Source organism: Dicentrarchus labrax, unplaced genomic scaffold, assembly GCF_905237075.1.
Source record: "Dicentrarchus labrax unplaced genomic scaffold, dlabrax2021, whole genome shotgun sequence".
Classification (NCBI taxonomy): Eukaryota; Metazoa; Chordata; class Actinopteri; family Moronidae; genus Dicentrarchus; species Dicentrarchus labrax.
In genome coordinates this window covers 23,319,025-23,545,164 of record NW_026136710.1, presented here as the reverse complement: position 1 = coordinate 23,545,164, position 226,140 = coordinate 23,319,025, and the positions used below count along the sequence as shown (strand labels likewise).

Genomic DNA, 226,140 nt, shown 5'->3' with positions numbered 1-226,140 from the left:
GTATAGCGTCAATTCCTAACAGAAGTTATCTCAGGACACTTTTCAAATAGAGCAGGTCTAGACCGAACTCCTTATAACATTAATTACAGAGACCCAACAGTACCACCATGAGCAAGACCTTGGCGACAAGGGCAAGGAAAAACTGCCTGTTAAAAGGCAGAAACCTAGGACAGATCCTTCGGCTCTAGGTGGGTGGTCGTCTGTCTCGACCAGTTGGGGTGAGAGAGAGAGAGACAGACAGACAGACAGACAGGTGCACAGCAACAACAGTATTGGTAATGGCAATCTAGCAGGACCATGGCAGGAGGCTCCACCAGGATCGACAAGAACCTGCGAGACGAGAAAACACAAGAACTCCAGGGAAGAAGTGAAGTTAGTAACATGCATTAATGGGACATGAATGAGTGCAGAAAGAGAGAGGAAGAGAGGAGCTCAGTGCACCATGGGAAATCCCCCGATAGTCTAGGCCTATAGCAGCATAACTAAGGGATGGTTCAGGACTCACCTGATCCAGCCCTAACTATAAGCTTTATCAAAGAGGAATGTCTTAAGCCTACTCTTGAATGTGGAGAGGGTGTCTGCCTCCCGAACCACAACTGGAAGCTGGTTCCACAGGAGAGGAGCTTGGTAACTGAAGGCTCTGGCTCCTGTTCTACTTTTAGAGACTATAGGAACCACAAGTAGCCCTGCATTCAGAGAACGTAGTGTTCTAGAGGGGTAATAGGGTACTATGAGCTCTTTAAGATATGAAGGGGCCTGACCATGAAGAGCTTTATAGGTGAGGAGGAGAATTTTAAATTCTATTTTACATTTTAAAGGGGGGGCCAGTGCAGAGAAGCTAGGACAGGAGAGATGTGATCTCTTTTTCTAGTTCCTGTCAGTACTTGTGCTGCAGCGTTTTGAATTAATTGGAGCGTTTTAATGGACTTATTGGGGCAACCTGATAATAAAGAGTTGCAGTAATCCAGCCTTGAAGTAACAAATGCATGGATTAGTTTTTCTGCATCTGTCTGTGATAGTATGTGTCTAATTTTTGTAATATTACGTAAATGAAAGAAGGCAGTCCTAGAGGTCTGCTTTATGTGGGAGTTAAAAGACAAATCCTGATCAAAGATAACTCCAAGATTCCTGACAGTGGTGCTAGAGGCCAAGGTAATGCCATCTAGAGTAACTATATCTTTAGAAAGTGAGTCTCTAAGGTTTTTGGGGCCAAGTACAAGAATTTAATTTTTTTCTGAGTTTAACATCAGAAAATTGCAGCTCATCCAGGATTTTATGTCCGTAAGACATGTTTGTAATTTAGATAATTGATTAATTTCATCGGGCTTGATCGATAGATATAACTGCGTATCATCTGCATAACAGTGAAAGTTAATGGAGTGATTCCTAATAATGTTGCCTAAAGGGAGCATATATAAAGTAAATAGTATTGGTCCAAGTACAGAACCTTGTGGAACTCCATGACTAACTGTAGTATTTATTGAAGATTCATTGTTAACATGTACAAACTGTGAACGATCTGATAAATATGACTTAAACCAGCTTAGTGCGATTCCTTTAATGCCAATTTGATGCTCAAGTCTCCCCAAAAGAATATTATGGTCAATGGTGTCAAATGCAGCACTAAGATCTAATAATACAAGTACAGAGACAAGTCCATTGTCTGAAGCAATCGAAAGGTCATTATTAACTTTAACCAGAGCTGTCTCTGTGCTATGATGAACTCTAAATCCTGACTGAAAATCCTCAAATAAGCTATTGTTATGTAAAATGTCACACAACTCTTTGGCAACTACTTTCAATCTTAGAGAGGAAGGGGAGGTTAGAGATTGGTCTATAGTTGCCTAAAACCCCTGGGTCAAGAGTGGGCTTTTTAAGAAGGGGTTTAATTACAGCTACTTTAAAGGACTGTGGTACATATCCTGAAAATAAAGAAAGATTAATCATATCCAGTAAAGAAGTGCCAATTAAGGGTACGACTTCTTTAAGCAGCCTAGTTGGGAATGGGTCCAACAGCAACCAATCAGAGCAGAGAAAGATACAGTAGAAAAATGCTTTGGGTTATTGTGCAATAGGTACAGACTGCTCAGGACTTGGGTAAAGTCATTTTCATTGCTAAGTTGTTTCATATTTTGATTATTTGTGATTCTGAGGTGGTTATAGCCTTTTTTCAAAAACAGTGTTGTTTATTGTTTGAGTTGTAGAGCGCAGTGTCTGCTGGTTATTGTAGTAAGGACAGGCCACACACTGCTGCTGTACACTGCAGTTTGTGTGTGTGTGGCTGTGTGGACATCCAACATATCAGACTGTATTGATTTACGCTCTATCCTCAGCTTCATTTTCAGTTCAGTGTGTTTAATTGGAATGAGTGTAACAAAGACAGCATTGTTACAGTGTTTAGACATTTTAGAATAAAAGAAAAACAACTATAATTCATAAATCAAGAAAATATCAGAAAACAGACTTTGCTCTCTGTGTGTGTCAGATTGTGGAAGTGTGTGGTGTGTGTTAAAGTTGTTAGGTGTGCGTGTGAGAGAGTGTGAGTGAGTGAAAGAGAGAGAGATTGAAGAAGTCTGTGCAAAGGTGTTATAGTTGTGTGTATGTCTCACTGTCCGTCACAACTTTATCAGTAGAGAGACTGATGGCCTTCATCGTCTGCTGAAGAGTCTTCACTTCTTTTTCTATGCTCTTGATTCTCTGCTGGATTTGTCCCTGGTTGTCCCCAAGCTCTCTCTGCCTCTCAGTCCTTTCTAGTGCAGCTGACACTGTATTGTGGTCTCACCCATGGAGCAGAGGTAACAGATACACTGCCGATCGGTGCGGCAGAAAATCTCACAGCTTCTGACAATGAACTTGTCTCTGTACTTGTATTATTAGATCTTAGTGCTGCATTTGACACCATTGACCATAATATTCTTTTGGGGAGACTTGAGCATCAAATTGGCATTAAAGGAACCGCACTAAGCTGGTTTAAGTCATATTTATCAGATCGCTCGCAGTTTGTACATGTTAACGATGAATCTTCAATAAATACTACAGTTAGTCATGGAGTTCCACAAGGTTCTGTACTTGGACCAATACTATTTACTTTATATATGCTCCCTTTAGGCAACATTATTAGGAATCACTCCATTAACTTTCACTGTTATGCAGATGATACGCAGTTATGTCTATCAATCAAACCCAATGAAATTAATCAATTATCTAAATTACAAACATGTCTTACGGACATAAAATCCTGGATGACCTTCAATTTTCTGATGTCAAACTCAGAAAAAAACGAAATTCTTGTTCTTGGCCCCAAAAACCTTAGAGACTCATTGTCTAAAGATATAGTCACTCTAGATGGCATTAACTTGGCCTCTAGCACCACTGTCAGGAATCTTGGAGTTATCTTTGATCAGGATTTGTCATTTAACTCCCACATAAAGCAGACCTCTAGGACCGCCTTCTTTCATTTACGTAATATTAGAAAAATTAGACACATCCTATCACAGACAGATGCAGAAAAACTAATCCATGCATTTGTTACTTCAAGGCTGGATTACTGCAACTCTTTATTATCAGGTTGCCCCAATAAGTCCATTAAAACGCTCCAATTAATTCAGAACGCTGCAGCATGAGTACTGACAGGAACTAGAAAAAGAGATCACATCTCTCCTGTACTAGCTTCTCTGCATTGGCTCCCTGTAAAATGTAGAATTGAATTTAAAATCCTCCTCACCTATAAAGCTCTTCATGGTCAGGCCCCTTCATATCTTAAAGAGCTCATAGTACCCTATTACCCCACTAGAACACTACGTTCTCTGAATGCTGGGCTACTTGTGGTTCCTATAGTCTCTAAAAGTAGAACAGGAGCCAGAGCCTTCAGTTACCAAGCTCCTCTCCTGTGGAACCAGCTTCCAGTTGTGGTTCGGGAGGCAGACACCCTCACCACATTCAAGAGTAGGCTTAAGACATTCCTCTTTGATAACGCTTATAGTTAGGGCTGGATCAGGTGAGTCCTGAACCATCCCTTAGTTATGCTGCTATAGGCCTAGACTATCGGGGGATTTCCCATGGTGCACTGAGCTCCTCCCTTCCTCTCTCTTTCTGCACTCATTCATGTTCCATTAATGCATGTTACTAACTTCACTTCTTCCCTGGAGTTCTTGTGCTTTCTCGTCTCGCAGGTTCTCATGGATCCTGGTGGAGCCTCCTGCCATGGTCCTGCTTGACTGCCATTGCCAGTACTGTTGTTGCTGTGCACCTGTCTGTCTGTCTCTCGCTCTCTCTGCCTCTCTCTCTCTCTCTCTCTCTCACCCCAACTGGTCGAGACAGATGACCACCCACCTAGAGCCGAAGGATCTGTCCTAGGTTTCTGCCTTTTAACAGGCAGTTTTTCCTTGCCCTTGTCGCCAAGTGCTTGCTCATGGTGGTACTGTTGGGTCTCTGTAATTAATGTTAAAGAGTTCGGTCTAGACCTGCTCTATTTGAAAAGTGTCCTGAGATAACTTCTGTTATGAATTGGCGCTATACAAATAAAATTGAATTGAATTGAATTGAATTGAACAACGGACAACTCACCTTTCTCCCACTGCATCCCAGACCACCTCTCCGGGTCCGGTGAATTTGTCCAGCTGAATATGTCACTGCCATTTCACTTCTGAACAACAGCAAATGTCTTAAGTTACGACTCCTTGTAAGAATTTAAAGCTGTGTTGAAATCCTAACCCCAACCCAGTTCCTTTTGATTATGACTCACTTGTTGATCTGCAGTGCGATGTGCACTTCCCAACACATTGGTCACAGACATCTTTAAACTGGCAGATCTGTGAAGGCTGCGGAAACAGGAAACATTGGGATGGAATGGGACTAGCAGCGCATGTTTACACTGTCTGATGGATAAATGTGGAAGAGTTACAGGAGCATTATTGCTCACTCTGTTGGTCCAACAACAGTCACTATAGTTTGGTCGGAGTGTGACAGGACTTTATTTAAGTTATCTAAAGTACAGTCTTATTCAATCAAATACAACAGCACTGTCATTAAATCTCTTTACTGTATATATTTAATTATCTGTTGTTCCCATCTACATACATGAGGGGGGCAGAATATTAGAAACACTTCTGGATATAATGTAGTCCAGTAAACAACCTTTAACTGTGACCTCAGTAATAAAACATTTACAATATCACCAAAACCTGAACATTATGATCTTGATAAAGATAGTAGATGGGTGACAATTTAAAGGAAAAACCAACACAAACCTCCTAGAAACCTCTCCATTCTCCCATAGGTGTCAAACCTCCTAGAAACCTCTCCATTCTCCCATAGGTGTTCGATTGATTCACATCATTTCAATTCTCAAACCATTCAATGACCCCTAGTGTCCTGTATAAAGTGGGGGAGGGGAGCGACGGCAGTCGTAGGACAGATTCACCACAGAAGCAACTTAAAGTCAACACATTTCTGTACATAAATTTTATTCCCAATTCAGTGTCTGAAGCTGAAAAATACAGCAACATAGAGCAATGCCATGGTAAAAAATAACTTAGCAAAATAATTACAGACTGATAATCACGACCCAGTGGTTATCTTTTTCACAGTTACAACACTAGAAATTTTGTACACAAAAATACATGCAATGTCCCACGGAACACAATCCGGGTTTCGCTCAGAGGATTGGAGAAAAACAGAAACATGTAGAGATCTGACACATACAAGTATCAAAACAGTGAAAGAAAGTGAAGCAATACTTGTTGAAACTGAGTACTGATATGATGTAATAATGTACACAATGATGCTAACATACACTATTTGTGTCAGTTATAGAAAAAGAAAAACACTTTCGAGTCTTCATTAGTGAGAAATGTTGGGTCAAGGGTGGGTTTTATACTCACTGACATTGGGTACAGTTCACTCAGAAGGCAGACTAAACTTTAGTGCTGCTGCTGTGATCAGTGATTCAAAGACTGATCGAAACTGGCTTTAAAAAATATCACATTTACCAGAACAACGTACTGTATAGATAAGTTGATGGAAACTGTGGTGGCACATACTTGGCACTATAGTCCAGTGTATGACTATTCAAGCTAAATCATGGCAAAGTTCTTCAGTGAAACACAATGAAATATTTGGGATTCTGTGCTCCTTTGGCCCGTGATTTTCTTTCCATGAATGAACTGTTAGTGTGTGAATGACAGTTACCATCTGCAGTATACGCTGCATTTCCTCAGTGGTTCCCAACCTGTTTCAGATATCGCATTACGGTACTCTTTCCTCACCACCGATACTGTTCCAGATGTGTTCACTGTTTATAAACTGAATGTTATTTAACATTATTGACTTCATACAAATAAATATTCAAATATTTTTCATACAGTTGAACTGTCAGTGTTTTGGTTAGTTTAAGTTTGCCTTTGACTACAAGCTGATGTTTCAACCATATATCTTTTTTCAGCTAACTTTTTCAATTACTTTCATTACTCAGGTATTTTAACCATTTATTAATTTTTCTATCTTTATACAGTTTTCTTAACTGTTTCGACAATTTCAATTATTTTTTGCTATTTCTTTTTTTTTTTTTAAGTAATTTTTTTTGGCCTTTTCATGCCTTTATTGGATACAGACAGCTGAAGATCGACAGGCAAGGTAAGTAGAGAGAGAGAGGGGATGACACGCAGCAAAGGGCCGCAGGTCGGATTCAAACCCGGGCCGCTGCAGCAACTCCGTATATGGGTCGCCAGCTCTACCGACTGAGATTTTTTGCTGTTTCAACATTTTTTTTTTCATTTTTATAAGATTTTGTACAATTGTCACATTTTTATATACCTTTTTTGACAATTGATACTTTTAGCTATTTCCACCATTTATCACTTTTAGTTAACTATTTAGACTTCTCTGCTCACTTACCAACTAACTAGTTATCACAAACTCAACATCTGCTGTTCAGGCAGTACAGCTGACTCAATATAGTAATATATGTTTTAAATTAAACTGCAATTTCTGTTGTTCACATATATGTGTTGTTTCACATAACTCCTGGCAACTGCAGAGTTGCCCTCTGGGGTACAAAAACCCCTGGTTGGGAATCACTGGTGTAACACACGTTAAAAAGCAAACTGCCATTGAACAGTGTGTCAGATACAATATGAAGTACAGACAGCAGCAGACTGAACAAACCCCAGCAATGACAGACAGCTCTGAAGAGAAATCAACAGCCTTTTTCTGCCATGATCTTAGCATTAATACACAGTAGTATTTAAACTGAGTGTCACCATCTTAATTTTGCCTTGAAACACTTAAAACATGGAGGTTTGTTACAGTTTATTACTTGTCGTTGTTGAACACATTTGGACAGTTTTTTTCAGCTGACCATGCCCATTAGAGCTTTATTTTATTTGTTTATTTCAGATATTTTTGGTATTTTTCCCTTTTTTTGACAGGAGAGCTTGAGAGATGGACAGGAAAGGGAGACGACACGCAACAAAGGACCACATGTTGGATTTGAACCCACAGCAGGGCCTCAGCCTTGGTACATGGGGTGCCAGCTCTGCAGGGTGAGCTACCAGGGCGCCTCAGTGCTTTATTTTAATGTTTGTTCCAGAGGATATTTCTGGCATCAATATACAGGCTCTGGTCTGCCCCCTAGTGGATACACTTTAATACGGTTAGGGTTGGGTGATATGACAATAATAAATAATAAATAAATTAGATGATAGAATTTGTTGAGATTTTGCCATCCCTTCCATATGTAGGTTAGCACAGTGGTACAAATGTTGCACATCACTGAGCAGGACTGCTTTATGACAATATTGGATTTTAAGTATTTTTAAATGAATTTTTGATTTGTCAGATATTACCTTTGCTACATCAAAACATGCATTCCTGTGTGGTTATTTGATCCATAAACAATTCATTTGAGAGAAAATGTACCATGTATCATGATACGATTCGATTTTCTAGATATTATCCCTATTGTCCACCCCTACTCCTGGTAAATGTACAGTAAACCTTGGTAAAAGCAAATACCTCACAAACGTCTTCCACACAGTCAGATGAGAAGCTCAATTTTCCTGTAAATTAAGATCAAATCACCTGGGGTGAATGTTTAGCCAGCTGGAGTGCAAAGATTGGAAGGGGGGGGGGCAGCCTAGCTTCATCAAAAGTGAATAAAACCACATCCCCGTCATATCGTCATATTGTGGTGTAGGAATAGACATTGTGGTTCAAGAGCTGGACTCGTACCACTACGCTAGTTTCAGTGCCCATACCAACACAATGCTTTTTCAAATAGCTTAGTTTAAGAAATGTAATCTTCATTTTAAACTTGCATGTTAGCGAAGCATAAGCAGCTGCACAAGCATTTTGCCTGAATAAAGATTTAAACCAGAAGATTTCTGATCAGAGAACAAGCAAACAAAATAGAATATGTTTTTATAACAACATCCTTTGGTCCACACTAAGAGTACTGAGGTTCGATACCCAACTGTCTACACAGCATCTACAAGTCCTGTCTTTGGGGTTGCCAGGTTTGACTGCTGGTTACACAGGGTGGACAACTGGAAGGATCTGCTAGTAAAGCTAGGCTAGTGGTTCCCCCTGCTAACACATCCTGACCTACAACGCAGTCAGAAAGGATTCTGGACAGTGACAGTGCTTTTTATTGTTTTGGTTCAAGTTGGTTAAAGTGCTAATTATTAACTTTTCCAGTGTGTGAGGGTGTATGCCATGTCCAGACTGGGTGGACACTTTACCCCAATTTTTATTTCTGCAATCCAATTATCATACAGAGACATACACACTGAGTCACCCACTCATTTTTTACCTGACCTCAATCCAACTGATCACTTGCTGAAGACAAGGGGTAGAAGGAGGGATCATTTCTACTGAGAATGGACACAGCATGTCCCACTGACTTTTCAAAACCCTTTTTGTGATGGTCTTAAATTGTTGTGTTGGAATACAAGCCAGTACAACAACACATATACCACTGTGTTAAAAGACACGTACATATGATATTAATACTGAACTTCACATCTGACTCTTGATATTAAACACCGACATCATATTGCCTGTTCAGCTGCTTCTCTCATTTGACTTATTTAAGGACGTTTTACAGCATGTGAAATAAATACCAAAGTTGAATATAGCACAGCAACAGCAGAGTGACATACAAGCAAAATGTTTGTGTCCACACAGAATTAAAATGTGTGGAAGGTCAATCAATGCAGAACACCATGTTCAGCTGAACTGCAGTGATAAAACAGCAATACTGCAATACTCAACAAAAACAGGCTCAGTCATTCACAGGTGATGAGTGGTAAGAGTGGACATTGTATGTCTATTAACGAGGAATGTCTCATATTCCCTGTTGGAAAGTTACAAGCATAAGGTATCATCAAAGACAATCAGTCAACTAGCAGACCCTTGAAAACTTGCGTGTGGTGGTGTGTAATCCATTACAGGAAATCGACACTACTACAAGGTCTACACTACATTAGCTGATGACAATATGGGAACATTGACAAAAATAAATGTGGTTTTAGTGTAGAGCCTGACTGAATTTTCAGGCCAATATTAAAGAAAAGGCTAAGTTCTTTAGCCGTTTGCTAACCTTTTCTTATTGTTAGGATAGTCATCATGAAAACTATTTTATATTATTTATTCAATTCAATTTATTCAATAATAATTTACTTAAAAGCTTTACATCTTTCATTGTAATTTTTTTTTTTTTAAGTTTTTGAATATGCTCTTTAAAAATTTACTTGACAAGACCAATATTGATAGTAAATTAGAAAAAGGAGATATGTAGTAAGGGGGACATTTTACAGTGTACTAGGTGTGTAGATATAATAACTTTTAACTATGGCTCGTGCTCATCCAACGGTTCAAACGGACGAAGGGTCGTTCCACAGGAAACGTGACGCGTATGTGTGGCTTATAGTATATCTCCAGTTTAAGAGTCTACAGCCACATGAATACTCTGAATACTCCATGTATCTGCAATAGGCTAATATTTGGAGGGCAAAACAAGACTTTCTTGTGCTGCCCACCAGCTAACTTAATGGTAGTGATTGTTGACACAGACCAAGTTTGTAAATGTCCGACTGGGTTAAGCTTCTACACAATAAAAGCTCTGTAATCTCTCTGCCATGTCGCTGTTTGGAGGGAGTTTCTCTCACCAGTGTTTGGCTGCACTGAAGCACCTGAATTACCTGAACTGTCTGTATTCTGCTGAGAGTTTATTTCTTGAAATAAATAGATAATTCAAATGCCTCTTTTGCGGTTCTACAGAGTTTCCAGAGTAAGTCGCCATATTGGAGCATTGTTTTGCCCTCCAGGGGATTCGTGCTAGTCACGTGACTGAAAACTATGAATTGGCCCATATATATCAGTCTGGCATGCTCTAATTTTCAGTGTGATGGATTAGAGTTTGCTAAATGACTTTCCTACTCTACATACATGAATCCACTGAATCCACTGAATTCCTGAAACAGTAAAAGCAGCAGCGTGGTTTGCAAAGTGATTAGCTGCATTATTTGTAGTAAATTAATCAGGTGTTATCACCACTATGGTTCTCTAGAATTGAAGAGAGCCTTCATGACTGCATTAATCTAAAGACGAAAAAAAATTGGACTAGCCGAAGAAAGTGGACAATTAGTCCACCAGGAATTTTAGGGTAAGGACATGAATGAAAAACATAACAAAGAACACTAATAAAATTCTCAACAACGTGATTACGCTTGAATGACAAGTGAAGATTTCATTCCTGTTTTTCTATATTTTTTGCCACTGTTTAAAACTGATATCATAAATGACTAACAGTTACCATGATTTACAACAGGGAACATTAGAAATATGACATCTATTAGTAAATGTTTAACTTCATTTAAGAGTAAAACTCAAAGAAATTGAAGGATGATTCCAGTTTAATACAACTTGGATGCTATTTTCATAGCTTTGGTCTTTGTTTCCATCAGTTATGATAACACTGTAGCTAAAGTAATATAGATCTGGGAAAATCATGTAACAAACTTTACACAGTTTATGCATTTTATTCTAACCATTTTATTTGATGATTAGACTGAAAGTGGGTGCACCTAAGATGTTGTTAATACCCCCTCATCTGCACACAACTAGACAATATGAGAGTAGGACAGGTAAAAGCTGAAGCAGGAAGAGGGTCTGCAAACTGTGTTGAATGTTTATAACAGTTTGGGTAATAATTTTAACATTCACCTTCATTTTCTCTTCTGAATAAGTTTGTTTAAACTGAAGGTTTCCAAACTGTCTGATTGTTTCTTGACCCTTCAGAATTATTTTTAGTGATGCTGCTGTGTGCCTAACCATCCATCGATCCATCTTACGCCATTTATCCTGACTTATCTAGGCTATTGTCCTAGCCATGTCCTCCAGCTCCTCATGGAAAAACCCAGGGCATTCCCAGGCCAGATGAGATAACCCTAACCTGGCTGCACCAGATGGAACTGGCCATTTAAAAAATACCTTGATGATTGGATGAACCATCTATCCCAAGCAAACTTCAACAAATCAGATCAAAAAAACCTAACATAGTCAAACTCTTACTGAAGTCAGTCAAGAGCAATATCTTTTCCATGGAGAAGTTTTTTGCTCTTCTTTCAATTAAGAAATAGTCTCCAGTTTTAATATAACTGATGCTAGCACAATCTATGCTAACCTCTTGAGCAGCCACCATTGTTGTCTTCTCCCACACACATTAAACCACGCCCATAGCTCATGCCTTAGCATGCCACTGTGGTTGGACACAAGCCCAATGCTTGAAACCTTGCAAGACGGATTCTTGTGTGATCTTGCGGGTGCAGCTGCCTCACAAAGCTAGGATAATCCCCTCTAGGATGTTCTGGGTCTGCCTCAGGCATTGTCCTTGTTAAATCATCATGGTAATCACATGACAGAGCCACCTCATTTTTTTCAATGTTAAGGAGCAGGAGTTCTACTCTGACCTCCTACCGGATGTCTGACCTTTTAAGGCCTGGATATGCTTGAAACAAATTTAAGAAGCGTCACCCAACCACGTCTGAAGGTTTATAGGTGTTCTGAGCAGGCACCCTCGGAGGATGGGGGGGGGAAGCTGCATTCAATTGTACTTGCAAAAAGTAACTGAAGTAGAAGAATAAAAGAGCTGTCTACTTTGACACCTCCACACAGCTAGCTAATCACTGATTTAAGTGGGTGAGATTGTTGGATTTTGTGTTTCAGAAAGCTAAAAAAATTGATGGACGCACAATTTCAGCGTCACACAGCGATGTGTGGGGAGAATGGGTGTCAAACTGTTCAACCATCCGAGAAGCACTTCCACTGAAGCATAAAGGTGCCAGTATCTGTCAGCAGAACTGCATGTCGGGAATTTATATAATTTACCAATTCCATGAGTAGTTCTATAATCTCTGATTCTGAACACAGTGTAGAAAAAGAGTGGAGTTAAAGTAGTTTGAGTTTCTTAGTGAAATGAAGCCACGCTTTGGAATGTTTCTTTTTTTTCCGCCCCGACTCATTGTTTCCAGCACTGTAGACACAAGTTTGATGTTGTTGCAATGCGCAACTGTCAGAAAAACATGCTGGCATTGACCAAAGGTATTGCTAAGCTCAGAGGCATACAATTGCGATGGATTGGACAATTTGGGACTGGTTCTGGATTTCCCATCCCTTTTCCCAGCAGCTTTGGAAACGTCAAGGCTCCACACCTCTGTGATGTTGGAATTTGGGAAGGGGCTCTGTCTGACAATTTCTGAAAGTGACATTCACACCTACATCACACAGTGATTGGCCTGCTGTGTGGAGGTGAGAAAGGAGCCAGGGTTTGAACTTCTCTTCTCTTGAACCATGAATGTCTTCCAAGACAGACTATACTAAAGGGTGCACCGTAATCCCCATAAAAACATCACCTTTCCCAATTTCTCTGGGCAGCTGGCTTTTCATTCTGCCTTTGAGTTCAGAACAGCTCTGAACACTTTTAGCTTTAGACATGGTTAAACAACATCAGGCAAACTTGTTTTTTGTCAGCGTAACCCCAACCTAATGTCACCTTCTTTGTCTAAGAAATTAATTTCAGCTTCTTGTACCCGCAGTCTTATTCTTTTATTTTCCCTAATGCGAAGCTCATGACCAAAGGTGAGGGCTGAAATATAGATGGAACAGTAAATGGAGAGCCTTGTCTACAGGCTCACCACTGCAGTAATACCTACATTACTGTGGATGTGGGGCCAATCTATATGCCAATCTTATGCTTCATCCTACACTCACTAATAAACAAGAGCCCTAGATATTTAAACTTAATTTCCTTAAGATCCCAGTACTATTACTTTGGAGAACAGTTTTACTATGCTATGAAAATAAAGTTCAATCCAAGATGTATTAAAGCAGAATTATCCTTTAGATTCAACATAACATTTTGCTTTTAAAGCATGATTATTCAGAACCAGTGCTGATGGAGTTCCCTTATTCCACTGTCCTTTAGTTGGAGATCAGACTAAGTTTTAGGATGGCTTCCCACCAAGAGTCCCTCTGAGGAGCAGCTTCCTGCAGCAGGTGGTGAATCAAAGACAATCCATCATACTATTTCCCTTTGATGTCCAACTGTCAAAAAATAAACTCTTTTACAAATAAATACAGTATTTACACACACACACACACACGATTGTTGAAAGCTTGGTACTTCATTGTAAATTGCTTTAAATTCACTCCACCAGCTGCCTCAGCATACTGGTGTAGACAACAGCTGACTGTCTTATTGATTGTAATTATCACCTTGTTTGGTACTGTTTCCAAATTTAGATTTGTTCTGTACAAAATATTAATTGTTTCTATTTGTAAACCTTGTTATGTACATCAGCAAACACCTTTTACAGGAGGACTACCAACTGAGGTAGTGAGGGGTGAACGGGTGAACTGATCCAGGGCTGCTTCTTCATTTGACCAACAATAGAACACAGGCTCTTAAAGCCAACTTCATGATTCCTTATGGTTTTTGTACAACTACGAATTCTCTTATTTTGGAACTAATTCAGTCCAGCTGTATAACACAGCGCTGAAGGTGATGAAGTCTCATCGTTTGTCCTTTTCGCTGCAGTGCTGATCTTTAATCGTATTAGTGAGGCCTTCAAATGGGGTCACTTTTTCACACTCACAACTCCGGAACTTTTCCAAGGATCCAAATTTACGAGTTTGGATGTGTGTCTTCCTCCTCTGTGCGATGTTGAAATGTAGAAAGAATATTGCATGAGCAGTTTCACAAATTCAAACACTTTTACAACAGGGGTGTTTTTTTCAACCATCCATGTCTAAAACCTGAGCTCCATTTGAAGGCCGTATAACACTGGTCTGCAGACCGAAGAGCAGCATCAGTCCGCTAACACTGTTGTCCACATTTGTGCACTGATGCATCTTTTCACCCAAGCAGAAACCCAACATGGGCCAAAAAACTATGTGCTTGCTCACATGTTTTTAGCAGCGTAACGAATGACAGTGAACAAGGAAGCTGAGAGAAAGAAACAAGGGACAACCTCACCAAAGTCTTCCATTGGCTGGATTTTTCCAGAGTTTACATTACACTAAGTCCTGATGAAGAAGACAGCAGGTGTGTTGGCATATGCAGTCAGTGTCAGATGCTTCTTGACTCTCCCATTTCAGTAGATACCATCAAATTCCACTGTGTTCATCATTTAGTCTATACTTCCCAAACTAATGGGTTTGGCACAATAATGTCCCTCTGGGTAAGGTCTGCTCTCATTCAAATGACATGAGGTTTGCTGGTATCTGTTGAGAATAGAAGAAATTTAACACAAATATTAGAAACAGGGAAAGCAGCTAGCTCTGACAGTTTCTGTATAAAGCAGTTTTAATTGACTGATTTTCGTCCCTTGGGTGCAGTGCATCAGGCTATAAATTCAACAGTGACATATTATCACCTTATAAAGCTGTTATGGCAAATGTGGCAATACCAATCTATTTACACATTCAAAGCTACATTAGTCTGGTGATGTGGTGAATGCAAGTCCAATATTCATTCCCCTGTTTTTGGTCTCCACCAAAACTATGTGTAAAAGTGACAAACTGCATAGAGGTACATGTTTAGAGATAAAGGGCCGATGTAAATTAGCTAGCTAGTGTTTTGCTAACAAATATAACTACCTAGCTAAAGACTGATGTAGATTAGCTAGTTCTTTTATCTTTTAACCAACTTTGAAATGTGGTTGTCTTTTCATAGATTAGCCTAGAACATAGCATATCTAAGTACAGGAAAGGAGGAAGTTAACCGAGGTTCTGAACAAGGCTTGCTCAACTGTTACTGGAGCACACAGCAAAAAGTTCAACCTGTTCTTATTATCTGAAAAAGTGCCAAAAGATAAAGTTGCAAAACCCCAAATTTGGTTATTAATTAATAATTCAAATACAGAGAGTATTTAGAGTTTATAAATGCACAGGAAGAGAAAAGAGTAAACTCTTTCATCTGACCAAAACTGACCCATGGTCCAAACAGATACAGAGAGCGTTTGCTTAAAGGCCAGGACACACCAACCCGACGGCCGACCGTCGGCAGAAAAGCAGTCGGACTGATCAGTCGGCTCCCGTCTCCCCGAGTCGGTCAAAAAAGTGCCTCCGAACACACCAAACCGACGCCGACTGGAGTGTACGTTCTGCGCGTGCGCGAGGCGTAATACATCCCCATAACAGCAGGTGTCGCTAGTATGTGTTGTCGCCCAAAAAAAATTCAAACCAGAGATGACGGATCACTCTAGACCTAGTAAACACAGAGCACGCTGTCGTCAGTCATTGTTTTCATCAGAGAGTGTTGACAGTTGTCAAGGAGGATCGTTATTGTCATTACTCGCTGAACGGAAAATACGATGGCTAATAATAACAAGATACTGGCGTTGGCGTAGTATGTTTACCATCGTCACTTCCAGTTTTCTCGTGCACTCACTGATTCGCTAGTCAAGGGCTAGCACTCTGACGCCAAAATGAACGCCGACGCCAACTGACGACGGCACGGGACACACCGAACCGACTCGAGTCACCGACCTCGCCCGACTGTCCGACGACGTCCGATAATCGGGTTGGTGTGTCCGGGCCTTAACATACCTGAGGTCTACTGCTTCTGCAAGCCTCTTCCAGGTTTTTGTGCCAGATGATCGCTGAAAACCTGGATCCTGTCTGGAACTTGTAAACATTGCCTGTGAGGTGAAACATATTGCTCTGTATGGTTATCGGAATTTAAATGTAGGAAAAAGAAAACAGCGGGTGCTCTGTTGGTGGTATGGAGCTGACCTTTGTCTGGGTCATTGAGCTGGAAGATGTTGGGTCTGGCTGGGTCATCCGGCAGCACCACCATCCATCCCGTCACACACACCTTCTTACAGTGGTTGGACTTGTACTGTGGCAAACAGCGGAGTACAGCACCAAACTCTCAACAAACTGTCACACTAGGCAGTGCTGATGAAATATGAATCAAAATTCTGTTACTGCGTTGACTATTTCTTGCCTCAATGCAAGTTAAATGTTTTGTTGTCGTCTATGGAGTCTGGTGAGTCTGTTTCTGGTTAAACTAAATGTATATCTCTGTAGGGATCCTTTCCATAATGTCAGACACTGAGAATAACAATCTGAACCTGTCAGTAGCAAAAACAACTTTTAGAGGATGGACTTGATGGGCGTTGATTAGTCCCCAAGGATCAGCTAACGTTACTAGGTAGAATTACTGGTTTTGTCAATGGAGTCTGATCAGCCGTAGTGCCCATTGTTTTGATTTAACATTCTGTTGCTCTAGTGCAACATCTAGTGGATCTTCTATTATGTAACTTCTAAGCATACAACTTACATGTTTCCTCTCAGAGGCCCTCAGTGCCTTCGCCCCATAGAAAGTCAATGTTGAACCCGAAAGAGTGATCCAAAATCTGGTCCACGATGACAACTGCAAAACAGCAAGACAATGGATATGCTGAAAACACCTCACTCACTGTCATCAGAGGATTCCTTCACTCACATGCTTAATGATCAAACCACAGTGAAATCAAAGATAGAGGCCTTACCCTGGGCTTGCGTCCCTCCTTCAGTAGTGTTTTCCTTCGCAGGGGTCCTTCTATGGTCACACTGCCGGCCTCACTGCATCCATAGCAGGAGTTGGCGGCAGAGGAGCTACGGGTGTTGGGAAGTGGAGGAGGGATCCAAACACAAAACATTAGAAGGGAGGGAAACAGATTTCTGCTCAGTGCGCAGAGAAATCAGTGTGTACAATTCAGTGTTCGATCCCATGTGATGCTCTGTGAGGGCACTGACGGTTTTCATTTTAAACAAACTGGTTTCACTGATTAGTATAGAAGAAGAACTAATATAAACTTAGTGCCTATTTCATTAAAAACATGCTGATCGTGGTGACTCTGTTTTAAACTTAAAGACAGACAGTAGGTGGCGCTAGTTCTTCAGTCAGAAAACAAGAAGAGGGCGCAACAAGATGACGTAGTTAAAAGGGCGCCAGAGGTAGCTCAAACAGTAAAGAACAATGAAGAAACCAGGATGGAAATATGACATTTAAATGTTTTCCCTGTCAGAACTTATTCGGAAAAAGTGTTTCCATCTCCCATTAAGCATATTAAAGGTCCAGTGTGTAACATTGGTGAAGATCTATTGTCAGAAATGGAATATAAAATTCATAGCATATAATCCCCTGAAAATCTGAATGTTGTGTTCATTACCTTAGAATAAGACGTTTTTATCCAGAGAGAGCAGGTCCTCTAATAAGAGTCCACCATGTTTCTACAGTAGCACAGAACAGACAAACCAAACACTGGCTCAAGATAGGGCCTTCTTCTTTTCTACTTATGTTACCTGTAAGTGCTTGCATTTTGTTGCATTTAGTTAATTCTTTGATTTATTTTATGTTAGCCTTTAATTTAATTAAATTTAATTTAATTTTGTTTTGTTTTATTTTATTTCATGTTAGCTTATTTTGACTCTAAACCTGTAGTACTTTACTTTAATAAAAATAAATAATAAATAAAGCTTCTTGAATCTTGAATCTTGAATAATGTTTTTTACGAGTTTTGTGGCCACCATAGTTCCTCCTAATGATGGAAGGCTGAGCTGTATTCAAATGGTTTGAATCTGCAACTTCACCACTAAATGGTAAATGGTAGAAACACTACATGCCACACTCACCCGATTCACACACATTCATACACTGATAGCAGTGGCTGCCATGCAAGTTGCCAACTGCTCACCTGAACGGAAACTAATCATTCATACACTCTCATACACCAATGGTAGTGGATGGTAAATGGACCTGTACTTGTATAGCGCCTTTCTAGTCTTCCGACCACTCAAAGCGCTTTTACACTATGTGCCACATTCACCCTTTCACACACATTCACTCAGTGATGGCAAAGCCCATTGAACAGAAACTAACACATTCATACACATTCACACACCGATGCACAGCATTTGGGAATTTGGGGTTCAGTGTCTTGCTCAAGGATACTTCGACATGCAGCGAGAGGATCTGGGGAACGAACCCTTCAACCTTCCGATAAGTGGACAGCCCGCTCTACCTCTAAGCCACAGCCGTCCACTAGATGCCATTGAATCCTACACACTGGTTAACTCTTCACACCTCAAGCAAGTGTTAAAACTTTTTTGCCGTTTCCATTCTTCAAAATGTGCATTAAAATACATGAATGGATACACAGCTATTGATAATGGTTCTAAAAGTTTGCTCTTATAGTTAGATGGATAAGACAGACAAGACGAACATAAAGCACACCACCTTTGCAGTGACTGTCACAGGTTATAGGCCAAAGTCATGATCTGTCAGTCATTTATAAAAATATAAAAAGGCATTTTGCTAATCTTAGAGCCTTCAGCCATGTTCACATTATATCAGAAAAACACCCTTTGCCCTCTTCTTTATTCTGCATATGCATGTGACAGATCTGTGATGATGCATGTGGAGTGCCGTGTGGAGCCACGTTGGACAGAGAGGTGCTGTGTGCAGCCAATGGTCAAGACTGTGACCAAAGATGGAGAACACATCCATAATGTGTCTACGAAGTTCCAAATCATCATCATAATAAGGCCGAACTAAAAGATATTTGTTGGGTAAAACATCAGCCTTCAGATTGTCAGGATTGTTACACAACCATCTTTTGAGTCCGTGTTGACTAATGTGACCGTTACAGAAAGTGGCTACAGAACCTACAAAAAGCAAAAAGTTTTTGCTAATTACAATTTAACCTTCCTAAGTCCCGCCCCTTTTTGCTCTGTGCTCCAATAACAGTTGAGCAAGCCTCGGTCAGAACCCCGGTCAACTTCCTCCTTTCCTGTACTTAAATATGCTATGTGCTAGGCTAATCTATGTTGAAAAGACAACCACATTTTGAAGATGGTTAAAAGATAAAAAGGGAAATATATAGAGACTCACATTTTAGGTTAGCTAATGTTAACAAAACGCTAGCTAACTAGCTAATCTAAATAAATCGTTAGCTAGCTAGTTACATCTGATGGCTAATGTTGCTAGCTAACGATTAATGTAGATTAACTATCAAGTTATCTTGCGTTTTTCTATTATTAACCACAATTTGCCAAGACAAGATGTGACTATACACCGATCAGCCCTAACATTCTGACCACCTGGGCACCCTGGTGTTCTGCAGCCCCATACCAACAACCTGTGATCCATTGTGTGTTCTGACACCGTTCTATCAGAACCAGCATTAACTGTTTCAGCAGTTTGAGCTACAGTAGCTCGTCTGTTGGATCGGACCACATGGGCCAGCCTTCACTCCCCACGTACATCAATGAGCCTGTCTCTGGTTCTTTTCCTTCCTTGAATCACTTTTGATAGGTCTTAGGAAGGGTCAATTGTCCCAATTAATAATTTTCACAATGTGTTGTCAACAGCTTTTTCCCCTTTGTTAATTTGGTAAACTGACCCTTTAGAGACTTACACAATCCAGCCAGTGTCACTGTAGTTACTAAGTGGAATGTACATTTAATTTGTGAACACTGAGTTCAGAATGATACCTGACTTCCACCAGCATGCAGTGAGGATGAGGTGAGATAAAAAGACATCAGAGTAAGTCTTACTTCTATTCCCCTGTAAACATGAATTCATTGTTATTTAAAGTTGACTGCTTGTTCTCCCACTTCACTGTACCTGTAAACATAGCTGCGGCTCCGGGGGGAGTTGCGAAGTGGGACCCTCCAGTTGGGGCCCAGAGTTGCGTACATTCGGCCCCTGTTTGTCACACATTGTCACAGTCAGTCTGAGGGGCTCATGGGATTGGCAGAAGTGTTCAGTGTATCTCATGTGACCAGAAGAACCCAGAGTGTACACTGAGGCCAATTAAATTTATAATCTGTATCACTTTGAGAGCAAACATGATCATATTGACCAATCTCAGCCCACTCGTAGATATCAATGACTTATTTTTTCAATATTCTTGCAGGGACAAACATGGATATACAGTACGATTAACTTGACGTAGGATGTTAGCAACATTAAAATACATTGATATTGTATGTATAATGTATATGAAAACTGTTAACATAAAAAGTCTAAGGAAAATTCAAATAAAGTTTAAAAGGATAAGTCTGGTGAACCTTATATTTTTCTCATTGTCAACAAATCCTATGTGCAGAGCCAAACCAACAGGTACTATGAAGTACTGTGTGTGTATTTTAAAGCCTGATATACTGTATTGTCTTCCTCTGTGCCAAAGAACTCCATTGTACATTAAAAACTCATCAGTGAGCCACACTCTTGCACTGGCTGACCTTCATTACCATGAACACACACTACTTCATTTATACACTGTCCTGCTGCCCCAAATACTCACTCTAGAACCAAACGTGGATTCATCCACTGCTGAAATTAGTCCCCAACTAATGCACTTTTTCCTCCTGATTGAGTAATGTTATGATAAAAACAGTGACCAGCTGTTTAAGTCTTCTAAAAAATGAAACTATACATTTTTAAAGATCCTCTCCAGATATATATTACAATAGTCTGCCTGGAACAATAATTTGTCTCTGATAAAAGCAGCCTTCTACCTGTTCAAATGTCTACATCATACTGAGAGATGAACACATTGTTGGTCTTTTCATGGGATTTGTTGACTGTTTAAAAATATAAACAATTATCAGCCTCATTTAAGCTTCTTTTTGTCCTCAGCTTTTTTTATAAATCACTATAATGGAGTAAGAATACTTTATTTATCATTTCAAAGTGATTAAAACCTTTAAAGATTAAATGATTATATGTTAGGTAGGTGTGTAGATTATATAGTATGTAATGATCGTCTCTTACCTCTCCATTCCAGGTGACAGCTCCTCCCCAAAAGAACTTTCACTGCTGCCTGTTAGGAAAAAAACAACAACAGGACAGGTTTATTATGGTCTCAAGCTGATGAGGAAAGATAATCAGGCATTTGTAAAAATAGTATGAGTAGAAACTGGTTAATGGCGAAGCACTTTAGCCATGAACAATAATTAAATGTCCTAAACAGAAAAACAATTGACCCTTCCTAAGTCCCGTCCCTTTTTGCTCACCTATGTTGAAAAGACGACAATAATTTGACAATGGTTAAAACATAAAAGCATCATATAGTCACATCTTAGGTTAAGTACATAACTAGATAACTAACAATTTATGTAGATTAGCTAGCTAGTTAGCTAGTCTTTTGCCATGTAACAAGTTAAGATGGTAAATGGACTGTACTTATATACCGCTTTCTAGTCTTTCGACCACTCAATGCGCTGTTCACTACATGCCACACTCACCCCATTCACACACATTCATACACTGATGGCAGTGGCTGCCATGCAAAGTGCCAACTGCTCACCAGAACAGAAACTAATCATACATACACACTCATACACTGATGGACATCGGGAGCAATTTGGGTATCTTGCTCAAGGACACTTCGACATGCAACGAGAGGAGCCAGGGATCAAACTGACTAGTGGAATATATATATATATATACACACATGAAATGTGGTTGTTTTTTCAACATAGATTAGCCTAGCACACATCTAAGCACAGGAAAGGAGGAAGTTGACTGAGGTTCTGACTGTGGCTTGCTCAACTGTTATTAGAGCACAGAGTGAAAGGGGGCGGGACATAGGAAGGGTCAGTTGTATCACACAGCAGGGGTTCCCAAATTTTTTCATGTCAAAGACCCCCACATTACTGCACATTAGACCACGATCCCAACTTTGACAAGATTTTGTCTTAAGGAATCCCCTCTGTGTAATGTTTCTTTTCTTTCAGTTTTCTTTTTAGGTGTAAAATACAAAAAGTCTTCATAATCAAAAACTGATATATAATAATAATAATAATAATAATAATAATAATAATAATAATTACAATCAACAAGCACGGCCAACACTTTTTCTTCCCTTGATCTTCCAACTTCCAAAAAATTTATAAAAAGTTGAATATTCTACTCCTCCTTTTGCATGGGTTTCATCACACTCAAGGACCCCGGTTGGTCCCCAGACCCAAATTTATTATTATTATTCTTTAATGTATTTTTTGGGCCTTTTATTGCCTTTATATGATAGTGACAGCTGAAGATAGACAGGAAAGGGGGGCAGACAGAGGGTTACATGGGACGCCAGCTCTACCAACTGAGCTAACCGGGCACCCACAGACCCAAATTTGACAGTACATACCTAATGACAGGCCATTGGACACAGATGTACTGTGTGGATCATTTCTGACTGGACTCTGAGACTCTAAGAAGCTGTCATCCAGCAGGTGTCGTGCTTTCTCTATGGGGAACGTGGCGCTCCTGCTCTCTGACATGCCATACTGACACATCATACTGTGGACAGAGATCAGCCATTAGACAACGAGGACAACACACACTTTCAGAGTTTGCAGTTAGCCTTGCACATGGATTGAACAAAGAAAATCTAACTTTGGGAAAGGCCTGCCATACTAACTTGTTTCCCAGACTATGGCTCTTCCTGTGGTGAGACGGAGGGGGGGTGGGAATATGAACCCCCACGGAGGCGTCAGGGCAGGTTGGTCTTCGGTTGTACCTCAGAGAGGCAGATACCTCAGAGAGACCTGAAACACAGAAAACAGATCAGTGCTAGCAGCTGCAAGAGGGATGGAGCGACTAGTTCTTCAGACTTTTTACTGTAGGTTTTACCTCTCAGGCTTATTGGTGATGGTTGTAGGGTCTGTATGCCAGAGGTGGAACCAAGTCCCAAGTAAGTTTGAATTTTGCATTTCAAGTCCTAAACATGCACTTTTCACCAAATGTAATGCCAAACCAAAAGGATCTTTGGTATCATTTTTTCCAACTGGTGCTGAGTAAAATAAAAAAGTTCTTAATAGTTCTCTGCTGCAACCTGATTGTATGCTGTCAGATTGATTCAAATAAAGTGGATGTAGGGAATTATGTGTCAACTTGCTGGGAAATAATTATAGTGTTAATGTTAGTTGTTTTAAAAAATGAAGGGAAAGATTAGTGGAATACTTTTTAAATAACACACTTTTGAATCTTTGGGCTTTGGGGAAGTCAAAAGGTAAACTGAAGTCACGAGTCATTGGTGTTAAAGTATAAGTGTGCAAGTCTTTTTTGATTTTGTTAAGTCTACAGTCATCAAATTTGTCCAAGTCATGTGAGTCCACACATATGCTGTTTACAGTCTGAAGACACTTCTTAGGTCTGAAAGAAGTACTACTAACTTTATTCTTGGGTAAAAAATATCAGTTAATTTATATCCTTATTTACTGTTAATATGCCCCTAAAAAGATGCTAGAACTAGACAAAGGTAAGACAAAAAGGCACAGTGCTCTTTCAGTAGCATGGAAATACCACATTATCTATCAGAAAGTATCAGAAAGGAAATGATTTTAAGAAGGCTTAAAGATCAGGTCACTGACCCCACCTGTAAAGTTACAGTGGGTAAGAAGTTTCAGCAAATATAACAAAAAAATATTTTTTTATAAAAGATACCTACTGCAGCTTTAATGCATTAATAATACAGAAGGTTTAGATAGCATTTCTAAGTTTTGTTATACTAATAGTGTTATTCTGTCTGGTTGGTAATCCAGCATTATCTCAGTGTTAGTCTTGTAAAAGGAAAAATACTGTAGTTTTCCAGCAAATCCACTGGATGGGGCCATTGAGTCATAAAATGAGCCTCTGCATAAAAAACATTATTTACATCAGGAACCAGTGCTCTCAACTACTGTAGGGACTCTATCTCCATGTTCTTTGTACAGCGACTGTGTAACAGGTCTGCACATATAATCCTATCATCAGTCCAGCCACAGCTGTGCCTTCTGCCAGGACTGTGTAGGATTGGTGAATTGATGCAGCGTTATCATGTGCATTTTGTGCCAGTGGAACCTCTGAGTCACTCTCCGTTCCCTCTCACTGGAAACCCTTTGGGGCCATTCAATCATAGACGTGACCAGTCCGGACCCAGCAGGGCAGTCTGTGTTCAGCGTACTCAGTCTGGAATACTTCTGACTTGTATGAAGTTATTTTGTGGTCCTAAGCAGCATGGGCCTTAAGAGCCCCATGAAACGTAGGAGCTGCTGCACTAGGAAAAGCTCAAACACTGCAGAGAACATGTCTGTATGTTCTCTTTTCCTAAGCTGTATGCAATTGTGCCTTTTCAGGGGAAACACATATATTCCTCCTGATGGTGTACTATGGCATTTCTTAAAATTAGAATCTGTCCTAAAAACAAGGGGAAAATGCTTACTCATCTGCAATTTTGTAATCACAAAAAATAATGTGGTAGAGGTACAATTAAGGGAGCCCATGTAATGTGGCAGGATAATGTGATCCCTCTGGGATAGAGGCTGCCTGAATGTGCCTTAACTATTAGCTCGTAAAGACACAGAACAGTTTGGGTTGCTGCAGCTCGCTTTCTGGAGAACTGCACACTCAGCCGAATACAGCACATGAATACTCACTTAAAGTATACAAAGGTTCTTCTTTTCTACATAGTGCAGGGACACTTCAACTACACTTCATGGGAGGAGGTGCTGTAAATATTGGTAAATGGTAAATGGACTGTATTTCCAGCCACTCAAAGCGCTTTACACTACATGCCACGTTCACCCATTCATACAGGGATGTCAAAGGCCATCACAAATAGAAACTAACTCATTCATACATACACATTAATTCACTGATGCACAGCGTCAGGAGCAATTTGGGGTTCAGTATCTTGCTCAAGACACTTCGACATGCAGCTGCCCCGAAAATTTAAATTGGAGCATGGATAGGGTTGGACTGGGACTTCTATCTGGATCAAACAGTTACTTTATGTCCGTGGTAATGTAAAAGGTATCTCTTTGTGAAACTTTAATTTCTCATAACTGAATAATCACAATTGTGGTCAAAGAAGTGCTTGCAGTGTTTGAGCACCAAGCTTTGGCGTCCGTTACATGACATGCACTGGCCCAAAAAGACATTTCCCCAAAAGGTTACACTGTGAAAGAAGCAGCAGCTGTAAAACGGTGGATAAATTATTTTTTAGCATCATAAACCTACGGAGCCCCTAAAGGGACATGGGGGGGGGGAAATGAAACGTTTCTCGTGCTCACGAGATACTTTCTTATGTGTGTGTTATGTTCTCAGCATTATGGTAATTGCGGAGAAACAGCGTATTCACTTCCGGTTTTCAAAATAAAGGTATTAAGAACAGTAAGCTATAATTCGAACCTACATTTAAAATAAAATATGCTACATTAAAGTGTTTCATGCAACCATGATGAATAAAAAACATACTTAATATCAAGCATTTTTACTGCACCAATGTGGAGAAATGCCAAAACAAAAGTTCCATATTTGTACCTCCAAGTGGTATCTTTTCTTATATTTGAGGTACTGTAAAAACATATTGCTCAATAATTCCTGGCTATGGATGGTATATTTGACTTCTACACATATAAGACTACAAGTATACTTAATATCAAGCATTTTTACTGCACCAATTTGGAGGAATTCAACAATAAAAGTCCATATTTGTACAACCAACAACTGACGTTAGCTAACGTTACGTTCTCTGTGCTGAGAGCTTGATTGACAGCCTGGTGGTAGCAACTGCATGAGAGCTGTTGTGGAATCAACACATGGCTCATTTGAATATTAAAATTAGCCATGAAATTACTTATTTTGACACACATTTTTAGCCATTAAGTATTAAACTAACAAGGTAATTAATTAATAATTATTTTATTTTTTTTCCCCATGTCCCTTTAGGGGCTCCGTATAAACCCCTGCGAAATGACTGGTTTTACATTCTGTCCAATAACATTTGGAAAGTCTAGAAGAGCAGCACAAGTTTAGCAGATGGCTAAACTGGAAGTTAGCGCCACAACAAGCAGAAGTCTCTGGGACACATTCATCTAGGTAATTTCTTCTCTACAGCAGGAAGTGGCTTTTTTGGCATTGAGCACTGTGCCACCTCCAATGCTGTATCCAGTTCACTTAATACATGAGAAAGGTCATTAGACATGGCCAAAAAGCCCTTTGAAAAGTCATATTCCAGGTGATTGATGTTAGCTCTTAGCTCAGCTCTAGGCACGTGTGTCTGCTTACTCAGCTACTTGAACGGCTGCTAAGACATAATAAAACATCTTGGATGAATTAACCAGATTGTGGTCTGAAAATTCAGTCACGAGAAGCTCAGTCACAAGCCTCCCAAAATAGATGATTTATGGAACATGATCATTCAAATGAGCTAATATTCTCAGGACGATCACTGCTATAATCACATAGAGCTGTATCCCTGTTTACACAGTGGTGTATGAAGTGGGTGAGTGCGTCATGTCACGTGGGATTTCTCCTGTTTTTGTCCTTGCACATGTTCTGCTCAGTCCACCATGCCATCTTGCACTCAATTGTTGTGCACGGAGAGAGTGAGTAAACCAAATTCTTCTGTTTGGCAGTGTGTGAAGTGCATGACACTTGTTTATGCTGAATGAGCCAACAAGCCAGTGGACACAGCCAGAACAGCCCTTTTCTGCTGTGTTATATAACGCTGAATGATCATCTGACTAGCAGGAGGAGAAGGCCATCCGCAGTTATTACGTACTTGTGAGACACATCACTGTAGTCAGAACAATTGTACAAGTTCATTCAGAACAACAGGTTTACTTTTGATTTCTACACACTGAATAGTAAACAAAAGGCAAAAGGAATTACTAAAAATGTTTTTTCATCAGTTATGTTCACAGCAGAAGCAGGTATCAAACTATTATTAGTTTCAGTCCTCTGGCTGAGAACAAAAATGTTTCTTACTTTTTAAAATCAGATTTTTGCTCACACCTGTTTCAGTACATGTACTGTTCTTCAGTACAATTCTGAGGCACTTGAAATGCTGCTTACACATTGAGGCATCAGTAATATAAACACTCCGTTTAAATTTTTCTGCACAATGACTACTTTTACTTTGAATACTTAAAGAGGTATTTCACACTTTGACGTTTTTTTTTAATGTAAACTAAGTCATATGACTGTATTGTGATGAACCCATCACTGTTAAATTTTGACACTCATCTAATTTATGAAAATGGCATAATGGCTCAACACACTCATTTTCAAATGTATGCACATTGAGATGCATCATTCACATGTGGTCATGGTAGTTTTTTTAATAACTCTCTACTAGTATTTTTCCATTTTGGCGCATTTATTTTTATTTTTTTACCTTGATCCCACACAATACCAGTCCCCCCACAGACACACGCACGCACGCACGCACGCACGCACGCACGCACGCGCGCGCGCGCGCGCACACACACACACACACACACACACACACACACACACACACACACACACGGACAGCTATCCACTCTGAACCACTAGCTTAGCCACAACACAGGTAAAGCACACAGAAACTTTTACAAACAGCGTGAATGTGCTTCTAGTGACTGTAAAAGCTCCAGTGTTTCCAGTGTGGACATGGAGAGACAGCAGCTGCTCATTAGCTCTGACTACTAGCTCGCTGTTCCCGCTACACTGCTGTGGTCAGACTGCCTACCACAGAATTAGGTCTTAAATATACAGTTACATCCTAATGAGCGTCGATTCATGATCTAGTCCAAGATTCCAGGACAATGAGAATAGATAATCTCCATACAATAAACCACGACATTTTGCACAAATCCAAGGCCATGTCACCACTGGACTACACATTCACTGGGAGAAGAATTCACTCCACTCAAGCGATTTAGTCCAACTGTTAAGTCACAAACTGCTTTGCACTTATTGTAAGATGTACTGTAATGTGCAATTTCTCCTCCAAGTCTCCATGGAAAACAACATATTCTCTTTAGGCTCTAGTTAGATGTTTTTCTAATTATAAACAGATAAAACATTCAGACAGACAATCTCATACTAATTTACCATAATTGGAAATGTTTATTACGAGATAAGCTGGTGTCATAATGAGAAAAATGTGTTTTTATAAAAAAAGAATCCTTATAATGAAAGAGCAGATTTGTTTGTCATGGTGACAGAAACAGAGCGTTGACCTTGAGGCGACATGCTTTTTCCAGCCAGACATTTCTATGTAATAGCTCAGACACATGCTTCCTTCCTAAATGATTCACTCATGTCCCTGTGTATTATAGTGACTGCAGCACATTATACTCTTGGCACAGAAAGATGCTTTTGTAATTAACATGCAGTGAAGTTGAAGCCTCCCTTTCCTTTACTGCACAATCCCCTCCGGTCAGTCCAGTGACGGTTCACTCTATAAAGATTAATACCAACACATTGTGCAGACTGTAATTATACAAAACAGTCTGATAAGTAGTAGAGGGGTAGAGAAAGGGAATAGCAGTGACCATTACAAACCATGTGGCTGGCCAGCCTGCGAGACATGAGTCTATGGAAAAAGATCAATGTGTTCAGTCCCCAAGGACGCTGCTGTGGAATGGCTGACATGCTGCTGCTGCTGTTAGGCCGCTATTAGCTGCATCATTAACTTGCTCATGGGACGTTTTAGTCAGCCGTTAGCTCCACATGACTTAAAACTCAAATAAAGAATTCACTGGCCTAACTGGCGATGAATAATATAAGTTAATTTATCTAAAAAAAAGCCAATGTCTGCTAGGTTCCCTGAATAGAAGTTGTACTGTACTCTGAAGCCACAGCATGTCAAACTTCTAACACAAAGTTTTATTTATTCCCTCATCTGTGGGATATCCCCTGTCTGCCAGGCTGACAAATCCTTATAAAATAAACTAAATAAAAACAGAAGTGTAATGTATCACACTCACACACAGAGCAGAATATTAAAGCCATCAATAACATTTGAAGAGCAGCCATGTGCTTTTGGTCAATGAGCAATTTATGGCAAATACATTTAAAGGGATAGTTTGGGGTTTTTGAAGTGGATTTTTATGAGTTACTATGGCGGTTAACATGTTCCAAGTTTGGAGAAGCAGACAGAAGTACCAGCATGGACGCTGAACAAACCATTGCTGTGGATGGGGGCAGCAACTAACATCAAAGTCACACAATAACACAAACTAACTAACCAGTCAAGGCAGCAGTGGGCCAGCAACTACTGTGTACTGCGTGGTAAAAGGAGGTTTTGAAGAGAGCATAGATCGATTTAAATGCTTCAGTTTCCCGATGGAAGGGGCTGTCTGACAGCACGTGTCTCCCAGTTAGGATTCCTTCAGTGTTATTCAGAGGGCTCCTCCTCTCCAAAACAAACAGACCCGCTAATTGAAACCAGTAAAAACACTCAATAAAGCAGTTCCACCTTAAAAATCACTGTTTCTCCCACGCTGTTGGGCAGACGTCCCAGAGGGGCTGCAAGCTGATCTGCTGCTAACGTTAGCTCAGAGAAGAAATAAGAGTCAGATATGAAACTCTGGCTACCCAAAGAGTGAGACATGGCTCTCACATAACTGAAGGAATATTTCTGTGAGCAAAGTGGAGGTGTGTGACCTGGAGAATTTCTAAAAATACAAATATGACTTTTGGACACATGGATTCAATATTGCTTGCAACAGAGATATTACTTTAGAAAAATCTAAACAAATCCCACCAAGAAGTGAATGGTGGGATTCAAATGGGATTCAAAGGGATGTCACAAGATCGTAGAATTTCACTGGTATTGGTATTGACTACTAAATTTCTGGTATTGTGACATCCCTTGTCAACGCATACAAGGAAAGTAAGAACATAATCATTAGTCATTATATCAAAGATTGATAAGAAAGAAATATAAGGAATAAAAAAGATGGGGAAAGGAGCTCCATATCAAGATGTTAGATAGTGATCAGCAAAACATGTGGAAGATACATCCTACTGTTGTTCCCAAATATGGACACAATTCTTAAAACAGACATTTTTCACAGCAGCCAGTTTGACATCAAATAGTAGGGCAAATAATGGTGTTACTAATGATACTAATTACCCTGACTCTGTCTGACCTGAATGGGGGCCATTAAGCCATTATGCTCATGCTAAACGTCCTCACTGACACATATGTGGAGGAAACACAGAAAGCCGCATAGCGCCGTGTTGTCTTCAATGTGGCTCCGGGTTCATCCCTCTTTATTATCCTGACCTACATCCAGCTCTTGGCTTGTTCCTGCTGCATTACATCACCTCAGCCAGCTCCCAATGAACCCCTCCAAACCCCCGTACAATACAACAAAGTAACATAAAGGAAGTGGATTGGCTCTGTGCAACATGTCCTCATGGAACTTTTCACTCAGCTCCCACTGCGCTGGTCTGTCTGCACACTTTACAAATACAGGAGGGAAGTCGTTTGTCTCTCTAAGTGTGTTCACTGTAGCCTCCATGATGACTTCAGAGAACACAGAGAGGTGAGGGAGGATGGAGGACAAGCAGGAAATGATGGAAACGAGACTGAAAGAGAAGACTCTATGCTGTTTTCTTTTCCAACCCAATCACAATATAATCACAATATAATCCATCAATTGTCAATACAGAACCCTGATGTAACAAACTCAAAATGCAGAAAGCCGTTGGTGATCATTCATCATTCTGCTGCATGCATGTTTCTCTTCTTTATGCTCATAAAGGCAGACTCAGGCAAATTATTTACAGGCTCTGTTTTTTATAGTAGATCATAGTATCTTAATCTGTCGTGAGACACTGTTGGAGTTGCCAACACTGCTCTTGTGGGCTTCATTTCCGTCCTCTCAAACAGTTTACTCTTGGTAACTTCCTATTCTGTCCCCCTGAACTGTGAGTACCTCAAGGCTCTGTTCTACGTCCCCTTTTATTTCATATCCACATGATTCATGCTACAGATTATATATGTAAATAATAATATTTTATAAGGAGTATGGTCTAGAGCTGCTCTATTTGAAAGGTTTCCTGAGATAACTTTTGTTTTGCAGAACGCTGCAGTGCAAGTACTGACAGGAACTAGGAAAAGAGATCACATCTCTCCTGTACTAGCTTCTCTGCATTGGCTCCCTGTAAAATGTAGAATAGAATTTAAAATCCTCCTCCTCACCTATGAAGCTCTTCATGGTCAGGCCCCTTCATATCTTAAAGAGCTCATAGTACCCTATTACCCCACTAGAACACTGCGTTCTCTGAATGCAGGGCTACTTGTGGTTCCTATAGTCTCTAAAAGTAGAACAGGAGTAGAGCTGATAAAGCTTATAGCTAGGGCTGACTCATGTGAGTCCTGAACCATCCCTTAGTTATAGGCCTAGACAATCGGGGGATTTCCTATGATGCACTGAGACCTACTCTATTTGAAAAGTGTCCTGAGATAACTTCTGTTAGGAATTGAATTGAAATAAAATTGAATTGAACTGTTTTCAGTCTATATGCTAAGCATATTTAATGTACAGACATATGATGAATATGATGAAAGGGGAATTTTGTCTTCTATTCCTTGGCAAGAAAGAGTATTTTCCCAAACCTAACTTACTATTACTTTAAATTAATATATTTCTTCAACACAACACACAAGCTTCTGTGTTTATTGAAAATTATGTCAATGGGACAGACACATCACTCAACACCAACACCTAACATGACATTGACACAATGTCAACACAACACAATTAAATAACGAACTGAAGACAAAATGGCACTTCACTCTGATTTTCTAGGTTTGTAAGATTAGCACCAAGATGCTCGAACTCTACTGAGGTAAACAAAGAACAAGTATTGTATAGTCTAAAACGATGTATATAATATAAAATAATAATAATAATAATGATTCATGGGTTATTATATTTATGTGTAATGTCACTATTATTACATTAAATGTATATAAACAATAAGAATTAATAATAATATTATTTAATCTGATGATCCTAATAGAAAACTAAACAACTACAATAAACACCTGGTATGCAATAAAGGGCAAACAACTGGAGGACTATAGAGTGAGTGTAACTCTACCACATGTGTGTCTTACCTGCCAGGTCTTCCTTAGAAGAAGCGATGCGAGGGGAACTGTTGCCAGGTTCAATCTTCAGAGACAGCCTGCAACACAAATGATTTCCACACTTACTACTGTCCAGACAGAATGCATCACACACTCACTGCTGGGATATCAATTCCAGCACTTTAATAATAGAGTTTATTGAGCTAAGATCATTCAAAATCAGCCTACAGTACTGTATGTCAAACTAAGCATTACTCAGCTAAGCAATGAGGCTTCATACTGTTTTCATCATCTGTTGATGTAAAAGGGGGGTTGAGAAAAAGGCACACATGGCTTATAAAAGTAGTTATAGTTTTATACAAGGAGTAGTGGGTTCCATTTTGAAGCTAATGGTATCATATGAAACTAGAAGACCTAACACATCCATTGGTACCAACCATTTCATGCTAGCATGTTGAGAAGGGGGCTAATAATAATGCTACATAATTAGGATACATTTTGCAGATGGAAAAATTGGCCTGGCCATTTTGAAAGTGACCTCTGACCTCAAGATATCTGAATTATAAAGGGTTCTATGGGTAGCCATGAGCCTCCCCTTCTTGCAGACATGCATTATGCTCATCCCTAAAGGTTTTTTCACGTGGTATAAATGTGTTATTTTTGCCTAGTGTATTTGAAAATGTCTACATACTGGGGTACATACACAGTGTTGGAATTGCATAAACAGGGAATGACTGGAAAGTTGAGACACACACTTCATGCATAAGTCAGTGCCCCACTTGTGCCACCCCAGTTAAAAAAGTCTGGAAACGCCCCTGGGTGTCTTGGCATGAAAATCAGTGGGATCTATAATTAGGCAGTAAACACAGGTGTTACCATTGACACTAATTAAGATTCTGTTCCATTTAGTGTAGCAGAGCCTTTCCAGTGAGCCAACACGCACAATGACCTGACTGGAACGGAACCTTAAAAAGGTCTATAAATCATAAAAAAAAAACTTTTTAAAAAAATGAAATAATTTATATCATGGCTTTTCAACTGGTGAACTTGTTCTGAATAGGAATTGGAGTGTGTGGATAAAAAAAAATCAAATTTAAATGCTTAATTATCTGATGACTTTAATTTTGAGAGAACATTTTCCACAAATGTCCATTAAGTGAAAACAGCCCTCACTTATTTATTTATTGTGTAAACGCAGTTATGATGTTTATTCATATTCATAGATATCAGCAGCAGGCAGCTGTGATGTTCATACTTATTTACATTTTACATACTTAGATTACAGTTTATTATTAGTAATGTACTCTGATTGCAGGGATGAAAATATGTATGAAAATGTGTATATTATGCTTTTAAAAAATGACACTGTATATGTGTTTACTAGCCCTATGACTGCTCTGTGTGTGTGTGCTGCCAATCGGTGTGTGTTTATGTGTCAATGGGCCTCATGCAAGAAGTGATATACTAACAATTTTTGTCCTATCTTTTTTATATCCATGATTTGCTTGTTGTTTGTAAGTACGCGTTGATTTCTGGGATGCAATCCAATCTAAAATTGAATGCAATTTTTACGCTTCTTTTAGGTAAGACAATATTTTACCAATGGTCGAGAGTACTTACCAATATAAGAACAAAAGTTTTTACAGTCCACAAATTGTTTGTCCAGCATAAGGATTTTAAAGGTGAGGAACAAAAAAAGGCATGAATACCATATAATTAGATCGCTGCTCTTCTGTATACTGTCAGTTTTAGGCTGGAATAAACTTGAACTAGATTTGCATAAAAATGACTGGAAGCTTTAAACAGCCAGTTTGGGCTTCAAACTCCAAAGTACACGAACTGAACTTGGCGTACTTTGTATGTCTGCGCAGGCTCATTTTGGTCTACCAGCACATGGAAGAGTCCCAATAAAGCCTGTTCCTTGGCGAATCGTATTCTGCCACTCATCACCACATTTGGAAAGTATTTAGTGAAACACTGCGGGTGGAAGAAACTGTGGTTAAATAGTCATTAATTAGTGAGAGTGGGTTTGGTTGTGTTCATGAATGACTGTTTAGAGTGCTGGCTCCAAAGAAAAACAGGAGTGCCATGCAAACCTCCAACACACTCCGTCATGTGTATGATGTAATGTCCACATCACATCATACAATCAGGCAGGTTTCATCCGTGCATCTGTTTCATCTCGATACTACTATTGTTAGTAATGCTCTGTGACTGACTTAGCATCTCATCTCTGGCAACACTATCGACAGTTTCCAGAGTTGCACAATACAAAGCATTTAATTTATTCACAGACTGAACTGATTCATGTTAGAAACTTTCACTGTCTAAATGCATTTCTAATTAAACTACTGTATGTTCTTGTTTCTTTGGATCAGCATTTAAAGGTCCTTGAATAAATTGGACTGAATTGAATTGAATCTTACAGTGTAAGATTCAATTCAATTCAGTCCAATTAATTTTTATTTGTATAGCGCCAATTCATAACAAAAGTTATCTTAGGACACTTTTCAAATAGAGCAAGTCTAGACCGTACTCCTTATAAAATTATTTACAGAGACCCAACAATTCCCACCATTAGCAAGCACTTGGTGACGGCGGCAAGGAAAAACTTTCTTTTAAGAGGCAGAAAGGAAAGACAATGGAAAGACGCTGGCTCTAGTTTGGTGGCTATCTGCCTCGACCAGTGGCATCTAGTGGTCTAGTTGCAGATTGCAACTTCCTTGCTTTACCTTCCCCGCTTTACCTTCCCCTTCTAAGCATGAAGGAGAAACTACAGCGGCTGAAAGATGTGTGAAATAAACAGCCATATCTAGAGCCAGTGTCTGGTTTGTCTCTTCTCGACTACTGTAGAAACATGGTAATTCAACATGACGGCTCAAGATAACGATTCTTATTTACAGGTGATTATGCACTAATGAAAACATACCTAGATCTTAGTGCTGCATTTGACACCATTGACCATGATATTCTTTTAGAGACTTGAGAATCAAATTGGCATTAAAGGAACTGCACTAAGCTGGTTTAGGTCATATTTATCAGATCGTTCTCAGTTTGTACATGTTAATGATGAATCTTCCATAAATACAACAGTTAGTCATGGAGTTCCATAAGGTTCTGTACTTGGACCAATACTATTTACTTTATATATGCTTCCCTTAGGCAACATTATTAATCACTCCACTTACATAACTTTCATTGCTATGCAGATGATACGCAGTTATATCTATTGATCAAGCCCGATGAAATTAATCAATTATCTAAATTACAAACTCCTGGATGAGTTGCAATTTTCTGATGTTAAACTAAGAAAAAAATTATTTTTTTTTACTTGCCCCAAAAACCTCAGAGACTCACTGTCTAAAGATATAGTTACTCTAGATGGCATTACCTTGGCCTCTAGCACCACTGTCAGGAATCTTGGAGTTATCTTTGATCAGGGCATGTCATTTAATTCCCATATAAAGCAGACCTCTAGGACTGCCTTCTTTCATTTACGTAAAATATTACAAAAATTAGAGCAGAGTTCGGTCTAGACCTACTCTATTTGAAAAGTGTCTTGAAAAGATAACTTCTGTTATGAATTGGCACTATACAAATAAAATTGAATTGAATTGAATTGAATTGAATTGAATGAGACACATCCTGTCACAGACGGATGCAGAAAAACTAATCCATGCATTTGTTACTTCTAGGCTTGATAACTGCAACTCCTTATTATCAGGCTGCCCCAATAAGTCCATTAAGACGCTCCAATTAATTCAGAATGCTGCAGCACGAGTACTGACAGGAACTAGGAAAAGAGATCACATCTCTCCTGTACTAGCTTCTCTGCACTGGCTCCCTGTAAAATTTAGAATATAATTTAAAATCCTCCTCCTCACCTACAAAGCTCTTCATGGTCAGACCCCCTCATATCTTGAAGAGCTCATAGCACCCTATTACCCCTCTAGAACACTGCATTCTCTGAATGCAGGGCTACTTGTGGTTCCTATAGTCTCTAAAAGTAGAACAGGAGCCAGAGCCTTCAGTTACCAAGCTCCTCTCCTGTGGAACCAGCTTCCAGTTGTGGTTCGGGAGGCAGACACCCTCTCCACATTTAAGAGTAGGCTTAAGACGTTCCTCTTTGATAAAGCTTATAGTTAGGGCTGGATCAGGTGAGTCCTGAACCATCCCTTAGTTATGCTGCTGTAGGCCTAGACTATCGGGGGATTTCCCATGATGCACTGAGCTCCTCTCTTCCTCTCTCTCTCTTTCTGCACTCATTCATGTCCCATTAATGCATGTTACTAACTTCACTTCTTCCCCAGGGTTCTTGTGCTGTCTCATCTCGCAGGTTCTCATGGATCCTGGTGGAGCCTCCTGCCATGGTCCTGCTTGACTGCCATCTCTAATATTACTGATATTATTATTAATATTATTATTACTACAGTGTCTGTCTGTCTGTCTGTCTGTCTGTCTGTCTGTCTCTCTCTCATTCAAAATGGGCTTTATTGGCATGAAAGTTTTTTAAAAACAATATTGCCAAAGCAAAGTATTCAAATACAATACAATAAATCAAAGATATATACATTATTATTATATGAACATTATATTAGTTATATAATAAGCCTCCTGCCATGGTCCTGCTAGATTGCCATTGCCAATACTGTTTCTGTCTCTCTCTCTCTCCCCCCCCAACCGGTCGAGGCAGACGACCACCCACCTAGAGCCGAAGGGTCTGTCTTAGGTTTCTGCCTCTTAAAAGGAAGTTTTTCTCTATTTGAAAAGTGTCCTGAGATATACAAATAAAATTGAATTGAATTGAATTGAATTGAATTGAATACCTATGAATATTATATTCCATGTCTGATAATAGATCCTCCTAAATGTTACACACTGGACCACAAGATCTTTTTAGTTTAGTAGAAATAGTTCTGCTTGTGTTTTCAGTACATGTATTTTGATGGAAACTAAGACGGAACTGACCCCCGTCGCTACGTGAAAAAACAACAGTCTCCGTGCTAGCAACCTATATACTAGACAGTCTTCAATGTCAGCAGCATTGTTTTGACCAATGTACTGATCCATCCCACTGCACACAAGCTTTTACAGCTATAAAAAAAAAAAAAAACCTGGGGTTTTAAGTCCAGTAAGCTCCTCCAGCACTAGTATAGGCAAGTTTCCCCTCTAGGGCATTGATGATCAAGTCTTTTTTATCAGTAAAAGTTGTATTACATTTAATGCCAGGGCCAAAAAGGACGACTGTGATTGGTTTAAAGAAATACAAACAGGCCAGCGTTTTTCCCCCCTACAGCAGAACGATAATGGGACTTTTCTCCAGCACTGACACAGTGAAAAAGTGTGCAAGACCAGTTTCAAGGTTACATGATGTCTGTTATTCCCAGTCCAGGACAATCTCAAGGTTGCCACTGGATTCTTTCCCTTTGAGCTGTAGTTTGGCAGAAAATGTAGGTGCTCTGGGGGATGGTCCAAGGACCAGTAAGAATGATATAACCTAGAGCATGTGTTGGAACTGCCAGCTTAAGTCAAATGGTTGCCACTGTTCGATTTTCAGCCATGGTAATCATGGCTCTGTGGATGTTAGTCATTGCTATCCATCCAGGTTGAAATATCTCAACAATGGATTGCCATGAAATCTGGTATCCTAATATCTGTGAGGTTGATACTTGTGGCTTTGAGTGAAACATTTAATGGATGGATCTTACCTCAGGACACTTTTCAAATAGAGCAGGTCTAGACCGAACTCCTTATAACATTATTAATTCAAATGCATAGTTGTATTTACTGACGTATTTTATATCGAAGAACAAAATGGAATCTCTTAAGCTTGTGTTACCCACAGACCTTATTCCAGGCATCTAACCAAAAATTGAAAAAAATTTACATTGAGGGAAACTAGAGGTGCTAAAATGATAACTCAGTTCTTAATTTTAGGACACTACCAGCCAGTAGCCAGGAAAGAAAAAAATGGGCACAAAGGGCACAAAGCGCGGAATGGAAGCTGACTTCCCTTGACTTCCCTTGACTTGACAGAACAGCAAAGTTATTTTCAAATTTAGTCTTTCCCAATCGTCATATTACAGTGTTTTTGTTTTGTTTCCCACAAGCCATGCCCCCCCCCCGGCCCATGTTTTCTATTACATCACGTCTAACAATGGAAAATGGTGCAACGGATCAGAATTTACTGCTTTTCACTGGTGCCTCCATCATGACAGACGTAGCCAGCTGACCCCAGAGTGACTCTTGATTTAACACATTACTGACGGACAGAGCTGACGACAGGCTCCGGGGACTCGCCTACACACGTGTTCTGCAGAAAAGCTCCTGTTACGTTTCAGCTTACATTCAATTGCACAGGTCTGGAAAGTGTATTTCCTCTCAGACTGATGTCAGTGTGCGCAGCTTAATGGTGACCTCTGAAAGGTTCTGGTCATCCCACAGCTCCTCGTGGGCAGTTTGTCTTTCTCCACATGCGCATTTGAGACTGCTGCAGTAAACGCTTAGACATTTTAGCAAGGCGAGTCAGTTGAGGTCTTGAAGCAGGCTGAACAGAATTGAACAATGTTGATGACGTTGCATCTGCAACACCCTCCCTAAAAGTTACTGTGAATGTTCTTAAAATGAAGCCATCTGAATAAATTAAAAACTGTTCCAAAAGCAACTAGAAGGCAAGAAAGATGACTTGGTGGTTCTATTTTCCAGATATAAACCTGCCTTAATGAATAATTTTTATATTAGCAATGGAAATAATGATTTTCTGTAATGTGAAAGAGGTTGCTTGTAGTGATCCACCAGACTGCAGTTGCTCTCAGTTGCAGTCTGGTGGATGCTATAGAGCATTTTAACCTCTTTTAGCTCATTGTTTGGATTTGTATGGCCCACAAACTCTGCTCTTCTCACGACCACAGGAGGCAGAAGGCAGCTGTTTACAGACAAACACAGTTAGCTGGTAAACATAGTGGAGCATAGTGCTGCGTATTGGCAAATATTTGGCAATACGATATGTATCTATATTTACTGCGATACTGTAAGCAAGGTGATTTATTGTGATTTAGTTTTTTTTAAATCTAATTTTAGGAAAACTGTCATAGTATGAAGAACACACCACCATATGCGTTTACAGCTTATCAGTGTTATGTGATATAATTACTTCGCTTAATCTGTTTTTTCATTCATATTTTGTATTGTATTGTAGTGTCATGTCTTGAGCACAACTAGCCGCTTGTTGAATCGGACAATTAGCTGGCATTTTAGGGGAACCTGAGCCATAGGGCCAATTTCATCATCAACTCTTCTGGTAATCCTCTTACACTGTCACTGGAATGGCGCCTGTTACAACGGCAGCCTGTCATTGAGGCTCCTATCATTGTTGTAGTTTCAGTGTGTTTTCAGTGTCTTTTTTGCTATTTTTAACTCTTTTCTTACTTTCTTACTACTTTGTTCACGTCGCCTAAATACTTTTTGGGCGTTTTGAGCACTTTAGATTTTTTGTTTGCACGGGTCTCCATGGCAACGGCGAGTCGCATTGTTTACACCCGCGACCAGATGATCGCCCTGAGGTACCCGAGCATCCTGACCGGAGAGAGACCCTCCATACCGGAGGAGCTGAGGAGACGGTGAGGCTGCAGAGCGGGGGTTAAACGGAGGATGAAGAAGAGGAGCTTTAAACCCTACAAACGTGGCTACACGAGCAGATACCGGACTCCAACGTCACCATTCCCGGCTTCCAGACGGTTCCAGCCGACAGGGACACCACCGCGACCGGCATGAAGAAAGGAGGGGGACTGTCCGTGCTCATAAACAACAGGTGGTGTAACGCCGGGCACGACTGTGTGGAAGAGCGTGTCTGCGGCCCGGACATCGAGCTCGTCGCCGTCGGACTTTGTCCGTGTTATCTGCCACGGCTACAGCACTTTGGTCAACTTTGGTTGTTTTTAAAGTGCTTAACAAATAAAGTTGGATTGGATTGGATGTCATGTCCTGTGAATTGCTACGTTACGGACCCATATTTAGGAATAACAATCGTAATAAAACCATATGTATTCCCAGTAGAATTATATAGCTACTGCATGTATTGGCTTGTGTTGTGTCTCATCTGGTATTGACATTATGCTATTTTACCTAGCACAAACTCACAAAGGGCTTCCCAAACTGAATGTCAGGAGCCACAAGGGGTCCATGGATAAAACTAAGGGGCCCACAAGATTTAAGATTTATATTTATTTTACACCAAATCATGTATAGTCTTGTGTAAGAGGCAGGGCACTGTCAGCTCCTAGGTCAATAAAGAAAACTACAGATGACCTCCCATATATCACACCAATGCCATGTTCTTTAATAATGTCATTAAATGTTCTTAATAATACTTATCTTTGAGGTTTTACAGTATTATTTATCGTATCATTGTTGGTAAAGTGTTTGTGTTTTGTGTGTTGTTTGTGTTGATTTGTATATATGTTCTTGTTGAGTTTTATGGATTTCAAATACCCAGGGACAGCATTGCTAATTAGCTTAGGCTATAAATGCTGAAGTATGTGGCACTGATTCATGCTATATTCTTGTTCCTATATACATATAAGATCCTACACAGGTTTCAAAAATGGTAATTAATACCTGAGCTTTATTTGAAAACAGAAGCCAAAAGATAACATACTCATAAAATAATGCGCCACCCAAGGAAGAGTCAGTTAAAATTACTTAATCTCTATGCACTTTATGCGCCAATTATTGATAACCCCAATTTCATTCCTTCTTGTGTTGACCCTGGTTTTAAAGAGTGGAACACATTTGGAATCCAAGGTGATAAACGTTCTTTATGGAGGTGGTACTATGAAGTCATTTAACCACCTTCAGGAAGAATACGGACTACCTAAGATACACTTTTTCTTTTTTTAGATCTTTTCAAATTTGATGTATTTAAACTCAGTACCTCAGTATAAGGAAGGTCATGGACTGCAGCAGATTGAGACACTCATTCACCAGGTTAGCCTGCTAAAAAACTAGCGACATTTACTATAAGTATTATAAAGTACTATAAGCAGTAGGCGGTCACGTGAACAGGAAAACAATGATCACTAGTAAAACAATTATATGAAATAGGAAAAGAATATGTAGCAATTAAAATTTACAGGAAACTTAGTTTAAGATTATTCAGAAATGACAAACTACCCCATATTGTAGGAGTAAATATGACAGTGATTGTTCTGGTGTTTGCGTAAGGTGTAAGCAGCATATAGGCACCTATGTGCATTAAATGTGGCTCTCTCCGGAAGTTAATACATTTTGGGTTGAAATTGGTAACAGTGTGGGTATAATACGCAGTCCTATCGAGCTTAATCCTCTACAATGCATTTTAGGCCTGCAAGCTGCCTCACCTGAATTAAACAGACATAAGAGAGTGTTCTGTGGTAGTGTGCACGGTTATCAATCCTACAGGATTGGTTAGATGATGTCAAACCATCTGTTTCAAGTTGGTTTCATAATGTCCTACAACTTCTACCATTGGAAAGGCTCACACATGTTCCCCAAGGAGACATGAATGGGTTTTTCTGTTTGGAGCCCTGTCATAGACTTTATTGGAGAAGACTATGCTGAAATCCTATCATAAGGTTTTGCAACTTTGGCATCTAAGTGATCTGTGTACATTGTGTAATTTCATTGTTATAGTAGTTATAATATGAAGGATGATGTTCTTTGTTGTTTTCGGGTTTTTGTTTTTTGTTCTTATTCTTTATTAGTTTAGCCCCGTAATGACGTCTCACCCAGAAAATCAAGTACTAAATCCAGATTGTCATGAGCCATGGCAGACAGCCAAACCTATTTCTGAGCAGAAGATCTGAGAAGCTGCCTGAGAAAGTCATCAGTGCCTGCTGGATGAGGGAGCTCCCTGTTGAGAAAGATAAAACCAGCTGCCGGTCGTTTTCCATCCTGCTTCCTGTGCATTGACCCCCGTCAATTTCACGCCCACCTCCATGTTTCCGTGTGCTAGAGCAAAGCTTGTGTTGTGACCAAAGTATACAGAGTTTTCAGTGAATGTCTTGGTAATCTGGCCATCAGAGAAACAGCAAGGATTGTCCACAATAAAAAGAGTCCACAATATTGTCCACAATAAAGAGTCCACAATATTGTCCACAATAAAAAGACTGCAGTACCAGTCACTGAAACTTACTTGAAGTTGTCATCCTCTACAAACTTCTGAAGTTCCTCTATGTAGCGAACTGACAACAGATACTTCTGGACATGTGGCAGGGTCACCAAGTAATCTGAGGAAAAAATAATTGGAAGAGTCACTTTACATAAAACAATCTGACACTGCACATATAGTACGTAGAGCTGTGAATCAGTTTGATTAAAGCAAACAGATAAGTAAGTAAATAAGTAAACTAGGGGAAAGAGGAGGAAACAAATTTAGCATTAAACCGTGAAGTCATGTGTCCCTAATTCACACAGCACAATAGGCTCATTCGAGATGATCCAGACCGGCAGGTTCTACACTGTTTCTACTGGGCAATGTAGATGTTCTTACCGTAGTTACATGACATCTGCAGGTCGGAGATGACCCTCAGAAGGTTGTTCATCTGATTGGTCCGCTGCTCCGTCTCTATGATGCTGTCTGATGCAGGATAGGCTGAGTCGATGTAGATCATGTCTAACAGGTAGATCCCTGGAGGAGACAACACAAGACAGCACTGACACCAGCTTTGCTTTCACAAAATGCTTACCAAATAGCGGTTCTATTGGGAAGAGTAGTGATTCAAATCAAGACACACCCAGTCATTTCAAAGACTGACTTAAAGAGTTGTTTTGACCTTTATTAAAGTTTTATTGACTATAGATCAGCATTCAGTACCATTATGACCTACAAGCTCATCATCAAGCTCAGTGACTGGCTGGTCTTCTTTGACATTCTGCAGAGACCAGCCCTTCTCTGCCCAGACAGTGCACATCCTTACGCACACATCCTGCGTGTGGGCAGCTTGTGGGGAAAAATGAACTACTATACACTTGAGAAGTTATTTATAAATTAACAAAGAAATGATTTTACTCATAGATGAAGGCATATTAATGTAACACTTTTATTCCTGTGGTTTTGGACACTAACTTGGATAGTTTTGGTGTTTGGATGTGCCAAGGAAGCAGGAGAAATGTGCATGTCAAAAAAAAGAATGCAAAAACGTGATAACTTTTTATTCAAGTGGAAGGGTTGCATGTCTGACTTCTGGCATCTATTACCAAGGACAGGAGGAAAAAACACAGAGCTCATAAAATGTGTCAAAAATAACCTGGAAAATATCTGTTGAGTCACCAACTTTCCTACAATTTGTCTTAATTACTGTACACTAACTGTTACTAAATACCAGACTGGAAACTCTCCCCGAGTCTGGGTACTGTATTTGATGTAGTGTACCTTTTGAACAAATATACAATGTATATGTACACAAACTCGATTATGAAAGTATGGATGTTGTGTCTCTACTTCCTGCCACTGTACAAAAATGAAGCCAAAATACAGTGGATACGGCCGCTGTCATCTTTTGCCATTTGGAGCTAGAGTCTGCACAGTAGTGATCGGGGTCGGCAAAGAACTAATTAAAACCACACTGATCAGAAAATGAACACTCGAACATACAATCAGCATGATAAGAACTACCCATGTCCCATCCGCCAACATGGAGACAGTGGGCTTTATGGCCTATACTGCAGTCAGCCACCCGGGGGCGATCAAAATGTTTTGGCTTCAATTTTGGAGAGCTGTCATGTCGTTCCTCTTTATTTATGTCGATATTGTCGGATTTGGTCAGATTGACTCAGACAAAGCAAGGCAGTAGAAACACTACAGCTTTTGTAACCGGGGCCCGCCAGAATCTACACAAAATGAAAGTTCCTTGTAGAGGGTTTAAGTTAGATATTCTTTTACATGTTAAATCATTTAACGTATACACTGTCACCTAATTCTAGTCAACACTGCTGAAAGCTGCTTCTCTCTTAATCTTTGCTGCATTACATAGTATTGTAAATCACAGCACACTCTGCTGGATAAACTTTGCAGTAACACCAATAAATTACCACAAGCATTTTTTCTGCATTATATACCGGAACAAAAGTGTTTTCATACTGGCGCATATCAGATAACATACTGAATACACACAGCAGACAGACAGGCAGACAGGCAAACAGGTACTATATACAGATGTTGCAAACCATTTCCACGTCATTTTGTAAACTCTCAAACACCTTGCTGTTTCGACCAGGAATGTGTCCAGTTGTTTAAAAAACAAATCAGCACAGTGTTACAAACAGCCACAAATTAAAACCTAAGTTAAAATGTAAACACCAATATTTCTGCACTGATGACGCAGCTGATATCTTAACATCCCATAGCTTTCCAAGCTAAATAAATATTCAGTGTTGCTCAAGGACTGCACTCTTGTTGAGGTGAAAAGCTTCCAGCATTTTTGCAATCATCGTTGGACCCCATCCTTTCCACTGAAAACCACACCATTTAAGGTCTATTAGGGATGGCTGCAAGGAGCAGGGTGGCCCACCACAGTCAATGGCAGGAGACAGAACTTATGGACATTCATTAAGGTATTAATTAAGATGAATTAGAAGAAAATAAGAATAACCCTAGGTTCCTCTTCAGCACTGTAGCCAGGATTACAGAGAGCCACAGCTCTATTGAGCCACATATCCCCATAACCTTAAGTAGCAACGACTTTATGAGCTTCTTCCACAATAGAATTATTACTATTAGAGAGAAAATTAATCACCAACTGCCATCAACAGTTATCAGTGGCTCTCCAAGTTCAGGGACTTTTGCTAATGTAAACTTAGATATATATTTAGACTGTTTTTCTGCTATCGATCAGTTAACTTCAATCATTTCTTCACCGAAGCCATCAACCTGTCTGTTAGACCCGATCCCAACTAGGCTGCTTAAAGAAGTTGTTCCCTTAATTGGCACTTCTTTACTGGATATGATTAATCTTTCTTTATTATCAGGATATGTACCACAGTCCTTTAAAGTAGCTGTAATTTAACCCCTTCTTAAAAAGCCCACTCTTGACCCAGGGGTTTTAGCCAACTATAGACCAATCTCTAACCTCCCCTTCCTCTCTAAGATTCTGTAGAAGGTAGTCGCCAAAGAGTTGTGTGACTTTCTACATAACAATAGTTTATTTGAGGATTTTCAGTCAGGATTTAGAGTTCATCATAGCACAGAGACAGCTCTGGTTAAAGTTAATAACGACCTTCTGATTGCTTCTGACAATGGGCCTGTCTCTGTACTTGTATTATTAGATCTTAGTGCTATATTTGACACCATTGACCATAATATTCTTTTACAGAGACTTGAGCATCAAATTGGCATTAAAGGAACCGCACTAAGCTGGTTTAAGTCATATTTATCAGATCGTTCGCAGTTTGTACATGTTAACGATGAATCTTCAATAAATACTAGTTAGTCATGGAGTTCCACAAGGTTCTGTACTTGGACCAATACCATTTACTCTATATATTCTCCCTTTAGGCAACATTATTAGGAATCACTCCATTAATTTTCACTGTTATGCAGATGATACGCAGTTATATCTATTGATCAAGCCCGATGAAATTAATCAATTATCTAAATTACAAACATGTCTTGATGAGCTGCAATTTTCTGATGTTAAACTCAGAAAAAGACGAAATTCTTGTTCTTGGCCCCAAAAACCTTAGAGACTCACTGTCTAAAGATATAGTTACTCTAGATGGCATTACCTTGGCCTCTAGCACCACTGTCAGGAATCTTGGAGTTATCTTTGATCAGGATTTGTCTTTTAACTCCCACATGAAGCAGACCTCTAGGACTGCCTTCTTTCATTTATGTAATATTACAAAAATTAGACACACACTATCACAGACAGATGCAGAAAAACTAATCCATGCATTTGTTACTTCAAGGCTGGATTACTGCAACTTTTTATTATCAGGTTGCCCCAATAAGTCCATTAAAACGCTCCAATTAATACAGAACGCTGCAGCACGAGTACTGACAGGAACTAGAAAAAGAGATCACATCTCTCCTGTACTAGCTTCTCTTCAATTTCAATTTCAACACCATTTGCATCTGTATTTGACAGCCTGGGAATGAAAACGAGCTGTGAATGTGTAGGAGAAACTACAGTTGTCCTGAAAAAACACAAAAGGCCCACTCTAAGGCCAGTGTTTGGGTTGTCCATTCTGGGCTACTGTAGAAACATTGGTGGTTTAACATGAAGGCTCTGTAGAAGAAGACCCACTCCCTCTGTATGGCAGACTCCGCCTCAGATAACAAAAACACAACAATTCCTATATTCAGGTGATTTTACACTAATGAAAACATACCTATAAATATTATATTCCATTTCTGACAATAGATCCTCCTCAATGTTACACACTGGACCTTTAAAAGTAATTTAAAATCATGGCTGAGAGACAAATCACGTGTGTGCCCATACTCCATAACTTATACAAATAACCTGAAGTCTACGTTGTTGTATGTTTTATGTATTGCTGCCCTTGTTTATGTGTTTTTATGATGTTCTAAGCTAAGCAATATATACATTATTCCTGTTCAGTGTATTTTATGTGTTTTGTAGATGTCATTACACTGCAGTTGAAAATTAGCAAGGATGGCCAAACTGGTTCATTTACAGAAAAAGTTTATTAATGTGCTGTAACTTTAAACTGTATAAATGAACACACAATCTGTCACATTGCTGTATCTTTCAAAATGCAAACAAATCAATTCATTAAATAATAAAAATTCACATAAAGTAGAGAAGGTCCTGCTCAAAAATATATCATTTTAATAAGTATGTGATGAATCGCTGATCCTTGTGACTCCTTAAAATGGATACATCCATCAAAGATAACTCACTCGTCTGTCTAAGCGCAATGGCGACCCTACAAATGTAAATAATAATAAAATAAACGATTGTGTGTAAGGCCAGGACTGCCTGATTCCTGCTGTCAGTGTTCAGGGTTCGACTGGATGGTTAATTTCCACTCTCTTTGACTTTCAGCAGTGTTTTGTTAAAGCATAATTTGTGAGCACCCAATGAAGGTTTTGCCCACATTTTATATCGATACACACACAATGCTGGCAGCGTTGTTTACAAGTCACAAATCTTCTCTCTGATGTTGACAACACCAATTTGTGGTTGCACAAAAAAAAAGCAAACATCGTCTTTCCTTGAGTCCTAAACAAAAAACTGGAAAACCAAGACAGACAAATAACTGCTAATTTAGTTTCCTAGTGACTTTAACAAGTGTTAATGATAAACGGTGACGTTGTATAACAGTGGTTCAGTGCTGTTCATGGTGGTTGGGAATGACCACCGCAGTAAAATTTGACAAAGCACAAACAGAAAACATACACACATATTTGTCAATACTATACATATACTGAATTTAAAAATACACTGCAAATACAGGAAACACAAGTTCTCTTTACAATCCTAACTATCAAATAATTTAAATTAAACTAGATTCCAATCTAAATTCAAATTAAAAACAATATGGAAAAACAATGTGTAAAGATTATATTTGTAATTTTATCTTGGAAATGCAAACCTGAAAGACATTAAGAGCTGCAATGATGCAATGACCAACAATTTTGATAGTCGGGCGTGGTTTAGGCGTGACAACAGGTAGTGCAAACAACCGAGTGGCTGCTAAAGAGGTTAGCATAGCAGATGCTAGCATCAGTTCTATAGTTCTATCAGAACTGGAGAGTATTTTGCTAAAGGCTTTTCTCTCTGAAAAAGATGTTTTCTCTCTTCTCCTGACTGGCTTCAGTAAGGGTTTGACTATGTTATATGGTTCATTGATCTGATTGGTTGAAGTTTGTCTGTGATAGACAGTGATAGACAGTGATAGATGGTTCATCCAATCACCTGCAAAGTATATTTCTTTAAATCGCCTGCTCTATTCCCAAACTGTTTCTAACACTGTACACATAGTATAGTACGCTGTAGTATGCAACCTACTGTTCTGCTTGATTAGGCTTTAAGGACTACACTGAAAACCCTGAACTAATGACTCCCAGCTGCTAAAATCACTGCAGGGAAGAGCAGCGTGTGAGCACTCTACTGCTGTTAGTTAGTAGACATGAATAGATTCCATCCATGTGTTTTTGTTTCTTTTGTACAGGCTGTAAATGTAAATCTCCTCTGATTTATGTTACAATGAAAACTAACACTATTGTTGCCATCATTAACAGCTCATTGGACATTGTCCTATCTCTTAAACAGACACTACTTTCCAGAACTTTCCTGACCTATTTGTTCTCTAAATATTTTGTCCTTACTGTAGAAAAAGAAACTGCTTAGATTTTCTCCAAAACATATCCATAATGATCAGTTTAGTGAAATTATTGTGTACCAGCAGTTAACTGATCATGAGGCAGACTGAATACATATAAGATTCCAGTCTCTTAAATAATATTACAGACACATTATTATTGATATCTTTTAGCTGAGGTTTCTCGTAGGACACTGAGTGTAGTGCTCTTTCTAAAGCTTATGACAATAAAATCTGTGGATTCCCACAGTATGTTACTATGTGGGAATCTCCTCTAACTGTGTGCATGCAGCTCAATGGAGAGCAGATGTGGAGGCTCTACAGAACCTCACCTCCAGCACAGGCAAGTGGCTATTATACTTGTCCATCACATTTAAGATGACAAACCAAGCATCCACCACCGGGACTAAAACTCAAGCTCTTTTAGTACGTTACACCTCCATTCCACTGTGACATCGTGATGCGCTTTTGTTCTTTCTTCTGCACAGCTTTATACCCCACTGGGAGCTCTCTGAAGCAGAGCATTTTGCCTGCCAGATTTTGTCGATTTGCTCATTTTTCCTAACCTGTCCGTCTATCATTCCATCTTGCGCTGTTTTTCCAAGTCCATTTTCAGGTCATTCTACCAGCCTTGTCCTACAGATGGGATAATCCTAACATGACTGCGCCAGGTGGTTTGTTAAACAGAACTATCAGATAAGTTGTTGTTTGAAACTGTTTAGAAACGGGCAGGCAGTTTCACAAAATACTTGGCAAGTGATTGGATGAACATCTGTCTATCGTGTCTATTACAGGTGAACTTCAACCAATTAGATTGACGAACCATATAATGTGGTTGGGGGAAGAGAGAAAACATCTTTCCCACTGACCGCCATTGTGGTTTCAGAGTAAACGTCACACATCGTCACACACACCACGCTTGTAGCTCGTACTGTAGCAGCCAGCAGTTCCTCATAGGATGCTGATATGTTCGCAAGTAGGCTATGTTGCCAATTGGTCTGTTTTTACAATTTTTACAAGTCTGCCGTTCCTGTGTCATACTCCCTGCCCGTTAGTCGCTCTGTGCACCTTCATGCACCTTCCGTCAAAAATAGACAAGGCGTGTATTCGGTGACCAAACTGCAGCCAGAGTGGAATCAGCCAGTTAGGATGTACAGAAGTGGGCACTGAATGGTGTCTTCTCCGGGCTAATGGAAATCAGGAAAAACAAACCTACATGACTCCTTATAAGGACTACCAAGGACTTTACTATGCACTGGGCTACTATAACTTCAACATGAACTTGAACATTTAACAGGAGGTAAGAGATATTGGAATATTAACAGGGCAGTCAGTTGCAGTTTGAGATCACGGAGCTTCTCTGGTAAAATACCCATTACCTCAGTTTTTCCTTCAGGCTGCTGCATGGCGCATGTGGTGATTACCACTAAAGCACCTTAACCCAAATATCCACAGTTGCATCATTAGGGTTTAAGGGCAGGACTGCCACATGCTTCTTCAACGTTTTGGTCTACTTGTGTACCAACTTCACGTCAATCATTTTTAGCTGTAATTTGTTGGTGAGCTAACTTCTCATTAAACCGCAATGTAAAGCAAACGAAGATCCAAGGTGTAAATATGACAGTCTGTCATGCCTTTGATGCTGGGCATCTGATAAAGCATCTTGAACTGGGGAAGTGGAATTAAATGAGTTGTGTTGACTGGGGCGGATCTACAGAAATATATATATATTTCATATTATATTTAATGCATAACAATAAAAGTAGAGAACCACTGATGAACTGTACAATGAATCCAAACAGTGAACACAATACCTGCAGGAAGTTAAAACCAGAAAGTTTAATGTATTTTGAGCAGATTATTTCCTGTAAATACTGATCAGAGATGAGTTTATTTTTAGGAACTTTTTATACAATTCTCTGTGTTATGTTACCTCAACAATCATACAGACAAATTCTATGTTTTCTTCTCATTACTCTAACAGATCTTTCATATAAATTAATGAGTTAAATTTGACAGCATTTGACACCAAACTAGGGTGTCCAGGCAGCTGCGACCCCTCTAGATCCATCCCTGGTGTTGACATATGGCAATCACTAATTTAACATATAACTTTACTGTTATTACATATTTCCTGTATATCCACATATATGCCAGTTGTTTATATCTATATTAGCCAGTTCAGGACTATAAACATGGACCAGCTCCTGTTCCATTCTACCGTCATACACAGTATATTAGCTTATGCCATTTGACTCTTCTAGGACAAATACACTGAAGCTCATGTAGGCTTTAATACTGGTTAATATGATACCAACTCTTGTATCATTCTTACTGCTGTGGAACATTATACTATGGATAGCCAGGTCTTGCACATTCCACGCTCACATGTTTGAAGTGGATGTTGTTCAGGCAGTTTAATAATAATTGTGCATATTTTATCCCAGTTTTAACAATGTTGACACTAGGGTTGTGTGGTTTGTCCTAGTTTTTCTTTTTGACAAAAGACTCAAGTCAGGGACAATTCTTTTACCAATGTTCCCAAAGCAGCCCAAATATAAACGACTCTGGTCTTTTGAATCACAAGTGAAGGTTAGCAGGGATTTAGCATGTAACAGACAGGGTACAAAAGGCTATTTGCACGTGCAGGGATAGTGAGACCAGACTTTTTTTTGTTTTCTGGGAATGTTCTGTGGATACATCAACAGTGTGGCTGAGATAGGATGTGGAAAATGGGGGTAGACATAGCATTTTATAGGGCTTTGGAAAAGACCAGAGGGCACAGGTGGACATACTAGAGAATGTGAATTCATAAAAATGACTCCAATAAACTGGGGGGCTAGCCCACACTGCACCTGTGCAGACCGTTCCAGCATGGCGAAATTTGACATACAGGCTTAAACAGATGTATTCATACTGTCAGTTTATTTTAGTGGAAAGTATTTATGGTGATGCAGATATCAGTGAAATTTCCACTAACATGAAAACTAAATGCTGCCTCAGCAGCTTCAGCGGCCTTAACAAATCCTGAGAACACTTTCCATGTAAAATTCTCTAAAGGTACTAAAAAAATATATATCTGATTGGTTGTTTTCGTTCAGGCCCTGGGAATTCATGCAGATACCATTAGGATCACTAGGAGGAGCCAGAGAAACCTGTTTTTTCACAGATTATCTGTCTCATGTTCCACTGTCAAAATATAGTGAAAGTTTCAGCAAATATGAAAAAAGTTATTTTTATAAATCGTACCTACTGCAGCTTTAACACTATTGACTAGGGGTGTCAAAATTACATCTCAATCTCGAACTTCGAACTCAAAGGTAGAATTGACGATGCAGCCATCCCCCCAATGTCACGTCCAGCATGTATGCCAAGACGCAAAAACACACACACACACACACACACACACACACACACACACACACACACCTGTGGCGTCAACACTCTAATTTTAGGCTGCAGCCAGTTAAAAAATACACATCAACCGACCGAAATCGAAGCCCCTCTTGCTACTCTGAAATCACCAGTGTGGAAGTATTTTGTCTTTCATTTACGTCAATTAACACTAACTTAGCCTACTCAACTTAGCAACTTAAAAGATGATCTAGTTACAGTCCAAAATGACTTTAAGGCTTAAAATGCACATTGATAAGTACATATTCCATGAACACTAACCTTGGGTCTCTTCGGAGTGTGCTGAAATAATCAAATCATCATTCTGTGTTGTTTCATTTCACTATGTTCACGTCTCTGTTTAATGTTTGTTCTGTTTACAACCTTGCGGTTGGAACGGTTTCAAAATAAAAAGCGGTTTCAAAATAAAAGCCCCCCGAAACAGAATAGGAAAAGGCCAAAAAAAGTAAATAACATATAAGGAATGCATTAATAGTAATATTAAAAAAAGATCAAAAATCGAATCGTGACTTTAAAATCAAAAATTAAATCGAATCGAGGATTTGGAGAATCGTGACACCCCTACTATTGACTATATGAAAGTGGATATTATTAGAAGATTTTTCATACAGTTGAAATTGGTTTGCTTAACTTTGCATAGTACTATTTGTGGCACAAGCTGGATATTTCAACCATTTATCTATAATGTTTAGCAATGTTTTTACCATTACAAACCTGCGTTCTCTCTAATGGCCAAGCAGGAGGCAACTCGATGGGCTGCAAAAAATAAGTCTGATAGTATTAAGTCTTATGGAGAAATTAGCTGACTTCTCACTTGATTTCCATACAGCATGATGTTCATTTAGTAAATGATGGTCCCATTTAGAGTAAAATAGATGATAAAGCAGGGTATGCTTTAGGGCGTGGCTACCTTATGACTGACAAGTTAGTCCGTCCAGCTCAACAGACCAAACTCCGATCAAACTGTCAAACTAGGCAGTGCTGATGAAATATGAGTCAAGCTGAATGAGTTGAAACTAAGAGCGGCCAATGAGAGCAGCTCAACACGCAGTACGTCACCGCTGCTGGCTCCAAAAACCTGACATAGCGATGGCCATAATGCCAAACGGTACTCCACAAACCATTGTGTGATGTCACAATGGTCAAAGGTAAACGTAAACTCATGCTGCATGAGTAGTTTGTGTTATAGTCAACTATCACTGGATTACTTACTGTAGGAAAAAATCTGCACTTAGTTAGAAGGCCTTCTTTATATGATTTCTAACGAGATTTATGGTTTATCCTCAAAAATCATCTGAGACCCAATCGTCACTGGAAGGAATAAGTTCTGCTGATTCCAGCAGTGTGTTACATCAGCTGTTGTCATGTTTGGATTCAGTACAGCTCCTTATTCTGCTGTCAGTGACTGTTGTGTCAGCTGAACTCTGATAGATGAGTCAGACATAATTTTCTATTGTATATTCTTTGATTATGGTGTATCCCCTTTCAGACGTGTAGTTCTTAATCTAATCTAAAGTCAGCCTGCTCACTTTTACATAAAGGTCCCAACAGCAATTGTATGAGGTTGGACCTGGAACATTTCTGTAACACTTTCACCAAGATTGAACTGAATGCAGTCAGTTAACCTTTTTAACCTCTGAGTTTTTATATATGAAGTTCACTGCTTCTAGATGTAAATGGTAAATGGACTGTGCTTATATGACAAATTGTGTAGTCCTCAAAGCACTGAATACTACATGCCACACTCACACATTCAATCACCGATGCACAGCATCTGGGGCAGTTTGGGGTTCAGTATCTTACTCAAGGACACTTCAACATGTAGCGGGAGGAGCCGGGGATCAAACTGCCAACCTTCTGATTATTGGACAACCCACTCTACTAGTCACAGCCACCCCAAGATTTTGCAATAGAACACCAGCAAAATGGGTGACTACAGCTGACCAGACTCCACTGACAAAACCAGTAGCCAGGAGACTTCAGCTAAGACAAAGCAGAGCACAGATCTGTCAATATGTTAAAATCCTCAAGATTCTGACAACTGAGATAAACAGTCTGGATGAATAAAACATTTCTGCTCCCTTCTTACACCTCCAACTGTATCCGATGACAAACACCCCCCCCCACACACACACACACACACACACACACACACACACACACACACACACACACACACACACACACACACACACACACACACACACACACACACACACACACACACACACACACACACACTTGCTGCCACTTTACAAACTGCCAATGCAATTCAATCCATTTCTAACTTCCATTTATCTCCCCGGCTGCTCTGGTTTCATTGTGTAATGATGGAGACCCAAGCATAACTCTGTGTTTTAACAACAGAACGATGCCTTTCAAAAACATTTCTTAAAAGTTATGTGGACACCAAAAATGAAGGTACTTTCCACAGTCTTCACAAATAAATGTCAATCCGTTTTCACAGAATCCTAAGGTACACTATGTGTGTGCGTGAGTATGTGTGTGCATACTTTAGCCTCCCCAAACTCCAAGATCTGAGATCCAACAGAGCACAATACGTCACTGCTTTTGAAATTATTATGCAACATGTTTGGAAGTGTCACTGTGTTTTATGCCCTGTGACCACTAGTGCATGTTGTGTAGTGAAGAATCATAACACCCCAATCACATCATTCACAAGATCGTAAAGTAACTGACAAAGGCAAAAAGATTTTTGGTAATTACTATTGCTAGGTTAAAAAAAGAAAATCACCATTAAGAGTAGATCAAAGTGAAAATGTTTGGGAACTTATTGCTAGTGAAGCTGTTTTTAAATCATCTTTAAGTCAATCAATTCCAAACCAGAGCTGGTGATTGTTGGAACAGTGGAAAGACTAACAAAGACTGTTTGGGTTTGTTTTATTTTGTTTCTGTCCACTTGAAATTAAGTTACAAAATTATGATGCTCTGCCAGGTAAAATTTGCGTTTTTGTCTCTGGTGGAGAGTGATAGTGATATTACGGCTGTTTCTGGTTAAACAAAAGGTCTATCTCTGTAGGGATCCTTTCCATGATGTTGTCAGATAGTTAGAATAACAATCTGAATCTGTCAGTGGCAAAAACAACTACTTTTAGTAGACGGACTTTGACAGGCGCATTTGTCCCAAAGGAGTAAATAACGTTACATGGCTTACATGGTTTTGCAGCTATTTTCAAATCTAACTCTGTGAATTAAGGCTTTATTTCCAAACCAGAGTTGGTGATTGCTGGAAAGACTAACAAAGATAGTTTTGCTGAGTTTTATTTGATTTCAGTCCTATAGCTTTGGTCTGAGATGCTGCTGCTCTAGTGTGATATCTAGTGGCAAGTGAGTTTCGTAGATATAACCTTTAAGCAAAATGCAGATGGACACACCAGCAGAGGTAAGAAAAGTGAAAGTATTTACGCTGTTTCATTTGGGTTGTGTGTGTTTGTGGAATTTGTTGCTGGGTTAGAAAGAGAGGTGAAAGATCAAGATAGAGCTTATTCTAGAGGCAAAGACAAATTACCTATTTTAAATGGAAAATGGCTGCATTTATATAGTGCTTTTATTTTGTCGTTCAGGTCAGAGGCCTCTCCGGTTCACAGCCAGCTAACTTTGTGGGAGACCCAGTGAAACTTGTTGCTATGGATACATTTAACCTCATGACCATCACATCTTATTTTGGTTAACTATGACTGTGTCCTTCCTTTGACATACAACTGACAGAGTTCCTTAATTACTGCAAGGCGCTGTTTGAAATGTATAATTAACATTTCTACAAGATTTTCAGCTTACAATTATTTAGTCTTAAAATTAATGCATTTTGTTAGTTTTTGTGATAGAACAACAGGCAGGAAGTGGTCAGGGATGTAACATTTTGCTCCAGTGTATTATTTTCCCATCACATACTGATCTGTAACTGATCGCCTATGTATCCCTGCAACCCTGTATGCACATGCATACACACTGGCTTTACAGTTACCCCCTGTAGCACTTTAAAATTTGAAATACTAAAATCAATTTCAAGATAAAATCTGGTACCATGAGAAATGTTTAACACACACACGTCGAAATTCTTGAGCAGTGTAGTGAGAAACATTTTCAGTAGCACAAAGAAGACACAGGTCAGGCATTAGAGGATCAGAGGTCATGGGGCAGGGGTCGGGGAAGCATGGCCTGCTGCACCCACACTGGGAAGATGAAATGTGAGCATCCAGGTCACAAACACACAGCACCTTACCAGTCTCTGCTCTACTCTCATACACTCAGATCAACTTCCAGGACTCCAGACTTTTTTTTTTTTCAAGCCAGTTTGTTGCAAAGAGTGTGTGACACATCATCTTCTGCCATGCTGTCTCAGTGTGTGCTCCAGCAGAGGTCAAACAATGCTGAAACTGCTGAACTGGAAAGGGCCAAAGCCAACTGGAGCACAGGGGACAGTGTCAAAACTAGGGCTATGTTGCAGCAGACAGCTGAAGCTCAGTGGTCATCAGTGTTTGTATTGGCTTTGTCTCTACTTTAGTTGGACATGTGAAGCTGTTACATGTCTTCTCCTCAGGGTCAAAGGTTACTGCTGCAGGGCTGATTTACCTCTACAGCTCTGATCAGGGTGGAGACCACAACACAGCTACACAGATAGTGTCATTTAGAAAAGTTCAGCTTGTCAGGTTCGGGACCTTTTTTAGTATTTAGTAGAGGTGGAATGGTGCACAGAAGTGACGGTTTGGTTCATATATAGGTTTAAGAGTCAAGCATGAAAAAACCCCAAAAGAATAACTTTTTTTTTCATCTGGGTGACGCCATTGAATGTGCATTAGCATGGGTTTCCATTCACATAAGCTAAAGTATCTTATCCACAAGACATTTTCATTCAGCTAAGCAGACAGCTGTTTACATACAACAACATCCTGAGATACCGTGAGAAAAATGACATCTCGCCAACATGATGTGGAAAGTTATGATTTCATCTTCAAACATTTAAAGAAGAGAAGTGGAGCAGGCAGTAAAAACAGGGGGGCTTCATCATTAATGATTACACACCAAGTTTACAAGATGTGTGCAGACTGCCGTATTGCCAACATATAAAACTGTAAAGGCTCAACTGATGAGGGTTAGGGTGAGATGGAAACCAGTTGTGGAAATATTGGGTAGCACCTCAGCCAGTGTTTGGCAGTATTTCAAAGCTGCGCCTGTAATGATGAAAGAAGCAAGACTACAAGTCTGAAGCCTCACTACTGGCTCACTGGCCTATGACCACAATGTTCATTACATCTCATAATATCAGTGTTGAATGGAATAAACAATACACTGAAAATGTTGCTTATTTTATGTCTAGTTGTAGAGATGCTGACAGGACAAAATAACTGTAATTCACCTCAAGAAGACAATCAATAAAAGTTTTCTTTTCACATATAAAAGAAGACAGCTTGAAACTACAAATCTGTTCCCAACTCCAGGCTTTCACTGTGTGTTGCATTTTTCTCCATGCTACACCCAAATCCCATTGAGATATACTGGCTGTCCATGATATCAGCTGTGCTGGCAGCTCCTGCCAAAATATTACATCTGCATAACACAACACAAAATGCTTAGCAAATATTTGCCGATGATGTCACCCTGATAGACACACGAGTGTGAGGTATAATGCGTTTCAGCTGTGCTCAGTCTACAGAGCCGTGTAGCTGCGCTTCCTGTTTCCATGCTTCTATGACGCACAGCAAAGCCCAGTCGCAAGGCATCTACCAGCTCATTACACTGTTCAGACCATTCTGTCAACACGCAGTGCTTGTGGTCAGCTGTCATTCAGGATTGAATACTGTTTTACAATGGATGAAGCTCCTTAAACACACAAACAAATATTTATTGTCTCTTCATGTGATAATCTGGTAGATGTGTGACTGAATTGAATTGCGGAAATCACACTATATTGTCTTTAATTATTTATATTGTTTAGTGCTTTTTTTCACATCTGTTACTTAAAAATAGCTTTTGCTACATATAGCGTATGACTCATACAATCGATACCAGTGCTGTATTCAAGACCTGCTTTGTGTCGAAGACAAGTCCTTGACCAGGACTAGTCAAGACCGAGTCCAAAGAAGTTTGAGTTCAAGTCAAATCAGAGTCTTAAGAGGTCTAAAATGAGTCCTAATGAGAGACCGAGACAAACAGAAAAACAAGAATGCTTTTGCGATTGACAATGAGATGAGTTTTGGCAGCCAGGCATACGATTGCAAGTGACATGGCCATCATGGTAACCAAGCAGCTAATATCAGTGCCTGTTCTGGATGGATTCTGAATTAAGAATATATACTATACACACACATACACATAACACATGCTTAACTTTATGCTGCGTCATGTGCTTTTATAAAATATGCATATTTCATGAGCTATTCCTTAGCAATGTAATTTATTTAAAAAGACACCACTCTCCTTATAAGCATGGAGGAGAAACTGTGGTGGCCCTGAAACTTAAGAGAAACGTGAAAGGCCCTATCCAGAGCCATGGTTTGGTTTGTCCGTTCTGGGCTACTGTAGAAACATGGTGGTTCAACATGACGGCCTCCGTAGAAGAGGATCCACTCCCTCAGTAGATAAACACCACTTGTGAGACAGCTTTTTAATGTAATGATTAGAATAATGAAACCAAATTTTAGGAACCCCACCAAAGCAAGGCCTTCTTGATTCTAAGAAATGTGTCAAGAAAAGTAACCTATTAGGTATGTATAACTATTCAAAACAATTTAAATACATAACACAGACAGAGAAAACGATGAAGAGTTCCTAAAAAAATTTCAGGAAAACTCATCTCTGATCAATATTCACAGGAAATAATCTGCTAAAAAATTCATCCAAATCTCTGGTTTTACACAAACTTCCTGCAGTTATTGTGTTCACTGTTTGGGTTCATTGTACAGTTCATCAGTGGTTCTCTGCTGTTATTGTTATAATTGAATATAATTAGGGATGTCCGATAATATCGGCCCTCCGATATTCACTAAAAAATGTAATATCGGGAATTATCGGTATCAGATTTTTATAACCGATGTTTGTTCTGTAGGCTTCAGCATTTCCGAGCCTGCATGAATGCAGCATGGGATGTTTACTGGCGTGCGCTAGATGACGTATAACAACAACAACTACACGCTAGACTGATTGGTTGCTAACCGTGGCTAACAAGCAATAAATTTAAAGCTGAATTATTTTAATATTAACACAAAATAAGCACAATGCACCTTCAATATTTTACCCTGCTATGAGCTGTTCCTTAACCAAACTAACAATTGGCTTAGAATTTACAATTAAACACATATAGCGCTTAGGTAGCGATTAGCACATAGCTAGCGATTAGTGCGTAGCTAGCGATTAGCGTTAGCGCTCTTTCAGTATTAATACAATGAAAGTTGAAGTTGTTCTCTTATTTTGCACAGACAGTGTTTACATTTGGAAAAGCCATGTTGCATTTATGTATGCATCCAGTGGGGCATCACAATAAAATTAGGCATAATGTGTTCATTCCACAATAGGAGATATTTTATGTTGTTACCTAACAGTTTTGGTGTAAAAAGCCTGCATATATCGGTATCGGGTGATATCGGTATCGGAAACTGAGAGTTGGACAATATCGGAATATCGGATACCGGCAGAAAAGCCAATATCGATCATTCCTAAATATAATATGAAATATCCATAAAATATGTCATTCAGTTTGCTCAATGATAGAAAAGGGTTCCCTTAAGGAAGGTTGGGGAACACTGATCTATTGGATAATCTCATGATGGTCTGTTATCTCGACTCATACTAACCCTGCAGAAATGTGAAAAGCATCACTTCTGTTCTCTTTTAAGACTAACCAAACACTACCTGATTAGAACAGTCAAAGTAAAAAGCTTTCACGAACTAGCAGTAAGTTGGAGTTATCTCTGGGCTGCAGTAGGAAAGACCGTTCACAGCCCGCTGCTTTTTCCTGACTACCTTCTTCCAAGCAGTCGTAGCTTCACTGTAAGTCATTATCAGAGCCATCAGAGCAGACTGTGTGCAGGAAGAGAGCGTGGAGAGTGGTCACAGGCTGGGGCATGTCCTCCTTTATGAAGTAAAGAAAGGAACAGACACGGGATGGCATGACGTACAAAAGCCATGACAAGAAGCCCAAAGAATTTTTCTTTGATAAAACACACATAACAGGAAGAATCATAACAAAGTAAAGAGGAATCATGGTTCTGGTTGCACGCTCCGCTGCATGAATGTGCTCTGAGGCATGTTTCAGCTTTGCATGGTGGCACATGAGTATCATAATATTTCCTTTAGGGATTTGAATTGGCGATAATGTTGTTATTGCACTGTTGAGCCTGTTAGGTTCTTTGTTGTTTTTGTCAAATATGATGTTGACTTTTGCGTTGTAATGAGAAGTGTGTGAATGATACTCTCCAGCATAAAGACCAGAGCCAGATACTGCACTAACTTCTTACTTATAATTCTCCCCAGTATTTCAAACAGACCTGCCACTTTTCTGATTGGAATACGGCTCATTTGAAGCTACAAGAGTGACGTTAAACCATCTGAAAATTTCCCTGTGAAAGCTTTTGGAACTGAAATAAAAGCACAAATCAACATGAGCTTCTCTTCCACAGAGTAGAGTTTCTCCAAATGTCTCAGAGGATAACCATCTTACTCGCCCATCTAACCTCTCCGAGACAAAGGGCAGTTTTTTAAATCCGTGGATGAAAGCTTATCATACATCACCACGGGTTTGTGAGCATCATGTGCAATTAAAAACAAATACAATGAGTCACTGACTATTTGTTGAATGTGTTTGTCAGGTGTTATGTAACCAGTAATTACTATGACAACATAACAGACTGTATAAACTCTTCCACCTCTGCTTTTGGCAAATTGTCTGAATGGACAGTCTCTGCCTGCTTTCACAGATAAACATCTCAGCTTACATAGTCAGTAAGTGAGAGACGGAAAATACCCAAATCAACCCATCATAAGCCCCGCCCCTTTTTGCCATGTCCTGTACTTAGATATGCTATGTGCTGGACTAGTCTATGTTGAAAAGAAAGCCACATTTTGAAGATGGTTAAAAGATAAAAGTGACACATCTTAAGTTAACTACCTAATGTTAGCAAAATACCAGCTAACTAGCTAAATTAGCTAGCTGGCTTGCATTTTCCCATTATTAACTTTGTAACTAGCTAACGTTAGTTAACAATTGATGGAGATTAGTTAGCTAGTGTTTTGCTCGTCAGTACTTGATCCATACCTACTAGTACTAATCATCTGCTCCGTGTTTGATTCAGAATGTTACTGATTAAGATTAAAAAACGTCTTCTGGATGCAGTCTAATGAGTTATATTAAATGCTGACTTATATGTATATCACAGATACACATGTGTGAGACATATATCTAGTGGCAACAAACAGTTTTCAGATAACTTAGCTAATGTTAGCAAAAGTGGCACCATGGTTTAATGATTTAATTATTATTATGTTACTTAATGCTACTTCAGCTAATACTCAGAAGTAGAAAGACATTTTTAAATTAAAAAATAAAATCATGCATGTAAAGCTTTGTTTTGGTAATTGAATTAGGCTAGATAACAAGTCAGCCATCTTGTTTCCTTAGCTTGCACACATGCAGTACTGATCAGGTGGGATGTACGGATCGGGCACCAACAGCAAAATGCTAGCTAACTAGCTAGCTAACGATTGATGTAGATTAGCTAGCTAGTTAGTTAGCATTCCGCTAACATTAGCTAGCTAACTTAAGAAGTGACTATATATGTGTGTCACTTTTAATCATCTTCAAAATGTGTGTGTTTTCTCAACATAGATTAGCCTAGCACATAGCAGTAGAGGAACGGAGAAAGACGACCGAGGTTCTAACCAAGGCTTGCTCATTGGGGCACAGAGCAAAAAGGGGGGAGACTTTGGTTCCCCAGCCTGAATTGACTCAAACCTGTGACCTTACTGCAACACATGTGTGTGTGGCTGGTCTTCTCCATAGAGGGAGTCCTGGACTGGCTGTAGGAGAGCAGTGGAAAAAAAGGAGGACTGAGAGATGCAGGGGGGGCAGGGGGGACTGCAGGGGACAAGGGTTTAGGTGGGGGGACTGGGATCCTCCATCTAATGCCTCCATGATCTCCATGTTGTCAAGGGGAGGGAGAAAGGGAGGGGCGTCACTGTGGCTCACAGCTTAATTACTTCAAGCAACAATAAGTGTCTCAGTTGTAATGGAAGGAAGACAGCGGGAGGTCGAGTCTCTGGGAGGAAGAGAAACAGATCTATCTGAGGAGCAGGCGTGAGCTCTCGGTTCAGGACTCACCACTTCACAAAAGGTGGAAAAATCTTTCGCTGCAGATGAATGAAGTTACAACAGGAAAGCTTTGGCTGTTTGTTGCCGCTGCTTGATTGGACTCTTGGGGACTGTTAAAGACCTCATCGCAGCTGGAACATTTTCCTTATGGAGGATTGATTCTGACAGCTGCAGGTGAAGGAAATGAATGCACTGACAGAATAACGGACAAACACAGAGGAAATGTGGACTGACTGGTGAGGACTTGGAGTCAAACTTGCCAGAAAGCCAAGGGATATAAGGAAACAGAGACAAGTGGTGAGTGGGGCAAATATCTGACCTGACCATTTTTTCTGCAACACACTTAACACTGTCAGTGTTCTCTGTTTCACCCTTCCCTTTGCTCCTCTTTAAGTAGTTTTAAGGATGTTAAAAAACACTTAATCCACTATATCAGTATGATATACAGTATATTCTGTATTCTAACTCTTTAAGCTATATGATTACACTGAATTAGATATTTAAGAAATATTGTTCTAGCTTGAAATATTATGTGCATCTGCAGCTTTTCCGCTTGTTAAAGTTAAAATTCTTTGGGGTTCAGCAAAGCTGTAGAGCTGCTAAAAAAAAACGGTTAGTGGGAATGATCATTCTTGCATCACAACTTTGATTTTCACTGAAAAAAACTATCATCATGTGACATTTGGGTTTTTTTATATCTAGAGAACAAGATTTGTAGGCCAGGGCATCCCTGCAGCACTTAATTATAATGCTGTTTTGTCACATATTTCACCTTTACACATTTTTTATTCTTCATTTTTTTCCTTCGTACAATTTCGAAAATACTTCAACTGTGCAGCTTTATTTTTTTGCATAGCAGGACTTTGTTCTGAATGAGCTTTCAGTGTCTCACTGCGGCATAATCGGTTAAACATAGAGTCCTCACATCAGTGACTATTTTACTGGTCAAGACTCCACTTACATTTGCATTTTGTGCAAGTGTTTTTGTGCAGCCAGTTGTTAAGCTGGTTCCACAGGGAGCCCCACTTCTGTTCAAAACTCATTCAGAGTTTTACACTGTAAAGTCTCATGATCAATTCAAATAAATCAACTCATCTTTTCTAATTAACTCTATGTAATCAGTCAATTTCAAGCCAATGTAAGTCATCTAGTTACTTTCAAAACCTTGTCAGAAGTTACACAGTGCATGGTTTGACTGATCATACACTTTACTCATCAGGTTAAGTTGTTTGGGGACATTGTTAGTTCATTAGAATACTTCCCAGTGTGCATATCATGTTTTTTCTAATTTGCAGACACAATGAGGCTTGTTCTGTATTTTGTTTTGTACATGACTTATTAACAGTGCACACCACTAAAACCACTCCCCCTAACTCTTTCTTTCAGCCAAAGATTATGTGATTATATATAATGTATTATTATGTATTAGCACTGATCCTGGTTTGAGTGATACTTGCAGTGCAGCTAAAACTATAATTATTAGGTAAATACTGGTAAAAAGCATGACTGAAAATAGCAACTCTGTCAAACAAGTTGCAGTCTGAATTTAATTTCAGTAATCTGAAATACAGATTAGCTGAATCAGCAAAAAAAAACTATTTAGTTGTAATTTAAATTGAACTTAATATTACAAAACAGTAGTCTGGTTTTTTTTGCTGACACTTTCACAGTGTAGTAAACCGAAGCTCACTATTTTATCATATTGTCACTGTGTGACAAAACTAATGGTGGTGCAACTGGGCCTCAGTTGAATATGTTCTAGAGATGTCCACTGCTCGCTGAATGGGTTATTTGAGGACATTTGTATTTGTGAAAAATTAGGAATTCCACTTGTCCCACCCTTTTTTTACTGAGGGATATGAACAGCATGAATAATCCAAATTGGACTGATCTTTGAGGAGCTTTAACTGCTGGTCAGCCCCACCAACACATCATCAACTTGTCACAGATATGCTTATATGGGCGTGTATGTCAGCCGATAAGTAACAAGAAATGTTACAAAAAATATGTCATTTAGAAACAGTCTCTCCATTACAGAGAGCACAGACAAGTTAATTTTTACACTGTAAAATATTCTATCCACTATATATCAAGGTCTTTAAAGCTGCACTAATCAGTATTTTCATATTAACCATGGGTAATTTGAAAGGTGTGGCTCATAGTAATGCCATCCCACAAAGAATAATCGCAAAGTTACCCTCAGCTCTAAGGAGCATTTTAAGCATTTTGTAGCTCAGTGCTTTAGTTTACACCCCACAACATGACTGTACTTGTTAGTCATCATCCAGTCAAACAGCAGACTCAGTTAGAGACTAGTTGGTGAACAAAGGGGAGCATTTAGCAGCTAAAGAAACAGATCATTTTATCAGCAGTTGGTGGAGACCAAAATCAGACCAAAAAGAGACTGAACATGGGATTCATCAGGTGGACCTAAACAAGAACGCTCCAAATGAATGCTAATGTTGCTCTGTGTCTGCAAGTGTTTGCTAACACATTTGCAATAATGATTGTGTATGATGAAAAAACGTACATTTTGTAAAGATCCCCTCCAGACATGTATCGAGACACAGAAAGAAATAGTGCGCTTGGAACAATGAAGTATGTAAATGGTAAATGGACCAGTATAGCACCTTTCTAGTCTTCAGACTATATGCCACATTCGCCCTTTCACACACATTCACACAGTGATGGCAGCCCATCAAACAGAGACTAACTCATTCATAAACATTCACACACGGATGCAATCTGTATCTTGCTCAAGGGTACTTTGACATGTGGCAGAAGGAGCCAGGGATCGAACCAACAACCGTCCGATTAATGGACGACCTGCTCTGCCTCTGAGCCAACAAACAAAACAAGTATCATTTCCACATTAAAATCCTAAAAAGGCATTATTCAATTGCTGTGTTTCCTACTACAGGTATTGAGTCGCTGTATATTGCAGAACCTGTGTGAGCATCCTCGTGTATGTGCATGAGACGAAAAGTGGACCAACAAGTAAAAAACTGTTTCATAGTGCTACTATAGGTCAATAACTCCTTAAAATGTCCCAGTGTGTAACATTTAGGAGAATCTACTGTCAGAAATGGAATATATTAATAAATATAGCTCTTTCTCACAGTGAGGCCAGTTAGCTGACAGTTTATTTTGGCGACTGTGTTAAGAATCAAACTGTGTTACAGTCAGGAGCATGCTGATGTTATGACTTCTAAAGTGCAACTCACCACAAATTAAAGACTGAATAAACCTGTAACTACTGAACCATCAAGCAGCAAGAGCAGAGTGGGAAGATATTAGCCAGAGACTAGAGAAAGGACAGCTCTCCGGCTGCAGTCCTTCCACCTTCAGGTAAACACAGGGACTGAAAATGTACTCTTATAATCTGAGATATTTCAGTTCTTTAAGTTGGTCATTAGTCAGCCAAACCAGACCTGCTGACTGAGGAGAGCCAGGTGTCTCTTCTCCCTCTCCCCCCTGTGGTTTTAAGAGCTCCACAGGCCTGTCATGCCTTTGTGTCCAGACGCCGACGTGCGTTTGCAGTGCAGACGACTTGCAGCCACCAGCAACTGTTCCTGCTGTGTGCGTGCGCATGTGAGAGAGAATGAATGAGTGCCAGAAACAGACACAGTGACAAAGATAGAAAGAGAGAAGCGGGAGACGAGGAAGGATAAAGCATGTGTGACAAATTCATCCATCACTTTTGTTGCCACTGAATGATTCTGACGTCCAGCACAGAGGGCTGTGTTTGTGCTCTGTGTGGTCGGGTATGTGTCTGCTGACACCTTTTATAAGTTTGCCTGACAGATGGTGATCTAGGTCTGCCCTGATTTTATGGGGTCCACGCTGTATTTCCCAGTGAGCAGAGACCTAACAGATGCCCCAACACACTGCAGCTACAGACAGGCTTCACGATCATCTCTACAGAGACCTGCAGTTTGTGTGTGTGTGTGTGTGTGTGTGTGTGTGTGTGCACACTCTGACGTCAGCTTCACTGTCAAGTTGACTTTTAGTGTTTTTGAGTATAAGCACACTGTAACGATTTTGTGTTGTGTGTAATTGTTTGTTGGACTGTGATGTCTTCCTGTTGAGGTGCTCTGGGGCCAGACTGGATCAATGTCATGTTCAGCACAGAGCAGGAAATGAATAATTCATCTTCATTACAGCACAGTGACAGATAAAATACTGCAGTACTCTTCAAACTGCATTTAAAACATTTCATGAAAACAAGAAAACATGCATCCAAAGTTTTTTGTTGTGTGGCACACTGGTATTACATGCAGAAAAACACATGTATGAGTAAAACTTTTGCATGGTAGACATGGTAGACTTGGTAGACTGCTGGCTGCTAAAACATTACTAAAACTGGAAGGGCACTCACAGGGCACAGACAGCTGTCCTGTTTTGTCACCGCACACATAACAAATTCAGTTCATTTTGCTATACACACACTGGTATGACAATGGACACTTCCTAAGTCCCGCCCCTTTTGTAACCTCTGTCATCTTCCTCCTTTCCTGTACTTAGATATGCTATGTGCTATGTTAAAGAGGCAATCACATTTTGAAGATGGTTCAAAGATAAAGGTGACATATATAGTGTCACATTTTAAGGTTATCTAATGTTAGCAGAAGGCAGAGCTTAGAAATGAAATGGAAACAGGCTGGGAGAAAAATCTTCAGATTCTACTACAGCTGGCCTATAAAACATGAACTACATGCATTTACAACACTGCAGCTCAACACAGGCCTTATGAAAATAACAAGCTCAGTCTCTGAGACGCATCCGAACACAGAGAGGCTTGGAATAGCTTCGATGTCGTTTACACCTCCTACAATAATTTCTTTCAGGAGTGAGAGCTTCCTGTCACGTTCAGCCAGTTTCCATTTCCACAACTTTACAATGTAAATGTTACACAAGTTGAATGTGTTAAATGGCAGAGGGAATACTGGCCAACCAAAAACTGAAAACAGAATTATTTTGAAGCCAGACAGATCAGTGTCTAATGATCTCTCGGGGAAGCACAAACCAGCAGCATTCGACACGCCTTTAAATCCATGTTTTCTACACTCAATCACCAACAGCATCCAAAAATGCACAATCACATGTTGCCTCTCAGCACCAACACTGCCAAAAAGCGAGAATTTTAATACCTTTGCTGCTGGAATTTTAAAACCTTATTATAAATTTGCCACTATACAATTTAAATGAAGCAGAAAAATATAGTCCATATTACAACCAATGCCTATCATCTAATGTTTTTGTATATGCTCTTGTATTATGAGCCTCTGTGTTACATGTTTTTTAATAGTACATTAAGTATAAAGGTGTCCAGAATAATACTTCGATTAACATTAATATTTTCTGTTTTCTTATTATTGTTGCATACAAAGTAATTTTAATCTTACACTGATCAGCCATAACATTGTGAGCACTGACAGGTGAAGTGAATAACACTGATTATCTGGTTATCATGGCTCCTGTCAGTGGGTGGGATATATCAGGCAGCAAGTGAACATTTTGTCCTGAAAGTTGATGTGTTAGAAGCAGGAAAAATGGGCAGTGTGAGGATTTGAGCGACTTTGACAAGGGCCACATTGTGATGGCTAGACAACTGGGTCAGAGCATCCCTAAAGCTGCAGCTCTAACTGTAGCTCAAACTGCTGAAACAGTTCATGCTGGTTCTGATAGAAAGGTGTCAGAACACACAATGCATCACAGTTTGGTGGCCCAGGTGCTCACAATGTTATGGCTGATTGTGTAATTTTCTAAAACAACATGTTGCTGGCTCAGTTAACCATGTATATTAGAATGTAAATGTGCATGAAATAATGGAATTAAACATGACTTTCCTTTGTTTTGATATTGGCATTATATATCGGCGATCGGTCGCCCTGCTCTCTACATCTGCCATTGAAAAACACATATTGGTCGACCACTAATGTTTATCCTCAAAATATTTCTACAAACTAACAAAGATGTTATGATTTATTTTTTTCTGGATGTGTGCTTCATCAGTCAGAAACACAGAGTTTGTTAAAACTACTACCTGTAGATGAGGGGATAAGACTGAACATACGTTCCCTTATAAAGTTCCCAGGTTCCAGGAAAAGTCCCGCATTTGAAAAGAGAAATGGATTGCAGCGTCAATGCAGACCAGACCAGACCAGATCATGGACCAAGAGCAAAAACTACAAATGCCAGAAATATGAACACCGTAAATAAAAGTATTACTGCTCGCATGCTGAACTCACTTATGGTCCAGTAATGAATTTGACTCGCAGTCTTTCAACTTGAAAACCCCTCAGTGAGACATTTACAGCCCCTGCTGTATTCTGGGAAAATGGATGAAGTCCACTCACAGTGTCTGAACTGGCCTGGCTGAGCAGGAGTTGGCAGGACGCAATATGATGTAGTAACTACCATCTCCAACAACCGAAGATAACACTGATATTGTCAGGGGAGATTCCCCTTTGTGTTTTGTGTTATTGAACATTCCAATGCTATGATAGCATTTTAGCCCAAGACCAAGAGAATCAACATCAAAACACTGTGCGCCATTATACGAGGGTTGAGCCAAGACTGGAAACGGGGAACAAATTAGCTTGAGCGAGCCTAAGTCATGTGTTTAGTAAAAGGCCAATTTGAGCATTACATTTTAATTTGTAGGTGTCTATTGTTCATTTCTCATCTTGAATGAGTTAAAAACATAGTACAGAGCAATCGAATTTGGCAGTTATTAATGTATATACTGTTCAGAGAGAAAAACCCACTGTCTTCCACCTGCCCAGCACCAAACAGCAGACAAAGAAATATTTCCCTCAGGAGTTGGTAAAGATCAAAACGAGAGCTAAAGAAGAGATGACTCACAATAATCAGAGGGACACAAACTCCACATCAAGTTGCTCCATAACTGCTGGATGTGTTTTGCCAAGTCAACTTTGTATTTTCAGCATGTTCTGCTACCCCCATGTGGCCAAAAATAAATAAATGAATACAAATTTAAGCAACTTTAAGGAATTGAAGATTGTGGGAAAGCACATTCATAACGCAATATGCAAAATGCAGTATCTGGGATGAGGATCAAGTAGCAGTCAGTAAGACTTCAGTGAATGATGTGAGAGAATGGACATTTACAGAATTTCTCTCCCTCTGTTCCAGAAATCCTCTTGGTTCGGGTGCAGCAGGACTGTGCTATGTTTCTCCCTGTGGTGGTTTTGCTGGTGCTCTTGCTGCTCTCTGGACCAAGGTCCTCTCTCCAGGGAGACACTCAGGAAATCGGGAACAGTGATGACATACTTGAAAGAGAGTTTATCTATGCACCAAACCGGCAAAAACGTGCTGTGGTCGACCACAGTGCTGTCCAAACAGACAAATGTTCCTATACCTTTATTGTCCCCCAGCAGAAAAACAACGGGGCCATCTGTGTGAACTCCAAGGAGCCCGATGCCCTGCTGGAAAATCGTGTCAATAAGCAGGAGCTGGAGCTGCTCAACAGCGAGCTGCAGAAGCACCGACGGCAGATCGAAGCGCTCCAGCAGTTGGTAGAAGTGGATGGTGGTGTGGTCAATGAAGTCAAGCTACTGCGCAAAGAGAGCCGCAACATGAACTCCAGAGTGACACAGCTCTACATGCAGCTGCTGCATGAGATTATTCGCAAACGAGACAACGCTCTAGAGGTGTCGCAGCTGGAGACCCGCGTGCTCAACCACACAAACGAGATGGGGAGGCTCGCTGGACGCTACCGCGACCTGGAACATAAGTACCAGCATCTGTCAGCCCTCGCGAGCAACCAGAGCGCTCTCCTGGTGCAGCTGGAGGAGCACTGCAAGCGGGGAGGATACTCGTTCGGTGTGGTGCAGGAGAGGAGCCGTCCTGTCCGTCCACAACCTCCTATGATCCCCCAGCCCACTCTGCAGAGGCCTGCACTGTCTCCTGGAGGCTACAGACCCTACCATCCACCAACCTACACCCGCCACACCAACAACCCCATGACCAACGAGATACAGAATGACCAGAATCCCAAAGCATTGCCACCTCCACTGCCCACAATGCCAAGTGCCACATACAGCTTCACAAATGAGCCCTCTGGTAAGTGGACGACCATATTGACAGTTTAATATCTCTCTCTGAGGTCTATTATTGTAATGGACACAAGCCACATATTGTCCAGTACATCCCAAAGCTGGGTGAAAGACCTCACTGAGAACATGCACAGACCAGATCCCTGGGGCCTTTTTGATAGATTGCTGAAGCTGCAACTGTCAAAGTAATTCCATAGTGCCTGTGGTTGTCAGTGAGATACATATCTTGATGCACTGCCAATGATCAAATACAAGATACATATAAAGGAACTACCAATGGGATATGATACAGTCCTCCCCTATTGGGTTTTAGTGCAATTCAACACAGTTTCATTCAACGCAATATGATGCAAAAGAATATGATCCTATGCAATTCATTACAGTATAGATGGTATCAATCAAAATATAATTTTTTGGTCACATTTAAAATAATAATAATAATAATAATAATAATAATAATAAAAATAAAAAAATAATAATAATTATATATAAATACACCCCAAATTGTCTCCGATGCACACTTTTTTAATCAAGGCAATCGCATCTTTAGCTTTAACGCTGGCGTACTGATGCGAAACGGTAAATCTTACCATCCATACAAGAGCTGGAATTATTAGTCTATTCGTCGATCAAAAGAAAAATGATCAGCAACCATTTTAATAATCAAGTCATTTTTCAAGCAAAAACACCAAACATTCACAAGTTCAAGCTTCTAAATTTGCTCTTTTTCTTTACTTTGTGATAGTAAGCTGAATACGTTTGGCTTTTGGACTGCTGATTGTACAAGACATCTCAATATGTCACCTTGGGCTTAAATAAACTGTTACTGTGAGATCTGAGATTTTTCTAATAAACAGGGAAAAAGATGTCAGAATTATCTAACTAACTAAAACATTAATTTGGTATAGCCCTAAACTAGCTGAGGATGGACTATTATATATATATCAAACAACAACTTTTGAGATGGATGTTTTAGTTTGAGTGCCTTATTAACCAGAAGACATTTACATTTAACATGTAGCTGTCAAAAAAATAACATGCTTGCACATACAAGGGCAAAACTAAACTGCTACACTGTAAATCAATCAACAAGTAAGTTGATTTAACAGAAAAACAGATTGTTGAAACTGATAACATCAAAAATTTTAAGTAAAACTCAATTTAAAAAAACTTGTTTGTGACTCTAGATTAGGCCTTCTTTTGCTAGACGGTAGAAGAAATCGCTGTCCTATTGTGGTCATTCATTTGCCACCTACACTCTGAGGACAGGGGCTGCGGGACAATAAACAACTGTCCAATCCAAATCCAGACAGTACAGATTTTGGGACAATTGCTTCCATGTAACCTTATCCATGCAACAAGCTAATATGCAATAATATAGGACTAAAACTGGACTTGCAAAACAAACAAAATTTTAGAAAACTCATTCAAAAAGCCAACTGTATGAGTTGCTAGTTGTCCAGGCTTTTCCAGCTATGAAATATAAATGCTGATTTTTAGTATCAGAAAAGATGTTAACCCAGGAGTCTCTGGTTTCTTCATATGCACATACTTTGCCCCCTCTAGTGTTCCTACGAACACACAGTACCACAGTAAGGCTTCAAAACAACACCTTCAGACAGTAACCTCTGTACATAATGGTATGATGAGATTTTAAGTTAAATATGTTGTCTGTGTTTCCATGTTATGTCTTCTGCGGTTACCAAGAAATCCAGTGCAGTTTTGCTCACAGCAGTATTTACTGCTGCCAGCGTCACAGAGACTGGAAAGCATTTGTCATATTTGGCATGCATAACACATGGTCAACAGTGACTTCACTTTTCCAGAGTCATCTGTCCATATGTTTTAATATTCTATTTGATGTTGCAGTGTCTGTTACTTGCACAGGTTGTTAGAATTATAACAATTATGATAGCATATTGCTGAAATGAATGCCAGTCATGAAAGGCTTTGTAGATCAGTACAAGGTATACTTTGTGTATACTTTGATTTGTGAGCCAGCATTCATTCTCTCCTGCAGGTCCTTTCAAAGACTGTCTAAAGGCTCTGGAGGGTGGATACACCACCAGTGGCATGTACCTTCTGAAACCAGACAATGGAAACAAACTCATGCAGGTTTGGTGTGACCAGAGACACGACCCCGGTGGATGGACTGTCATACAGAGACGTCAGGACGGCTCTGTCAACTTCTTCCGGAACTGGGAGACGTACAAGGTAATGAGGAGGATTTGAGCTTAGGATCATAGGGTTCTACTTGCCTTGGAAATGTGATAATACATTTTAGGAATTAAACATACTCTGCTATCCCCCACCAACATGAACCTAGTGCTAGTTCTGGGCTGGCACTAGTGCTGGTTCAGAGTTTCAAGAAGTTCAATTTGAGAGCCTTCTGAAAACCGCTTTGCTTTTCCATGGGCTAGAGAGCCACGTCATTACATCACTGTTTTTGATGTTAGCTATTGTTACCAAGGTTACACTAGCAGACTAAGCATAGCTACTAATTCCTTACATTAATTTCACTAACATCGAACATAAGACATTACATTTACGAACAAAGTTACAAATGAAACATTGATGTGATAAATTAGTAGCTATGCTTGCTTGGGTAATGTTAGCTGACCAACAACTAGCTAGCTCAAGGTTAAATCCATAAGATTTATGTGAGAAATCAGTAGCTCACTAAACAGCTAATAAATATATAGCTAACTGGCCCCCAGCCCCTTTAGTAAGCGGTTCTTGATTCTAGAACCTAGTTCTACGCTGGAACCAGTTTCCCAGGGCAGTTTGGCTGTCAAAAGAACTGGTTTGCGATCAGGCACTGGCTCCAATCAAGCCCTCAAAATACCTTGGTAGAAAAGGGGTATGTGAGACAGTATGTAGGAACAGTGGTTCTTTGAGCTAAATGCTAATATATCAATGTGTTCCATGTTCATTGTGGTTTAGCATGTTAGCATGCTAATTTGCTCATTATAACTATAATCAAAGCATAGCTGAAGCTGATGTCATTAGTTTACCAAGAGTTTAATAAAAATTTGAGTCGGATTCAAACCCTGCTGCAGCAGGGACTCAGCCTTTGTACACAGGGTGCTACTAGATGAGCTATCCAGGCTCCCGTACCTCAGGCTTTCTGGTATTGAATTGGTTGTCTTCATTTGATCTAACATCCTAAGGGTAATTTTCAAACATGTTAGAAAGCCCATATAGGATATTATACAACTATTTTGACAGGCTGAGTAGTACTTCCAAATGATCTCCGATAGGACACACACTCAAAAACACTAATGAAGCATACTAAAAGAAACTATTTTCGATACTTACACCACTAAACGTAAGATATCCTCCCTGATTTTGTTATTGACTAATATTCCCCCTAAATTAACTCTGAACTAGCAGAACAACGAGAAGGGGAAACACAGACATTACATCAGTTATGACATAGTTTCCTGGACATGGAGTAAAATAAGTTAATGGTCATGTACTTGGAAAACAAGTCTACAGTCTAAGACTGAGGTTAAGGTCCATGGAGTCTGTCCAGGACTGTTCTACCTTTGACAACCTGATTATACAACCTAACCAGGCATCTGTGGTACATACTGTATGCTGACAAAATACTGTTTTACAATCAAATATGCTTCTTGGTGACGGCCCTATTTCTTAGATCTATCAATTAAAATGTTGGGATGGATTTTTATCAGATGCTGACATAAGGATATAGTTTAGACATCCAGTTATTGTATAAGTGGCAGGTGATTTACCACAGACTGGAACTAATGTGATAGTTGTTTTCAACTATTCTTTAGATTTAGCTTGTTAGATGAATTCAAATACTAATGAGACCAACACCCTGTTGACACCAGCCAAATACTGAAGATTTCATTGATACCAGCGCCATTCTGCAATCTGTGATCAATTCCTGATCTATTTTCTGTGTGGGTAAAAACATTAGCCCTACACAGGTGTTCAGCATTGACACAACTGTTTATTATCTCTGAATCTGAACACATAGTAAAAACAGAGCAGAAAAAAGTCATCTAAAATGCATGAAGTGAAAATATTTGTACAGCATTTGTTGTCATTTAGGTTTTAGTCAAAGAAAAAAAAATCTGCCTATGTGGCGCTAATGTTATTTTAACAAAGCATATTTACCCTTTATGACGGACATGGCATGGAATTTAAGCCCATGTTTCGTAGAAAGATGTCCGACATATTGTAAGTGTTTCCACCCTTAAATGAAATGATCATTTTACAGACATTATAACAAGCTCTGTTGTCATCTTTAATGGTGAAATGTGGTCATGCATGTCGTAATGCGCAACGTGCCAGCATCGATAAAAGACATTGATAAGCTCGAGGCATGCAATTCCGAAGGATTGGACAATTTGGAACCGGTTCTCAATTCCTAACCCTAGTCAGTAGCAGATTAGTAACAGCTACAGTCTTCCATCAGTGCCACACTTGCATTCAGCCACAGAAAGTTTTCAAGAGCTCACAGTCCAAACAACAGATCTACGTACTTACATGTATGTGCATTAGTTGTAAGAAAATTGACTTGAAGCATAAAAAAAAAACAACTTTGGGTCGCAGACTCAAATGTATCTGATTGTTAGATGTGTCAGACTGATGACGTCCTGTGTAGACAGCCTTTCAGGGGTTTAGTCGCTGTCACCTTGTTGCATAAATAGGATTTATTAGACAAAAAGCTGAGACATGACATTGGTATTTTTGTGTTTGTATTAGAAGCTAAATTGGTATCTGCTTCTGCAAAACCATTGCTATCAAAATGTGGTAATCCTTGTCATTTAGATAAAGCATTGAGCAACTACGGTTCCCATGAGGTTTTGGGTTGAGGTTAAGATTAATTTAAGGTAGTTTTACAATACAGAAGTCACAATATGACAGGAGCATGGTGGTTACTTAAAAAAAACAAAAAAACAAAGGACCTCAAACTTATATCTGTGATTAAATAATTAAACTAAATGTATCTTCCACAGCTGAAATCTATCTTTAACAAAACAAACTGTTTAGGCAAGCCATCCGATTGTGTAATATGTGAGTAATCGAAAGAAAAACTCAACAAAATCAAATCTATGAGATCACAAAAGCAGAGCTAAAATCAATTCAAATGAACTAAACATGCTCCGAGCGTAGCAGCCAGTGCAGTGATCCAAGGACTTCATAATCATGCACTGTTTCCCAGTTACTACCGGTGGAACCTTACATTACGTAAATATGGGTGCACATGTGTGAAATATTCAGTTACCAAAGATTAAAATTCTGTGGCCTAAAGTGAGGACATCCCAATCTGCATAATCTTCTCAGTACTTTAAACTCAAGACCAAAGCGCAAGGGAGTACTTTCAAGTTGTCCCCCAACACAGTCATTCCCCAACCCACCCTCAATGAGTCAACAAGGCACTTTAAGCCAATTACACACTCATATTTGGCAGGGATGAGGAGTCGCTCCTGAGTGAATCCATGTGTGATATAATTGAAGCCAGGGATTCAGACACACAATGAGCTCTGCTGGAGAAGATCTTAAACACCTCCTGCCATTATGCCACTGCTCTTGGCCTCTTGCTCGGACATTATACCAGTCTTTCAAAGATGCTTAGAAAACATGGGTGGTTTGTTGCTGGAAGACCACAACTGATTCCAACAGGAGAAAAAAAAAAACTGCTTCTTATTGTAAATTTTAAAATAATCGAATTGCTGTGGTATTTCTTATTAAATCATGTGTTGGGAACAGTAGGAGTGGATTATTCCTGACTAACTCAATGTATTCTCCTCTTACAGCAAGGGTTTGGAAACATTGATGGTGAATACTGGTTAGGACTAGAGAACATCTACTGGCTGACCAACCAGGGCAACTACAAGCTGCTGGTGACCCTGGAAGACTGGACCGGACGCAAGACCTTCGCAGAGTATGCCAGCTTTCGTGTCGAATCTGAGGCCGACTTCTACAGGCTTCGGGTGGGCCGATACCATGGCAACGCCGGAGACTCTCTTACCTGGCACAACAGCAAGCAGTTTACCACACTGGACAGAGACCATGATGTATACACGGGTGAGTGTAATGCAATGCAAGAGAAGGTTCTCATAACTGTTGATGGGCTTTGCAAAACCTGCAGATCTTTTGGAATCGGATTCAAGCCTCTTACTGAATGAGGTTGAGTGTATCATAACTGGCTTTATTCAGGTTTTAGTTATGTACCCACAATGACGACTTGATACGGACACTGCTCTCTGACTGATGTGAAGGTGTGCCTGCCTCTCACTCTGTCCTGGGATAGGTTCCAGCTATCTGCTGGACAAATTACAGCGCTACCAGGCCACTCTGCGTCCTTTGAGGAAGCACTGGCAGCTAGATAGGTGTGGCTAGGTGTGACGCAGCAAGAATACTGTTCATTGAATAACAATGGCGGCAGCTAAAGAGGTTAGCATAGACTCTGCTAGCATCAGTTCAACAGAACTAGAGTATTGTTTCATTAATATAAGAGCAAAGAAAGGCAGTAAAGGATTTTTTCTTGGAAAATATGTTTTCACTCTTCATCTGACTGGCTTCAAGAAGAGTTTGACGACGTTATATGGAGTATTTTTTGAAAGTGCCTGTCGTTTTCCATACAGTTTCCAATGATGACTTCCCAGTTAGAGAGCTTTACTGTTAAGCACAAAATAAACACATACAAAAATGCCAATCAAGTACGAATTAGATTTTTTTAAAAAGCAGGGTAACAATCCATTGTTAGGATCAGTCCTAACCCAGTGCCCACAACCAGCAGAAGACCAGATTGCTGGTATACCTCTTGGTCTGATTTCATGCCTTGTGTCTTCAGGTAACTGTGCACACTACCAGAAGGGAGGATGGTGGTACAACGCCTGTGCTCATTCCAACCTGAACGGCGTGTGGTACCGTGGTGGGCATTACCGCAGCCGTTACCAGGACGGCGTCTACTGGGCCGAGTTCAGAGGAGGTGCTTATTCTCTGAAGAAAGTGACCATGATGATAAGACCCAATGCAAACACCTTCCATTAACACCTCAGTCATTCAAAACTTATTTTAGTAAATGAACATTTCCACCAAAGGGATTACATTTTTCTATCAGAAAAACAGGCATCCTTCAATTGAACTTCAGTCTTTGCTTTTTTCTGTTTGTGGCTTTACTGTATATTCATAATGTAGCTTCAAATGCAAAGCCTCACGATAGAATCCAAGCAGAATTTTTTTATTTTATTCATCCTACAGGTTTAGGTTTTACTTATCTTGTTTGGGCTCATAAAGCTGCATTGCACACAAATCAATAAAAGCACACACAAACTTACATTAAGAGTCTGAAATATCTTATCTGTGTGGGCTTCTGTTGATTTTGTAGTCATCAAAAACTTCAATGAATGCAATACAATACAGAATACAATACATATGATTTCTTTGTTATGTAGAGAATAATTAATTAATTATTAATTAATTAATTAATTATATATTAAAGCAAAATAGTAACAAAGGAATTTAGGTATCCTGAAATCAAAACTGACTGCTAGCAATAAACTGGTACTTTAGACTATTATTGGTGCATATATAACATATAATTATGGATGTACAACATATATTGGGATCAATTCTACAGGAGAGAAATCTGGTTATTTATTTTGATACAATTTTCTAGAAGGTTTCAGTAAATAATTTTCCAGGGTAATTTACTTTCTAAGTCTTTTGCTTCTTAATTTCATCTAGTCTTTGGATTTGACAATAGCACATAAAACAACGGATTGAAGGAATCTGATTACTTAGACTGTGAACAAAAGTAGTTCAACAGGTCATCTTTTCTTGAATCTAAACCGGACAGGACTATACAGCTACATGCATCACTGAATACAATGCATAATTCTTGAATTGAATTGCTTATGTAGATTGTAAAGATTCTATAATGCTTGATAAGTCTGATAAATCTATAGTGAGATAAGGGAGATATGAAGTTGCAAGAAAAACTGTCTTTGTTTCTACTAATGGTGCACAAACAGCTTGTTCAGGTTTATCTCCCAGCACTTCATCCACATCACCCGTTGATGGGACCACTGTTACATGATCTTGAATTCTTCTGAAGAATGATTTCAACATTTTGGTACTGGAAATTCTGTACTTATATTTTATTTTATGCCACAACTCACTCACTTTAACCATGTTCTGTTCAGAAAGGTATCTAAACTACGCAGAAAAAGTAGGGTAATTGTGTTTGGTAGACTATTATGTTATAACAATGCTCAAAAAATCTTATAGCATTGGAAAGCCTGTTTATTTCCATTTAAAATGGTGCCACATTTGTTACGAACATGCATTTGTGGGATGAGCAGCAGAGCTGAGTATGTGGGTTGCACCCAGTGTTTCCTCTAGGATTTTTTTTTAGCAGCGGTGGCAGGCCTGTTCCCTACCGTCACGCCGGCAAACGTTTTACGTATGAAACAGAAGTGACACTTCGCTGCGACACAAACAAATATATTTACCGTTTTAATGTTTCCAGCTGTTTCATATCAGGATGTTGAGCTGAGAACTGAAAAGTTGAACGTTGTCCAATTAAAACGGACCCACTGCGGTGGCGTTTTTGGTGGAGCTGTTAGTTTAATAGTCGACTTGGAAGAAAGCGAACGTTTTAACAATAAGCTACATCAACACAACCGTATGTGGAGTTAAAGTGGACAGCCCCAATAACCTCTGAATAGTTCTACTTGTTGTTAAATTGCAATGTGAGCGGCAGCCAACGGGGGTGCATTATGTCGGCAGGACCATTGAAAAGGCAGCCGTGACTACATTGTGCGTCTGCCCCATTTCTGATACCGTGGCGGCAGAAATTTAACAAGGTGATTGAAGTCTGAAGAGACAAGACATATTGGCAATTTAACTATTTATTCATTTAACAAACAGGAGCCTCAGTAGCGTGTGGAAGAACCACAACAGCCTGGCACCATCTCCTCATGCTGGTCGCACACTGCTGTGGGATGGCATCCCATTCTTCAACCAGCATTTGTCACAAGTCAGCCAACGTGTTTGTGTTGGTCAGTCTGGCACGAACAGCACGCCCAAGCTGATCCCACGAGAGTTCAATGGGGTTAAGGTCAGGACTGCTGGCACTCCCAAATTCTGGAGGTAGTCTCTGATAAACCCCGCTCTGTGGGGGCGAGCGTTGTCATCTTGGAGTATAGAGTTTGGCCCCAAACTGTGAAGATATGGGATTGCCACTGCCACTAGTTGCAGAATTTCATCTCAATATCTCTCTGCATTGAGATTGCCTCCAATGATGACAAGCCTCGTTTATTGGTACCAGAAGCTCAAATTAAGAGTCTATAGCAACAGCAAAGAAAAGCTGTTTGGCATTGGCAGAGAATATTTGGCACATTTTTCATGGATGCAACCCACATACTGAGCTCTGCTGCTTATCCCACAAATGCATGTTCCTTACAAATGTGGCACCATTTGATAGGGAAATAAACAGGCTTTCCAATGATATGAGATGTATTGCCAAGAAGCATTGTTACAAAGAAAAATCTACCAAACACAAATTTTCTTACTTTTTGTGCGTAGTTTGTTTCAAACAGCTAACAAGATCCAACATCTAATATGGACATAGCAAATTAGATCCAAGCCTTTAAATGTAGACAGAATTCACACTGAACAAATATAATTTTGTTGCAGGTAAAAGCAGCTACAGTACACTTAAAGAGAAACCAAAAGGTACAACTCAGTTATTCCCTCTACCCACCAAAGGTCTCCTGGTCTGTTGAAAAGATCAGTCACTGTATTGGTGTAAAGATACAGTATGTACCAGGTACTGTGTATATATATATATATGCTGTTTTAGTAAGATTATTTTTATAGTCTGTATGTTATCGGTCTTTCAATAAACTATGTACAGCCCTGCTTGTGTTTCCAGAATTTCCAGACAAGCTTTCCTGATTAATTACCCACTAAACGCTTAAAGTTATGCATAATTTATGGTCTGCCCACTTTGAGTGAAAGGTGGGTGCTGACACAGGCGGCTGTTTTCAGTAACCAGGCTTCATTCAGCCCGCCTCAGCTCCACCTCTTTTCCCATTTTTGGATAAGCTGGCGGAGTCAGGACTGCCAAGACGGCGACGGCCAGAGCCGACCACACTGAGCTTCACAACGGCTCTTCAGAAACCTATGGGGGACGTCACAGAGACTACGTCCATTTCTAAATCATACAGTTTATGCCACATCATTCTTTAGTTATGGCCAAAAAAATTTTTGTGACCCCCAAAATCTAACCAGTTCATCCTCGAGTCTAAGTGGATATTTGTGCCAAATCTGAAGAAATTCCCTGAGATATCACATTCAAGAGAATGAGACTGAAAACGTGTTGCCTCCGGCCAGCGCAGAAGCCAAATCAACCTAGTGTAGTTAACCAACAAGGGTTTGTTAACTTATTAGTGTAAATTAATTTCCATTATAATTTTCTCTGGTTGGAACGACACCAAAACGTAGTGCTCCGCATATTTCATCCCAGCTGGACAATTATAAGCCACCTGTCATGATAATATGTTAAAAACCAAACCTACAAGTAATGTGATCCCGGAGCTATGTGATATTAGAAAAGTGAGATTTACATGTGTTTTATGACTAAATAAAATCAATAAAAAGAAAAACACTTCTGAGGGCATTTGGGCAACTGGTAAAGTAGATCAACAAGTCTTACTGTATATCATGGACTGTGCAGCTCAACAGTATATACAGTATACAGTGTATGTATGCATGGCTTAAAACTGCCGACTGAAATTCAGACTAGTCAAATGGACTGACTTAAAAGGATGTGAAGCAGGATGTGTTGAAATAATAGTGGAGCAGAGATGGAGGACTCACCAAGGTAAGGAATACAGGGCACCATCTTCAGGGAGCGGATGTATTCTCTCATGCGGGTGTAGTTCTCTTCCTTGGATGTCAGATAGTTCAGCTTCTCAAATGTGGCCTTGTCTTTCCGACTGATCAACTACAACAACAGGTTAGAAAAAGTACACACATTTTGATTTCTCATTCTCATTTCAGAGCCTACATTACCTGAGTGGGAACTATTAAACATCAGTAACATCTTATCTGAACCAAACTGAAGTCTGTCTGTGTTCCAAAACCCATAACTAAAAAGCTAAGTGATGATTTACAATGGAATATACTCAACAACTTTCTCAGCTAACATATGTTGCAGTATTTCCCCTCTGTATGTCTGCTGCTATATGTGCCTTATCCTGAGTGACCGTGACAAATTTGGCAAGTGCCTTGTTTTCTATTTGCCAGTATGTGACACAATACCTTGCTCAGGCACAAAGTAAGTGACTTGGAAGGTTTTTGGAGTGGTATTGGTTTCCATCAACTGTACAAAACAAAACAAACTGAAAAGGGGAAGGTGGGTGAGTCAGACCTGTGTTCATAAACAATGTTTTGGCATGAGACATGAGTCACTAATGTGTACTTGATCTTGTACTTATGTTTTAATGTGGTTATGTATGGGTGGCTTTTCCTTTTTATCAATATGTCTCACTCGGTGCTGCTGTTGTTGTGTTATTTTCCGAAGATAGACAATTGATGAATCTCATTCCCTGTGTCTATATTTGACACCCTGGGAATGAGACATAACAATCAACTACCTTTCTTGGCTCTGATTGGTCGTTTTTGTTCAGGCCTGGTGGATTAGAAGATAGCCACTACAGCTCTAAGTGAAACCATTTAGCTGAAAGCGTCACATCCGTAGTTGGAATTAACACTTAAACAATTGGCTGGTTAATCAACTGACAGAAAATGAATCAGCAATCATTATGGCAAATTAACTAATATTTCACTTTTTAAGGAAAAATGTAAAGCATAGTCTGGTTCCAGGTTCTTAAACGTGAATATTCATAAATTTTCTTTGTCTTATAAAATGAATATTTCTGCTTTTTGTACTGTAAGACAAAAACAAGCACATGACACTTTATAGACCAAACTAAAAACTGTCAGAATCATTTAAATTAGATTTTCAGTATCTGGATTAAGTAGGTCTGAAAACGACATATTTATATTATCACCACATAGTTGATTGAAGTTGACAGCCTTGCAAATACAACCCCTCTCCTCTCAGTGTATCTGTAATGTACGAGTGTTTTTAGAAGCATCTCTGCTCTTTACTGATACAGTAACTGTCCCTCTGTACTGCTTTATAAAATTAAATCAACAGAAACTAGCCTCAGAGTATTTCTCCATGTGTCTTGGCACAGACACTTCCATTTTTCATGGTCTTATATCCAGTACAATAAAATCAGAATTCATGTTTAAATAATAAAACCAGGACCAAACAATGTGCACTTTAATGGCCTGGAGGAGATATGGCGTATAAGAGCTCACAAACAGCAGTCTACGATGTGGAACTAATCATTCAAAAGCTCTGTTTGGAAAATTGGTACTGGCCAGCTACTGTACACATTAGTACTAATAAACTTACTGAATAGGATCTGTTTGTGCCAGTGAAAAATCATTGTGAGTGGACAGCCAAGTACCACATGTTATCTCTATTTTCTCTGAAGGACAGTTATCTGAGGCCACAAAGAACTGTCCACCAAGATCTGATCCAGTTTCCTGATCTATCCACAAAAATATTATGAGAAACCCAACAATGAGGTCTGGGGGAGCAAAGACATGGAGCTTTTTTAAACCCATGATGATTCTAATTTCATATGTTTTATATAAGCTGCTGCCCTGTCTGGAAAGTTTCAAACAGAACATTTGAGTCAAAAAACTAAATTTGCTCAAAACTTGTTCAGAAAGGTCAGGTAGGGTGGGGGTCCGTGTTAAAGGTCTGTTATCTAAATACCCCTCCTGTGAATTTTGAAGCTTTTACGCGTCTTAAAAAGGCGGTTGCTAACAAGTGGCTAAATGATACTACAGAGGTTGTCAGTGACATTTAAACATGGAGACTTATCCAGTCAGAGGTCCGCCTTTACAGCCTCGTGGTGTTTACACTCCTGCTCTGGCACACTATTCCAACTCAAACTTTACAACTTTTGATTTTTTTAATTACAAGATTTAATTACAAGTTGGAAGTTTAGGTGGTGGTGACATTACGTTAATAGCCTAATGTTAGCTTTAACTTCTGGTGATCGCATTTTTGCTTCAATGCAAACGATAAACATGGTGCTCATTAGTGAAGATTATCTGGCTGAAAAAAACGACATAAACTTTTGTTCAACACGGAGCTTATTTTCTGCAATAATCCAAAATGCAATGGAATGAGTCTAACTTCTGGGTTGGCCTATAATATGTCATCCCTGCAGCACTCTATAATGATTTGCTGATATGGGCAAAGTATTGGCATTCCCCCCCACACCACTTCTAGCAGAGGATGAAGCTGACATCTTACCGCCCAGGTTTTGCTGAGTCTGAAGATGGGAGCGCTCTGCAGAGCGGACACCACTGACACCAGAGAATGAAGGTTGTTCAACTCCAACAGTTTCTGGGAACAAACAGATATTTTATTAAAAACAACATTTATTACTGTATTACCCTAGGTCTAACAAACAACTTCAGTCAGGTTGCACTGTAATAATGCACTTGTAAGTAAGTCAACATAGCTTTAAAAACAATGGGTGGTGATGATTCCATCCATGAACCGCAATCCCATGTACCCCGCCTGACATTACTTTGGTGATTTAAAGGATATTTTCAGTTGATTACAACTTGGGTCTAATTTTGTAGTTTTGGCCATCATTTCCATCAGTGACGATAACACTGTACTCACCAAATTAGGAACCATGGTGTCATTACAACAAAGTCTGACAGGAAAGCAGGAAATATGTTTGCACTCACAACAGAAGTGTGTCTGTAAAGTAATGGATGTTTATGACAGCGTTATAATCTTATTGTTCACCTTCATTTTCTCTTCCAAAGAAGCTTGTGTATGTGTATCTATCCACTCTACTTGTTTTTAGCCATGTTCCCAGAAATGTACTTCGCAAGCGCAACATTATTATTACTGAAAATGAAAGATCTATGGCTAAACCTGGGAAAATAAGATGCCAGATGTAATAAACCACAATTATGCTTTTAATTTGACAAAATTAAAGTGCCTCCATCAGAGATTGAGCTAATATAATTTATCATCCACTTTTAGACATCTTGGGAACAGAATCAATAGTTATATAGGGTACACTTATCTCCACTTTTGTGAAGAGGCATGGAATGATACATTTTTAACACTTCTGAGACGATGCCATTTACACACCTCAGTAGTAGTTGAAGCCTTAATCCATAATTGCAGAGTGCTTGCCTATGGTAAAAACATTCTGGGTTTGCAGAAAGTTAAAAAAGGTATATAAAGCGTGCTTTGGTAGTTTGGTGTCATTAGTCAATGTCTCTGCAATTGGCCAAGAACAGGTGGTTCCACGTTTCCTTTTCCATCCCACACTGACCGCAGGGAAAAACTCCTGCTATTATTCCCTGATCGGACCACAAGAGGAGAAACACCCTTTTCTTTCTGCCATCAGCATGTCTGCTTCCTCCATCACCCCTCATATAAAGTAATAAAGTACCTGGGTAGCTCCTGTGTGCTGCAGCTTCACAGACTAGATTGGATTCTGTGTAGAGATTGTTTTTATGAGCGACTGGGAGGGACCCATGAAATAAATAAAAAATCTACACTAAAAGACTTTAACTGTTCAACAGATGCTGGCCTCCATTTCGGAATACGTATCAGTGTCTGCTGATGAATTTTCATACTGCACTGAAATGCTTACCAAACATAACAATGAGCTATTCCTGCTGTAACTAGGATTAACAGCTTGTTTTTGTCCTCTGAAAACATACATTTCAGTTTTAGATTGATAGATTAGATAGAATAGTGACTAAATATTTTAAGAACACATTACCACTTTTTCAACCACGGAAGAAATCTCCATCTTAATATTGTTAACAGTGCAAGATGAAGTTTCGAATAACACCTGCAACAACCTTATTTCATAAACAGTGTTTGAACACTTGGACTGGGGGGACGTAACACAGCGCTATTGACTATTGTGACAAGTCCCTCCCTAACTGCCTGTTTTTACAGGAAATGCATAAATAAGCACAAATAGCACTCCGTCTTTAAATATATCAGTATTCCTCATTGTTAAGACATTTGCGTTCATTCAGTTATTTGAACTCACCTTTGCTATTTTGACAAAATGGCTTAGTATTTCTGCTCGGATTTTCAGCGTGTGGGCGGTTAAGATTTCTCTCACCAGCCAAAAGCTCACCTGAAACATGATGTACAGACACAACAGTCAGTTAGCTAGTGAGCTAATTTCTGGGAAAGTCACAGAAAGAAAAATGGAAAATCAAAATGTTTACTTTCTTTTCCTGTAGTCATCCATGTTAAAAGTTTTTTGGTGAATGTTTCAGTTTTATAGTATTGAAAGTAAAAAAGTTGTCTTTAGTCTGTGGACCAAATGTATTATAAGACTATTATTAGTCTGTGATACTGGAAATGTGTTTCCCTTAGTTCATAGACATAGGGATCAGCTACATTTTGATGGCAACTGGCTAAGATCATTTTATCATAAAGTTGGGTCAAATTTGAACAGGGTTAGTTGGCACACTGATTTGGGGGTTTGCAAGCGAAACACGTTGTTCCCTTGTAAATAAATCACAGTAAAGTCACTCTAGTGTGCGGTGGTTTATTCTGACTTATGGTTTCTATTGGTTGTTTCATTTTATGTAACCATGACTTTTTAACATTGTCTACCTGATTTTTTGGGCCCGATCAAAGCTCTACACTGCAGGGGTGAGCTAAGACTACATGATATACACTAATGTTCTGCATTAAACCCACACTGCTTAACAACACTAGGTAGCTAAAGGAAAAACAAACTTTTCAAATTAACAGCGTGCAATGTTGCAGCTGCACACATCTGCATTTTAAATGGCTGTAGGCAGGAAGGATTTGATTTTTGCACTAAAAAGTGAAAATGAGATTGAACCCCACTAATGAGCTTTTCAATGGTTGTGATTGATCAATCTACTTTTAATGGTTGCCAGGATTCATGTCCATGATCAAAAAGTGAAGGATGATGTTGGAACAGCTTTAAGACCAAAATACTATATATGAAAAATACTAAATATATTTGTTAAAGAAACTGAAGGATTTCACAATAACGACACACTAAGCAACAGTAATATTGGTTCACAGGTTGGTAGAGACTGTTCAGTATTTCACTTTCAAGTCTAGCATCAAGCATTACTCTTCTTTGTTGTAGTAAGTTCAGTTATTTGAGAAGAAGTGATGTAACAATGAAATATTTGAGTTAGAAATGTAGTAAGACGTACCTGGTTGAACCTGCGTGTGAATGCGACCACATTGGGGGCCAAACTGTGTTTCTCTTTCCCATTCCATCCACAGCTGGCCAGCTCCTGTCAATCAGATAATTACAACAGTGCAGATGATGTGTAGTATTAAGCAAAACCACCACCAGTCAGAGGCAAGACTACAAATTAATAGAGATGATGACAATATCACATTTTAACAACAGTTCATCATTTCTACCAATATAATATTATGAATACATATGAATAGGACATTTCCGCCTTTGGATCAATAAAGTATTTCTGATTCTGATATACATTGTCAGGGTTTTCCCTCAGAGCGGTCGCCTTGTCAAGGTGGGAAAGTGCTTATCTCCCCTGTGGGAATTCTGGTGAGCCATTAGGAAACAGTCTCTCATTGCCAGACGTGCTGTGTCAGACCATTTGCTGTGTTCCAATGCAGAAGAAAGGTCTAACTGTTCCCAATTCTAAGATAGTTGGAAACAAAACTAAGAGTCTATAGCCACCGTATTTGAAATCTGCCTCATCTCAACAATGCATAGCTATTCAAATCTGACTTAGATGAATCAGCAATATTAAGTTACGCTCAACAACAAGGATTGCCTGCTTGTGTTGAGTTCAACAACATCTCTTTTTCCAGAGCTGATGATGGATGTAGCTAAGGAGTGAGCCATCTCGCTCCCTTCTCATCTCTGTTGAGAGTTATGAATGTCTGTATACAATTCCATGGCTATTCATCCAATAGTTGTTGAGACATTTCACTCTAAAGTACATATGTCAACCTCACGGTGGTGCTAGATGAAAAGTCAGGGCGTCAGTAGGAGTCGTCCTCTGGGGACCATGAATGTCCAACGTCCAGTCTGAATGAATGTTCTAATTTCATGCCAAACCTCCTAAAAAATGTTGAGATACTCCAGCCTGCACCCACGTGGTGGAACAACTGACTAACAGATATTGCCACCCACAGAGCTATGTCGCTAGCATGACTAAAATGGAATCATCAGAATGGGTGTGGACGCCTCTGAAAGACATAAACTAGGGATTGATGACTGAATAAAAAAAAGCAGGGATAAACAGCAATCCATCCACCACTGGAAATTCCCTTGCCTTTTACTTTTAGCCAATTTAAATTATAATTTCTTTGGATTCCTTCAAGGATTTTATCCAGTGTTTGACAAGCCTAAATAAAGGCATTAACAAAAGAACATACCGTCCTGACAGGAAAACCGCCACAAATCCAAATTCCATTATAATCTCATGTTGGACACAAAGTCCCACCAGGATATCTCATTAAATGCAACACAGTGATGACAGATTATTTTGAAATGGAAAATGTAAATTGCAATTTAGCAGATTAATGGTCAACCAATATGGGTTTTTCAATGGCCGATGCCAATATTTAGAGAACAGGGCTGCCAATGGCCGATATATAACACTGATATCAAAACAAAGAAGTCGTGTATAATTGCATTCTATTCCATAGGAAATTCAGGTATATGTTTACAGCAGGATGCATTAGTTATTAGCATGAGTTATAGTACAGGGCTCAAACCTTTTTCACCACCTACCCTAAACTAACAAAGGGGAGCACTAACATCGGTCCACAGCTGCCACACTGACAAGCCTGCCTGCAGATGTGTAAGAAGCATTTTCTTTTTTTTTAACGGCCCAGTGACACACAGACACCGGCCAAAGCCGATTATCTCAAAACGACAGCTAATCGGCGGAATAATCAGCCGACTGTTTCACTGGTCAACCACTAATGCAGAAAGTGACAAGTTGGAGAAAAACTGTAGTGTTGTTCCACCACGAGAATAGATTCAGTGCTGCTTGTCACAGATTCTCCAACTGTATGGAACTGTACTGGAGGGAAGAAGAGCCTTCTTCCAAAAGATATTCCCTCATCTGGTGCCAAAATCTGCCATAGTCGTTTGGATGAGTAGAGATTTGTCGACTGGGCAGGTCACTGTGTTTGACTCACATAATTTTTATCTTCATCAAACCATTCAGTGAGGCTTTCCCGCATTGAAGCATCTGCATTTGCTTTGTTTCTACCCCTATTATCTTTGCCAGGCGTTAGCATCAAGGTAGTTGTTTTTGGTAGTGCGTGTGTGTGTGTAGCTGTGTGTGTGGGTGTGTGTAGCTGAGCACAGCTAATCACACATACTACTGGAGCAGTCACCCTCATATTTTTTGTGCACATTTATAACTGCATGCTTAAGGACCTCTTGTGGTTGCGGTGATTCAAAATATTTGAAAAACCCTGAAAAACTGATTTTATTGACTGTTTATTGACAGGGACTGCTGACTCACTCTTAACCTGCCAGTAGGGGCCGCAAGTGATCAACAACTGCTAGGCTAAAAACAAGGCTTACCTAGTCTGTATGTTGTTATTGGTGTATAATAACAGAATTTGCCAATATTTTTGTAAATCTGTTGCACACCCTACACAACTTGTGCATATTTTGTTCATTTGTTTATATTTCAAAAAAGTATTCTTGAGTAATTAAATAAAAAATAAAGTTCTTGGCTTAGCAGCTGTAACTGCAGATATTTGGAAAAAGGAAAAGATCTGGGAGATATTTGTGGACGAGAGTAAAGTGAACCATACACCACATGCTTGTGAGGGCTTCGTCTTGGGTTAATTTCTAATTCTCAAACCCTAATGTCTCTACCATCTATGCCTGGTTCTCTTCCCTGCATGCACTCTGTGTAGAGCCTGTGGTGGGAAAAAAATCCTTCAGGGCAGAGCAGTGACTGGAATTTCATTGACTAACAGAGGGTAAAGCAGGGTTTCCAGTGGACAATTCCACCACTAAGGCCAGTCTGGGTTCATCTGAGTGGCAACAGCTGTGAAGGCCATCATGGCAGCATTAGAGGTATTTGAAACAGAAAGGGGACTGGAATGAGTCTGTTGGGAGGGGTAGATCTCAGAGGGGTTCCCTGCAAAACACTGATCTCTCACTGATTTTCTTAAGGATTGTTGTACATCCAACCAGACACAAATGAATAAGAAACTGATCGAGATAGGTCAATAATAACAGATTTTTGCAGTAATCTTAAGAACTCCTGGTAAGAATAATCAACAGACACAACAAACATTATTATATGAACTACCAGAACCCCTAAAATTGTCTTTTACAAAAGGGCCACAGCTGGATGAAAATGTGATGTTGGAAGAATTCCTATGTTTTAAGAGGAAATAATGCTCAAGAGACCAACATAGGTCTTTCTTACCTCTGGCTGTATCGCTTTGAAGACTGGTGCATCCATCAAAGTGATTTGGCTCTGAAAGAACAAAAAAGAAATCCACATTACTGTTCAGTATGCAGGTTAACTATATAGAAATACAGTACACCAAGTCAGTCAGGAGCAGAGTCACTCAGCTGCCACTTTGGTAATTTTGTCATGAGCAGACTAAATACTTGAAGCAAATGTGTAGCAATTATGAAACAACCCTTAAAGGTTCTTTATGCAACTTACAGAAAACTATTCTTAATAGTGGCCGTTCAGTGAACTGCAGCATCCCGGCCATTGCCCAAAAGTGACATACACTAGAATGAATGCTAGAATTGTTTTTTAATGTCAACTAACATATCCACTTAGATAGTATTTTACTAGCTCTAACGTTAGCGAACAAACAAGCTATGGAGCTATGGTTAGCCAGCCAATTGCCTTTAATTGTTATTTTGCAGCAAGGACACCTTGGTACATGGGGTGCCAGGTCCCAGGTGAGCTACCAGGAACTTTATCAGAGAGCCAATCTCTAATTCTCTCTCCCTAAAAAGGTCCAGTGTGTAGGATTTAGTGGCATCTAGCGGCGAATTTGCAGATTGCAACCAACTGAATACTGCTCGCCTAGCACCCAAGCATGTAGGAGAAAACTACAGTGGCCACAAAAGCCAGTATTTGGTTTCTAGGTTTCATAGTGTTTAAACAGGTTGGCCTCCGTAGTAGATAAACAGCTTATTCTAAGATAACAAAAACAACAATTACTATATTCAGGTAATAATACACTAATGAAAACATACCTATGAATATTATATTCCATTTCTGACAATAGATCCTCCTCAATGTTAAGGTGTAAAAGCTTTGCCAGGTAGGTGGTCTAATAGCAGCTTGGGTGTTTTAGGTAAGATCTGATCCAACTTGTATGCTACACAAATACTGAGAGACATATGAAGCGTACTCACAGCGAACTCCTCAGGCGTCACCTTCAGCACATCAAAGATGACTGCATCATAGCTCTTGGCGTAGTCCACGCAAGGTCCATCCAGAGAATCAGAGCTGCTGCTGGCCTGAGAGACACACACATTACACCTTCATAGTAAGTGTCAGGGACCACAAGGTGAATTTTTGTTATCAAATTGTCAAAAATGTTGGTACAGTGTAGTGAGCCACAAGACAACTTAATTAAATCACTTGTTCAGATTCCTAAATTTTCTTTATACACTTGATGCATTACAACGGAAAAAAGGATTGTAATGTAGGTCCCTTCAAACCCAGAGTTGCAAGGTGCTGTACATCACAAACATTAGAAAGTTAATACAGGAAATAATAATATGAAATACAATGAAATCAATAAGAACTGCACACAAGGTAAAAACACATTACAGGATAAAGTGCTTACGAAACAGGTGCGTTTTTAGCAGCTTCCTTTCTTGGAAGCAACAGGATTGGAGCATTTTCTTTATGTGCTACTCAAAGTTCATGTGTTGGTCAAAGAAAACTCCTAGGATTTCTTTAGGCTAGAGGACCAATACACTGCTGTATTTTTTCAGAAATTCTCTCAGGGTCTATGATAAGGACTTGTTTTGTCAGGGTTAAATTGGAGGAAGTTGTGTGACATCCAGAAACCTTCACAAATATATATATTCTATTATTAATCCCCTGTTGATGAATCCTACTGTTTTTTACATCTTTATCTGTAATGACTTCCTGGCCTCTAGCACAAACTTACATGAACACACAATAAATCGAAGTTGAAAGGTTCCCTGTAGAGTTTTTGACCACTATGGAGCAATGTTTTGGTTTATGGGTCCCTGTGCACGTGCTCAAGGACACACACAGGCACGTGTGCACATGCAGGAGCATTTGGGTGTTGCAATATGTATTACAGCCAATGGTATCACACTATTCTAGTGATCTACAGAGCCCAGTATTTCAAGAATGATTTTCAATTAAATTCAATTTTATTTGTTTAGCGCCAATTCATAACAGAAGTTATCTCAGGACACTTTCCAATGAATGATCCAGATAAAACTCATCTTGTAGGTTTTGTCCTGGTTTATCAAAGAATTTTTCAATTACACAATATCATTTCAGACAGTTTTAGTTTTTATTTCAATGAACTTCCTTTTTCACATCTAGTTTTAGTTTTTAGTTTAGTTTTAGTGTCCTATAATACCATTGGTCTATATATCCCCCTTGAACCCATGCTGGGTCCACCTCACCAGTGGGATCAGGATCATCATCATTTTAGCACCAAAACTATCCTAATCCCCACCTTACAGTTTTGAAATACTCCAAAACAACATTTAATCTGGATTCTGGCTAGAATTGGATTATGAAATCCATATCCCAATTTTATGGGATCAGGATCATATCTCCTGTTTTGAAATATCCAATTTTGAGATTTAATCCTATCTGGATACTTCTGATCTAGATTAACGGTTTGAAAATACTGGGCCTAACATGTCAAATAACACATTAGAGTGAGTGAGTGAGTGAGTGAGAGAGAGAGAGACTGTTCTGGGTCTAGTAGGTCAGTGCCCAGCGTGCAATTCCTGCTATTTTAAAATGTTGGTTATACCACAACAGCAGACACTTAAAAATAAAAATGACTTGCCCAATGTGATTCAACGGGTTATTATAGTGAATCAAGGATTCCACCAAGTAAGAACAGATGCTTTGTTCCTGGCATATGACCCATTTCAAATTATGATAATATGGCATAAATGCCTCTGATGTTTCCCCTAGCCTGTTTATTCTGCACTGATTCAATCTGCTCTGAATGTTGACTTTTTATCCTTCAGCTCTGGCATTTTAATCAACATAACCAAGTGGAAAGGACTATTTTTTATAAAATATTACTTATTAAAAGAGAACAATAGGCATTTTGTGGTGGCTGTGGCTTAGGAGGTAGGAGGGTCGGGTCCTCCTATCCACATGTGGAAGCGTCCTTGGGCGAGACAGGCCAACTACGAAGGGCTTCTTCTGTTAAAGTATAAAATTACTATACAAGTGCAGTCCACTTACTGTTTAGCACAAGAAGACACGTGTACAAGTCATTTTAGATGCTTTGGAAAGAGACAGCAAGTGGTCCACAGGTGGAAAAATACTGCTTTTTTGCCCTAAGTAAATAATATAATCCTTATTTATTAATAACTTGTCATACAAACATAATTTGTAGAACACTTTAAATAACACTTACAGCAATAAAGAATATGATAAAAAGCAATATATGAGGTAGACAGACACACCAACAACCAGAGATACTTTTAAAAAGAGATTAAAAACATAACACACTGAAAAAAGCATAACCCATAGTAGTGTGTGCTGAAATAAAATAAGTGAATAAAATGGAATAACAAATAGAAATAAAAATAAAATAGAAGAAATCACAAGGATAAGCGGGAAATATTGTGTAAATTGTAAAGTACATTTTTAGACTGAACAGATTCAGCTAGCCTCCTCAGGTAGGCTATTCCACAGCACAGGCACCCGAATAGCGAAAGCACAGTCTCCTTTGGTCTCAAGCCCGGATTATAGTGCAACCAAGAGGGCCTTTCCTGGGTATCTAAGGCTGCATTCTGGCTCATAAAGAGTTCAGAGGTCTGGGGGCTAGACCTTTCTGTGCTCTATGTTACATGTTCTTTGTTTGCACGGGTCTCCATGGCGATGGCGAGTCGCATTGTTTACACCGCGACCAGATGATCGCCCTGAGGTACCCGAGCATCCTGACTGGAGAGAGACCCTCCATACCGGAGGAGCTGAGGAGACGGTGAGGCTGCAGAGCGGGGGTTAAACGGAGGATGAAGAAGAGGAGCTTTAAACCCTACAAACGTGGCTACACGAGCAGATACCGGACTCCAACGTCACCATTCCCGGCTTCCAGACGGTTCGAGCCGACAGGGACACCACCGCGACCGGCATGAAGAAAGGAGGGGGACTGTCCGTGCTCATAAACAACAGGTGGTGTAACGCCGGGCACGACTGTGTGGAAGAGCGTGTCAGCGGCCCGGACATCGAGCTCGTCGCCGTCGGACTTCGTCTGTGTTGTCTGCCACAGGACCTTTCCAGTGTTATCGCCATCACTGTCTATATTCCTCACAGTGGTCTTCATCATCACCATCACTGTCTATATTCCTCACAGTGGTCTTCATCATCACCATCACTGTTTATATTCCTCCGTCTGGGAAAGCAGAAGCAGCGTATGACGTCATCCAAACTGTGACTGCAGGACTACAAACGAAACACCCGAGGCCTTCATCATCATCATCATCACCACAGGGGACTTCAACCATGTTTCTCTCTTGTCCACACTCCCAACCTTCCACCAGTGGACCTGCTGTTTGCAAATGTTCCTGCTTTTTATATTTCTTTCACTCAAATGCTGCTGTGACAAGTGAATTTCCCCATTGTGGGCTTAATAAAGTTATAATAATAAGTAATCAGTAGGATCTTAAAATCAATACTAAATCTTATAAAGCACCTATTGATGCCTTATTCTGCATGATCATATTATCCAACTACTAAGCCATTAACAGCAACTATGTTTTTCCTCACATTGCAAGCTTTGTTACAGTAGTTAGTTAATTACTAATTATATTTTATGAAAGGACTGAACTGTCTGGGCCACCGTAAGGTCAGTGACGTTAGGTCATAAACTCTAAAATCAACAAGTTACGCTCGGATTTACTGCGTTTGTTTGTCTGCTGTCTTCTGCAGTTGGTCACTATTTTTAGGTAAAACAAAAGTAACAAGCTCATTTATATTTTAGTAGTTGTAATTGCATTACTTAATTTGAAAACAATACTTACATTACTAGTTGTGTAAGTGCTTTATAACGGCTAATAAAGAGCCAATATGCTACTAATATGCATACCAATAGGGAACTAATTAATGTGTACCATGATATAAAGTTTTAGCAATACTTCCTATTAACTTTTAACTAGAAGTAACTAATAGTATTTCACTAATGAACTGCTTATATCTAATTGTAGCAGGATAATGTGTATTGGCCATTACAGGGCCGATCAACAAAGAAATCATTAAGCAGCCAAACTGTAGTTTTAAAGTTTAAAAGACTTTCAGATTTATCAGGAGGCGGGCTGTTTTACTCTAAACCATTTCCCTGTATCAACCTGGACTGTGTGCGGGAACTTTTGAGGAGGTGTAAAATATCAAAGAACATTAATTAAGATGATCCTGTCAGTGTGTCAGAAGATTTAAATAATAAATGAAGTTATAATGCTGTGCCTCGTGTGTAAATGCACACAATGTCTCATTTATATTCGTTGTGGGTGTAGATTATTTGTCATATTTACCATTGAACTTATGCTCTGATAGGTCATATTTATAATTGTGCAAAAGGTTAGGGCTATGTGTGGGAGGGGATTTTGTTCAAATATATCAAGCTGTATTTCAAAGTGTATTTTGTATAACCTAAGAAGCTAATAAAAATACTATGAACAAAATAATAATTTGAACAGTAAATGTTCTTACCTCTGAAGTGACAGAATTGATGCTGGTGCCATCCGAGAGTCCGTTCCTGCGATACATGCTCACAGAGGGACTGGTGGGATGTCAGGGCAACAGAGGCCTTCAGCTGGGGGGCACACATAACCTCTCATCCATGCCTGCAGACAGAGGACACAAGTCTTTTTGTTTGTGTTTGTTCATTAGATTTTCTCTTAATCTTCTTTAAATGTTTCCCACACTGTTGGACAGTTATTAAGAACAGTTTCTTCTGTATGTGCTTGTATTTTTATTATTCAATGTGAGTAAAGTATTCACTCCCAGGAGACCATGTTTTGGCTGCACCGTCACATCAGTTAGAAATACTGTAGATGTAAATTGTTTTATACATATGCAAAACTCCTTTGCTCTTCTTTGGGAACAGGACACCAAACTAGGGACAATATTAAAATAAAAAGTAATTATTATTTATTTTTCTCCGCCCCAAAGTTGCTTTTTTTAGAGACCTACAAAGCTCAGATTAGAACTCGAACCCTGCTTCTGACATCCAGCTTCAGTTAATCAAACACTTTGTTTGAGAAAACTGACAAATCCAGCCATATTTCAATGAAAATTATGCCATTTTAACCATGAATTCCTTATTTTTTATAATGTTTCAATTATTATAATTGATATGCTTATCATAATTAGACAGTTGACAGTAGAGAAAGGAAAGAAAGTGACATGCACTAAGTGAACCTGTGACGTTGGGGTTTATGGTCAGCATTGAGGAACTCAACAAACACATCAAATAAGTGTGCTAACAGGTGTTGGGGAGGGCGACTGCATGTAAAAATAAAGTTGTAAAAAGCCTTTTGTCTCTCCTCAGGGAGCTGTGTGTCTGGCTGCTGCTGCCCCTGGCTGTCAGAGTTATCTCTATTAGAGGAACTCAGCAGTAATGTCAAACAACTTTCCTCTCATTTTAACCAGAACTCAGCAGTAATGTCAAACAACTTTCCTCTCATTTTAACCAGACGAGTAGCAACCATCAAGATCAAAGTTTTACCTCAAAGTCAACTCTTTTCTGTTATTCCAATACAAATGGGTCCAGTCTCTGAACTATATATACTCTCATTCTCAATCATGAATCAATTTCTTTCTAATAGTAATACATTTAGTGATTATTAGTCATTATTACTTCACCCGTTCCATAATGGGTTCTAGAGAGGATCTGACCTGTGACGGGCCAGCACCCTCCTACAGGGTTTGGGGCGCTGGAACAGGAGAAAGCTAGGAGGCCTGTCCTAGCTGTGCTGAACTCACACATACACTGGCGCACCTTATGCAAGTCATTCTCCTGCCAGGTTTGCACATAATTTAGACTGGCTGGGACATTCTGAAGCATAGAACTAATAAGTAAACCTGCCACAAGAAGGCCCACATGCAAACAGACTGCCTTACAAGTCCAGGTCCTGCACACTGGGTGGCTGTTGTCAGTGTCACAGTGCCCTCTAATGTGCAACTGAAAGGCTGCAGGTGGGTCACACCAATCCTTACTAATGTTGATACATCACACACAAACTGAACACCATGATATTATGGGCATACAACATGTACATGTAGAATTGTTTGGGTTATTTCTTGTTGTTTTGTCAGACAGCAGGCGGTTGTGCCATGCAAGGTGTCCATCCTTCACTGTTAGAGCAGTCACTTATCTGCACCAAGTAAGGCACTGCCATCTCAGCTTCGTCTTTAAGACTATACATTTCTAACAGAAAGCCAGCGTTTCAACATGGTGGTGTGGCCTACCAGACAGAAAGGGTGCAATGAAAAGATGCTTTTATACTAACAATCAGGGTATCCCGCCTATCTTTGCTCGGTGCCACAATAACAGTTGAGCAAGGCTCGGTCAGAACCTTGGTCCTCAGAAGATGGTTAAAAGATATAATAGTCACATCTTAAGTTAGTTAATGTTAGCAATGTTTTAGCTAACTAGCTAACTACGAATGGATGTAAATTACCTAGCATTTCACTAACATCAGCTTTCAGATGAGGCTAGCTAGCTAACAAATGATGTAGATTAGCTAGCTAACTTTTAAGGACCATTGTGTTGGAACGCATAAACTCCACATCAGTCGATTTAGTTATCCTGTTCTAAAGCATTGACTACAGACTGTTTGATTGGAGAGCACTGTAGCCAGGCTGACAGAGAGTCACAGCTCTATTAAGCCATGTATCCCCATAACCCTCAGTAGCAACAACTTTATGAGCTTCTTTTATGATAAAATTATTATTATTAGAGACAAAATTAATAGCCAAATGCCCTCAACAGGTATTACTGTCTCTCCAAGTTCAGGAACTTTGACTGATTTTACATTAGTTACATTTTCTGCTATCGATCTTCATCAACTAACTTAAATAATTTCAACATCTAAGCCATCAACCTGTCTGTTAGACCCCATTCCAACTAGGCTGCTTAAAGAAGTCGTACCCTTAATTGGCACTTCTTTACTGGATATGATCAATCTCTCTTTATTATCAGGATATGTACCACAGTCCTTTAAAGTAGCTGTAATTAAACCCCTTCTCAAAAAGCCCACTCTTGACCCAGGGGTTTTAGCCAACTATAGACCGATTTCTAACCTCCTCTTCCTCTGTAAGATTCTGGAGAAAGTAGTCGCCAAAGAGTTGTGTGACTTTCTACGTAACAATAGTTTATTTGAGGATTTTCAGTCAGTCACAGCACAGAGACAGCTCTGGTTAAAGTTAATAATGACCTTTTGATTGCTTCTGACAATGGACTTGTCTCTGTACTTGTATTATTAGATCTTAGTGCTGCATTTGACACCATTGACCATAATATTCTTTTACAGAGACTTGAGCATCAGATTGGCATTAAAGGACCCGCCCTAAGCTGGTTTAAGTAATACTTATCAGATCGTTCTCAGTTTGTACACGTTAATGATTAATCCTCCATAAATACTAAAGTTAGTCATGGAGTTCCACAAGGTTCTGTACTTGGACCAATTCTATTCACTTTATATATGCTTCCCTTAGGCAATATTATTAGGAATCACTCAATTAACTTTCATTGTTATGCAGATGATACCCAGTTATACCCGTCAATCAAGCCCGATGAAATTAATCCGTTATCTAAGTTACAAACATAAAGACCTGGATGAGCTTAAACGTTCTGATGTTAAACTCAGAACAAAACGAAATTCTTGTACTTGGCCCCCAATACCTCAGAGACTCACTGTCTAAAGATGTAGTTACTCTAGATGGTATGACAATGGCGTCCAGCACCACTGTCAAGAATCTTGGAGTTATCTTCGATCAGGATATGCCCTTTAATTCCCACATAAAGCAAACCTCTAGGACTGCCTTTTTTCATTTACGTAACATTGCAAAAATCAGACACATCCTGTCACAGACAAATGCAGAAAAACTAAGGCTGGATTACTGCAACTCCTGATTATCAGGTTGCCCCAATAAGTCCATTAAGACGCTCCAATTAATTCGGAATGCTGCAGTACGAGTACTGACAGGAACTAGGAAAAGAGATCACATCTCTCCTGTACTAGCTTCTCTGCAATGGCTCCCTGTAAAATAAAATAGAATTTAAAATCCTCCTCCTCACCTACAAAGCTCTTCATGGTCAGGCCCCTTCATATCTTAAAGAGCTCATAGTACCCTATTACCCCACTAGAACACTGTTCTCTGAATGCAAGGCTACTTGTGGTTCCTATAGTCTCTAAAAGTAGAACAGGAGCCAGACCCTTCAGTTACCAAGCTCCTCTCCTGTGGAACCAGCTTCCAGTTGTGGTTCGGGAGGCAGACACCCTCACCACATTCAAGAGTAGGCTTAAGACATTCCTCTTTGATAAGGCTTATAGTTAGGGCTGGATCAGGTGAGTCCTGATCCATCCCTTAGTTATGCTGCTATAGGCCTGGACTATCGGGGGATTTCCCATGATGCACTGAGCTCCTTTCTTCCTCTCTCTTTCTGCACTCATTCATGTCCCACTAATGCAGGTTACTAACTTCTTCCCCGGAGTTCTTGTGCTTTCTCGTCTCGCAGGTTCTCATGGATCCTGGTGGAGCCTCCTGCCATGGTCCTGCTAATATTACTGATATTATTATTTTTTAAGTATGTATATATATATGTTTTTTTGGTTTTATTTGATAGGACAGCTGAAGACAGACAGGAAAGGGGGGCAGAGAGAGAGAGGGGATGACACGCAGCAAAGGGCCGCAGGTCGGATTCAAACCCTGGGCCGCTGCAGCAAGGACTCAGCCTTGGTACGTGGGTCGCCAGCTCTACCCACTGAGCTATTATTATTACTATAATCACTGCTCATTGTCCCCCATCGTTGTTGTTGTTGTCTTCATGTTCATCATCAGTCACTACTATTAGTGTAGCTGTTCTCTCTCTGTTTACTGTATGTTTGTAAGTACTTCATTAAAAAGGCAGTCTTATCAGTCTTATGAGAAACAGTCACAGACAGACTGAGAGCTCCCTTTGATAATCCTGCAGAAAGGACAGCTTTTAATTATCCAACAGAGACAACAGGATTTGGAGATTTACCTTCAGTAAAACTAGTCACGTTGTACAAATAATCTCACAATTAAACTGTTTAAAATGTGTAAAAACAGCTTATAACTGTAACAAAAGCCATTACTGTTTGAGGCCTTCCTGTGTATGAAATGACACATTGTGCTTGAAAAACTGGAGACTACAGATAAAATGCCTATATTCCTGCTGCCGATTGCTACAGCTATTAACTGGAAAAAATAGCAGTATTAGCAAACGCTTGCATGGCTGTGTTTAACTGGCAGTGATATTCGAGTCCACAGTGTGATTGACACTGATGCATATGTGATGGGTAGCGTTCCCTCCCCACTCTAGTTTAGCCACACCCTGCAATCATTGATTGTCAGCAGGTGAGGCTAATCACTTCTCAGTCCTTAAATGTAGCTGTGTAGCAGTCAGCAGTAGGTTTTGCCTCACCCTACCCTGACTCTACATTTGTTTGAGGGATGCCGATGCCCAACTAAGGTATCAATTGTTCTTGGCTTGTTTGTTATATAGTGGGCGCATGCATTAAGTTCTTCCCTCACGTCTGTGCAGGTGTAATGGCAGGAATATGGGAGCTAATTGAAGGTAGTTGCTGCTCCCTCCACTAGAAGAGTGTGGTGTGTATGTGCCAGATTCTAGTTGGATAAATTGTTCATGTAACTCGCAGGTATGTTAATCTTTAAGTTGTATATTTTGTTTAATATTCTTCTCAGTGGTCTTTAGATTTTAACGACTGAAACACATGTATGTATGTATGTATGTATGTTCGTTCTTTACAGTAGGAACTGGAACATGGTGTCTGTTCCCATGACCTAGTCTTCTGGCTACTGCTGTTTTTGCCCTTCTACAAATGTATTTATTGTATATGGTTACCTTGTTTTACTGTGTAGATTGTTAATTTTTGATAGTTGGTCTGTGTTTTCTTGGTTAATTTAGTTGTCGGATTTACTTATCATCTTTCATAAACCAAACTTGAATGAGCCTATTGTGTCATTTCCTGGTGTTGAGTATGCGGATATTTTTGTATACCTATTGCTAAAACAGTACACTAAGATGATTAGTGTGTGGTAAATATCCTCCTAAACTCCTAATTCACAATACCATTTTCTTACAATTTAAGAAATAAAATTAAAGAAATTACTGAATTTTTTTTAATTTCTTCTTTCAAAATCTGCAAATGCCTATATTTTCTTATCAAATTATATATTTTTTTTTTAAAATGTATAGAGGTAGGGTGTAAACTGGGCAAAACAATGCATATTTCCTTTTGTGAAGTTAAACTTGCACCTCAATACCACAATTGATATCACTGTTCATTTTTCATCTCACTGATTTAAATCGTCACATTTGTATCAATTTAATTGTCTGCAATATATCTTTACATTCCTAGTAATATAACATATGTAGTACGGAATAAGGAAAATCTACTACACCTTGTCCCACTTCCATACTATACACTCATTTTAAGGTTTTAAGTATGTAGTGTGTTGAAAAATTACAAAATGAAGTCAAAAACAGACATGCACAATTAGGGTTGGGTACCGAAACGCGGTACCAATAGGGCACCGGTTCCGACGTAAACGGTAGTAACCAGACCGAATAAAAACGAACATTTCGGTGCCTGACTTTTTTTTTTACCGCCCCCCGGTGTTCCGATGTCAGTGCCGCTGCCCACACACATGTTGATCAGAACTGATAGTGAGGATCAATGAAGATGCCAAAGGCAAAACGCTCCAAGGTTTGGCTGCATTTCACTTCTAAGGATGCAGACTCTGCGACATGTAACAGATGCCATAAAACAATTGCATGCAAGGGAGGTAACACGTCGAATTTGATGAAACATCTGGCGACACATTTATTTAAAGCCGAACAATGCACCGTGTTAACACGGCAAGGCCAAGCACTTCAGCAGCCGCAGCCAGTGTTGGCCTCACCAGACAAATTGAAGAGACTCCCAGCCCTGCCAGTGTGGTGGTGGACATCACAGATGATGACGACATCAGCTTTTCCTCTTCGGGTAAACCTAGTAATTTAATGCCAACCGCAAATCATGCGTGTCAAGTAGGCTAGCAAACATCGTTGCCATTCAACAGCGTGAGTGAAAATGTGTGCTACGTCGTTAACTTAATATTGTGTTCAATTTGGCCCTGGAAATAAAAAGGTATTGTTTTTTGACAAAGTGTGTGTGTGTGTGTGTGTGGTTTTGTTTTTTTAAGTACCGGTTCGAGAACCGTTTAAGCACCGGAACCGTTTAAAAAATACAGAGTAGGCACCGATACCCAACCCTATGCACAATGGAGGAGGAATGCAGGAGGAAATTGAAGACACACAAAAAAGCATAAAATAATAAATGTGACTATTTCTTGTTTACTACATGCAAAAACACTAAACACAGTACAGTACATAATGCATGCTGTAATTAGCATGTCATATGGAATTGGGACATAGCACTAGATTGTAGCCATATATGTATGTACATTTTAGATTTTGCCCTTCTACTCTGTCACCAGCAATAAGCTCTGGAGACTCAGACCAACTGGGGCTGTGGCTCAGAGGCAGAGTGGGTCGTTCCTTAATCGGAAGGTTGTCAAAGATACTGAACCCCAAATTGCTCCCGATGCCATGCATCGGTGTGTGAGTGTGTATGAATGTTAGTTTCTGTTCGATGGGCTTTGCCATCACTGAGTGAATGTGTGTGAAAGGGTGAATGTGGCACGTAGTGTAAAAGCACTTTGAGTGGTTGGAAGACTAGAAAGGCGCTATACAAGTACAGGTCCATTAACCATTTACCAACTGCTGTTCAGCATCAATATACAATATTCTGGAATGCCCCCTTTGCACCCTGTGTTTACGATTATTAGATAAATACCTGGGTACATGTCAACATAAGAAAGTAACATGTTCATCTTTTGTGTTTTTGGAATGCTGCCGTCAGTTCATAAATATCTGTTCTGATAAATATAGTTCTTGTAAAGTTCTGTTTAGAGCTAGGCTGATAAAGTGGCCAGGCCGATATGTATGGGAGCCATATCAAGATTGAAAACAACTCATTTCAGAGTAGTATTCAATCTTTTTCACTTTTTTTCAGTATTGGTCAGGCCACACTTCTAGGGCTGCACGATATGGTTAAAAAAAAAAAAACAACATTGGCATTATTTTAACAAATATTGCAATTGGAATATGATTCACAATTAGTGGGAATGATTTTTTTTTTTGGCATCACTGGAAGAAAAGAAAAACAGCTTCTGTGATTTGGATAGTGCACTTGGCCATATTGCGATTTCGAGAATATTTCGATGCAGAAAGAGCATCAGAGAGTGTGTGTGTGTGTGTGTGTGTGTGTGTGTGTGTGTGTGTGTGTGTGTGTGTGTGTGTGTGTGTGTGTGTGTGTGTTCCCTCCTCTCCATGACAAGCACACTGGCATCAAAGTGACACAGGAAGATTTATGTGGCGTTATGGTAAGCAGGGTGTGCTGTATGTGGAGAGAGGAACAGAGGGATTGGATGAAAGGGGGGGAAAAAAAGAGGGCAGAGGAGGCATCAGCAAACCCTGTCACATCATATACATAATGGTCAACAGTTCCTGCAGAGTGAATGTACACATTCAATTATACAGTAAAAATGACTTCAATTTCCATTTCTCATCCTTTCTACTGATGCCCATTACAAGTTCATTTTAGTTCATTCTCAGTGTGGAGGTCTTCGAGTGTACCTGCACCTTCCAACAAGACTAATTTAAAAGTTATGTTAAGTTATCCTTTATTTATCCGCATAGGAAAATTAATTCTTTGCACTAACCCATCCAAGGACTAGGAGCAGTGGGCAGCCACCGTACAGCGCCCGGGGACCAACTCCAGATCTGAGCCAGTGCCTTGGTCAAGGTCGCCAGATCACCCGGAGGAAACCCAAGCAAACATGGGGAGAACATGCAAATTCCACACAGAAAGGCACTGCCTCAGCTGGGATTCAAACTCATAACCCTCTTGTTGTGAGGCAACAGTGCTAACCGTGGCGTGTCTAGGGGTGGGCGATATGGGCAAAAAATATCATCTCGTTTCAAGTCTATTTTTCTTTAAGGGTATACACCGATCAGCCATAACATTGTGACAACCTGGGCACCCTGGTGGTCAGAATGTTCTGCAGCCCCATACCAACAAACTGTCATCCATTGTGTGTTCTGACACCTTTCTATCAGAACCAGCATTAACTGTTTCAGCAGTTTGAGCTACAGTAGCTCGTCTGTTGGATCGGACCAAATGGGCCAGCCTTCACTCCCCACGTACATCAATGACCCTGTCTCTGGTTCTTTTCCTTCCTTGGACCTCTTTTGATAGGTACCACTGCAGACCGGGAACACCCCACAAGAGATACAGTTTTAGAGATGCTCTGACCCAGTCGTCTAGCTATCACAATGTGGCCCTTGTCAAAGTCGCTCAAATCCTCACACTGCCCATTTTTCCTGCTTCTAACATCAACTTTGAGGACAAACGTTCCAGACATTTATCTTATCTCGTAACGGCACTGTTTGCATATGGCATGTGTCTATTTCCAAACAAAATAAAGACAATATAAATTGATGTTTTCACTGTATCGATATATTTGATCATTGAACAATATATCGATCCAACACCATGTATCTTTTCAACCCTACTATTTTCAGTTTGACGAGGATGCCTCTTGTGTAGAAGAGTCATCAGCCATGCTAGCTGCTTTGTGACACTGTTACAGTGCTTTGATTTCCATGCTAGTGTTGGCATGCTAACAATGACCGTGTTAAAATGCTGGTACAATCTTAACCATAGATATAAAAAGAATTTGCTACGGTGTTCTCGGTATAAGGTGCGTTTGCACGGTCGCCATACAGGGGAGGTCGAGATGGGCTAGTTAACAATACTGAGTGTCAGACGGCACAACAAAATCCACAGTAACTGGTTCAATTCTCAACAGATTTTCATGAAATTTGGTTTGTTATAAATGCGAAAAAATAAACCTGATACTGGTTACTTATAAGAATGAATTATGTTACTTAATCAGCTCTATGCCAAAAAACAGTCAAGAATTAGCACTTGGAAAAATACTGCAGACGAAATATTCAAAACAGGCACTGATTACAAAAAGAATCCACTGCTAGTCAGACCAGCAAATTGGAGGAAGAAGAAGACATTACTAACACACTGCTCTCTGCTTACACCTTCTATAGTTAAGCCTTCTCACTGAACAAACACCTTTTTAGGAGAGTCCCTGAGAGGTTTGTAAAAAGGGGTCAGGGCTAAATTATCTCTGTAGCAGCATGGTAATCAAATTTTAAGTAGCCATCCTGTAGGGTGGGGGATGTGGTGAAAGAGTGAGAGCTAACTGGGATGTTTATTAGCTACAGCTAGTAGCTCAACAGATTATCCTCCCTCTAATGTCCCTCTTCTGTGGATATCAGCTGCTTACATGTGAAGCCCATCCCAACAAAGAAAAAATATTAATATTAAAGGGGGACTTTAACTAATTATTCATAAATCAGTTCAGTCATCACAAGAGGTGTGTAGTTTGGAAGATGGACATTTACGAGGGAAGAAGGGTTATAGGAAATGTAGGAACCAACATTTATGGAGAGACTGACCCATATCGCATAGCCTCTCTGCTTTGATATTGACCCTCCTTTTTTGAAATCTCCCTCCTGCAAGTCCCCAACCTTATTGAAGTGCAACACTATGCAAATCACTAAAGCACTCTTTAATTCAACAGCTTCTATAAAGTATGACTCAGATGTTGCGTCTGAAAAGATTCGGCAGCCGAGCCATTTTCATCCTTTTATCCAAGAGCCGGGGAGGTTGCACTACTGTCTCACCTGTCATTACTAAACAACCAAAACCTGCAGGCTGCATGACGATGATGATGATGCTGCTGCAGTAATATGGCAATAGGCCTCACTGACTTAACTAATTAAAAGTAAAAGACCACAAATCCCTCCATTTGTGTGGAGGGAAAAATAAAAAAGCGTCTTCAGTTTGGCTGACCTTTCAGATGGCTGTTGTTACATCCTTGCACTTCCTGTGGCTGTCACTTTCTATTCAAAATTCAATTTTTTTCAAAGATGATTAATTTTCAAAGCGTAATGACCTGCTTTGAATTTAAAATGACCCTATAGCCTACAAGCACAACAGACTGTTTAAACCAGACCAGTCACTCTCTCATCCCTTTCTCACTTCATCTCTCCTGTCCCTGCCTGAACCAGTGTGTCGTCATCTTTCCCAGAGGCAAAGTCGAGGTTGGACTCGCTGTAAATCACCTCGGTACTGCATTCCCTGTCGTCAAACAGTAAATTCATTAAATTCAGTGCTCCACACAAGCTCCACACAAGCTCCACACACATTATCTCTGCCATGTAGCATCGAAGTCACATGTAAAAAGACAGCCAATAGAAAGGTCTGCCTGAGTTGTAACAGAGGACCGGTCTGTATTTACAGTTCTTGAAGAAAAACACCATTAATATTTACATATCTACGTATGCATTCACAGATTTGTCTATACACTCAGAATAAACTTGCAAATCTGAATACATATACATGTATTTTGTTGTATCTCACGCACTAATATAAAGGGCACACACCCACGAGCACATGGGTGACACCATACACAGTCCTGCAGCACGATTCATGCTATTCCACTCATCAACAGGTGGGATTTATAATATTCAAAACAGGATTTGCCTCCATAGAAAAGTTATGAATTCAACATTTTTAGTTTATCAGACTGTTTACGAGGAAACTGCACTGGGTTCCTTTACAACTTTTCGATTACTGAGAAGTTGATCATATAATGTCCTGGATTTGGAAAAGCATTACAATGCAAAAACAGTGCCTCTGTGTGTCAGCAACAGAGCCAAGAATTTCATTTGCGATGCAGATCAACAAGGTCAGAACAAAACTTCATTAGTGTTGTGGTCATTCTTACTAATTACTTATTTTCAACTCTAGTTGCCTTAGCTTTTAGCACCTCTGAGGCTGGTGGCGCAGTAAGCCTGCTGACAATGATTCCTGAGGTATACTGTTGCTCCACCAGGCTGAACTTCATGTTCTTAGCTGTGATCCCTTACATACTGTTGATGGGGATGAGTCATGTATTCATTGCTGTAATCTCATCATGTTGAGCTACGATCGCTGTTCAGGAGGGCTGGCTTGAAAATGATCTCAGGCGAGAATCTTCAGGTTTCAGATCAGCTCTTACTCAGCTCCTTTTAGATCCATGTTGTCTTTATGGGCCGTCTTGAAACAGGAGCCCTGTTTCAGGCGGTAGCCAACATCACTGGGATTTAGCTACGCTAATGACAGCTGTCCTCAGATTTATTATTTGAAATCGAGGAAGACAGTTTCAACAGTTTGATACGCAACTTTCTTCACTTCAGTGTGCCCAGCGAACCCAATAATAACTGTCAAATAAGGATAATACACTCACTCACACAATTAGGTCTATGTCTTAGCACACTGTGCACCCTGCCAGCCACAAAGCTAAATTCAGAGTCAGCTAGCCTAAAGGAGCAGTCTGTAGGATTTAGTGGCATCTAGTGGTGTAGTTGCAGATTACAACTCCCTTGCCTCACCTTCCAGTTCCAAGCGTGTGGAGAAACTGGTGACCACAAAATAGAGCTGCAACAATTAGTTGAATAATCACCAACTATTTTGAAAATCAATCGCTTTAAGTCCATTTTTAAGAAAGAATGTCCAAAATATCTATTTCAGATGAGAATATGTTCTGCCTTCTTTCGTCCTCTATATCTTTGGGTTGTGGACAAAACAAGACATTTGAGGACGTCATCTTGGATTTTGGGAAACACTGATCTCTAGGGCTGCCCCCCAAAGGTCGACCTTATTCTGAAAAACAACGTTAAACTCCATTCTGGAGGTGCGACTTGTCACCGGGATGAAAGTATCAGGGTATTGTTGCAATATGACGTTTTCTTGTTTAACACAGGGAGTCACTTACCAGTGCACTGTTAGCATATGCTAACTGTACTAGCTGGTGTCAAAAGCTTGTTAGCAGTTCTATTAGCTGACTGTACCCAGACTGGGCGCTCAAAGGACAGGGGGAGTTTTAACACTACTAGCGTAGGAGCGGAGGACCCAGCGGGGAATACTGCCAGGGAGCAGTGCCGGAATGAATTCAAATATATTCAGAAAAGTAACTAATATCAAATGTGCAACAACTACTCGACTATTGGCTTTATCTAACGACTACTGGCTGACTAGGAAATCCGTTAGTCTTTAGTGTAATCCTAAAAACAACTCATTCTAGACTAAAACATAACAATTATACACTAATGAAAACATGGCTATGAATATTATCCATATCGATTATCCATTTCTGACAATCGATCCTCCTAAATGTTACACACTGGTAGTTTAATAAATTAAATATTTTGATGAATGATTTTAAGCACTTTGATATTACTTCAAATGAGGTTATACAGTATGTATTTTGTATTGTCCTTCGTAATGCGTGCCACAATATACTCTAATTTAACACTAGCTTCCTGCTGATCCCAAGTAAATGGCACCCTATGCTCTATCAGAAGCAGCAAGCCTTTTAGTATCAAGTTAATATTTCTATTATGTTTATGAAAAGCAAGGATTGACATTTGTTAAATTTGAATGTATAAATGAATGTTCAGTGAAAAGAGAGATGAAGTAGTCAAGCAGAGCTGCTGAAGTGTGTTTGCTTTTCTATTCTTCTTTCTTCGATCATTGAGTAAATGCTAGTCTTCTATTGGAGTCAGAGGTTAGTCCACCATTTTGAAGTATTGCATTAGAAAGGTTGATGGAAACGGAAAAAACTAAAAACAAGCTTTTAATCTCACTTGAGGTGGTTTTTGCCTTAAAATAGTTAACGCTCTTAGGAGGGGGAAGCACTTTTTTTTATTAAGTTTATTATTTAAGTCACATGACTGATTCTGTCCACACAGTTCTGATGGAACCTCCCTCACATTAATACATGAAACTAGAAGAAATGTCTTTGTATGTTGTTACAGCTCATGTAGCTCCCTGAGACAGAGCATTGCTTTGTAATGCTGATGACATTCTATTGTTAACATGGTATCATCAATACACAGGATTTGCAAAGACTGGATACAAAGGAAAATGTAGGTTGTGCCTCACATCAGTATAGACAAAGCTGCAAGATAAACACTAAAGCTGCAACTATAAACAGTAGTTCATTTACATGAAGCCTTTGAGATGAAAAGGCTCATTTAAACATACACTATAAAAACTGCGAGCCATGAAACACTGCTTCCAATCACATTCTACTTTTAGCAGACAGATACTCGCTGTGCATAACAGCCCACACCACATGTGGGAGTTCCTGAGAGATTCCAAATCAGTGTGGGTGCCGTAGGTGGCTCAGCTACTCACGTTTCGAACAGTAAAGGAGGCTCTTCCACAGGAAACCAAGGATAAGTGACACGCACTCAGACAGCCTTTCAGTCCTGCACAACCAACCGTCTGTCTTTTTCTTTTTATTTGTCTGCAATGTAAACACACCTAAATACATTAGGGCTGTGTATTGGTAAGAATCTGGTCATACAATAGGATACAGGAAATTAAATACACTGTAAAACCAGATAAGTTCATTATAATAATTTAAAACCAACTTAATTTTGGTAGGTTAAAAATATTCTTGATCAAGTAGCTTTAGTAATTTTATAGTTACACTGACTTAATATTTATTTGCACAATAAAAACAAAATACCTTAATCACACACGAGAGAAATCAGTTAAATTACCAAGTTGGAAACTTTCATGTCTTTCATGCAATCTGCATCAGTCACAATAATTGTGCTGCGCTGCTCAGAACTTAAACTGTAGTTGGCAGGACAGTGGATAAATGGTACCTTACACATGGATGAGTGAACACCGAGGGCAGCAAGTTCTACAGCAAGGCAGAGTACAGCACATAAAAGAACAAAAAGCATACAGCACAGTTAAGAGGAGGGAGGGAGCAGGGATGTCACTAGAACCGAAACTTTGGTACCAAGTCGATGCCAAAGTTCTGAGAACTTGATGGTAGTCGTTTTTCTACAGTACCGAAATCAATCAGTTCTGACGGAGCAGCATATATACGTCTGCAAGAAGCTTTTCCCGTTACGCTACAATCTCTGGCGCAGATACGGCGGATGTTTTACAAACATGGACCAGGTAAAGCATGGATGAACAGTGGACACACCAACTTTTGCTGATATGTTTTCGATCGTTTTCATAGGGCACCTCATTAACAATGTGCCTCCTCCACACTAGGACTGCCCGATGTGGTAAAGACATTATATTGCGATTCACGATTATGTGGGAATTATCTTTTGTTTCATTACAAATTGAATTTTAACAACAAAAAATTATTGGAATCATGATAATGTGAAGTTATTGGGGTCTGTACCAAACATGCTTTCTTAAATCTGCAGAACAAGAACTGTAGGCCAGGGTAACTCTGCAGCACTACAGTACTTCATTATAATGCTGTTTGTCATACAGCTCTTGCAATTTGCATAATGCGACTTTGATAACATTTCAATTAATTGTGCGGCTCTACTCCACACACAGCTCACCTCCTGTTGTTTAAACAGAAATGAGGGTGAAGAAATCCCAAATACAAGTTGTGTTTTTTAGTGACTTTATAAAACTCACTGCTGAAGAAAGCCAACAGAGAGAGTCAGGACATGCCAGGCTGTGTGGCTGTGTGTGTGTGTGTGTGTGTGTGTGTGTGTGTCAGACAGACCAGAGTGGGTGATAGTGGAAAAGAGTGCCAAAGGGAACAGCAAGGCGAGTACATTAAAGTAGTTTGTGAGTTAAGCAGTGAATTATAAAAAATCTGTTAGAAAAAGGTACCACTCTTGTTATTGTTCTTATGTTTAAATGTTTTTAATAAAGCAGTGTGTGCTGAAGTACATGGTATTTATGGTTTTGTTTTTTACCCGGGTATTGAATATCGTGGACTTTCACTTTTATTGGTATCATAGAATGACTGACAGTTTAGTAGTCAGGGGCCCTCAAAGTTGACCAATATTTCTGACAGAAAACACAGAGCCAAGAGGAATAAGGGGGCAGGTAAAAGGTCTGAAAAGTGACAAAACCTGAGGTCCACGCCAAAGGGAGTTAATGTCTCCCACAGCAAACACTGCTCCTGCACTGCCTGACACACCTCGTTTGTATTCAGCCCTTTCTTCTAGGGAAATATGGCACCACCTATAGGCTAAATCATAGTCCAGTCCCACCCACTGAAACCTAATGAGTATACCTCGCTGTCCACCATTGTTGTTTTCTCGCTATATATGTGGCAAGTATGAGCAAAGCACGTAGTGTAGCCTTCCTGTGCTGCTGTAGACTTGTCCACAACACCAACTACAGAGTTGGAGAGCAAAGACAACTCCCGCAAGGAAGACACACACACCCACTCACACCCACACACACACACCCACACCCACACACACCCACACAGCACCCCTGGGAACACTTGGGTGTTAGGTGCCTTGCTCAAGGGCACTTTGACAGAGCCCAGGAGGTGAACTGGTGCCTCTCCAGCTACCAGTCCACACTTTATCTTTTAACCATCTTCAAAATGTGATTGTCTTTAAATTAGCCTAGCACATAGCACATCTAAGTACAGGAAAGGAGGAAGCTAACCGAGGTTTGCTCAAGGTCTGGCGCACACAGCAGAAGGACTTGGGATTGGTGTATCGGTGCCACCAAAAAAACATTAAAAAAAGAGAATTAGATGTCATACAGTTTCTATTGAATTCAGCTAAACAGGTGAAAACACCCACATATCACAGGTGTGCACCAACTTACTCCACTGTAGCCACTTCCATCTGGCTACAATCATCATCATTTTGGAAAGAAACATTCCACACTGACTTGTCATGGTGACTTTAGATAAGAACATGATATTAAAACTGAAAACAAAAGCATTACTAAATAGTGTTTTGTACCCTATGCACACACATGCAGCCATTTTCTGTGCTGTGAAATACTGCTGTTTTTTTGGGTGGGGGATGTTGTGCATTTAGAGCACAGGCAGTAATGCACCCATCAGTATCCATGGTGACGGCTGCTTCCTGCTTGTGGTGGGAAACAGAATGTATGTCCCGCAGTGTGCCTGTTTATTTATATCCTCCAAGGCACCTAAACTTTCAGGGTCCTGCTATGTCAGACCCATCGCTCTGACATCTCTTCACATCAGCTGCATGTGTATAGGTTTCTGTGTGTGGGTAAAAATGTCTGTTCATGAAAGATTAATAAAGAGGACAAATACAGTAATCATTAATATATGCCACCGGTGATGGACAATCGGCCAAACGCTGCTGTGGACAAAACAAACAATTTAAAAACATTGGGAGTCTGGTAAATTCTATTGGACATTCTCGGACATTGGATGGACATTTTATAGACTAAATGATTGGATTATTAGCCACAGCTGCCCTCACCCTATATCCTGACAGTAGTACATGATACAGATAATCTGTGAAAAAATCTGGTTCCTCTGGCTCCTCCTAGTGATCCTAATGGCATTAGCAACAATCCACCGGGTTTGAATCAACCAATCAGAGCTGAGAAAGACTGATTGTTGAGTCCCATTCTCAGGTCGTCAAATACAGACTTGTTGGGACCCTGGACATTCAAGCCACCAACCCAAAGCATCTTTGTATCTTTCTGGGCTCTGATTGGTTATTTTCATTAATTAATTTATTTCATAATATACAAAAAGTATTTTTTATAAAAATTACCTACAGCAGCTTTAAATAGAATCATGAATAGGAATGTAAAGATATATTGTGAGAGTTAAATTACAGTATATACAAATGTGAAGATTCAAATCGGTGAGATGAAAAATTAATCATGATACTATTTTTTAACAGCAGAGGGTGCTATCTACTTTTGACTTTCGGTGTCCCACGTCACTGTATCTGTATCAAGGAGCAGAGACACCAGTTTCACTTTAACGAAGACAAGGAAATATACATTGTTTCCCACAGTTTATACCTAAGAAATAAAAAAGGATTATTTCATTGATTTCACTGAGAAAATAAGTTTTGTAGATTTTTGTCTGAGAAATAAAGGAATCTTTTACAGTCAGAATGTGGCTTCAGTCTCATTTGGTTAAAATATTGTGGGAAAATCAGAATCCTATTATTTTTAATAATAATATTATTATTATTATCCCAGTATTTTTTACATTTTACCAAATTGTAAGTAACATCCCTAATCAGGACCTTAAGATCAGAGGTCAAATCAAATTGTGACACCCCCATGCATTTGGAATTTTTTTCTTTAGACTTACATTCTTATAGGAAGCATGATAACCATTTTTATGTATTGTGGTATTTGCTATTTTCTGGGTTAATATTCAATATCTACAAAGGCAGGAATTAGCAATTACAGTGTTTTTTGTTTACTTGTTTGTTTTTCTAATTGGTTGACTTCATTGTGTGTCCACCCACTTTAGTAGAGCATGCTTAATATCACTCATTTGCTCTTTCAGGATGAGCTAGAACACTGTACAGGTGCCTCTTACATGTCTCTATTTGTGCCACTGCAGGGGGGTTTAGAGAGGGCCTGGGTGGGAGGGTCTCATTCTACTTCAGGCCCAATCAAAGCTGGAGCCGGCCCTGCGCCACACACAAACATGTTTTGACATCTGAGATTCACATCCAGTGTCGCAGACGGACACACATCTGTGCGCCCGAATGACAAACACAGCGGCCATTAATTAACGTCCATTAACCACAGTGTCCGCACACACTGTCCTGTCACGACAGCAGCTACGTATGACACGGCGTTTACAGCCCATATGAATCCCCCAGCCGGGGCCTGCTGCCGCTGCTGCTGCCGCTGTGTAACCGTGCTGCACAACCCAATCTCCCGCTAACAGTTCGAGCATGATGCCGTCTCTGTGGCTCCTACCTTTCCACCGGGCAGAGTCCCTCGCTGCCGCCGCCGCTGCTGCTGCTGCTGCTGTTGTTCGCGGTTTCTGTGTTAATAAAGACGACAATAAGAGTTCACATTAAAATCAGCCGCGGTGGTTAATTAAACCCGAGCGGTGTTTTCCCAGCAGCGTCCGGGGGGGTTCCTCCTTTGAGCCTTACATGAAGCCAAGGTCGTAACGTTTGGTCCGCAGGGTCCACAAACCGTGCGGGATACATTAGACGAAATCATACAAACATGGCAGTGACGTGCCAAATCTGCCGTAGTCGGAAAAAAAGAAGTGAAAATGAATAAATACCGACAGCAGGAAGTGACAGGTAGGCGCACTTATCTTGACAGCCAGGTGTATTGCCTAATCATCCGCTCGGCTCAGCGGAGAGTTCCCGCCTCTAATCACAGCGGGCCAATCAGAGCGCGGCTCTAAACCAGCGTCCTTCAGACGCAGGTGCACTGTGATGCCTTCACAGGCTGCCCGAAGGCTCGTTCTTCAGACAGTGTCTGTGGTACGCTCCTAAAATCTCTTGAAGCGAGAAGACGTGACTGGGTCAAAACAACAAACATGCGGTTCGTAATAAAGTCAAGTCCTTTAGGAAATCATTTTGTTATTCAGACTAGATGAGGAAACATTACCACACACATTTTCCAGATGCCTAATTTTCTCCTCCTGAGCTGATATCAAATGTTGTGCTCTATCATCAGGCTGCAGTCTCCGTTCCTGCTGTAGGTTAATATTACTGGAATCCTTTGGTAGAAAATATTAACCCTTTAAAAGAATATGATGTCTAAGGTTTTGCTACATAATATCTGACTGTGTGCTCATTAATGAGGGCCTTTCTCACTTTGCTTCATTCTTATTTCATTCTACTTTCTCAGTCACTGTTTATGCTGCTTTTAGTGGTACTAATATTATTTATTTAGATGTATGAAATGTTTTACTGATTAGATATTGTTTGTTATTGTTGTCATTAGTGGTTTTATTGTTTCATTGGTACACTACTCACAAAAAGTTAGGGATATTCCACTTTCGGGTGAAATTTGCTACAGTGATATTATATCATGAAAGTAGGGCATTTAAGTAGAGGGTCAAATGAAGATCACCTGGAAAGGTTATAGTGCATTTTATGTACATTCTGAAATTTCATCCGAAAGCCGAATATCCCTAACTTTTTGTGAGTAGTGTATTTGGGGGATAGGGGTGTTTTTGTGTCCTTTGCTCGATTTTCAATGACATAATTGCTTTACATTGTGATGTAATATTTACTTGTGTGGCTAATTGGGAAAGAAAGAAAGAAAAAAGAAAGAAAGAAAGAAGCATAAAAAAGAAAAAAGAAAAAAGATGAAACCTCCTGCCCTCCTGTCACATACACATTGGATTAGGGACGTGTTTTAGTTGGATAAAATAGGGCTAGTTGGAGGAATAATTAATAAATGAATTGTGGAGGGGTTTCCTTTTGTTTGTTGTTCTGTTTTGGTTTGGTTTATTGAGTAGAGATACAACATTAATGTTGAACATCCTCAGTATGTGTTTCCATAGTTTTTCAAATGTTCCTGTTCTTTACGGCACATTATAAAAGGCTATTGTATTTGCCACTGATACAAGTGTTTTATATCCCTGCAAAACAATCCAAATAACATAATATATAAATAAAAATGTTTTTTAAGAATTTAAAATAATGCTGACACATTTCTGTGGAGCACATCTACAGTCGTCTTACAGTTTGGTTTCATATCCACTGCCCCTTTATTTTTGTTTATGTTCCATAGTGCCAGTTGTACTATAGAGAGAAATGAAGAGACTTCTCGTAAGGAAAATAAAAGCAACACTTATCGTTCTTTCCTTCAATCTTTTATAATACAGACAACTGATCCTCAGAGAAGCTAAAACATGTACAACACAAGGAATAAAATGCTCATGATGTTTTTTAAAGTTAAATACCAAAGTCAAAACCTTTTCAGAGTTTCATCTGTTCACCTAAATATGTTCCTTAAAATAGTTACATCAGTTTACCACAGGGAAGTGAAAATAGAAGAAGAATCTGAAAAGTGCAAAAGGAAGAAGTTATCGGTGGAAACTGATTTAATTAGTAGTGGCGCAATATTACATAATAAAATGCACCTTCGCATTTCCTCTCCCATGAAGACTTTCACAAATGTCATTCACATACAGTACACAGGTTTTATTGTGTATGTGCACAGTAGTCAAATCAAATTCAACACTTTTCTTAAAATAATGCAAAAAATGAAGGAAAAGTAGTTCCAGCTGCCTAAACTGAACAGACTTACAAACGTTGTCACTGCTCAGTCTACTCCTTGCCCATAGCATAACTTACAGGTTCAGCCATATTGCATAGTAATAACAACACTCATATCTCATTTAATAGTTTAAACAAGATCATGGTCCACAGTCTGGAGTCCCAAAATGTTCAATAATTAAAAAAAAGTGAAATAAATATTCACAACAATCACAATATATTATGTAAAATATGCAAATAAAGCAAGACTTTGGGAAATAATTTAAGAACATATTAAAATTCAACTAATTATAAAATATAATTTCATTATTCTTATTTCCAAAATAAGTTCATTTTCATTCCATATTACGATGTTTACTTCAAAATGCCTTTTTTGCACACCTCATGAATCTGTTTCATAATGACATTCTTATTTCATGTCACCGTCCTTGCATGCAAGCTCAACAACTGCGAGCAGAATTAGCAAGTTAGCACCTTTTAGCTATGCCAACGTCAAAGTAATTCTGGATCAACTATCTAGCTGTCGCTGTCAATAGACAGACACTCTCCATCCAGCTCCTTTTATTTATTTAGCTGAACAAGGTTACACATACTTCTAGCTTGCTGGCTAGGGCAGCCGTGGCTCGGAGGCAGAGCGGGTCGTTCCTTAATCGGAAGGCTGTTGGCTGATCCCCGGCTCCTGGTGTCACATGTTTAAGTATCCTTGAGCAGGATACTGAACCTCAGATTGCTCCTGATGCCGTGCATCAGTGTATGAATGTTAGTTTCTGTTTTGTTCACTGAGTGAATGTGTGTGAAAGGGTCCATTTACCATTGAACTAGCTAGCCATGGTTTAATAGAGCTGAAGTTAAGAGCCAATGCTAACAGCAACAGCTAACATTAGCGAGTTAATTCAGAGTTCCCTCGGATATTCTGACGTTCCTCAGAGAAAAACACGAAGAGAAAAATACTTTCACAGTGGTTGCTCTAACCAACTAGCCAACGCTGGCTCTTCACTTTGATGCTGAATCATAGTTGAAGTACACAAGCTGCCCTAGCTAGTTAGCCAGTTAAGCAGATAGTATGAGCAGCCTTATGCTAAGGCTAAACACTTAATAGGTTTAGTTTCTGTGTATGTGGATTGTGTTTATTTACAACCTCAAAATTCAAAAATTCTGAATAACTTTGAAACTGTCCTTGCTCTAGCTAAAATATGCTAACTGGGGTTCAATTGTTTAGCAGCTGTTGAGTTTGCTAGCTGAAAAGTCAGGGGGCATATCATAATCATAAAATCATGATCATAAAATAAAACTTGACATGAAATAGTCATTTGTTATTTATAAATACGTTCATAAAGACTTAATTATTTCATACTGAACACTTTGGGTCTCCATAAAACAGCAGTTGCAGGTCAGTTACAGAGAAAACTACATGTTTGAACATGGAACAAAGGGGCAGTGGCATTAATCCACTGATAGAGAGCTGGGGTTAATGCAGTACTTGGGTGAACCACACCTGTGATCACGCCCACTTCATCTGGATACATGGAGAAGCCCCTGACTGCAGACCCGCAGACCTCAATGTGGGCGGAGTTAAACGTGAAACCCCGCCCACTCTCCAACATTTGACTCCGCTGTCACCGTGATGATTCCTGTTTGGTCTTATGCATTCCTCCTCTCTCCTTCCACACTTCTGACTGCCGCTTTGGTATCATAAATAATGGAAGTGTGACTTTTTTAATATTGTTCATGTAATTTTAGGTGTATCGTTAGGTTATGTGAATTAGCTGCACATGAGCTAATGTTATATTTAAACTAACGTAAATGTAGTTATTGAATACACTGTAATTAAGGGCTGCGCGATATGACCCCCACTGCCCTCATCGTTCATACTTTATATTAACACGTACAGTAAATATGCTCTATGAATATAACAGTGACATTTTTTTTGTTATTAAGAGCATATCTTGTCTTTTTGATTTTAAAATCACTTGTATACAACTCAGAGATAGGATGCTTTATGAGTCTCTGGTCATAGTTTGTTATTTTTCTACATGTATTTATATAATATGGTATTATAATAAAGTCATTATGCGTGTTTTCTTTTCAGTTTTACTTAAAGTTCCTTTATGCATATATTCAGCCCATATTTCTCTGGACTATGAGTACCTTACATGAACCAATTTCACATTTGTGTTAATCTGCAAAACAGATTGATGCGTTTGATGTCTTTAATGTTTGACTATTGTATATTGATTGTATTTTGATTGTATTTTTTCATTAAATGAACAAGTCTAGAAAATTATTAAGGCTTCACTTTAAATTTTAACATCAATTGTCTCAATGATAATTATATGACTACATTTTTTTATAATGAATGGATATCATTGACTCACACAGATCTAAAGAGGAGATGAGCAAAAACAGGAAAAGACGACTAGAATATAAAAGAGCACAGGTATGCTGTCATGATTAGTGGGATAGTCCTTAACCAATGTTTAAAGACTTGTATAAAGACAATACTTCAGGACAGCACTCAAATAAATGTTTTTGAAAACTTAAAAAAAATCCATATGCACAGCAGTGATAAGCCTAGGTGTGAACTGGTGCAGGATAAATGAGTGTTAAACACTGTCTAATAATTATGGTACACTTCCAATATGCACACTCCATTTGTTACATATTTGCGATGGATCTGCTAAATTTTGTATCTTGTTTATTTTTCCATTTAAACACATTGCTCAGTAATGGTTACGAGTATCAGTAATGGGACACAGCTGTATTGTGGGCTGTCTATCAGCAACTGAGGATTTCAATACACACCTCATCACAAATGTAAAAAATGTTATGTACTGCAACGTTAAACAAAATACCACTGTGATAGTGGACGGTATACAGATGGCACTAGACACCCAAAATGAAGACCAGCCACGTGCCAAGAGGCCTTACAGCTCTCCGCCAAAAGAGTTTGTTAGTGTGAAGGAAGTTTATTGCACACAAACATGTTACACACTATTAAAACCTGCACAATCAGTCATGCTTTTGTGTATCCATTAAGGACTGTGAAGTTACCATGGACCAAGGTATTGGAAGACTGGATGGCGATGCTTTCAAGAACCTTTCGCTCAGTAAAGAAGTGCAAATGATAATGAAAAAATGACTTATTCTGAACACTGAACTGCACCCATTCATTGTAACATGTTTAAGCACTCTATAATTGAAAATTTAGGAAAGGTCTCAACAAGCCCAGCAAAAATGCTAAGTGACCAATGGTTTGTTAATAGATTTCATAAATTGTTGCAATATTTATTAGTTGAATTATGTCTCTGTCGTGCGCCTGACAATCGGTGAGAATAAAAAAAAAAAATAAAAAAGATGCATATTTTTAATTTTTTAATATTAGTCATGACTTGGTCCAGTTCTCCTCTTTGGCAGTGATTTAATTTAATTATTCATTATTATTATTGTTGTTATTACTATTATTATTTTCATAATTATTGGTGTTATTAGTATTATTATCATCATTATTATATTATCATTATCATCATTCATATCATCATTATTGTCATCATTGTTATTATCATTATCAACATCATAGTTATTGTCATTATTATTATTATTAACATTATTATCATTTTTGTCATTATGCTCATCATTAATATCATTTTAGTATTTCATTAACATTTTTATTGTTTGTCTGCTTGTTTTATGTTAATGTTTGTTTGTTGTTTGTTAAATAATTTGTTGTTCAATAAAAATAAAAAAACAGTCTAGTGATCCTTTATTTTTGATAACATTAGGAAAGTATCTCAGGTTACATTTGATTATGATAAATATACATTAAAATATATTACTTTTTTCATCATTTAATGAATAATGAAGGTAATTTAATGTTTTGATAGGTAGTTAATCTGTTATTTTGTTAAATGTGTCAATATTGTATTTCATAATTAGTAAAACCAAAGATTAAGTTCCTTGTGTTTAAATCCCTGCATTTCGCCACATTCATTATGGTTTCTTGTCCCTCTTCGGACACCGTATTAAATTAGTTCTGCAGTGGGCTGGGTCAAACATTTGACTCTGCCCACATTGAGGTCTGCAGGCCTGCAGTCAGGGATACATGGAGAGGGAATTATTGACTTAAAGGCAACTGGACTTGCTGTTTTGGCCTTGAAGTCTAGATATTTGGGTAGCAGATACTAGATTCCACAGCCCAAAGGTGAAGAGTTATAATGACACTCAGCTTGTGTTCTCGTCTACTGAGGACTGTTCAGTGTGTTTCCAGTGAATCCGCTTTGATGTGTACTGCATAATCCAAGAAAACCAGTCTAAGGACTTCCTGTAAACTTGATGTTTGTGAGCTGATCTGATCTGTGAAGGCTTACATTTAGATTTGAACCCAGCTGTCATCCACATATCTGAGTCAGTGGCTGGTCTTGGGGCTGGAGACATAGGTGAATCCAGTTGCACCATGTGACCTTTGTGATTAGTCAGTTGAACTGACACAGCCTCTTGATTAAGGGGCAAAATCTCTTGATCCAAAACAGCAAAACCAATTGCCTTTGACTTCAAACTCTAGATATTCCATTACCTGGGCCACTCCGTGTTTACATATATTATGCCGTGCTCACATTTCCTTTGTTACAGCTCAGTCTCATTAGATTGCATCCAGTGAAAAAAAAAGGTCAAGATTAGAGCCAAACTGAAATAACGTATTGATATGTACGTATGTACATAACAACATGTTTTTCCCAGTATATAACGCAGAAAATAAATGCTTGTGGTAATATACTGGCACCACAGCAAAGTTTATCCAGCACAGTTCCTGTGATTTACAATACTGTGGCAAGCAGCACAGAGTAAGAGAAGAAGCATCTCTCAGCAATGGTAACTAGAATTCTACAGAGTGTATGTTCCATTCTTTTTTAAGGGTTCCCTCTTACTACTCTTTTTAGGAATTTCATTTCAGTTTTCTTGACAATTCATAACAGCCCTTGCTCACTAACAGTAATATAATTTACCAGTAGGTCAAATACTGACATATTTAGTTTTATTCCTCATTTTCAATGACACAGTGTTCATGTACAGAGCTTGTAGCTCTGGCAAAAAATACTCAACACTGAAAAGGTGGTTCTAAGTTCATTCCACATCTGGTAAACTTGCTTTGAAGTGTCTTACCGCGCAGGTTCTTAAACCAATAACAACAACATAGGTAATCTAAGTGAGGAGCTAAAATACATGACTTGAAAAGTAGTCTCTAAATTGACTGGTTTTCCAGGATGCATGAGAACCCAAAAGGGTTTATGATAATAGTATTATTATTTTTATTATTATTATTTATTAAAATCAGTATCAGTCTCAAAAATCCCATATCGGTCAGGCTCTAGTCAAAGTTACAACAATTCTGGATAAAAACTGTCAAAGCTCAGCTTACTATGGCACACAATGTTAAACAAGAGACTCAACCTTGCTGATATTAAATAACAGGTATGGAAACTTCTTCAAAATGTTTTTTTTGATATGTTCAAATTCTTTATATTCAATTTCAATTCAATTCAATTCAATTCAATTCAATTCAATTCAATTCAATTTTATTTGTATAGCGCCAATTCATAACAGAAGTTATCTCAGGACACTTTTCAAATAGAGCAGGTCTAGACCGAACTCCTTATAACATTATTTACAGAGACCCAACAGTAATATTCTTTCAGGAATCCAATTTCCACTTTGATATGAGTTTTTTGTGCAAATCTCAGTAAAAACACTTGCAACGAAATAATACAAGGTCAGAAAATGCCGTTTCTAGCACTGATCGGTTATACTAATAAATAAATGTTGTTATGCAAAAACATTACATATTCAGTGATGTTCATAAACCTCTGAAAGTGCATTCAAATTGTATTTATGAGGCACACTCCAGTGAATACAGTAACTGCTACCTTATTGCTCTGCTATCAGTGTTTGTACTGATGAGATCACCAGAGGTTGTGAGCGCTAAAGATTGCTAAAGTAACTTGAATAATAAAGACAGAAGGTTAAATTTGATGATTGTCTGACTTCACTCCATCTGCTTTACATTCTCTAATCATGTGCAAACAGACCAATCAAAATCCATAACAAACAAGTCCTTTCTCACAATGAGGAGGCGTTTAGTGTTCTATCAAAAGTACAGGAACTGTGTTGGCACATCATCTTTAGTATCATGTCAAAGATCCACTTTGGGGAAAAGCTGAGCTTCTTTTTCTGTTTTAAGCAGTAGCAGCAGCACAAGTGTGGATAAGGAAAACCAACCTTTTAGCGGCTATCACCAGGTCGTCGTTGGGTCATTCTGCGTGATGTTGTTATGTGATCATTGTCTGAAGGCTGTTGCTTCCCCTGAAGAGAGCAGCCGTAGAGGATGTGGGGTTGCAGTGAGGGAGTGTGAGTTAGGAGGTCGGTGACTGTTCACAGGTGGGTTGGGACACGCAGTTGGGCTCCGGGACAGTCGAGCTTCAGCTGCCAGACGATAAGTAAAAGGGTTAATCAAGTGTCAGAGCGTGGAGATGAGGACTTCTGTGGCAGCACGAACAGGATGCTCTCCGCCTCTTCATACATCTGAAAAACACACAGGCAGCCAAATCAGCATATGAGTCTTTAAGTTTGTACTATAAACTGCATTTGAGAAACTTCAGCATTATTTATCTGCAGCCTGCCTTGGCTGCCATGTAATGTTAGTCAAGGTACATTAAAAGTAGTTTGCCACTGACAGGCTCAGATTGTTATTCTAAGTGTCTGCTTGTGGAAAGGATCCCTACAAAGATAGACCTTATTGTTAAAGAGTAAGATTTTTTTTTTATTTCACCAGAAACAGCCCGTACGCCACTATTGCTGGCCACCAGCACAAACATGCACATGCAGCCAGACCAGCGAAGTAAACAATGCTTGAGGATAAAAACAGGGAGAGGGAGCTCTACACCATCACCATCGGATTTGTTTGAATACCCCTTGAAATCAATAATAATAATAATAATAATAATAATAATAATACATTTTATTTATAATGCCCTTTTCATCAAAAGATCTCAAAGTGCTACAGGTTAGAAACAAAAAAGATAAGCAGTTTTAAAAAATAAGAAAAGGAGAAAAGAATAAAAAATAAAAATTAAAAAAACACATCTAAAAAGGGACCAAAAGCTTTGCTAAAAAGAAATGTCTTAAGATCCTTTTTAAAACAGTCAGTGGATTGTGGTGCCCTCAAGGTGTCAGGGAGGGCATTCCACAGATGTGGGGCAGCAGCACAAAAGGCCCTATCTCCCATGGTCCTGAGTCTGGTTCTGGGTATGTGGAGGAGGTTTGAGTGAGTGGAGCGGAGGGAGTGTGTTGTGTTTTGTGGGTTGATAAGTTCTTTGAGGGGGGGGGCAGGTTCGTGGATGCATTGATGTGTGAGGAGAGAAACCTTGTACTCAAACCTGGTGGAGACGGGAAGCCAGTGGAGTGAGTGGAGAATGGGGGTAATGTGCTCATGTTTCCGCACTCTCATCAGGATCCTGGCTGCAGAGTTTTGGATGTACTGAAGCCTCTGCAGACTCTTGCCAGGAATCCCAATGAGAAGTGCGTTACAGTAGTTCAGTCTGGAGGAGACAAAGGCATGAACCAGCTTTTCGGCATCTGAGAGGGAGAGAATGGGGCGGAGTGTGGAAATGTTCCAGAGGTGGTAGAAGGAGGTCTTGCATAGGTGATTTATATGGGCTTCAAAAGTGAGTTGGGAGTCCAAGACACACCAAGATTTGTGACTATTGATGAGAGGGGGATGTTGGAGCCAGAAAAGGTGATGAAAACAAAGCAGGTTAAAACAATACTGCTTTTTGTTATGTGCTACTTTCCACTGCGCATAAGCGAATGGTTGGTATGTTCTGAGTGAGGTAGGGGGGGAGTTGGTCTTTGTTGTTGTCGTGCAAGAGTTGAAGTCATGAAAACATACAGTTGTCGTCGGAGTTATTGAGCTAACATTAGAGAGGATGGCCGCTGGTAATTATAAAGTTCCGCCAGCGTTTGATGAGAAAAAATCTTACGAAAGTTGGAAAAATGAAGTCGACATCTGGAGACTTACTGACTTGGATAAAAAGAAGCAAGCCTTGGCGGTTGCCTTGTCGCTAACAGGAAGAGCGAGGGACAGCGCGCTGGAAATAGCCGCAGGGGATTTGAACAAAGATGATGGAATGACTACACTTTTGATAAAACTGGACTTTGACTTGTTTTTGAAAGAGGAAAAGGACCGCCAATATGAGGCATACACAGAGTTTGACCGGATAACGAAAGTCAATGGCGTTTTGATGGTGGATTACATTGTAGAGTTTGAACAGAGGTACAACAGAATTCGCCAGTTCAAAATGGAGCTACCGGATGCGGTATTAGCATTCAAGCTGCTAGACACTGCAGGACTTATTCATGGTAAAGACAAACAGTTGGCACTTACCGCTTGTCCAAGCCTCACGTTTGACAACATGAAGGCCGCCTTGAAGAGGATATTTGGCGATACTACGCCACAGGGCGGCGCTGGTGCACTGCAGGTGAGTGGAGATGCAACTGACGCTGCCTACTACACAAAGTTTACCGGCAGGAGAGAAAGTAGGTCAAATCTGCAACATCAGGCAGCTGTTCAAGGTACCAATCCGCTTGACAGATATGGTAGGAGAACGAGATGTGCAGTCTACCAAAGCTTATATCACTGGGCGAAGGACTGCCCCCACAAAAATGAACATGCTAAACTAACAGAAGATGAAAAACAAACAGAGGTTGAAGAATGCAACATTACTTTATTGTCTAAAGACACATTGTCTGACACAGAGATTTTCATGGTGGAGTCTCTGGGATCTGCTGTGATTGATACAGCTTGCACCAGAACAGTGTGTGGCGAAAAATGGCTTGATCATTATGTCGGTTAACTAACACAGGATGAGTTACTGAAAATGAAGGACATGAAAAGTGCAAGACCATTCAAGTTTGGTGATGGGAGAATTGTCCACTCCACAAAGAAAGTGAAAATCCCAGCTGTGATAGCACAAACTAAATGTCAAATTGAGACGGAAGTTGTCCCAACCGATATCCCTTTGCTTTTAAGCAAAACTTCACTGAAAAGAGCAGGTGCAGTTTTGGACATTGAGAATGACAAAGCCATAATGTTCAAGCAACCTGTGAAACTTGAACTGACATCATCAGGACATTATTGTGTGAACTTGAGGGATAACAATACACCAGATGGAAGTGACATCCAAAATGAAAACGAGATCCTCATTGTGACAGAAAACATGACAAAACAAGAAAAACAAAAAGTGCTATTGAAACTGCACAAGCAGTTTGGACATGCCTCAGTTGACAGACTGCAAAAACTACTGCCCTGCTCAGGTAATACTGATGAGGAGTGTGTCACAATCCTGAAGGATATTGTAAAGAACTGTGAGACATGCATCAGGTACAATAAACCAAAGCAAAAGCCAGCAGTAGGTTTACCCATGGCCTCAACCTACAATGAAACTGTAGCTATGGACTTACATGAACTAGAGCCAGGGGTGTGGTATCTGCATGCCATTGACCACTTCACAAGATTCAGTGCAGGGAGCATTATTACCACCAAGAAACCCAAAGAAATAGTGAAGCACTTTATTCACTGCTGGATAAGTGTTCATGGTCCTCCACGCAGACTGTTCACTGACAATGGGGGTGAATTTAATAACGAAGAAATGAGGGACATGGCTGAAAACTTTAACATTGAAGTAAAAAACGACTGCAGCTTATAGTCCATGGAGTAATGGTCTCTTAGAAAGGCATAAGTAAACCCTCACTGAAATCCTGTTGAAAGTAAAGAGAGACAACCGATGTGATTGGAAGACAGCCCTAGACTGGGCCCTGATGGCATAAACTCTATGCACAATGTGCATGGCTACAGTCCCTACCAGCTAGTGTTGGGCAGAACCCAAATCTGCCGTCAGTTCTCACTGATAAGCCGCCAGCTCTAGAAGGGACTAGCGTGTCTACTTGGATAGCCCAGCACATCTCAGCATTACATGCCACAAGGAGAGCATTCACAGAAGCAGAATGCTCTGAGCGGATCCGAAGACCCCTTTGTAAACAACTGTGACCCACTGATGACCGATATGAAAGGGGATAAGGTTTACTACAAACGGGTGGATTCTACAGAGTGGAAAGGTCCAGGTGTAGTCATCGGCCAAGATGGTGTGGTGATATTTGTTCGCCACGGGGGCACTTATGTTCGTGTACATCAATCCAGACTTCGAAAGGTTGATGGCTGTGTGTTGAAAGAGAATGATCAGTTGATGAGAACTGAAAATGTCACATTACCAGAAACAGGACTCTATGAAAATTACACTGTAAATGAAAGTGAGGAAGAGGCACCCTCAAATGATGAAGAAGCTGAGGATAACAATGAGCCCCCTCACACATCAGCACACCCAAATACTACTTGTGATGGACTTAAGCTGAAAACTGGACAAGTAGTTACATACACAGACAGTGGAAGTGGCCAACCAAACACTGGAAAAATCCTCAGCCGGGCAGGAAAGACCACTGGAACATACAAAAACTGGTACAATTTACAGAACACAGAGCCTGAGGAAATTGCTGGCACAACTGGGTCAGTGGATTTAGGACAAGTGGACAATCTTCAGCTGGGTCCAACTGAGCATATTGAGTTATGTGCAGACTGCCATGAAGAGGATGTACTGATTGTGAATGATGATGCCTTCATGTCTGTCAAACACGCTGAACTCAGCAACTGGAGACAGAACAATGTGTTTGAAGAGGTTAAAGATGAAGGTCAGAAATGCATCTCTACAAGGTGGGTGTGCACACTCAAGGAAACACCACAGGGGGTTGTACCTAAAGCCAGATTAGTTGCAAGAGGCTTTGAGGAAGTGAACACTGAGGAGCTCCCAAAAGACTCGTCGGAGTTACTAGGGCTAACACTTTTGTCCACAGGGGCTGCCAGAATCAACCCTAAATTTAAGTTCTTGCTGCTGCTTTAAACTGAGGTTTTAGAATGACACCAACAGAAAAAAACGATTAGAGAGGAAGGTTGTCGGCCTGCGTAACCGTGCACAGCTCTAAATGCCGCTGCATTTACAGTTTATGATGGTTCAACCTGCCGCTGTGGCTCGCTGTATCACCATGGCAACTACAGCAGCTACAGTGGGGAAAACAAAGGAAACTTTCTGAAATTCTTCTTTTGAAAGAAAAGAACGAGCAATAAATGCATCATGTAAATGACACCACTGATGTTTGTTGGCCTCCAGAAGTTCTTTCTTAACACATTCACCAGTCCTAATCTCTGCTCAGATTTCCAGTACTTTGCTTTATGATTAGCTCAAGAAATCTATTCGAAAGTACTTTTCTCCTTACTGGTACAAATGGCACATCTTGGAAGAGCTCCTGGATGAAGCGGCGTGAGGCCAGGCGGAACATGCAGTGAGCCAGCAGGTAGGACACCTCTGAATACAGACAGACGTCATCAAACGCATAGGGGAACTTCTCCTTGATACTACCAAGAAAACACATTTAGTCAACACATTAGAATAGGCTGGATAGATGTAGACAATGTACTGTATGTGTGTGTAACAACGCAGTTTTGTGAAGGCAAGAGAAAGCTTCAGCCTCACGTTAACAGGTTGGTCTCATGGTTTTTGGTTCCCACGGAGGAGCTGAGGTTGATGACCAGACGAAGCACCTCCTTCCTCAGCAGGACCCTGCCGGCCGGTGCGTCCTCTGGGATGGACTTCATACCTGCCATAGTACAAAGAGAAAATTAAACGATGTAAAACTAGAACATTATGGAAGTTCAGGGCAAATAGCGATAACCAATAATTATCTGTTTGTTGTGGCCGATGCTGATATATACAGTATATATATATTTTATTTAATTATTAATTTTTCTAATATGAAACCTATGATTAAAGACCATTTATTTTTAATATATAGACTAATTAACACCAGACTTCATCTCCTTGATTTTTTGTTTGTTGAAAGCTGACAGACCTCCAGTGGTCTCACTGTAGGCTCAGGAGGTAAAGCCCGTCATCTAGAAGGTCGGCAGTTCATTCCTGGCTCCTCCCGCTACATGTCAAAATGTCCTTGAGCAAGATACTTTACACCAAATTGCTGTGCATGAATGTGAATGAATGTTAGTTTCTGATTCATCTTAATTAAAGACAAATGCATATGAAGTGTGCAACACTTTTCCTTTTCTCATTAAAGGATCTCCAGTCAGCCATGCGAAAAATATGATGGAAATTGGAAATGTTTTCAGTTCTTCAGTGGAAGCCTGAGTGATGTTTAAGGCACATGTTTAAGTTCCTGTACGTCAACATTTATTCTAACATTTATTCTAAGTCTGTTTGTATTGCACTTCAATACACCAACTTTTCCAGCTTGTTTGCGATGTTTCCACTCAGGTTTTAGTTAGTGATTTTTGATCATTTTGAGATAAACGGCACTGGCCAATGTCTGTGCTTATGCAGCCAATATTAGCATTGTTGGTGTAGCTGCTGTGGGGCGCTGTTAGTGCACCACCTTCCCGTGAGTTTTTGGAAGGTGGTGAAAAAGTTGGTTTGAGTCTGGTACTGTAACACTCATACATCCTGCTGTAAACATGTCTGAATTTCCTATAGAATCGAACAGAATTATATGTGACTTTCCCTTGTTTTGATATCAGCATCATACATCGGCCATCAGCAGCCCTGCTCTCTAAATATCAGCATCGACCACTGAAAAACTCTATTATTGGTATATTGGTTGACCACTAATAAAAACAAGTGGATGGAAAAATACTTGCTGCTCAAAACCAGGTTTCAAGTCCAAAGGCACATATATCATTCCAATATCAGAATCATCACAGTAACTTCATTTTCTCATTTACTGGCCAATAATATACAGTATCAGCTATAAACTTTCAGTGTGAAAGGTAAATTAAACCTACCCAAAACGAGTTCTGTGCTGCGGCCACTACCCACAGATCCCTGGGACACAGTGTCACTGCATCCAGACCCCCCTGACAACTTGACTTGGACCATGACCTCCAAATGGTTTGCTGGAGGTGAACTGCGCCACTCTGAGAATGGGGGCATTTCTGTCAGATCTGAATGAGAGGATGAAAAAGAGTTCCACTATACAAAAGCTCCGGTGACATAATGGCTTTACTGGGCAACTCATTCAAGAAAATCTTCTGTAGCAATGATCATTTAACCAGGAACAGGATCCCACCTGGCTCACTGTTCTGAGAGTTGAGTCCAAGCACAGACAGTCCGGCACAGTACAGGCAGTTGTTATCGTTGTGCTCCTGAAGACCCGTCTCCTCTGAGCCCAGCATCTGCTGCTGCTCTGCCCGGCTCACCGCCATCAGCTCTGAGAAACTGAGCTGAGAACGGAGCCTTGCTGGCCAACATCCGTCACTGGGGCCTGAGGACACACACACACACACACACGTTTGAGCAGGCAGGCTTTGGTTACATGCAGGTACACAGTCTGTGTAGAGAAAGAGGTGGAACACTGGCCGAACTGCAATCTCAAAACCTATTGTCTGCTTACTCAGCTTTTTATTAGATTTTTTTAAAAATCTGCATTTGTACATAGACATCTGTTTACAGAGATTAGCCCAAATATGTCTCTCTTGTCAAGTTGCTTATTGGACTGCAGAGGAAGTCTTCGCCAAGATATCCGTTATCCCTAGTACATATGTACTAGGGATAACGGATGTACCAAATACTTGGTATTCAAATATTCAAAGAAATGTCTATATTTATGACTTAACTAATTTCCTAATATATTAAAGATGTCTTAAGTATAATCAAAACTAAAGTCACCTCCAGTCAAAAATCAGTGTTTCTTCTTGTTGCTCTGTGCTCACCGAAAATCTCATTTGTAAGGGCCGGGGCCTACCAGCATGATCTGTGACATCACAAATAGTTTGGAAGTCCATCTTTGTCCAGTATGCAACTTGTACAGTGTGATGTAGAAACCTGAAGCCACCAGTGCTCATACACTGAGAATGGACTTTACAGTGAAGGAGGAGGAAAAAACAACTAGATGATATCAGACAAGAATGTTTGTATGTCTTAATAAATGTCTGGAGGGGATCTTAAAGTTGTAGCTAGGACTGCCAAACAGGCTGTGATCTAACTGTAAATTCAAAGTGTTTTTTCTAAATCCTCACCATCAGAGTCTCCAGAGAAGAATTTAGCAGAGCGGTCCTCAGAAGGCGGGCTCATCCTCTTTTGGAAATACGGGGTTTCTTTAATCTGAGGGAATCCAAGAACAGAATTCCCATCCCACTCAGTTCAGCTTCAAAAGAGTGAGGTGGTGTTTTCTTAACAAAAAGCATTCTTATAGAGGATTAGCCTCACCTGGAACATGTTGTTGATATTGACAGGCAAAGCGAGGCCTATATAGTCATCAGAGGATCCATAGGTGCCAGTGGACACAATGGAGCGTACAGAGGAAGAGCGCTGCAGTGTAGTTTGGTTGATTGGACTCAGCAGGTCTTCCTTGTCCAGAGATGTAAAGCTCAGAGCTTTCAAAAATCTGAAAATAGATTAACACAGAGGTAGATAAAGTATGTTTTACTCCTGTCTGAGCCTTATTCTGACAAATGACCAGCTTTGTTTAAAAAAAGCAATAAGGGTGTTCAGATCCATACTGGGTTAACAGGGGGTGTTTATATGAGCTACAATTTCTACACAGTTGATGGGATGTGGATGTAAATAACCTCACTATTAAAGCTGAAGGTCAGCACTATAACCTAATAGTCATTGTTTGGAGTACAAACCACACACAAAACTGTCCATATACTTACACTATGCCTAGTATATTGATATTGGACTGACATAGATATGACCCAGGTTTATCAGTGTCCTACTCTATTTTGAAAAAAGTCACACATACAGCAAATTCTCTTATAAAAGCTGGTATTCAGATAATGGCTGAAAGCTCACATGGAAAATTTAGTATGATGTCTATTTCCACAACAGCAATTCCATTTATATAACAACAGAGTCATACTCACCACTCTGCTGCTCTCAGTTTCCATTTTTAAAGAGTAACTAAACCTCTGTATTGGTATTTACTAGTGTTACTGATTGATTTTAGTGCAAAGTATATGAATTCCCCAGTTGACTCAGTGAAGTCCTTCCGCTTCCTGGGTACCATCATCACCCAGGACCTCACCAAGAAAGCCCAGCAGAGGATGTACTTCCTGCGGCACCTGGGGAAGTTCAACCTGCCAAAGACAATGATGGTGCACTTCTACACCGCCATCATCGAGTCCATCCTCACCTCTTCCATCACTGCTGCCACTGCCAAGGACATGGGCAGACTGCAGCGTATCATTCGATCTGCTGAGAAGGTGATGGGCTGCAATCTGCCATCCCTCCAGGACCTGTACGTCTCTAGGACCCTGAGGCGTGCAGACAAGATTGTGGTTGACCCCTCCCACCCCGGCCACAAACTCTTTGAAGCTCTCCCCTCTGGCAGGAGGCTACGGCCCATCAGGACCAAAACCTCTCGCCACAAAAACAGTTTCTTTCTGTCTGCAGCCTCATTAACAAGGCCTGTTTCCTGTACAGTTTTTCTTATCTTTATTTATTTATATCTTAAAAGTATTTTATTTTTGTGTGATGTTTGTGTGATTTTTATATTTTAAGCACCAGTGCACCAAGACAAATTCCTCGTATCTGTAAAAACTTACTTGGCAATAAACCTAATTCGGATTCTACATATTTTGCTATAAAAATACACACCCAGTTTCAACTCTACTGGTTGAGGGTGCCCCTGCTTCTAACGTCTCGACTCTGCAGACTGCGGCCTGCTACGTGGCCGTAGCCCATCACTCCACCAGAGACACTGGAGAGTTAGCCACTAGCTTAGCTAAAGTTACAACAGAGGTACCGCACAGAAACCTTTATAAACGGCCAAGAATGTGCTTCTAGTGACTGTAAAAAACTCCAGCGGACTCTCTGTGTTTGCAGTGCGGACATGGAGAGTGACAGCAGCTGCTCATGGCTGGTTCGCTCTGTTAGCTCTGACTACAGCAGCTGTACTCCTGCTACACTAAGTGGTGGTCCGTCTGTTACTCACGTTGGTGTTACCTTCTGCGTCACACACTCCATATCCACACGGTAAATGGACCTGTACTTGTATAGCGCCTTTCTAGTCTTCCGACCACTCAAAGCACTTTTACACTATGTGCCACATTCACCCTTTCACACACATTCACACAGTGATGGCAAAGTCCATCAAACAGAAACTAACATTCATACACATTCACACACTGATGCATCGGGAGCAATTTGGGGTTCAGTATCTTGCTCAAGGATACTTCGACATGTGGCACCAGGAGCTGGGGATCGAACCCACAACCTTGCGATTAAGGAACGACCCGCTCTGCCTTTGAGCCACAGCCGCCCTGGCATGGCTACGTCTCCTATTTGATTCTCTCTGCTTTAACACAACCTTTTGTGGCACTCTAGATCCATGACTGCCAACAGAAATCACTTGAAACTGACATTATTGAAATTAAAAGCCTACCTATAGAAGTCTGCAAGACTTTTAATGTGAAAATACTGAAGGAAGTGTTAAGGTTTCATTCAGACTGTAGTTATGATTGTTCAGGGAAAAGTCAAAGTGGAATTGCTGTCAGGAATCTGGGGGAAATTCTAAACAATAGCCTGTCTAATACAATTCCTGACCTGTCACTGACGTAAATAAAGGCTCTAGCAACTATTGACATTTTACAGTTGCTCTGTTACAGCTAACATAGGTTTGGATTGTTAATATAAAATAATTCTGCATTTACACACAAAAAAGACGACGCCATGTCTTTACAGTGGCCCAGGAGGGACAAACCAAACACTGGCTCTAGATATGGATGTCCAGGTTTTTTGCGGCCATCACAGTTTCTCCTTTGCGCTTGGAAGAGGAGAGTGACAAGATGCCACTAAATCTTACACACTGTTTTGAAACATTACAGGTACCTTCGTGAAGTGAGTCTGGAGTCCAGGCTGCCTGTATTCATAGTGATGGCATCAGTGAAGAGTATGTCTTTGGCTGGGGAGGCCAAGGCCTCGCTGTGCGACAGGGACGGCTGGATCCGTTGGTGCTGCAGCCTCCTCAGGGTGGCGTAGCCCAGAGCGTCACGAGGACTTGTGCAGCCATTGTGGGAGCTCGAGTACTTCAGCGTGGCATATCCCAAAGCATCTCTGGAGCTGGAGTACAAGCTGTAGTCAGCTAGGCTGCTCAGGGTGCTCACTGAGGGGGACTTGAGGGACTGGGCTCGGCGGGGCAAAGTGTGGGAGGAGCCAGGAGGCACAAGCGAGGCAGAGCAGGACTTAGGGATTGAAAGCGGTGTGGAGCAGGGTTGGGGTGTCAGTGAGTGCACGTTCTGGATAGTCTGGGTGCTTATCACTGTGTTAAGGCTGACACAGTCGGCATCTATGGTGGAAGGCAGGGTCTCCCTGGAGGGGCTGGAGCTCATGGAGCTGATGCCACTCGTGGTGGTGTCTGTGTTAAAGCTCTGGCTGCGGCTTTTAAACTGGGTTCCACCACCTCCTGAGGGCCCATCTTCAGCCAAACGTTCATAGCTACGCTGGTTCCTGACCCCTGACCCATCCATTTCCCCCTCCCCAATACTGGGTATGCTTCCGCCATTCTCTATGGCTTTATTCCCCACAAGAGAGGTCTCTTTACCACCTGAAGGGCTTTTAGACAAATGGCCGTTGTAAATCGGGAAAACATCTGTCGCTACAAATGAGTAGCTGGTGCATTCAAGCACCTGTTTTCCATCCAGCCCTCCTCCTTGGCCTTGGTTGCTGCTTTTGGTGTAAGGGGTGGTGCGAGGCTTCTTCCCAGGGAGAGACAGAGAGTGTAGAAGGCGGTTGCGGAAGCGGGAAGAGGCCAGCATAGTAAGAGGACTTCGGTCCTTCGTCAGTTTGGGGCACACGTACAGAGAAGACTCCTCTGAGAAGTCACAGCCTTCCAGCCTCTCATCATCTAGCATATACGCACCTGAAAACAACACAGCAGCAGTTCTTTCAACAAGGTTGTAAAGTAATCATACAATTCTTTGGCTTTATTGGAGAGTTTAGGCTTACTGGGTTGTACAGAGTCACTCTCGCTGTTGTGCCTGGAGCCTGTGGAATCTATGAGCCTGAGGGTACTGGGAACAGAGGACAGCAGGTTGTAAGGCCTGGGCTGAGGCTCCAACTCCTCCGGTACTATGGGCCACAGCATGCTACGGCTATGTCTTACAGCGTCCCAGCCCTGTTGCTTTAGTGTTTCACAGCCCTGCTTCGTCTTACTGATGAGGCCCAGCACATACAGACATGCCCTGCACAGAACCCAAAGCCAAAGAGACACCTTATAAAAATCCGATACAGATCTTAACTTTACTACTGTAAATTCCAAATCATATCTGAATTCATGTGAATTTTATGTCACTCTAGATTGGTCAATTCAAGACTGTGACCTGTTCACACTGGAATCTGATGTGGGCCACATTCAAAAATGTATGTGAACAGCCAAAGAAAAAACATCTGAGCCATAAATCAGAATTGAGCACTGAGGCTTATAGTGTGAAGACAGCCTAAATCCTACAAATGGAGAATCATCTGGCTACAGTATTACATACAGTCCAGTTTTCTATGACATGAGCTAGTAATAATAATTAATCAAATATAGATTATTAAGTTGCATTTTAATTCATATTGATAAAACAGCATCCAGGCCAACAAAAATCAGCTGCTTTAGTGATAATTAGTGGAACCTTCAAACAATGTTAATGCTTAATATCATCATACTGATGATATCTTGCAATTTCACCCTAAAAACAAGCTAATGTATAGCTGCAACTAACAGTAAGCTAGTTGAGCTGGTTATAAGCTTAACTGTAAGCTAGTTAAAGTGGTTTCTTTAATCTGATATCTGTGATGGATGTGGTGGTGTCAGTCTATAAATGGGGATGTGTGTAAGTCCTGTGATATTCTATCCCTAAATGTGTCCATCATAGCAGGGGGAATGCATCCTGACAGCTAAGAATGATACAGTCAGAAACCGTTTCTCCTGTTTTTAATATGAAACGAAGCTCACACATCTGTCAAAGTCATACTGCAGACTTGTTTCCCCACAACAGGTAAGAGTAAGGGTAGAGCTATGAGGTCACCATCTGACCTTAATAAAGGCATTTTCAGCTTAGAATGTAGCTACAAGTACAGTGAGCAGGGTGTGAAGCAGGCACAATCCTACCCTCTGATGGACAGGACCTCACAGTGGTGGGCCAGAGCCACGATGTCAGGGATCACCCCCTCCTCCAGCAGCAAGTTCAGACCCCAGTTTGATGAGCCTATGTTTCCCTGGTAGAAAAGACAACTAGTGAACATCAACTGCGGATTTCCTCTTAGAATTTTTCAAATATTAACACAATTACAAATGCTGACCAAAGCCCAGAGAGCTGCCTTCAGATTTTTGATGCCCTCCCATTTGTCCAGGGCAGGAGATCGAACCCTGTCACTCAAATCAGGAACCACATTCTGCAGGAGGAAGAGGAGAGAAGAACTAACAGACACCAAATAAAGCAACCACAACTCTATGGCTATCTTTTTCAACCTTTAATTTTACCTCCGCTCACTATTTTACCTTTACATTTTATCTTGTAACTAATCATGGATGTAAATAGTAGGCTGACATTGAAACTAAATGTTACATTTCAGTGATCTCATAGTATTTTCATTCAAAATCGAAAGTTTGTTCGAAAGTTTTTAAATTAATTTATTTTATTTAACTAGTTATTAGTTAATGCTATTAGTATTAGCATTAAGTATTTCAGAGGTTCCTCCGCGTACCACTAGAGGCAGCTCACATACCACCATACCATAGTTCGAGAACCACTGGATTGTGCTAATTATCAAACCTTACATACGTGCACTCACTCTTGACTAGCTGGTATTCATCAGGTTGAAACAAGTGATTTACAATAGGTTTAGCAAGAAACAAGACTAGCAAAAAAGTACAAGATATCTAGGATAGGAAATTGTTCTTTCATGAGTTCCACTGCTCTCTAAATGTAGCTTGAAAGAAAATCTGAGAAAGTGTTGCACTTCATGTTAAAACCAAGAAATAGCATAAAACACCAGGGCACATCTACGTCTGCAAAAGTCTTTTCTGATGAATCTACTTATTTCATCATATTACTGGTGAGGTTGAATTTCCTGTAGTCTGTAAATGCAACAAACAGAGGACCTCACCTGGGCTTGAAGCAGCTGGCAGCCAGTCTTATCATGAACCAGTTGACCATACAAGTGCACAGGAAGGTAAACGTTTGGTCTCTGTAACCTGCCATGCCACATGTAAACAAAGAGGTAACACGTTCTGTTAAGTTCTGGCTATGCTTTGCTTTTTGCTCCATTTGGAAATCTGTCTTGTAGATTACATTGTTACCTGATAATGGTGCTAGATGAGCAGTCAGGAGATAACTGAAGTCAGTACAATTCATTAAATATTTGCTTCATCCAGTAGATATTGAGACATAGAGATAGAGATAGAGATTTAAGACCGACTGACCAAACATAAGGCCGGTTACAATAACGATTTTCGTTGGATGATATATTGTCCAAGAAATAATTGCAAAAAACTATGTTATTGTCATTTTAAGTTTTATGCTAGTGATATAATGATCAGCATTATAATGTCAGTACACCATTTTAAAAGCAATGAATGCTTAATTTTTAAGAAGATTCAGTAGAATTCTAATGGGTAGGTGTGTAGGTTGTCAGTAAATAGTAAGCAACCGAAACAAAATGAAGTGTAGGGGCAGCCATTATCTTGGGGCAATCAAAGACTATTGCTTGAACTGTGAATTCTAATGTCAATGTACAGAAGTCCTCAAAACTATGTTCTAAATGTGCTAATATTCAGAAATACCACAGGAACATTTCTGTTGGAGATCTCTCATTTGGACCCCCTCCCAAATTATGTCTATACCATGGTAACACCCTTGTATATATTGAACGATACTTCGATAGCTTAATTATTGTGACAGGCCTACCAACCAACAGAGTGACGCTGCCATTCCATCACATTCCTAAAACTGTAATAATGACTCTAATAATGGTGGTGAAATGGCAGGACTGCAGCGGTTGAAGCATCAAAGCATACTGTGTGTGAATGACGTTCCTCCATTATATATATATATGTGTTTTAAAGGCTGATATCAAATAAGGTAAACAGTGCTGGGTTTACCTTTGGTTGCTGCGTCGCACATAATTGTCTCCATTAACAGGCTTGCGGTACGTGGTGAGGGCCTCATTAAGCTGCTCCTCTATCATGTCCACATACTTCAAGTTATACTCCTGCAGGGACACACAGAGGGACTTACTGTTAAAGGTTTTGTTAATGTCAGTAAAAAAAGAAAGACGTATGATGGTTGAATTGTACCTTCTGCCATTTCTCCATCTGTTTAGTGATATATCCTCTCTCACTGAGATAGGAGAACCCCTTTGGAATAGATAAAAACCTGGTGGAAAGAGAAATAAGGAATGTTTATTTTTATAGTAACAGCAACAATTCAAAGTCATAAACATTATTGACATTACAGGAGGAGGTGGGGAACAAAATATTCCCTGTGCATTTTAACCATGGTGAAATAACAGGATATGGTCTGTAATAGACATGGACATTTAGCAGAGAGTTGAAAAGGGGTCAAAGAGATTAATGTAAAAATCATATTCCTCACATTATCTCTGATTTCTACCACAACAGACATCCGTAGATCTGCTTTCAAATCATAGAATAAAGATGCCTCAGAATAGAATCATCACATTTTGAAGTTTTATTTTGTGCCAAAGAATTCTAGTGATAGCTGTCTGTACATCGATGGGTACACTGCAAACAGAAGCTGCTAATAGCTAGTTGGCATACTTTTAATGGTGCCAGAGAAAAAACTTTAAATCACAAGGATGTCACTCTGAACAGGATTTAAACTACAGGAGGACCAGCAAGTTCACAGACAAAAACAGTATATAATTATTATTTGGGTGAGAGATAGGATTAGAATCACTGACCAGGGCAGGTAATGTTAGAATCACCCCACCTCTATTAGCCCTACAACGCCGATTGTATCAGATATGCTACATGAATTTCTGAGACCTTATCACCATCATGGATGTACAAAGAGAACTGGATACAGTTATATACAGCCCGGCGCTCTTCCTGGGGGCTTGATTACCATGCATAATCAGAAGGAGAATCAGGGTTATTGCCAAGTAAGTTTTCACATACGAGGAATTTGGCTATCATAATCTTTATATATTGACAAACTCGGACTATATTGACTAAATAAATAAAATGGTTGGAAAACGGTTCTTCCAAATGCAATGAAATATATTTGTTTTTGCTTCTAAAGTAAACATTGCTGTGATCAAATTGCATAAATGCCTGAAGTATCAAATATACACAAAAATAATATATATACATGCATATTTAAATGACCAAGAAATATATATAATGTTTAACTATTGGCAAGAATCATATACAGGGGTTACAAATTGAATATATTGCGATACTGAACTGAATTTGTATTTATCACAGTAACATCCAACATTATAATCCTCACTGCTATCTACTGGTTCGGGGTTTAAACACAAAAATTAATAAACTTTTTTGAGAAATCGATACAATATACAGTAAATAATATTGCAATACGATATTTTTTAATATTCTATTACGTTCCTATCCAATAGGCACTTCAGTTTAAAAAAATAAGCCCTATAGCTCCAAATATAGATGGCTAGATAGTGTACCTTAGCAGCAGTAGCACACCCTTGTCCCCCAGGTGTGTGAGAGCAGGTTTCATCTCTGTCAGTGCATGTAGGTTGGCCTGAGGAATAACACATTGGGGGGGGATTAAGTGCCAGTGATCTAATACCCACAGATCCATTCAGATTGTGCTGTTTGCTCCCTCACCTTGTCTTCACAGGCTTCATCCAGGATGTCCAGCGCCTCCATGGAAATGGTTTTATTGCGGTCGTGAAGCTGCGTCACCAGGAGCTCGATGCCCCAGTTACTAAAGAACTCCACACTGGCACGCAGCAGGACCCGCAGGTGCTTGGTGGCGTACAGCCTGCAGGTCTGTATTTGATCCATACAAGACAGGAAGTTATTAGGTACAGATGAAAAGAAGATAGAGTTACCTCAGAGACACCAAGATTGTTTAGTGTATCAAGTCAAACATCTGCATACATACACAGACTTCATGGATGCTGAGCCCTTCCTCAGTGTAATACCTTAACAACTAGTATACACATTAATTTATTAACATTTCAATACTTTTATAGCCAGGAGACATTTTTAATTCCTGAAAAAAAAAACTTTTGCAAAGAACATATAGTTTACAGTGAGTTTGTTTTGGAAATTGAAAATTGGAAAAGCTGTACTTGCTCAACACTGATTCATATACATAATACAATCAGTGTATGTGTGATTACAGCAGAGGGTGCTGTGGTAAAGCTGTCAGACAGAGCTGTATGGACTCTTACATCAGTGGCAGCAGTGAGGATTTTGGACAGAATGACTCGAGCCAGACCGTCTCGACTGTAATCCAGCGTGGAGACTGTCAGCTTCAGCAGGTGCTCTTGATTCTTCAGACTGCACATGTTCAGCAAACTGACAGAGCCAATGAGAGCAAGCAGATTAAACACAGAATGATAGCATAGGACAATGTGAAGCCTCTAACACTAATCCAGCTGTCTGCAGTGTGTTATAAGATCTGAATGTCTGTTTCAAATGCTTTAAAAGGAGACTAAAGCCCAGTCCACACTGCTCGCGCCTGCAGCGAGTGTGCGTGGCAGAACGTCTTGCTTTTTATTTTGGCACCCATGTTAGAGCAGGTTAACGGGTTAGAGCAGCCACACTGCCCAAGTGAGCAGTGCGTCTCAGGTAAAGCTGCAGCGACGCATACTAACATGCTGATGTCAACCTGGTATAATGTTCACCATCTTAGTTTAGTGTGTTAGCATCAAGCGCTGGGCTAGTGGCCAAACCGTGTAACTACAGCAATGGCGTCTGTCATGTGATGCATGCTGGCCCAAAAATACTTTTTTCCATAAGGTTACATCATGAAAGAAGTGGCTGTAAAATGGTGGATACATTTCTGCGTCACAACAATGACTTCTTTCACTATCAGAATTTGATCTATTCGGTCCAATTCTATTTTTAAAGTCTAGAAGATTTGCACGATTAAATCATTTATCCCAATTCAAGTTAACAGTGGGCTAAACCTGAAGTTAGATTTTATTTCTATTTTTTTTAACGAAAACATAAGTCAACTAAGTCTAAATAAATCTCACATCAACCCATTCATCCACCACTACTTCCTGGCTAATTTTATAATTATTACTTATAAAGCTTTTTTTAATACGCTTTCTGTATTATTGTGGCCAGGACAATCATGACATGAACTTTTCTTATCATCCCATTCCTAGTACGCCACCAGACATGGGCAGCTGTGGCTCAGAGGTAGGGCGGGTCGTCCACTAATCGGAAGGTTGGTGGTTCCCCCGCTCCTCTCGTTGCATGTTGAAGTGTCCTTGAGCAAGATACTGAACCGATGCTGTGCACTGGTGTATGAGTGTGTATGAATGATTAGTTTCCGTTCTGGTGAGCAGTTGGCACCTTGCATGGCAGCCACTGCCATCAGTGTGTGAATGTGAGTGAATGTGTGTGAAAGGGTGAATGTGGCACGTAGTGTAAAAGCACATTGAGTGGTCGAAAGACTAGAAAGGCGCTATGTAAGTACAGTCCATTTACCATTTACGCTAGTGCTGGAATGCAACACAGGACGTGTCTTTGCAAGAAAAGCATGACATAACCATGACCCGAATCGCGTTTTTTATGCTTCAGTTCCACATTCTTCTCAAATCTTACTACCAAAACTACAGTGATTGTGTATTGGTTTGTGAGTGCTGCCAAAATGCCGGTGACTAACACTCAAGGACTGAATCTGCTCCTGCTGCTGCTGCTGCTGCTGCTGCTATGCTAACGTGCAGAGATAACCAAAAGTAATTACAAGTTATCCTAAGTGGACATACACTGATCATCCTGGTGATCACAATGTTCTGCAGCCCCATACCAAACAAACTGTCTCCGGTTCTTTTCCTTCCTTGGACCACTTTTGATAGGTACTGACCACTGCAGACCGGAGACACCCCACAAGAGCTGCAGGTTTGGAGTCCTGACCCAGTCTTCTAGCCATCACAATTTGGCCCTCGTCAAAGTCGCTCAAAATCCTTTTAACCTTTTAACAAATCAACAAAATGTTCACTTGCTACCTAATATAACCCACCCACTTACAGGTGTCATGAATATAATGTTCTATTTCTGCCAATAGATCCTCCTACATGTTACTACTGACTGGGAACCATGTGAATCTGTACCAAAATGTGTGCCATTCCATCTAGTTTAATGTTGAAATATTTCACAGAATAAGTAAACCTGCTGGTGGAAGGCCTCGGGGGTATACTACTTTTTTAAGGTTATTACACTGCATACTGCCTAAAATCTGTGAGGACACATATTATAAAATGAGCTTTACAGTAGCTGCTCACCACTGGAAGACGCTGCACTTCTCTAGCATCTTGACACCATGTGGGTGGGCTGACAGGGCGCCCAGGAAGAGGAAGTAATGCTGGCTGAGTGTGGTTAGCAGCCCACTGCCCTGCAGACTGCGGTCAGGTTTGAGCCCGGCAGAGGAGAACAGACACTGGACAATGTCCCTTACCAGGTCTTCCAGGTATGCCTGGCCTTCCTAACACACAAAGACAAAGTGGATTAGGAGATGGGGGTAACAGGGGGGCAGGTTCATTTACTCAAACATCCCCCACGACTGCTGGGGAACACTCTTCATCTTCAGGTGAGTGTAGATGAATTATGCAATATTGTTTCATACTTTCTCTGTTAGATTTTCTTAGTTAGTTAGTGCTGATAGTTACAGAGGGCTGTTTCCCCTCACCTCTTCAGACGCCAGGAGGAACTCTACAAACTGACAGCCAACAACAGTGAGCTGTCTGGCCTTGGGATGCTCCAGCTCCAGGCTGCCATACAGCTTACTGCTGGGTTTGTAGAAGAAAAGCAGCCTTCGCACAAACCTGTAAAGGAAAAAAAACAACCCACACAAACATATAAACAAGATTTGTGACAGGCTGCTTGTCAGTGTGCTAAAAATCCAGTGAGAGCTAAGAGAACGTGTGGGGGCAGATATACTTACTTGTGCATTTGTTCATCCTTATTGCTACGCAAACTGACATTTGGCCACTAAAGACAAGAATAAAACACAAATTAGAGGATGAGATCAATAAAAGCATCTTACATTCCACAGCAATACCAGCTGAACAACTGCAACAGGAAGAAATTATCACCCACCCAAGCCTACAATGGTAAAAATGCACTACATGATGAAAGCAGAAATCTTTTAGACCTTTAAAATGGTTCCAATAAGACACCAGTTCCAGTCCAGGTTCTCCTTGTGGTTAAAGATGTGGCTGTCTCTCATGTTGGTCACCAGAGCCTCTTCAGTTTCCTGCAGGACAAACACAGCTGCCTTTGCTTACACTTACGTAACTAACGCTATACAACATGCAAGATTTGACAGTTGTGTTTTCTGTATTTGGTAGCATTTTGTGTAATGTAATAATTTAATACTTAACAATAATTAAAGTAGTGAAACATCTAAAAATGAGAACACATAAACGCTGCTCTTCAGGGATACCTTTGTATCTTCCTACCTTAACTGCCAGTCGTAAGATACCATTTCTTAACTGTAAAAGTAGTGAAACATCTAAAGATACACTGCAGGAGTATGTGATTTTGTGTGTACCTTAACAATGAAAATGTCTCTCTGAGGTCTAAAGTGCTGCTCTCGACAATAGTGTGACCCCCCCGATGTGCGGAGGATGTGGTCCAAGTAGAGACTGTAAGGTTTGGCGCCTCGCTTCTTCTTCTCATGAAAACACTTCAGGTAGTTGACCGAAGCACTTGCTCGTCTGCAAAAAGCATTCATTTCACTGGCAATTCTCTTGATAATTGTTTAATGTAACACTTTGTGCCACCCCTTTTTGCTGTGTCTTTCTCAATCTCAACTTTCCTTTCTTGTACTTAGATAAGCTATGTGCTTGTCTATGTTGAAAAGACAACCACACTGAAGATGGTTTTGAAGTGGAAACACTAGCTAACTAACTAGCGTTTTGCTAACATTAGCTATCAGATGTAACTAACTAGCTAACAATTAATGTAGATTAGCTAGATAATGATTGATGACGATTAGCTAGTTAGTTAGCTAGCGTCTAATGTCCCAACATTAACTAAATTAAGACGTGACTATATGTCGCTTTTATCTTTTAACTATCTTTAAGATGTGGTTGTATTTTCAACATAGATTAGCCTACCACATATCATATCTGAGTACAAGAAAGGAAGAAGTTGACCAAAGCTTGCTCAACTGCTATTGGGGCACAGTGCAAAAAGGGGCGGGACTTAGGAGGGGGTAATTGACATCCTCTTAACTAAACCTGTCCCATCTGTATCACGCCTGGGGGGAGGTACTCACAGTCTCTTCTCAGGAGCGATATCAAAGGAAGCGGCCATGTTCATGAGGGTGGGTAAGCAGTGCAGGTGGTGGCTGTGGCTGTGAGGGAGGATGGTGTTGGCCTGTAAAAGGAAAATCAGAGTTACACAAAAAAGTAATCCGAGGAATCTTCTGTTCTGATCAGCGAATGGGAGCACAGGTGGCAGGTTACCATATGGAGAAGTTCTCCCACCAAGATGGTAGCCCGTATAGATAGGGCATCATCGCTGCTCGTGATCACCTCGACCAGACCCTGTGGAGGTCAGATACAGTGGTCAGATACAGTGTGATACCAACACCGACAGGAGGCTAAAACCACAAATAAAGTCTGTGTGGTAAACGATTGTACCTCTAGTAGACCACTTTTGATGAAGGCAGAAAGCACTAGAGCCAGGTAGTTGTCCATCAGGTCCGGCCTGGAACAGAGCAAAGATTCCACTTTAATTGTCAATATAATATCATCTTTCAGCACCCATAATGAGATAATATTAGTGCAGTGTTTACCTTGAACATGATCGATGTGGGAGCATTGTTTTTGCCTCGGAAGCCACAAATCCATCAGACAACCTCCAGCTGTCCTGAAACCTACTGGGGTCTAAACAGTGAATAGTTTCAATATAGCTCCTGATACGACAACAGACATATCCCAAAAACAGGAATTGATAAGTGATGTCACTATACCCACCTACACTAATAAGTGCTTCATTGAAGTCTGCAGTGGCTACAGGTATGACAAGCTGGAAGATGTCATACAACACCTCCAACAATCCTTTCTGTGGGGGAAAGACATGATTTCAGTCAACATGACGTGTGTGGTTTTATTGAAATATTTATTCGCTCTTTCAGCTTGGTTTGATTTGTTGTGCACCATTCTGTGGTGTCCAACTCATAAGGGCTTACAAGACACTAAAGCAACATCAGCCAAGATGGCCACATGACAAATCATAATATATAGTTCCACAAATTCATACGATTCAATTTCCATGACTAAAATGTCTTATAATGTTGGATACTATACTCAACCAATGTGGGTTTTTCCATGGCCGATCCCAATATGTAGAGAACAGGGCTGCTGATGGCCAATATATAATGCCGATATCAAAACAAAGAAAAACCAACCATTTCACTACCTTCCCAAAACTCACAAGCGGGTCTCATTGGTCTATCACTATTGGATACAGTGCTCTCATGCATTTTTTATAAATCTTGCTAGAACAAAAACCACCTTAAAGAGCCCACTCAACATTTGACCTTCAGACAGCCAAAACAAATCAAGGTTCTTCAACTGGATTTTTTTATACAGTTCCTTAAGTCACTGTACACGGGCCAGTGAAGCAGACAATGAAATTCATCCTCAAGAACCAAGATCACAGAGAACATATAAACGCTGCTCTTCAGGGATACCTTTGTATTTTCCTACCTTACCTGCTAGTCGGACAGGGGCTTCTGCCCTCTCCTTAAATTAAATATTATATACAGTTCTGTGTAGTAATCTTCCATGATTTGAACATAGTTTCTTAGCTTTGGTTTACACCAAATCTCTTTCCAATGTTCCTTGTGGATCTGTAGTAGTTTTTAGGGCCCGAGCAGCAACTGCTGCTCAAATACTGTCAATACTTTTCTTCCTTCTAAAAGCTCACATTTCATGTTAAGCTCATAATTATAAATGCAACATTTCAAAATACTTCAAAACTTCTAAATGGCTTACTCATCATGAAACAAAACTATATTACTGAGAATGTTGCAAATACCAAATGCATTTAAAAAGAATTCCCACCATTACTGATCTCATTTCATACTAAGGACTTTATTCATGGATCTGATGATATAACTTGTAACTAAATAAAAGCCAGCTTTATATGAACACTAATATTATTCTCAGTCTAACAGGTAACACAAAGAGAACCAGAATAAGCTGAACTAGTGTGGTGACACAAAGCGATGCTGGTGGGCACCAAGCCTTTAGCTGGTGGGTGAAGGTTGTGTCCTCTCACAAAGCAAACACAATGTGACTGTTACATTATGCTGATCACCTACCCGCACTTCCATATTTGGTATACAGAGTAAGCCAATAAGAGACTGGATGCCAGAGTTGCCTGACTTGCAGAGGTTAATGATGCCTGTAAGGTGAATGGGGCAGAGAGTGGAGTTAGCCAGAGAGACACAGTAGGTGTTCTCTAAACACTGCGTGTGATTTACAGAACAGTCACAGTTAATCCCAAAATCAAAAACACAAATTTTATCCTTTTCCTATCCTCCTTTTATTTCCTTTTTTCTGTACAGGTATTTATCCATCCAGAATGTTTTGGTGCCAGTTGCTTGAGTTGTGAGTTTTAGAGATATCAGCCATAGATATGTCTGCCTTCCTATAATGGAACCAAATGGAACAGCTTATGGTGCTCAAAGTGCCAAAAAAATTGAAAAAACAGCAAGGTCTGTGCATTATCTTGAGTAACTGGGTCATGATTTCTGAGAAAGAAAGAGAAAGAGACATTGCTGTTGAATTTTTCAAATGGATTTTTTTGGTGCTTTGAGCACCACAAACCGAGTGCCATCTGGTTCCATTATATTGGAGAGAATGCTGATATCTCCAAAACTCCAACTGCTCCTTTAAGGAGGCATTCAGAGATCAAAACAATGTACAAATTTGGTTAAAACGAAAATGACTGTAAATTACACCACTTACCTGACCAGGAGCGAAATGAGGCAACTATAGACATTTTAGTAGCCATGAATCGAGCCTCCCTATCCTCCCTGAAGACAAAGAAATACAAATATTTAACAATAACAGAACAATCCTACAAGGTTTATGTTACATGCTTCAACAGACTTTGTGGAACTCACTTGAGCTGGCCCTCTGCTATGTCAGGACTGTGTCTGTAGTGGAAGTCTGTGTATGGGGCCAGGATTTGCTAAGAGAGACAGATTTTATGAATAACATCATACGCTCTTTAAGAGTTGTTGTATAAGAAACACTTTCAGTTGGATATGTGTCAGTACCTCCAGTTCAACGTCAGAGCGGACGTATTGCCTGGTGTGAGGGTGGTTGAGGAGGTGCAGGATGGTGGTGATGAGAGCTTCATTGATGCGACTCAGCTGACAGTCGGTCACGCTCTTTAGAATGGTGCTGAGACCGCCTCGCTGCGCCACCACAACAGGGTTCTTCAAGGCTGCAGAATAAAGGGGCCACACAGAGTTCTGCCAACACTGTTACACTGCTGACGTCACAGTGTGAGTGTGTACGTGTGTGTGTGTGTGTGTGTGTGTGTGTGTGTGTGTGTGTGCAGCTTGTTGTTACTCACAGAGCTCACAGATTATGGCAATGCAGGCCCGCACCATGCGATCTCGTTCATGCAGCCCGTCGTTGCCCACGGCAATGAGGGAGTTGGTGACAGAGGAGGGGAAGAGCAGCGCGTTCACAGTGATCATCTGTACGAGGCAGCAGCACAAACACAGTGCAGTCAGTTTTTAGCCATGCTAGCGGCTCTAGGGATGGCAGCTTTCTAACAAATCTAAAATGTATCAAATCAAATAAAAAATATACACAGCAGGCCTATATCTCAGCATTTTGTCTAATTCTGAGGAAAACTAAATTAAATTGTTTGCTTAGATATTATGTATGATTGTTAAAAAATAAAAAATACACAATACAGACCTAGAATAAAAAGTTCCTAAAACCATTGGAAAACTCATCTCTGAATATTTACAAGAAAGAATCTGCTCAAAATTCATCCAAACTGCTCATTTTACACAATGGTGTTCCCAATTTGGGTTCATTTTACAGTTCATCTGTTGTTATGTCCATCAGGGGTCGTCAGTTTACTCATTCATAGATAAGGGGTTCATTTTTATGATTTCAAGGATTATTAAGTCATATCAATCACTCTATCTCCTGGTGTTAATGTAGCAGCAAACCTACAATTATCGATCGTCCTAAACATAATGTTCTCTAATTTTGACCTTCATGAATACAGTGGATTATGGATTATCGGTAAATCTACAGGCACTGGGTTCATGCAGCAGCTTCGTTTCTGATGGTAAGCAGCAGCTGCGCAACTATGTGAGCACACTATAGAGCTGATAGAAGGGGTATTGGCTGATCTCACCTTGCGTGCCAGTCTGAGAGCCTGTGTTCTTTCAATCTCATTACTTTGCTGGATATCAATGCACCTGGTACAGAATCAAAGGGACAGGTTTATTAAAACAGAATGCCAACTGTTATACACAGCCTCTTTCAACCATTCACTCACCTTGCAATCAGATAGTCCACCTGCAGTCCAAGCACTTTCTCTAGTACGCTGCTGTCTCTGATCAGGTAACGTAGAGCCCGTAATCCAGCTGCACGCACTTCCTTGGCCTCGTTCAACAACGCTAACCGCAGACTTGGGAGACAAAAACCAGAGAAAAGCCATAATCAAGAACACTGCAGCAAAGGAAATGTGCAGTGGCCAACATGTCCAAATGCTTACCAAATAATCATCTCCTCATATGTAAAGCCAAGCTTCTCCTCTGAGTGTCCAACGCTGCAGAGAAGCTGTGGGGTAACGAAATACAGACAAAAAATGGTCACAACTGATTGTGTGACCCACCAGCAGGGTCTCCTGATGTGAATGCCACATTGGTACAAATAAAGCTATCTGGATGTTAATGTGTTAATGTGCACATTTACTCAAGTACTGTACGATTTTGAGTTACTTGTGATTTTCTGCTTCTTTTTACTTCTACTCCGCAACAACTCAGAATAACACTGTAGTTTTTACACCACTATGTGTACAGTACAGATATAGTTAATAACTTTAGAGATTTTATAAACTTAAAGTTAAAGTCATATATAAAATCTGATGCATAGCTACATATTTAACTGCCCAGCACTAATACCACTGTTACTACTGTATCTCAATATCAAGTGGACAGATTTATATTTGTGGTGGACAGAAGAGGGTATCAGATGGTTATAGGACTCCCTGACTCTTTGTAAAAGTCACTGTGAGGTCAAACCTTCCCTTCATCAACACTTTGGCCAGTAACAAGGTATTTGAAAACAGATGGATTTGGTACTAATGGATCATCCCTTCTATTTTGGGCAATTCATGAGCGCTGCTCATCAATTGCCAGCTCCACTACAGTGTAAACTTTGGCAGCCACTTTACATGTAGTCTTGCTCTATAGACAAAATATTTTTCTAAAAGTTGACTAAAATGTAATTACTTTTTACCCATGGGTTGGGCCGACAGGTCAAGTGACAAAGCAGCATTCTGAGTTATAATAACTTTTTCACTTTCTCTCAAACACACACAGAGTGCTGCTATGCATTCAAACATGTGCATCCAGTGGTCAGCTCAGCTGGATGCTGCTTAAAGCGCCTCCAAATTGATTAAATCCTCTAACTTTGGATTCTATTCTTTTTCTGAACAGCAGCCACACACTAGGCTTAAAAAAAGACAGTAAGCTAATAGACTAGTGGTTCCCAACCTTTTTCCTCAAGGGACCCCTTTTCTATCATTTAGTAAATTGACTAAGTGACATATTTTATGGGTGTTTCATATTATATTCAAACTGTACAATGAACCCAAACAGTCAACTGTAGGAAGTTTGTGTGAATCTTGAGCAGATTATTTCCTGTTTAGGGACGTTTTTATACAATTCTCTGTCTGTATTGTGTATTTTTAACAATCATACACATTATTTTTTGCCATTCAGTGTTTTCTTGTCCCTGATACTTGGCCATTGTTCTAATAGACAATTTACTTTCCATTTACTTTTCTTCACAGAAGTCAATCAAATGCTGAGATATAGGCCCACTGTTTTCTAGAACGCCTTAAAATCAAGAAGGCCAGGTTGGGAACTACTGCTATAGACCTACTGTACACATTTAGTTAAACTTCACTAAGATGTGATTGTTTGTGAGACAGAGAGAGCGAGAGAAAGAGAGAAAGAGAAAGAGAGAAAGAGAGAAAGAGAAAGAGAGAGAGAGAGACATGTCTTTAGTGAAGTGGTACTTTTGTTGGTATTCAACAATAGAACATGTTTGGAACAATTGGGTGTTTATTGAGCCTTGATTTTCCCAATGCTGTGGGTGGGTACATCCCCTTGGAGAGCACCATGCCGCTCAGTCCTGACAACTGTGCAACTATAATGCATAAAGTTGGCGGTTTGAGGGTTTGGTCTCTTAACTATTGGAGGAAAATATGCATTTTTGAAATGCCCACCACTGACATTTTTGCTACATCTTGTATTGTTAATGAAAACAATACAAACATTTTATCATAGTTTACTAGATGTATTTTTAGCTTGAAAGCATCTCGTCTTAGACAAGGAAAAAACGGGATTAACACTGCTCCACTATCAAGGTACAAGATATCATATAATGTTACAGGCAGGTACGCATGGTATTTACTGATCACATTCAATCTCCCTTAAGAAAACGAAATGTAATGACCTCGTAGCCCTCCCATTCGCAACACACTCAGGTGCTGCAAGTGTGGCTTCACTGTTTTCTTTACAAACCTTCACAAAGTTGTTCAGGTGACCAAGCTTGCGCATGTTGGAGACTCCTTGCCGCTTTGCAACGTTCTGAAGGATTTCACGAAGGTTCTCTGCAGGATCTGAAATCAGTGAAGGGTGATACGGACCCTAATGTAACACAGTTTCAAATACTACATATTCATGTGAACAGAAAAGAATTCCTTTCATGTAAGTGTTACCATAATGCGTCAAACAGAAACAATGAGCACATTAAACACAGTGGGGGTAAATACTGGTACCCACACCAAGAGAACTATTTGTCTGATGTATGCAATTCCACTGCTTCCGTTCTGTTGTGAAAGAATCCATTACTGAAATAATCTGTTAAAGTGTAATAAAGCTTAAGCTCAAGCTAGGGCTGCAAGCAAATACTATTATTTCAGTTCACTTAGTCTAAAAAAACAACAAAAAACAGTCAAAAATGTCCTTTACAATTTCAATTTCCAAAAGTCCAAGGCAACGTGTTCACATTGCTTGTTCTGTCTGACCAACAGTCCAAAACCCCAAAGATACTCAGCTAACCTGCACAAAAGACAAATTCTACCAATCGAGAAGCTCGAATTACAGAATGTTTTGTAGAAAAATGACAATCAATTATAACTGGTGCGGATGCATTTTCTGTCAACTGACCATCACAGCTCTAAAATAAAACAGTTGGAACTGTATGACTTTGAGTTAATGTATTGAGAACAGCATTTAGAACTTATTTTCTGTCACACTGACTGATCCATGATTGTAATGAAATGAAGTAAGTCAGTGATGATAATCAGGGGTTAAATTGGGCTGGGGCTGTCTGGGGCTCAGTCCTGGCACATAGGCCTATGCTCCTCTATGTCTTCTTAATTTCACACATCTTCAACACTGTATATATTTTTTACTTTTGCCTTGTTCTTGATAATTCAAACAATGACTAAAACACTACATCTTCGTAGCTGTAGAGCACATAAGCTTAAATGAAGTGAAGTTTCCCCTTAAAGCAACCTACCCACTTGTCTGTCAGAAAAATAGTTTTAATAACAGAATGTAAAATGCTCTGATATTCTGCTTAGATCATTTTTTTATTTTACAAACTGTACTGTAACTTTACCGCAAGACAGTTTGCGGCAGGTTGCTCCAATATTTGATACGGATCATTGACATATACATTATAAAGATGGACGACAAAAAATTAAAAAGTACATATAATAGTATACATAAAATAAGTACATACATTTCTCCCAAAGATAGTTTCTGTAATTTTCCGTAGTTATTTCCTGTAGTGTTCCTTTTTCTGATCAGTTTGGTTTATTTGAAGCTAAAAGGGGGTTTTTACATCATGATTGACAGCAGAGCCCTGCTTGATACCGCAGCTCCAACCTCAATCTTTTTTTTCCACTTTTGGCATCCTATTTTCAGCCTGAGTGAAATTATTCAGCACAGTCGGAAGTGTTCCTCTGATTAAATAGGGAGACCACATCTCTGTAATGAGGACACTGTCATATCTATAACTGTGCTTGCACAACTTTAATGTTTGCATTTTGTTATAGACAGAGGCCCAAAAACACTGACACAAGTGTAGTGTCAAAATCAATCACAAGAGCCTCTTCAGAAAGATATTACAGAGCACAACTGTTATCTTTTAAAGGACCAGTGTGTAACACTGAGAAGGATCTATTGTCAGAAATGGAATATAATATTCATAGGTATAGAATAGAAATTGTTGTGTTTTATTACCTAGAATGAGCTTTTTGATCTACAGAGGCAGAGTCCGCCATGTTAAACCGCCATGTTTCTACAGTAGCCCAGAACGGACAAACCAAACAGTGGCTCCAGATAGGGGCGTTTAAATGTTTCACATCTTTAACGGCCACCGTAGTTTCTCATTCGTGCTTGGAAGGTGATGGTGAAGCGAGGGAGTTCTAAAAGTACAACACTAGATGCCACTGAACCCTTCACACTGGACATTTAAAATGGCTGTATTAGAAGAATGGCAGGCTTATACCAACAGCCTACTTCCTCACCAGCCAGAATAGTGTGTGTGTGTGTGTGTGTGTGTGTGTGTGTGTGTGTGTGTGTGTGTGTGTGTGTGTGTCAGAGTTCAACTTGAGAATGTTCTAAGCAGCGTTTCCGCAGGCTCAAGAGCCACGTCATTATGTCACTGTACGCATTTATATGTTTCCAACATTAGTTAATGTTACCAAGGTTAGCTGGCTCACTAGCTAGCCGTTGGTCAGCTAACATTACCCAAGCAAGTATAGCTAGTAGTAAGATTAACATTACTTTCGACAATTCTTAACATTGCTGTGAAAAATGAGTAGCTGCTTGGGTAATGTTAGCTGACCAACAGCTAGGTAGCTAGTCACCAAGCTCAAAGTGACGTTCATAGTGACCCAAGCGGGCCCCAACTGTTTTATAATGGTAAAGATCATGATTTTACTTAGGTACTTTTTCTTTACATCACTGGTACCTGCGTTTTTAAAGCTTTATAATGTTTTATATAAAAAGTCCCCAAATTAGTGCCATTTACATGATATAACAAAAGCTCTGTATCTAATAACACATGTTTATCTTTCCAAGGCATGGAATTGTCAATCTCAGGCCATTTTATCTATTTTGTGCAAAGTTTCTAACAGGACTGAGCTTTTAGCATCTTTTAGCAAATACAGGAAATGTAGCCACATGGCATTAGTGCTAATAGTATGAGAACAATTAGCACCTTAAAGGGGTTCAGCAAAACCTTTTTTTTAAGTTTTGAAAATGAAGTTAAACAAAACGTTACATACAGAAAGCTATCCAAACTTTAAATGAATCTCCCTGTACAACATTTTGGTTATCTATATGATTTCTGTCTGTGTCCCCTGGCATTGTCTGTTCATGTGACGTCTGTGTTTACCTGCTGTTTGTTAATTAAAAATGAATAAAAAGTTACTTTTGGTCTTCCTGTGACCTTCAGAAGACTCAAATGATGCTGTTATGAGTTTGCATAACATATGAAGGATGAAGGAAAGAGTCACAATAATCCAAAAAATTTGATTTGTTTTACAGATTCTATTATATTTGATGGTGAAGTGTAGAGTTAGAGTGGAGACAAGCTAAAATCCTATTTCTTTACAATGTACTTGATAATACAATGTATTATACAGATAGTTGTATGTATATTTATGCACATAAAGGCTCTACGGAAGCAAACATATTTGGACTTAGTAGAGATATTAGAGATTATTATCTTGAGATACTAAGTCAATATTTTGAGAAAGTTTCTCATTATATTGAATTACAGAATCGGGGTTTTTCCGTCACATTGGCGGAATGGCCCATCTGCATGCAGAGAAGTTCTGAGTGGACCGGAAGTGCTGTTTCTTTTTAGCTAGTTTTTCTAGCTTGACGGTGATGACTGAGTTGGGTAAACACGCAGGCAAAACATGCGGGAGGCACAGACAGTACAAGTCAAACAATTTAACACTTATTTTTAGCATGACATCCCCCACAAAAACATATGCGCCCAGAAAACACCGCGACACGGCGGCGAGGTAAGCGGGAAGTCGGTGACAGTGATGCTAATTGGATGCTGAGTCGTAAATGTGTGCGCCGCTCCCGGAGCTCAGACCTACCTCTGCAAAGATCCAGCGGTACGTTCTCCTCCCCGCTGTCATTCCGACCTGTCGGCACAAACACAAAGTTCTGAGTGAGCTGAGCTGGTGGCCGACCCGACACGACCTTAGAGCCGCCGGTGTCAGAAGTGGTGATGGGAGTGTGGTCAAGCCCGTGTGAACGGAACTCTGTCTCACCTCGCACCCGACTGCTCCGTGACGGGCGGCCTAGGATGCTGCTGACCGCCATCTTTACAGAAGCCGCACTGAGTGGACCCAGCGCGTGATACTATCGCGAGAATCTACTTCCTATCATCCTCCTGCGCCTCATCTTCATCAGCACTCTGCCACTGAGGACTTTCACTGCCTTGGGAATAACTTGGGAGCCCCGGTGTAATGGCACATGAACCAAAAACATACTAGACACTCAGATTTCACACATTCATTTAACTTTACATCAGCTTATACGACAACAACAAAAACAAAAACAAAACAAAACAAAACTAGACATTTAACACTCAAATGAAGTTTATTTATATAGCCTAGCACATGTAAAATAATCAGAGTTGACTAAATTTCTGTGAATGGCCGTCTGTAAAAAAGGCAAATGACACCAATAAATGACAATGAAAGAAACTATATATAAATATAAGACAATAACAAATATGTGTGCAAATGTAAAACAGACAGAACAACACTTATAAGAACAATATAAAATAAAGATTAAAAATACTAGAACACACTAAGAGCAATCAACAATCAAACAAAATGTATGCAACAGTTTGCATCAATCCTTTTGAGTTATGGAAACTTCTAATGAAATGATGTTCAACAAATGTACTACACTGAGTTAGAGGAATCCTCTAGGTATTTTTAATTAGCCCTTACTTGGTTAATTAAAAATTAATTGGTTGCATAAGTTTTTAAGTTAATAATAAAGGGTTTATTAAATCAATCAATTAGACGTTTTATCAACCATGCATTTATTTAAGTGAAATTATTAATATTAATATTATAAGGAGAGAGTTGATTGACAAACTCTGAAATGTACTTCTGGACACTGAAGTATATTGTGTGTACACCTGACTATGCCATACTTGGGATATTAGAAATATTGAGGAGTCCACATTAAAGGCACAGTATGCAAGATTTTTACCTTCACCCAAGGGGTTCCTTTAAAAAAATCACACATTTGTTCCTATGGCAGAAAACTGCCACCTTCACAAAAACTGCTGTAAAAATCTTATAAATCAATATTTTTTTCTACTTTAAATGAGTCAATCCTTTAGAACTATTCCAGCTTGAAATATACATATCAAATAAGTATCATATTTTGGGTATTTTAACCCTTTCAAGGCCAATGTGTTTACACAACTCTGCTGTTGTGAAAGTCTCAGAGTTCGTTTGAGACCAGTTATTTTTCCATTTTTTAAGGCCATTTTGCTGCTGCTTCATCAATTTCATCTTCAGATGAGTCAGGGCTAGACACCAGATCATCTGTCTCTACCTCTGAGGCCTCCTCCGTGGAGGAAGTCCTCGGAGGAGGATAAGGAGCCATCTTCGCTCTCGGACTCCATGATTATTTCAAGCGCCTCCTGTGTGCTGTAATGCCTTGCCATCTCTAAAATGACTACTCCCTCACTACTGCTCATACTTATAACCATGGCTGCAGTGCACCTGCATCAACAGCCTGAACGAGAACCAAAACAAAGTCTCACACACACACACACACACACACACACACACACACACACATAACATCATCAATAGCAATACACACTTATTTCAGTAGCAAGGCACCCTTGCAGAAAACAGTAAAAAGTGTGAAATGTGGCTGCATGCTTTGAATGGGAAAAAGTAATGCCATGTGGTGGACTAATATAAAAAATAAAAATTGAAAGCTTGTAGATCAGAATGAAATCTTAACATAAAGGAATACATTAGTTTATGTTAAGATAAACATGGGATCAAAAATGGCGTTTTGAATTGTTTTCAATGCAGCAGTTTTCTGCCGTAGGACCTTATGTGTGAGTTTGTGCATAGCTTAGCCATTTTAGGCTAATTTAAGGAACTAAGACCAGAATTCTAAACTAAATGCAAAATGAATAACCTTTGGCAAGTTTGAGCTTCATTCATTGAACACACGCCAAAAAAGCATGAAAATAAAAAACGGAATGGTAGAAAAATGTACCCAGGAACCCCTAAGGGTCGAAGTCATTTCCATGGTAAACAAACTCGTAGTATAGCGAATCATCCCAATAGCAAAGCAGGAGAGGGACGCCGCTGGCAGAACCAGCAATGCAAGTCTGAAAGGTGGCGTCCCGCCAAATCCCGCGAGAATCACAAATTGCTTTACAGCGTGACGTCACATACATCAGCGACATAAGAAGCAGCCTCAATGGAAGACACTAGCAGGCATTCACTCAGACGTTACCTGGTCAGTAGACATCTTCGGAGTCTATCTTTGCCTGTTCGATGTCCGACGCTTCCATCCTACTGAACATGTACCGGTATACAGGGGGGAGGGGATCAGGCCGTGAGTGCAGAGACGCAGAGCTGTATATAGAGACGGCTCTGGTGAGTGGTATTTACGACAGTTAACGTTAAATACAAGTACTCCGCAGCGACTCTAGGGGGAGCTGTTTGACAAAACCAGAAAACTGCATAGTATGCCTTTAACCCAGTGCAGGACTAGCCATTGACTGAACCAGCATCTCAAAGCAGCTTTATGTTTTAATGCTAATGTGCAATAACAAGAGAAAAATTAAAAAATAAAAATATCTAAGAATATATTGTTTAATTTAATTTTCAATTCAATTCAATTCAATTTTATTTGTATAGCGCCAATTCATAACTGAAGTTATCTCAGGACACTTTTCAAATAGAGCAGGTGTAGACCGAACTCTTTATAACATTATTTACAGAGACCCAACAGTACCACCATGAGCAAGAACTTGGCGACAAGGGCAAGGAAAAACTGCCTGTTAAAAGGCAGAAACCTAGGACAGACCCTTCGGCTCTAGGTGGGTGGTCGTCTGTCTCGACCAGTTGGGGTGAGAGAGAGAGAGAGAGAGAGAGAGAGAGGGAGACAGACAGAGACAGACAGAGAGACAAACAGACAGACAGGTGCACAGCAACAACAGTATTGGCAATGGCAATCAAGCAGGACCATGGCAGGAGGCTCCACCAGGATCCATGAGAACCTGCGAGACGAGAAAGCACAAGAACTCCGGGGAAGAAGTGAAGTTAGTAACATGCATTAATGGGACATGAATGAGTGCAGAAAGAGAGAGGAAGAGAGGAGCTCAGTGCACCATGGGAAATCCCCCGATAGTCTAGGCCTATAGCAGCATAACTAAGGGATGGTTCAGGACTCACCTGATCCAGCCCTAACTATAAGCTTTATCAAAGAGGAATGTCTTAAGCCTACTCTTGAATGTGGAGAGGGTGTCTGCCTCCCGAACCACAACTGGAAGCTGGTTCCACAGGAGAGGAGCTTGGTAACTGAAGGCTCTGGCTCCTGTTCTACTTTTAGAGACTGTTTTGGAATTTACACGTCTTACATGTCTTTTTCATTCTGTCTGATGTGTATTCAGTGTGCATTTCAGCAATGTAGGAAGGAGCTAGGCCATTCATAGATTTAAAAACAATAAGAAGTATAAATCAATTATTTGTGTTAAGAGAAGGTAAAACAGGAGTAATTTATTCAAACCTTTTTGGTTGTAGTTAATACTCTGACTGCAGCATTCTGAATAAGCTGGGGTTTATTTAACACCTGCTTTGTTAGTCCAGTGAAAAACACATTACAGTAATCTAATGTAATAATAATCTATAAAGAACTGTATGGACCAGCTTCTCAGAGTTGATAAGAGCTGATACAGCACAGTCTTAGAGTTATCAGATATGTGTTCTGGAAGTTAATATCAGCATTTACAATCACACCCATGCTTTTGGCAAGCTTACAACAAACAGGGGAGGAAGAGTGAATCTGGTGCCTGAAAGCCTTGGGACCTGACAGGAACTCTGTTTTGTGCTCATTGGGGACAAAAGTATAGTGTTACAGAGTTTTTGCAGAGGGATTGTTTTCTGACACTATATATGACTGACTGAACTGTTCATCATGTCCTGTGGGGAGAACTGTTCTGGTTGTTTTTTATTGTACAGTGCTCTGTAGCGCCTACCAGAGGGGAAGAGTTGGAACAGGTTGTGTCCAGGGTGTGATGGGTCTGCAGGGATTTTCCCTGCTCGTTTCCTGACTCTGGAGACCTGCTGGAGGATAAACCACAGTTCGACCTGGCAACCCAAAAGTTATCCTAATGAATGGCTTATGAATGATTTATAACACATTGGTAAAATGTTAAAAAAAAAGCAATTAGTTTAGGTTTACAAAGTCTCTATCCGTTAATGCCAAAAATCCACTGGCTTTATTGTATTATTCAAATTCAAATGCAGAAGCCCAGTTTGTGTTTTTATTTGCTGGCTTCAGTAAGAAAAGAAAACATTTTTCAATCCCACTTGCATATTTATTTATTTATGTCCAAATAATTGCATTTTATTTTTATTTTATCTAAAGTTATTTTTTTGGCCTTTATTTGACAGAGACAGCTGAAGACAGACAGGAAAGGTGGGTAGAGAGAGAGGGGATGACACGCAAAAGCTAGCACCTTTCCATTTTCTGTTAGGAAGCTGTAGACTCATGACAGGCTGGAATTTGAGCAACCTGCACAAACAAAATAACTCACCATGATGAAGAACTGCAAAATTCAACAGGAAACGACAGAAAAAATAAAAGAATTCACTAAACTACACACTCTGCCTAGTGTGTTATTTGATACGGTGGGTGGGGGGGAACGTTTTTAAGTGCATTGATCAAAGTGCATCCTTTTTTCCTTGCATCTATATATATAATTTATATAATATATATTATATATACATTTTGTAATTAATTCAACCTGCAGTTGCCCTTTAAGTGGTTTTACACTAGGGGTGTAAAATAATACAGAAAAATATCGTATTATAGCGATAATTTCTTTTGTGATATTATATTGGTTCTCCAAAACACTATAGATTTTTGTGTTTAAACAGCTGATAGCAGAGTTATAAATGTAAGCTGAGGGCTATGTTGGATGTTACAGGGACAGTGAGAAATACAAATGCAGATCTGACTGTTCTGGTTGCATAAAAAGTCATTTTTTGTTAACTCAGATTTTATGCATATGGTGCTGTGTTCCGTAAGTTTTTTTTATTAAATCGCAATATATGGCCTTGCTTACAGTATTACAATATAACACAATATATTGAATCGTAACCTCTGTATCAAGATACATATCGTATCACCAGATTCTTACCAATACAAGTTTCTTCAAGTAACAAACAGGCATCATGAATGGATGTTAAGTATAAAACAAAAAATCCATCCAAGCAGCATATAAATAGAGAAGATAAAAAGGGAAACCCCACAAACAAATAACCAAAAGAAAACAAACAAACAAACATAAAGCCTCTAAAATATCAGTTAGATTAGATTAATTTAAGGGGGTTTAATTAAGATATAATGCAGTCTAGAGAGTCATAAGGCACTTCTCTTTTCCTGATGTCTTAAGGATTTAAAGAAAATCTTCAGTCATTATAAATGCCACAAAGCTTGGAGCAACTTTTAAAAATCTACACTTGTGAATGTAAAATGAACCTATAATGAAAATATTATTACATCAAAATTCAACATATCTGACACGGCCCTACTTTACGCTGTCTGATTGAAGCTCAAACGTCCTACGTGCCTGAACGCAACAGCTTTCACTTTGTGGAATGACGTGTCAAGAAAGTGCCGGAAGCTTTCAGTCTGTTCAAAATGGCTTACCAGACGCTACAACAGGAGTACTTGCAGATTCCTGTTGTTACCAGGGCATATACAACCGCCTGTGTCCTCACAACCGCCGCAGTGGTAAGACAAACTCTAACGCTCGCTGTGGGGGCCAGGACATAGCTTGGTACCGCTTAACCTAACTAACGTAGCGTCGTTACTTCGCTGCTAGCTCGGTGGTTTGGCTAACGTTAGAGCACCTATTACCGGGATACGTGTCTCAGCCCGGTGGTCCAGAATGGTAACTCTCGTATTCAAGTCGCAAAAAGCCAAAAGCGGAGCTACATGTCGCCTGAGGCTTGGTTTAATTGGAACCAGTGAAACATAGTGGTAAACGGAGGTTGAGTTTCCGTAGCATTCACAGCAGCTGTGTGTCTGATGTTAAAGCTGCCAGGTAACAGCTGACTGCAACTATCAGCTGTTTCTTTTCTAAATCTGGTTAATGGCGTATCGATGAGATTTACTTAAAATATTAATTAAAATGTAAGATATAAAATTAATTAAATATGAAAATATAACTTAACTATATGAATCACGAGAAATCAATTCATTTTAACCAACTTCATCATTATCTATCTGCCTTCCTGTCTAAAAAACTGTGTTTATAGTGATTCATATTTATAGATCATTTTTTTATTATAGAAATTGTAATCCCACCGTGTAAAATACTCCATAACAAGTAAACGAATTCTTTTCTTAAAGATCCTCTACAGACATGTATTAAAGCTGCAGTAAGTAATCTTTCACTATATCCTGACAGTAGTACATGAGACAGATACTCTGTGAAACAATCAGGTTCCTCTGGCTCCTCCTAGTGCTCCTAATGGGACTTGCAAGAATCCACCCGGCCTGAACAAAAACAACCAATCAGAGCTGAGAAACATAGCTGATTGTTGAGACTTTCCGGTTGTCAAATACAGACAATTTGGGAGTCTGGGAATGAGACTAAGTACTCAACTTTCCATCTAAAAATGCAACTATGCATTTTATACCATTTTATATATTTATTTATATCTTTGTTGTTGGCAGATTAATAACAGGCTCTTTTCTTATCGACCTCTTTGCACGCATTCACACTCGTTTATTAATGTTGAAAATTATATGAAACAACTAGAAAGAAATATATATATATATTTCGGGCCGGATTATGTTATGTTTTTGACATCATGTAATGTATTTTTTATTCAGTTTAATACTGATTTCTCTCTCGTCTCTCAGTGAGAAGATTGGCTATTTCTATATCATTCCTAAAGGATTAATAAAGGATTCTCCTTGAAATCAAGGAAACAAGGCGGTACAAACACTACCGCTTTTGTCCAGAGGAGTCGCCAGAATCAACATGAAATGAAAGATCCTCGTAGAGGGTTTAATATTGAACATTATGGTGCTATGGGGAGTGGATTTAGCTGAAATGTTTTTGTTGAGGGTTTTGTCAGTGGTTTATTGTGGAGCTCTTAATAGCACAAAGCATATGAAAGGTGTCAGTGAAAACTGTTTTGTTCTGCACTTGTTCTCACAGTCTGCTCAGACTGATATGTGTCAAAAGGGAATAATGTGGTCACTGTGCGCCCCTCGGTTTCTGATGCACAGACGTAACACTGCGCATTGAGTGATTAGAAAAACAGCTGCCTAAACCACAGTGTTCAGGGGTAAACATTTTCATGCAAGATGTTTTCACAGTTTCAGTCCTACCACACACACTACTGAACACACACTGATGGGCTCCAACTTAATTCATGCTGCTGACGGCTCTTCAATTGTCCGTACTCTTATCTGATTAATGACAAAATCTATTCAATCTATGCAATCAGAACAGTGGGATCTGCATTTGTATGTCTCACAGTTTCTGTAACATCCAACATAGCCCTCAGCTTACATTGACAACACAGGTTTAAACACAAAAATCAGTAGTGTTTTTGAGAATCTATACAATATCACAAAACTAAATATGATACACCCCAACCGTATATGGATTACATATTCTGTCATGTTTATTTTTATTTACCTGCCCGGGGACTACGGGTGGAAAATAGCAATTTGCTAAAACCCGGTGCAATGCATCTCTCCTTGTTATATACAGGGTTAATGTTTTATTGTGCACTGTCCCTGTTTAAATAAAAGAAATAATAATAATGTTATCCCCATATTGTGTTTGGTACAGTCTCAGTGTATTTACAAGCTTTAGAATGATACACCACAAATGTACATAGTGATTTCCATACACAGAAGTAGCCTCCATGAATAAACTGGCTTCCTTATCAACCCATGTTTATGCCTAACCTCAGCCAGGAGTTGATCCAGGAAGAGGCTCATCTAAGCGAAATAACAACAGGCAGTGGAATGGGGGATAGTCTCACTTCCTTGAGACCAGGGTTTAAATTGTAATGTTGTTTTGTTTTTGTCAGATGTGTGCCAAAGCTCCATCATATTGTGACATCTTGACCATTATTGTTATCATTTTCAACATTCTGTTTGTTTTGTGTTCTCTCACAGCAACTAGAGATCATCACACCATTTCAGCTATACTTCAATCCAGATTTGATTCTCAGGAATTACCAGGTGAGTAATCTGACCCACTGCTTATCATCTTCATCCTCATGAAGTGGATTCAGAACACATAACCTCTTCTACACTTTACAGCCTTCATAACACCCCCAGCTGCCTGACTTAGTAAACCAAAAAGTAGTTTTAAGGTCCAGCTGAAATGAAACTGCAGTTTGTTTGTCTGCTACAGCATACATATCTGCTCTGTTAATTACTTTGCACTGAGGCGCCCTGTTGGCTTGCCTGGTGGAACTAGCATCCCAAGTGCTGAGGCTGGGCCCTTTGCTGCATGTCATCCCCTCTCTCTTCCCTTTCCTGTCTATCTTGAGCTATCCTGTCCCTAAATGTCAAAAAGCCCCTCAAAAACATATGCATATATAAAAAAAATCACTTGAAACCATACAGGGTTTCATGATGGCACCCCCTAGTTATACATTCCTTCAAAGAAAAATCATCAGGTATCTTGTCTGCGTAGCTGGAGATCATATTTCAATGCAGCCAATAAAGTCTTGCATACAGCAGTAACATCGGCCATCTATCACATTGAGCAGGCTGCAACACAACACAAGAACCACAGACCCTGAAAAACAACCCACATAGCTTTCCTGCCCAAGTCTCCTTCTTATCTTACTTACAATCATGAACACATCTTGACCGGAACCTTTTTTCAAATTTTGATGAATGAGCGACCAACAGCATAATAAATAACCCAAAGATGTTGAGTACCCCAAAGGTGTATGTTGGAAATACAGTATGGGCCCCCAGCATTTAGGAAATGCCTGAATTCAGCAACTGCTTGGCTGATTTGAACAATATTGGAGTGGCTTCGGTGGGGTTATAAAAGTACAAAATGGCAGTTTAAACCAGAAGTTGCCTTCTTTCAACGAATTTGATAATTTTTTAGTTGACTTTGAGGTTTCAACTAAAAATGTGCTTAATATATAACCACATCAGCAAAGACACAGGTCAATGGCAAAATGCTGTACAGTAAAAAAACGGCAACAGAACTGAAGACATTTGAAGAAATATTACGTCTTAATATTTCGCACCAATGACATTGAGCTTACTTTATTCCAAAATGCAGGTGCAATGTGTTAATGGGTTGCACCTTCAATAACCCCCAAATCCACTCCTATATTGTCCACATCAGCCAAGCAGTTGCTACAATATTGTCTATATAGGTGATAATGCTTATTAATGCTAATTACGCCAAGTGCCCAACAAATGCAATTTAGCATGTGGCAGTTTCTAAATGCTGGGGATCCATACTGTACATTTCTAAGATAAACCTTGGGGTAGTCAGCATTTTCGGGTTCACATTTGCTGGCAGGTAGGGCTGTGTATTGGCAAGAATCTGACGATACAATACATATTACGATGCAGGAGTTATAATTCTATATATTGTGATATATTGCAATACTGTAATCAAGGCCATATATTGCAATTCTGTTTTTACATCTCATATTAAGAAAATGTTTATAGTAGGGGTGGGCGATATGGGCAAAAAATATCATCTCGTTATTTTTGGGGATTTGGGCGATAACGATAATCAGTCGATATCCTTTAAAATGTGATTGGAATCGTCTGAGTTAGGACTTGTGTCCACCAAACGCGTTTTTAGCACCAAGAGAGCTCAAAAACTCATTTTCCGAGCACCCAGCGGTGTTAAAAGTGGAACAGATTTCAACTTGAAGCGCTCTGAGCGCTGCGCTAAAAAAGTATTTTCCAAACCAAACCATTTCCATGTCAGAGAGGTAGACCCACGTCTCGGCACTAAATCATCTGAAGTACCGGAAGCTTCAGGGACTGGAGATGCTTGCATTTTCTCTCTATCACCACAACGCTGTAGAGAGCGTTGCTGCACCGTGTATTAAGTGGATGTGAGGAGTTTCCACGTGCGTTTCAATATTTTTGGCGAAGTAATTTACATACTCGATAATGGAAATTTGCACATTGTCAAAACAACAATGACGATATATATCGTTTCCCACCTCTAGGTCATATTATAAAGAACACCACTATATGCAACGCCCATCCAACATCATAGGCCTAGAGTTTACATTTACAACACTGCTATTGAGCTGTCAGGGGTTTAAACACAAAAATCAATAGTGTTTTTGAGAATCAAAAAACTAAATATCATGATACGATATTTTTTCTATTTTACTATAATATAATAATATATATAATTAACTGGCCCCTACTGGCCAGTAGACCATAGCTGCAAAAGTAACTTAAATCTAGTAAGATGCCCGTGTGTTCCTTACTCTTAAGCATTACTAACAACATGCCCATGACATATAACTTTGACTGATTGTTTACTTTGTCTCTCGTTCCCTGCGTGTAACACTGGGCTGCTGTCAATCAAATGGCAGCCAGCGGAGATGAATATGAGCATTTCTGATATTTCCCCAAAGACCATTTCCTTCCTTTTAATGACCAAAAAAAAAAACACATTTACATAGTTTTTTACTACATTAAGGATGACTAAATGTGATTACAGTTGGACTAAAGTTAGTTTTAAATGATAATGCTGATTAGTGTTACATCAGACTGTAGATTCAGATCTGTTTTTGTCAGAATAAGAACAGAAATCCACAATGTGGTTTACGTCAACTGTCAGTGCTTTCAAAAATCAGATACAATTTGTTCTTTTTCATTTCTTCTTTCACACAAAAAGAAATCATTTTTGTGATACAGACTGCTCTGAGCTTTATAGCTATCATTCACAGGTCATGTGACCTTCCCCACATCACTATGTTGAGCAGTTAAACAAAACCTCTAGTCACTAATAAAATGCAACCATTTTTGGATCAGGGAACAATGTGTGTATGTTACGTACAGCTCAATGTTCTCTCTCTCTCTCTCTTTCTCTAGGTATGGCGACTAATAACCAACTTCCTGTTTTTTGGACCAGTTGGCTTCAATTTCCTGTTCAATATGATTTTTCTGTATCCTTCTCAGTTCCATATTTCATTTCATTCAGCATGTGAGGCTTTGCATACTTTCTGTTTCACAGTGGAAGGCTGTATGTGGATGATGAAACGTTACACTAAAAGGATGTCTGTACACACACGTAGAGATACACACTTTGATGTGGCAGTTAAGTATTTCTGTAGGGGATGATGCTGAGATCTGTGTATATTTCTTTAACCGCTTGCTTTCAGCTACAGATATTGTCGTATGCTAGAGGAGGGCTCTTTCAGGGGACGCACGGCTGACTTTGTCTTCATGTTCCTCTTCGGTGGGCTTCTGATGACTGTATCCTTACCATGAATGTGTCATTAAAAATGTATTTTAACTTGCAGATAATGAAGTCTTTAGTGAACAATCCAATGAGCAGTAACTCATTTATTACTTGTATTGACCTCAACATTAACTACGGTTTTTTATTCCAAAAAAGACCATATTCAACTAGGCTGTTTACATAGCTAATGCAACTGAATATTCCACTAATATTCCTGTTTACATGCATCTGTGTATACTCTGATTGACCTAAGTGTTCCTCCTTATCCTTTTCAACCTGCAGTCCTGTTGCTCCCGTGGTAAAACAGCTGGAGCTTATTGTCATTTTGCGTCTTTGCATTAAAAGAGGGTTTTTTCACAGTTTCCCCCCGGTAGTGGACTTGTTAGACCGTGCAAACAAAGCTTCCTCATTCTTTCAACCCCCTTGTTGAAAAGGTCGCCGTTGCAGTATTTTGCACATATCCAAAAACCTGTTGATATTCAAGGCTGCCATAAACACTAGGTGTTTTCTCCTTCCAACCAGAAATGTGGGCTTTTCTTTTGTGCACACATATCTACTCCAGCCTTGCAAACTGTTGGCTAGGTGGTTGGTTTACAACGCACAGAGCAGACGGTAAACAGGCAAACTGCAGCAAAAACTGCTGTGTACATGTCCACATAATGCTCCTAAAACCTGAGAAATATTGGAATACCCCACATGTCTTAATGGGAAAAGGCTCCATTTGAAATTTTTAGGAATTTCTTATTAATTAATTACATTATTTATTTGTTTGTTATGTTTGTTTGTTTATTTTTTTATTTACTGGATACTCATTAGCTGATGCATAACATCAGCTATGCTTCCTGGGGTCCACACAAAACATGATAAGATGAGACACTTGCATACAAACTCACATACAAAAAACCACATGGTAAAATTGAATTATTTTTCTCAAAAACATATTGCTATACACAGAATATGCTCTTTACGTAACCCTTATCAAATGTGCAATATTGTTATATTTGAAATAATAGTGGAATTAGTGTAAATGTAAATACAGTCAGTGACAGCTCTGTGGTACAGCTTTTTGCCCTTTGAGAAAGAATGTGTTTTTGTGTATGTGATGCTGTTATGAGTCAGTAAGAATCTCACTCACTGGTTACTTCTTCATTACAGGCTACCAAGGTGGTAGCTACTTAATATTGATCATACACAAGACAATGCACTTGTACTGTGTGCAGGAAATATTAGACTTTGGGACTTGTTGGATACATTGAACCTGCGTCTTTGCTGCTAAATAATGAGATGTTATGCCCTCTTGTTTTAGGGGCATATGCCGATTCTCACTGCTGATCACGATACGAGTCAGTTTATTCTTTAATGAGGTTTCAGATATTTGGCACTTTTGTGAGTCTGGTGTTCCTGGGCCAAGCCTTCACGATCATGCTGGTGTACGTGTGGAGTCGGCGAAACCCGAACGTCCGCATGAATTTCTTTGGCCTGCTGAACTTCCAGGCACCCTTCCTCCCCTGGGTGCTGATGGGATTCTCACTTCTGCTGGGCAACTCTATCATCGTGGATCTTTTAGGTACCTGTCGTTGTCATCTGCAGCCATTATTTAGTGCTGTGGTGATATGCTCAGAGATTTAGGGAAGCTGTGTGTGTATTGGTGTACAGTATGAACAGTTGGCGGGTCGTTCCTTAATCGGAAGGTTGTGGGTTCGATCCCCGGGTGCCACATGTCGAAGTATCCTTGAGCAAGATACTGAACCCCAAATTGCTTCCGATGCCGTGCATCAGTGTGTGAGTGTGTATGAATGTTAGTTTCTGTTTGATGGACTTTGCCATCACTGAGTGAATGTGTGTGAAAGGGTGAATGTGGCACGTAGTGTAAAAGTGCTTTGAGTCGTCAGAAGACTAGAAAGGCGCTATACAAGTACAGGTCCATTCACCATTTACCATGCTTCATGTTCATCATCATCAGTCACTACTATTAGTGTAGTTGTTGCTGTGCGTGTGTCTCTCTCTCTCTCTCTCTCTCTCTCTCTCTCTCTCTCTCTCTCTCTCTCTCTCTCTCTCTCTCTCTCCCTCCCACCCCAACTGGTCGAGACAGACGACCACCCACCTAGACCTGAAGGATCTGTCCTAGGTTTCTGCCTTTTAACAGGCAGTTTTTCCTTGCCCTTGTCGCCAAGGTCTTGCTCATGGTGGTACTGTTGGGTCTCTGTAAATAGTGTTTTAAAGAGTTCGGTCTAGACCTGCTCTATTTGAAAAGTGTCCTGAGATAACTTCTGTTATGAATTGGCGCTATACAAATAAAATTGAATTGAATTGAATTGAATTGCTTGTGTTTAAATGTTTTTTTTTCTTTCTTTGAGGTATCGCTGTTGGCCATGTGTACTTCTTTCTGGAGGATGTTTTCCCCAACCAGCCAGGTGGTGGAAGGTGGCTGAAGACCCCATCTATCATGTAAGTCTCTCGTTCCTTCTAACATTCTTGCTGAATAAAACAACACTGAAAGCATGAACCTGTGAGATTCAGTGACTACAGCCTACAATTTGAAAGTGTAGGAATGAATGGTTTTACCTGTAGAATAAACTGTAAGTATACATATATATCTATGTGTCAATTTGTCATCTTGTCTTTATGATAGCGCTAGAGGAAGTTTCACAGTGACTAAATGAAATAGGTTTGTCCTCTGGGGCTTTGAATCTGCTTAGGATGTAACTGCAACCTGCCAGTGAGATTTAGAGATTTATTTTGTACAATTTTAGCTCGATGGCTGCACTAGATCAGGGTTTTTTTAAAGTGTAACACTATTCTTCAATTTTTAGAACTTGTTAGGAGACTGCAAACAGGAAGTATAATGTTGGCATGGAGACGGCGCCTTAGGTGTGGGATCTGTATTTGTTTATATTTTGGCAAAGTTGTTTGATGGAGGTAAACCGTGTGACAGACATAGTGTAGTATATAATATAGTTATAATGAAGCACTGTAGTGCTGCAGAGATACCCTGGCCAAAGCTTGCTCTCCAGATTTAAGAAACACGTTTGTTTGGTACAGAACCCAACAAACGTCACATTATCATGATTTTATGCTGCTGCAACTATGCAAACCTCTGAGCTAGATCAAAGCTCACAGGGTCACCAAATCAGTATACAAATTCTTTTTGTAGCAGTAGTTGTCAGGATGTGTTGGACAGACAAACACAAACACAGGCACTCTTGGGTTGCACCACAAGCAAACCCAAAAAACTCTAACAGTCATCCAGGGATGTGTTGTCTGTTTTTCAGTATTAGTTTTACATCATCCCTCATCCTCCTCCTGTGTTTACTCCCACAGAAAGATGCTGTTTGACACTCCAGAGGAAGATGCCAACTACAACCCCCTGCCTGAGGAGCGCCCGGGAGGGTTCGCCTGGGGAGAGGGACAGCGCCTTGGAGGTTAAATATGCCCCCAGATCAGGTCACTTCCAAGGACATTCCCTCAAAAAGATGAAGGGGACAAACATGGTCTTTGTTTCTGACGTGTTTGTTTAGTTCTGGATGAAGAATGCCAAACAACCAGAACTGGTTTGGAGATAACCTTCTGTTGTCTTTGTATATGGGCTTAAATCATCCTCAGAAACTCTTCTTGATGCCAGATCGTCGCTCTAAGACTATTTGAGAGAACACATGCTTCAGATGGAACTTTGGACGGTGGGCCTTCTGGCTCGGGTGATGTTTGTCTTAATCTCCAAAAAAAAGAAAATTGATATACAACAACTGTCATATGCGAGAGCAAAGAACGGCAGCAGTAAAATATTATCAAAATGAATTTATTCAGACGGAAAGTGCATTTTTTTCATTTCACTTTTTTAAAAAATAAATGTGTGTGGCAAAAGATGCTTTGGTTTCATCTCTTTGAACTGTGTTAGCAATGCATGAAACCAAAGACGTCTCAACAAATTAGGGGAATTCCTACAAATAACATTATAGTCAGCAGACAGGACCTTGTTACTTCACTCTCCTTACACAGCAGCTCATTGTAGCACACAAATATCAAGATCTGTACTTAACTAATGTCCTTAATGTCATAATCCAGCTGTTCCTCCACCTACATTTGGGTTCAGTTCAGGTTCTCCTTTTTTATTTCATTTAATACAAGCAACCTTAAATCAGATATCTGCTTCAGAAAGGGCGAGTCCTGTCTATTATTTTATGTGACTGAATTTGCACACATGTAATTGGGCTTACTAGCCCAGCAGCACTTTGGGGAACAGATTATAAGCCCCCCCCCCCTTGTTGCTCTTGAGAAGGAATAAGAGAAGTTGTGGCAAATTAAGAGTAGAAGCCTTGTTGATTTTATACTTTCGTTGGATGGAAAAAATCTTTTATGGGCCTTTTAATTGAGTTTCTAATAATCTGTGAATAATGTTAAGTGGGCTGAGATGAGTGTAATGATGTCAGACTTTTTTGTATTACAGCTGATTGTGTTATTCTGATTTATTTTAAATTTTTCAGTCACCTCAAGTAAACTGCTTTACAAATGGAGTTGGATTTTACTGTTACAGATATAAATGACCATTCACACATCCATATTAAGGGATGCCATGCAAGTGAAATTAGAATCAACATAATACGCTGTATTTCAATATCATCAGTTTACATTCATATTCCCATGTCTGTGTTTCATGTGTTTTGTTTTAAGTAAATATGTTGGAAATGTGTATCCAATGAGGTGGAAATACCAGATAAACTTTACAGATGAAGAAGAGTTTAATGTGATCTTACTTTACACCAGTAGGGGGCAGTAATGGACTTTAGGAATTGTTCCTCTACCTTGAAATGAATGGAGAGGAAGGTCAATGCAGCGTTCATTATTTTCGGAAAAACCTTCACAAAAGGCGTCAAAAAGCAACGTCGCGGATGACTTCTCTTAACATACTCACTGAAGCGGGCCGTGTACAGCAGTGGTTGTAGCATTCAGTTAATTTAGCTTTCTCTTGATGTCGTTTTACACTTATTGAGCAGACATGTTCACAGTTAATGTTTTTTTTGTAAGCAGAGAACTGAAGTGACCGCTATTTTTACGGAGGACGCTGTAATTTCCCATCTTTTTCTTAGGCCCTGAACACGCAGAGAAGAGAAGACTGCTCAGACTCGACTGCGTAAAGATGCAATTGGCTCTAAGTAAAACGTTTGGCCAGAAGCCAGTTAAATTTCAGTTAGAACAAGATGGGGACTTTTACATGGTTGGGTCGGAGGTATGTGACTATCTATTCATTGACTTTTAACGTCCACTTTCCTAATGGTAGCCTCAGTTATCCAGTCTTCTGGCTAGTTAATGCTAGCATGCTAACGAGCCCAATTGATGGCTTCGTAAACAAAGAAATACCTAAAAACGAAGGAGCGGATAACTCAGCCAACAGCCGGCAAATGGCACAGTGTACAGACTGTAGCAGGCCAAATACACAACAGATAACCTACAAGCTTTTACTGTCGGCAGTAACTTGTCAACCAGCCTGATGTAAGACCACAAGTTAGATTAACATAGAGTATCGTGCAGAAGAGAACCCCCCAACACACACACACACACACACACACACACACACACACTTTCTAACGTCTGATATCTGAACATGCCAGTTTTGAAATTGACGTTTTTGTTTGTTAACATTTAATAAAAGTGAATATGTCTACAGTAGTCTGCTGTACACTTGTACCAACTGGCTGTGCTTGAAAGAGCAGAGAAGCAAAGCTCCAGGTTATGGGGCTGTGGGGATATAGTGAAAGTTTCAGCAAATATGTCAAAGTATTTTTTTTTTTAAGTTACCTACTGCAGCTTTAAGACACATACAAATAGACTGAACATAATGTGGTCTAATATGATTTTTCAGCAAAAAAGTATAATATCCCCATTAAAATCCTTAAAAGTCATCTCCTCCTTCTACCTCATTAAAACTTCCAGAATCTCTGAATATGCAAATGTTCATTTCTAAAGTTTTCCTGCTGGACACAAGATGTCTCCTCCTTCACTGTAAAGTCCATTCTCAGTGGATGAGCACTGGTGGCTTTAAGTTTATCACACTGTACAAGTTGCATACTGGACCAGGAGATGAAGGGGATAAAGCTTCTGTGGTCTGATGAGACCAAAGTTTAGCTTTTTGACCATCAAACTAAACAGTATGATTGGTGTATGTTAAACCCAGCATTGGCACCATAAACAGTGGTCAAGGCAGCATCATGCTGCAGCAGGCCCTGGACATTTCTAATGAAATCTGTCTTTGAAATGTAAAAGCTTCAGTAGTGCGAGGAGGAAGATCGAGGGAGCAATGTTAGTGTCCACAGCTGGCCACAGAATCAAGGCTCACACTACCAAAGTGGCCTCTAATCACAATTTACCAAATTAAATGAAATTAAACAAATCTTTGTGTCAAAAACTCTTATTCTAGGACATAAAACATATAAAGGTCAGACAGGAGTTCTAGAGATACCTTTTACACATCCTGTAATTCAGTACTTATGTAGGCAGTTTGCATTGTCCTTGTTTGTTTTTTTGTTTTGTTTTTTTAAATTTTGCTTTATTAAAAGATCTGCCTTCTGCCGTCCAGGTGGGAAACTATCTGCGTATGTTCAGAGGCTCTCTGTATAAAAGATATCCGTCTTTATGGAGGAGGCTGGCCTCGGTGGAGGAGAGGAAGAAAATTGTAGCATCATCACATGGTGAGTGGTGTGTGACAAAGTCAGTTTGGAAGGTCCATAGGTTGTTATGTAATGATTGCTGTATAAATGACTCTGAATTGGTGGTTAACGTGGCTGGTTCCACCTGCTCAGCAATTGCTCCATGACTTTAGATTTACTACGTAAAATCTGAACTGAGGTTGATAGGCGTCTTTGTTTTCTCTCCCATCATCCATCTGCAGCCACTAGCGTCACTCTGCTGAAGGCGTCAGAATGTGAAGAGATCTTCGAGGGTAATGATGAGAAATACAAGGCGGTGTCCATCAGCACAGAGCCCCCAGCTTACCTCAGGTCAGTTCTCTCACATTCTAACATTTTCTAACTTTGAGTGAAAATGAAACCAAAAGCATCTGTTATAAACTAGAGGTGTGGAATTAAAAAGAAATGGGCATTTACCAGTTAGGGGATGTCATATGAATGATGCTAGCCATTTGCATTATGGGAAATGTAGGATCCAGTCTTTTTGGAGCTTGACCAGCATATATTCATTTGTTTCTTGAGTGTCCCCCAACTTTATGGAAGTACAGTACTTAATAGCTTGCACACCCTTCTCAAAATGGTGTTTTGTGTTCTTTTGATAAAGGGAGCAGAAAGCAAAGAGGAGCAGCCAGTGGGTCCCCACGCTGCCCAACAGCTCTCACCATCTAGACGCTGTGCCTTGTTCCACCACCATCAACCGCAACCGAATGGGCCGTGACAAGAAAAGGACCTTCCCCCTGTGGTGAGAATGCTGCTTGTTTTTATACGTAAAGCAACTAATGCATCAGTATGGCAGTGCTGCTTCCTGCCAATCTGCATCTATTTATATTTCAGAGGTTCCACAGGGTCAAAGTCTAAAATCCAAGAATCTGAATTTTAGGCCTTAAAATGTCTTAGATGATTTTGAATGGTCTTGAAAATTGATTGTATTATTAAAGTTAATGTTACTTGTATAAAGTTGCATTTTTCAGTGTATGCTGTACCAGCTACAAAACCAAACTAATACAGTACCAACACTGATCTCATATCCTTTGTACTTTTTTACTAGTATGGACATAAAATAGCTTGCATTCATAATGGTCTTAAAAAGCACCTGCAGAAACCCTGAACATTTTCTCTCTATGTATCACCGCACAGAAGGACGTGTGCGTCTGCTCATGGATGAGAGGCTTGTGCTCATGATGATGAACATTATATTCAGTTTCTGCCAATAGATCCTCCTAAATGTTACATACTGGACCTATTAAAGAACATTTATGATAAACAACAATAATCCTGTTTTGTTGTGTCTCCTTCAGCTTTGATGACCATGACCCTGCAGTGATCCATGAGAACGCAGCCCAGGTAGAGGCTCTGGTTCCCATCCGTCTAGACATGGAGATAGACGGACAGAAACTGCGAGATGCCTTCACCTGGAACATGAATGGTAAATACACGCATTAAGTAGTTTGCCGACATCCACAACATACCGTATTGTCTCCTGTGTGTCAGTTTTATACTTCTGTCTGGCCTCACCAATCTGCCACTCCTCAGAGAAACTGATGACCCCAGAGATGTTTGCAGAGATTTTATGTGATGACCTGGACCTGAACCCTCTGGCCTTTGTCCCCGCCATTGCCTCAGCCATTCGCCAGCAGATTGAGTCCTACCCCACTGACAGCATACTAGAGGAGCAGGCAGACCAGAGAGTCATCATCAAGGTGGGGGCTGAGCCAAGGCAATAACACTTCCTCAGGGAATATCAGGCAGCAAGAGACTGTGAACATAAACAAAATGAACATATGAATATGGAGAAAACAAACCAACCAAAAAATGAACCTGACATGAATACATATGCAATGGGAAAGTCTGGTCTGAAGGTTGAGATGTAAATAACCCATTTTGTCTGGTTTTTTAAAATGTTTCCTTCTGGGTTCTCAAGTCGAAAGGAATTCCTCAATACTAGGTATTTCTCCTTTCAGCCATTTCTTAGTTAGGGTTTTCATATAAGCCACCAGTATTAGTCTCAGAAAATATTTATCCTTCTTCCTTCATTCAAGTTCTTCCAATTTAATCACACACATCAGCTCAAAACTAAAAATCAGTCTGTTTAGACAGACAGTTTCCAGGATGCTATGAATTTGAGTCCAAACTGCAGCCACTTAAGAACAACACTGATACATGGAAATGATTTGCATCTGTGTTCCCTCAATAGACGTCAGAAAAAATGATATCCTCGGAGTGTGTAAGTCACACTGAATGTAAACGTGTGTATCATGTGCATATCATGTCCATGTGTTCATATTTGACTGAGTTATGACTCCCAAGGCACCCATGTTAACAGGTTAGAGCAGCCACACTGCCTGCATGACTTCCATGAGAGTCTTCCACAAACTGCATGCAGTTCTCAGCAGAAATAAACAGTGAAAAAAGAAGAAAGATCAACCAGCAACATGAACACTTTTCATTTCAGCTTCAATGTCTTTATCTGTTCACAGACATGAAACATATAAAGACATAATATATTTATATATACATTTTAAAAAAAGTAACTCAACACTTCTCTAGTGTTGGGTTCCCATGTGTCCTGGAAAATGTGGAAAAGTTTTTCTTGTACCAGTCTGTGCTCAGGTCTTAATGTTAAACTAATTTGAAGTCTCAAGCACTGCATCCCTAATGCCATCATTTAATAGGCTTTTCATGTCAGAGAGGAGATGGAGAGACAGGATAGTGATACAGAATCAGACAAATGCCACAGCTGTGGACTGAAGGAAATTGTAACAGCTGTTAAAAAAGTCTTTGTACTCTTGTGAAGACTATCCTCTGTTTTTCCTCCGGTGATAGAAGAATGTTGTGCCTTCTTTAGAAAGTGATGGATTGAGCCACTGTAACGTTAAAGGCAGTGGAATCAAAGACACCTACTGTTGGTAAAAAAAAAAACAACATTGGAGTGTACAGATGTTTTTCTGATTCCTCAGCTGAACATCCACGTGGGGAACATCTCTCTGGTGGACCAGTTTGAGTGGGACATGTCAGAGAGGGAGAACTCACCGGAGTCGTTTGCACTGAAGCTGTGCTCTGAGCTGGGTCTGGGAGGAGAGTTCGTCACCACTATCGCCTACAGCATTCGCGGTCAGCTAAGCTGGCACCAGAGGACCTACGCCTTCAGGTAACTCACCCACTCACTTTAACAGGGCAAGTAAAATCAATAGCTACAGTGGTCTTAAACTTAAACTTAAACTGGATTTAAATCTCTTTCTAAAAGAAAACACGGTCAACATTAAGCACAATTTAAAGAGGGCACACAAAGAGCCAGGATTCACAAGTTGCTTTGTTAATTCTGTGATTCTGTCACATATGTGCCATAGTTCAAGAAAATGAAGATATTGTTCATGTTATTAAACAAAGAGAGATCACCGTCTGCTTGATTGTTGTGGGATGATTTATATTTTTTATGTTTGCATTAGTGTTTAATCACCTAAATATAAGAATCCGTTTTTGTTACCTTAGAATGAGATGTTTTCTGCAGAGGGAACAGTTCCTATTCTGGCGGAGGCTGCCATGTTGAACCGTCATGTTTCTACAGTAGCCCAGAACAGACAAACCAAACACTCAAATTCTATCAAACATATACTGACTTCAGAGGACTGTCTGACCCCACTTTACCTAAAAATGGTTTTAAACTATGTCTTTCTGTATTGTACCCTTAATGATCTTTGGTGGTGTAATTTGCCCGCAGTGAGAACCCGCTCCCCACAGTAGAGATTGCCATCCGCAACACAGGCGATGCAGACCAGTGGTGCCCCCTACTTGAGACACTCACAGACGCTGAAATGGAGAAGAAGATCAGAGACCAGGACAGGAACACAAGGTAAGACAGTAAGATTCAGTCAGTAAATGCAGACCCACTCCACTGCTACCTGAGGTCTGTTGGGCCAACGCTTACAACAACTGTGGCTAAAAAGACATTTGAAAGAATTAAATTGACGGCCTTTTTTTCCTGAAGGGATGATCCCACAGAGAATCCAAAAGCACTACAATGCCTGATATTTAGATGTCATTTTGATGGATAAATTGCTGGTGTTGCTGCAGGCTTTCTTAATATAAAATCATTTTGCAGCTAAATGACATAGTCGTCAAATGAACGTGCAACACATAAGCAGAATGACAAATTAACAGGGTACAAGTTAATCAGCAACAGAGACCTGTTACAGGAAGATCCCAGAGATAAAGAGTGTTTAGTTTCAGAGCACCTGATTAGCAATCAATATATGGAATCAAACTGCAACGTAGTAAAAACAGAAGTTAAATACTAATACAATTTAAAATGGCTGTATAAAGACTCAAATTTAAGTATTCAAAGAGATATTTCTCAAATGTTTATTAATTGTGTTATAAAGTTATAACTGTTAGTGAGAAGGGTGTGCAGTTAATAGGCTCCCCTCTTAAAACACACCACACAGATTGCCCCAACTGTAGCAGCAAAAACAATATGGCTGCCTGTTGAAGCGTTAAAGCAGCTGTTTCATCTATGTATATCATCTATCTATATCTGGAATAAATACTGTAAAACCTCAGTTAAAATAAGGATCTCCTTTACTAGCCCGCTGTAGCTACAACAATAGCAGGTCTCAATTAGAGGCCTGTCCTGGATTTTATAGAAGTTGTTGTATAAAACTTTAAAGGCCCACTGGGTCACCCACATGTGTGTTTGTTCTAAGCTGCTTAGATCACCCACACAATATACATGTTTAAACTTTTGTCAATATGGATGCTACACATTGTTAGATCAGTTCGATTCTCCACAGTTCAATCCTTCAGTTCATTTGACTTGATCTGAATGATCAAATGAATGATTCCTAATTTTTATTTGATTTTCTCATTTCTATACAAGTAATATTTATACTGGTTTAAATGTTCCATCTTTGCTGAGCAAGAGTTTTGTGCAAAAGGAGTTAACGGCCTGTCCCATATTCAGTCCTGTTCCTGATAAAGGCAGTGATTGAAGTAAATTAAAGCCTGGACTATTCATTGAAGTTTTACAGTATGTATAAAAAGTAAGATTCCAACACTGTCATCCATTAAGGAAATTCAAGTCTGGTGAATGAGAGGGCAACGCTGAATACAGTTTAATAGTGTTAATTATTAATTCACTCACTCCTTAATGTCCTACACACACTTGTTTCTATAAGTCCATGGTGAAGTGTAGCATCAGAGCTCCAGCATTGGTGTCTTTTTTTTTTCATTCACTGCACAAGCACTCGGTGTGATTAAACTGTGTTCTTCTAGGCGTATGAGACGACTAGCCAACACTGCGCCGTCCTGGTAGAAAGAGACACGAAGCTGCATCAGACGGTGTGTCCTCTGGAGACTCCTGCTACTCGGAAGCGATCAAACACACTCACAGGTCAAAGCATTGATGGAGCATCTGGATGTTCCTGTGAGCACAAATGCACATGTGGTCAGTCTCCACGGGCACCTCACCAACTGAAACCAACACACACACACACACACACACACATCCAGGCATTCCTCTGCACACAGGTCATCATGTTTCACTCTGACTGTAGCACATCAGTCAAGGATATCTAACCTAACATCACTGTTTGATGGTGTTTGATTGTCTCATGTCTGTTACACACACACACACACCAACGTGCAACATTCACATCACACGTGTCAGCTCAAAATACTTCCATTACAGTACAGTAACCATTATGACACCATTAGTTTGTGCCGACCAGGTCTGCTCCTTTCTGTCTACCATGGTCAAAATTCCACTTGAAATGAGTATCTGTCTCTCTGTCTATCCATCTGGCCATCCACGATCAAGCAGGCCAATTTGGTTCCTGTCTTGTTAAACACCTGTAGGTGTTTCTCACAGCAGACATTTTGAACACGTTGGAAAGGAAAGGAGAAGCACAGAGGCGACCAATAACATCGAGACAGAAAGGAAATTTAAACACTACTTCCACGTGGTAGTTAACGAAATCTGGCAGACTGTGGATCTGAAACGCTCCACAGAGCTGTGTCTGATGGAATCAAGATGTAGCAGTAGCTCTGTGTCCCAGGACTGACAGAGCTCTATAAATGAGGTCAGTCATATTGACACCTGTGCTTTTCCCACTATGACAGGTCAAAGGCCCCAGTTCCACTTGTCATTTCCAGATAAAATCCAGATGAAATTTCATTTACACTCAGCCACATATATGCAGCTCTGTTGGTCAGATCACAAATCTGTGATTTCGCTGCTGTTACAATTAATGGGAATGATCATTTTTGCATCACAATTTTTGATTTTCACTGAAAAAACTCCCTTTATACATTAATTAAAATAGTTACACTAGTTGGGGTCTTTACCAAACAAACAGGTTTTCTTACATCTGTAGACCACGACCTGTAGCCCAGGCCATGTCTGCATTCTTTATCATAATGCTGTTTGTCACACATTACCTTTATCCAAAAATTACCTATTGGACACCATCTTGCAATTTCCATAATATTTCGATCAATTGTGCAGCACTAACAAGGACAGAAGAGACAGACCAGGTATGTCAGACAGACAGTGAGTGGATATTTCCACTGTAAATATTATGTATGACTCTTGGAGAGATGGATGTATTTAGACCATTTCGACATCTGGTTAGAATGCGTCTTTGATATGTTTACACTAACATGAAGTGACTCTCTGTAAAGTGGTCAAAGTGTCTGTTGGGAAGAAGGTCTCTGGATTACTGTGGCAGGGTGTCCTGTAGATCTGTCATTTTCTAAGCAAAACAATGTGTCAAACTTTTTTTTGTTCCAGCTTCTCAAATGATGAGCTCATCTGATCGGTGTACAGTAAATATCTTAGGGTTTTGATGCTGATCTGGCAAAATGGGCTCTGGGAAGTTGTGATGGGCATTTTTTCACTATTTTTAAATATTTTATAGTCTACAGTTCAAACTGGCCTTTGACATCAAACCTTTGTTGGTGGACGATACCCCTTAAAATAATACATAATGCCCCTGTGGGTAGGGGTTCTGACTTAAGTGGCTGATAGTGAGAGGACCAAAAAAAACCCAGTTCTCATTGTGATGGTGTTAATCGGTAAACAAACTTGTCTACAAACAAAAACTCTTCTGCTATCAGTTGAAAGATGCAGTAATCACATTCAAGTCCTTCATATAGATGTTACTGAGCCACATTCAAGTATTTTGCCTACTTCTATATACTGTGGGTGATGTTAGTGTTTGTACCTGACTGAAATGACCAGTGTGCATGTGTGAAATCAAACTACCCCCTGGTATTGTTGCTGCTGTCCCCACAGCTCTTCAGACAGCAGCCAGCAGCTGCAGCCAAACAGAGAGTTAGATTTTAGCACGCAGACTCTGCATTCTGATCTTGGTTACGGATTCTGATCAGCTGTGTGCACCAGTGTTCATCTGCATGCTAAAACATAGGTAGTTCATCCTGTAACCTGTGCATGAGGGGCTAATGCGTCCCACTGTTCCTTCTGTTTGCACTGTGCCTCACATTGCAGCAGTGTCAGCAGACTGCAGCCTCTGTTTTACTGGCAATGTTGTTGAAAAAAATCAAGCTGACAAGAACCAATGGTGTCTTTTTGAAGTGATTTTCAACTTGAACATACTCCAGAGAATGATGTTAACGTATGTACTGTTGCTTCTTGTTCTCTTCTTTTGTAATATTGCTTTACCTTTATAGTGGACTCGTTTTTTATATGAAAAATAACAATAAAGAAAACTTGTTGGAAATGTTTTGTTGTTTTTTTTTACTTATTTTCTTCACAGTTGCAATATGAGTGGACAGAGTCCGCAACACAACTGAAATAGATATGGAGCCAAAAAATATATAAAAAGGGGTCTATTATCTCTATTATCGGAACATTCGATTCAGACCAGCTGAGCCACGACCCTTGTTTTCTCCTGTATGCAGTTCATTTTCCTTTTAGTCCTCCTTTAAGTCCTTAGATAGTGAGTCAGTTTTTCTATGGGAAATATTTCCTCCACAATGTCCAGCCACTGTGCTGGACTTGGTGGGTCACATTTCTGCCAGCTCCTAGTAATGGCCTTTTTACAAGCAAGGATCAGGATTCTAAAGAGGTACATATCCTTCTTCTGAACTATGTCATTAGGTATCGATCCAAGGAACACAATCTGGGGCTGCCTCGGAATCTTAACATAAAATCTTCTACCCCGTGTGTGTTTTTAATTTGGATATTTTGTTGAGATGAATAACTGCATAAAAGGTATGGGAGTCTATTCAGTAATTACTCGTACAACTATTGCTGTTGGTATTGGCAAGAATCTGCCGATATGATGCGTATCAGGACACAATACCTTTCTGTTTTCTTACACTGCCATGTACAACATGGAGGAAAATCTACATTTTCCTAGTGTGTAAGAGGAAGAATTCCTCAAAGGCACTGACAGAATCTTGGTCACTATAAAGTCGCTCGGAGAAAAATTTGTATCTTTAATGTGTCAAAATGATAAGAATGATGTATTTTTTATATATATATTTTTGGGTGGTGGGGGCCTTTTTTCTTTTGTTAGACGGGGCCGCTGAAGACAGTCAGAAAAAGGGTAGCGAGAGAGGTGATGACACACAGAAAAGGACCACAGGTCAGATTCAAACCCATGGCCACTGCAGCAGGGACTCAGCTTTGGTGCATGGGTGAGCTATAGGGAGCCCCAGAATGATGAAATGTTTATCTTATTTAAATGTTCTTCAATGGTCAGATTTTAAGAGTATAATTTAGATGAATTAAGTCTGCCAACTCACCACAACGGTAGGTCTCATGTTACCTGACATAAAAATGAACCCAATAAGTTCTATGCAGTGAGGTATAGAGATTTAAAATTTAAAGATCCCTTCCAGACATGTTTGAAGACATACAGTGGGTACGGAAAGTATTCAGACCCCTTTAAAATTTTCACTCTTTGTTTCATTGCAGCCATTTGCTAAAATCAAAAAAGTTTTGATTTTATTTCTCATTAATGTACACTCAGCACCCCATCTTGACAGAAAAAAACAGAAATGTAGAAATTTTTGCAAATTTATTAAAAAAGAAAAACTGAAATATCACATGGTCATAAGTATTCAGACCCTTTGCTGTGACACTCATTTAACTCACATGCTGTCCATTTCTTCTGATCCTCCTTGAGATGGTCCTGCTCCTTCATTGGAGTCTAGCTCTGTTTAATTAAACTGATTGGACTTGATTAGGAAAGGCACACACCTGTCTATATAAGACCTTAGAGCTTTTTTTCTGTCAAGATGGGGTGCTGAGTGTACATTAATGAGAAATAAAATGAACTTTTTTGATTTTAGCAAATGGCTGCAATGAAACAAAGAGTGAAAAATTTAAAGGGGTCTGAATACTTTCCGTACCCACTGTATATACCAGTACACTGCTTGGGACAATAATGTGTGTCTGACATATTTTAAAAAGAATAATTTCCATCTTAAAATCCCTAAAAAGTCACCCACTCCTACCTAAACCTTCCAGAATCTGTGAATATGCAAACGTTGTTCATTTCTAAAGTGTTCCTGCTGAACTTAGAGATATATTTAGACTGTTTTTCTGCTATCGATCTTCATCAGTTAACTTCAATAATTTCTTCATCGAAGCCATCAACCTGTCTATTAGACCCGATCCCAACTAGGCTGCTTAAAGAAGTTGTTCCCTTAATTGGCACTTCTTTACTGGATATGATTAATCTTTCTTTATTGTCAGGATATGTACCACAGTCCTTTAAAGTAGCTGTAATTAAACCCCCTTCTTAAAAAAGTCCACTCTTGACCCAGGGGTTTTAGCCAACTATAGACCAAGGATTTTCAGTCAGGATTTAGAGTTCATCATAGCACAGAGACAGCTCTGGTTAAAGTTAATAATGACCTTCTGATTGCTTCTGACAATGGACTTGTCTCTGTACTTGTATTATTAGATCTTAGTGCTGCGTTTGACACCATTGACCATAATATTCTTTTGGAGAGACTTGAGCATCAAATTGGCATTAAAGGAACCGCACTAAGCTGGTTTAAGTCATATTTATCAGATCGCTCGCAGTTTGTACATGTTAATGATGAATCTTCAATAAATACTACAGTTAGTCATGGAGTTCCACAAGGTTCTGTACTTGGACCAATACTATTTACTTTATATATGCTCCCTTTAGGCAACATTATTAGGAATCACTCCATTAACTTTCACTGTTATGCAGATGATATGCAGTTATATCTATCAATCAAGCCCAATGAAATTAATCAATTATCTAAATTACAAACATGTCTTAAGGACATAAAATCCTGGATGAGCTGCAATTTTCTGATGTTAAACTCAGAAAAAAACGAAATTCTTGTTCTTGGCCCCAAAAACCTTAGAGACTCACTATCTAAAGATATAGTTACTCTAGATGGCATTAACTTGGCCTCTAGCACCACTGTCAGGAATCTTGGAGTTATCTTTGATCAGAATTTGTCATTTAACTCCCACATAAAGCAGACCTCTAGGACTGCTTTCTTTAATTTACGTAATATTAGAAAAATTAGACACATCCTATCACAGACAGATGCAGAAAAACTAATCCATGCATTTGTTACTTCAAGGCTGGATTACTGCAACTCTTTATTATCAGGTTGCCCCAATAAGTCCATTAAAACGCTCCAATTAATTCAAAACGCTGCAGCACGAGTACTGACAGGAACTAGAAAAAGAGATCACATCTCTCCTGTACTAGCTTCTCTGCATTGGCTCCCTGTAAAATGTAGAATAGAATTTAAAATCCTCCTCCTCACCTATAAAGCTCTTCATGGTCAGGCCCCTTCATATCTTAAAGAGCTCATAGTACCCTATTACCCCCTCTAGAACACTACGTTCTCTGAATGCTGGGCTACTTGTGGTTCCTATAGTCTCTAAAAGTAGAACAGGAGCCAGAGCCTTCAGTTACCAAGCTCCTCTCCTGTGGAACCAGCTTCCAGTTGTGGTTCGGGAGGCAGACACCCTCTCCACATTCAAGAGTAGGCTTAAGACATTCCTCTTTGATAAAGCTTATAGTTAGGGCTGGATCAGGTGAGTCCTGAACCATCCCTTAGTTATGCTGCTATAGGCCTAGACTATCGGGGGATTTCCCATGGTGCACTGAGCTCCTCCCTTCCTCTCTCTTTCTGCACTCATTCATGTCCCATTTATGCATGTTACTAACTTCACTTCTTCCCCGGAGTTCTTGTGCTTTCTCGTCTCGCAGGTTCTTGTCGATCCTGGTGGAGCCTCCTGCCATGGTCCTGCTAGATTGCCATTACCAATACTGTTGTTGCTGTGCACCTGTCTGTCTGTCTCTCGCTCTCTCTCTCTCTCTCTCTCTCTCACCCCAACTGGTCGAGACAGACGACCACCCACCTAGAGCCGAAGGATCTGTCCTAGGTTTCTGCCTTTTAACAGGCAGTTTTTCCTTGCCCTTGTCGCCAAGTGCTTGCTCATGGTGGTACTGTTGGGTCTCTGTAATTAATGTTTTAAAGAGTTCGGTCTAGACCTGCTCTATTTGAAAAGTGTCCTGAGATAACTTCTGTTATGAATTGGCGCTATACAAATAAAATTGAATTGAATTGAATTGAATTGAACACAAGATGTCTCCTTCACTGTAAAGTCCATTCTCAGTGGATGTGCACTGGTGGCTTCAGGTTTTTACATCACACTGTACAAGTTGCATACTGGACCAGGTTGCCACTGACTTCAAACCTTGATGCCCATTCCAGGAATCTTAGTCATCTATGACTATGAAATTGACAAACAGATCAACTCCGTGGTGAAAGAAAAGCTTTTTAGCTGAGGATCATTGCAAAACTAGAATCCATCCTCTCTCTCAATCATTTAAAGACTTGCCATCGCATTAATCTCGACAAGACTTGATTATTGTAACTTGTACTCAGGTGTTGGACAATCGTCTTTGTCTCCCCTGCAGTTTGTGCAGAATGCTGCAGCAAGACCTCTTACTGGGACCAGGAAGGGACAGCATTACACAAGCACTTGCATCCCTGCACTGGCTACCTGCCAAATACAGGATTTTAACACTTTTAATTTAAAACATGATATTTTCCAATTAAGTCACGGCCCGCGGACCACTCTTTAAGAATGACTGTCTTAGTGTGTTTTAGTATTTTTAATCTTTTATTTTATATTGTTCTTACAAGTCTGTAAGTCTGTCTGTTTTTTACATTTGTGCACATATTTGTTGTTGCTTTATATTTATATATAGTTTTTTTTCATTGTCATTTATTGGTGTTGCCATGCACTTTATTTTGCCAACTCTTGTGGTTTTAAATGTGCTGTATAAATAAACATCACACTTGTAGGCCCCACCCCTTAAAATCTGATTTTCAGTGAGCACAGAGAAACTTTCCACTTTCAGCAGATGACTCTGAAAACATCCTTCTACTGTCACACTCTGCACATACAGCATTCAAACAGCACACTGGAGGAACAAGATCTTTCACAACACCCACACAATATGAAAAAGTTGAAACACTCCAATTTACAGCAGGAAGGACTGAAAACATGTTAGTGGGATTCCATCACATCTGCAAATAGAAGAATTAGGTTAGTTTAATGATTCATGCTGACATAAAAATGTATATGATTTACACAGACACTTTATAGGAGCTCAACAGATGCTTCATATGTCTGTAAGATGTTTATAAATAATATCCCACATGTCTGATGTTGTCAACTCAACTGTAGGAGGAAAATATCTTATAGAATCTTTCTTCTTCGTTTCAGTATATTAAAGAATTCATAATGGCTGGTGCAATGAATGATGGGTAGTTTTTCAGAGTTGAAGCTGTGAGGACTGATGCAGCCCTTGGTGCTTTAGGTGGGGCATTGTGGGTAGACAGAATTGTATCGTTATTATACAGCGCTGAGGAGTCACTGCAGTCAGCACATAGCTTTATAATACAAAGCTCCTCAAGCTCTTTTCACTAAGAATATCTGGACTCCACTCAACGTGGAGGACCGTTCTGATAAGTATCAGCCCTTATCCTTTGCTACAGGAAGCACTTAGTTGCATTGATTAGTGGGAAAAAGTAGTTGATGGCCAAACATTTTCTTTACTACAAATGATGATGATTTGGTTGGGTTAGATTGTTTGGTAAATGGACCTGTACTTGTATAGCGCCTTTCTAGTCTTCCAACCACTCAAAGCACTTTTACACTACGTGCCACATTCACCATTTCACACACATTCACTCAGAGATGGCAAAGCCCATTAAACAGAAACACACTGATGCACAGCATCGCGAGCTATTCGGGGTTCAGTATCTTCTTGAGTATCTTGCTCAAGGATACTTCGACGTGTGGCACCAGGAGCGGGGGATCAAACCAACAACCTTCTGATTAGGGGACGATCCGCACTGCCTCTGCAACACAGCTGCCCCTGTTTGGTGTCTGTCCTGAAGAGTTTGAGTTTGAATTATTACATTCTTATATGTTAGATTCTGCATGCAGATGTTTTTCCCATTAGTTCATTAACACTGCAAACTCAAGACTGCAGCCAAATGCTTCACTCACTTACCTGTTGATGTAGTCAGCTCATATATTTCAGTATCATTCAAGGACAGCAACTGGACAACTGTTAGCTATTAAACACTTGAAACAGTGAAGTCTTCCATGTTTAACCCAAGCTGCCATCTGTTGCATACCAGTCCAACCACAGCAGGATGTCTGAAGCATGACTCATATTTCCACGATAGGAGAGACACAACCTGCAAATAATCAACATTTCAAGTAGAGCTTTCTAGACATACAGTATGTGGCCATTCGTTTTTACACTCTGTTGTTTGGTCTGATACCTCAGTGGTTGATACACAAACACTGGACTGACCTGGAAAGTCCTATTTTGTAATAATAATAATACACTTTATTATATAACACCTTTCATTCACAAAATGCAGCTCAAAGTGTTAAAATTGTGAAATGATAAAAAGAAATCAATCAGTCAGAGGCAGGATGAGCAGAAAATCTAAACAGATAAAACTTTAGTAACACTTTAACCTTACCTCAGAAACACTATACAACAGGCAGATGTAAGTATATCTATTATCATTACTGTTTGACAGTGTCACACAATGTAATAGGAAAAGTGTAAAAAGAGAAAAGGCGTAAATCACTCACTGCTAGTGCTTGGAACACACTTTTGACAGTTAACGTTACATTGCAAGCTTGATTGCATCCTGTGTGTTTAACTTCCAGGCTTAAATAAATGTGTTCACAATGTGTGTTGATATTCCAGAATCAATAATTAACCTTTCCTATAACTGTCAAACAGATAACAGTCACTCGACAACGATTATGGAGTCAGTATTCTGGGCCTTACTTTATTGTTTTTATACATGCTCCCTCTATATATATATATATATATATATATATATATATATCTTTGCCCAGATTACCCCAGTTATTTTAATAGTCTTATAAGCTCATCATATTATCATGTTTATTTTAATTAAATTATCAAAAAACAGAGATTTTACTTATATATAAACAATACAAAAGTATTGGGTCAGAAGCTGCTGCCTAGATTACTGCACTGCTGTTTTACCAGATTATAAAAAATGCGGGTTTAAAAAATTAGTTATTTAAAATGCTGTAGCCAGAATCTTGATTTGTTTTCCCCACTTTGACATAACCCTACATTGTGCTAGCAGCTTACTGTATTTGTGATGATTACTTTTTATTTTATAAGGTTCAATAGACAAACATGATACAAACATTATAAAGGATAACGAATAAAGATGAAAGATAAAAGTGCTCCAGACTCTAAAATTCAGGACTTAAAAAGAGTGTTCAATAAAAAAACTAAAATAATTGACCACTAGAAAAACATGGTAAAAATAAAGGTGAACGGGAGCCCGGTTAGCTCAGTCAGTAGAGCTGGTGTCCCATGTACTGAGGCTGAGTCCTTGCTGCAGCAGCCCAGGGTTTGAATCCGACCTGCGGCCCTTTGCTGCGTGTCATCCCCTCTCTGCCCCCCTTTCCTGTCTGTCTTCAGCTGTAACTATTAAATAAACGCAATAAAAGGTAAGAAAAAAAATTAAGGTAAACTAAATCTGTATGTTAATATGAATGATAGCTGCTGGAACAAAGCTATATTTTTACCACTTCATTCTACATTGTGGGAATATAAACCTCCATCCAGGAGGAAGAAGCTGAAATTCACTGTGCAAAGATTGGGAGTCATCATTTAAGGCTGAGCTGGTTATCAACTGTAACTGTCTGCTGGACAGGGATTCTGGGTTAAGCTGTGACTCACCAATCAGCCTAGACGATTTAACAATTTGAAAGAGGAAGTTCTGTTCTGTAGAGAGAGGATTCCAAACCATAACACCAATGAAAAAGATACATGATTTAACAAAAGCACGACCAAACAAGGTCATCATGGTTTTGTCAGTGTGGAAACAGCATAGTTTCCTCAAACAAAACAAAAGCTGGTGCCCGTTTTTGCACACGGCTTTACAGTTTTCTCAAAAGTTCAGTTTTCAGTCAATAATTATCCCAAGATATTTGTAAGGTTGCACACATTCCACTGTCTGACTCCATGTGTGTGGGCATGTTTTCTAAAATCAATTATCATGTCTTTAGATTTACATATGGAGTCCTCACACTATTTCACAAAGTCATCAATAACCAGGCCGTAGCTGGTCTCATTGTCCTGAAGTTGAGTCAAAGTCATATTCCAACTCAGATTGTCCACAACCTTTCTCTTAAATGCTGCTCTCTGTTTTTATGAACTGTAGGATACATTCCCTCACTTTGTATTTGAATTATTATCAACATTTTATTTGTTATTGTTTGCTTTGTTCGAGTTATCTGCTTAACATTATTTTTAATCCTGTTTTGTGAGGCATTTAAGAGTGCAGCTCTGCATGAAAGTATTATTACAGCTGCACAGAAGAGTGAAGCAGACTGATTGAAAGCAAGCAGAAGGAGATTCTCAGGTTTCTTCTGGTGTTTCACTGTTTAGGAACAAAATATTACAAATGGTGACTTATGACCAGCATGCTAACAACTACACTGATACTGTGGGTATCTGACTCAGGGGGTCAGACTTTGTTTAATGGTGCTAAACAGAAAAGAGATTACAAATAATAAATGTAATGCAATTCTGTGTGAACATGTGTAGGCCTGTTGACCCTCAGGGAGAGTTCCTGCTGCTCAAACTTACAGACAGCACATGAATCCACAAGTGTTTTTACCACAAACTAAATTAGTCTACTTTCAAGGGATTCATGGAGATAAAGTGTTTCACTCTGATTGTGGTCATTTAACATACTGTACAATGATAGTGTCTATGTTTTAAGAGGGCTACACAAAACTACACACAGCAGCTGGGTACTAGGCATCGGATGATATGAACATTTCTTGTAAAGATTATCCTGGCCAAAACAGTTGCAGTTAATAATATCCTGATCATCAAGATATACTTAAGACTCTTAAAATGGTCCTAAAACATCCTTGAATCACTTTACCTTATATTTTGTTAATTAACAAATACTTTTATTGCATCACAGATGGGATACATCTCCCTGTCGTTCTTTAGTTGAATCTTTAGTATTTCACACATCCAGTTTAATGTTTTTGTGGGAGATACAATGGACAAACAGAACCTTCAGCCATGGTGATAGGCTTATCATTTTGGAATGACTGGAAAGATGTGGGCTCCCACATTTATTAATATTAATATTAATATGATTCCCTGATTTATTTAAAAAATAAATCAGGGAATCAATTTAAAACTGTACGTTCGCGAGCTAACCGGTCACTAATGTGATGATATTCACGATTCTATCTCCCACTCTTATTATGGTAGTAGATGCAGACATAAAGTAATTTTTCACATTCAAACTGAAATTCATCGAAGACCTTGCTGATGACAATGTTTCATTTTAAATCCTTTATCGGCAATTTCTGAAGTCTTTTCTGTGACTTGACTATGATTTTTGATGATGACATTTATTTGTGGTTATAGATAACAAAATTATGTACATGTTAAGTCACATTAAATCTAAGAATATGTGTATCATATCAGTGTATTCAGATGTGACTGAGTTATAACTTCAAGAAAGGAGTGCAACTTCTGTCCGAGCGGCTAAATCAGCAGCCAAACTACAATAAGTACCGCAATCCCTTGCTCTAAATGGAAATTCCTTCAGTGTACTATGTTACTACAGAAATAGGAAAAATGATTAAAGTAAAAAACTTTACAGATTTATTCACATATGAAATACAAATTCTGACTGAAACAAGTGAATAAAAAGGCAAACAGATCAGTATATGTTGAAAGTACATAAAAATAGATAAAACGTTGTCAGGATATGTTAACACTGTTTAAAATCACACCTGACAGCGGCCAAGCTACACTGGACTGCTATTTTTACACACACACACCACAGTGTATTTTACAAGTCAATGCAATAATCAGTGTCCTGCACTGATTAGAAAAAGCAAAACCTTGAATACAAATGCACAAATATAATATTGAAAAAAATATACAGTAAGTCAAACATGGTGAAGCTCTGTTTCATTTCTCTTGGTAGGACTGAAACACACGATTAATATCAGGCTACATTATATTGTCAGCCAAATGTAATATGTTTATACTTTTCTGAGAATGATACAGTCTCAGCTTTTCTGAAGACGCCACAGTAACAATCAGAGAACTGAAACAAAGCTTCTTAACAGATAATAAGGACTTGTATATGGCTCCATAAAAACACACCTATTGAATACACTGACTAGTAAAAAGAGCAGATCTTTTGAATGTATGTTTGAATGTATGTAATATATGAGGTACTGGTTTACCTTGCCTACAGAACCTTAAATAGCACCTTACATATTCAAAGATGTAGCATGCTTCATTCATTCTGGATATACTGCGGTGAATTGGAAAAATCAGTGTGACCAAATTGACCGGAAGTTTATTTTCAGTACCAACATAAACTGGTAATGTACAGCTCAAAAAAGCAACGCAACTCTTTACCACAGTCAGTGCCAACTATTTAACTATCGTCATGCTAAATACTAGACTGGAAGGCTTTTGTGAATAATTACATTATTGCCATGCTGCCCTAGTAAGCCCCTCTAGGTTTGTGCTTGTATCATTTCTGGATAGTTAAATGGTCTGTGGTTGAGGTGGCATGAGAACCTAATGACTAAAATTAAAGGAAACTGAGGAAGTGGTCAAAGCCAAAATAAAATTGGTTTTGGAAATAATAATAAAGACCAAGATTTGTAGATATGTAAGGCAGAGCTTAAGTCCCGGTCAAGTCATGGCAAAAATGTATGACTTTCTAAAGAGCTGAAGGATCTGTCCTAGGTTTCTGCCTTTTAACAGGCAGTTTTTCCTTGCCCTTGTCGCCAAGTGCTTGCTCATGGTGGTACTGTTGGGTCTCTGTAAATAATGTTATAAAGAGTTCGGTCTAGACCTGCTCTATTTGAAAAGTGTCCTGAGATAACTTCTGTTATGAATTGGCGCTATACAAATAAAATTGAATTGAATTGAATTGAATTAAAGGCCTAATCTGACACAATGACTATTTTAACAGAGAAAAATATTCTGTCTGAACCTGGAATTACAATTTGAAAATCCCAGTTACTAATCACTGTAATGTTCTGTACTTTGACATTTTAGGGGTCAACTTGTTTGCTTGAGTTAGCGAGAGGATTAATACCAGTTTGTGCATTCTGTGGACAGACTGGTCCAGACTATTAAACTGGGCTTACACTGTAAAAATGTTGTTTCATTCTACCTCTTACTGTATGAGTAAATCGCCTGCAATGTTAAGCCAAAGCTCACGGTCAATGTGGACCATCTTGGCTATTGACAATTTTCAAAAAGGTTTCTTTTGAAAGGTGCTAACCCTAACCGGTCTGGGCAGATGGTCAACCTTTCTGCCTCTTCAAAGGAAGTTTTTCCTTGCCACAGTTGCCAAGTGCTTGCTCATTTGGGAGCAGCGGTCCTTGTTCCCCCTGTGTACAGTAGAAATACTGAAATTTAGTCTGTCTCTAAAAATGAGTCGTGTGGCTCAAAAATTTGGTCAGAAACTGGCTTAAATTATGCAATGTTTGTTCAGCTTTACCTAGGTGCAGGGGCTGGAAGGTGTGAGGTGGCCAATAGCCTTCATCAAAAGAGGAGAAATTTGACTCCTCGTTACTCTCACGTTGTTTTATTTATATGCAATATTTATATTTGACAAGGAACTTGGTCTACACTGGTCTTCTTCACTTACATTTTTTACACACGGGCACACAAGCAGATACATGCCAACAATCCCAGGATGACAAATTTCTGGAGTATATATGGATCTCATTTCTCAGTATTCAAACCTACAGGCACATAGTAGGAGGCAGGCTTTTTGCCCTCCCTTCGGGTGTGGTCATTCAGAGCAAATAACAAATGATCAGGTTTGCATTTAGACATGGTCAGACATGTTGTATGGCCTAGTTGACGCATACCTTAATACATGCCCCAACTTTGCTGGTAAGCAAGGTGTTGTTAGATTTGTGTGTTTTTTCTTAACTCAAGACAAAGAAGGTTATATATACAAAATTCACGTGCCACTAGAGCACCAGTATCTCAGACCAAAACAAGTGGCCCACCAGACGTCATTGACAAAACCAGTAATTTAAACTGTGAAACACACTTGAAACTAGTGACTAGTGTCAGCATTATGGAAAGGATCTCTACAGAGACAAACCATTTGTTTAAACAGAAACAGCCATACTATCACTATCTCTCGCCACCAGACCCCATAGACAAAAATGGTAATTTTACCTTGCAAATAGTGTAACATCGTAACTTAATTTGGTAAAGTGGACAAAAACAAAATAAAACTGTCTTTGTTAGTTGTTAGAAATAAAACCTTAATCCACCAACGTAGATGATAAAAACAGCAGTTTCTGTTGCTCTACTCAGCTGCACACATAGGGACTCACATGTACTAATTATGCACTCCTGGCCAGACCAGATTTGTAAACAAAACACGGACAGGCTTTGATAGCAACACAGGCAAAGTCATTTCGTCATTCTCTGCTGAGGACACCATGACTCCACTATATCTTTACATAGCAAATCGTTGTTTTGTGCCATATTAGTGTTTTAAATCTCATATATATATATATATATAACCTTTAAAGAGTACTTGCACTAGTACAGCATTTCACATTGTACTATTGGGCATCCCACAGACTTTGTGCAGCAATACTTTTCGTCCAAGCTCTCATGTGGTATTACTGTTTAAATGTGGACAAATTCAAGCATTTTTCAAATTCAAATCCATTGTTTTCCAAAAATAATGTGGTTGCAGCAGGCACTGACTTTGGCAAGCATTTGTTGTTATATTTATGGGTTTTGAGTCATCTTAATTAAAGGCAGAATGAGTAGGATTTGATTTGTCAGTTGCTGTTTTACACACTATTCAAAGTTGGCCCCTCCTCCCCAGCTCAATGAGTGTGTGTGTGTGTGAGAGAGAGAGAGAGAGAGAGAGAGAGAGAGAGAGAGAGAGAGAGAGAGACAGAGAGACAGAGAGAGAGAGAGAGAGCAGCAGTGGTCAAACGAGTTAGAGAGTGAACGAAGAGAGTTAGTGAGAATAAAGCAGTGAAGAAACAAAACATTATTTTCTGATTGTTTCATGGGAGACATTGTTTAAAGGGAAATCCTACTCATTTTTCCTTTAACTATATTTCCACAATAGCCAGAATGTTCTATATGGGGAGTTAATCTGAAAAATAAACCCACTGCTTTTTTTTAGCAAGTTTAGCAGATGTGTGTGTAGGATCTTATTTGCGCGGGAGGGCAGAGCAGCCAAAGAAATCCATGCCAATGCTGCGGGGGTAGCCTTCTAGCACCTTCAACGCCACAGGGTCAAACTTCCAATAGTGCGGTCCACTCAGAAAATTGGCGTAGCCTGTCAGAGGGGAAGAAAAAGCAAAAGTCAACTATGAATTTTTGAAAGTCATAATATAGGTTTTTCCCGATCCCAGTCCTCACCATATTTGTCCCGAAAGGCTGCATCAATATGACTGGGCACTCCTTCCCATTTGTGCATGCTGCGAGGATGGGCATCATCAACTCGATTCTCTTGAGGATTGAAGGGCCAGTAAGAAGCAGACTTGAAGAGGTAGACTTTTTCAACATGGTCCTCTTCCCACTTCAAAGCTGCTTGGATATCTGTCACAGGGAGACCCAGCTGCCGCACTGAATCTGGACCTGTAATCTTCCTCTCAGCATCGAACACCCAGTATTTGTCACCTGACATGGTAAAACAATATAAATAAAACCTACAGTCAATATTAGTTTTACCAATTTACAAATAATTTAGGAGTCTTCTTCTCCATGGAAAAGATTTTTCTGCTCTTCTCCAGACTGGCATCAGTAAGAGTTTGACTACGTTATATGGCTTGTTGATCCGACTGATTGATGTTCACCCGTGATAGACAGATTGTTGCCTGGTTGGTCACCTGCCAAGTACCTGCCCTTTTCCAAACAGTTTCCAACAACAATTTCCCAGATGATTGTGTGTAGCAAACCATCTGGTGCAGCCAGGTTAGCAGCTTGTTTGTTTAGGAAAACGTAACACTGTCTTAGGTAACAAGATTGGCTGAGGTTGAATGTAAACTTCCCTTAAACCAATGGAGAGCTGCTTTATTTTTTTATTCTTTAACAGAGTTTTACTACTTTCGGTCATTACACTGTCAACATCTCAACTCTTTTATACTCTTACTCTTTTTTATGTACATGTCAACTGACTTCCAGGTCTCAGACTTTTGAAGATAATATTCTTTCACTAGTTTATAATTTGAATACCATTTGAACTATGATTGTTAGTAATCAACAAGTTGAAATGTTTTAACTGCACATTTTCAGCAGAGCACACACATCTTCATCAAATGAAGCCTTTTCAAGTTTGGTTTGGGATGACTCTGAATGACTAACCTTGGAAGAGCCAGATGTTGCCGGACTTGTCTTCATAAGCAGCATCGATGCGGTCGGGAATGCCTCTCCAGTGTCGTGAAGCCAAGGCTGGATAGCCAGCTTGTAGCTGCCCATCACGGATACGCCAAACGTATCGGGACTTAAAGAAGAATAGCTCTCCCCTGATCATGGACACAGCATCAAAGGTTGTTCTGCAGGCATCCGGCTGAGGCACAATGACATAGCAGGGTTTTTTTTTCTGTGGACTAATATACGAAGTTACAAAATACAAGACTGGTAAACTCTCGAAGTACAGTACACGTAGCTTTGAGGTCTATTCCCAGTACAACTGTCTCACCATTCCAATGTCTATCTCATTGGTCTCTGTCATCTCGGGCGGTGCATGCCGAGGAGGACCATACAGATACTGGATGCCCCTTTTGTCATCCTCGCTCAGTTGCAGAGGGTAGGAGTCACTGTAGAAAGGACACATCACAGCATCAGGCTCCAGGGAGTGCTGCAGGCCCAGGACATGGCCAAACTCATGAGCTGCCACTTGTAAGAGATCAGTGCCTAAACGGGACAGCAAAGAATAAAGGGAAAATAATACTAAAATTAGTTGAATGCGTTACTCTTTAGTGGAATCAAATGAGGAACACAAATGAGATCTCTTTTAAAACTAGGTTTTGTTCAGAACAAGAAGACCTCCATTTACTTCAAAGTATTTCAGATTTACTCACCAGAAGAGGGACCAAGTCATTGTTTTGCACTCAAGTCCCAAGTCAAGTCATAAGTCCAAAACTTTGAGTTTTGAGTCCTAAATTCAATTCAATTTCAATTCAATTTTATTTGTATAGCACCAATTCATAACAAAACTTATCTCAGGACATGAGCAAGCACTTGGCGACGGTGGCATGGAAAAACTTTCGTTTTAAGAGGCACAAACCTCGGACAGACCCCGGCTCTAGCCCGGAAGCAGGAAAAATAGGCAGCCTGAGGATTTGAGCTACTTTTACAAGAGCCAAATTGTGATGTCTAGATGACTGGGCCAGAGCATCTCCAAAACTGCGGCTGTTGTGGGGTCTGGGTCCAGGTCTGCAGTGGTCAGTACCTATTAAAAGAGGTCCAAGGAAGGAAAAGAACCGGAGACAGGGTCACTGATGTACGTGGGGAGTGAAGGCTGGCCCATGTGGTCTGATTCAACAGGCAAGCTACTGTAGCTCAAACTGCTGAAACAGTTAATGCTGGTTCTGATAGAAAGGTGTCAGAACACACAATGGATCACAGTTTGTTGGTATGGGGCTGCAGAACATTCTGACCACCAGGGTGCCCAGGTAGTCAGAATATTATGGCTGATGGGTGTATATGTCAGTTTTATCTTTTAATGATCTTCGAAATGTGGTTGTCTTTTCAATATAAACCGGCCTAGCACAGATCATATCTAATTAGGGGTTCTGACCGAGGCTTGCTCAACTGTTATTGGAGCACAGAGCATAAAGGAGCAGGATGGAAGGAAGGGTCAATAAAGTGTCGACTTGCTGAGAATGATGGTTAACATCAGTTGATTCAGGAAATCTTTGGGCTTGGGGGAATGTATCTAGCAGAATGTTTTCAAGTCAAAAGTCCAAGTGAAGTCACGAGTCATTGGTGTTAAGTTCCAAGTCGAATTGCATGTCTTTTAGATATTGTGATGTCTAAAGTCATCAAATTTGTGATAAGTCATGTGACTCGAGTCCACACCTCACCCACTCACCCACATTGTTGCCAACTGTCCAATGCTCATCATAGTCAAAGTGGACTTCTCCCTCTCTGTGTGTCCTGGGGAAATAGGCATGGGCGAGGATTCCTCCAGGACCATCAAATGGTAAGCTGTCCCCATGCCAGTACCTGCAATAACACTTATTTTAATGTAATATCACACTTTGAGATTTCAGTATGCTTAGCATGTTGAAAAGCCAGGTGAAAGGATAAAAAGGAAAATTGTTTTAAAGGCATACTATGCAGTTTTCTGGTTTTGTCAAACAGCTCCCCCTAGAGTCGCTGCGGAGTACTTGTATTTAACGTTAACTGCCGTAAATACCACTCACCAGAGCCGTCTCTATATACAGCTCTGCGTCTCTGCACTCACGGCCTGATCCCCTCCCCCCTGTATACCGGTACATGTTCAGTAGGATGGAAGCGTCGGACATCGAACAGGCAAAGATAGACTCCGAAGATGTCTACTGACCAGGTAACGTCTGAGTGAATGTCTGCTAGTGTCTTCCATTGAGGCTGCTTCTTATGTCGCTGATGTATGTGACGTCACGCTGTAAAGCAATTTGTGATTCTCACGGGATTTGGCGGGACGCCACCTTTCAGACTTGCATTGCTGGTTCTGCCAACGGCGTCCCTCTCCTGCTTTGCTATTGGGATGATTCGCTATACTACGAGTTTGTTTACCATCGAAATGACTTCGAAGCTGTTACATTAAGGTAAAAATCTTGGATAGTGTGCCTTTAAATTGCATAATTTATGCAGCCTGTGTAAGATTCCAGAATCCCCCACTGCTGCCATCCTAGAGCTAGGATACAGCACTACCTTCTTCCTTTAACAGATGCATCAACATGCGCTCTGTGAATGCTAACCTGGACATGACTTCAGCCAGGAGAGAAAAACTTTCCTTTGATAGAACTTTGCTGAAATTTACATGGACAAGAGCAGACCTGCTGGCAGTTGCATCAATAGGAAATACATGAAATGAAGCATCATGTTTTATTTCCAGGGGGCATGAATGAGGATATCTCTGTTTTTATTGTGTTCTTTTATGAACATGATAATTGGATGCTTTTTAAAAATGTAATTTTTAATATTTTGTAGACATTCACAGTGTGTATTTATAGCATCTAAAGATATATTTTAATCGTTTTGTACTTCTGTATCTGTGGACCAAATATGGTGTGTTCCTCCAACATTAGACACACCCCTATAATTGGCTGCCAGTTCAGGAATGTGATTGGTCTCAATCCATCTATTTTTTCTTTTTGCTAAATGCAGAATAGACTTAATATTGTGGGAGAGCAGGGGCAGGCCTGACAACTATATCTAATCTTGGTTATATATTTTATTCCTTTTTCCCTTGTAATATTGTCAGAAATCTGTGTTTTGTCACACAATCCAATAGCCTGGATATCTAATAGCAGAACGACAATAAAATGAATGGGTCACATACAGTTAACAGTAGGCTGTAAGTTCAGTGTAATCATATATCACCAACTTGTTCTCCTAATAAGGTATGAAAAGACAAATAACCAATCTCCATTATATCTTTTCACAGATTCATTAAAACAAGGTTTTCTAAAGAATATTTTTGTTTCTAAACAACTTAATTTGATATGTTAAGATCAGCTGGATATTTAGTCAACTCCTGCGTTGTATAAGTTGTATATCTCAGCTGTTTCCACAACTAAAGAACACGAGTCGACACTCTTATCTCACTAATTAATCTCACTATTGTTGAAGCAAGAGAATTTGTTGCTACAACTGATTTTCCTTTTTACTTTAAATTGTAATCAATCCAAACAACATGTAATCCTATGGCCTGGCATTTTTACAGTGTAGCTGTCAGCATCTGTGCTGAGCATCTGTGAGCAGTGGACAATAACCATGTACTGACAGTGATTAACATGTGGTTACAGTTTACTGTTTGGCACAGCTGCAGAGAGGAAACAATCCCTTCTGATTATCCAACACATCTACTGATGCAAATCAGGCCTCGTGGTATTTGTTCGCACACATTCTAGCAGTTGAGCTACCAGGGCGCCGGGTTTTTGGTTTTTGGTGAATTGTCATAAAAACATGAAAAAGTGTCCGAACGCTGTAGGTAGGTAAGTTATACATGAGATTTAGAACATTAATATGGCTGCTAACAACTATCCTCTATGTAAAGATATAGTGGAGTCATGGTGTCACTCTCCCTCTGCCTGTGTTGCTATCACAGCCTCTCTGTGGTTTGTTTCTATAGCCAGTCTGCTCCGTGCGCAGCTGAGTAGAGCCACTGAAACTGCTGTTTTTATCATCTACGTCGTTGTATTAAGGATTTATTTCTACCATATCAGAGTTTGTGTTTGTTGGAAAGACTAACAAAGACTCTTTTGATGAGTGTTATTTTGTTTCTGTCCATTTTAAATGAATTTACAGTGTTAGAATAATATGTGAGGTAAAATTACAGTTTTTGTCTATGAAGTCTGGTGGCGAACAATAGCGATATTACAGCTATATTATATATACTATATATTCATATATATAAATGCAATTTATTGGCACATTAAGGGAGTTTGCAGTCCCTTTTTCATGTTTTCGTTTTATTTCATGCTTTCCTCTATTGGTCTAGCATCTTGCTTCAACAGTATTTGAATGTGCACAACTACTATGCATTGTTCTACTATTATAAATATTGGATGGATTGTCTAGTAATTTGGTACAGACATTCAGGATGAATTGTAATAACTCTGATTATCTTCTGACTTTTCACCCAGCGCCACCATCAGGTCAAAATTTCAGTTTGTCCAATACTTTGGTTTATGACTGAATACCTGCAAAACTAATGACAAGCCCCTCAACCTCAGCTGTATTTTTTAGCAAATGATAGCATGCTAAAACGCTAGATTTCGATGGTGAACGTGGTAGTCATTATTCCTGCTTAACTTCAGCTGGTTAGAATCAGCATTGTGAACATGTTAACAATCTTAGCACTTAGCTTGCGGCATTGCTGTGCTCACAACCTTGGCTGTAGACTCTTGACGTATTTGGAATCTGGTACATGAGCCCCTCAGCAGCTTCAGAGCTGCATCTGTGCTCATTTTGCTCATTCAGCTGCAGTAGTGACACCTCGTGCATAAAAACCAACTCAGCTGTGAGGGAGCTTACTGGTACCACAGCGAGAGTGCATAAGACATCTGATCTCACATATATCAGGCTACCCCACTCTCTGATCTAATTCATATTTATTTAGAGTTATTTGTAGTCTGGGGGTGAGATGAAAATCTTGTGTGTTTAAAACCATCAGCAGCCACAGAACTGCCACCTGTGCACATCAGTTTAGCAGTTATTTATTCAAAAATAGGAAGCAGATAGACTTGAAAGATTTCAGATTAGATTTTTCTATTTCCATTTTGTTACATTTTTCATAAATATAGCATTTTATAATATTGCTGGAGGGAATGTCACTTTATTTCTACATGTAAGTCAAGGAGACACTTCTAAGTCAAGAAGGGCTGTCTCCTTTTTTTAAATTGAATTACCTAAAAACAGTTATGTTAGAAAGCACAGTTATGAAAGTTACTTGTACAGGTCAGGACTTGGCAGAATTGTTATGCAACTTTAAGGTAATGTAACACAATGAAATAAGAGAGTTGTTATGACACAGACGTATTGTAAACCAAATGCCAAAATGACTCATCTGAGCTGATAAAAATGTAGCTGGAGGCACCCTATTAAAAACCCTGCCATACAAGTCCTGTGTTGCATTCATTCATGGTTGTAATCTGCTCTTGATCTCGCCTGGGAACACATCTGGTTTAGTTTCTACTGGGTCAGTCTGACAAAAGTCTGTAAGAGATTTATGTCAGGGTCAGATTACAGAGTTGCCAACTTTTGGTCTGTTTTTACAGGCTTTGTTTTAACAATGGGTTTCACATATATCTCAATACTGAGTTGCAAAACCATCCACACTCAGCACAACAGCAGTCAATGTGGACTCAACTGTGGATCACTCTTCATAAGACAAAATGCATGCAGTGACCACACATTCACATTTGACATTATATGAATTGTTTCTCAAAACACCAGAACTCTGTCTTTTGTTAAATGTTAAAATACTTGTTTTGTATTACGTTCCAACATAACACTAAATCACTGTATATTACACTGCAATATGCTACATTCTACTGCTTTTAAAAGAAATCAACCACAGCTGATTCCAATATAGCATTATGCCTGTGCTAATAGACCAGAAACACACAGAGACAGAGGAACTGTTAATGGAGGTGACACGTTGGACATAATCAATGCTGGATATCTGGACATACCTGTGTTAAAATGGGATGGACCAGGCATGCAAAAAGATTCATTCCAAGATGGATTTAAGAGAGCCATGTAGCAGTATTTGACTTGGGAGTGAGACTGGGTTGGGTGTGATGTGGATGAAAAGTTATGGCCAACTGCAGAAGACAGGGAACTAGCACTGCTGCATTTCTAGATCTGTAGCTTGACTATACTCCAATCAGCCATAACATTTAACCACCTGGGCACCCTGGTGGTCAGAATGTTCTGCAGCCCCATACCAACAAACTGTGATCCATTGTGTGTTCTGACACCTTTCTATCAGAACCAGCAGTAACTGTTTCAGCAGTTTGAGCTACAGTAGCTCGTCTGTTTGATCGGACCAAATGGGCCAGCCTTCACTCCCCACGTACATCAATGAGCCTTGGCTGCCCTTGACCCTGTCTCTGGTTCTTTTCCTTCCTTGGACCTCTTTTGATAGGTACCACTGCAGACCAGGAACACCCCACAAGAGCTGCAGTTTTAGGAATGCTCTGACCCAGTCGTCTAGCTATCACAATGTGGCCCTTGTCAAAGTCGCTCATTTCCTCACACATCAACATTGAGGACAAAATGTTCACTTGCTGCCTGATATATCCCACCCACTGACAGGAGCCATGATAACCAGATAATCAGTGTTATTCACTTCACCTGTCAGTGCTCACAATGTTATGGCTGATACAGGTACTGTATGTAGGGTGATATATGTACAGTTTCGTATGGCATCTTTGTACTCAAAGTGGAAACAGACAACTTTTTGTTGCTGTTGTTGTAAATGTTGATTGCACTTTGTTCATTTGTGTCTAGATTGGTTCCGTATGAGCCTTACTTTCACTATGCAATTCTGTTTCTGGCCTGGACTTCCTGAGAAAATGAAGACCCGATTTACGAGACCTGTATATAGACTGAATGAATTATCCAAATCATGCTTTTTCTAACATTAACACTACTCCCCATTTCGCATGTTAGAATAACCATTGTGCTGTTATTCATGTCAGTAAAGAAAACAGAGAAAAGTTTTTAAAACGTAAACTTAGAATATACTTATTATAATAATAATAAGTAATACTTACTTTACTTGTAATATTTTAGAGCAGTCGTTCCCAATCTTTTTCCTTAGGGGATCCCCTTTCTACCATTTAGTAAACTGACGACCCCTTAATAAATGACATATATTATGGATTTTTCATATTATATTGAATATATATTCATTATAATGTCTAATGAACCCAAATAGGGAAATCAATTTTGAGCAGATTGTTTGATTTCTCCACAGAAATTAATCAAATGCTGAGATATAGGCCTACTGTATAAATTTGAAGTTTTCTTCACACCATAAAATCAGGAAGGTTTTGGGGGGGTCACAAAACATGACGCATTGGCGACCCATAGTGGGGGTCCTGAGCCTGAACCACTGTTTTAGCGCACTCCAGACGTGCTGGGGAACCTCTCTTACCTGTTGAAGTCAATAATGATGTCAGCTTTCTCAGCAGTGACCTCTCTGAACCTCAGAGGAGTGACTGCACTCCACACACCAAACGCCTCCTGGAGGACATGCCGCACTTTGCCATCACTCATCTGCCAGGGGAAACGCACAATCCTATTGGACACACACACACAGCGAAAAAATACATTTGTAACATATAACCTTTTTAAACTCTCAGAGGATGTGAGTCTTTTGTAGGAGTCTCCACATCTAGGCCTACCGTCAACTTTCCAATATCATGTCCTAAAATATTTGCAGCGAAAAAATCACACATCTCTCAAACATAACATATAACAGTAGGTGTGGCAGGAGAATTTGTTACAAGTACCTAAAATTGAAACAGAAAAGTAGAAAAGGTATTGACAACAACTAATGGTTATTTTCATTGTTAATGAATCTGCCAATCATTTTCTGGTTCATAAATTGTCCAAAAATGTTGATCACTGCCCAAGCTGACATCCTCAAATGTCTTGTTTTGTCCACAACCCAAAGAAAACATTCACTGTCAGAAGTTTTTCTTAAAAAATTACTCAAAATGATTGGCGATTTATTTACTAGTTTACAACAAATCAGTTAATCATTAATTATCATTGCATCTTAACAGACAATTCTAAATGTTGCATTCTTCTCACAAACTAATGACTGTGTCAACCAAACTGCAAGAGCATTCTGCTAGAGTATATTTCTGTAAAACATGATCACATTATGCCATACCTGATACTGATTTAGTTTGCAAAAGGTCTTACTATAACACCCAGGAATACAGCTCTTTAAACGTACTACAAGGACCATCATAGAGAATATTTAATATTTCTATACAGTTATTCTTAATGCCTGCCACTGGGTCAGATTTCCCTTGAAATCAATGAAACAAGATGGTAGAAACACTACTGCTTTTGTCCACAGGGGCCAACAGAATCAACATGAAATCAAAGTTCCTTGTAGGGGGTTTAAATTCCTTTACATTCCAAGACTAGAAGCAGAGGAAAAAAGCTAATCAAAAAAGACTGCACAGTCAATTCAGGTAAGCACATGAAACTTTGACCCAAACCAGTGAGCTGCAGCTGAAGAAAAGGTGCACTGACTCCAAAAAACAAAACTCAAAATCAACAAAGTGAGTATGTCTGCATACATAGCAGTCATTCTCCTCAGAGTAAATCTTGTGATAAGTGTTAACAGACCCTGAATGGGCTCTCTCTTATTGTATAGCTGTATGGACAAGCTCAGACACACAGAAAGGATTTAATATGAACCTCTTTACCTCTGGCAAGCATCACTAACAGTGTTAAGGGACTCCCCCCAGATAGTAAGCTGTGTGTGCTGCTGTGTAAGGAAAATGCATGTGTCAAAAATGTGGTGTACAGTTAAAATAACCAAGAATGGCAATGCCATTATTCAATTAAATTCAATTTTATTTGTATAGCGCCAATTCATAACAGAAGTTATCTCAGAACACTTTTCAAATAGAGCAGGTCTAGACCGAACTCCTTCCAACATTATTTACAGAGACCCAACAGTACCACCATGAGCAAGCACAGGGGCAAGGAAAAACTTCCTTTTAAGAGGCAGAAACCTAGGACAGATCCTTCGGCTCTAGGTGGGTGGTCGTCTGCCTCGACCAGTTGGGGTGAGACAGAGAGAGGTGCACAGCAACAACAGTAGCAACAACTACACTAATAGTAGTGACTGATGAACATGAAGAAGATGATGACGACAACAACAACAACAATGGGACAACGAGCAGTGATTATAGTAATAATAGTAACTGTAGTAATAATAATAATAGTAATAATAATAATAACATTAATATCAGTGATATTAGCAATGGCAGTCAAGCAGGACCATGACAGGAGGCTCCACCAGGATCCATGAGAACCTGCGAGATGAGAAAACACAAGAACTCCGGGGAAGAAGTGAAGTTAGAAACATGCATTATTGGTACATGAATGTGTGCAGAAAGAGAGAGAGAGTAAGAGAGATTGCATATCGGTCCGATTCTTTTAGACCACTCGTAGGAGTATCATTTGAGTTTCATATGGAAATTACACTGCATAATTACATTGACGTCATCCTGTTTGAGTTAGAATTATAAGACGTTTTTTCTCAGTCTCACCACCCACTCGGTTCCCTCCCACCGTCTTGCCGAACTCCTCCATCCATTCATCCACCTGCCCACAAACCCATTTCCCTTTCATCCATTCAACCCTCACCCTTCCTTCCCATACCCCCTCATCTCTTGACCCTCATCCCTTCATCCCTCCATCCCTCCATCCCTCGAGCATTTCCCAATCCATTCAACCCTCCTACAGTACACATTGGTTTTACACACACATTTATTCATTATGTGCAATAAACCTTTCCAATTCCATACATTCATTGCCATTGTCTGTGTTAGTGAATACCAAAATGTTCTTGGATAAATTGTAAATGGTAAATGGACCTGTACTTGTATAGCGCCTTTCTAGTCTTCCGAGTTTGTGCTTAACCCTTACTTTCTCATTATGCTTTGAGTAGAAAGGTTTTTCTGACTGATACTGTACATGATCAGTTACACTGGTAAACCCTACAGATACACAGTCCGATCCTACTGGAATGTTTTTACTAACAGCACGAGAGTCTCTGATGTAGCAACAGTCTGTGTACACTGTTAACACAAGCACATATGCACCCACACAAACAGCAGAATGAGGCAGTGCTGACTTGATTCACGGATGCTTGTGTCATGCTGACCATCCTGGTAAACACATAAATAACAGTCTCTACAATATAATTATTAAGCAGTGCGAGTTTTAATTAAAGGATGATTCCACAATTTACGAGGTGGCTTGTGGTTCAGCCTACTTGGTTGTTTTGACAAATTGAATCTACAAACAATTTACACCACAAGCTAAAATGTAAACACATTGTTCTTTAAGTTACCGTTAGCTCACCCCCCTCCCATCCTATTTTCGCCCCCATGAGGTCCATATCAAACTGAAGCCATCAGCTTTGTTTTGCTCCATCAAGTGCTCTCAGATGAAATGACTTGTTTTTTTCTGGAGGTGATGACACTGTGTAACAACTGTGTTTGAAGAAGGCTGAACACAGCTGTTGCTTTGTCTTGAAATCTGAAATATACTTAATTAAATATGAGTATTTGTAAAGGAAACTTGACTAAATAAACCAAATAAAGCTTCCTAGAAAGATAAAGAAAAGATTCAGTATCCCTCAGCAGAGAAATAGCCCTAAAGAAACAGCATTTTTGAGGCTGATACTGATATTGGTATACACACACATAATATAGACAAACAACCCAACACATTCTCTTGTCCCAAATCCCAGGTCGTCAAATATCGATGCCCCTTAGTGTGTCATACAGAAGGTACCCTTTAGAGTCCGTATGAGACGGCTTTTTAAAGGTCCAGTGTGTACCATTTAGGAGGATCTATTGGCAGAAATGGAAAATAATATGCATAACCATGTTTTCATTAGTGTACTTAGCTGGTATTAGTATAATAATTATTATGCTTTTGTTACCTTAGAATGAGAATTCCCTCAACAGTAGACCAGAGAGGACAAACCAAACACTGGCTCTAGAGAGTGGCTTTTTTGCACGTTTTATAACCACCATAGTTTTTCCTTCCAGCTTAGAAGGTGAGGGTGAAGCGAGGGAGCTGCGATCTGCAACTACACTGCTAGATGGCACTAAATCCTACACTGGCCCTTTAACAAGTGAGAAACAGTCACAGGTTGGTTAGGATTAGGCAACAAACTTACTTGATTAGGGTTAGGAAAAGATTATTGTTTGGGCAAGATTTGTGTATAGATTTTTAGTTTTACAACTAGCATAAAATGTATACAACCCTGCGGTGTAAAATGACAATTAAATGACCCAGTATCCTTGTAAAATTTGTACGTTTTGTGGCGCAAGCCAACTTTAAACAAGTTGACTTTTGGGTTGACATGGGGCATGAACCCCAGTCTCCAGTGTGAAAGTCCTGTGTTGGTTTGACCCATCCCCAACCACGTCCTTACAGACTTTCTCGCTCTTACCCTATGTCAACTGACACAGATGGTTTACTTTGGAGTTAGATAAAAAACCTGCTGTGTCTGAAACAGATGGTTGTGGGTACCTTGTGCGTCGATCTGCTGTGACAAAACTGCAGTATTTGACACCCTGGGAATAAGCATGGGCTGACCTACTAACAGAGCCCATTTTTCTACATGTTTTATCTTCATTGATATTTCATCCCTTAAAACATTAAGCAGTGAATTCTAGATTGAAATACAGTGACAAAAGCTGTAATAAGTAGTTGAAAAGCTGAATAAACAAATGTACTTACAAACAGAATATTTGTGTTTCTTACTTGTAAGTGAGGTCGGTTTTCTCCCAGCGCCCTCCAAACAGAGCAAACCGCTTCTTGCGCTGCTGTCTACTCAGGCCTCCTTTCAGTTTCTTCAGGTTGTAGTATGACAGGCCAACCTGCGTTAAGGTGGGATAGTCTGGCACTCCGCAGCGAGGACGCTTCCAAAACTCAGTGTCATCTTTTGATGCCGGGAAAGACTTAAAATGCTGCTCATTATTTAGCGTGTTTTGTTCATGTCTTCCTCTCTTCTTCAGACCAATGTTGCTATTGCTGTGAGGCCATCCCTGCAAAGAAAGGCACAGTCACTGAGGTCATCATACAGAGACTCTTGTCCCAAATCCCAGGTCATCAAATACCGATGTTGTTTTGTACCGCCCCTCGATGTGCCATACAGAAGAACAAGGTACCCTTTAGATTCTGTATGAGACAGCTTTTTAAAGGTCCATTGTGTACCATTTAGGAGGGTCTATTGGCATAAATTTAATCTAATATGCATAACCGTGTTATCATTACTGTACTTTGTTAGTATTAGTTTGTTAGAATTGTTATGTTTTTGTTACCTTAGAATGAGCATTCCTTCATCAGCCATGTTCAACCACCATGTTTCAACATGTTTGTGGTTCTTGGCCACCAAAGTTTCTCCATCGTACTTCGAAAGGGAGCATAAAGCGACAGAGTTGTGATCTATAACTACACTGCTAGATTCCACTAAATCCTACACACTATAAACGATTTTAATTAAGTATTCGTTAAGGCCTTGCTATCTAAGTTCTGAGATATGAAACTGAAATTACAGACACTCATTCATCTAAGGGACTTTAAAGGTCTACATTTTTAATATTTAATAAATAAATCTTAACACTGTAAAAACACTGTAAGAAGTTTAAGAAAACTGACAGAAATAAGGCAACCAGTTAAAAAGTCTACTGTTTGTGAGTACCTCACTGATTTAGCATTGTACCCCTTTAAAGGTCCAGTGTGTAACTAAGATCTATTGGCTGATTTTGGAGTTTTAATCAAACTTCCATTTTAGGTTTACAAATTTGAGTTCTTTCAGCCAAAAATGTTTTATTTTGGTAATTTGGAAAAATAACTTAAGAAATTAAATTAGTTAAAGAACTATAGTCTTATTGTCCATTGGACTACTAATGATTCATTTTTCACCGGTAAAGTATTTTCAGCTTCCCCATATACTAGACTACACTGTTATTATAACCACTGCTGCATTTGAAACATCCAAATATGGATCAGCAGATCCTTGTTTTAACTCTGTGAGTCATGCTGTAAAGAACTAGAGGGGAGTGGTTGAAGTGGTTTGCATAGTTTTAATATTTATTATTGTAAAGACAATTTGAGTCATCTGAGACACGTATAAAAAGACACATAACAAACAGATCATTTATATTCGTTTAATCCTACTTTATACCAAAGATTATCAAATGTAGTTTTTACAGCACAGTCCAGAATAATAAACTTGAAACACAATTCTGGGACTTTCCTAGAGCCCAAAGTAGGGATGTACTGTTCTGCTCCAATGGCTCAAAGGCCATTATACTATACATTACTTTTTAAATAAATGCTTTTATAAAATGTATTGTTTTCACTAGGGCTGGGTGATAAATCGATTTTCGAATTTGTAGTTAAACACGATTTATTCTTAGTTAAAATCGGTTTTCTCTTGAACTTCCACAACACCACCGCTCCCTTTGGGCTCCCGTAGGTCAGAGTGCACTGACCTCTCCCCCCGCCTCTCCACAGATAAACACAACACGGCAGCAAGCCAGGATGAGCTCGTCCCCAAAAAAGGCACAGTGTCGTCGGTTGTTTGGAACTGGTTTGGTTTTGTGGCGTCCGACAGCGAACAAACCACGACCCACTGCAAAGTTTGTTTGAAACCAAAGGTAGCAGTACAACCAATTTATTCCAGCACCTCAAGCAGAGGCATGCAGCCGAGTGGGAGAAATGTTGCTCTCTGCGAGATATACAGGACCACAGCCCACAAACACCCACTAAAAAACAGTCTACAAAAAAATCGATTAAAATCGTAAATCGGGTTTGGTGTGAAAAAATCGGAGATTTTATTTTTAAGCCATATCGCCCAGCCCTAGTTTTCACTATAAGTGACATTATTAAGCCTGCCAAATCACCACAGCACTCCCTGCCCTCATGTCACCTTGATCCCAATGAGTTCCATGCAGTAAGGTATAGGATTTTAAATTTAAGGACCCCCTCCAGACATATATACAAATAATCCATTTGGAACAATAATGTGTGTCTGATATGTTTTTTTCACAGAAATAGTATAATATCCCCATTTCCTTAAAAAGTCATCTACTCCTTCTAGCTCATTAAAAAATCCAGAATCACTGTACAAGTTGCATACTGGACCAGGACTGACTTCCAAACTATTTGCGACTTCACAAATCATATTGCACAGAGAAACTTTCCACTTTCAGCATATGAATGTGAAAACATCCTTCTACTGTCACACTCTGTACAGACATCATTCAAACAGCACACCGTAGGGACAGGAAGAAACACTGATTTTTAACTGAAGGGGGGCTTTAAAAATTTAAAACATTAGCACTGGGGAGAAGAAGTCAGATGTGTGCACCCCTTGGCCCAAAGTGACATCTTGAAATTTGTCTTGTCTGACTAACAGTTCAAAACTTCAGCTCTCAAATCCATCCGATGACAGCACTTCTTTACCTGCTGATACAGTCTGGTTTCTGTCTTGCTGATTTGACTGTTTGAAGCCAGCAAGGTCAGCTGTCCCATCAGCCAATGATTGCTGGTACAGTTCACGTTCAGAGTTGCTGAGTGGGCCATTTGAAGACCAGAAGACAACAAGCTACACCAGTATACGCACGACTATGGCTGAGATCTAGCAACAGGGTGGAAATTATTGGGTGAGAACTATCATTGGGCTGGTGCATCCTTGTCTTGCATTGTCTCACACCAGAGATACATGAGGTCATTGTTAAATAGATCTATTTTCCCAAGGTTAACAAAAAACAAATAATCAGATTCATCAGTTGTTGAAAAATTGGAAGACTCTGAACAAAACATGTGAATTGTTACCGCAAGCAATTCTGGAATACATGTTTGTACTCTTTTAATCTGATATGAGACCACCTACAGTTTGAGTGCTTTGAGCTACTGTAATAAAGTGCTTGTCAGAATGAACTTATGATATATGAACTTTTGATCTCAACAACCACTAATCTGTCAAATAAGTCAACACCTGGATTCTGTGTCCTGTGAAGCTAATGGTGAAACAAACAGGATTAAATTGACTTCACAGACAAAAGGTCAGTTTACGCTTTAATTTATGTAACCTCAGTCATGTAAGAAGTCCCCTCCGCCCAGTCTAAAGGCTAATTAAAGCCTAATTTACTGATGAATTGTCCTTCATGATTGTATAGCAAATAAGACAATCAATGAGAAGAATTACATGCTTAAGCAAAACGTCAAAGGCTCTAATGTAAAAGGATTATGGCTTAATATTTGTTCAAATACTTGACAATAAAAAGCCATGCTGGCCCTGAGTCACCCTCAAAAACCAACAAAGTCTCTCTCTGGGAATGAACTCAGGTAAGCCATCTGGCCCAAATCATTCATTATGCTGTCAAGAACAGAGAGAAGTGGTTTACTGCTTAAAGATGGCTAACTAATAGGCCAAATTTAAAGGTTATATATACACACACACATATATCACATATATATATACGTGTATATATGAGATTTAGAACATAAATTTAGCAGCAAACAAGTATTTGTTATGTAAAGATATAGTGGAGTCATAGTGTCACACTCCCTCTACCTGTGTTGCTATCGCAGCCTCTCTGTGGTTCGTTCACAAATCTGGTCTGGCCGCATGTGCATTTCTCTCATTTAAGTTGGTGTTTTCAGGACTTATTTTGACCATTTTTATTATGGTGATTGTTTGAACAGTGGAAAAACAATGTTTTTGGTGAGTTTAATTTTGTTTCTGTTAACTTCGAATGAATCATGTTATGATGATATGAGGTAGAATTACTGTTTCTGTCTATGTGGTGAGTGATAGAGATATTACGGCTGTTTCTGGTTAAACAAAAGTTCTGAAGTTGATTCTAACCCTAACCCACTGCAGCAAAGACCCAGCCTAATTACAAATCTTTTCAACAATATGTGGTAGTATTCTTTTAAATTATTTTTTACGTAAAAAAAAAAGTTAAGCTTGAAGTTAGAAAAAAACATTTACCTCACTTAATGACATCATATACAGTATACTGTATTTACAACACTTTGTTCAAACTATGTGATGCTTACATTGACTGAAATGTTAGATGCTCTACCATTTCACGAAATGAGAAACATCAAGTCCTCTTCTGTAGAATTTGATAGAAATTTCTAATATATTTGTAATTTATATTAAAAAATCATAATTATTATTATGATTTTTTAAATATTGGATATTGTAATCCATTAGTTTATTGTTTAATTTCTCAATTGTTTTGTCTATAAAATGTCCAACCAGCAGTTTTAAACACAAAGATATTTTGTTTACTATAATATGACAAAGAAAACCAGCAAATATTTCAGGCATTTTTGCTTAAAGGATGGTTGAAAATAACGTATCGACTACTTATTTCATCTCTAGCAATCTAAAATAAAGTCAACCTTTAGGAGGGTCAGAAATGGAATATAATATTTATAGGTATGTTTTCATTAGTGTGTAATAGCCTGAATATAGGAATTGATTTGGAGTTTTTGTTACCTTAGAATGAGCCATGTTTATCTACAAACGCTGTGGCCCACCTTCATGTTGAACTGCAATGTTTCTACAGTAGCCCAGAACAGACAAACCAAACACTGGCTCTAGATAGGGGCCATTGTAGTTTCTCTTCATGCTTGCAAGGCAAGTGTGAAGTGAAGGAGTTGCAATCTAGAACTACACCGCTAGATGCCACTAAATCCTACACACTGCAATTTTAATCGCAAACAATAACATATTTTAAAATATTTGCTTGGAAAAGCATCCAAATGAAGATATTTTAACTCAAAAACAATACATGTCTTTATTCACTGAACTTATGCATATCACTTAGTCTGTAGTGTGGTTCAACATGGTCATAACAATTTATTAAATTAATTTCCATTTTTTAACACATTCATTTTTAAATCATCTAAATGAATGACAGCATTTGACACCAAACTGGGGTGACAAGGCATTTTTTAGGGGTGGCCACTGCCACCCGGTGCCACCCCTCTAGATCTGCCCTTGTGCACAACATACATAATAATAGAACCAGTGGTGGCTCCGGCAGGGTTGAAGAGCTCTTTACCACTTCACCACATTTAAGCCAAAGGCTTATCTGAGCTGACAGTCAGCTCAATTTGAGGTGAGTGACAGAACTAAGGCAAGTGTGTGGGGCAAGAAGCAAGTTTTCATTTAAAAAATAAAACACAAAGCCAAAGAAACAAAGCTTTGTGTATGCTGGGAGATCCTGAAGATGGAACTAACATGTCCCCACAAGCCTCTGTGGCTGCTGTGTCTCACCCAAACTGACGTGCCCAAGCTCCGACCCAAATTAAGCACTGAGCCCGTCTACAGAGGGGAGCATTGTTGTTTTATCTAATAGGTGGCATCTGTTACATTGGGGAGTCTTTGTTGATGTCACTCAAACATGTAAATACAGTGTGTGCATGCAGGTATGAACATGCGCATGACTTAAAAAAAAGTGCCCCCACACAAACACACACATCTATTCTTCAACCTTCTGCAGAGCTGCACACAGAGAGCAGATGTCTGGAAATTCCCTGTTCAGTCATGACATCAGGTCGTCTCCAGTGTAACACAGAGAGTGTGTTATAAAAGGTTTCAGGGATGCTGATTCGACATTACTAGGAATGACTAACTTTACGACTTGCAATAACAAAAAATGAGCAGAATCTGATTTGACTCCCTAAACCACCACACTGCAAATGCGATAAGATCTACTCCCACAGACATCCTCTGGCAGAAAAAAAAGTAGTCCAAATTGAGATAAATGATGCGCACAGTGGAAGCAATCTCTCAGGGGTAAATATTTAACTGGAAAAAGTCCCAGATATCAGCAACCATTCAGTGTTTTGCACACAGACGGCCTGATTATGCCAAGTGGATGGAATGTTTGCAGGATAAAGAGGATTAGTATGAATGGAGTTGAGAGACCGATCTTCCACTGTAAACATCACTCACTAAACCTTTTAAAGGGACAATTAGATAATCCACAGAACTTGTTGTGAGTTTCATGTAGGAACTGTTTTCTTTCTATGCCTCCCTGCACAGAGGTGGACAAGAGGCTCATGCTCATGACAGATCCTGCACTGTCATGAGTGTAGGATCATTCATGGTGTCCTCTTCAGTTGAGCTGTAACACTAGTTAGCTCATCTAGCATCAGCTATTGATGGGTGTAGTTCGGTAGATTTGGTACGAAAAACACCAAAACAATCTAGATGGATAAATAGCACTACAGGTGAAAGAAAAATATGTATATTTCCTTTTGGGGTGAACAGTCCCTTTAAGTTTAAACTGTTCAAACAACCTATCTACCTAATCTATAGATTTGTAACATTTCTACATTAAATACACTTGGGAGAGCTACTGCTGACAATGGTGAAAGAGGTATTCACTTATTCACCTAAGTAATGGCCTGACTGCATGTTTGGAAAATAAATCTGTCAACAACATGTCTTATATGGCGAGTCAAATTAAGCACTCAAATATTGAGGATCATACAATAAATTGCGATGAGTTCTGTAGACAGTACAATGCACAACAAAGGCCTGGATGGGGCTGCACAGTGTCTGTTTGCCTGAGGCATCTGTCTGTCTTTTTCTAAGTAGCTATATGCTGTTTTCTCCTTTTCCCCTGAGTCAGCAAACAAGCAGAGTTTTTTAACCTTCACCAGTTGCCAGATGACTTGCCTCTGCCTGCTTAATCTGACTCCCTCACTCACGCTGTTGACAGCTACACTGGAAAGCAGGCCTGGCATCCATCAAGCTGCAGAAAGTTTGAAACAAATGTTGTCCTGTTTGACCGTACAGTAGAATGTCATACAATGCTTAAATAATGCTTTTTTTATGCAACTGTTGTTTTTTATATAGCAAGAAAATGAATTTTAATTCTAAAATAGAATCCTCTCTATTCATACAATACAGTATCTCATCTGTGGGGTTAATGATTTAATTAATGGGTTAATGATTTCATCTGTCAGATATTGTCAAATCATGTACTTAAGTAATATTTAACTAATGCATGGCTCAAGGTGATGAGTGTGTACAGTATCAGTATGTGTACGATTTAGTAATGGACAAATTAGAGTAGAATGATAAGGCTTCGAACAACACAAAACATTTTTTTTGTGTAAAAAATACTAATAATAATTGGGTCTATTCTCATAGAAATATGAAGCAGAAGAAGAATATTTTTTCAGCCCCAGAAGTTGAAATTTCAACAATTAATGCAAAATCAACCAACACCCATGAATTTGTGTGAATTAATATTCCTTAACTGATTATTACCATGCTACAGTAGCCCAGAACCGACAAACCAAGTACTGACTGTACTGAGAGCGGGTTGTCCCCTAATCGGAAGGTTGTGGGTTCGATTCCCGGCTCCTCCTGCCACATGTCAAAGTATCCTTGAGCAAGTTACTGAACCCCAAATTGCTCCCGATGCTGTGCATCAGTGTGTGCATTATTTTCTGTTTGATGAGCATCACTGCCATCACTGAGTGAATGTGTGTGAAAGGGTGAATGTTGCATGTAGTGTAAAAGCGGTTTGAGTGGTCTGAAGACTAGAAAGGCGCTATACGTACAGGTCCATTTACCATAGTTTCCCCTTTCACGCTTGGAAGTGGAGGGTGCAAGATGTAACTACACTGCTAGATGTCACTAAATCCTACACACTGGACCTTTAACTGATGATCTATCTCTCATGGTGAGTTGATCATTTGTTAGTGGTGAGCAACAGGAATTAATGATACACCCTGCATTAATTCCTGCATTCAATCATCATGAGTCATGCATTTGACACCATTGACCATAATATTCTTTTAGAGAGACTTGAGCATCAAATTGGCATTAAAGGAACCGCACTAAGCTGGTTTAAGTCATATTTATCAGATCGCTCGCAGTTTGTACATGTTAACGTTGAATCTTCAATAAATACTACAGTTAGTCATGGAGTTCCACAAGGTTCTGTACTTGGACCAATACTATTTACTTTATATATGCTCCCTTTAGGCAACATTATTAGGAATCACTCCATTAACTTTCACTGTTATGCAGATGATACGCAGTTATATCTATCAATCAAACCCAATGAAATAAATCAATTATCTAAATTACAAACATGTCTTAAGGACATAAAATCCTGGATGAGCTGCAATTTTCTGATGTTAAACTCAGAAAAAAAACGAAATTCTTGTTCTTGGCCCCAAAAACCTTAGAGACTCACTGTCTAAAGATATAGTTACTCTAGATGGCATTAACTTGGCCTCTAGCACCACTGTCAGGAATCTTGGATTTATCTTTGATCAGGATTTGTCATTTAACTCCCACATAAAGCAGACCTCTAGGACCGCCTTCTTTCATTTACGTAATATTACAAAAATTAGACACATCCTATCACAGACAGATGCAGAAAAACTAATCCATGCATTTGTTACTTCAAGGCTGCAACTCTTTATTATCAGGTTGCCCCAATAAGTCCATTAAAACGCTCCAATTAATTCAGAACGCTGCAGCACGAGTACTGACAGGAACTAGAAAAAGAGATCACATCTCTCCTGTACTAGCTTCTCTGCATTGGCTCCCTGTAAAATGTAGAATAGAATTTAAAATCCTCCTCCTCACCTATAAAGCTCTTCATGGTCAGGCCCCTTCATATCTTAAAGAGCTCATAGTACCCTATTACCCCTCTAGAACACTACGTTCTCTGAATGCTGGGCTACTTGTGGTTCCTATAGTCTCTAAAAGTAGAACAGGAGCCAGAGCCTTCAGTTACCAAGCTCCTCTCCTGTGGAACCAGCTTCCAGTTGTGGTTCAGGAGGCAGACACCCTCACCACATTCAAGAGTAGGCTTAAGACATTCCTCTTTGATAAAGCTTATAGTTAGGGCTGGATCAGGTGAGTCCTGAACCATCCCTTAGTTATGCTGCTATAGGCCTAGACTATCGGGGGATTTCCCATGATGCACTGAGCTCCTCCCTTCCTCTCTCTTTCTGCACTCATTCATGTTCCATTTATGCATGTTACTAACTTCACTTCTTCCCCGGAGTTCTTGTGCTTTCTTGTCTCGCAGGTTCTTGTTGATCCTGGTGGAGCCTCCTGCCATGGTCCTGCTAGATTGCCATTGCCAATACTGTTGTTGCTATTCACCTGTCTGTCTGTCTGTCTGTCTGTCTCGCGCTCTCTCTCTCTCTCTCTGCCTCTCTCTCTCTCTCTCTCTCTCTCTCTCTCTCTCTCTCTCACCCCAACTGGTCGAGACAGACGACCACCCACCTAGAGCCAGAGGATCTGTCCTAGGTTTCTGCCTTTTAACAGGCAGTTTTTCCTTGCCCTTGTCGCCAAGTGCTTGCTCATGGTGGTACTGTTGGGTCTCTGTAATTAATGTTAAAGAGTTCGGTCTAGACCTGCTCTATTTGAAAAGTGTCCTGAGATAACTTCTGTTATGAAATGGCGCTATACAAATAAAATTGAATTGAATTGAATTGCATTAGTTAAGTATTACTTAAGTGAGTGGTTCTTAAACTGGGGTCCTGGGACCAACACGGGTCCTTGAGTTATAGGGGGTCCACAGCAAAAGGAGGAATAAAATATTTGAACTTTTATAAAAAAATTTGGGAAGTTGGAACAACAAGGAAATAAACAGGGTTGACTGTTTTGATTCATTGGAAAAAGTAGTGATCCGAGTTTGATCATTTATTGACTATGAAAACTTAATTATCTTCAAACCTAAAAATAAACAAACTACTCACAGGAGATTCCCAAAGACTAAATCCTCTGAAATTAGGGGCGTGCATCTACTGTAGGCAGTGTTGGGCTAGTTACACAATTTTTAAAAATGTATTTCTCCTTACTCTTTTCAAAACTAATATTATTACTTTACTTATTACTCCCTGCCAACAGTGATTAGTTACACTACTAGTTATTTTACTTTTCTGCTACTCCCCACAAAAAAAGGAGGCCAACAAAAGTAAGGTTGTGACTAATTATTTCTGGGTGGCGTAACTGTAATATTACTGCTGAAATGTATTAGTAATTAGTTACACTACTATAGTGCAGTATAGTATAGTGTGTATATTCTTACTGTAATATTATTACTAGTAATGAGTTACTGCCCAACAGTGATTGTAGGGGTTCTTTACTTAAAAGGCTGGGAAACCCTGACTTCTCTAAAAACAAATGTTTTGGCTGAACAAAACAATGTACAGTTTCCACAAGTCTTTTTGAGTAATGGTGACTTCTACAAAACTTCAACAAATGTACTACACTGAGTTAGAGGAATTAGATTTTCATCTAGAATCAAAGGTATTTTTAATTACCCCTAAGTTAGTAATATGTAGCATAAACACAAGTTTTTAAGTTGGTTAGGCTACTCTTTGAAATTAACTTGTTCCAACACAACACAGATACAAACGTTAACACAACTCATCAAAATCATGTTTGCAACTTAAAGGGTTTATCTAAAACAATACATTAGAAGTTTTGTGCTTACCTTATGATTTGTACCCTTATTATAAAGTGTTACCGGTATTTTGTTAGCTTTGAATCTGACCTTAAGTCAACCATCACAATCTCTTTAGTGAGCAACTTCACATATTTCCTAACATTCAGCAGCCAGAAACACCACGCTAATGTTGAAGAACAAAAGCATTTAAAAGTTGGCATGCAGCCGTGTATGAAAGTGACATAGCAGTTTGCAGCTCTCTTTAAAATATAATATAATATAAGCAGAAGAGAAATTCACTTGTGTTTTATCTGCTTAAGCTTGTATGAGTTTTAATATATTCACTCACATGTAAATCTTATCACTCTCACACACAGCTTGCTCTTTTGTCCCAAACTGCTCACACTGTGTTCCCCCATGCATGCAGTGTTTCTCTGGACTCACCTCTAGCTGCTTGTACCTGTTGGCGGTCCTCCGGTCGCGAACCGGCAGAGAATGAACGCAGAGGAAAAGGTGCAAAGACAAGATGCTGCAGCAAAACACGACAGCCCGCATCCTGATCCAGTAACAGTGTGAAACGGCGGAGGAGGAGGCGTGAGGAAGACTGCTGCCGCTGTGCAGCGGGATGAATGAAGGCAGGAGGTCTTATAGCGTGCCACGGGATTTCTTTGTCCTCTTCAAATGACACTTTTTACGAGTTTCCAGCTGCACACGAGATTTAACCCCTCTCACTCCAGATATACAACGAATAGAAAGTAAAGTAAAGGAGTTGTCTAATTGTTGAAGTGTGTATGTAGAAACTAAGCACAATGTTCCATTTTTCTTGGTTAAAATAACTGTAAGTAGGATTTATGATTTATGTGATTATAATTATGTGTTCTTCATAGTGTTTACTGAAAACAAATTAAAGCTGTAGTAGGTTATTTAAAAAAACAACAACTTTTTGTCATATTTGCTGAAACTTTCACTATATCCTGACAGTAGTACATGAGACAGATAATCAGTGAAAATATCAGGTTCCTCTGGCTCCTCCTAGTGCTCCTAATGACATTTGCAAGAATCCACCGGGCCCAAACGAAAACAACCAATCAGAGTGGGTTGGGTTGGTGGTCTGAAAATAGTTGATTGTTGTTGGGAATGAGAATCAACTTTTTGACTCTGATTGGTTGTTTTTGTTCAGGGATGGTAGCAATCAAGCAGACATTAATAAGTAGATCTGATCTGATTGTTAGCAATAAACATAACCCAAGGTTTTTGTTTACTACTATCAACCAGCTTGTAACTCCATCTCCTCCTGCTATTCATGCCTCCTCTCCTGCTGACTGTGAAAAATTCCTGTCTTTTTTCATTGGCAAGATCCATGGTCTAAGGTCTAATTTTTCCCTCACTGTTCTTCCCCCTGCAACGTTCAGTCATCCTATTTTACTGTCTGATTTTGCTCCTATCTCTCTACAGATCTTTTCAAAAACTGTTGATAATATGTGTCCCTCCTTCAGTCCCTGTGACACAGTTCCTACAACATTTTTAAAAACCATACTGCCTGTCTTAGGTCCTAGCCTGCTTTCTATCATCAATTCCTCTCTCACATCAGGGTCCGTACCTGACCTCTTTAAAACTGTCAGTGTTCAGCCACTTCTTAAAAAACCTTCTCTCAATCCAGACCAGTTAGAAAACTATAGACCAATCTCCAAACTTCCTTTTTTATCTAAAATCCTTGAAAAGATTGTTGGGGACCAGCTCCTGAAGCTTGTAGAGGGTCACAGAATCTTTGACAAATTCCAATCTGGTTTTCACCAAAAACATAGCACTGAGACAGCATTACTGAGAGTGTCTTATGACATTCTTATGCGTGCTGACAAAGGTGAAAGCTCCGTCCTTATTCTTCTCGATCTGACTGCAGCCTTTGATACCATTGATCATGCCATTTTACTGGATAGATTACAGAACTGGGTTGGCATTTCTGGTACAGCTTTAAATTGGTTTCATTCCTGTTTGTTTAATAGAGTCTTTAATGTCTGCATAAATAATCATGTGTCCTCCTCTGCTCCCCTGCTCTGTGGTGTCCCTCAGGGGTCGGTTCTTGGTCCAGTTCTGTTCTCCCTGTACATGCTTCCTCTGGGTCATTTGTTCAGCCGCTTCCATGACATGTCATACCACTGTTATGCGGATGATACACAGATCTACTTTCTGCAAAACTCAATTACCTGAATCAACTGTCCTCTCTCCATGAGTGCTTAGCTGCCACTAAAGACTGGATGTCTCTTAATTTTCTCCACTTAAATCCTGACAAAACTGAAATCATTTTATTTGGCCCTGAAAACTTTGTCACTGCGGTTGATCAGTTTATTGGACCACTACGCACTAATATCAAACCCACTGCTAAGAATCTGGGTATCATCTTCGACCAGTATATGACATTTGACCTTCATGTTGTCCAGTTCTGTTTCCTGCAGCTATGAAATGTAGCAAAATCAAAAGTTTCCTGTCCTCCAGTGATCTTGAACATTTACATTTATTTACATGCTCCTTATGTTTGTTTGATTGGGTATGGATATACCCTTGTATTTATTTTTTGTTTGTAAAGCACTTTGGATCTCTGTGTCAAAAAGGTGCTATATAATTAAAGCTTTACTTACTTACTTACTTACCTGTTCCAAGTATGGATAGTATGTAACTAACTTGATTAAACATACTAAATAAGCACGGCCTTGTAAATGTTATGACCTGCAGATATATAAATATAGCACTAAAGGGTCAGTTCAGCTGAACAAAAATAGCAGTCTCTGAGATTTCTGACATCCAATCTATATTGGATACAATAGAAATCCATGGATACAATGGAAATCAATGGAATTTAATTTGTGTTGCTCACAACATTGAACAAATTGCATTTAAACAAAATAAATAATATGTACATAGAGATCTTACAAATAGACAAATAATGTCCCTTTCATTCAGTTTTCATTGGGACTAGGAGAAACCAGAAACTGTTCCGGGCGGCTGTAGCTCAGAGGTAGAGTAGGTTGGCGGTTTGGTCGCCGGCTCCTCTCACTGTATGTTGAAGTGTCCTTGAGCAGGACACTGAACAGAGCAGTTGGCAGCCATCAGTGTATGAATGTGTGTGAATGGGGTGAGTGTGGCATGTAGTGCACAGCACACTGAGTGGTCGAAAGACTAGAAAGGCATTATATATATATATACCCAACTGGTCGAGACAGACGACCACCCACCTAGAGCCGAAGGATCTGTCCTAGGTTTCTGCCTTTTAACAGGCAGTTTTTCCTTGCCCTTGTCACCAAGGTCTTGCTCATGGTGGTACTGTTGGGTCTCTCTAAATAATGTTATAAAGAGTTTGGTCTAGACCTGCTCTATTTGAAAAGTGTCCTGAGATAACTTCTGTTATGAATTGGCGCTATACAAATAAAATTGAATTGAATTGAATTGAATTGAATTGAATTGAATTATATAAGTACAGTCCATTCACCATTTATCCGCCAACAACAGATATACAACAGCCCAGAACAGACAAACCAAACACTGGCCTTTGGCATTTTTCAAGAGTTTCACAGCCACTTAAGATAAGATAAGATAAGATATTCCTTTATTTATCCCCCTTAGGATAAATTCAGGTTGACACAGCAGCAATAGGGCAAAGTAGTGTAAAAACAGAGAACAAAGAATATCACAATAAAAATATTACTAATATTATTAATATTAGGAGATATAAAACTATTAATTAAAGTATCTACACTATACAGCTTGTCAAATACGGACTCCACAAAACACTAGCATTTTCAGCCAAAAATTCACTGCTAGATTCCACTAAAACCTGGTGCACACAAGCTCCAACATCAGGGGAAGAGACTGACAAAGGACCACTGCCCCCTCCTATCAGTCGCCACATGGAACCTCAGCCCAGAGGAACAGCTGAGCCAGAACCCAGGAGCTCTTTAACATCAATGTTGTCAACTGGCTATAAAAACTAATATGATTTAACATGTTGTTGTTCTGACACTAACTACATTGTGTCTAGTTTAGCATTTATAGTGTCCAATGTTTTTATGCACACACTTATTAGTTTAAACCCACCCACACAGAAGTGTGAGGAACTCTCATTGGTCAGAATAAGAGGGTCCTGTCAGCCCTCCAAATATCTTCCATAACACTGCCTCCAACCTTTGTCCTTAAAGGATCCCTTTTCTATAACTGTATATATATACACTATATAACTGACTAAGAGACATATTTTATGGATATTTCATAACAGAAGTGAGGAAGAAAATTGCAGCCTGCTCGACTACCCCCTACTGGTCGTGTCCTTTTCACACTCAAATGTATATTCATACTGTCTCCTGTGGCAGCCGGCTCACACTCTGATAAACAGCCTTGTCCTGCATTAGAACTGTTAAAACAACCAATAAGCTAATAGAACAAAGGCCAATTTTGTCAGAGACACCTATCAACAGGGTAACAATCCATAGTTTTCATTTTGAGTGTCACACAGCCAGAAGCTGATAGAAGCAAGCCTGTGACAAGATGGCTGCTGGTGTGGGAGAAGAAGCTGGATGTGGAGAGTGAACGAGGAAGACTGTGACATATTCTCCCCACCTGGCCCACACTGAAGGACTGGTCTTACTGGGATGCTCAGGTGTGAATGTGTGTATCTCTGCTCACATAATGAGGGTGGGGCAAAACTCTCCTTATATATGAACCCCATCTTATCCAGACTGATTCAAATACTTTATTATATGATACATGAGAAACCACCTAATAGTAAAAATTAAAATAAACTGTCTTAAGAGACCTTATTTCTGTTCCCTTTTCATGAATGGTTAGCTCACATCAATGAATAAAGTGCTGCTTTATATACCATCCATTTTTAAATCAATTCAAATGAACACATTTGGAACCTCCAATGCATCAAAGCAGTTCCATAATTAAATAATGAAAGCCTGAGAACTTCAATGATGTTCCAGAACCAATGAAGTCTTCAGGAGACCTGTGACAAGCTAATTTTTGATTCTTCACTAGTTGTGTTCAGTTTGAAAAACATTTTCCCACGCCTGAGTGTTTACAAAAGGAAAATGCAGAGTCAAAGACGAAACAAAGTAAGCTCAGTCAATGTGAGGATTTATTTGTGTTCCAGCACAAATTACACTAAGCATGGGACGATATGAAAATTTCATGTCATGATAATCTTGGCCCAAATAATTGCAATACACGATATAATCACGATAATCATGAAAATAAACTTCATACTTTAAAAATCACACAAAACACTGGAATCGCTTTATCTTATATTTTGTTAAGAAAGACATATTTATTGCATCACAGATATGAACCTCAGCTCCCTGTTCTTTACTTTGGAATCTTTACTATTTCCACACATCCAGTTTAACTCTTTTTGTGGGGGATACAATGGGCAAGCTGAGCCTTCAGCAATGGTAACAGGCTTAGGATTTAGGAATGACTGGAAAGATTCAGGCTCCCCTTGTTCAAAATAAATCAGGAAATCAGTATACGACTGTATGCTTGAGAGGTAGACCACTTTTTCAGGTCAAGCCATGTGAGGATATTCACGATTATGAGATTCACCACCATACATTTATATGACTGTTTTTATTGCGATACGCAATAATAACGTATATCATCCCATCCCTACCCAAGACTCTTCTCAAAGGCTGACTGTTGACCTGTTGACTGACCTGTTGATATCAGCAGTAAAAGCACAAACACTTTGGCTTTAGTGCTTTCAGTTGTAGTTTTTTAAACATTAAATCTCTTATGGTCCTAACAAGTATCCAAATTTTCTGCTTTTCAGTATTTCAGTGACCCAGATTTCATTATGAAAGACCTCTCTGTCAAGAATGTTGCTCTTTGCAGCCAAGGACAAACTGGCCTGCGACATAGTCCAAGAGACAAGGATGTTGTCATGAGGGACCTCTCTGGACAAAACGGCCCACATTCCAACAGAGGACAAAATCGTCCTCTGTACAGGGACAAAGATTCAGACATCGTCATGATGGATGTCTCAGTTCGGAACGGCTCTACCATCAGAGGACAATTTTGTCCTCTGTACAGGCCACAGAGGGACATCGAGGATGTTGTCATGGAGGACGTGTCTCTCCCAAACTTTCCTCCCTCCAGAACCTTCAGGGTCTTTGATGGTGCATCAGTGTGGAATCCACTGGAGGCCCGAAGGCAACGTCCAACAAAAAAGATGGATGATGTGACTGCAGTGCCCAGCAGTAGGTACGTGTTCCGTCCCTTCCCTGTTGATCTTTTGAGAGTTTCACAGCCACTGCACTTTCTCTTAGACACTTCACAGCTTGACACCAGCTGAAAATTCACTGCTAGATTCCACTAAAACTGACACACTGTCCCTTCAAGATTTAAACACATATTTCTTCTGCCCTAAAGCCTAGACAGGAAGAGAAGACAGCTCAACCTGGAGACCCAGAAGAGAACTTCACTGGGTCCAACTGGTGCACACAAGCTCCAACATCAGGGGAAGTGACTGACAAAGGACCACTGCCTCCCCAGCCAGCCGCCACATGTAACCTCAGCCCGGAGGCAATAGAACTCCGTTCCGAGGAACAGCTGAGCCAGAACCCAGGAGCTCTATAACTTCAATGTTGTCAACTGGTTATAAAAACTGATAAAATGGATCATTGTTCCGTCATTAGTTTGTTTAAAACCAGAGATTTGGATGAATTTTGAGCAGATAACACTAACCCTGTAAATATTTTAGTTTTTGTGGTATTTTTAGAAACTTTTGATACAATTCTCTGTATGTATTATGTTTCTTTTATTTTTAACAATCAGACATACTTAATATGTAGGGTGACCAGGTGTCCCACATAAATGTGTTACTATCCCAAGAATATATATCTGAGATATGTCCAGATGTGAGCCTCCACTTATCTCTTGTTCCCTCTTTAGACAGGAGTAGATATTCTAAACCTTGTCTCAGCAATATTTGGAGCTGCTAAAGAAATAAATCCCTAAATATAAATGAAACACCTTACTGCATGACATTTGAGTTTCTGATTGCCAGAAGATCCTTCTCAAGTGGAATGATGAAATGCCACCCACCTATACTCACTGGATGGGATCTAATACAGTTGAAGTTCAGTCTAAAGGGCCTCAACCAATGTGTGTGAATGTTGTGGAAAAGCACAGCAAAACTGACTCCAAAATATCTGTTGCAAACAGTTTTTATATGTGCAGTGTTGAAAAATGTTGTAAGTTAGTGGATACAAATTATCTAACCTGAATACTTTTGGATTACTTCAAAATCAAACAGTGAAAATATTACACCTTATACAAAAGAAATGGGGAATTATAGGGACATTTTCTGAAAAACCTATAGTACAAATTAATAATTTGTCATTGTATTAGACATTGACTGCATAAAACATATGGGTGAGAATATGGGTTTATTCACAATAGATACAATGTGAAGAGTTAAAGGTACATTGGTGATTCCAAGGTCACATAAGAGAAAATTAAAAACTGAAAAAGCATAAATTAACTTGCTAATGTTCCTCTGATTACCTACAAGTATAGTTGACGTGAATAGTGACTGTTCAGTTTAAAGGTGCAGTGTGTAACATTCAGGAGGATCTATTGGCAGAAATGGAATATAGTATTTATTCCGATATGTTTCCATTATTGTAATATCACCTAGGAATTATTGTGTTTTTGTCACCTTAGAATGAGCTGTTTTTATCTACAGACAGGGGTCACCTTCCATGGAGACAAACCAAACTCTAGATAGGACTGTTCACATTTTTTGTGTGTTTTGCAGTCACCATAGTTTCTCCTACAAGCTTGGAATAGGACAGTGAGGCGAGGGGTTGTACGGTGGCATCAGCGAATTCCAAAAGCCACAACACAACTGAAGTGAGTGACAACAGATGTTAGCAACGAAACAGCGCAGATTGTTATTAGCAGCGAACCTATTGACTACTGATGTATGGAAGAGGAAAGTTGCTGCCCATTTGAGAAGTATTAAGTGAAATGTTGATAAAACTCTCGAATCCAATCCAATCCAACTTTATTTGTTAAGCACTTTAAAACAACCAAAGTTGACCAAAATTAATTTTAAAATGGATCCTAAATTGAATAGGCAGCCAGTGGAGTGAGGCTAAAATGGGGGAAATGTGCTCATGTTTACGTGTGCCAGTTTAAAGATGTGCAGCAGCATTCTGTACCATCTGGAGACGGGCGATGGAGGACCCACTAACCCCCACATACAGTGCATTACAGTAATCCAGCCGAGTGGTAACAAAGGCGTGGATTACCGTCTCAAAGTGCTGCCTTGATAGAATTGGCTTTATTTTGGCCAGCTGCCTCAAATGGAAAAAGCTTGATTTGACAACAGCCTTGATCTGACTGTCAAACTTAAGCTCAGGGTCCACTTTAACCCCTAGGTTTGTGGTGCTAGGTTTAATATACTGGGCCAAGGAACCCAGATCTACAGGGGGGATATCAGTGGTACCACCAAAAACCATCACTTCTGTCTTTTTATCATTGAAATTTAAAAAGTTCAGAGCCATCCAGGCCTTTATGTCGTCGAGACACTTAAGTAGCAGTCTGACAGAGTATTCATTTTTCTTTTTAAGAGGCACATAAATCTGACTGTCATCTGCATAACAGTGGAATGAAAAGCCGTGCTTCCTAAGTATGGAACCAAGTGGGAGCAAATAGAGAGGAAAGGAGAGGGCCAAAAAAAAAAAAAAAAAAAATAGATCAAACTATGATTACCATTACTAAAAGTATAATATCATACAGGCACAATCATAGTGAAATGTGTTTCCATAAGCTCCTACAATGTGTTCAGGCAATGTCCTGGTGTAAGATTTAATTTGTGGAACCTTTCCTCTTATTTCCAGACCATTGTAGTTGATATGGAGAAGGTGATTCAGTTTTATTGCATTTAAACACATCTGCTGTCAACTGTTATTAAACAGATGCTTTGTAAACACAGCTGGGGGTCTCTGGAGTTCTCTCCAGCTCAACTTTCTCAAATAAGAACAAGAATGTTCCATCTGTGCTCTTCAACCAGACAGACATCTGCAGATCAAACTGAATTCTTCCTGAGCTCTGTGACTCTGCTGCACAGGTTAACCGCAGCTTCCGTGTGGAACAATTGATTCTCTGTCTCCTGTCAAGGTTCCCT

At 39.7% G+C, this 226,140-nt stretch overlaps 6 protein-coding genes and 1 long non-coding RNA gene across 10 annotated transcripts; 4 read left to right on the top strand and 3 right to left on the bottom strand.

The window, feature by feature from the left end:
* Positions 1 to 3,664: 3,664 nt before the first annotated feature.
* On the top strand, positions 3,665 to 183,990 carry LOC127370390 (uncharacterized). The gene is made up of 2 exons (XR_007886217.1): positions 3,665 to 4,172; positions 183,628 to 183,990. It is a non-coding gene; the product is annotated as an uncharacterized LOC127370390 (long non-coding RNA).
* On the bottom strand, positions 5,435 to 114,531 carry LOC127370329 (ras-specific guanine nucleotide-releasing factor RalGPS1-like). Of its 3 annotated transcripts, XM_051412308.1 has the most exons (22): positions 114,253 to 114,531; positions 114,071 to 114,137; positions 109,532 to 109,643; positions 95,604 to 95,737; positions 91,070 to 91,174; positions 90,114 to 90,164; positions 86,880 to 86,963; positions 85,721 to 85,810; positions 83,938 to 84,030; positions 81,414 to 81,540; positions 42,931 to 43,068; positions 42,574 to 42,667; positions 32,433 to 32,500; positions 22,968 to 23,094; positions 22,695 to 22,846; positions 21,326 to 21,374; positions 20,174 to 20,254; positions 17,055 to 17,160; positions 16,844 to 16,936; positions 16,294 to 16,399; positions 16,108 to 16,199; positions 5,435 to 14,781 (listed from the first exon to the last, which is right to left on the bottom strand). In XM_051412308.1, exons 4-22 carry the CDS (start codon positions 95,658 to 95,660, stop codon positions 14,752 to 14,754), a joined length of 1,743 nt encoding a protein of 580 aa, XP_051268268.1. In that variant the 5' UTR covers positions 95,661 to 95,737; positions 109,532 to 109,643; positions 114,071 to 114,137; positions 114,253 to 114,531; the 3' UTR covers positions 5,435 to 14,751. The 3 variants fall into 3 exon arrangements, with proteins under 3 accessions (XP_051268268.1, XP_051268267.1, XP_051268266.1); XM_051412307.1 differs by lacking the exon at positions 109,532 to 109,643 and having other exon boundaries at positions 114,253 to 114,529; XM_051412306.1 differs by lacking the exon at positions 109,532 to 109,643 and having other exon boundaries at positions 114,071 to 114,529.
* LOC127370337 (angiopoietin-related protein 2-like) lies at positions 62,329 to 80,453 on the top strand. Its single transcript, XM_051412322.1, has 5 exons — positions 62,329 to 62,763; positions 69,625 to 70,554; positions 72,568 to 72,761; positions 76,340 to 76,610; positions 77,380 to 80,453. Exons 2-5 carry the CDS (start codon positions 69,660 to 69,662, stop codon positions 77,577 to 77,579), a joined length of 1,560 nt encoding a protein of 519 aa, XP_051268282.1. The 5' UTR covers positions 62,329 to 62,763; positions 69,625 to 69,659; the 3' UTR covers positions 77,580 to 80,453.
* On the bottom strand, positions 115,922 to 154,346 carry LOC127370299 (rapamycin-insensitive companion of mTOR-like). 2 transcript variants are annotated; one of them, XM_051412248.1, is made up of 38 exons: positions 154,264 to 154,346; positions 154,087 to 154,134; positions 150,479 to 150,576; positions 148,441 to 148,505; positions 148,222 to 148,353; positions 148,078 to 148,141; positions 147,274 to 147,400; positions 146,972 to 147,141; positions 146,816 to 146,883; positions 146,658 to 146,725; positions 146,009 to 146,091; positions 144,657 to 144,744; positions 144,476 to 144,566; positions 144,321 to 144,387; positions 144,144 to 144,224; positions 143,954 to 144,054; positions 143,225 to 143,390; positions 142,826 to 142,927; positions 142,616 to 142,662; positions 142,361 to 142,496; positions 141,957 to 142,156; positions 139,890 to 140,016; positions 139,318 to 139,482; positions 139,155 to 139,231; positions 137,791 to 137,869; positions 137,596 to 137,705; positions 136,602 to 136,689; positions 135,795 to 135,887; positions 135,604 to 135,710; positions 134,454 to 134,689; positions 133,338 to 134,367; positions 130,713 to 130,890; positions 130,523 to 130,607; positions 129,574 to 129,768; positions 129,290 to 129,448; positions 127,974 to 128,097; positions 127,717 to 127,855; positions 115,922 to 122,916 (listed from the first exon to the last, which is right to left on the bottom strand). In XM_051412248.1, exons 1-38 carry the CDS (start codon positions 154,313 to 154,315, stop codon positions 122,845 to 122,847), a joined length of 5,118 nt encoding a protein of 1,705 aa, XP_051268208.1. In that variant the 5' UTR covers positions 154,316 to 154,346; the 3' UTR covers positions 115,922 to 122,844. The 2 variants fall into 2 exon arrangements, 1 of the variants encoding a protein (XP_051268208.1); XR_007886188.1 differs by lacking the exons at positions 115,922 to 122,916; positions 127,717 to 127,855; positions 127,974 to 128,097; ... (1 more) ...; positions 129,574 to 129,768; positions 130,523 to 130,607 and having other exon boundaries at positions 130,810 to 130,890; positions 131,641 to 134,367.
* On the top strand, positions 159,882 to 169,582 carry derl2 (derlin 2). Its single transcript, XM_051412389.1, has 7 exons — positions 159,882 to 160,009; positions 162,422 to 162,487; positions 165,350 to 165,423; positions 165,640 to 165,733; positions 167,091 to 167,286; positions 168,077 to 168,167; positions 169,041 to 169,582. Exons 1-7 carry the CDS (start codon positions 159,917 to 159,919, stop codon positions 169,144 to 169,146), a joined length of 720 nt encoding a protein of 239 aa, XP_051268349.1. The 5' UTR covers positions 159,882 to 159,916; the 3' UTR covers positions 169,147 to 169,582.
* On the top strand, positions 170,599 to 180,132 carry LOC127370361 (SWI/SNF-related matrix-associated actin-dependent regulator of chromatin subfamily B member 1). Its single transcript, XM_051412360.1, has 9 exons — positions 170,599 to 170,943; positions 172,291 to 172,402; positions 172,603 to 172,711; positions 173,004 to 173,141; positions 173,698 to 173,825; positions 173,933 to 174,099; positions 175,357 to 175,547; positions 176,118 to 176,249; positions 177,668 to 180,132. The coding sequence occupies exons 1-9, from the start codon at positions 170,854 to 170,856 to the stop codon at positions 177,705 to 177,707; spliced, it is 1,107 nt and encodes a 368-aa protein (XP_051268320.1). The 5' UTR covers positions 170,599 to 170,853; the 3' UTR covers positions 177,708 to 180,132.
* A 5,629-nt stretch (positions 183,991 to 189,619) lies between the features above and the next one.
* On the bottom strand, positions 189,620 to 217,633 carry LOC127370343 (stromelysin-3). Its single transcript, XM_051412330.1, has 8 exons — positions 217,401 to 217,633; positions 206,257 to 206,540; positions 201,881 to 202,024; positions 196,100 to 196,233; positions 194,705 to 194,919; positions 194,368 to 194,572; positions 193,423 to 193,683; positions 189,620 to 193,339 (listed from the first exon to the last, which is right to left on the bottom strand). Exons 1-8 carry the CDS (start codon positions 217,509 to 217,511, stop codon positions 193,212 to 193,214), a joined length of 1,482 nt encoding a protein of 493 aa, XP_051268290.1. The 5' UTR covers positions 217,512 to 217,633; the 3' UTR covers positions 189,620 to 193,211.
* Between the last annotated feature and the right edge of the window lie 8,507 nt (positions 217,634 to 226,140).

What these genes read in the sequence shown, in the direction of transcription:
- LOC127370337 (XM_051412322.1), top strand. Translation starts at nt 69,660, where the DNA reads ATGTTTCTCCCTGTGGTGGTTTTGCTGGTGCTCTTGCTGCTCTCTGGA. An exon ending in CTTCACAAATGAGCCCTCTG is followed by an intron (nt 70,555 to 72,567) that starts GTAAGTGGACGA and finishes TCTCTCCTGCAG; the next exon opens with GTCCTTTCAAAGACTGTCTA. An exon ending in AGACCATGATGTATACACGG is followed by an intron (nt 76,611 to 77,379) that starts GTGAGTGTAATG and finishes TTGTGTCTTCAG; the next exon opens with GTAACTGTGCACACTACCAG.
- LOC127370329 (XM_051412308.1), bottom strand. Translation starts at nt 95,660, where the DNA reads ATGTATCGCAGGAACGGACTCTCGGATGGCACCAGCATCAATTCTGTC. An exon ending in GCCCTGTATTCCTTACCTTG is followed by an intron (nt 43,069 to 81,413) that starts GTGAGTCCTCCA and finishes TGTCTCCTCCAG; the next exon opens with GGATCTACCTGTTAGACATG. An exon ending in CTGTCACCTGGAATGGAGAG is followed by an intron (nt 20,255 to 21,325) that starts GTAAGAGACGAT and finishes TGTGACAAACAG; the next exon opens with GGGCCGAATGTACGCAACTC.
- LOC127370299 (XM_051412248.1), bottom strand. Translation starts at nt 154,315, where the DNA reads ATGGCGGTCAGCAGCATCCTAGGCCGCCCGTCACGGAGCAGTCGGGTG. An exon ending in GCTCTGACGTTGAACTGGAG is followed by an intron (nt 146,884 to 146,971) that starts GTACTGACACAT and finishes TGTCTCTCTTAG; the next exon opens with CAAATCCTGGCCCCATACAC. An exon ending in TGGGAGAACTTCTCCATATG is followed by an intron (nt 144,055 to 144,143) that starts GTAACCTGCCAC and finishes TTCCTTTTACAG; the next exon opens with GCCAACACCATCCTCCCTCA.
- derl2 (XM_051412389.1), top strand. Translation starts at nt 159,917, where the DNA reads ATGGCTTACCAGACGCTACAACAGGAGTACTTGCAGATTCCTGTTGTT. An exon ending in TCCTCACAACCGCCGCAGTG is followed by an intron (nt 160,010 to 162,421) that starts GTAAGACAAACT and finishes GTTCTCTCACAG; the next exon opens with CAACTAGAGATCATCACACC. An exon ending in TGATTCTCAGGAATTACCAG is followed by an intron (nt 162,488 to 165,349) that starts GTGAGTAATCTG and finishes CTCTTTCTCTAG; the next exon opens with GTATGGCGACTAATAACCAA.
- LOC127370361 (XM_051412360.1), top strand. Translation starts at nt 170,854, where the DNA reads ATGCAATTGGCTCTAAGTAAAACGTTTGGCCAGAAGCCAGTTAAATTT. An exon ending in TTTACATGGTTGGGTCGGAG is followed by an intron (nt 170,944 to 172,290) that starts GTATGTGACTAT and finishes TCTGCCGTCCAG; the next exon opens with GTGGGAAACTATCTGCGTAT. An exon ending in AATTGTAGCATCATCACATG is followed by an intron (nt 172,403 to 172,602) that starts GTGAGTGGTGTG and finishes ATCCATCTGCAG; the next exon opens with CCACTAGCGTCACTCTGCTG.
- LOC127370343 (XM_051412330.1), bottom strand. Translation starts at nt 217,511, where the DNA reads ATGCGGGCTGTCGTGTTTTGCTGCAGCATCTTGTCTTTGCACCTTTTC. An exon ending in ATCATTATTGACTTCAACAG is followed by an intron (nt 196,234 to 201,880) that starts GTAAGAGAGGTT and finishes GTGTTATTGCAG; the next exon opens with GTACTGGCATGGGGACAGCT. An exon ending in CAACATCTGGCTCTTCCAAG is followed by an intron (nt 193,684 to 194,367) that starts GTTAGTCATTCA and finishes TTACCATGTCAG; the next exon opens with GTGACAAATACTGGGTGTTC.